The sequence below is a fragment of the Macaca mulatta genome, chromosome 3, assembly GCF_049350105.2.
Source record: "Macaca mulatta isolate MMU2019108-1 chromosome 3, T2T-MMU8v2.0, whole genome shotgun sequence".
In the NCBI taxonomy this organism is placed as follows: domain Eukaryota; kingdom Metazoa; phylum Chordata; class Mammalia; order Primates; family Cercopithecidae; genus Macaca; species Macaca mulatta.
In genome coordinates this window covers 31,823,961-32,078,126 of record NC_133408.1, presented here as the reverse complement: position 1 = coordinate 32,078,126, position 254,166 = coordinate 31,823,961, and the positions used below count along the sequence as shown (strand labels likewise).

Here is a 254,166-nt window from a genome sequence, read left to right as displayed (position 1 = left end):
GTGTAATTTGGGGAAATAATATGGCTGTTTAGCACAAAGTCACTGCAATGTTTCCTGAGTAATTAGGAAATGTAATTTGTAAGAACTGCTAACCTGTTGGCAAAAATTTTGAACGCTATCTACACTGGTTTCTTTTAGAAGTCAAGGCCTTCTAACACTCTTATTTCAGTGACTGTCATTTTAATTTTTTTCTCCTGTTCCCTATTTTCTATGAGAAGTTGGTCTGGCTAATAAGATTTTCTCCAATTATGGAATTTATCAACAACATAGACTCTTGAAAAGGAATTATAATCCTTTACTTAAAATTTGGATTGTTTCCTTTAAAATAAAATGTCTTCTGCAAAGTAAAATTCAAAATCAAATATCTATCAAAGAGGTGAGTGTGCCTTATTACCTCAAAGATGTTAAATTGCATTTGCAAATTGCTTTCTCATTCTCTTTTCTAGTCTTATCATAATTCTCTGTGGTTTTAATAGCGGGATGCTCTTGCTGGTTTCATTTGGTTTATTGCTTTGCCTAAAACTAGTTTTCATCACTTAAATAGGCTTGTAAATTTGATTCTTTCTAATAGTTTCATTTATAAGCAGTCACATTTTCTCTCTGAAGCATGATTTAATATTTATATTGCCAGTTGGGCTAGGTTTGGTTTTTAAATTGGGTATTCGTTTCCATTTGAAACTACCATTGTTAATAATCAATATTGGTTGAGGCAAGATGTAATAGAAGCCACCATTACCAATATATGTTCCTTGGACTGTTAACATTAGTGGTTCATTGAAAGTATGTTTGAATCAAAAGGATTAGGTTGTAAAGCGACTGGAGCCTGTGGCTTCTGAAAACAATTGGCTATGGACTTTGAAATCAAACCTAGGATTGAATTTGACTCTGCTACTGATTAGCTAAGACTTGAAATGTGTGCCTCAGTTTTGTCATGTGTACAATTGGAAAATACAGGCCTTGTGAGAATGATGTGAAAACTGTATGAGAGAATGTAGCTAAATTTCTAGCATAGGATTCACAATAAGCATCTAATAAATAGTACCTCTTATTACCTAGACATTTCTAGTTTTGCTTTTAAAAAAAAAAAAAAATCTGTCGCTCACGCTTGTAATACCAGCACTTTGGGAGTCCAAGGTGGGCAGATCACTTGAGGTCAGGAGTTCAAGACCAGCCTGGCCAACTTGATGAAACCCCATCTCTACTAAAAACACAAAAGTTAGCCTGGTGTGGTGTCACGCACCTGTAAACACAGCAACTTGGGAAGCTGAGGCTGGAGAATCGCTTGAGCCCGGAAGGCGGAGGTTGCAGTGCCAAGATCATACCACTGGCACCGCTGCACTCCAGCCTGGGTGACAGAGCCGGACTCCATTTCAAAACAAACAAAAAATTGTGTATCTTAACAGATTGTTTAATTGATCTGTGCTATAAACAGTTCTTAACACCCAAAAGGAATACACAAAACATCTAATAGATTACAAAAAGGTTAAACTTCAAAAATTCTTGATATGCAGATTAAATCAATAAAAATGTTTGTTAGATTACACATATTATATATTATATATATTATTTTTATATATTATATATGTGTATATATATTATTTATATATATTATATATGTGTGTGTGTATATATATACATTTTTTTTTTTGAGACAGAGTCTCGCTCTGTCACCCAGGCTGGAGTGCAGTGGCATGATCTCAGTTCACTGCAAGCTCTGCCTCCCGGATTCAAGCAATTCTCCTACCTCAGCCTCCCAAGTATCTGGGACTACAGCCGTGTGCCACCACGCCTGGCTATTTTTTTGTATTTTAGTAGAGACGGGGTTTCACCATGTTAGCAACGAAGGTCTCGATCTCCTGACCTCGTGATCCACCTGCCTCGGCCTCCCAAAGTTATGGGATTACAGGTGTGAGCCAACGCGCCCGGCCGAAATTAGCAATAATTTTTAACAGAATATTTTTAGCAGCAGACTGTCATCACAGTGGGAGTAAGGGGCTAGATTAAAGGCATTATGACAATTAACCATCTGTATATAAAAGAATAAAACTAGTACCCTACATCACACCATTTTCAAAAATCAATTACAGACACACAAAATACTTAAATGTGAAAAAAAGCTACAAGACTAACTTAAAATATTATACATATATATATATACACACACATGAATATGTACTGAAAAAAGTAAATAGTTAAATAAATAAATTGGAAAGGGAAAACAAATATTCCTTGCAAGGGAATTCCATTTAAAATATGCAGATACTCCTCCCTCGAAGGCATGGTGCTCAATCACCACCATTTTTCTCCTTGTTGGTGGGCTAGACATAGTAACTTGCTTCCAAGGACTAGAGTAAGGAGAGAGAAAATGAGTAATTTTAGAGTGCAAAGATCTGGCAAGGTGTGATTAATCAGGTAATTAAAGTTAACATCTTCAGTGATGTCGTGTAGGTATGATATCCCCCCCAACATTCTGGGATGAGAAGGGCACTTTACCCATGTCATATTCTTTCCAAAAACCCATAAGCTCTCTGTAATCACAAGAAAAACATCAGATAAATTTAGATCCAAGGCAATTCTACAGCTTCCTTGGCCAGTACTCCTCAAGACTGCCAAGATGATGAAAAACAAAGAAAAGAAAGAAAAGCTGTCATAGACCAGAGGAGACGTGGGAGAAATGACAAAGAAACACAATCTGGACCCAAGATTGAATCCTGGAAACAAAGAAAAGAAACCTGGTGAAATCCAAATAAAATCTGGAGTTCAATTAGCAGTAATGTATTAATGTTGGTTTCTTATCTTGGACAAATGTACTATGGTAATGTAAGATGTTAACAAAGGGTGAAACTGAGAAAGAGATACACAGGGACTCTCTGTACTATTGCTGCAACCTTTCTATAAATATAAGATTATTCAAAAGTAAAAAATGTATTTAAAAAGACTATAAGATTTAAAATAAACGTATCAATATATCTGTATATTCTTTAGATAAAGATGTCTTAACCAAGAAAAAAAGTGTAGAAAAATACTGATGAAAAGAAAATATTGATAAATTTAACTACATTAAATTCCAGAATGTTCATCAAACCAAGCTGCAAAGAAAGTAAAAATATAAATCACAAGTGGGGAGAAGGTATATGCAATAAATACATTGAAATGACAGAGATCTCTTGCAATGCAAATTGAAAAAAGATAAGCAGCTCCATGGACAAGTGTGGAAAATACTGAAATAGAATTTCAGAAAAAAAGGCGATCTCAAAGATCAATGAGTATATTAGAGGATGTTCAACCATATTACTGTTGAGGAAAAAACCACAGTGGGATATCATTTCATGTTTGCTCACTTGGAAATTTTAAAGACTGAGAATATCAAGTATAATCAAGAGTGTGGAAAGCCAAAACATTTATACACTGCAGGTGGAAGCGTAAGACTCTATTGCCACTTTGGAAACAATTTGGCAGTATCTAGAGTTAAAGATGTGTCTATTCTATGTACAACAAAGCAACTGCCGTCATAGGTATATAGCCCAGAGAAACTCTTGTATATATGAACCAGGAAACATGCACCAAAGTACTCTCAGAAGCTCTGTTTATAATAACAAAAACTAAAAGAAAAACAAAACAGATGCAACCCAAATATCTATCACAACATAATACCATCCGGCAATGAAAATAAAACAACAGTAATGAGCGAAACAAGGATGAATTACAACAATATAATTTGGAGGGAAAGAGGAAGGTGCAGAATGCATACAGCATTTCTTTACATCAAATTTTAAAATGTGGAACTAAACAATTTAGTGTTTAGGATTACAAACACGTGGGAAAGTGCTATGGTCTTAATGTTTGCATTCCTCCAAAATGCATATGTTGAAATGTAATCCCCAAAATGTTATAAACAGGTGGCGCCTTTGGGAGGTGATTAGGTCATGAGGGTGAAGCGCTCAAGAATGCAATTAGTGTCCTTATAAAAGAGACCTGCCAGAGCTTATTAGCCCCTTTTTGCCCTTCTGCCATGTGAGGATATAGCAAGAAGGCACCGTCTTTGAAGAAGAGAGTAAGCCCTCACCAGACATGGAAGCTGCTGGCACCTTGATCTTGGACTTCCCAGGCTCCAGAACTCTAAGCAATATCTGAGCAGTAAGTTTCTGCTGTTTACAAATTACCCAATTTAACATATTTTGTTATAGCAGCTTGAACAGACTCAAACAGAAACCTATAAAGAAAAGCAAAAGAATGGTAAGGATAATTCTTACAGCTACTACTTCTATGGAGGGCTTAGAGGAGCAGCGCCTAGGGAACAAAAATAAAGCAATGTTCTCCATTTTTAACTGGATGGTGGGTTTGTGGGTGTTTGTATATATAACTAAATATGGTATAAATATTGTTTTATGTCTACTTAATAAAAATAAAGAAAGAAAAGAAAGAGAGGAAGAAAGAAAGACAAAAGGTGAGAGATAGAGACAGGGAAGGAGTGTGTGTTATCAGTTTCACTCGCAGTGATATCCATACAGTATGGAGACCCCAGTGTGCAAAGGGATTCACGAGTGTACAGCTAAGTTTACTAGTTTGGTAGATTTCACTGCCTCCTTTTATTCCTGTCTCATATCAAAGTTTCATCTAAGTTAGCTGGGCCCAAATTACCGCAGTAAAACATCATGATCTCCTCCCTCTAGTTCAACCTCTTGTGATGCACAGTGTCCCATGCCTGTTTTCTCAGAGCCACAGTCCCCTCTTCCTCCTTCTCTCAGTGTCACAACAGAGATTCTAATGTCTCAGTCTACATACCTGACCCTTAAATGCTGTCGTAAGCCGTCCCTCTGAGAATTCATCCCCAGATCCTAGGCTGTCTTTTTCTCCTTCCGTAGGACTTCCTCCTCCTCACTTTGCCCAAGACCATGAATTGATGCTGGGGTAGTGGAAGAATGTCTAAGGCAGATCGGACCGATGGTTGCCAGAAACGCATATTCTCACTTTTCTGGTTCAAGGCAGTTGTCAGGCCAAAAAAGTGGCCTGAGAGAAATACAGCCCTCTTTTTAAGATGATGGATTCTGTATTAGATTTGAGAATTTCTTCTTCACTTTATATGCCAAAGGAAAAATGTTGAGCAAGTATAAAAGTAGGGAGACTGATGGACTAGTCCAGATGAAGGAAGGTAGTCTGAACCAAGGCAGTGGATATAACAGAAGTGGAAATAGAAATGAGGGAACAGATTTGAAAAAGATTTGCTTGGAACCCTGTTTATTTACGAGACAAAAAACTGTCTGGAGGGAATTATGTGAAAGTAGTCATCATCTTCATAAAACAACAGTGGGTAGACATACTGAAAACTTTAAAATTATTGTCTACAATGAGACAAGAGGAAAACTGAATACGTATGAAAGTTACAGATTATTGAGGCAAAATTATTAATTGAGCACCGAGTTGCTCAATTGCCTCCAGGAAGCTACAGAGAACATTATTACTTGTAACCTGATGAACCTTCAGAAATCAATAACTAATCACGTTCATGACTTGCTATCGTTATTAGCATTAAACATGGATTGGACTAATTTTTAGTATTATACATAGGTGGGATTTGTCTTTCTGAAAATTTTCAACTATCCACATTTATCCTTTTTGTTCCATAGCCAAAAAAGATAAACAACATTTTGGAAAACATGGATATGGTTCATAATATTTTTTGATTGAGCAATTAATTCTTATAATGATGTTTAAAGGCTTTCTGAGAAAATATGAGAAAACTTTTAAGAAAAATGTTTTAAGTGTAATATATAAAGGATGGTAAAAGATCTGGAGAAAGGAAAGTATCCCGCTTAAGTCCACAACTCATACTGTAGACAGAGTTTTTAATAAAAGAAAAACAAGAATTCTAAAAATAAAAGATAGTTTAACCACGTAGTTTTTATCTTGGAGACCGAGGCAACATTTAAACCACAGGAGAAAGAAACCAGGTAAATTTATTTTATGACTTTGAACTCATGATAAAAAAGAGCAGCACCTCAATATTAGGCATATATTTTGTTTTCCCCTAGGATAAACATATTTTTACAACATAATTTGGCACATTTTACAGCCAAGGTAAAATATGCAGGAAAATACTCTAATATTAATGATAACTCTACAAACTGCATGGGGAAAACATTACTCAAATATCGATTAAGTAGAATTCAACATAAGTGTGGGGTTTTAAATCCCTCCTACACGTAAATGTTTATGTGTTCTATGTGTTTAAGGTTTATTAGCTCAAAATGTATTATACATTCCCTAATGAAAAGTTATTTCTCACAGGTCTGTATCTCTCTTTGGTTTGTATTGCAATTTGTACAATGTCCTGATGCACATTTTTTATTAATGTTCTAATTACGTTGTAAAATTTTTTGTTTGTTTGCTTGTTTTCTCTCTTCGAATGTTAGTGCATTGAAGACAGAAACTACCATTTCTGTAAGATCTCTTTAGTTGTTTGCACAGTGCACAGTACGTGGTACTTAATAAATGTGTAATGAAATGCTTTACATGTGTATAATGACCATGTTCAGGATATTTAATATCCTAAAAATTGGTAGCTCTAGCTGTGAAGCTTGTTAAGTAATACAAACTTTCTCATCCCTATAAACGTCTTCTTGGGATCTATAATTTTGTATAAGCTTTCCAGTGAAAACTTTAATTCATCCCTCTAAAATACTATATAAATTCTGTAAACTAAAGAAAATTTCCAAGTACCTTTCCCTCATGAAATATAATACGATTACATGGCTCTGTTATATTTTGGAGAGGAACTATCTTATCCAAAAGTAATAGAAAATCATGAGTTTTAACATTTCCGTAAAACAGAGCATAAAGAAGTGTGAATCTTCTCTTGTTATCAGGCATGCATATTCTGCTCTGTTGGTTGCTAAGATACACTAAACTTAAAAGTACAGAAATGCAATTTGGCTCCTTAAAAATAGGCTATGCAGCTTTCTTATTTTTGACAAAATTAGTCTCTATGGAACACACACAATCTCTGCACAATCATTTATTTTAGTCACTTTCTGGCCTTAGTTAATTAAATAGTGTTTCATAAAGATTTTAATTTTAAGTTTTCATTTTGAGAGCACCAAAATTATTTGCAAGCACTAACCAAATATCTCTGGATTTTGGTTTCCCACCCTTCATTTAAGTGATCTGTACAAAACAACCCAGACATGGGTTTTTTCCGATGAAAAGCCACTGATCTCAATTTCTAAAAGCAAGTAATTCTTGTTTTCTTCCATTTCTTCTTTATTTTCCTGAAAAAGTAAAGTTACCTCACAGGCCAAATCTATTTATCTTGAAGTGAGGTGGGTGGTGAAATTGGGTCGAAGATACCATATTGCATTCTCAGATGATGACAAATCTGGCAGACACATCTTTTCTAATTGAGCAGGATAAGAATTACCGGCATCTTTATAAGGTTCATATCATTCCTGTTGTGAAGCCCGACCTCAGAACCTATTACTTGTTCAGTAGTTGTCAGTATGTTCAGACTGAATTACACATCTGGGTATATCCCTGGGCACCAGTCTTAAAATCTGCTTATTTTCTATAGGATCCTGCCTTTCAGGGGAAGGCACAAAAAGGTATAATTAGGAAAGAAAACTCGTGTCTATATAAATGTTAAAGATACATATATATGCGGATATATATGTGAGTATATGTGCATATACACATACATACAACAGGTAGCAAGATCCCTGGATCTGAAGATAGTAGATAAGAATCAAAAATCTCTGCCATGTGCTGCCTACTAATTCATAACCCCTAAATTTGATTCTATTTTTTTAGTTCTCACACTATTTCACATTCCCTTTCTTTCCTTTTACATTAACGGCTTTCTTAATTCTTGGCAGGATTTTTTTTTCCTTCTCATTTTTCTCTTGTAGCGCCTCTTACCCACAGAATTCCATCTTTTTCTCTCTTCTTTCCTCACTACAGTCTTACATGAACTTCTTCACAGTCACACCTCAATTAATGTCCATACATAGTACTTGATAAATATCTGTCTCCAACCCATCCCTTTCTCTTCAACACTCCAAATTCACATCTCTGAAGCTATGTCTTCGAATGTAATAGTCACAAACCAAATTCATACTCTACTACTCCATTTCTTCTCTTCCTCCTTTGTTTCTTACCTGTGATTCTTATGGCAACAGCAGTGCAAAGGCTGGGAGAGGCAAAATAGAAATGTATTAATGTAAAGTTGTCATACTCCACTTGAAGTTACATAATACCACTTTCTGTTAGACGCCAATATGTTAAAGGTTTATGGTATAAACACTGAGGCAACCAAAAGATGCTGCAAACTATTATAGCATCTCTTCAAACAGACTTCCCAGAAACTTGCAAGCAGCCTGTGTCTATGACATCAGTTGGGTGAGCAACAGGCTTTTGATTTTGGAGAACTGTGTTTACCTGACACTGCAACAAAATAAAAGCAGCTGTACAGAATAGGAATGAATACAAATATTAATAACAGACAGCATTCAATTTTTGGAGGGTGAGGAGCCCCTCAAGACGAATGGAGGCTTTCAGTTTTAAGAAAGCCGATATTGTGTTTCTTATTTCTTAAACCAACTAATCATTTCATAAGCCATTATCTATTTCTTGCTGTCTTTTGCCCTGCTCAGCCTTTCACCACCCCCAGTTGTTCTTCTTCATGCAAGTACACTAAATTTCAGGGCTGAATGGTTTCATTGTTCTGGTGAAGTTGACATTTCCTTTACTACTTCTAATTTGTATTAAATTATTGGTTGGGTTAAGAAAGGAGAAACAAGGAAGAAAAAATATCTATCATTTTAAAACTTCAAGGGCCTATTTCTTCAGGAATTTCACCACACAAAAAATGAAAGGGTCTCCATCAGAAATGCTTTTATTTACTCACAGCTATTATGCCTAATGTTTTAGTTTTTCTGATTTCAGGATACTATGTTTGAAAATCATCACCCTTAAAGAAATCTGACAGTGTAACTTTGCAGGGACAAGGAAAATAAAAAAAAGCAATTGGTTCTGCAGTTTGTTAAAACTAAAACCCATTCTCCCTTTTCCTCTTATCGCCAATCAATCTTTCCCCTATTCTACTGAGCAAAATGACTGTTGCCAAAATCAGTTTCCAAAATCCAAACGTGAAGCTTCTAGAATGTTATAATATAAAAATAAAATATGCTACATTCTGGAGTAAAAATTTGAGGACACACAGACAAGGACACACCTGGGTCGGCTCAATCCTGCTTGTCCTGAGGTTTCAGGAATCTAAATTGATTATTTGGATGTGTTTTTCGTGCATTTTAACACTGTGTTGTGCCCACCGAATTAGGTTGCTCAAATGTCTGATCCAGTGCTTCCATAATCGGAAGCATTCTTGAGTAATTTCATTGTCTGTGTTCCTCTGGGCTTTCTCTCTTGAAGTCATTTTGTTAGCCATCCCCAGATGGCTTCTTCCGATGTTTCTGATAACTTGACGCTGCCCTGGGAATGCCTGTCACGCAGCTGTCACCACCATCTGGAGAACCTCATTATCTCTAGGAAATAGTTTTCTCTTACCCATGTGATATGACCTTTGTTAATTACTCTAGTGGAGTAAAAAATTATTTCCCCATCATCATTTTATCCTGCTACCAGGTCATGTGGCAGCCACATGACTCCATCCCATCGTTTCCTGTAAAAAGACTGATAATTCAACTTTTATTTGATTTACTCTTTATCACAGCTTTTACCTCCTAAGAACTTGGGTAATAGTCCAAAGGGGAATGGATCACAAGTCAGACTGAGTATCAGCACATTATCATGTACTGGTTACAGAAATAAAGATTTGAATTATTTGTTTTTCACCCTATCTGGTGCCCTTGGTTAAAGTTAACCCTCCCGTATACTATAGAGAAATAATCTACATTGTAAGATCATCTGCATTAACAAGTATATCTTTACATCTCAGATAAAATTGCATCTTCTTTCTCTATGGTAGCACTTACTACTGATGTATCATTATTTCTTCGTGCTCATCTGCGACAAATGTTTTCAGCAGGGTAGAGGATCTACTGATAATTGTTAAGTGCTTCCTCTGTGTTGGCACTGTGCTAAATACTGCACACGTTTAACCCACTCTGCACTCATTCAACCCTCACAAAAATCCAATGAAGTAGGTACTATTACTATCCCACTTTGCAGATACACAAATGGAAACAACGAGGCTAGCTAGAACCCACTTGGCAATAAGCTGTGGAAGCAGGGTGAGAACCCAACCAGTGTAGCAACAGAAACTTCACTCTTAACTGCTTCTCATCATAAAATATATGCTGCTAACCACTTCTTAGCCTACACCATGTTGATGAACTTTAGATTGAGTCTAATCTTTTGCTTTTATGAACAGTATTATAGTGAATGTCTTTGTATGCATATCATTTTGCACATAAGCATTTATCTATAGAATAAGAGTCCTGAAGTAGAATTTTTGAGTAAAAAAAAAAGTACACATGTACATTTTACATATTTTGATGAGTATTGCTATAATGTTCTCCATAAACCATAGTCAGAATTTATATTCCAAAAGCCATATATTAGAGTAAAACCATGTATTTTACAAGTTTCAAGTTATTTTTGGAGCATATGTACATGTTCTTTCCTTCTATTCATTCTCAGGTTCCCTCCTACACCAAATTGATACAATTATCCCAGGACTTGGTGCGCAAAGTGTTTTGTCCAAATATTCACAATCTAGGTGCAGGTATTTCTTAGTACTTCATAAGATGGGGAAGGATGAAGCTATCTGCGTAATTAGATATTTTCCCCGTTACAGTTGGAATATTTGAATTCACAGATGTTAAATAGGGTACCACTTTATCACTAGATTTTCTGGAAATCAAATATTAACTACACATGGGAAAACCCTCAGACTTTTTTTTTTTTTTTTTTTGTGAGACAGAGTCTTTCCCTGTCACCCAGGCTGGAGTGCAGTGGTGCGATCTCAGTTCACCGCAACCTCAGCCTCCCAAGTTCAAGCCATTCTCCTGCCTCAGCCTACGGAGTAGCTGGAGCCACAGGCATGCACCACCAAGCCCAGCTAATTTTTGTATTTTTAGTAGAGAGGGGGTTTCACCATGTTGGCCAGGCTGGTATCAAACTCCTGACCTCAAGTGATCCACCTGCGTTGGACTCCCAAAATTCTGGGATTACAGGCATGAGCCACCGCACCCAGCCAACCCACAGTTTTTCTATAGATAAATTGTTAAATGTCTGAAATATGCTCAATGTAAACTCACCACAAAGAAAGTGGAGATTTAAGAAACAAACTTTAATAAAACCGGGGAAAATTACAATAGAGAATTCGTCTCAAAGTAAATAATTGGCAGTTAGTACACTGAAGATTTTTTAATACAAAGTTTTTTATCTCACAAAATAAAATCTAAATAGAAAGTTTACCATAGTATGATTTTTTCAAGTGTTAAGGTAAAAATTAAATTGAATCTAGTGCCAAAACGGAAAAACTAGATAAGTTATAGTAAATAACTAGAAAAGTCACAGTAAACGTTTAAAGAGATGTTGTTGTGTTCGTTAAAATAAATTAATTATATACATAGAGATTTTAAATCAATTTTGAGTTTCAAAATGAGTCAGATGCATTTTAGAAATAATGTAGCTTGCATTACAACGACATATTTACAATGTTTTCAGTTGAGTGACTAATATGAATCACGCACCTTCTCCTGTGTTTGCTCATTTGAGACTCATCCCATTGAGACAGGAATTCTTCATCTCCCTTTACAGACAAAACTGGAGTTCAGGTGAGCAAAGTGACGTATCCATAGTCACGGACAGACATAGATAGCTATGCCAGATCTCAAGTCCCACAAATCTGAGACAGAAGATCCTGCTGTAATTAACAAGAAGATATTTTGAGCTTTTTCTGAACATCAGTTGAACTAAGAGCTCCAAGGCTACTTTGGATATTCCAAAGTATCTTTGGAAACACTTTAGCCTCAAGTTTTAAATATTTATTAAGTTTCTATAATACCATTGGGGTTTTTTTGGTGGTGATGTTTTTGACAGAGTCTCGCCCTGTCGCCCAGGCTGGAGTGCAGTGGCGCGATCTCAGCTCACTGCAAGCTCCGCCTCCCAGGTTCCCGCCATTCTCCTGCCTCAGCCTCCCGAGTAGCTGGGACTACAGGCGCCGCCACCACGCCCAGCTAATTTTTTTGTATTTTTAGTAGAGATGGGGTTTCACCGTGTTAGCCAGGATGGTGTCGATCTCCTGACCTCGTGATCTGCCGGCCTCGGCCTCCCCAAGTGCTGGGATTACAGGCGTGAGCCACCGAGCCCGGCTCCATTTGGTTTTTAATTGTCCAAAATAAATTGGAAGAAATACATTGTTCTTTGTGAGTTAATTACGTAACACTTTGCACTGCCAAGAACTTTCAGAAGTTCAAATGACTTCAAGGGCCTCACAATTCTAGGGCTGGGCTGGAATAAGGATATCAAAAGCCATACATAGCTCCAGAGACATAGGAAAGAGGCATGCTGTTGGAGAGGTATCCAACTTCAGAAATACTTACAATCTTATGAACAAGAGAAACCAAATGTCCAGTCTGGGCTTACGGTTTTGGTGTTGGTGTTTCGGCTACTTCACCAAAATTAAACCTGAATATTTACAGTATCCAGAAAAACGATAGTCATAAAAATATGATTGTAAATTGAATTCTAAAAACCAAACTGGTTGTGAATCATAACACTCTACAGAATAATGAATATTATAAATATATATATTTAGTTTTGGCCTTGGTTAGAAAGAAAATACTAATTTTTTAGAAAACAATATACATGTTTAGATAGAATGGGCTAAAAGTGTATCCTACACAAATTTCAAATTTAAATACACTGCTACTCGGATCTAACAATGCGAGCCTCGTTCTAAATCTCAAAAGGGATGTGAGCTATAAATAAAAGAAGAATATTATGTTGCCCACACAGTCCCAATTGCACTTGGCAGAGTTTGCCACCATCTCTTTTCATTGGGAGACTTAACAGAAGTATAAAGATTGTGCAGTGTCCATAGTTCTGCAGGTGGTTTCTCTCCTCTAAATCTCTGATATCATCTACATAGTAGCTTTCCAAAGGGAGAATGAAGTTCTGTCGATTTTAGCACAGAGGATAATCAAATAGCTAAGCCCACTTAAAAACTTTTTTTCCATAGGTTGTTGGGGTACAGGTGGTATTTGGTTACATGAGTAAGTTCTTCAGTGTGATTTGTGAGATTTTGGTGCACCCAGCCCCCAATTATACACTGCACCCTATTTGTAGTCTTTTATCTCTCGCTCCCCTCCATCCCTTCCCCCCAAGTCCCCAAAGTCCATTGTATCATTCTTATGCCTTTGCATCCTCATAGCTTAGCTCCCACTTATCAGTGATAACACTTGATGTTTGGTTTTCCGTTCCTGAGTTACTTCACTTAGAATAATAGTCTCCAGTCTCATCCAGGTCGCTGCAAATGCCCTTTATTCATTCCTTTTTATGGCTGAGTAGTATTCCACTGTATATATATATATATTTCACAGTTTATTTATCCACTCCTTGATTGATGGGCATTTGCGTTGATTCCATAATTTTGCTATTGCAAATTGTGCTGCAATAAGCATATGTGTGCAAGTATCTTAAAAAAACAACTTCATGCCGTATTGTTGTTCATTTGACGTCAAGCTCTATAACAGTCTGTGCTTTCTAAATGAAGCAATGCTGAATAAATTATTCATTATTGTTGGTCCAAAAAAATGTTTTCAAATTCTAACTAAAATCGAATTCACTAGCACTTCAAAAACCTGACAGAGGAAACCCAGACTTCTATTTATGATTAAGACTGAAGAGTCACCTGCTACTCAACATGCCCACACACAAACTCCTTATCTTTGCCCCATTAAGCATTTTCCTTCATCATAAATTCTTTAGAAGTTACTAAAGGTGCAGTTTAAATAGTCATCCATGACTTACGTTTACCCAATTACAAGATCTCCCCCTTCTCTCTCTTCTGAAATTTTCTAACATTTGTCTGCAATATTCAGATACTTCATTTTATGATAATCATTTGTCATATTTACCATCTCTGATGTCATTGTAAATTTCAAAAAGATGGGCGGGATTCTATTTCTTAACTATTTTCCTAAGGAAATGGATATAAGGATACTTATGATTCGTTCCCAGCTATCAAGGAACCGAGAAGTCCAGCTTCTTAGTGTTCCACAGAGCACCTTACACATCTGTAAAATCTGAGTGGCTTTCGTTTTAAACAGGATTCTTAGCCCATAACAATAGCCATTAAAAATGCAGACAGTGAAATTTTTTTAATTTATTGTGCTTCACTAGAAGACATCATTTTTAAAAAAATACCAAAATGACAGCATAAAAAGGAGCAAAGGCAATTAATGAAAACTTTTAATTGTATTAATATATTTTTAGAAACACAGGAGAACTGTAGTAAATAATAACATTGCAGTTTCTGTTTTCTTGATTTGTTTTTTGTTTTTAAAATAATTAAGCAATTAAAAGGAACACATTTTAATATTAATAACATTATTTGTGGTTAAGGGATACAAAAATGATTAGAAAGAATAAATCAGATCTAGCATCTCACAGCACAACAGGATGACTACAGTCAATAATAAGTTAATTGTACATGTAATAATAGCTAAAAGTATAATCGGATTGTTTGTAACACAAAGGATAAATACTTGAGGTGGCGGATGCCCCATTTACCCTGTTGTGTTTATTGCATATTGTATGTCTATATCAAATATCTCACATACCCCAGGAATATATACAACTACTATGTACCCATAAAAATGAAAAATTTTAAAAATGGCTTAAATTTCAGGAATAGCAGTGCTCTATTCTCTCCCCTTGAATGGGAGAGTCTAGTTTAACATTTTAAAATTACCATTTGTTTACTGAAAATAAAAAAAAAGTTCAAACTAAAAAAAATAGCATTAGTTAGATTTAGTAAAATATTTCATATAAACTAAAATAGGCACTTACCAAATAATGTAACTGTATATGACAATGTTCAGTTCATACTTTTTCACTGTTTTAATATTTAAATACAAGTAAAACTATAGGTTGTCACAGAATGATAGAATTGAAGTCAGTCAAGTTCTGTTTCTTCACGTTTACAATGTGCTGTCATTATTTATTTTGATCCTCTGTTTAGAAGAACATGTGTTACCATGGTAGTTAGAGAGAGAACTGCACCCACCAGTGTGTGTGTGTGTATGTGTTTAGGGAGAGGCAAATCTATCCAAAGTAACTTTCATATAGAATATAGCATTCATCAAAGGTTAAGTAATAAAAAAAAGTGCCAACAGGAAGCTCGCATCCGTGTTATTAAAACACAGCAGTTACTACAACAAACTTTTAGAATTTAGAGATCTTTTTCTGGCAGGAGTATTTTACCATGGTATTGCTTAGAGTTTGTTGATGCCTGGTGATAATAAAAAGCAGACCGACTTTAGTGAATTTTATTACTGTTTTCAAATCTTTCCATACAGGGAATTTCTTGATCCCGGCTCCACCCATGCTATTCCTCGGCCTGAAACCTGCTATTGTTAACTGAGATCAGGAATGTTAAAAGACCTAGCGCCAGGCCTCATCACGTTATTTTATGGTAGTGATCGCAGTGACGACTGTTAATCATTGGCAGAATTTAGCCTTTGCAAAGTACGCAGAGGCTTTTTAAACCACTTTCCAGTTTAGCATATTCAATGAAGATTTTTGTTTGGAATGTTACCGCAAACAGATTTAAAAGGTGTTCCTATGACCCTGTGAGTTTTCTTTCAATGCTCAAATGCATACAAGTTCTTAGCTGTCAAATTGACAAGATAATTCCTTCTCTTTTCCCTTGCCGTAGTAACAGCAGTATAATTAGGAGTGCAGCTCCAGAGGAGACTGTTTAACTCCTCGGTCAAAGCTTATTTCTTTTCCCCAGTTTCACAAGCTATGAGCAGTGGGAACTTGGACAAATTTCCCAACATTTAAAATGCACAGTAAAATGATGACAGTAGTACTTGCTTTCATAGAGTGGTTGTACGGATCAAATGAGATAATTTGTGTAAAGTAGGTCTCACGCTATCTGAGATACTGAATGACGAAACATGCACAATTGTTCTCTCCTGCTATTATTAAAATAGAATAATCTGAGAAAAGAAAAATAGCCCAGAGCAGTCAGATATGTGAAGTATGCAAAATTTACCAGGTTTGGAGAGATATGAGTTCATACAAGCCATCCATGCCCAGGGGACAAATGTTTAACGGCATCGTATTCCCAACTAGCTGCTTATCTTCATGTTCCTGGACTTTGTGATACAAAGAATAATGTACAGCCAATCAATAGCTTATGTTATTTTAATGTAAATTCTTGGTAAACAACATAGAAATTGCCTCCTTTCCCCCCTTAAAAACCCACTTGTACCTGCTGCTAATCAAAGTGTATATTCAGGGCACTTACTTCTGTGCCCCTAGTGGCCATCCTCAAGCTTTGGCTCAGAGAAACTCTGTACTTGATGATAATTTCTGAATCTGATTATTTGAGGTTGACATGATAAATCAAACCGAAGTATCTTACCTCCCCTACCTCTCACCTCTCCCTAAATGCTACATTGCTGCTACCACAAACAGGGGTAAATTATGTAATTTTTACCCCCATTCTTTGCTCTCTTAGTTTTAAAAAATCTTTTAAATTTAATCTCTCATACGTTCATTTGTCATTCCAAATAATTTTGTGTGGTGTTACGGCATAAAGCATCAACCATTTTGCCAGTGAAATATTACTATTTCTAGATTTTTTTAAATCTGACATCTCAATCATTTAAGTTTTGGGGACCCATTTCAAGTTAAGGACTCTATTTATTTAAAAAAAATTTTTTTTAATGCCAAGGCAGGTTAGTACAAGTTAAATCTCAATAACTAAGCGTATCCTGGTATTATAAGGAGTTACCTGGAAGAAAAATATTTTTCTAATCCAAAAACTTTCAGAATAAGTGGAATATGAATGTGAACGTGGCAGTATACCAACATTTCCATCAATGGATAATGAAACCAAAAGAGATATCAAACCCAAAATTCTTTACTTGGGGAAAAAAACAAACCCTCAACTTGACACCAATAAAAGGTTACAGGCTTTTCGAAAACAAAGAGTTTTTCCAAAAGCCCTTCACAAAGTTATCAGATGGGATACTGGATTATTTGACGATGGTGACAGAGGGGAGCATTTTGATGAGCTGATCAACTGAAAACAAGCTCATTATACTCCCACCTCATCAACCAGTTTAAAGTCAGGAAAAAAAAGTTTATTAGCAACTGGAAACTTTTTCACAAAGATATATGCCTATTGTCCTGGTGCGGTGGCTCATGCCTGCAATCCCAGCACTTTGGGAGGCTGAGGCAGGAGGATTGCTGGAGCCGAGGAGTTCAAGACCAGTCTGGGCAACATAGTGAGACCCGGTCCCTATAAAAAATTGAAAAATTTGCCAGGTGTGCTGGTGTGTGCCAGTAGTCCCAGCTACTCGGGAGGCTGAGCCTGCAAGGAGTCTGAACCTGCAAGGTGGAGGTTGCAGTGAACCATAATTGTGCCAGTGTACTCCAGCCTGGGTGACAGAGCTGTCATATACATATATATAATAAAATATTATATAATTTTATAATATATTAATATAGATCTTTAATAATATAGATCTATATTAAAACATCTATATTAATAATGTATATTAACTCAGTTATCAAATTCAACTTACATAGTACCTTATAAATGTTTTACGAAAGTAAATACCAGTCTATACATATTTTTTCCCAAATTTGTAAGTAAGTTGTATTAAATCTTTAGTAGCTAGATTTTATTGGTTAATTCTAATAACTCTTCATTAAAAACTGGTATTAAAGCAGTATTTCAGTATTTTTCAAGTCAAACACTCAAGATACATGTATTTCAGTCACTCTATTCATGTTCTCTTAGCTTGCTCTAGAGAAAAGAAAATTTTTTCTTTTTTTTTTTTGGAGATGGAGTCTCGCTCTGTCACCCAGGCTGGAGTGCAGTGGCGCAGTCTGGGCTCACTGCAAGCTCCGCCTCCCGGGTTCACGCCATTCTCCCGCCTCAGCCTTCCGAGTAGCTGGGACTACAGGTGCCCGCCACCACACCCGGCTAATTTTTTGTATTTTTAGTAGAGACAGGGTTTCACCGTGTTAGCCAGAATGGTCTCGATCTCCTGATCTTGTGATCCGCCCGCCTCGGCCTCCCAAAGTGCTGGGATTACAGGCGTGAGCCACCGCGCCCGGCCAAGAAAAGAAAATATTTAAAATACGTCTTCAGCTCATCTTCACATTCAACTTCATCCAACCTCTGGCTATGTAGGAAATGTGCCAGATTAAAGTTTGAAGACAAGCAATTTTTTTTCTATGCTAACATTTTTTTCTGCTTTCAGAACACTCTTCTATGACTTTCAGTACATTTCACACAGGATCACATAGGCAAATTTAGACATCCTTAACGTTCACTTATCTCTGCATACAAAAGTCAGTCAGATATCTAGTTATCTTATGTTCCAAGTAGAAATATGTTCCAATATATCGATGTTGAAAGAAACAAGAAAGGATTACATGGATTGCTTTTGATGTCACCTTGAAGAAATTGTCATACACCATCTGCTGGTTTATTGAGCATACATAATGGCGATGTTGATGAATTCTCCTTTAATAAATGATACATATTGACATAACCACCAAATACATCCTAATGACCAGAAACGTATCAAGGTGACTAGAAATGGATCCAGCTTAAGTTATCCATGTGTATTTTGTATCTGTGAACTGACTAATACTCTAAATAATCTATGTTGTGCTATGCTTCATTTATATACACTTGTAAGTGTGCCTTTCAATCTAGCTCACAAATGAGGTTCACGGTCTTCTTTGTCTTCATTGTCTCTGTGGGCTGTCTTCTGAGAATTCGTACCCCATTAAGAATATGCAGGCTGAAGAGGTCAGTCTACTAGCACATCAAAAATAATTTAGAAACCATTCTCTCTGTTTTATGCCTTGATTGACTAACATGAATGTGTTGGGAAAATTACAACTATAGCCTATAAATGAAAATTATTCCATAAATCATTGAGATCAAAGTCTTCAATAACTTCCAAACAAAAAAGAAATGAAACACAACCTCTTAAGCAGAAAAGTTGGGAGTTCAAATTTGGGTAAAGAGGAGGGAGGGAGTTTGCTATATAATTAATAAACAAGTAATTAAAAACTAAAGGAGACTTTTATGAATCATGTGAGAGAAAATCATGGAATACTTCAGAATCTCAATTCTAGAACTTAGCTTATGAATGGATCCATAAACTGAAGGACTCAAATGAAAATGGAAATACTCAATCATTGGATCATTGGTACTGTGCAATGCTTTCTAGTTGACAGTATTAGAGTTTGGTTCAGGAACTGGAAATCACTTAGGTATTTTAAGCAGGAAAGAAATCAAATCAATAATTTTAAATTGTATAAAATCCTTGGAAGAACTGGAGACCTGAAGGCAGGGCTGGGCCTCCAAGTCTGACCTCTGCCAGAATCAGGAAGGTGGAGAATCAGCGATAGCTGATGAAACTCTAGAGTTTAAAAAAAAGGGAAAATACCTCTACTGTTGTGCCGCAAGGATTAAAAAGCCACTGCCAGAGTAACTCCCTCAAGAATGAAGCACTTACCCCGTGAGACCAGCTGCCTCCTCAGGGCAATTTCTTCCTGACACCTTTGAAACTTAGGAATGAATTTTTCTGCTGTGCGCAAACTCTACTTTTCAACTCCGCCTGCTAGCAGACCACAACATTGAGCAACCAAGAGATGGTCTCTGGCCCCTTCCTGGATTCCTAAGCTCTGGCATCTACATTTTAAATACATAAAATAGCTTATTTTAAATACATAATGATGGATGAATGAGATCCTGGGTGTTGTCGTTTGGTCTTCGAGACTTTGCAATACAGAAAGGCCCCACTTTCAGAAAAGCGGCAAGTTGGATATTTCGCACCAGTCTTTTCATGGTCACAGTGCTACATACTCTTCATAAAAACAAATTTGAATAGGTGGTGTTGTTCCCATTTTACAGAGGAGGACATTTACAGGATGAAGTTGTACCCTGTCTAAAATCACATATGAGGCTAGGCCTGGTGGCTCATGCCTATAATCCTAAGCCCTTTGGGATGCCAAGGTAGGAGGATCATTTGAGGCCAGGAGTGTGAAACCAGCCCAGGCAACATAGTGAGGCCCCGTCTCTACAAAAAAAATTTTAAAAATAAATTAGCTGGGAGTGGTGGTGTGTGCAAGCAGCCCTAGTTACTTAGAAGGCTGAGATGGAAAGATTGCTTGAGTCCAAGAGTTTGAGGTTACAAATCTCTTCATAGACTGCTATGATTACACAGTTATCTGCACTATTACATAGTTATCTGCACCACTGCACTCCAGCCTGGTTAACAGAGTGAGATCCTATCTCTGAAATAAAAGTAAAATAAAATAACGTGAAATAAGGTACTAGAATCAGTAACCTAATAACACAAATTTGCTTTGAAATCCTCCTATTACTACTACACTGCCTCTGCACGTATTTGCTAAGTAAAGCCGTATGTTTCTTGGCTACCAAACATCTATAAAATAAAACTTCAGGCCAAGTGCAGTGACTCACACCTGTAATCTCAACACTTTGGGAGGCTGAGGCAGGAGGATTGCTTGAGCTCAGGAGTTTGAGACCAACCTGGGCAGTATAGTGAGACCTCATCTCTCCAAAAAAAAAAAAAAAAAAAAAAAAAAAAAAAAAAAAAAAACAAGCAAAAAAGCTTAGCCAAGCATGGTAGCATGAGCCTGTAGTCCCAGCTACTTGGGAAGCTGAGGTGGAAGGATCACTTGAGCCCAGGAGGCAGAGGTTGCAGTGAGCTGAGGTTGCACTACTTCACTCCAGCCTGAGCCACAGAGCAAGACCCTTTCTCAAAAAAGAAAAAGAAAAAGAAAAAAAAAGATCCATGTAGTTAAAATGTAGCAAAGGAGGACGAATACCATGGTTGAATGTTGGTGTACCCTCATAATTTATATGTTAATCCTAACCCCCAGTGTAATGGTATTTGAAGGTAGGGCCTTTGGGTGGGGGTTAGGTCATGAGAGTGAAGCCCTTACGATAGTGGTCGGTGACCTTATAAAAGAGACTCCAAAGAGCTAGTTGGTTCCTTCTGCCATGTGAGGACACATCTAGAAGTACCAGAAAGTGGACCCTCACCAGACACTAAATTTGCTGGAACCTTAATCTTAGACTTCCCAGCCTCCAGAACCATGAGGAATAAATTTCTGTCGTTTATAAGCTACCCAGTTTACGATATTTTGTTATTGTAGTCCAAATGGACTGAGACAACCATCCAGTAAAAAACAGCATCTATCTCTATAGTAAATATAAAAAGTTATCTTCTCAAATTGATTAACAATGGATTTATTGAATCAAAGACATTGATTGCCTAAATTGATTACCCAAAGAGGTAGTTGGGTATTAAAATTCCTGATATATGGGAAGTATTCACTGTATAATAGCTTTAAATGACAGAAATTATGAAATGCTATGCAGTGTTCTTATTATTTTTTAAATTTTAAAAAGATTCGACTTTAATTTTTTTCTTGGAGACGGGGTCTCCCTCTGTTGTCCAGGCTGCAGTGCAGTGGCATGGTCATGGCTCACAGAAACCTTGAAATCCTGGGCTCAATCAATCCTCCCACTTCAGCCCCCCGAGTAGCTGGGACCACAGGGGTGCACCACTATGCCTAGCTAATTTATTTTTGTAAAGGCAGGATCTCCCTATATTGCCAGGCTGGTCTTGAACTCCTGGGCCACTCTACAGTATTATCTTAGCTTAGAAAAAATGTGTGAAGACTACATCAAAATTAAATAGGTAATTCTGGATGATGGTATTTTGAGTGCCTTTATTTTTTCTTTAAAGTGTTTCTCCCTTTTCCAAACTGTCACATTTGAATTTTTTAAAGCAATAAATAGTACCCTTAGGACAAAACAAAATTTTTTTAAGAGAATTAAAGCATGTAGAAGTAATAGCCATAGGGCAAGCATAGATAGAGGTATGGTAGGTAGGTAAAGTTATCAAAATAAAAATAGTTGAAGATAAGTTTTTTAAAGTGTGATTCATATTAAGAAGGAAAGGAGAAAATGTTCTCAACCGTCTCCCCATGATTTTTAAGCAAATCCTAGGACTATTAAAGATTCTGGACACATACAGGAGAGTCAGATTGTATTTCAAAAAGATTTATTTTCTTTTTAAATCATGAGATATCGTTTATATTTATTAGTTTAAAAATCCACTTTATAAACACAAATTCTCTGATAATCAATAAAACTAAAGCTGTACACGAGCTATAGAGACTGTCTGTCCTCAGTATCGTCGCTGAATATCTTAATTGACTCATTTTGTTGTTGGTATTTTAGCAACAGGGTCTTCCTCTGTCACCTTGGCTGGAGTGCAGCGGGGTGATCATAGCTCACCGCAGCCTCAAACTCCTGGGTTCCAGCACTCCTCCCACTCCAGCCCCTGGAGTAACTGGGACTATAGGCAAGCACCACCAGGCCCAGCAGTTTTTAAATTTCCTGTAGACCTGAGGTCTCGCTCTGTTGGCCAGGCTGATTCGGAACTCCTGGCATCAAGCAATCCTGTCTCCTCGGCCTTCCAAAATGCTGGGATTACAGGCGGGAGTCACCATGCCATCTGGCTTGTTTATTCTTAATCTTCAATTTATTGAGTATATAATCATTCAAACAATTTTAAAATCGTATTCACTCTTTAATTTTTAAAACATCTACCACAGGTGGAAGAAATGTATATAATCATTCAAACAATTTTAAAATCATATTCACTCTTTAATTTTTTAAATATCTGCCACAGGTGGGAGAAACGTAATCCAGCTTCTCATTTTCCAAACCCATTGTAATTTAGCCTCTAAAATAAAACCCTTAAAATCTGAACAAGTAATCAGCATTGCTTAACTGAAAAATGATTGATCATGATTAGTTATGGAACAAGTTTTATTTGTATTTGTTTGATATTGGTTTCACTCAATGGATGAGATTATTTAGTAAGCAAATATAACTTTGAAATTCTTACAACTGTTGATGAAATCTCTTTACAGATTGTGAAACATCTGTTTAATTCTCATTTGGTGGTATAAGGTACTCGATGATGAATCACTAACAAGGACTTCTTTACTCATGGTTTAATTTCTAACAAAACAAAATCATGTAACCATCCAAGAGGAATCTAGGAATACGTGTTGAATTAATATGTGATTTCTGTATAGTTTGGTTATGAGGCTACCATAGGTTTTCATCATCTGGATTTTTTCCTTCTAACTTCAAATATTATTTTTGAAATAAAACCTCAGATGCTAAAGTGAATAAAATAAAATAAAAGTGAAACCCTATACATTTGAAGCACAGAACTTTATCTTAAATACATAGAAATGATATCTTTGTTTTTTATGCCTATCTAGAACTAGAATAACACATTTTTTTTCCTTTTGGATTTTGAAACACTGCACACACACACACACATGCACACACACAAATACATACACACACATGCATATAAATAGCTCTAGTTCAGATAATGTGATTTTTAAAAGCATGCCAATTTGGTTGTGAATTATTATACCAATAAGATATAATTAGAGAATAATTTATTTCCTTCATGAGTATACTGAAAATTAATAATGCTATTCCTCAAATGACCTTTCAGACTTCACCTCTGGACCACAGCCCATCATGCTTTGCATTGTGTTATTGATACACTGGTACTAAATTAAACTCAGATTTTAGGAGTTATCTTGAAGAAATCAGCAAATACTGTACATGAATACAAACTTGAACATCCTTGGATAATTTATAGCTTCTTACGTCAAATGTTGATGGAAAGCATTTGAGAATAGATTGTGGATTAAGCAGGGATGACATTTGAAGTGGACTGAATGGGGATTAGCTGCTACTGTTCTGGAATCTCGGGCCTATGGAATGCTAGCCTGCTAGACTGTTCCACTCACATATTCCAGCTCGACAACAGATCTCACAGTTATCGGTGCCACTCACCCCAATAGCCAATGCCCTTCTATGGCATCTCCATCTCTGTTTCCCAATTGCTCACTTTTTCTCCCCAAAATATATTCTGATCCTTTTCAAAAATAATTCTGTATTCTCCCACGCGGTCTCCTCTCTGATTTCTCTATTCAGACATTATTCTATTTTACATGTCTATTCAGACATATATTCTCTATTTAGACATTAGCCCAGACATTCTTAGTAGATGATTTGTAGTCTCTATGACTACTGTTAGTGACAGCACTGAAAACCTAGATGGCCACAGAAGGCACTCATACCATAGTCAGCATTGCATCAGTACTCATGTGGCTCATTTATTTTACTTAACTACCCAGGCTCATTTTTTGCCATCACTCTCACCCGCCCACCTCCCCCAAGTTATGAACAGCCTGTGTTCTTTACGTATTTAGGGAAAGCAAGCAGATTTGACTATTGCCCAAACAAAGTACTGCAATGCTAATCTACTATGAAATCACGTCAGGACCAACACAGAGAATATAGGGATTCCTTTATTCATTGTTTTGGGGAAAACCTATATTTGCTTAGAACCATGAAATTTTCATGTAAAAAAGTTGTTCCTTTTGTGGCCATAACTAGGAGATGCCAGTATTAAAGGGACCTGGACACAGGGATGTTCATATGAATTTGAAACAGGTAATGGGCGTAGGCAGAAGTATACTAAATAAAGAATTTAATTTTGGTTAACAGTCGCTAAGTACATCTTCCTCAACTTTTCCCTCATTTGTTTCTCATTTATTTAAATTGTGCTATCTTAAAAACACAAAGTGGCAGCCAGGTGCGGTGGCTCACGCCTGTAATCCCAGCACTTTGAGAGACCAAGGTGGGTGGATCACCTGAGGTCAGGATTTCGAGACCAGCCTGACCAACACAGAGGAACCTCGTCTCTACTAAAAATACAAAATTAGCTGGGCGTGGTGGCGCATGCCTGTAATCCCAGCTCCTCAGGAGGCTGAGGCAGGAGAATCGCTTGAACCCGGGAGGCAGAGGTTGTGGTGAGCCAAGCTCATGCTATTGCCATTGCACTTCAGCGTGGGCAACAAGAGCGAAACTCCATCTCAAAAAAAACAAACAAAAACAAAACAAAAAAACAACCAAAGTGGCTAGTGGGATATGATTAGGGAATGGTGAGATGGGAGAAGAGAGTGGATTTGGACAGGTTTTATGGATTATGAGAAGTGGTAGAAGAATCGAAGCTTCTGCTGTCCCTGGTGAAGTCAGACCAAAGCAGCATGAGGAGTTCCTGCTGTGAACTGAGAAGCTGGTGATTTTATTTCAAAGGCAGCCAGGCTCTTTCCAAAGTAAGAATCGGTAACTGTTTATATAAAGGGCAGGATTACCCAACTGCAGTCTGTTTGTGAGACGGGTATCAAAATGCTCTGGGGCATCTCCCACTGCTCCTGATTGTGCAGAATTAGGTTAGCATTGTTGAGGGTAAGGGTTTGAGGACGGTGCTTGACACCTACCTCCCCACACCTTTCAGAGGTTTCTATCAGTAATATAGAGGAACTGTCAAAAATACAAGAAATCAACTAAATCAATTATGATCCGGAAATTGCATTATTATTGTGCTTACTAACAGTGTGAACATTTTGTTGAAAAAACTAGTATAAAGTGTACTAACCTAAAAATGCTATTAGCACTTTGATCCAGAGATGACAAAAATATTTTGCAACTGGTACGGCCTAAGCAATGACCTATTAAAATGGGCACAGACCAGACCGCTGGAAAAAGGGCCCTAGAGGTCGGCTGATACAGGGAAGGGGCTGGGATGAACAAGGCATTAACATGTATGTCACTCTTTAGCAACTGGCGCAGACAAAACCTTGTGTATACTACCCGAATATTAGCCCTGCCTTTTTATAATTTGTGTATGCTACCTGAATACTAGCCCTGCTGATGCCATTACCACTCCCACCACTCTTGGTCTCTAGCAGCCTGATGTTCTGCTAACAGTGGAAAAGAACTTGCTTATTCACACTGGCACATTGTGCCATTGCCGTATCTCTTGCTGTATACGTTTTGTTTTTGTTTTTGTTTTGAGACAGAGTCTCACTCTGTCACCCAGGCTGGACTGCAGTGGCGCAATATTGGCTCACTGCAACCTCCGCCTCCCGGGTTCAAGTGGTTCTTGTGCCTCAGCTACGAAGTAGCCGGGATTACAGGTGCGTGCCATCACGCCCGGCTAATTTTTGTACTTTTAGTAGAGAGGGGGTTTCGCCATGTGCCCAGGCTGGTCTCGAACTCCTGACCTCAGGTGATCTGCCCACCTCGGCCTCCCAAAGTTCTGGGATTGCAGGCATGAGCCACCATGCCCGGCCTTGCATATATATTTTACTGCGCATCAATCATTTAGCATTTTAACATTGACTTGTTATGGTTTCTTTACCAGAAATTTTGATTCATATGAAAATAATGTCAAAACAAATTCTGTTGTTTTTCACAAAAATTCTGAGTTTGGCTGCCATATTAATCCGGGGTAATAATGTGTGAAGTCATGGAATATTTCATTGAATGTTCAGTCAGCATACAGCTAATACCACTATAAATTTAGATGATAATAAAAATCTCATGTCGACTGCATATCAAAATTTACCAATAAGGGGCAAAAGGTTAAAACAGCCATGAACTTTTAAAGAGTATTCGTATTAAAATTTGCAATTCTTAGGATGCTTTATATATGTCTTATTCTACATATGTCAAACGGTTACATACGCTTACGTTCAGCTGGGTATGGTTTTTATGTGATTACTTCAGCTAATCTACTGTTCAACATCGTGATCATGGTAAAAACCATACCTACGAGTTTATCACCAAATAGTGGCAAGTAACAAGTAGGTAAATAGCTATAGGAATGATGTTTAGAGGCCAATGCTTAGTAAATCTTTTCGAACTTAAGCTTAGAATTTTACACATTGCTGTATTAAACAACTCCGACTATTTTGACTTAAAAAAGCACAAAAAATTGTTTGTAAGAAACTAATGCCTTCCTACATATTTTTATATGATTGAAATTGTAAAGGGTAAAAGTATAAGTAATGCGGAATTATTTCTGGGAACTCTAAGAAGAAATCTGAATACAATAGTAATGAGAAATCATATGGACTAAGAGCCAAGAGAAAACTCTGTCTCATCTGAAATGGAAATAGTACTCTGAAATAAGAAAGAGCAACTAGAAATGGAAAGCTCCAGTTGCCACACGACTACCCAATATGAAGAAATGTAACATGGGAAGGATGTTTCTAGTATGGGTACTTAGGTCAGCTATAATGTCTGGCTTGCAAATCACAGAAAGTCCAACTCAAAGTGGCTTAAAAATGAGAGTACTGCATTGGTTTACATAACCGCAAAACCCAAAGTTAGGCCTTGTTCGAGCGGTGCTTGAGCTACCTGTGCAAGCATATCACCAAGGATCTGTTTCTCAGTCTTTCTAGCCTGCTTTCTGCAGAGCTGGTTTCATTCTAAAGATGACTTGTTGTAATACCATGATGACTACAAACGTCTTTGGAACGCACACCTCCCGGAATACATTTGCACCATAGAGGAGAGTGTATGTGTCTTAGCATTCTCTGCAAATGTCTCAAGATTAATTATCTTTACATGGGCTAATGCTACACGCCCACCTGCTGAACCACACTTCGTATCCACAGAGGTAGAATTAACTGATTAAAGTAGCCTTGATCACATACTCCATACCTAGAACTTTTTTTTTTTAGTTTCCCTGGGGCCACATGGATCCACCACCATCTCCACCAGAAAAATATCTGCTATTAATACCATTGGGAATAGGGAATAAGGGCTGGGAAGTCATCCAACACATGCCTTAATGGTAGAGAAATGCAAGAATATTGGGGCAAATTAAACACACTACACAAATACAATAATTGATGTCATGATGAATTTTCCTCCAATAATGTCTTTCATATTCCTGGGTTACTGCAACAGCTTTCTATAAGAGATACATAGAAAACAAAAATCCTACAGAACATGTAAATATAAAATTCAGCAATAGCATTCATATCATTTGATGCTAAGATAAAATATATCACTGCCTGTTTTTTAGTCAGAGACAATTCATAGGAACTTAATCATTAGATATTAAATCTGTATATGATGAGGATGTTCATTGACATTATAATGAAATCTGTGAATAAATACAAAATCAAAGTAATATTTAATTAACAACTACTTTACCAGAACAGCATATTTTGCATTAGTTATACGTATTGATATAAATAGGTAGCATTTCCTTGTATTCTTTGTTCTGCTGACAAAAATTCTATTATGGGAGAAAAATGGTAATAGGAAACTTATATTTGGATAAAAGTTCTAGGAAATCTTGAAGACTTTTAAGTGGAATACATCTGAAATTAGAATTCTGAAAGAAATATGAATTTGTGGTAAAATTGTCAATGAAAATTAACACATTTTAAACAGATGAAAGAACACAGAATGTGTCTGGACTCCATATGTGAAAATAACATGTCATAGAAAATTCAGGTTTTTACTTGAAAGAGGGCTTGATGAGATTAATCTGAGAACAAGAGTAAAATTTTTAGAGGTATAAGTTAGTGTAAACGAGGAGGACAAAACATTTTCACCCATCTTTTTGGTTTTTTTTTTTTTTTTTTTTTTGAGACGGAGTCTCGCTCTGTCTCCCAGGCTAGAGTGCAGTGGTGCAATCTCAGCTCACTGCAAGCTCAGCCTCCCGGGTTCCCGCCATTCTCCTGCCTCAGCCTCCAGAGTAGCCGGGACGCGCCTGGCTACTTTCTTGTATTTTTAATAGAGACTGGGTTTCACCGTGTTGGCCAGGATGGTCTTGCTCTCCTGACCTCGTGATCCGCCAGCCTCGGCCTCCCAAAGTGCTGGGTTTACAGGCGTGAGCCACCGCGCCCGGCCTGTGTTGCTTTTTTGAGACGGAGTTTCACTCTGTCCCCGCGCTGGAGTAGAGCGGTGCGATCTCGGCTGACCGCAACCTCCATCTCCTGGGCTCAAGTGATTCTCCTGCCTCAGCCTCCTGAGTCCCTTGGATTACAGGCGTGCACCACCACTCCCGGCTAATTTTTGTATTTTTTGTAGAAACAGCGTTTCGCCAAGTTGGCCAGGCTGGCCTCTAAATCCCGGGCTCAAGTGATCCGCCTGCCTCAGCCTCCCCAAGTGCTGGGATTACAGGCATAGGCCGCTGTGCCTGGCCTCACCCATCTTTTATATACAAATTAAAACTGAAATAATAGGAATAAAGAAAACCATCTTGTGAAACATAACCATGCCCTCTCAGCTTGTTTAACAGGCAAGGAGACAACTTAAGAGACCAAAAAACAACTGTGAATTTGTTTAAAATATGACGGTAGTAGAAAACAAAAAATATTTCAATGAAAGAGTCTCTTTGTTTTTAGCTATGTGAAAAAATCACTGAGAATGTTTTTAGAAGATTAATTAATAACCTTACTCGCAGAAAATATGAATCATTGCTAGATTTGTGATGGACCGTCTAACCTGAGTGACAAATTCAAAGGTAAACACTACATTTTAGGAAGATCCAAGAGTTCCATAGACTAGACCATACTTTTAAGATTTAGCTCTCATGATGCTTCATGAAAATAAAACAACACCATAAAATATTCTCAGTGGTATCAGTTCTTTACCTGGTTGAATATTAGCATCTGTAAGAAGACTAATAATTTTCCAAAACATTTTAAGTGAAACCAAATCAAAAACTGCAGCCATCTCTATCGTTGAAAATATATCATCCTATATGTCATTAGGCATTACAAGTGAACACTCTAACAAATTAAATTAAATTCAGACTTTGTTTATTTGTTATATATCCTTCTAGCCGATGGTATCTCACCAGTGATATTTTATTTCTTCTATATTAAATGAAAGACATTTCAACATATTTTTGAAAATATAATTAAGTTTTATTTATGTCTGAAAAAATATTTTTTCTCATTTGAAACATCCATTGATGCCTTCTCCTGACATCTAGCCCATTTCCCTATCACTAAAGCATGTACACATTTACAGAGGCGTGATTATATATTATCCATGTTCTAGATCCCTCTGGAGGTATAGGCATAAAACAAAAATTGAGTTAATTTCTACTTAGAGTAAATTAATCTATGTCATATTTCACTCATGTTCATTTTTATTTTCTGTTCAAAGGTGATAATTTAGTCCATTAATTAAAGGAGCTTTTTTCTAGCACACACATCAATATGCTTTATCAAATATTGGAAGCATCTTTTTTCTGTTTACAACTGTAGTTAGATTTAACCAGTGATATTAGACTCTATTTCACTAAACTGAATAGAATCCTCTCAGGAATCAAAGAGTCTTTTAGAACTTATTTGTTCTTTAGTTTAACTGCGAAAAGAAAAATAATTCAGCAGTATTCATCAAACAATGCCAAATTATGAATTAAGATAGGAACCAGGAAGTGGGCCCTCAACAGACACTGAATCTGTACCGTGATCTTGGGCTTTCCAGCTCCAGAATTGTGAAAAATGTATTTCTGTTGTTTATAAGCCATCCAGTCTATAGTGTTCTATTATGGAGACCGAACTGACTAAGGCGGGTGGTGTTTTAGTGTCCTAGGGCTCCTATAACAAAGTACCAGAAATTAGCTCATTTAAGACAACCGAAATCTGTTCTCTCACAGGTCTTGAGACTGGCAGCCTGAAACCAAGGAGTTGGCAAGGCCATGCTGCCTCTGAAGCTCCTGGAGAGGACACTTCCTTCCCTTTTACAAATCCTGGCAAGCTCAGGTGGCCCTCGGCCAAAAGATGGCCTACCAGGAGGGTCATTTGACTAGAAATGCATGTTCACGAGGGGTCTTCAGCATTGACTTATCTATCTCCAAAAGGAATAGCATAAAATCACAGGATTGAAAGAAGCTGTGTGTCTCATAACTTTAAATTTGTAACCTACTTACCAGATCATACCATCTGCACTAACTGTCAATTAACAGTTTCTATAAATTCTGAAGTTAACTTGTAAATAGTAAATTATATTTTCGTCTTGAAAGGATTAATCTGTTTAATGTCAACAGGTAAGATAGACTAGAATTTTATTAACTCTTTTTAAAAAAACTTAATTTTTTAATAGGTTTTAAGTGTCAAAAATAAAAAGGAATGGCCTGTGCCTCTTCAAAATTCTAAAAAATACAAGAACTTAGAAGGTTCTTGCTCCTGAGTCTGGTTTATTGGAGGGTGTGTGATAGGTAGCCTCTAGGATGCTATCACCTATGAACCTTTGAACCTTGCCTCCTGGAATTCACCCATTGTGTGTAATCCCTTCCCCTGGAGTGTGAGCTGGACTTCTTGACTTGCTTCCAAGGAGAGATTAAGATGAATGTGATGGCATGTTACTTCTAAGAATAAGTTTTAAGGGACTATGGCTTCCATACTGTTTGTTCTCTTGTGCTGTCTCATAGATCATTTGCTCTGGATATGCTCCCGGAGAGACTCGTGTGATTAGGAAACTTCGAAACTGATTCCCCCTCTAGTTGAGCCTTCAAATGAGACTGCAGCCCTGGTCAAGAGCCTGTCTGCAGTCTAATGAAAATCTTGAGCCATGCCCAGGATCGCTGATCCACAAAAACTGATAATAAATGTTTCTTATTTTAAGCCTTTGAACCACTAAATTGTGGAGGAATTTGTTATGCAGCCACAGGTGACTAATAAGGGGGAAGGGGAAAGGCCGAGGATTCTATTATAATATGGTGTTAAGATCATGTGCTTAGGAATCAGTTTTTCCAATAACTTAAAAACATTTTATTCAAGTAATATATTACTTTAGCTGGATCAAAAATTTCAAATATCAAAGAGATAAAAAGAGTAAAATTCAATCTCCAGTCTCCTTTAATTCTACATCCCTCTCCTGAGTTAATCAAACAGTTATTTTCCCAAACATTTTCCCTGCATTTACATTTTCATATATGATTTTTTATTTCACAAGAATGACATGGAATAGTCATCTACAACCATTTTTTAAATTAACTAGTCCTGAAGACCTTCCCAGAGATTTACACAAATATCTAATTTTATTATTTTAACTTCTGTCAAAATCAATAACATATCTACAACACAATTTTATTTAATCTACCCTGTACTATTACACATTTGGGTTATTTCTAATATTTTACTCTGCCCAAAACTGTTGCAATTAATAGACTTCTACTTACCTTTTGTGCTCATTAACTAGGTATTTCTAAGACAGACTTGTAGATGTAGAATTTCAAAGGACATGACAGTTTCTGATAGACAGACTCAAATCATCCTTTTTAGCACAATAACAACTTACATTGTCACAGCAGTGTATTAAAATTCTGGGGTTTCCCACATCTATGTCAATACTAGATTTTTAAAAATTTTTAGAACGTATTCCACCTGCTTCCTCCACCCCACAGATGAATGATATATTTTACATTTCTTCTGATTTTCATAATTTACTTCTGGAATGGTTTAGATCTTTAAATCACCTGGGATTTTTTTCAGTAATGTTTAATTGACCTATAGATTGAGTTTGGAGAAGATTATAACAATAACAAGAAAACTCTTTAAAATCTGAAAATAGGTAATATTTTCAATGGACTCTAAATTAACCCATTGAATGTAAACCTGTTGAATTCCTCATTTCCTTTTCATCAGAATATCCTGCAGTTCTCCTATTATATAGTTGGTAATTATAAATACTCATCAAATTGAACTGATTAAATTACCTGTGGGGTTTTGGTCCTCTGCCATTGAAAGGCACAGTGACTTCTTAGAACCCAGACCTTGATTTCTAAATGCTATTATCCACTAAAAAACAAATGAAAAGCCAAATGACAACAACAACAGAAACTGAGGTTCCTTTGAGAAGTGACTAAGTCAGCAGCAGGGATGGAGAAAGTATGAGATAAGCCTGGAACATCTTGTGACAGAAAGTGTGGAAGTGGTTACAGGATGATGGAGACATGGCAAAACAACATGGGAGTTGGCTTGAGGGATCTCCAACTGGCCCAATTAGAACAATTTAGCAATTGACCTGAATAATGATGGTAACTTATTGAATAAAATAAGAATCCACAAGTCCATGATAGAAATAAATATGTGGAGAAAATAGCGAAAGAAAAGACAGTTGTTTCTTAGAATGACAACTAATAAATGCAGGCATGATGATAGGAAATTATCATTCAGCAACCACCAAAGCAATACCCGATCTAGGCAGGAGTCATCAATGAGTGCTAAACCTAGTGAGTGCAAGTAACATGAAAAATAGATTGTATCGGTCGGAGTTCTCCTGAGACACAGATTCAACATAATCTGTTAAATTTATATTTATATAAAATATAAAATTCTACATATATTCTATTTCACACACACACACAGAGAGATGTAATTTAAGGAATTGGCTCATATGATTGTGGCAGCTGGCAAGTCAGGCCAGCAGGCTGAAAACTCAGGCAGGATTTCTGTGTTACAATCTCAAGGCAGAATTCTTCCTCTCTAGAAAACTTCAGGTTTTGTTCCTAGAGCCTTCAATTAATTGGATGATGGCCAACCACATTATTTAGAGTAACCTTCTTTACTTAAAGTGAACTGATTGGAAACAATACTCATGCCTACAAAGTATATTCACAGCAGCATCTAGATTCATATTTGACCAAACAACTAAGCACCATAGCCTAGCCAAGTTGACACGTAAATTAACCATCACAGAGCTATTTATATAACCTCAAAATAACTCACTATAAATGTATTAATCATAAAGGGAGAAATATTAGCCTTATGGACAATCAAGCTATTCATTTAATCAAAGTTAACATCAAAGTTACTGGGACAAATCCTCACGTGATTCTGAGGTTTTCCTGTCAAAAATGCCCAATATTATCTAAGTGCAAGGGAACCTATGACAGACCTAAACTGAAGAATATTCTGTAAAATAATTGTACTATACTCTTATAAAACGTCAAGGTTATGAAAGACAAACAAGACTGAGAAAGTGTTCAATACTAAATGGGGGAATTGGCACGGTGTCTCATGCCTGTAATCTCAGCACTCTGGAAAGCTGAAGGGGTTGGATCATGAGGTCAGGAGTTCAAGACCAGCCTGGCCAAAATGGCGAATCCCTGTCTCTACTAAAAATACAAAAATTAGCCAGGTGTGGTGGTGGGTGCCTGTAATTCCAGCTACTCAGGAGACTGAGGCAGGAGAATCGCTTAAGCCCGGGAGGCAGAGGTTGCAGTGAGCTGATATCACACCACTGCATTCCAGCCTGGGTGACAGAGCAAGGCTCTGTCTCAAAAAAAAAAAAAAAAAAAAAAAAAAAGCAACGCATGGTCCTGGATTGGATATTGGACAGTGAGGGGGGCACCAGAAGATGGAGGAGAAGGCTTTAAAATACACAATTCATTGTTAGGACAATTGATGAAATTTTTTTAAAAAGAATAAGTGTTAAATAATAGTATATCTACATTGATTTTTCTTACCTTAATAATTATACTCTGGTTGTTTAAGAGCATATCCTTGTTCTTAGGAAATACACACTGGTATTTACAGGTCAAGCAGCAAGATTTCTGCAACCCTCTCTGATGGTTCAAAACAGTTCATAAATAGATTGATAAACAGACAGGATAATAAAGTAAGTGAGACAAAATGTAGACATTGGTCAATCGAGGTCAAAAATATACAAGGTTATTCACATGATTCCTGTAACTTTTCACTGAACTCAAAATTGTCACCCAAAAGAGCAATGTTTACGATTTATTTCTCATCGTATTGGTAATTTACATTTTTTTGGAAGTGGAAATTTTTTTCAAATAGTTTGGCTATAGGTCTGTGTCTCAGATACTTAGTTCAACACCAACCCCACCATTTAATTCTCTAAGGAATTTAGGAGCTCTCTTTCCCACAATTAAATTTCCAATAGATGGAAATTAGAAATAACCCATATGATTACTATGAAACCTATGATTTATAGATTTCAAAGTGCTGTACATCACAAAGCAGCATGGGATTAATTTAGAAGTGATTCAGAAGGGATTAATTTAGAAGGGATTAATTTATTAGACTAGGCTAATAGTCTAGAGCCATGAGTAGTTATATTTAAGTATTAATATAAATAAGTACATTACTCACATGAATACTAAGACTCTTACTGTTCACGAACTTTTTTTTTGTAATAGTATTAACCATTTTTAATTAAAATTATCATTGCCTATGTTGAGTTTTAATATAGAAAGAGAATAAGACTCCTTCAGGAGGTAGTTTTTTTGTCTTGTTTTGTTATTGGAGGCAGGGTCTCACTCTGTTGCCCAGGCTAGAGTGCAGCAGCGTAATCACAGTTCATATCAGCCTCGACAGCCCCGGGCTCAGGTGATCCTTCTGCCTCAGCCTCCCAACAGCTGGGACTACAGATGTGTACCACCACGCCCAGCTAACCTTTTAATTTTTGTAGAGATGATGTTTCGCCATGTTGCCCAGGCTTGTCTTGAATCCAGGAGATAATTATTATATGGATACACTTAGGCATATTTTTAGTGGTGTAAGTAACCACAAAAAGAGGAGCCCTTATAATTCTACCTACTGACTAGCCTTCGCTGAAAACTCTGCTTGTTTATATGCATAACAAAACTCAGAAAATAACTGGAGAGAAATAATAATTCATTCTTCATAGTAATTCATGCAATTTAGTCATTAAAAATATTAGTTTCCATTTTTATTCCTGGTTCAAATGTGGAAAATGCAAACCAGAAAAATTATGAGCCCAATATTGTTAATTAAAACATTCTATGTCTGTGAGTTACAGTTTCTGTGAGTTACACTTTTAGAAATCAAAAATAGCAATGGATAAAGAAAGTATATTTTCAGGAATGTAGATTGGTTATTTAAAAATAAAAAGCAGAAATTTTGACAAAAGATATTTTTGAAGATGAATTGGCCACACTGTTTAAAACTGTGTGGTTATGGTTTTGAATATAAATGCAATTTCTTATGTATAAAAGTAGTTATTTTATGAAGAATTGTACTTCAGTGGAAAATATAATTGAGAGATTACAATTTTTAAAAAATCATTTACTGCTATTGAAGGTACTTGTAAGTTTCTTTAATAGTTTTACAAATTCCATCCCATTTAGTACCATGGTAATATAAAATTTTATCTAGTACATAAATTCTAATTTAATAAATCAAAAAAGTATTGTTATGTTTTACTGTGGTTATTAGCAACCTTAAGGTCTATAGCTGTCAAAGTAAAATAGTCTCCAATCAAAGCCTGGAATGAAGGAGTTAACCGTATTATCTATGTGATTTTTGTACACTAAAGAATTAGATTCTCTAATGTAAATATACATATGTGGTTGTTGACAAATATTTTGGACAACTGATTAGATAATAGAGTGATATGATAACTAGAAAGCTATTCTGCAATCTAAGTACTGTTTAATAGTACTTATTGTTAGAGAATACATTCCAAACTTAGAATATTTAAGATATTAAATAGTTTCCAGTTGCCTTTTCAATATCTGATTAGATCACAGTTTTATCAGTGTATGAAGCTGCCACTTCTTTCACTAAAATGAGTGTCGGATGAGGCAGCATTATAGTTCTTCATTAACAGTAGGGTTTGTGTTTTAGCCGTGTTTTCAGAAAGTTATGATAGAACCATTCTGATTCGTTTTTAATGCCTTGTCCTATTTATGAGTAAAGGCAAATATAGGAAAGATGGCTGAACTCAAACTTCTGTCCATTAACTGAACCTATATTTGGAATAAAAGTATTACTTTAGCTACAACCATAACATTTTTTCATAAAATGGCCTAAAGACAATGGCAGTTGCCTGATGGAGCAGCTTCCTGCGTAAGATGACTGCTTAACTAGAATTTATGTGCAGTATTTAATGTGTGGAGTTGCGTTTTGAAACAAAGAACTTCGCTCCCCTTCCATGACTCCTGCTCTGATTCAAGCTACTACCACATCCTCCCTGGACTTATGCAATATCCTGAATGATCTCCCTACGTCTTCTCTTGCTCAATTAGAATTCATTTTTACATAGTACCAGAGTAACATTACATTCCTGTTCAAAACCTTCCTGTGACTTACAATTGCACTTAAAATTGAAATGTACATGATCTGACCACACCCTCCCTCTGCCGCTTTGGCCCATCTGGCCCTCTTTCTGTTTTTCTGATAGATACACCAATACAGATTCTGCCTTGGGTCCTCTGCATTCCTGGTCTCCTCTGCTCTTCTACCATCTCTTTCCCAGGCGTGCTCCTTCCCATCATTCAGGTCTCAACCCAAAGGTTTCCGTTCCAGATCTGCCTTCTCTGTAACTTTCTCAACACACCTTTGCATTGTCTTCATAATATTTACCACTATCTGTCATTATCTTGTTAGTTTATGTGTCTTTTTTCTTCCTAATGAAAATAAAAACTCTGTGAGTATAAGGATATTTATTCTTAGGAAGATGTCTAGTATAAAGGGGAAACTCAATAAATATTTGCTTTATAAAATGAATCTTCAAAATTGGTATCATTTTTCTGCTGTAATTGAAATGTTATTGTTCTAGTGTTATAAAACGTGTAGATAGAATTTTCCTTTAAGTATTTACATAACACAGATTCTGATCATTGTTGGATTTGCAAACAACACTTAATTGAAAGAAGGAAGTGGCAAAAGGCTATGTCTTGCTTCATTGAAATGAAATCATATTTATTATTCTATTGTTTAAAACATTGAGCACGCAGAGTCTGCGTCCTGGAAATAATATGAGTCAAGTTCTAACCATGTGCTGATTGCATATTCTCCATTGTAATCATAGGATCAGATACAAATGAAAACTGTGCACAAATCCCTCTCTGGTCACTTGAGCGTTGGACAGTCAACAGGAGCTCTTCACTAGGTTCAGCTTCCCATCTAGGTCTAAATCTGTACCCTCAGCACCTGGCATAGTACCTGGTGATGGATATAAGATGAACAAATTATATAGGTGAAAATTGATCAACCTATTATTATCAGTCACCAATGAATGAGAAAGTTTGGCTCTAAAACTTTATTTCCAAGCCAGGCATTTTTCTATGAGAAAATACGTCTCTGATTCTAACGTTAGCTGTCTAAGTTAGCCCATTTAAAAGCAACATTTACATTCATTTTTCATCAATATTTATTAAATTTTTTCTGTGCTAGGCAATATGGATACAATGGTAGAAAAACAGACACAGATCCTGTTTTCAGGGAACACATGGTCATCTAGAGTCACAAATATGATCAGACCATCAGCCAAGCCTATATTAATAATTATGAATTGTGAGAAGTACATTCAAAGAAGCCATGGGGGTATATGGCAATAATATATGATTTAGTCTGAGGGGTTAAAAAAGGCTTTGATGAGAAGGTGACTTTTGAGTTTGGATCGGAAAGATGATTAAGAATTAAATAAAGTGAGAAGTTTGAAGAGAGTTTATTTATGGGGAGGAAAGAGCATAAACACAGACCTGAGCTGGGAGGAACCATGGATGTTGAAAGAACTGACAGACCAGCAGTGTGGCTGGATGGAGATGAAGAAAAGAAGGACAGAGACTGACACAGATGAGACTGGAGAAGTGGGCAGGAGATAGATCATGGGGACGGTAAGTATTGTAGAAAGTTAAAGGGCCATTGATATATTTTAAGTCTAGGTAATAGGATCAAATTTGCTGTACTGTTGCTCCTGCAACATGCTGAATGTGAAACCTAGACAAATGCAAAGCTTTTATTAGAGACTTGGAACCTCCCTCAGGTATGTCAGTGATGGGAAAGGGAGCGAGCTAATGGCATCTGACCTCTTGATCCTACCTCATCCTAGTACACAGATGAACAAGCTGGTGGAAACCTATTTTGAAATATATGCTTGATATACACACTTAGGGCAACACAGAGTTTGCCATGATTACAGAGTTATTGGAATAGAATTATCTAATTATGCCATCACCAATTGCAAGTGAAATTTATAATCTTAGGATCTTACCACAAAAGCTTTTCAATTTCAAATAATAATTTTAAATAATTTTCTCTTTGCTATGAAAACTGAGAATCTGTGAGCATGTACTTTTAATACACTTATTTTATTAATGTATAGAATCCAAGCGTTAGATTCTGCTACGACCCTCAAGGTCTCCTATGATTTTGCTACTTGAAATATGGTCCAGGTACCAGTAGCATCAGTAGGAAATAGGAGCTTATTCGAAGGTTGAAATCTCAGTTCCCAACCAAATTAACTGAATTAGAATCTGCATTTCTAAAAGAGCTGTAGGTGATTTGTTTACACATTAAAGCTTGAGAGGAATTGCCCTACAACTTTATTCTATTTATTTAGAATAGGAACTTGATCCTATTTATATAGGATCTGAATAATTGAAAAGGTTAGTTTAATGCTGTTTTTGTTCAATTTCATTAAACATAATATCTTTGTGTTTTGAAGTATGCAGCTATTTAATACTGAGTTGTAAGAGTCAAATTGGAAGAGTTCGGCAAATCAATATTTAAAAAAATTTTCTATTTCTCAAACCTGTCTTCTCCCATCCCATTGTTGGTTGCATATTTACACATTCTTATTTAAAATACACAGTGTAGTAAACGCCAACATATTTGTTGTGTCTTGCTGGAAGAAGAAGGTTATTTCTAAACTCATTCATTGAACAGTGTATTTATGATAGAAACGAAAAATGTTGTTATAAATGCAGCAAAAGGATTGGGCATGAGAGAACTATTTTTCATTAATCTTAGGGACAAGTACTGTTTTTTAAAGAAAGTTTGTAAATTTTTTTTTAATTTGCCAAGAGAAAGTTCCAGAGCTTAGGCTGGAGCAGATTTTGAGTGAACAAAATTAAGACATTTCACATGATAAAATTTTTGAAAATGGATTTGCTGTTTTCAGTCCTTGTATTAGTGTTCTATTTGCTGCTATGGAAAATTATTATAACCTACTGACTTCAAGCAACACAAGTTTATTATTTTATAGTATGGAAGTCAGCAGTCCAACATGGGTCTCAGTAGACTAAAATCAAGATGTCGTTGATTGTGGCTGTGTTGCTTTTTGGAGCCTCTAAGGGAGAGTGCATTTTCTTGCCTTTTCCAGCTTCTAGAGACCACCATCATTCTTTGGCTTGTGACCCCTTCTGCTTTCAAAGCCAGCAATGACAGGTTCAGTCTTTCTCATATAGCATCACTCTGACATGGACACTGCTGCCTCCCTCTTTACTTTTAAAGACCCTTGAGATTTTATTAGATTATTGGATCTACCTCAATAATCCAGAATAATATCCCTAGCTTAAGGTCAGCTGATTAGCTACCTTAATTCCATTTGCAACCTTAATTTCCCTTTGACATATAACATATTCATAGGTTCTGAGGATTTCAGCATGGACATCTTTGGGGGCCATTATTCTGCCTACCACAATCCCTGTAGGAAGGGATGGGTGCCATGGAATGTGGGGAAGGTAGAGAAAGAATTCTCATGAGTAATAAGGAAAAGGAAGCTCCTGCAAATGGTGGCAGGCTGTGTTCTCAGGAGAAAGACACCATTGAGAGTTTCTCTGTAGCAGGGGTTGTCAATGAGACTACAAACTGATTTTTATCATGGTTTTTAATATACCACTTCAGGGTGATTCCTGTTCCGCACATTTCTGTAGTTCTCCATCAAGCCCTAACATCTAGTAAAAATATCTGTTATTTAGGGTGCCTTTTTGGAAGGAAGGAAGGAGATGGGAGAGCTATGTTTGTCAAGCCTGGAGGAAAGCCAAGCTCAGACAGAACAACAGCTGCACAGCGAAGATGATTAGAAGGGATTGTAAATCAAGTCAGGAGCAGAAACTCACAGCAAGAGAGAGAGGAAGGGAACTCACTCCATTCCCACACCCCATCACTCACAGGAATTCAGAGGAGGCTGATGTTTCATTTCAACTAAGCAAAAGTGATTCGAAAGATACAGATGGAGTTCCTCGTATGGTTTGGGCTCTGAGATACAAAGCAAATAAGATACGTTGCTACCTTCAAAGTGCTTGCAGTCTGAAGGAGACTGAGAAGTAAATGCCTATTATAGGACAAAGTCTGCATACAGTAATGCACAAGGAGCTTCTGGGAGCACGAGGAGAATCTTCCAAAGTGGATTGTGCATGTCAAGGAAGGCTTTCCAGAGATGAGGTTTCAGTTCCGTATGGAAGGATAACTCTGCTGCATCAATGATCTTTTTCCCCGCTTGAGTCTTTAATTGTTCCCTCTCTTCTTCCCCTTTCTTTTCTGTATTCAAACAAGCTCTCTAAGGTTCCCCATTTTTGGCAGTTTTGTAATCCCCTTCCCATCTCCACATGTCCATTCTGTGGCTGCCTCCTCTCTGTTTCTTTTCCTGCCAAACTTCTTGAAAGGACTATCTACACTTGATTTTTCTACATTGTAATATCTTGTTTGCCTCCATTCCTTAACTGTCTGGGTTCCAAATGCTGTCTGCAAACCTGCCTAAGACTGCTCTCTCTGGAGATACCAACAACTTCCTTGTTGAAACAAAAGAGGCATTTTTCAGTCCTTGATATTGTGAACTATTTGGCACATCTGACACTGCTGCTAACTTCCTTCTGGAAATACTCTTCCTTTCTCTTCTGGGATAACAAGACTCTGATCTCCTCCCACCTTCCTGGCCAAGCCTGAATTTCTTTATCAGCTGCTTCCTTCTCCGTCCCTCCAATAAGAATCAATTTTCTAATGTACGCTCACATACTTTTGCTACAGCCTGAATGTTTGTGTCCACCCAAAATTCATACGTTGACACTTAGGTCCCAGTGTGATGTTATAAGGAGATAAGGCTCTTGGGAGATGATTACGTCATGAGAACTTCATTGTCATGGACAAGATTAGTACCCATACAAAAGATGCTGGAGAAAGATTGCTCACCCCTCTGCCATGTGAAGACGCAGTGAGAAGGCCCCATCTATGAAGCAGAGTGAGCTCTCACCAGACACCAAATCTGCTGGTGCCTTGATCTTGGATTTCCCAGTCTTCAGAACCGTGAGTCATACATTTCAGTTGTTTATAAATTACTCAGTCTATGGTATTTTCTTATAGCAGCTCTAACGAACTAAGTCGTTTTTTTATTTGAAAAGTTTATTCAAGGCCGGGCGTGGTGGCTCAGGCCTGTAATCCCAGCACTTTGGGAGGCAGAGGCGGGCGGATCACAAGGTCAGGAGATCGAGACCATACTGGCTAACATAGTGAAACCCCGTCTCTAGTAAAAATACAAAAAAAAAATTAGCCGGGCCTGGTGGTGGGCGCCTGCAGTCCCAGCTACTCGGGAGGCTGAGGCAGGAGAATGGCATGAACCTGGGCCCGGAGCTTGCAGTGAGCCGAGATCGCGCCACTGCACTCCAGCCAGGCCGACAGAGCGAGACTCCATTCAAAAAAAAAAAAAAAGAAAGAAAGAAAAGTTTATTCAATGAAACGGATACTTTATTTTTTAAAAAATTTAAATGTGTCTTATAATTCACCCTAATGGGATTCAACCTATACAAATTTGCTTCAAATATACAAGTATTACTTCTGAGGGCTGCCACTGCCATTACAAAAAAAAAAAAAAGAGAGAGAATTCTACAGAGATAATACATAGCTTTGCTATAAGGAATGGGGTATGAGAAAATATAATGGCTTATGCTTATTCTCAGCTACATTTTCTTTCAGACATTTCTGCTGTTTTATGAAAGCAAATATGCCAACTTTATTTGAAGTTTTATTCAACAAAAGTGTTGCAAGAGAACAGTGTAGAGAGGAAAGGGTAGAAAGTAATTGCAGTTCTGAAGTTCACTTTAAAGGACTTAATAAATGGCATAAAATAATCAAAAGTAATGAGGTAACAATATTTAAACACAACTCCTATATGATGTGGTTTTTTTTTAGTGGCAGAATTTCAGAAGAAAAAAGTTAAGTTTTCAACATGAAATAAATTACCATCCCTACCTCCACTCAAATTACTGAGGTTGATTTTTTTTCTAAATGGAAAACACCGTATTTTAAAAGTCAGTAGTGTTTATCTGGTATTCAGAAATATCATTACTTACAAGCCTCTACCACAGCCCTCTGCCCACACGAAGAGTGATTTTGAAATAATAGTTCATTTTCTCGAGAAAAATAAAGTGCTTATACTGAGCTAGCCATAACAAATATCTAAATATTGAATAGATTTCATCTTCAGCACCATTTGTACTCCAGAGTGCTTTGCACGAGAATACAGTGTGAATGGGGTTGGGCAATGTAGCAATGCTCTGATGGTCATAGAGTTATTCCACATATACTATAAAAACTTCATTCCTAAACTCATCTCTTATTAGTGGAGACATTAGAGTCAAAATGGTATATTAGTACCATTAGTAATATTAAGTACACTTTGACTTAAAGTCTACAGAAATGTAGCAATTGCACTAAAGATGAATGATACTCTAACTGGTGTATTCCCTCCAAAATGTGTCAGTTAGTTACGTTTATTTTGTAAAAGTCATCACCCGTTAAATGTTCCAGATAAACTCAATACTTTACGAAAACATTGGCTAACTCTTTTGGAATTTGATTAGTTATATCCTAACGTATTTTGTAAGCATGAATTATTTTTATGTCTGACTCAAACTAGACTTCTCTTTTACACTAGTGTCAAATTTTATTAGGTCGGTTCAAAACCAATTGCGGTAATGACATTGAAAGTAATGGCAAAAACCACAATTACTTTTGCACCAACCTAACAGCTGAGGGCTTGATTCTGGGCTCAATTTGTAATGTGAAAACTTGCATATAGTCAACATTGTCTTGGAAAATCCCCTACATGGCTTGTAAAATATAGTCCACGGTATTTCTAAACCATATTTTAATATAATCTATCACCTCTAAGAGTCCAGTACAGTCAGTCTTTCACTCAGCCTTTCACTAGGTTTTGTTTCTTCTGGAACAGATAATATACTTCGCTTAAGTTTAGGATGGGGAAGGTGCTTACACCATGAAAGGCCCATAAGAACTATTGAAGAAAAAACGGATGAAGTACTCCAAACTGTTTTTCTTTCTTTCCTATTTTCTTTCTGTCCTATTTTCTTTTTTCTTTCTTTTTTTTGAGATGGAGTCTCACTCTGTTGCCCAGGCCAGAGTGCAGTGGTGTGATCTCAGCTCACTGCAAGCTCCGCCCCCCAGGTTCAAGTAATTCTCCTGCCTCAGCCTCCCAAGTAGCTGGAACCACAGGCAGATGCCGCCATGCCTGGCTAATTTTCCTGTTTTTAGTAGAGATGGGATTTCACCATTTTGGCTGGACTGCTCTTGAACTCCTGACCTCAGGTGATCCTCCTGCTTTGGCCTCCCAAAGTGCTGGGATTACAGGTGTGAGCCACCGTGCCTGGCCATATTTTCTGAAGCACTGGAAGATTGAGTGGCCTAGTCATCAAACAGTTCATTTCTGTGATCTGTGTAAAAAGGCCCCACACACCTACATCCTAGTGTGGAGTAGCAGTTCTCAGTGTGGGTCGAGGGTTTGGGGCATGGTTTTTGCCTCTGAGGAGACATTTGCCTAGGGATGTTTTTGATACTTGTGACTGGGGGAACGGGTGTCAATCTTATCTAATGGATAGAGGCCAGGATGCGGCTAAACACCTTAAAATATAGAAGACACCCCCCACAGCAGAGCACTGTCCAGCTCAAAATGTCACCAGTGCCAAGGCTGAGAAAACTTCATCTAGGGTGGCAGAGTTACCATGAAATTTCATGCTCAATGAACTTTGGATGAGGTGCCAGCTAGTACTATATTATCGAGTATCTAACTGTATTTGTCGTCTCCTTAATTTTTTTCTCATATAGATGTTCCACTTTGAGGAGTAGTAAAGATTTTCTTTCCCCTTGTCTCTATTGCTATTCATGATCGGAATGAGTCCTCTGAGGTCACCAGGGCCTCCAGGTTGTTTAAGGGTACGCTTGGGAGGAGAGAGGCTACAAAATATGAAAAGAAACTTGTTATTACTTTGGAGATGGCCATTTGCCCATTCAGAAAGGTGAGAAAGTCTGGGTATGGTGGCTCACGCCTATAATTTCAACATTTGGGAGGCCAAGGCAGGAGAAGTGCTTGAGCTCAGGAGTTCAAGAAAGACCAGCCTGGGCAACATAGCAATACTCTGTTTCTACAAAAAATTTAAAAATTAGCCAGACGTGGTGGTGTGCAGTTGTAGTCAGGGCTACTTGGGAGGCTGAAGTGGGAAGATCACTTGAACCTGGGAGGTCAAGGCTGCAGAGAGCCATCATCCTGCCACTTGCACTTCAACCTGGGCAACAGAGAAGAAGAAGAATGTCAGGCTCAGAGGCCTGACATTCCTGTCTTCTTATGTTAATAAGAAAAATAAAACAAAATAGTGTTGAAGTGTTGGGGTGATGAAAACTTTGGGGGGTGGTGGTATGGAGTGAGAATGGGCGATGTTTCTCAGGGCTGCTTTGAATAGGATTAGGGGTGGTGTAGGAACCTAGAGTGGGAAAGATTAAGCTGAAGGAAGATTTTGTGGTAAGGGGTGATATTGTGGGGTTGTTAGAAGAAATATTTGTCATACAGAATTGTTGGTGATAGCCTGGATACGGTTTTGTATGAATTGAAAAACTAAATGGAATAAGAGAAGGAGAAAAACAGGTATTAAAGGACTAAGAATTGGGAGGACCCAGGACATCTAATTAGAGTGTCTAAGGAGGTTCAGCATAGCCCTGCCAGCAAAGATTATTTATTTACTTTAAAAGGGAGTTAAGAGTGGCGGTTTGGGATAGCACCAGGAGATATCAGCGGTGATGGCTTGGAGAAACAGTGTAAACCGGCAGTGTAAACAAGAGCAGGGCATTTATGAGTAGTTGAGAATGGTGAATAGGAGTATGACTAGGCAGAAGATAGTAGGGATGACAAGTTTTTGGGGCACAGTCCAAGTTGGTCTGGTGTCTGGAATACGACTGGGGCCCAATAAAAAGGAGCATTGGCTGGGCGCAGTGGCTCACGCCTGTAATCCCAGCACTTTGGGAGGCCAAGATGGGCGGATCACGAGGTCAGAAGATCGAGACCATCCTGGCTAACACGGTGAAACCCTGTCTCTACTAAAAATACAAAAAAAACTAGCTGGGCGTAGTGGCGGGCGCCTGTAGTCCCAGCTACTCGGGAGGCTGAGGCAGGAGAATGGCGTGAACCCGGGAGGCAGAGCTTGCAGTGAGCCGAGATCACACCACTGCACTCCAGCCTGGGTGACTGAGCAAGACTCCATCTCAAAAAGAAAAAAAAAAAAAAGAAAGAAAGAAAACAAATAAAAAGGAGCGTCTGTACAGGAGCTTAAATGGGCTGGAACCTGTAGCATTCCGAGGACAGTCCTGAATTCTGAGAAGGCAAGTGGTAAAAGTATTGTTCAGTCCTTTTTAAGTTGGTGGCTGAGCTTGGCGAGGTGTGTTTTTAAAAGACCATTAGACTGTTCTACCTTTCTTGAAGTTTGAAGACTGTAAGGAGTATGAAGGTTTCACTGAATACAAAGAGCCTGAGAAACTGCTTGGGTGACTTGACTAGTAAAGGCTAGTCTGTTATCAGACTGTATAGAGCTGGGAAGGCCAAACTGAGGAATTATATCTGACAGAAGGGAAGAAATGACCGAGGTGGCCTTCTCAGACCCTGTGGGAAAGGCCTCTACCCATCCAGTGAAAGTGTCTACCCAGACCAAGAGGTATTTTAGTTTTCTGACTCAGGGCACGTGAGTAAAGTCAATTTGCCAGTCCTGGGCAGGGGCAAATCCCCGAGCTTGATGTGTAGGGAAGGGAGGGAGCCTGAGAAATTCCTGAGAAGTAGTAGAATAGCAGATGGAACACTGAGAAGTGATCTCCTTGAGGATAGATTTCAGTGATGGAAAGGAAATGAGAGTTTCTAAGAGACGGGCCAGTGGCTTGTAACCTACATGGAAGAGGTTATGAAATGACAACAGAATAGAATGGGCCTGTGAAGCTAGAAGGAGATATTTTCCTTGGTCTGAGAACCATTTGCTTTGTGTGGGAAGAGATTGATAGGTGGAAGTTTCAGCAGGGGAGTAGGTGAGAGTGACCGATGTGAAGGAGAAAAACTGGCCGTGAGGGACAGAAGTTGGAAGGCTAGCTGCTTGTCTGGCCACCTTATCCGCATAAGCGTTACCTAGAGCAATGGGATCTGATGCCTTTTGATGGTTCTTGCAGTGAATGACTCCAGCTTCCTTCAGAAGTAAAGCGGCCTTGAGCAGTGTTTTGATTAAAGAGGCATTAATGATGGAGGACCTTTGCGTAGTGAGAAAATCTCTTTCAGCCCATATAAGAGCATGGTGGTGTAGAATATGGAAGGCATATTTAGAGTCAGTATAAAAATCGACGCGTAGTCCTTTTGCAAGAGTGAGGACCTGAGATAAGGCAGCTAGTTCGGCTTGCTGAGAGGTAGTGGAGGGGGGCAGAGCGGTAGCCTCAATGATAGGTGTGGAAGATACCATAGCATAGCCTGCCTTTGCTGGTGAGTGGCGAGTAGGCCTGGTGGAACTGCCATCAATAAACTAAGTGTGTTCAGCATGAGGAACACGAAAGAATATGGGGAAATGGAGTGAATGTCAGGTGGATCAGACAGATACAGTCATGGGGGTCAGGTGAGGTATCAGGAATAATGTGGGAGGCCGGACTCAGGAACAATGGTAATTGTGGGAGACTCAACAAAGAGTGAGTGTAACTGAAGGAGCCAGGGAGCAGAAAGTATATGCATCAAGTGGGAGGAAGAAAATAGATTTTGGAAGTTATGAGAATTGTAGAGAGTGAGTTGAGCATAGTTGGTGATTTTGAGGACCTCTGAAAGTATTAGGGCGGCGGCAGCCACCGAACGCAGACATGAGGGCTAGTGGGCCAAAACAGTAAGGTCAAGTTGTTTGGATAAAAAGGCTACAGGGCGTGGTCCCTTTAAAATGTGCTGTAGGCCGGGTGCAGTGGCTCAAGCCTGTAATCCCAGCACTTTGGGAGGCCAAGACGGGGGGATCACAAGGTCAGGAGATCAAGACCATCCTGGCTAACCCGGTGAAACCCTGTCTCTACTAAAAAATACAAAAAACTAGCCGGGCGATGTGGCGGGCGCCTGTAGTCCCAGCTACTTGGGAGGCTGAGGCAGGAGAATGGCGTAAACGTGGGAGGCGGAGCTTGTAGTGAGCTGAGATCCGGCCACTGCACTCCAGCCTGGGCAACAGAGTGAGACTCCGTCTCAAAAAAAAAAAAAAAAAAAAAAAGAAAAAAGGTGCTGTGGGATGAGATACTGCATTGAGTGGGGTAAGCGTGATTAGGTTTTAATGGGATGGTAAGGGGTGCGTGATTAGTCTCCAAGGAGGAAGTAGAGGTATCCTATACTGATGGGTTAAGGTCGGGGGATACGAGGGGAGGATGTGAAGGAGGCTTTGAACTGGGGGAAAAGGCAGCAATGAGGTGTGGCTGTAGCCTAGGAATAGTCAGGGAAGCAGATAATTTAGTTAAAATGTCTCGGCCCAATAAGGAAACTGGGCAGGTGGGGATGACTAAAAAGGAGTGCTTAAAAGAGTATTGTCCAAGTTGGCACCAGAGTTGGGGAGTTTTAAGAGGTTTAGAAACCTGGTCGTCAATACCTACAATAGTTATGGAGGCAAGGGAAACAGGCCCTGGAAAAGAAGGTAATGTGGACTGGGTAGCCTCCAAATTGACTAAGAAGGGGACGGACTTACCTTCCACTCGAGAGTTACCTAAAGCGTCTGTGATGGTCCTGTAGGCTTCGGAGGCGATCAGGCAGTGTCAGTCTTCAGCCGCTAAGCTGAGAAGGTCTGGGAAGGAGTCAGCAGAGAGCTTTGGGCCAGAGTTCCAGGGGTTCTGGGATTGGCTGCCAGGCGAGTTGAACAGTCTGATTTTTCGTGGGGTTCCACACAGATGGTTCAGGGCTTAGGAGGAATCCAGGGCTGCGGGCATTCCTTGGCCTAGTGGCCAGATTTCCGGCATTTGAAGCGAGTTCCTGGGGAAGGCGGTCCTGGAGGAGCACCTGGCTGCTGCGGTTCAGGCATTTGGAAGTTCTTGTGCACTGGAGATGCGACTGGGGTTTGTCTCACAGTGGAGGCAAGGAATTGCAACTCAGAAATACGTTGCTACTTGGCTGCCTTTATTCTATTATTATACAACTTGAAGGTGAGGTTAATTAAGTCCTTTTGTGGGGTTTGAGGGCCAGAATCTAATTTTTGGAGTTTTATTTAATGTCGGGAGTGGATTGGGTAATAAAATGCATATTGAGAATAAGACAGCCTTTTGACCTGTTAGGGTCTAGGGCTGTAAAGCATCTCAGGGTTGCTGCCAAATGAGCCATGAACTGGGCTGGGTTTTTCATATTTGATGAAAAAGAGCCTAAATGCTAACTGATTTGAGAGAGGTCGGATAAAGAAAAAGGAGCATTAACCTTGACTATGTCTTTAGCTCCAGTCACCTTTTAAGAGGAAATTGCTGGGCAGGTGGGGTAGGGCTAGTCGCGGAACGAAACTGTAAGCCAGACCGGGTGTGAGGAGGGGAGGTGATAAAAGGATTATAGGGAGAAGAAAGAAAGACAGGAAAGGAAGGGAGGGAAGGAAGGAAGGGAGGGAGGGAGGGAGGGAGGGAAGGAGGGAGGGAGGGAGGGAGGGAGGAAGGGAAAGAAAGAAAGAAAGAAAGAAAGAAAGAAAGAAAGAAAGAAAGAAAGAAAGAAAGAAAGAAAGAAAGAAAGAAAGAAAGAAAAAAGAAGGAAAGAAGGAAAGAAAGAAAGAAAGAGAAAGAAAGAAAGAGAGAAAGAAAGAAAGAAAGAAAGAAAGAAAGAAAGAAAGAAAGAAAGAAAGAAAGAAAGAAAGAAAGAAAGAAAGAAAGAAAGAAAGGAAGAAAAAGAGAGAGAGAAAGAAACCACAACTGGAAGCCTTAGGAGGTTGGCATGTAGTAGACAGTTCTTTTCCATTCCCTAAATTCTAAGTGTTTAAAATAACTATTTTCTTTACGTTTTGTATTTTACTTTGAATGGCCTTTATACAGAAAAAAGAATCAAATTTTGTTGTTAAAAATTATTTTTGTTAGAGACAAATGTTAGAGACAAAAAACATGCCTCCAAAACTAGGCATGTTTATAGAGATCATGAAACTTCAGAAAATTCTAAAACCATGACTCTTGACAAGTAATTATACTTAGGGGAAAATCAGAGAAAGCAACAACTTCAGCACCTTTACCAATGAAGTATTAAAAACAAATGGGGAAATAAAAAGATATTGTTGGAATTTTAAATATGGCTTAAAATTTAATAGAGCTAGAATTTATTTTAAAGGTCTGAAATATTTTAAGACTCACACTGACTAGTAAAACTGCTTTTAACTTTCGCCATCAAAACAGAAATTTGCTGAGGCAAAAGGAGAGAGATCACAATCAAAGCATCACAATAATTCAGAATACTGTAGTAGCACGTTTCAACATTGCATCTCATCTGAAATCCATCTATATGCTTTCCTTTTACAATACATAGAGGTGTGTAATAAATATGCAATGATAATCACATGCCTTTCCTACATGAGATTTTGAAACCTCTCAGTTGTTCCCTGATGAGCCAGACTGTAAGACTATATGTTCTCATCAGTTACTACTCAGCCCCACCCCCACCACCCCCATCTCCAACATCACTACCATCAGGACCACCATCACCATTACACCATCACCCCCATTGTCTCCTCCATCAGTGGATGCAGGGACACCATCTCCACTGCTGTCGTTACTATCACTACCCCCACCACCCCCATCTCCACTATCACTACCATCAGGACCACCATCACCATTACACTATCACCCCCATTGTCTCCTCCATCAGTGGATGCACGGATACCACTTCCACTGCTGTCGTTACTATCACCACCACCAACACCACATCACTGCTCTGAAACAATCACTCTGGATTCAAATAGTCCGGAAATGTAAGATAATTCTAGATAGGGGTTTGAATTAACTATTGATCAAGTCAAGGACTTACCATGAAATATATCAGACATATCAGATATTCAAATTGAATTCTAAAGTAATGCAGAGAAATATCTATATATTTTTGGTTTATAGTTGCTGTTCTAAGCAGTAAGTCATAAAACCAAAGTTATGATAGATTTAATGATCTAAAACCCAACATGTTTGGCATGCCAGAAATGCAGCAAACAAAATTGAAACACTAACAATAGGTTAAAAAACAGGCTTGTTTAAGTCAGTAAGGATGAATAGTGCTACTATTTATATTTATTCATATGGATAAGCCTTAGAGAGAATCCTGTTTATCCAGAAAATGATAGATTTGAGATGCTTGTAAAATATATATGAGTTATTAAGTACATAATTATATATTGTATTTATACAACTAAAAGGGCATTCAAATTTTTTTTTTGCTATTAAACTCTTATTTTTAATGTGCTATGAAAATGTTTATTTTATATTTCTGAAAGTATGTTTCCAGCCGTATCTCCTAACCCTTTTAAAAGACAGTTCATATCTTCCGGATGAGATAAGAGACGCCAGATTCAGTTCTGTTCTCCTTCTCTTTTTGGAAGCATTGTAATACTAATGCCTTAATTGTCATATTTATTTATGTTTTAGAACCTAACTAGAGTCTGCCCTCCCATAGGAGCAAAGCCAATCACTGACATTGGGATAGCAGTGAGAGAATGTGAGACATTCATTGCAGGACACCAAGCAAGGAGTTAAGGCTGCTCATGCTTAGGACTTGAACTCCTCCATGGCTTGCAGATAAGAGATTTTAGAGGTAGGGGTACATTTCAGGAGAGCAGAAGTTACAGGCAAAATTGTAAATCAATTCATGAAAGTTATGCACTGGTTTAGGCTAAAAATCTGAACAGACTTTTCTTGAAGTGGGGAGTTCACAGGTTGCAGATCGATTCAAAGGTTTTCAGATTTGCAACTGATTCAGGAGGTGAGGTTTTGTCTAAAAATTTGAGATCATCAGAAAAGAATGTTAGCTCTAGCTCCTGGGTATGACCTTCTTCAGGCCCCTCAGGAAGAAATTTACAACAAAGAACAGAGGTCAGAGTTCAGTCTTCACCTCCCCCTTTTCTGAGGCCTAAATGCCAATAGATCCATCTGGTGGGTTCCTGGTCTGGATGCGAGTTTCTGAAAGACAACTCAGGCACGTCTTCAGTTTCCATGGAAAAAGCAAACATCTTCAGAGCTCTAATTTCTTTGATTACTGTCTTAAGCTACTATTATCTTCTTGTTTAAAAAACTAATTATTTACTTTTCTGCTAGCTAGATTCCTGGGATTTCCCTTGAAGAAACCAAGCATTTTCCTTTATTTCTATGCTTGGGGGTTCATAGTTCCCTAAAAAGAGGGTCCCCGCTCATCTTACTTATGTAATAAGAGAAAAAATCTATGTCAGAAAAAATCTATCTGTGGTTTGAAAATAATTCTCTTAGGTTGGTGCAAAAGTAATTGCAGTTTTTGCCATTAAAAGTAACAGGAAAACTGCAATTACTTTTGGACCAACCTAATATTAGTGTCTAATCAAGTCAGCAGGTTGTGAACTAAAAAGAAAGACGCACTTTGAGCTCAGAACCTTCTGATAAACATTTTTGCAGAGGAAAGAGAAAGTGACTGTTGCACTGCTCAATTGACCACAAGTGTACATTGCCCCAAAAAATACGTCAGAGTCAAACCCATGGGGACTTTTTTGAAATTTTACTTCAATATACCATTGACATAAACTGTAATTGGTAAACTACCAGTTTTTCTCCCAAAACAAAGCCAAATATGCGAACAACAAACTAACTATATTTGTGTACAGCAACTATAGTGGTATAGCTTCTCAAATTCTCAAAGAAGGGTCTTATATTTAATGAACAAGAAATAGTTTCAAAATCGGAAATTGTTCTCATTTACAGAGAAGGTTTCTCACTTACCCATGAGTTTTCTCACGAAAGACTGTGCTTTCCTACACAAATACTGTATATATAATATTCATGTGTGAATATCCATATTCATAAATGCCAAATTATTGATGACTCTTTTGCTGCATGTATATATATATACACATATATATGTATATATTATAGTCACTCCAAAATATTTTTTTCATTATTCAGTATTGCTATAAAACAGACACTGCAGATTCTAGTTAGCAAAGATTCTTTCTGAAACCAATCTTCAGTCAAAGGAATATAAAACACGGCATGATGCTAAATTTATGGATCTAGTGTACTAAGGAGAGTAAGCAACTAGGAAAGGTTATCTACTATTTTATGGAAGAAATAAAGACCTACAAAGGTTGCTTTTTTGGTTGTTTCATAGTCTGTGCATTGTGTGGATGTGCAATATTAATTTAGGTAGACATAAATTCTTTTTGTGTCTTTACTATTTTCTATATCCATCCCTCCCTACCACCAAAATAAGTTAGGTGGTTACTATTTAGGGCTACCATTTACTACTATTTACTTGTACTAAGTTATGAAGATGAGCCCATATCATCCTAGATGGTCCAGGGAGCAGTTACTGTAGTACACTCACTGATGTGTTTTATGAGGGGAAAATACACTCCCTCAGGAAATCCTAATGCAGCTAACCTTTCCTTAGTGTCTGTTTCCTGAGGCAATGCTTGAATGTGGTTTAGGCACACTTCTGCCTCATCAGCTCCTCCACTGCCACTTCCACCCAACTCCTCCACTAGCTTCTAAGACTGGTCCATTTGGCATTTCAATAAATGTTCCCAAGGTGGCTAATTTGTACCAGTCATTGAGGAGTCTCTCGACCTCTCTGAGGTAGCAATACTGGAAGCAGGGACAGATTCTGTTAAGTGATGTATCTCCTGTATTGAAACCGAGGCTGATTCCATCAAAATTCAAGGGTAGATCCTCTAGAAGTTCCTGCTGTAGTTGCTGCAGCTGTAGCCTCTGGTGTAGATGGAGGAGTCCAGTACTAGCCACTGAAGGGGTTTCAACTATAGCCGTCCTTTCTCTTTTTCCAGGACTTCCCATTAAAAGACATTTTGCAGACAAGCCACAGCCCGGGAGAAGCTATATGCAAAATATACATGTGATAAAGGACTTGCACCCATAATATACAAAGAATTCTTAAAACTCAGCAATAGAATAAGAGACAATGCAATTAACAAGTAGGCTAAAGATCTTAACAGACTTTTTACCAAAGAAGATGTGCAGCAGGGCAAAAAAAGATATGAAAAGGTGCTCCACCTCATATGTTATTAGGAATTGCAAACTAAAATAACGAAATACAACTACACACCTATTAGAATGGCAAAAATCCGAAAACACTGATAAAATCCAATGTAGACAAGGATTTCTCCTTCATTGCTTGTGGGAATGCGAAATGGCACTTTGAAAGACAATTTGGTTGGTCTCTTACAAAGTTAAACTTTAGTCTTACCTTACAATTCAGCAGTAGTGCTCCTAAGTATGTGGCCCAATAAATTGAAGATTTATGTTCACACAAAAACTTGCACATAATTATTTATAGCAGCTTTTTTTCATAATTGATGAGAATCGTAAGCTATCAAGATGTCCCTCAATAGGTGAAGAGATGAACAAACTGATATGTCGATAAAATGGAATATTATTCAATGATAAAAAGAAATGAGCTATCAAGCCACAAAAAGACATGGAGAACCTCAAAAGCCTATTACTAAGTGAAAAAAAGCCAATTTGGAAAGGCTACATTTTGTATGATCCCAATTATGTGACATTCTGGAAAAGACAAAACTACAGAAACTGTAAAAAGATCAGTGTTTGTCAGAGGGAGGGAGTTGAGGAAGGAATGAATAGATGGAGCACAGAGGACTTTTAGGAGAGTAAAAGTAAACTGTATGATATTATAATGGTGATTATATGACATTATGCATTTGTTAAAACCCACAGAACTGTACAACACCGAAAGTGAATCCTAAACTAAACTACAGACTTTCGTTAATATAATGGATGTATTAATATTGCTTCATAAATAGCAACAGATATACCACCAATGCAAGATGTTAATAATAGGGGAAACTCCTGTGGTGGGGAGCAGAGGTATATGGGAACTCTCTGTACTCTGCTAAATAACTCTGTAAACCTAAGAATCTCTAAAAACTGGATTCTGTTAAGGATGAAATAACTTTTACATATGTGGTAAAGAAAACAAAAAAAAGATAGTTTACTGCTCTACCAGGTTGTTTAAACTAGTTTTGAAAGCTGTAATTATTTGTTCCTGTTCATAGAATATTGACTTGATCTCATTACCGTATTTTTATAATGTCAATCTGTCATTAATGTTCTTGATGCATCTTCAAAATGTTTTCCAGAGAAAAATCTAATGTGCTCTCAGTTGGTATTGGGCTACTAGTCACTGATGTTCCCACTGACTTTTCTGCAAGTTCCTCTTGTTTAGTTGCACTACTAGGTGCAGGTACAGGAAATATTGTCTTCGATGCTGGAGTGGTGGGTACAGTCGCACAAGTGGCAAGCAAAGCAGAGACACAGGCTGGGACTTGAGCCACAGCTGCTGTTATACTTGAAACAACTGAAACAGTAGTGGCAGGATTCGGTCACCGGGTTGTAGATGAGGCTGGTGCTGCCACTGCTTTGGGATACCATCATAACCATCACAAAGCCTTCCTTATTAAGATCATATTATTTGGAGGCAGTATCATCATTAGGGTTTTGTCTGAAGCAACTTACTTTTGTCCCACTACCTAAAATGCATTATTCACTTTCACTTCTTTTACTATAAAACTACAACCAACTCCAAAGAGTCTGGTCTCCTGCATTAAGCTGAATTTTGGAACCCAGGCCCTAACAGCCCACAGCCCACAGTACATATATATCTCCAGAGCCAGACTCCTACTTCTGTTACATCTGACTTGGGTTCTTACAGTCTACCAGGATAGAACTCAAGAGAGATCACCAAACATAACAGAAAAGGAAAGTTTATTTCAGCTTGTGCACAAGGGAGCCAGCACCAAGAAAGAAAGGGGAATGGGCTTCTACCAAGGGTAGTGTATGGGTTAGTTTTATAGGGTCTTTCAATAAGGAAGAGTTATGTCATGGCATGTATAGCGAGGGTTTTCCTAGTGGTTTCACAGTGGCTCAACATGCTTCTTCATATGTTATGTGTAGCATTAACAATTTAAATCTCTACCACTTGGTGTGAATTTTAGCATTAAAATGAAGACAAGATAAGTTCAGGTTGGAGTTTAAGTTTTACCAAGTATACAGGCTCCAGGAAGTCTCTCCTCCCCTGAGATGGAAGCTTTTAGTTAATAGCTTCTTGGGTCTTTCATTACTGATTTGCTGAGAGTTTAGATAAGTTTAGATAAGGTAGAGTTGGGATGAGGGGCTTTTGCCCTTTTTCTCCAGACCATCTTAAAATAGGGAATCAACCAACCTGCCTGCCTCACCCCCTACTGTCATGTCACAACACATTGTCCAGGCCTCTACAAAGCTCTTCTCTCCTAAGGAAGTCAAATTTTCTCTGTAGATGACATGATTTCGTATTTAGAAAATCACATCGTCTCAGCCCAAAATCTCCTTAATCTGATAAGCAACTTCAGCAAAGTCCCAGCAAAAAATCATTGTGCAAAAATCACAAGCATTCTCATACACCAGTAACAGACAAACAGAGAGCCAAATCATGAGTGAACTCCCATTCACAATTGTTTAAAAGAGAATAAAGTACTTAGGAATACAGCTAACAAAAGACATGAAGGACCTCTTCAAGGAGAACTATAAACCACTGCTCAACAAAATAAAAGAGGACACAAACAAATGGAAGAACATTCCATGCTCATGGATAGGAAGAATCAATATCATGAAAACGGCTGTACTGCCCAAGGTAATTTATAGATTTAATGCCATCCCCATCAAGCTACCAATGACTTTCTTCACAGAAGTGGAAAAAAAACTACTTTAAAGTTCATGTGGAACCAAAAAAGACCCTGCATTGCCAAGACAATCCTAAGCCAAAAGAACAAAGCTGGAGGCATTATGCTACCTGACTTCAAACTATACTACAAGGCTACAGTAACCAAAACAGCATGGTACTGGTACCAAAACAGATATAGACCAATGGAACAGAACAGAACCCTCAGAAATAATACTACACATCTACAACCATCTGATCTTTGACAAACCTGACAAAAACAAGAAATAGGGAAAGGATTCTCTATTTAATAAATGGTGCTGGGAAAATTGGCTAGCCATAAGTAGAAAGCTGAAACTGGATCCCTTCCTTACACCTTATACAAAAATTAATTAAGATGGATTAGAGACTTAAATGTTAGACCTAAAATCATAAAAACCCTAGAAGAAAACCTAGGTAATACCATTCAGGACATAGGCATGGGCAAGGACTTCATGTCTAAAACACCAAAAGCAATGGCAACAAAAGCCAAAATTGACAAATGGGATCTAATTAAACTAAAGAACTTCTGCACAGCAAAATAAACTATCATCAGAGTGAACAGGCAACCTACAGTATGGGAGAAAATTTTTGTAATCTATCCATCTGACAAAGAGCTAATATCCAGAATATACAAAGAACTTAAGCAAATTTATAAGAAAAAACAAACAACCCCATCAAAAAGAGGGTGAAGGATATGAACAGATGCTTCTCAAAAGAAGACATTTATGTGGCCAACAAACATGAAAAAAAGCTCATCATCACTGATCATTAGAGAAATGCAGATCAAAACCACAATGGGGTACCATCTCACACCAGTTAGAATGGCGATCATTCAAAAGTCAGGAAACAACAGATGCTGGAGAGGATGTGGAGAAATAGGAATGCTTTTACACTGTTGGTGGGAGTGTAAATTAGTTGAACCATTGGAAGACAGTGGAGTGTAAATTAGTTCAACCATTGGAAGACAGTGTCATTGTGGAAGACAGCAGAGTGATTCCTCAAGGATATAGAACCAGAAATACCATTTGACCCAGCATTCCCATTACTGGGTATATACCCAAAGGATTATAAATCATTCTACTATAAAGACACATGTACACGTATGTTTATTGCAGCACTGTTTACAATAGCAAAGACTTGGAACCAACCAAATGTCCATCAATGATAGACTGGATAAAGAAAATGTGGCACATATACACCATGGAATACTATGCAGTCATATAAAAGGATGAGTTCCTGTCCTTGGCGGGGACATGGATGTAGCTGGAAACCATCATTCTCAGCAAACTAACACAGAAACAGAAAACAAAACACCACATGTTTTCACTCATAAATGGGAGTTGAACAATGAAAACACATGGACACAGGGAGGGGAACATCACATACTAGGGCCTGTCATGGGGTGGGGGGCTAGAGGAGGGTTAGCATTAGGAGAAATACCTAATGTAAATGACAGGCTGATGGGTGCAGCAAACCACCATGGCACGTGTATACCTATGTAACAAACCTGCACGTTCTGCACATGTATTCCAGAACTTAAAGTATAATAATAATAAAAATAAAACAGAAAGCTTTTCTCTCCTAGAACAACTGTCATACCCTGCCCAAATTATCTTTTAAATGACTAAATAGAATCATTATGTTTTCCACTAGTGTGAATTCTCAGCACCCTAAAATAAATGTTAAATTAAAGAGAAACAGTTCACACTGAGAAAATTATATGATGCTATATTTTAAAAAATTATTTTTAACTATTATTTTTTAATCCCCTTTTGCTTTTCAGTATTTATGATCTAGTACCTGGCCATAGTAACATCCAAGTGTGCTAATGGAGAGGCTTAGGGAGGAATAGGTTTAATCGAAAGTTCAGTTCTGGAAAATTTACGTATGTTTGAGGTGCTTATAGATGTATTAGTCCATTCTCATGCTGCTAATAAAACATACTTGAGACTGGGTAATTTCTAAAGGAAAGAAGTTTAATTGACTTATAGTTCAGCATAGCTGGGGAGGCCTCAAGAAACTTACAATCATGACACAAGGGGAAGCAAACACGTCCTTCACATGGTGGCAGGAAAGAGAAGGGCAGAGCAAAGTGGGGGAAAGCCCCTTATAAAACCATCAGATCTCTGAGAACTCACCCACTATCATGAGAACAGCATGGGGGGACCACCCCCATGGTCTAATCACCTCCCACCAGGTCCTTCCCCCAACATGTGGGAATTATGATTCAGATTACAATTCAAGATGAGATCTGGGTGGGGACACAGAGCCAGACCATATCGGATGTCCATGTGGAGTTGCTGCATAGGCAGATATTAATTTTAGAATTTTTATATAGATAGCATGAAAGCCATGGGACTAAATAAAATTACCTAGTAAGTGAATATACCTAAAGAGAAAAATAAGCCTCTGAGGCAAACCAGTTTAGAAATTATGCAGATAAGGAAGAACCAGAGGTTGCAAAAGAGATTGATAAGGAGCAGAAAATGAGATAGAAAGAGAATCAAGAGTGAGGAAGATCCTGGCTTGGAGCAAAGAATGTGTTTCAAGAAGGAAGGGATGATCATTTATGTCAAAAGATGTTTAGAGGTTCAAAAACTGTTTATAGGTTAGGCAATATAGGACTGAGATTTGACTATTGCATTTGGCTTCATACAGGTCATGGCGATCTTGAACAATCATTTCCTGCAGAGAGAAAGAGACAGGAGGCAGATCAGAGTAGGTTTGGGAGACTATGGGAAAAGAGAAATTGCAGACAATTAGTAGAGACAGTGATTTTTCAGAAGTTTAGCTGTAAAGGCTAGCGAAGAAATGGAAAACGGTGCTGAAGGAAATGTGGAATCAAGGTGAGTTTGCTGTAATTTTTCTTATATGGAAGAAAGAAGACACAATTGCAGGAGTGAAGTCCTTGAGCAGGTGAGAAGTGATGAGAAGCAGTACACAAGAGGAGTATTTAGCCTTAGTATTAGTACTTAGCCTTAGTATTAATCCTTAGCCAAGGACAGTCTATCAGTTTTAACTACAGGAAAGAATATAGGGCATATGAGCACAGGTACAAGTTGGCAGATTTTTATTTATTTTTCCATGAAATAAGAACCAAGGCCACCAGTTAAGAATCAGGAGCAGGGAGGCGGTTTTGGAGACGTTTGTAGAGAGAAGAATGTGTGAAACAGTTGTTTGAGACAGTGGAGGATTTACCCGTCTCGGGGAAAACTGACAAACTCTTCTCTTAGGCAAGTCAGATACCTATCCGGGGGATTCTCAGATGGATAAAATAGTTTGAGCCTTTCAGTAGAGTTTCATTTCATTAGAAAAACCAAGAAATACTAATTACTTGTCATCCTTCATTGACTGCATTCAGAAGCACTAAAATAAATAATTTACCTATTTCATTGGCCAACAGAATTTCAGGGTTTGCCCCAGCTAAGAATACAACTCCATTTCAATTTATTTCTATTTGAGCCTAAATGTATAGAACAATTCAAGAAACCGTCAAGATTACTGAGTCATACAGAAGCATCTTGCTTCCCAGTGTTTGCTGATCGCAACCACAGCCTTACAGGAAGGGTCTCATCTCTGACCCACAATTGACCTGGAAAATGAGACAAAGTATCAAATTATTATAGAGCAGCTCAAATGAGGAACCTTCATTCTACTATGCCGAAGAAAGGATCACTGAAACTCGGACAATGTTGATGGTTTGTTACTACATCTATCCGTGACTACTTTGTACTAACAAAAAAGAAAAGAAAATTAAATCATCTTTATTTGTAACAACATTTCCCCTTTAAACCAAAGCAGCTTCAATCATCAAACTAATCCTGGGATTGTGACACTAAATGTTATTTTCAAAATATTTTAGGTCAGGAAACCAAAATAAATCTTCAGAATGCTGAACTTGATTAGAGTTTTCAGATGTCATGAGTTACTTCAAGAAATATACTAATGCCCAAAGTAAACTGGTAGAATAAAATAAAAGCTAACATTACTCTTGATTAACGGGAATACAAATAATGCAATGACTAAGGAAGGTTTTATAAAATGACAGAGATTGGGATTGCTATATTTATGAATTGACAAGCACTTGCTCTGTAAATTAAATAACCAAAATCAATTTTAACTGTTAACCATCAACAATAAAAAATTGCCCAAAATTTAAACATTAAACTTCCACTAATATTTATCACTAACAACTTTTCTTAAAAAAAAAAAAAAAATGAAGTTTTAAACTATACCTAAGTGATAGGATATGCAACTGTAATAAAATACTTTTAAATCTTGAATTTAACTATTACATTTGCCAACAAGCTTAGAAATATATGAGTAGAAGTAATTTAGTTAGGCTTATGGTTTCTGCTCTGATATTAAAAAGCTTAGAATTTATCACAGTTATTATCCTCACAAGGAAAAACTGGTCAGATAGAACATTAACTTTTCTTGAACCCATCAGAGACCTGAGGTCACAGGGCAAGTTGTCAGAAATCTAAAGAGAGGGTGCCTCCAGGGAGACACAGCTGAGACCTGCTTATCTGAAGCAAAAGCAAGGGGAGTTTTAACTGGAAGGAATGCTGAAATGATAATGTTGATAAATGGCTTCAGGCTGAACATGGGCTAAGGTTTTAACAGTGAGAAACTCCTGGGGACTGTAGACTTGAGGGACATTTCATAGGCTTTGCTTCTAGTACCTCCACCATGTTCTCACAATGAAGATCCAACAAAGATTCCTGTGGCTATGGCTGGGGGAGAGGAAGAGTCATCATTATAAAATAAGCCTATTCTCCTGGAAAAACAACTTCACCAGAACCTTATCCCAGCTGGTGGGAGGGAATTCTTCCTACTCCACCTGTTCCAGGATTGCTGTTTTACTAAAGAGTGGGTAAGGTGAGGGAGTGTGAGGGGGAGACACAGTCAACCGGAGTAGGAGCTTCAAGGAAACAGATTGCAGCCAGGAGAGGGAGTAGAAGGCCTGAATGGCAGAAACTATACTGCTAGAGAAACACCTGTGTATGTCGTCATCTAAGGACAAAGGTCCACTGAAACACTGAAATTTAATCAAAAGATTAGAGAATGCTCCCCACTCTGCCATACCATACCATACTGCTGTTGTTTAAATATTTGTCTCTTCCAAAACTCTTGAGGAAATTTCATCCCCAATGTGGCAGTCTTGAGATGTGGGGCTTTCGAGAAGTGATTGGATCATGAAGGATCTGTCCTCAGGGGTGGCTGAATTCATTAATGAATGAATGGATTAATGGGTTATCATGGGAGTGGGACTGGTGGCTTTATAAACAGAGAAAGAGAGATCCGAATGAGCACACTTGGTCAGTCCCCTTGCCATGAGATGTACTGTGCCATCTTGGGATTCTGCAGAGTCCCCACCAGAAAGAAGGTCTTCATCAGATGCAGCCCTTGACCTCAGACTTCTCAGTCTCCATAATGATAAGAAATACATTCCTTTTCTTTATAAATAACCCAGTTTCAAGTATTTTATTATAAGCAACACAAAACAGACTAAGACACACACCAACAAAGCTAAAGTATTACAGTGGGCTACACCTGAAAGAGCCACAAGGAGCGGACTCTCTCTGAGGAGGTGTACATAGGGGAGCCTGAGAGGGAAAACAAAAACAAGGGCACTAGAAGAATTTAAGCCTTTCAACATTTAGAGCTACAGCAAACATTAAACACCACCAACTAACGTAAGTTTCCATGCTAAAGGCCTATTTTTTTCTCAATTCCTATTACTCATATGTGTCATTTGTACCTATCAATACAAAATTACAAGGTCTGATGATAAAGCAAGAAAAAACACAGTTTGAAGAGGTAAAATAAGCGTTAGAACTAGACCCAGATATGACACAGATTTTTGAATTATCAGATAGGGAATTTTAAATAATTATGAATAATATGTTAAGAGGTCCTAATGGAAAAAGTAGACAATGTGCAAAACTAGATGACTAATGCAAGCAGAGAGATAGAAAATCTAAGAAAGAATCAAAAGGAAATGCAGAAATATAAAACACTGTAACAGATATGATGAATAATGAGGTATGCACTCATCAGTAGACTCAACATGGCCATAGAAGGAATCAGTGAGCTTGAAGTCAGGTCAATAGGAACAACTAAAGAATCTAAAACTTGGAAGAGACGTTAAAAGTTGTCTACTGTATCTACTTATTTAAGAACTGGTTTAAACACACATTCTCTTTCCTGATGGGATTCCAATTATGTCAATAATCATCTAATTCTCACTTTCAAGATTTACAAGTGTGTGATTTTAACATGACTATCATAGATAAAACAACTTTACCCGTTCAAATACCATTTGGCCATTACTGAGCAATGTAACATACCAGTTATGTACAGTTATAATTTAATTAGAAATGTTAAAAAGAGAGTCTACATTTTCCCCACTATTTGTATAATATCTTGGCCAATTTTTTAACCTCTCTGTATGGCCATGTTTTAACTAAATACCGTATATTTTTCACACTGTGCCCTTTACACTGAGCTACTGCTGCCTTGTCACTTTCTGGGAGTAAGGATAAGCTGTCAAACATTGTAACTAAGAGCTCTTATTTATGGCCTTGCTTCCATGAACTCAGTATTTAGCTTCACTTCAGTCAGTGTCCATTTCAGTCCAGCTGTTCATGTTTGAGTATTTAGGTTACTTGCTTCCAAATACTCATGACACTGAACTATTGGAGGTCAAGTTACTGCTAAATGGACTTGTCTGTATATTGTAATGGCAGAGGAATATTATAGCAGTTTCTTAAGATGATTAGCTTCTCCTGCTTTCACAGACTGTAATTGGTGTTTAAGCTCATATTCATGTATTCCCCATGCCCATAACTCTCATTTATATATGTGATTCTGTGTTGTTATAGAGAGGGATAAGAAGAGGTGGCCCAGGCATTTAAGACGTAATAAGACTATGCCTGTGGTGTTAGCCTCACCTTGGAAGCTTTTAAAAATTCTATCATTCAAGCCTCTTGGAGGTGGGACCTGTTTGAGTTGGGGCCTAGGCATTAATATTTTTGAAGCAGTCTCCCAGTAATTGTAATGTACAAACACTACTACTTTCTATAATAATAAAAATCTCGCATCAATAGCTTTAAAAGTGATAGATAAGAATGTCCCAAGCGCACACACACACACGCACACACACACCCTCCCTCTCTCTCACCCTCTTTCTCTGTCTCTCTCACAAGATTTCACAGGATTGAGAGATCATATCCAGTAAAAGTTAGCAAAAAAGGCTTCTGAGTGTAAAGGACTGCAAAGGTTTTGGACAGGAAAACCTGACTGAGTGGCGGCACATTCCTGGCAGAGGGAAACTGTGACAGAAGGAAGGGAAACCAATACACTTCACAAAAACCTTTTTGAACAATATTGAAAAGAAAAACCCAGAAGAGAATACTATAAAGAATTGTAGACAGTAAGATGAGACAGGGAGCAGGGTCCCAGATTAAGAAGACATCAAACTTACATTTTAGGGTGCTGTCATTTTAAAGTGTTTCTAAAACACTGCAGTTTTCCATATTATTTAAATATGCAGAAATTTAAACCCATGGTCCTGTTACCCAGTGATATGGTTAGGCTGCGTCCCCACCCAAATCTCATCTTGAATTCTCAGGTGTCGTGGGAGGGACCCAGTGGGAGGTGATTGAATCATGGGGGCGGGTATTTCCTGTGCTGTTCTCTTGATAATAAATAAGTCTCACAAGATCTGATGTTTTTTAAAAAGGGGCGCTTCCCTGTACAAGCTCTCTTCTTTTGTCTGCTGCCATGTGAGACGTATCTTTGCCTCCCACCATGATTGTGAGGCCTCCCCAGTCACGTGGAACTGTAAGTCCAATGAACTTCTTTCTTTTTTCAAAGTGCCCAGTCTCAGGTATGTCTTTATCAGCAGCATGAGAACAGACTAATACACCCAGCTTAGGAAGTAAACACTATGAATGCGGTTGAAATCTCCTATATTTTGTTCCATAATCATAACTGATTTCTCCCTTAGCAGAGGTAATCATTATCCTATATTTGGTGTTCATTATTCTTAGACATTTCTTATACTCAAATGCATAGATATTACTTAGATAATATATAGATGCTTATGTTCCAAAACAAAACAAATGTTCCAGGTTAAAAAAATATATTGTGATGTTTAAAAGACAAGACATGGAATTAACCTAGGTGCCCTTCAATGACAGATTGGATGAAGAAAATGTGCACATATAAACTATAGAATACTATGCAGCTATTAAAAAAGAATTAAATCTTGTCCTTTGCAGCAACATGAATGCAGCTGGAGGCCATTATCCTAAACAAATTAACACAGTAATGGAAAACTAAATACCACATGTTCTGACTTATAATAAGTAGGAGCTAAACACTGGGTACACATGGACATAAAGATGTGAATAATAGGCACTGGTGATTACTAGAAGAGGGAGTGGTCTGGAGAAATGGTTGAAAAACTACCTATTGGGTACTATTCTTACTATGTGGGTGATAGGATCATTTATACCCCAAACCTCAGCATCACACAATATACCTATGTAACAAACCTGGACATGTACCACTTGAATCTAAAGTAAAAGTTGGAATTATAAAATATATACATATTTGGCTGGGTGCAGTGGTTTACACCTATAATCCCAGCTACTCTGGAGGTTGAAGCACAGGAATTGCTTGAATCCGGGAGGTGAAGGTTGCAGTGAGCCAAAATTGCACCACTGCACTCCAATCTGAGCCACAGAGTGAGACTCCATCTAATATATATATATATATATATATATATATATATAAAATATATTATATATATGTGTGTGTGTGTGTGTGTCTGTGTGTGTGTACCTATATATATATATATTTATATATATATATAGAGAGAGAGAGAGAGAGAAGTTTTGAAGAGAATAAATATGGAATAATGAAAAAAAGGTGTTTCAGGAAGTTGGGTCTAGCTGCAACATACAGTACAGAAAGTTTTTGTGTCATCTAGGAGTATTTGGACTAGTGTGTAAAATTGGGCTCAGAGAGAAAAAGGATGGATATCAAAAAATGGAAAAGAAATTTTAGTGTCTTAAATATAGAGAATGAGGAAGCAGGATGAGTCAAACCAAGATACTAGGCTTTGTCTCCGAAGGATTAAAATAACGATGTGGTGTTGACAGATTCAGTGAGTCACAGTGGAAGAACTGGTTTCCAGGAGTATAGACGTGTTGTGGAATTTGGCCCTGTTGACCATTCCCTCATTGCTGAAGCACTCTCCTCCCTAGCCTGCTGCCATCCCTCTCCTTTGGCTTTGTTCCTACCTCTTCTACTGTTCTTTCTAAGTCTTCTTTATGGGCTTCAATTTGTATCCAATTTTTGTTACAGCTAATACTTTCCTGGATTGACTCGTTCATTTCCAGGACCTTAATATACAAATGCTGATGACTTCCAAATTCTTATGGCCAACATGTAAAGTCTCCTCAGCTGCATATTTCATTTCTACTTGCTTATAGGTATTTATCCCACAGCCACTTTTAACATGTCCAAAATTAGTCTTATTACCATCTTCTTCCCTTCTCATTTTATTCATCCCGTTTATTCTTACTTATTCCTGCTCCTTTATTCTCCATCTCTGCAAATGTTCCCCAAGTTTTATCTTCTTACCAAAGCTAGAAAACTGGGAAACATCCTCACACTTCTCCCTAAACATTAGCTGTGCCCACTATTTAATGCCATGTCTTGCCAAATCAACTTCCTTAATTGTGCTTATATTGTTTCCACTTCTCAACCATCTCCACTGTCTTAATCTCAGGTGCTTTTAAATATGTTCTCTGGCCTATTATAATACTCTGTAAACTTATCTTTTCCACCCCTAGTCTTGTCCAATTCCTTCTCTCTGTCTCTCTTCTACTATGAATGATTTTCTTAAATATAAATTTGATCATTCCCTGCTCTTAGAGGGGAAATTAGGACTCCTTATTACCTTCTGCAGAAGCTTTTCATCTTGTTCTTTTAAATCCTAATTAAGACTCTAAGAGTTAACTCAAAGACAACCAATGGTACCAAGTTCGAAGCTGAAGGATGAGTGAATTCTTTGATGAGACATAAAAGAGTTGAGTTCAAAAGCACAGACCCTTTTTTCCCCACTCGTTTTGCTCCTGGGAAATTCATTCGGCAAATATTTATCAAGTATCCACCATGTGCCAGACACTATTCTCAGTGCTACTCTACATTAATTCTACTAATTCTCATAAAAACCCATGGATGTAGGTAATGTTGTTATTTCGATTTTATAGATGAAGAAACTGAGGCATATAGATGTTAAATTACTTAAGGTCCCCAGCTCGGTAAAGTCCGGAACTGAGACGTGAACCCAGATAATGAGACTCTAGAATTTTGCTAGTCAAAGTAGAATTCATGGACTAGAAGAATGGTATCATTGGTGATATTAGAATTACAGGCCCTGTGCTTCTACCCTAGAATTAATCATTATGTAAGTTTTTACAAGATTTCCAGGTGATGTGTGCATTCCTTCCTGCTTGAAAAGCTTTTCCAAATCTGGATTCTTAACCACTATGTCAATGCGACATAACAATAGTTGACTTGTTCTTTCTTCTTCAGACATGTGAGTTGGCTCTCCTTTTTATTTACCTGTCAAACACAAAAGTAACAAGCCTTATAACCTTGACCCTTCCAGGCACGGTGGCTCACGCTTGTAATCCCAGCACTTTGGGAGGCTGAGGCGGGTGGATCACCTGAGGTCAGGTGTTTGAGACCAGCCTGACCAACATGGCAAAACTCCATATCCACTAAAAATACAAAAACTAGCCAGGCCTGGTGGTGGGCACCTGTAATCCCAACTACTCGGGAGGCTGAGGCAAGAGAATCGCTTGCATCCGGGAGGTGGAGCTTGCAGTGAACTGAGATCGCACTATTGCACTCTAGACTGGGTGACAGGGCGAGACTCTGTCTCAAAAAAAAAAAAAAAGAAAGAAACTTTGCCCCATATCCTTTTGTAGTTCATGAGCATGATGATTGGGTGTTCACACAAATATGTGAAATGTGCTGGCCTCAGACCTTCTTAGGACATCAGCACATGACTCTGCTGGGACCTCATTAATCCATTAATACATTAAGCATCTAGAAATTTTCTGGTTAAAAGAAATATGAGCCTATAGCTCTAGGAGTTATTATTCTTGGTGTAGGTCAATTTTACAGGTCCTGAAGAGGAACTAGTGTACCGATGTTCAAAATGACTTCTGGTCAGTGATGGCTATCCAAACACACACACACACACACACGGAGCAGAGGGGAGACTGAGAGTCACTGTGTTACCCAGGCTGCAATGACGTGTCTATTCACAGATGTGATGATAGCTCCCTGCAGCCTTGGACCCCTAGCCTCAAGTGATCCTTTGGCCACAGCCTCCTGAGTAGCTGGGACTACAGGTACACACCACCATCCCTGGCTCAAACACTTGATATTAGTCTAACACCAGTAGCCAGACAGGCTAGAGGAGGGATGAAACCAGCTTTGACTTGTAGTCTAGTCTACGTAGTAGGTTAATGTGGGAGAGAGGTGGGTTTCAGGATAAGCTGTAAACCACTCATCCTTATGAGACTCACTTGTGGAGGGTTCTGGACGAGCCTCCAACTTGGCTCCTCACTCACATGGAAGTTGTTTCCAGCACTTGGAGAAGTCTCCCATAAAACATGCAAAACTCCATCAAGTAGTGATAAGAAATAGATGGTTTACTGAACATTTTGCAGAGAGAAAAAGAAGATGCCATATCACACACCACACAGCAGAAATTTAGGCAAAATCCTCATTAGACATAAGGATTCTTAATGTTTTTCTTTCCCAAACATCTTCTTCCCAATCTCAATAGCTTTTCTTCCTTTTTCTTTCTTTCTTCCTTTCCTTTTCCACGCAGTATCTAACAAACTGCAATATTGTTACCAGCATCAACTTTAATGCTAAGCTTAAATAATGTAAGCAAAGCATAAACTGTAGAGTTCAAAACAGTAATGAATCTCCTAGCGGGTTTCACTGTCCATCACACCCACCCAACCTCATTCTCAGGATCCTGTAAACAAAAGCAGGTCTCTTCTAGGCGGGGATAGGGATATGCATTGTTAATAAGTTTCCTCATCATGCTACATTCTCCTCTGGTGCCAGTACTTCATATTATCTATAGAACTAAGAATAAAAGCTTTTATTCTGGTGGCTAAGGGCTGAATGAACATGCTATTCTCAACATTCAAAAAGCAAGGTGCCTACTCTTTGCATGAGTGCATGTATTTATTTATGTGATAAGCATTTGAAACAGGTCTTTAAGTTGCACATATTTATGAGATACATGTCTTATTTATTTATTTATTTATTTATTTATTTATTTATTTATTTTTCTGAGACAGTGTCTCGCTCTGTCGCCCAGGCTTGGAGTGCAGTGGCACAATCTTGGCTCACTGCAAGCTCCGCCTCCTGGGTTCACGCCGTTCTCCTGCCTCAGCCTCCCAAGTAGCTGGGACCACAGGTGCCCACCACCACATTAACTTTTTGTATTTTTTTTTTAGTAGAGATGAGGTTTCACCTTGTTAGCCAGGATGGTCTCAATCTCCTGACCTCATGATCCACCCGCCTCGGCCTCCCAAAGTGCTGGGATTACAGGCATGAGCCACCGTGCCTTGCCACATGTCATATTTTGATACACACATATAATGTGTAATGATCAAACTGGAGTAATTGAGAGATCCACCACCTCAATCATTGATCTTGTCTTTGTGCTGGGAATATTCCATATCTACTCCTGTAGTTATTTTAAAATATGCAAAGAATTAATGTTAACCACAGTCTCCCCGCTGTGCTGCTGAACGCTAGATTGTATTTCTACTATCTAACTGTATTTTTGTTCCTATTAACCAGTTTCTCTTTATCTCCCCTTCCCACTACCTTTCTGAGTGTCATTTTACTCTCTACTTCCATAAGATCAATTTATTTTAGCTCCACATGTAAGTGAGAACCTGTGATATTTGTCTTTCTGTGCCTGACTTATTTCACTTACTGTAATGCCCTCCAATTCCATCCATGTTGTTGCAAACGACAGGATTTCCATTCTTTTTATGGCTCAATAATATTTTATTGTGTGTATGTACCACATTTTCTTTATCCATTCATTTGTTGATGGGCACATAGGTTGATTCCATATCTTGGCTAATGTGAATAACGCTGGAATAAACATGGGAGTGTAGATAACTGTTTGATAAATTGATTTCCTTTCTTTTGGATATACGCGCTGCAGTGGAATTACTGGATCATATGGTACTTCAAATTGTACTTTTTTGAGGAATCTCCATGCTCTTTTCCATAGTGATTGCACTAATTTATGTTCCAACAAACAATGTATGAGCATTCTCCTGTCTCCACAGTATCTTTCTTTTTTTTTCTTTGTAATAACAGTCATTCTAACTAGGGTAAAATGATACCTCATTGTGGTTTTCATTTGCATGTCCCTGGTAAAAACCATTTTAACTCTGGTGAGAATTTAATTGGTGAGAGATAAATAACCAGAATATATGAGAAACTCAAACAAGTCAATAGGAAAAAAGGACTCCACATAATTCAATTTTAAAATAGGCAGAAGATCTGAATATAGACGTTTCTCTAGAGAAGATATATAAGTGGTCAATGAGTATATGAAAAAGTGCTGCTCAACATCACTAATCAGAAAAAAATCAAACAGAGCTCATATATATTTTTAAATATTGGATTCACATGGTGTTTCTTAGAAAAGGGAGTTCCAATTTTAAAAATAATTTTCAAAATATTGAAAGCAAATAGTAGACAACATAAAGTCTTATGAGCTCAGCCTTTGCATGGTTCAAGGTTCCAGGTCATCTGGCCTCTTCCAGCCTTCCTAGTCTTTGCTCCCTCTCCTCTTTCCTTACTCCCACCATTCCCTGGCGATCCCCACCAGCACTCTTAAGGTTCCCTTAAGGCACATGGTGCTTCAAGCTTCTGTGCCTTTGCTTGTGCTGTTCTCTTCATTGGCCTTGGGAGCACTCACTTCCGCAGTTTGAGTAACTTGTAACAACTTGTGTTGTTGTGGCTATAAAGATTTTATCAGTCTCCACTGAAATTGATCACATCTGTGTTTGTTACCCTGCATATACTAATCTCACTTGTATCAATAGGATTCATGTGTGTTTTATCTTTAGCAAGCAATATGCTTTTACACAGCAAGGACTGTTTTATTAATAATACCTAGTCTTTTTTTTTTTTTAATGTACTATTCATTTACTCAAGAACTGAAGCTAGTGCCTGATGAAAGTAAATATACTTTGAATCTTTGAAAGGATAGTCATTTGAATAGTTATTTTCAAACTAAAATGTCAAAAAGCTGTAATAAAAGAAAAATCCTCACGCCTGTAATCCCAGCACTTTGGGAGGCCAAGGCGGGCAGATCACGGGGTCAGAAGATCGAGACCATCCTGGTGAACACGGTGAAACCCCGTCTCTACTAAAAATACAAAAAAATTAGCCGGGCATGGTGGCGGGCGCCTGTAGTCCCACCTACTCAGGAGACTGAGGCAGGAGAATGGCAGGAACCCAGGAGGCGGAGCTTGCAGTGAGCGGAGATCAGGCCACTGCACTCCAGCCTGGGCGACAGAACGAGACTCTGTCTCAAAAAAAAAAAAGAAAAGAAAAGAAAAATCGTGTAGATGTGTAATCTGTATTAAGGCATATTCTGTTTGAGAAGAGTTAGTATGTCATGGGTTTTTAAAAAAAATTATTGTATTCTATCTTTAAAGTGTCTTGGGTAAGCCTGTGGCATTAATAGTTTAGTCGTAACTAGTGACAATTGTGTCTTACAATAATTAGGGATAAAGATGTGATTTTTGGCCAGGCACAGTGGCTCATGCTTGTAATACCAGGGCTTTGGGAGAACAAGGTGGGAGGATCATATGAAGCCAGGAGTTCGAGATCAGCCTGGGCAACATAGTGAAAACCTGTCTGTACAAAAATAAAAACAAAAAATTAGCCACACATGGTGGTGGGCACTTGTAGTCTCAAGTATTCAGGAGGCCGAGGTGGGAGGATTACTTGAACTCAGGAATTGGAGGTTGTAGTGAACTATGATCATGCATTTGCATTCCAGCTTTGGGCAACAGAGCCAGACGTTGTCTCCAAAAAAAAAAAAAAAAGAAAAAAAGGTGCAATTTTCAACTACTCCATAAAGTCTGAGATGAATCTTAATTTTTTAACATTTTCATTCCTAAATATCTCTGCTCTGTTGAATAACAGAACTGTTCCTAATTAAGAAGAACTCTAGCCAAGCACAGTGGCTCATGCCTGTAATTGCAGCATTTTGGGAGACTGAAGTAGGAGAATTGCTTGAGCCCAGAAGTTTGAGACCAGCCTGGGCAACAAGGAGAGACCCTGTCTCTACAAGAAATAAAAAATTAGCTGGGCATGGTCACGCATACCTGTCGTCTCAGTACCTGAGAGGCTGAGGCACGAGGATCACTTGAACCTAGGAGGTTGTAGATGCACTGAGCTATGATTACACCACTACACTGTAGTCTATGATCGCACCACGGCCCTCTGGTCTATGATTGCATCACTGCATTCCAGTCTGGGCAACAGTGAGACCTTGTCGCAAAAAAAAAAAAAAAAAAAAAAAAAAAGAATTTCATTTACAGTTTCTGCGTCTGAAGGAAATAAGCTTATTTCCCCACTTTCAGAGTGTCTACAATATTGTTGTACATATAACACATGATATTTAGCTGGTAATTGAGATCTAGAAGTGTCATTAGTCATCATTTCTTTTTCTCTCTCTTTTTTTTTTTTTCGAGACAGTGTCTCATTCTGTCACCCAGGCTGGAGTGCAGTGGTGTGATCTCAGCTCACTGCAACCTCTGCCTCCCGAGTTCAAGCGATTCTCCTGCCTCAGCCTCCCCGGTAGCTGGGACTACAGGCACCTGCCACCATGCCCAGCTAATTTTTTGTATTTTTAGGAGAGTTGGGGTTTGCCATGTTGGGCAGGCTGGTCTTGAACAGGAGTTCAAGGACCACAGGTGATCCACCCGCCTCATCCTCCCAAAGTGCTGGGATTATGGTGTGAGCCATTGCGCCCAGCCATTAGTCATCATTTCTAATGTGGCATCAAAACATTTCCACCCGTGCAACGGAAATCAATGTAAACTTAAAAAATATAGTTGGCATGCCTTGGAAATTTTCATAGGCAATAAGAAAGATTTCTAAATTAGTCCCAATGCTAAAAAGTAGAATATAAATTTATGTTTGTATGTATGTCGATAAAATGGAATGCCTCACAGCACAAGGATATTGTGAAAAATCATCACTATCTTTAAAAATGAGCATACTTTGAGGGTTAGGGCAATAAATAAATGCAGACCAGACCACTTATACTGTGAAATTAGCTAGACCTGAAATAAAACTTCAAAATGGTTGAAGTTCTTCTTGAATTGTACTGAAATAGGAGAATTCTATTTCTAGCCCTGTGATTTATTCATATTCATTCTATGACTCATTTTATGATTAAATGTGGGGCACTGGCTGAATATACATTTTAGATACAGAGAAAAGAGAAAAAGTGTTTATTAAAATTAGAATAGAATTAATAAAAAAAAGATGTGGACAAATTAGCAACTATTAGTATGTTATTTGATCCAAAATATGAAAGGTAATTACTAAACTTTGGAAATCCAATGAATGTACTGTTTGAAATGCAAACTTTATGTCAGAAGAGAACAAAACCCAAAAAATCTAAAAAATGTTTTCATCTCTAAAAAGAGAAGATAATATTTCCCATGTATGTTTCACTTGTATTTCCCAACCATTTAGTAAAAAAATGAGAAGCGTTACTGCTAAGTTTGTATTTAGTTGAGTTCATAAATCAAATTATATACCATTCCCTAGACTTTTAGGTATCAGAATCAAGTGTATGTCAAGTGTGTATAGTTTATTTCTGGCTTCAAGGACATCCTTAAGTGTAACTTTTTTTGTCATTAAGTTTCCTTTCTCGCTTGCTTCCAAAGAGAATAGTAATATTGCAACTCAGAAACCAATTTCAATTTGTTTTAGTGCATGTCTAGAATCAGAGAGACTTCTATTTAATATTTAAGCACACTAATTAATATTTAAACAATAAAGTACTTGTGCTGGGTAAATTCTAACTGAAGTAAAATGGAAACTAGTTTGTTCTTCCCAGGTTTATAACCATAAGTTGGTGATGCTCAGTTATGAGGCTTTTGGGGTGTGTGTGTGTGTGTGTGTGTGTGTGTGTGTGTGTGTGTAATCATTTTCAATCAATGTGATTTCCAAATTAACCTTCCTCCAAGTTGAATAGGCAATTAAACTCGTTGAAGCATTTAATGACTGGTAAACTTTCAACTGTGTGCTCTTGAACAAAATTAAATTTTCAAAAGGAAAGTAACCTTTTTTTCCAAATGCAGGCTCACAGCCGTTGGTATATAAATATGCTTTTTCTTTTGCTTATCTAGGCAATAGATTAAGACCTGTCCTTAAGAAGTATATGGGTTAACTAACAAGACTAATAAAGAAGAAAAGAAAGAAGAATAAAATAGATGCAATAAAAAATGATAAAGGGGATATCATCACCGACACCACAGAAATACAAACTACCATCAAAGAATACTATAAACACTTCTGCGCAAATAAACTAGAAAACCTAGAAGAAATGGATAATTTCCTGGACACTTACACTCTCCCAAGACTAAATCAGGAAGAAGTTGAATCCCTGAATAAACCAATAGTAGGCTCTGATATTGAGGCAATAATTAATAGCCTACCAACCAAAAAAAGTCCAGGACCAGATGGATTCACAGCTGAATTCTACCAGAGGTACAAGGAGGAGCTGGTACCATTCCTTCTGAAATTATTCCAATCAATAGAAAAAGAGGAAATCCTCCCTAACTCATTTTATGAGGCCAACATCATCCTGATACCAAAGCCTGGCAGAGACACAACAAAAAAAGAGAATTTTAGACCAATATCCCTGATGAACATCGATGCAAAAATCCTCAGTAAAATACTGGCAAACCGAATCCAGCAGCACATCAAAAAGCTTATTCACCATGATCAAGTGGGCTTCATCCCTGGGATGCAAGGCTGGTTCAACATTCGCAAATCAATAAACATAATCCAGCATATAAACAGAACCAAAGACAAAAACCACATGATTATCTCAATAGATGCAGAAAAAGCCTTTGACAAAATTCAACAACCCTTCATACTAAAAACTCTCAATAAATTCAGCATTGATGGAATGTATCTCAAAATAATAAGAGCCCTCTATGACAAACCCACAGCCAATATCATACTGAATGGGCAAAAACTGGAAGCATTCCCTTTGAAAACTGGCACAAGACAGGGATGTCCTCTCTCACCACTCTTATTCAACATAGTGTTGGAAGTTCTGGGGCAATCAGGCAAGAGAAAGAAATCAAGGTATTCAGTTAGGAAAAGAAGAAGTCAAATTGTCCCTGTTTGCAGATGACATGATTGTATATTTAGAAAATCGCATTGTCTCAGCCCAAAATCTCCTTAAGCTGATAAGCAACTTCAGCAAAGTCTCAGGATACGAAATCAATGTGCAAAAATCACGAGCATTCTTATACACCAGTAACAGACAAACAGACAGCCAAATCATGAATGAACTCCCAGTCACAATAGCTTCAAAGAGAATAAAATACCTAGGAATCCAACTGACAAGGGATGTAAAGGACCTCTTCAAGGAGAACTACAAACCACTGCTCAGTGAAATAAAAGAGGACACAAACAAATGGAAGATTATACCATGCTCATGGATAGAAAGAATCAATATTGTGAAAATGGCCATACTGCCCAAGGTAATTTATAGATTCAATGCCATCCCCATTAAGCAACCAATGACTTTCTTCACAGAATTGGAAAAAAAAACTGCTTTAAAGTTCATATGGAACCAAAAAAGAGCCTGCATTGCCAAGACAATCCTAAGCCAAAAGAACAAAGCTGGAGACATCACACTACCTGACTTCAAACTATACTACAAGGCTACAGTAACCAAAACAGCATGGTACTGGTACCAAAACAGAGATATAGACCAATGGAACAGAACAGAGCCCTCAGAAATAATACCACACATCTACAGCCATCTGATCTTTGACAAACCTGACAAAAACAAGAAATGGGGAAATGATTCCCTATTTAATAAATGGTGCTGGCAAAATTGGCTAGCCATAAGTAGAAAGCTGAAACTGCATCCTTTCCTTACTCCTCATACGAAAATTAATTCAAGATGGATTAGAGACTTAAATGTTAGACCTAAAACCATAAAAACCCTAGAAGAAAACCTAGGTAATACCATTCAGGACATAGCATGGGCAAGGACTTCATGTCTAAAACACCAAAAGCAATGGTAACAAAAGCCAAAATTGACAAATGGCACCTAATTAAACGAAAGAGCTTCTGCACAGCAAAAGAAACTACCATCAGAGTGAACAGGCAACCTACAGAATGGGAGAAAATTTTTGCAATCTACTCATCTGACAAAGGGCTAATATCCAGAACCTACAAGGAACTCAAACAAATTTACAAGAAAAAAACAAACAACCCCATCAAAAAGTGGGCAAAGAATATGAACAGACACTTCTCAAAAGAAGACATTTATACAGCCAACAGACACATGAAAAAATGCTCATCGTCACTGGCCATTAGAGAAATACAAATCAAAACCACAATGAGATACCATCTCACACCAGTTAGAATGGCAATCATTAAAAAACCAGGAAACAACAGGTGCTGGAGAGGATGTGGAGAAATAGGAACACTTTTACACTGTTGGTGGGACTGTAAACTAGTTTAACCATTGTGGAAATCAGTGTGGCGATTCCTCCAGGATCTAGAACTAGAAATACCATTTGACCCAGCCATCCCATTACTGGGTATATACCCAAAGGATTATAAATCATGCTGCTATAAAGACACATGCACATGTATGTTTATTGTGGCACTATCCACAGTAGCAAAGACTTGGAATCAACCCAAATGTCCATCAGTGACAGACTGGATTAAGAAAATGTGGCACATATACACCATGGAATACTATGCAGCCATAAAAAAGGATGAGTTTGTGTCCTTTGTAGGGACATGGATGCAGCTGGAAACCATCATTCTCAGCAAACTATCGCAAGAACAGAAAACCAAACACCACATGCTCTCACTCATAGGTGGGAATTGAACAATGAGATTACCTGGACACAGGAAGGGGAACATCACACACCAGGGCCTATTGTGGGGAGCAGGGAGAGGGGAGGAATAACATTAGGAGATATACCTAATGTAAATGATGAGTTAATGGGTGCAGCACACCAACATGGCACATGTATACATATGTAACAAACCTGCACATTGTGCACATGCACCCTAGAACTTAAAGTATAATAATAATAATAATAATAATAATAATAAAAGTAGTATATGGGTTAGAATCTTTAGAGTATAAATATTTGCAAACAAATCCCTTTACTATTCTTTTAACTGTATACGTGACAAGTATCAAAAGTGGAAGCAATTAGGAGGCTAAAGTTTTATGAAGGATTGTCTTTTTCTAGGCCCTTAAGATTTGTTGATTAGAAAAAAATGTCTTAATGTACTAAGCACTCTCATAAGAACTCTGTAGTTTAAATGACCAAAAGAAATGTAACTTAGAATGGCAGGTAAATTTGGGTTGGTAGGTAAAGATAAAAAGAATTTAGATTCGATGGAATCTTTTTAAAGCAGTCTGGATCCAGCATGGAGCTACCCCTAAAGAATATTGGAAGAGTCTGGCTGGGCGCGGTGGCTCACACCTGTAATCCCAGCACTCTGAGAGGCCAAGGAGGGCAGATCACCTGAGGTCAGGAGTTTGAGACCAGCCTGACCAACATGGAGAAACCCCGTCTCTACTAAAAATACAAAATTAGCCAGGTGTGGTGGCACATGCCTGTAATCCCAGCTACTAGGGAGGGTGAGGCAGGAGAATGGCTTGAACCTGGGAGGTGGAGGTTGCAGTGAGCCGAGATTGTGCCATTGCACTCCAGCCTGGGCAACAAGAGCAAAACTCCATCTCAAAAAAAAAAAAAAAAAGAAAAAGAAAAGAATATTGGAAGAGTCTAATACATGTGGAAGATTTTTCCAGTGTCTTCAATTTCTTGAAACACTTTGAGAGTGTTTTAAGGTCATGGAATAATCCCCAAAATATGCTATTAAGTGAAAATACAGCATAGTAAAGAGTAGAGGGTATTCGATGCTTTTATCCCCCTCTGATTTCTATAGGCTTGTATATGCACATAAAATGTCTCCAAGGATAGAAAAGAAACTTGTAAGAATAATTCGTGGTGGAGAAGAAAACAAGCGAATTGGATGAAAGAAATATTGTCATCTGTATATCCTTTTGAAATTTTGAAATTTATCTCTTTATGCATATATTATCTATTTAAAAAATCTACACAGATGCCAGGGACCTAGTTCTACTGATTCAGATCCGGCTGAGGCACTTGTATTTGTAGGAACTATAACTCCCATTTGGCATTTACTGCCTTCTTTTAAGGGAGATCCACATGAGGGTATAAATTTTATCCCCTCAACTAGACAAGCACATGGTGCTTATCTTATGCTCCTGTTGACAAGGGTAGTGCAGAGGTATAACTATGATTCTCCTATTACCTTACATTATGGTGAGAAAAAGTTTTGGAAATAAATTTCAACATAATAGGATTATGAGATCCTTAAAACTGTTCACTTTGGATTGTTCCAGGCCAAATGTCAGTAAGTGTCAACAATATGATATTCACACCAACACTCATTTTTTGAAGGGCATAATAATGGATTAATTAAACTCTAGGTACCTAAAAGACAGAGTAAAATCCAAAGCTAAAACTGAAATCCTTGGGGATATGCGGTTATCAGATACAGAAGTCACATTACATTGCAGACAGATTCTCTATCTCTAGGATGACAGACGTAGGGCAACCCAATGCTTCCTAGACTTCTCTTCCATCATTGTGTCTCCAGCAAGCACAGGTTTTGCAGAGCATCCGTGAAGATATGGTGTCCCACTATTTTCTTTTGGACACAGTGCTGCAATTCAGACCCTTTCCAGCCTCATGGCCAACCTATATCGTACACAGTTTGAGCTGACTCTTCTCGGTTCTGTTTGTGTCTCCCTTCACTTAGTAGGTACACATTCCCAAAATGCTCTTTCAATGAATAAATTAATGGATGGATCCCTTTTTGTGATGCCCTGGGTCTTTTTATGTTCAGTTCTTCTGCTAACAAACTGTCCTTCCCACCTTCTAATTTTATTCCTTTCTCCAACTAATCCCAAGTGGTGAACAACTTGTATCAGTTAACCAGCCATGTTTGGGTTGTAACTCGCAAGTTTTAGCATTGCATAGCCTGGTGAAAGTTCACTTCCTTGGGTTTGGAGGTTCATGTGTGCTATTCAAATTAATGTGTCTTCATTCATGTTTAATTATAAATACATTTTTCTTTGGAGTGCTATCACCTGTCATTTGGCAATTATTAAGACATTCTTAACATTCATTTCTCATAGAATGTATACAACTAGAAGTACTACAAAATACAACTGCATGATACATTCTGTTACTTAGGAAAAACTAGGCCAGTAAGGCTTCATTGTTATAAATGACAAAAATCAATTCTGCCTTTAAGAAAGAAGTGCATTGGAAACCTACCTGGCAGCTGATAGAATAAAAAAAAATGGATGGAGAAATTGGTTTGGAAGAAAACCTCCAGCCAAAGAGATGACTGTTAGCAGCCAATGCAGTGTGTTGCTACATTCTTGGCTGGACACTGGATGCCACTCATGAAGCCTTCAACACACCGCCATGCTACCACCCCTCACCACCATTACAACCACCAGAATGAATTATAACCCTCTGTGTTTCTTTGCCTCATTAGATAAAGATTCAGTGGGTCTTGGGGGCTTTGTGAGAGTTCATCATACAGATCCAAGAGAACAAGGATCTGGCATTTTGGGTTTCTTTGATAGTAGGTGGAGCCCTACCTCTCACTAAGAGTCACATAATGGCCAATTGCCCAAACACGGGGTTCAGAGAAGGGCTGCCCCACCCAAAAACACAACCCCTGATAAATCCTCTAGAAAGTGCAGGCACCTTCTAGAAATAGGCTTATTTTGATGGTATTGTGGAAAGAAAACATGCAGCAGATATGAGTTTCTAGGAAGACTTGAAATAAAGGCAGATATATCCAGATCATCAGAATGAGATTGTTTAATGGCCAAGTATAGGGTCACTTTTGGCAATGATTACCTAAGAAGGTGACAGCAAAATGTATGCATAGCTGTAGACAATTCTTTTTAAGTGGAATGAGGATTCTGCAATGTTCAAGAAGTATGATTGTCATTTTTAAGGGGTTTTCCTCAATGTCTCCAATTTCCTGGCTTGATTTTGCAGAGACTCTCACATGCACATAGTTGATTCAAAATAGCACAACTGGCTCATGATCATTTAGTCTACGTTTCTGTAGACTACATGCAAGCAAAGGTGAAGGTAAGGTCAAATTTTTAGCATCTTCCTTCTGCAGGCTGGGAATAGAGGCTTATGCTGACAATTACTTCTACTTCATTCTTTATCTACCAGAAGATTCTATCAGATAATACCTTCTCTGTGAAACCATGACTTATTTTTCTACAATGGGCCCGTTTCTCTTCTCTTTGAATTTCAGTAATTTTATAACATAATTTTATTAATATTTCATTGTCTATATCTTGATTCTCTCAGAAAATTATTAACTCTGTGAAAGACTATGTTAGTTAGGCAAAGTTAGACATTCTCTAGTCCTAGTTTCCTTATTACCTCATTATGACATTGTTTCTCTAGCTGATTTCCCACAAGTCTGTAGGCTCCTCAGGGTAGAAATAGTTTTTTGTTTGTTTGTTTGTTTTTTTAACTACAATGAGTTACCATCTCACACCAGTCAGAATGGCTATTAGAAAGTCAGAAAATAACAGATGCTGGTGAGGCTGTGGAGAAAAGGGGACACTTACACACTGTTAATGGGAGTGTAAGTTAGTTCAACCATTGTGGAAAGCAGTGTGGGAATTCCTCAACGAGCTGAAAACAGAACTACCATTCAACCCAGCAATCCCATTATTAGGTATATACACAGAAAATATAAGTTATTCTACCATAAAGACACATGCAAAAGAATGTTCACTGCAGCACTATCCACAATAGCAATGACATGGAATCAATCTAAATGTCCATCAATGACAGACTAAATAAAGAAAATGTGGTACATGTACCCCATGGAATACTATGCAGCCATATAAAAGACCAAGATCATGTCTTTTGCGGGAACATGGATGGAAATGGAGGCCATTATCCTCCACCAACTAATGCAGGAACAGAAAACCAAACACCTCATGTTCACACTTAAAAGTGGGAGCTAAATTATTAGAATTCATGGACACAAAGAAGGAAATGACAGACACTGGGTGTCTTACTTGAGGGTGGAAGCTAGAAGGAGGGAGAGGAGAAGAAAAAATAACTATTGAGGACTAGGCTTAGTACCTGGGTGATAAAATAGTCTGTACAACAAACCCCTGTGACATGAGTTTACCTATATAACAAACCTGCACATGTACCCTGTGAACCTAAAATAAAAGATAAAGAAAGAAATGTAATGGCTTTTTGTCTTTGTCCATGGTACTGAAAATTGAAAGAACCAATGGGAAGAGACCATTTGTTTATCTTAAGTGAGCTTGACTTATACAAGATGTGAACAAAATCCCCATTTACTTGGTAAAATTATTATATTTTTGGAATTCCAACGAAACTTGTGTGTTATTTTATTTACTTATGTATTAATTTTTGAGACAGAGTCTCACTCTGTTGCCCAGGCTGGAGTGCAGTGGTGTGATCTCAGCTCACTGAGACCTCTGCCTCCCGGGTTCAAGCAATTCTCCTGCCTCAGCCTCCCGAGTAGCTGGGACTACAGGCGCATGGCACCACACCTAATTTTTTTGTGTTTTTAGTAGAGACGGGATTTCACCGTGTTAGCCAGGATGGTCTCGATCTCCTGACCTCGTGATCTGCCTGCCTCAGCCTCCCAAAGTGCTGAGATCACAGGCGTGAGCCACCGCACCTGGCCTCATGCTATTTTATTTTAAAAAGTTAATGCTAACATGCCATTTGAAAAAGGGCGCTACATCACTTACTCTTTAAAAATGGAAAAATAAATACATTTAAAGATTGAATGCAAGTCTTTAATATAAGAATGCATGTCATTCTCATCTATTTTTACTCTCCTGACAAAGACCTGCAGGAGACAGCGATATTTATAAATAAATAATACCATGGAGTGCCTTTTCCAATTCACTTCAAATAAGGATGGCGAGTGAGACACTGTTGCAAAATCCATTATTATCATTTAAGGCAGCATATGCTAGAGATAAGACACTGGACTAGGAGTCAAAAGACCTGGGTTCTTTTTTCATTATTCAATAAATATTTACTGAGGCATTGTGATAGATATAAGTTTTAACACAACCAAATACGTGCTGTGTAATATTGGCAAATGACTCAACCACTCTAAGGCTAAGTTTCTGCATTTGGAGAATGGAGAGTATGCCCTGCCTTGTCCCATAGCATGGTTAGTGAGAGTCAAATGAGACACCCTGTATTTTGAAGTGCTTTGCATATGGTAAAGCACTAAATAAAGTTATTATATTAGTTATAGTAAGTTAGTATAATAGGTCAGGGCAAAAATAATGGCCACTCCCTTTAATGGCAAAAACCGCAATTACTTTTGCACCAATCTAATGTGTGCTACAGTTATTGCTCTGTTTTGAATATTTGACCCTTCAAACCCCATGTTGAAATTTTGATCCCCAATGTTGGAGATAAGGCCTAGTGGGAAGTGTTTGGGTCATAGGGGTGGATCCTTCATGTATGTATGGATGCGATCCTCATGGTAATGAGTAAGTGCCTCCTCTATTAGTCCCCCTGAAAACTGGTTTTAAGAGAAGTGTGGCACCCTCTCCCCTCTCTCCTTGTTTTCTTCCCCCACCATGTGACTTCTCCATAGTTGGCTCCCTTTCTCCTTTCATCATTAGTGGAAGCAGGCTGAAGCCCTCACTAGAAGCAGATGCTGGTATTAAGGTTCTTGTACAGCCTGCAGAATCATGAGCCAAATAAACCACTTTCATTTCTAAATTATCCAGCCTCAGTTATTCCTTTATAGCAACATAAGCAGACTAAGACAACTATAGTATATTAGTGCAATAAAATTGTATTTATTAAAAAGCAAGCACCATGGTTATCTATTGGAGCCAATTCCTAATTTTCACAATTTCATTATTTCCAAAATACTATAATAACTCATAGCAATGTCCTACATTTGAATTGTCCTCTACCATTTCAGAGTGCCTGCAAATAATTTATCTTTGATCCTTCCAACATTAAAAAGTGAAACAACATTCTTTGCTTTATTTCTTCATGCACATATTTCTAGAATTCTATTTTCTATATAGTTACATAATTGTTTCTAACCTAGAGCTCAACTAGCTTTTGAATGGTACTTGGATAAAGATGAAATTTTGATCCAATTTATTTCTACTCCAATTTCTTGAAGGTTCACTATAATGATAAATGAGACCTGAGAGACATAAAGAGCTGTCAGATCAGTTTTATTTCTAGTTCTTGCAAAATGCCCAATGATGGTAGAAGTCTACAGCAGTGGATCTCAACATTTTTGGTCCGATGACTGTTTTACTCTCTTAAAATTTAATGAGTACCACAATGAGATTTCATGTCTGTAGGTTATATCTACTATTATTTATTGAATTTTTAAAGATGTATTTATTATTTCATTAAAAATAACAAGATATCTATTATATTTTAATATAAATAATAATGCTTTTAAAATAACCATATTTTCCAAAACAAAAATAGCGAGAACTATGACAGTGTTGTTTTTGATCTTTGCATCTAAAACACCTGTTAAACTAAGGTCTGGTTTAACAGAAGACAATGAAATCATCTAATGTGCCTTCACTGTCAGTCTGATACCGTATGTTGTTTGAGTTGAAGTATATGAGAAACATCTAGCCTCGCACAGATATATGGTTGGAAGTAGTTGTATCTTGCCAAGCCCCTGAAAAGGTTTTGACTACCTCCACGAATCTATCAACCAAATTTTAAAATGGCTGCTGTCTGAGTCCATTTGTGTTGCTATAAAATAATACCTGAGGCTGGGTAATTTATAAAGAAAAAAGGTTAAGTGGCTAATGGTTCTGCAGGCTGTACAAGAAGCATGGTGCCAATATCTGCTTCCACTCATGGCAGAAGGGGTAGGGGAGCTGACATATACAGGTCACATATGAGAGAGGAAGGAAGTGGGAGAGGAGGAGGTACCAGGCTCTTTTTAACATTCAGCTCTTCTGGTAGCTAAGACTGACAACTCACTCACTTCCTGGAGAATGGCCCCAAGTCATTCATGAGGGATCTGCTGCCATGGCCCAAACACCTCCCACGAGGCTCCATCTTTAACACTGGGAATCAAATTTTAACAGATCTGGTGAAGGCCACAGAAACCATATCCAAACCATAGTAATTCACCTCTGGCACCCAAATCTCATGTCTTATTTACATTGCAACATATAATCCTCCTAACCCTGAAGTCTTAACTTGTTGCAGCATCAACTTGAAAGTCCAAATCTCACCTAACAGTCAAGGCACATTCCTTATAGCTATGAGCTTATAAAATCAAAGACACATCATTTACTTCCAGCACACAATGGTGGTACAGGCATTCCATTCTAAAAGGGAGAAATCAGCCAAAAGAAAGTGGTAACAGGCCCCATGCTAAGTCTGGAGCCCAGCAAGACAAATATTAAATCTTAAAGTTCCAAAATAATCCACAACTTCATGTCTCGCATCCTGGGCACACTGGTGTGAGGGGTGGGCTCCCAAGGCCTTGGACAGAGACTTGGTGGTTTCTGTAATGGGTTGGAGTCCAGTGACTGAGGCTGTTCCAGGATGAGGTTGTATGCTACTGGGGACAGTATAATTCTGGGACTGGAGGGTGGAGGCCCTGATTCCACACTCCGCTACGCGTTGCCTTCATACAGGCTCTCTGTGGGGGTTCCAACCCACATTTTTGCTTGGCATTGCCTTAGTAAAGGCTCTCTACAGTGGCTCCACCCCCGCAGCAGACTTCTGCCTGGGGCATTCAGGCTTTCCAATACATCCTCTGAAATCTAGCTGCCAAGCCTCCATCATTCTTGCATTTTGCATGCCTGCTAACTTACCATCACGAAGCCACCAAGGCTTATGGCTTGTGCCTTCCAGAATGGCTTCTCAAGCAGTACCTGGGACCCCTTGAATCTTGACTGAAGCTGTAGCAGCCAGGATGCCAGGAACAGCATGCTGGGGTGGCATAGGGTAGCATTACCCTGGGCCTGTCCCCAGAAACCATTCTGTTCTCCTAGGCCTCTGGAACTGCTGGGCCTGTGATAGGAGGGGTGGCTCAAAGGCTTTGGAAACACCTTCAGGGCCTTTTCCCCATTGTCTTTACTATTGGCATCTGACTCTCTTTTATACATGCTGATTTCTCTAGCAAGCTATTGCTCCACATTAATCTTGGAATTCTCTCCTGAAAATTCTCTTTCCTTCTCTATCACACAGCCATGCTGTGCATTTTCCAAATTGTTATGCTCTGCTTCTCTTTCAGTCATAAATCCCAACTTTAGTTCATTCCTTTGCTCTCATATCTGATCATAAGCTGTTAAAATCAGCCATGTCACTTCTTTAAGGCTTTGCTTAGAAGTTTCTTCTGCCAGATTCCTTAAAGTTATCATTCTTAAGTTCAGTCTTCTACAAAGCCCTAGGGCATGGACACAATGCAGCCTAATTCTTGGCTACTGTGTAACAATGGTGACCTTTGCTCCAGTTCCCAATAAGTTCCACATTTCCATATGAGGCCTAGTTAGCCTAGCCTTCACTATTCATATCTCTATCAGCAGTTTGGTTACAACCACTTAACCAGTTTCTAAGAAGTTCTAAACTTTCCCTCATCATCCTGGATTCTTCTGAGCTCTCCAAACTCTTCCATCATCTGCTTTTTACCCAGTTCTAAAGCCAGTTCCACATTTTCCGGTATTTTTATAGCAACAACTCTCTGCTCAGTACCAATTTTCTGTCTTAGCCCATTTGTGTTGCTATAAAGGAATACCTGAGATTGGATAATTCATAAAGAAAAGAGGTTTTTATTTGGCTCACATTTTTGCAGGCTGTATAGGAAGCATGGCACCAGCATCTGCTTCTGGTAAGGGCCTCAGGAAGTTGCCAATCATGGTGGAAGGAGAAGGGGAGTCAGCGTGTATAGATCACATGGCAAGAGGCAAGCAAGAAGGAGGTGCCAGGCTCTTTTTAACAGCCAGTTCTTAAGGGAACTAAGAGTGAGGATTCACTCACTCCCAAGAGAATGACACCAAGCCATTTACAAGGTATCTGCCCTCATGATCCAAAAACCTTCCACCAGGCCCTACCTTCAATATTGGGGATCAAATTTCAACATGAGACTTGGTGAGGGCAAAAGAAACCATATCCAAAACACACCAGCTGGTTTACAGTGTAGAGGGTGTAAGTGCAAAAGCTTTGAAGCCACACAAAACTCCTACTTTGGCTCAAACTGGTTTAACAGGTTTGGGTTGTGTGCCCTCAATCTATTTACTTCAACTATAAGCCACAGCTTCTGTTTCTGTAAAAAGACTGTAATAATTCCAACTTTATTGGATTATTATAAAAATTAAATGATAAGTGTAAAGTGCCTAGCACAGGTACTGGCACATAGCAGGTATATAAAATATAGTATCTGTCCCTAAATGTATCACATTTTCCCACATCTCCCTCAAAATAGAAGGCCTAGAATAGCCATTTCAAGTCACCTGACAGTAAGACCAACCTTAGAGAGAAGGTTCTGAAATTAAAACTCATGGGGTCTAATTTTAAAATATGCTATTCTATTTTTATATATACAGGATTTATTCAGCCGTCATTCCTATATATTTAATGGTATTTATAGTATCATAGTTGAACCTGAAAGCTATGGTAGATTTGAACAGAATTATCCAATGAACCTTCACATTAAAGAAATTTCATGAGTTGTTCTTGATGACAAACCGACCAAACTAATAAGCTAACGCATTTTGGTTACAACCACTTAACCAGTTTCTAAGAAGTTGTAAACTTTCCCTCATATGAATATGATAATCTACTCATATCTCATTTTATAAACTGATTATCATAGTCATATCTCATTTTATAAACTGATATTAAATATACTAAACATACTGAAAATGTTTACTTAAAGCCTAGACAGTAGCTATTCATTTCAAATTATTTCACATTATAAACTCATTTCAAATTAATTCAAATTGAAAGTTCATTTCAAATTACAAATGAATTACTTATTTCAAACTACAATTTATTTCAATTATACTTAGTGAGCACCCATGCTGTTAAATGTCATCGTGCAGAATCCAAAAATGATAGCATTTCTGCCTAACATTTAAGTTTTTTTTTCTTTCTATTTGCTAATAGCATGGTTTGCCTAGAAATAAATTTCTGATTTCCTATATCTCCGGTATGTGTTTTTTAAAATTGAAGACATCGACACCTGAGCTTTGTCTTTTCTACCCTATTCAAGAGACAATACAACTAAGTATCAAGAGTCTGAAACTAAAGTAGCTGCCTAGGAATTACTAAACAAATTCTTTTGTACATGATCTGATATTTTAAATTGTACAGAAATATCACTGGAATAGTCCCCTTCTTAGACTGGCAGATTTTTGACCTGACCTCGCTTAACCCTGCTTCTTGTCTTTTCTTCCTAGACTTAGAACGTTCAATCCCAACGAATTTTTCTTGGTGCTCATCTAACGATTTTAATTTCTCAACTTACAAGTCACAAGGAAGTCCTGAAAAAATAGCAAGAATGTGCTAACATTTATTTAATGCCTTGTGCCTTAAAGTATTCTAGGAACTTTACGTGTACTAAACCATTGAGTCATTAACGTAACTGTATATTATGATTTTCATTTTATAGATGATGGAACCGACACAGAGAAAATAGGTCAGGAAGGGTTGTGTCAGAAAAACAGAATACTCTCTAGGTAGTGTTGGGGCTGAGAAACCAACACCCAAAAATATGGCACTCTGACATGCTGAGCTAAAGAAGAAGCCTCAGTGTCTCTCTGACCGCTCCTTTCCCCCATCTCTCATTCTCTGTGTCTTCCAAAGCACAGAATGAAGTTGTTCTCTGAAGTTTCCTTCTCTCTCTAAAGTCTGGACCCACATAAGCAGAAACAAACAAACAAACAAAAAAACCCTATGAACCCTTTTCTGAGTTTTCATGAATTGAATTCATATCATAGAAAGACAGGCTGAAGTTTGTCAACACACTTGAACATACACATGTCACAAGCCATTGTCTTCTCTGTGGACCCAACGGGCTTTGTACCGGCCATTGTGCGTCCTCTAAGTCTACTGACTTCCTCTAAAAATCATTTTCTATCCCCCAAACTCCTTTTTCCCTAAGAGCAAGGGTATATAACTCTCTGGACCTCATAGGGTTGGGAAGTAATTGCTGTGATTTTCCTCTGTGTGTAGTAATACAAATTCATATGCCTTTAAAAAACTAATTTGATTTTTTGTCAGTTGATCTCAGCCAATCTTCAAACGATGAAGGGGAAGGTTTCCGTTTACCCCTACAGTGGTTAAAACAAGGAATATTTATCCGAAGAATTTGTTATATAGCCAATGAAGAGCTGAAAAGTCAAGCAAGGGCAGTGAGTTAAGCCAGAGTTTACAAACATCAAGAAGGCTTTACTACCCTTAGCTTGGAGGGAGGATGGGAGGATGCACAGTTTCTAAATCTCAGGGACCTACCTCACCTCACTGGGAAGACCTGGTATCAGGCAAGGGCATTCTGGCAAGAGGTGAAGCCATCCAAGAGACACACAGAGCCCAAAGAGATGCCATCAGAGGAGAGAGAGGAGAAAGAGAAAGAGCCTGGCTTCTCCCTTTCTCTTACCCTCCAGGACCTTTCCTTTGCCTGTTATTAGCCGAATCTGTTTCAAATCCATCTGACTGATGAGCATGAAACATGCAGGGATAGTCCTCTCTGTGATTCACAGCAGAACAACAGACGCTCAAGGAATCAATCGTGTAGCAAATAGGGACTAAGGCTTAAGTAACTTGCCCAAGATCACAGAACTAGAAGTCCCTGAGTTGTTCTTCAGGGATCATGTGCCCTGAACACGGGAAATTGACATTGGAAATTGACATTAGTCACATTCTGACACGTGGTTTTCTCTGCCCATATATATCACAGGATAATTTTAGGGAAATGTGTGCCTACCACTATGGAGGGAGAGACTTTGTCTTTTGAGTATAGGTGAATGGACAAAAAAGTGATGAGAAAAGGTCTGGGGCCTCCAGGCCATTTTCAGTGTGCAAGTATAACTTCCGGCCTGTTCAAGGTAAGTGAAAGCAAATGATGCAGAAAAGAAATACAGACTTTTGCACAGGCTCTCAGTTGATAAATTGTAGCTGTTTCTCCACATAGTCCTTACTTCCTAAGTAGACTTTGCAAAGCACATTAGACTAGATTGCTTTTCAATGCACAGAACTCTTTTCCCCCAAAACGATTCAAATTGGAAGTGCCAATACTGGCAGAAAATGTGTGCAGGTACTATCCTTTAACATGCTAATGCATCTGTCACCAATCTACGAAGTTACAGACTGGGGCCTGAAAAAATATATTTGACGGCACAAAAGTATGAAGCATAGGATTAAGTAAAACAGATTGAATATGACTGTTACGGGCTGAATTTTGTCTCTCTAAAATTCATATTTTGAAATCCTACCCCCTAGCACTTCAGAATGTAACTACATTTGAAGACAAAGTCTTTAAAGTGGTTATTAAGTCAAAATGATACCATCTGGGTGGGGCTGAAATCAAGTATGATTTATGTCCTCAGCTGAAGATGAAGAGATACCGTGGGCACACATGGACCATGGGAAGAGGCAATGAGAGGGTGGCCACCTGCAAGGCAAATAGAGAGGCTGCAGGAGAAATCAACCCTGCTGGCACCTTAATCTTGAACTCCCAGTTTCCAGAGCTGTGAAAAAATACGTTTCTGTATTTTAAGAAACCGAATCTGTGGTTATTTTGTTATGGCAGCACAGACAACTCATACAATACCAAAGAGGCGACATCTAGAAACCCTTAGAATGTGAGGCACTATTGAGGGCTGGGGAAACTAATAATGACACACTTTGTCATATAGAAAAATATGGCTGGGCTGCCAGGACCACAAAGCTATCCACTTGGAATGAGAAGTTAGAGTTAGATGTGCACCGTAAAAGCACAAGTACATTTGTTTTCTCTCCTTCATGGCTGCCCACTTAATTCAATAAGCATTTTATTGTGCATGTATTAGGCAGACAGTATTCTTGCAGGTTGTAATCTATGAACACCAGATGGCTGAATAGTACCATTATGACATCATAGAAACCTCCTCCTTAAATGATTGCTTATTTATTTATTTATTTTTGCTTTTTTTAGACGGAGCCTTGCTCTGCCACCCAGGCTAGAGTGTAATGGCCCATCTCACCTCACTGCAACCTCTGACTCCTGGTTTCAAGCAATTATCCCTGCCTCAGGCTCTGAGAGCTGGGATTACAGGCACCTGCCACCACATCTGGCTAATTTTTGTATTTTTTAGTAGAGACGTGGTTTTGCCATGTTGGCCAGGCTGGTCCTGAACCCCTGACCTCAGGTGATCCTCCCGCCTTGGCCTCCCAAAGTGCTGGGATTACAGACATGAGCCACCATGCCCAGCCTGCTTATTGTTTTCTTATTGGTAGAAATAAAATTATCCCAGAATGCCAACACTCCTAAAGGAGGAAAATAATTCAGATCCTCATTGTAGTAGATTTAAAACCACTCTTTTGTAATGGAAATTATCTAAATCTGCTGCAGGGATTCAACAATTCTTTGTTGACATGACTGTAATCCCAGGTAGCTACTTCAGAGGCTGAGGCAGGAGGATCCCTTGAGCCCAGGAGCTCAACACCAGCTAGGGGGGAACAAAGAAAAGTCCTACAAATGTGTTTCAGCAACATGGTAAACTTTTGGTATCCAGAAATGGATTTTTAAACCCTTTCTAAAGAAACCGAAGGCAGAAGAATACCAATTTTCTTGGTTGACATATAAAATACAATACTGAGTATTGCTAGAAATAACATTTGACCCAAAACAGAAAAATAGTCTTGGGGTTTGTCTCAGTCTATTTTATGCTGCTACAACATAATATCTATAAATGGATAATTGATAATGATCAGAAATTTGTTGGCTCACAGTTCTGGAAGCGGGGAAGGTCAACAAGGAGGGGCAGGCAATTGGTGAAGGCCTTCTTGCTGTATCATTGCATGGTGGAAGAGCTAAGAGAAGAGGGGAGAGAGAGAGGGAAGGAAAGGAAAAGAGAAAGAGGCAAGAGGGAGCCAAACTAGTCCTTTTATAAGCAGACTGCACATTTGTGATGGCACCATTAATTAATTCATGAGGGCAGAGCTCTCATAGCCTAACCACCTCTTATTAGGCCCCACCTCCCCACACTGTTGCATTGGGGATTAAGCGTCCATCACACAGTTTTTGGGGGTATACATTCAAACCACAGCATTGTTACACACAAAATATTTCATATTATATGAAATATGTCACTTAACATTTTTACCTGAATGTCAACAACATACAGTAATGCAGCAGTTTAGAAGTTATTAAATAATACTTTGAGGATATATAATTCCAACAAACATGCATATTAAAGCTGACTCATACAACATAATTGTCATGGGGCAAATTTTAAAAATGAGTTAGGAAATCCCAGTGATGGGTTTTCTGTGCCAATTTATCTCAAATTCTCAAATTTCTCTAATTATTCATTCCAATTGTAAGCCTTCTAAAAAGGAATGCCTATGAGAAAACTTGAAATTTTCTTCTCAATGTTCTTCAATACAACAGTTAAAAATATTTAAAGAAATGCTGAGTAGGTAGGAAACCATCAGAAGTAAGCTGAAAATGAATGGTCTCAGTGGGCAAATAGTCCTACCTTATAAAAGCTCTATTTGATGATTATCTACTGTAAGATCTTTTTTTTTTTTTTTTTTTTTTTTGTATGGAACTAAAACATTTAACTCAGAGAAACATTGTATTGCCAAATTCTTGAAATTAAACTTTAGTATCTGGCAATATTTTTCCCCCCATGGTACTAGATTACTAGATTTTTATGTTAAATTTAATTTTCTTAAATTCAAATGTATGAGCCTGATTTCTAAAAAAAAAAAAAAAACCAAAACCCTAATATAGAGAAACATGAAGTTAGTATATAAAAAAGAGAAGAAGAAACTTGGTCTATAAAGGAAGAAAAATGGGTTCTAACAAGCTCTCTTTAAGAGGTCACCCTCCTTGGGTTTCAGAGTTATAAAAAAATTGATACATGGGATTAGAGATGTGACAGTATTCCTAAATTTCTGTTTCCAACCGTTTCAGGACTTTTCAATTCCTCTGGAAAAGATGTAGGATATTAATATAATAAGATTTGCAATTTGTTAAATATCAAATGAGTCAACACATATGAAGATTCAAGGAAAAGATGACAACAGGTGGTTCAAGACATTCGAGCTGCAGATCAAAGATGGATGTAAAGTGCACATAACTGTTACAAAGCCTTAAGAGCTACTATAATCCGTGATTATTAAATAACACCACATACTATTTCAATTAGCATTTACCAAGCTTGCTTTCCTTGTCATTGGATTAAAAATTATACCAGGATTTTCAAGTGTATTCTATTTGTGACAATATGCATTGATAACTTCTTTCCCCACACTGCTGCACTCTCACCTCCGTTCCCAGATTAGCTCCTGGAACTCGAGATATTTTTGTGGCTAGAGATTGCTTTCTTAATGTTAGGTTTTCCTTGCAATTCCATATATAGTCAAGTATTCCATGCATGGTAGTTAATTGTTTGCTTAATTTGGCAACTGGGATATTAGAATTATGTATCATCTAGGCAGTGATATTTTTGTAAGGTTGTTTGCTACATATATCCTATTTCATTTATATTAAGTCTTGGGAAAATAAACTTTATTTTTCCAGAGCCTAGCAGTGACTGACACATATTCGAATGAATGAAGTAGATGGAAAATGTCTATATTCATTTACGTAATGATTAGTTAAGGAGAAACGTACTTCCCAGCATAAAGATTTCTGGCAATCCTTTGCTTATTTGACTTTTCCCTTCAGGCAAGTTCAAGGCTTGTGAAATTCCTAGAAAGGTGAGGGGAGAGAACGCGTGACACAGAAAGAGGCCGCAGTTCGGGACCCTAGGTAGTTTTGGGACGTTATGGGCATGCAGGGAAGTGTTTGCTTTGGAGGCTTTGGGCAAGCTACGGATCCGACAAGCCCTGGGCGCAGGCAGGAACACTGCCCTCCGGCCTCCAGCCGCGCTTCGCAAAGCCCAGCGCCAGCGTCGCGCAACCTGCCGCAGGGGCGGCTCCCTGGCCGGGCAGCCGGGCGCGCCCTCGCCCCACCCGGGAACGCCGGCCCGCGCCGGGAGGGGCGGGGCTCCATGGCGGCCCCGCCCCGCCCCGCCGCCCGGAGGGTCACAATGTAGGGTTAGGGCGGCCGGCGGGCGGGGCTCTGCGGGGGAGGAGCCGCTGGGCGGGGGCGGGGACGGCGCGTGGGGGAGGGGAGGGGAGGGGAGGGAGGAGGACTCACAGAGGGAGGAGGACAGCGCCATTCCGGGCGGCCGCTCCCTCCGTCCCCTCTCTCCCTTCCCTAAAGCGGCCCGCGAGCCGCGAGCCGCGAGCCGCCAGCTAAGGAGCGCGCGAACGCGTGACGCCGCCTGACTGGCCCGCGCTCTCCCGCGCCCCGGCGTCCTCCGCCCGCTCATGGCCCGGGCCGCCGCGGACGAGCGGCGCTGAGGCGGGCCGCGTGGGGACGTGGGGCGGCCGCCGTGGCCCTCGCAGTCGGCGCTTCGCCGCCTGCCCGCGGTGCCCGCGCACGCCGGCAGCCATCGCCTTCGCGCCTGGCTGGCGGGGGCGCTGTCCTCCCCGGCCGTCCGCGCCGCTCCCTGGAGCTCGGCGGAGCGCGGCAGCCAGGGCCGGCGGAGGCGCGAGGAGCCGGGCGCCGCCGCCGCCGCCGCGGGGGCCATGACCGTGGAGCAGAACGTGCTGCAGCAGAGCGCGGCGCAGAAGGTGAGGCGAGCCCGCGAGCCGGCGGGCCCCACTCCTCCTTCCGACGGGCTGTCCTCCCCCGCCGCGGCCGGGCGCCCCGGCCTCGCCGCCGCCGCCGTCCCCGGCTTCCTCCACCGTCACCCCCCGCCCCTGCCCATCGCCTCGGGGGCGTCGCGCCCAGTGCCCAGCTGCGTGTGGGAAGCAGAGTGTAGTTTGCGGGCTTCAGTCCACTTCCTTCTGCCGATTGTTTTCCCGTAGCAGACGGTGCCAGGTATTGAGAGCGACCCTCACATTCCTACAGTGCTCTGTGTGGCTTCTTAATGAAACTTTATTCTCTCCCCTTAAATAAGAAAGAAGAGCCAGTTGTCATCCTTTCTGAACCCATTTTGTCTTTCGAAGGTAGTAGTGTTACAGGCCTGCTGTTTTGCAAAAACGGTCTCCAGCAAAATCGAATTACCTGCCTTGCGGGGCAGGCGTGTTGACCAGGTGGACTCTAGAAGTAGGTGATTTGCTTGGTTTCTTTTCCTTTTAAGGTTTCCCTTTTTTCTTCAGTTCTTCTTTTCTGCTTTTTTTTTTTTTTTTTTTTTTTCCAATATGGTAACTGTCTCTAAGAGAGGAAACCTTTCTGGCCATGTTATTCCAGGAATCTTTTGTCCCCTAAGTTTGACCTTGTTCCTTCGTTCACTCTTTACTCTTGCATCAGTCACACATTCAAATGGTCACTCACTAAAGAAAACCATTTTAAAAAAACTGTGAAGCTTTGTATCTTTAAAGTGAATAGTGAGAGATCATTCTGCTATTTTAGACTTTGCTTTCAGAATCTTAAGTGCACTATCATGGCTTGCACCATATTCTGAAGAGTAGTTGGCCATAATTTAATTTTTTTTTTAAATTTTTCATTTGCGTGAAAAGCATTTTGGGCAAAAGGGGTCAACCGTGCCTTAGTCGTGTTGGAATTACGGGGACAATTAGGGTTTACTGTGATCAACCACCGGAGTTGTGTTTGGTTAATCTGGGTGAGTAATGAATGCCCCACCCTGGTGTAGTTTTGGTGTAGCGATATTCTACCTGTGCTTGACTTTGCAATAAGACCTGTTCTAAAATGGGCTGTCTACATACAGCCTGCTAAATTTTTGCCTTGAGATTATTTTTAGAATTTTATGATACTGCTTTAAAGTAGTCGAAGATACTCAAGAAGTTTGGAAAGCAAGGATAGTGCATTGTTATTTTAGGCACGTTGGGAAAGTTTTTGAGACTCGTATGTTAGTTGATATTACTGGTAAAGTTAGAAGGATATTGCACACTGCACTTTATTTACGGTGAAATAATTCAAGACTTAATAATGAGAGTTTAAAAGAGTTTACTTCCTAATCCTCCCTATTCTATTTTGAATACCTTCAAATTTAGTTTCTAAAGACTTAAGGCTTACGAAAGACCATATGGTCATGTGAATACTAAGCACTGTTTAATATGTATGGTACTATTTGTTTATAATTGTCTTCAATGTTGAATATTAAAGTCTGTTTCAAAGTGAGAAATACGAATTTTTCACATCTCCTAAGTTTGAACAATGGGAAGAACTTTGTAAGTTTGGGATTTTTTTTTTTTTTTTCATTTGATTTTGACTGAACTGCATTAAGTAACTGCAGGCTCTGTTGCATGGTTCAGAGGTTATGCATAAAATTGTAGAATCAAGAATCAAGTTAACGAAAGTGATCTTGGCTGTCAAGTCCAATTTCCTACTTTAATTAATCCCCTCCCCACACAAAGGGAGGAGTAGTTAATTCAAAATATCATTATGATGTTATTTTTAGTATGGGTGTGTTTTAGATCATTTCATTGTTATTGGGGATTTTTTTTTAGAGAAACTTTTATACTTCCATAATACTTAGATTGTTTTACGAAAGAAACACTTAAATGTGTTTGCTTTCCATATTAATACACGATTGCTTTATTACTCATATTAGAACTATTTAAAAATATTTATATGGATATAAATAAACCATCTACCTCAATAAGTTGACAGATTTAAATCCATCAAGCTGGTAACCAGGAAGCGCACTTAAAACTGGTAACTAGGAAGTGAACTTCACACTTAGAAGAAACAAAAGTGAAAGTCTGTTTTTACTCAGACACTTTATGGATTATCTAAAAGGAGAGGTGTGTAGTGTATATTGCATAGCCAACATTTTAGCCAGTTTTCTTCTCACCTTAAAAAATTGTATGTACGTATATGTTTTTAAATTTTAAGTAAATAGTTGTATTTTGGTAGTCGGAATGGTTTCTTATATTTTCAAGGGTTTTTAAACTTTTATTTTGCAGATGGATGTAAGTTTTTTTTTTTTTTTTGAGACGGAGTCTTGCTGTGTCGCCCAGGCTGGAGTGCAGTGGCCGGATCTCAGCTCATTGCAAGCTCCGCCTCCCGGGTTTTTACGCCATTCTCCTGCCTCAGCCTCCCGAGTAGCTGGGACTACAGGCGCCCACCACCTCGCCCGGCTAGTTTTTTGTATTTTTTAGTAGAGACGGGGTTTCACCGTGTTAGCCAGGATGGTCTCGAACTCCTGACGTCGTGATCCGCCCGTCTCGGCCTCCCAAAGTGCTGGGATTACAGGCTTGAGCCACCGCGCCCGGCCAGGATGTAAGTTTTTTTTTGTTGTTTGCAGCACCACACTACACAAAACTTTCATGGTTTTTTGGTTCACCTATAGAATTCATCAGTCTTTGTCACAATGTAGGATGATAAGGCAAGGGGCTGCCTTTCCCTTTTGATGTGTTCTTTGCTTGATTGCTGGAGTTTGGCCAACCCAGGGACTTATGAGATGTAGTAAAACTGCAGAAAGCTGCTTTTCTGAGGTTTAAATATTTCAGGTGAGGTGCAGTTGGCAGCAGATTAGTTAAATCCTGTGATAATTTTGGTTTTGGACATGTATCTTCAGCCTTTATGCTTCATATTTACCAAAGTGTAGGAGCCTTAGGTCTCAAAAATTTGATACATAGATTCAAGTTCCAAATGAGGATACTCCATGGCGGCCCCACCCCCCCCCGCCCCCCGCAATCTATCTAAGCAGGTGAACCAAGCTAGTATTCTTTAGGGCAGTTATTATTGGGAGGAGGTTTGCTCCCAGGGACCAAATTAATTTCCAAAGTGAAATGAACAGGATACTATTTATATTAAATGTATCCTTCTGAGTTGAATAAAATACATTGTTTCACTGTAGGGCTTAGAACAGTTCTTTACACATAGTAGGACTGAGCAAATATTTGATGAATGAAGTAAGTGAATGGTTTCCAAAAGGAATGTAAGTACAGTACTTAGTTTCCTAACCGAATCTCGAAATTTAAAAATTATTAAGAAAGAATGAGGCTAGGCGTGGTGCCTCATGCTTGTAATCGCAGCACTTGGGGAGACTGAGGTGGGAGGATCACTTGAAGCCAGGAGTTCAAAACCAGCGTAGGCAACAAAATGACACCCCTTCTCTTAAAACAAAACCGTCAGGCCCGGTGGCTCCTGCCTATAATCCCAGCACTTTGGGAAGGTGAGGCGGGGGGATCACGAGGTCAGGAGTTCGAGACCAGCCTGACCAACATGGTGAAACCCAGTTTCTACTGAAAATACAAAAATTAGCCAATCCCAGCTACTCAGGAGGCTGAGGCAGGAGAATCACTTGAACTCAGGAGGCAGAGGTTGCAGTGAGCCAAGATCATGCCACTGCACTCCAGCCTGGGCAATGGAGCAAGACTCCATCTCAAAAAAACAAAAAACCAAACCACAACAAAACAGAACAACGAAAGCTTGGAAAACTGTGTTCATGCTAGGAGAATAGGCAGTGGTAGTGAAAGAATGTGGGCTAGATCTCAACCACCTTTTTGTCACCTTGGGCAAGTCATTAAGTGCTTCTGAAGGTTCTTTTTAAACATTAGTATGATTAGATGTGAGCAACTTCTTTAGATTCGATTGTTTAATGGTCCTAAGCAAGCGTTCTGTATAGGGAGAATAAAAAAGAAATAGTATAGCATGGAGGCAGAGGAATCTAACAGATCTACAGTCAACTTTCACTGAATTCCTCAAAAGATGAGGGTTAGGTGGCAAGGTTGTCATAGATTAAGCAAGTTGAAGAGTTAAAACTTGGAAAACAATGCAGGCTGGATTCAGGGTAAATTTCTTAGTTAAAATAATGTGTATTTTCCAATTTAGGATTATCTAAGGTTATAAAACTATACCATGCAGCATTTGATGGTTAACATTACTTAAATCACTTTAAATGTTACATAAAGGGAATATTCTTTATTAGGAATCGGTTGATTATCTTATTATTAGTATAAGACTTGATTTGGGCAGAGAGATAGGTTTCCAGCTGTTTATTCCTTTTCTTATTCTTTCCTTTTCACACCTGATTTTAACACATATACTCACATTGTATCCAGCCTTTTAAACGAATTCACATCATTTCTAATAAATATTCTGTTGATTTTCTTCAATATTGTATGTATACAGTCCATATCCTTTACAAATACTTAATATTCTGATCTCTTTCTTGTCATTATTTTTACCACTTATTACTTTAAGTTTACAGAATGTTGCTACTATTTATGTTAGTTTCTATTATATAGTTTCCTTATAATACGGAAATTTTCATACATTCCTAAGTTTTATAAGTGTTTCAAAACTGGATTTAGATGTGGACAATCATGTCTTTTTTTGCAGTGAATGATATTTTATATGTCAGTAATGTAAGAACCATTTGTACATAAGATATATGAATATTTACTATATAATCTGTGTAAGGCACTGTGCTGAGTCTTCTTACAAACTTTTTTCTTTTAATCTTCCCAACCACCTTATAAAGTGAGTACTATCTTTCTCCTTTCTATTGAAGCTGAAGAAACAGTATTGGAGAACTAAAGCAACATTTCATCTCGAGTATGTATTAAGGGTCGGATAAACGCAAAAGTCATGTGATACACAAGCCCCTGCTCTTAACCACAATGTTGTATTGTTTTGGCTGTTCTTGAATTCCTGATAAAACCCCATTTGGGCATGTTGCTTTACTATTTTAATGTATTTCTACATTTAATACAATAAATTTAAACCTAGAATTTGGTATATAATTGGCCTTCTGTATCCACAGGTTCTGAATCCCTAGATTCAACCAACTGTGGATTGAAAATATTCTGGGGAAAAAAAGCATTGTTGCATCTGTACTGAACATGTACAGTCTTATTTTGGTCATTACTCCCTAAACAATACAGTATAACAACTATTTATGTAGCATTTACATTGTGTTAGGTATTATAAGTAATCTAGAAATGATTTAAAGTATACTGGAGGATGTGTGGATGTGTAAGTTACAGGCAAATATACCATTTTATATAAGAGACTTGAACATTCGCAGATTTTGGCTTCTTTGGGGGTCCTGGAACCAGTCCTCCTTGGATTCTTTAATGAGATTGGTTACAAAGTTTGGTGTGCCTATGAGGGCTATTAAGATAAGGTTACCTCATAAAATGATTCTGTGTTTTCCTGTGCTTTTGGAATTGTTCAGTGTAGGATTATGTTGAGTCATTCAAAATTGATGGTGTATGATCCTTTTTGATTTGAAAAATTAGATATGGTGCAGTTGGTACTTGTTACTTGAAGATTTGCTGAACGTGACTGTATCAGGGCTGAGTTGCTCATTTAGAGCAAATTTTAGGTAAAGTTTCCAAATTTTGCTTATTGTCTTTTAAATTTTCTATGTTTTCTAGGGTCAAATTTTAAGTTTTATAGTTCTATAAAATTCTAAATATCATTTAGGTTTCTGTATTTATTGGTCTAAAATTTTCTCCTAAATCTGTGTGTGTGTGTGTGTGTGTGTATAGATACGTATATAGACATGCCATTTTTTAAATCTCTGCTTGTTTTGTTGTCAATTGTGTTTGCCAGATGCTGATCTTATTTCTTGCTTTTTTTTTTTTTTTTGAGACAGGGTCTTGCTCTCTCACCCAGGCTGGAGTGCAATGGTGCAGTCTCAGCTCACTGCAACTTCTGCCTCCAAGTTCAAGCAATTCTCCTGCCTCAGCCTTCCAAGTAGCTGGGACTACAGGCATATACCACCATGCCCAGCTACTTTTTGTAATATTAGTAGAGACGGAGTTTCACCCTGTTGGCCAGGCTGGTCTTAAACTCTTGACCCCAAGTGATCAGCCTGCCTTGGCCTCTTGAAGTGCTGGGCAATTTCTCTTTGTATTTTTAATGGATCCAATCCAAACTTTTATTTTTGTCTTTTAGAATTTAACCATGCACATATGATGATAACTAATAAATTTAATCTTTTTATTGTCATCTGATTATCCATTTACTAGTCTTGTTTTCTCCATTCAGTTTTGATGGATAGACCAATTTTTGTATCACCACCACCACTCTTGTTTTTAACGTTTTCTTGTCAATTTTGGCTCTTTTAATTTTAAACAAATATTTTTATAAAATTTTGGTAATATAAAACATTAATAACTTTTTTCGATAATATAAAAAATTAACTTTTTCCTCCACCCGTTTGCCCCAAATTAGGTAAGACATTTTAGCATGTTTTTTCTTTTAGTATTCCTAGTTTTGTTGGGATAATATAGAATTGCATTCTAGGTGACTGAATTTTCTTAGTGTTGCAGATGCATTATTAGTGGCTAATTGGTTTTTTAAAATTAACTAATTTTAACTGTATTTTTTGGTCTGTTGTATAATGCTTTTTGATGGTTTGCTGTCACTATGCTTTTTTTTTTTTTGGCAGATAAATTAACTCTCTGTATTACCTTGTAAGATTTTACTCTTTCTTTTTAAGATTTCAGAAATTTCACTAGCATGTGTTTATGTATGTATCTTTTTAATGGTCCTGCCTAGGATTTTTGATCTGAAATCTGTGTTCTCAGGAATTTTTCTCCCACTATTTTCCTCCTCTTCATTTAAAACTACATTATTTGGATTTTATACATCACTTATCTTTCTTCCTGGCTTCAAATGTTTCTTCTCTCCCTTTTTGCCGGTATGCTGTGGTAACTTTTTAGTTTGATTGTCTAGATTATTATTTTTGTAATGCCCGTTCTGTATTTACTACCCTTATATGTAGTCAGATAGTTTACAAAGAGTTTGTTTTTAATAATATACATTTTTAGTTTGGTTCTGAAGTACACATAATTGAATTAAGTTTACCAGTTGTCTCATGATCAGCTCTTCCTGCAAATGTTTTCATTTATTTGTTTAAATCGCTTATTTTAAATAATAAACACACGAACCCCCTATTTAAAACAGAAGCTGGAACTTTGATAATAACCTATATCCCTTATCCTATCCCTTTACTTTCATTTGAGATTATCATCTTGAATCCTCTATTCATCTTCCTGTTGATTTGTTGCATCTATATGAGTAGCTGAAGGTATTTTTTTTTTAATGTTAGTTGTTTTAACTTAAAAATTTTAAGAACTTTTTCCTGCTACAATATCTAGAAGGTTCATCTGTATTTTTAACTAAGAGTTTTAAAGTTATATTTGCAACATTTTAGACCTTTTTTCATCTGTGCTTGAGTTTTGTATATGGTACGAGGTAGGGATACAGTTTTGTTTTCACCATATGCAGATTGAGTCTCTCATATCCAAAATGCTTGGGAGCAGAAGTGTTTTGGATTTTGGACTTTTGCTTCCCTTCAGATTTTGGAATATTTGTATTTTGCTTACCTGGGTTGGGTAAATATCCTAAATTTGAAAATCTGAAATAAGCCAGTGAGCATTTCCGTTCAGCATCTTGTTGGTGCTCAAAACATTTAGAGTTTTCAAATTGTGGAGCATTTCTTATTTCTGGCTTGGAGTTTTGGGATGTGTAACCTGTAAATGATTTTAAAAATTTCTTTTGTTAACCTTGCTTTATTGAAAAGTTAATGCTCTCTTCCACTGAATTGATATGCCATCTTTGTCACATATACAAAAGTTTAATGCAAAATGTTTTTTTCTCTTTCCTTGACTGATTCTTTTTCATCAATCATTTTGTGAATATCATCCTGTATTCATTGTTGTTGCTTTAGAATAATCTCATACTGGAAAAGAAAGTTCTTTTGACTTTGTTCCTTTTTTTCAGAAGTGACGCTTGACTTTTCCTTAGAAATTTTAGAATAATCGTAGCAAGTTCTCTCAAATCCTCTGTCTTTTTGATTAATTTGATTGACTCTGTAGATCAATTTGGGATTATTAACATCTTTATGATACAGGATGAGTAGGGTATACTTGTATTTTTGTTAGGTCATGTTTAATATCTCTTGTATGGTTTATAATTTCACAAAATCATTGTACATCTTTTAGGTATTTGATAATTTCTGATAACTGTTACATGGCAGTGCTTTTAAAAATTTGTTATTGGTGTATACAAATGCAGCGGTCTTTTGTATATTAATTTTGTATCTAGCCACGTTGCTAAATGTTTCTAATACCTTTTCCAGAGACAGTTTTTTACTTTCTGTGTAAAAGATCATATCATGATTAAAAAGTTTTATGTATAATTTCAGTTTTTGTGTGTGTACTTTCATTTTCTTCCTGTACTAGCAAGTACTTCCAATAAATACTGATTAGAAGTGATAATGAATATTTTTTGTTGTTGTTGCTGATTTAAAAAGGCAGTTACCTACTTTTGTACCTCATGCATTTCTGAAATATTTACATGTGTTAGTTGTGCAGACTTACAAAGTAGGTTCTGTTTAACTAAAAGATACTGTAGTATTTTCAATTGTGATGCTTGCATGTATTTTTTCTTTGGGTACTGGTGATCTTTGTTTAAGCTTTCACCTTAGATACCCTGGATGTGGTGGTGGAGGGGTGCTGGTAGTTTGTCAGTCTCTTCTCTATCTTCCTAGGAACTGTAAAGTCAGGCAGGGCACTTTTTTCCTGTATTAGTCGCCTTCACTAATTTCCTTCTCCAGAGGCCACTTCACAATTGATTTCTGCCCTGATGTGCTTAGAGTAAGGTGGCTACAGGGTCTTTCTTCCCCTGACACTGGCATAATTTTACTCTCTAATGTCATAGAATTACTTTAAGCCCTGACTTGCAGCAGTGGCCTGCCTTTTTCCTACAATATAATCATTGATTTTTATTATGTATGAAGGACCAAATTTGGCTTGTGAAAGTGAGTTTAGGAATGTCACTATATAATGTGGGCAAGTAGATGATGTGAAAGTTGGATTTATGAAAGGGTGAGGCCTTGCATTTATTTTGGCAGACTTTAATTTCCAAGGACATCATTCTTGTCATGACATTCTGTTTTATGTATGTGATAAGTAATTTTTCAGTTTTTCTCTTTTTTGCCCCTTGATTAACTCTGCTTCAGTGCAGACCATCTGCTTTATTTTTAGTTTTTGGTTCTCTGAACTGCTGGATATTTTAAATGTCCAGCAATATTTTCCTTAGTCTTGTTACTATAGGTTTAGATCAGTTTCTTATAATATGGTTTTTGTGGAATGTCTTAATTATCTGTAGTGCTTGCTAAAAGTGCAGACTTCTGCGCCTCACCCTGGACCTATTGTTTCAAGATGTTGAGGGTTGGGCTAAAGCATGCTTAATAAGAATCTCAGATTATTCTTCTATACTTAATGTTTGAGGATCACTGGTTGAAGTTAATTAGTATTCTTAAAGATAAAAGTGCCTTTAGCACTGTGTAAATTGACTGCAGGGTCCTTTAGGGATTGAATTATCACAATACACCAAATTTAATATGGAAGCAGGGTCTTTGAACAGACATTGTTTCTTTTGTTTCAGGTGTTTCTCTCCATCAGTGCAGCAACATGTTTCCTTGTAGAGGAGCTGTCTCCTCCCTCAGGCTTTTCTGGCCAACGTTTCTATGGAAACCCAAAGCTTCAGGTGGCTAGGTGGGATACTTGCCCCCTCTTACTCCTGGGGGCGCAAATAAGTTGAATCGATGCATTAAGGAGTTGGAAAATGATTGTACATGCTAAAGTTGTAATCTTTATGTTTCTTTCTGGCTTTTTTTTTTTGGGTGTGTGTGTGTGTGTGTGTATTTGTATATGAATAATTCCTATAGGATTTTTCGGGGGGGGGGGCTAACCATAGCATATGAAAACTTATGAACAACTTAAAGAAATATATTAAGATTTCTATTCTTTGTACCATTTTAGACATGAAATAGAATATCTATTGTCCTGGAAGTTTCCTTTGTTCCTCATTCGTACTCTCCCACTTTTCTACACCACCCCCCGCCCCCACACTACTGCTGTCTTGACTTTTTTCAAGTTAGTGTTATTGTGGTATGATTTACACTGAAAGTGTGTAATTTGATGAATTTGGCCATACAGAACATTTCTGTCACTCCACAAAATTTGTCCTGTATCACCTTTCTCATTAATTATCAACACCCTCGTTATTTCAGACAACTGTTGATCTGATTTTTATTACTGTACATCAGTTTTGGCTGTTCTGTGTCTTCACATAAATAGATTTGTTTATACAAAATTTCTTTTTTTTTTCTCGCATCTGGCTGCTTTTGCTCAGCAAAATGCTTTTGAGATTCAGCCATGTTTTATTGCATGTATCAGTATGTTTCTTTTTACTGTGGAGTAATATTGTATAAATATTCTCACATCTGTGTATTCATGTACCTTTTGATGTACTTTTGTTTTTTCCCCCAGTTTTTGACCCATATGTAATGTTGTGTGTACATTTGTAAGCAAGTCTTTGAGACGTATTTCTGTTTCTCTTGGGCAAATACATAGGTGTAGAATTGTTGTAATACTAAATTGTTATCCAAATCAGTTGTATCATTGTACATTCTTATTAGCAATATAGGAGAATTTCAGGTGGTCTACATTTTTGCCAACACCTGGGGATTTTTAATCTTTTATGTTTTAGCCGTTTAGTGAATACGTAGTGTTAACCTCATTGTGATAGTAATGTATATTTCCTGAATGACTAATGATTTTGGACATCTTTCATGTGCTTGTTGGCCAGTTTGAGGATGATTTTTTTTTAACATTGCTTCTCATACATTATCCAGTTTTAACACTCCTACGTAATAGCAATCACAATAGCTACATTCTTCCAAGTCTTAAAATGGCAAAAATGTCAGAGATGTAGCTAAAGGTAAAATGCTCCAGGACCAAGTGCTAATATGTTCACAAAACAAATTGAGATTGCACAATTTTTTTTTTGTTTGTTTAAACTAACACCTGATAAAAAGGTACATTGTTGAAAAATAAGAACTCATTTCATCATGCCTCAAAGTAAATATTAACTGTATCTCTTTAACAATTCATTGCACACATATACAAGAAATCTTTATGATGAGTATTTTATTACACAGGGTACAAAAATAATTTCACATTTTAGTTGGGTTGGAAGTTTGAAAAGAACATGGAGCAGTTGCAGGGGTGGGATGAACTGTGGCGAGGTAAGTAAATTGGACAGAAATTGGGCAGAAAGATAGTTCCTTTTTTTTTTTTTTTTTTTTTTTTTTTTTTTTTTACAGTTTTTCATCTGTCTGAAGACAGGGAAGAAGAGGAATCTGAATTGGAAAAACTCCACTCTATGTGTTGGGTTTTTGTTGTTGCTGTTCAGTCTGGAAATGGGTGCTGTGTGGTGAGGGGTCATTAGGTCATAGGGCAGAATTGTCTGCAGAGCTGGGAGCTACATCCTCACGGAAGTGGGACAGATGTATTGGGGAGGGGTGTGCAGAGAGGAGCCAGGAATAATGTACCATTAGTGGCCAGGACCTGTTATGGTAACACCGATGTGCGAACCAACTGTGCATTCACATATAGAAAAGTTTTGTGTCTTAATTCATGCCAGAATACATGCATAATCAAATGTCTCAGTTAAGGTGGAGCTACAGAAACACTGGGCTGAAGTTCTGGGGTTTTCTTTGTCTTCGTGTGAGGCCTCTGGGCAGGGTCTGGGTGTCTCATCAAGAATGCCCTGAAATTTTCCCATGGGGCCTTGGAGAAAGGCTTTGGAGCTGGGCAGGGCTGAGGATGAGCACGGAAGAAAGGAAAGAGGAAATGGTCCACTACCTCAGGTTTAAAAATCCTCCATTTTTGGAGGGAAGAAGTGACACAAGATTTTATCGGTGCCAATTCCCCAGCCAGAAACCTCTAAGGCCAGCAGCGCCTCTGCGCAGGCTTTACTTGCACTCACTGGGCTCGCTCTGCCTGCTGGGCCCGGCAGGCTGCTCTCGGCTGATCCCCAGCCCAGATCCCACGACCACTGCCATTCCGTGCTCACCCCATGGTGGGACCGGGTGTACCGCATGTGGCTGCCACAGCTCGACTCCCGCATTGAGACGAGAGGAACGTGGTGGAACCCAAAAACTCGGAGACGCAGCAACCGTGGAGCCCCAAGCGGGTGTGATAGCTTCTGCCTGGGGAGACCCGCCCGAGGTCTGAGCCACCTGGGAGTGCCGCAGCCCTCTCTCGTTCCTGGCGCTCACGGCTCAGTGGATGGGGATGTTAGAGCTTGTTTGTTCCTGCTGCCCACGGCTTTGCGAATGGGGGTGTATTACAGCTCTAGTCTGGGGAGTGCTGAGGTTTGGGCCCCCAGAGGTGTTGCAGCTCATTCCTCCCATAGTCCAGCAAATGGGAGTGTGTAACAGCTTTTTTCATGCCCACCACCTGCCGCTCCAGGAGCCGGCCAGGTGCGTGTTACAGCTGTTTTCGTTCCCGCTGTTCGGCGAGTTCTGGGTTTTTGTCCTGTGACCTAGAATAACGAGGGTACGTGGACACCAGAGAGTGAGCAAGGCAGGGAAGAATTTTATTGAGCAACAGAAAAGCCTTCAACAATGAGAGGGGATGTGAAGTGGATAGCCTTCTGTGTGAGAGGGGCCCTGAAAGCTGGTAGCTTCAGGGGCTGGTAGCCGTCTTTGTAGTTGAATCCAGAATTTTTTTAGATTTGGAATGAGGAGATGGCAGTAGGTAGCCTTGGAAAAGGCAACATTCAATTGGTTTAAAAGCATTATTCAGAAAGAACCAATTGGGAAAGAGGCAAAAAGAAAATAAGTTTTCACTCCAGCGGTGGACTTTATCTAGAACTGGCAGCTTGGTGTTCAGGCTTTAAACTGTCTTTGGTTTGAAGGTCGGGTTTCACCAGAGACCCGTCCCTGCCTGCCTAGGAATTTGTCTACTGTGGCTATCAGAAACAGCTCTGCACAGGCCTCTTAGGGTCAGTGGACACTCTCTTTGCCAATTTTGGTAGCATCATGCAGAACTGGCTTCTGGGCTTCTTCCCAAAGGAGGCAGGAATTGAAGTCCTTAGAACAGTGGAACTCACAGAACTGACAGTATTCCCATTCTTGCTGGGTGGCGTCAGGAGGAGAGCACCAGTGTACCTGAGCATGTGGAACTGCAGCTGAGTAGCTGTAAGCAGCATATAAGATGACCCTGGTCAGTCCTGTGGTTTCTATGGTGTAAAGTGGGTAGGGGGTCCAGGCCTTTGGGGTTACAGAGATCAGAGCTGCTCCCTCAGGTCGTGGGGGTCTTGTGCTTGGAGGTGTGGTCCTAGGGCTGTGTGAACATTGGTGGGGTTTGGTGTTGCCATTAGCTTATTTTTGTCCATCTTGGTGTTGGCTTAGGCAAACCTTCGGGTCTGCAGTTGTTTTTTTGTTGTTATTTTTGAGACAAAGGTCTCACTCTGTCACTCAGGCTGGAGTGCAGTGGTGTGATCTGGCTCACTGCAGCCTCTGCCTCCTAGGTTCAAGTGATTGTCGTGCCTCAGCCTCCCAAGTAGCTGGGACTACAGGTGCACACCACCAGGTCTGGCTGATTTTTATGATGGGGTTTTACCATGTTGGCCAGGCTGGTCTTGAACTCCTGACCTCAAGTGATCTTCCTGCCTCGGCCGCCTAGGGTCTGCAGTTTTGTTTTGTTTTGTTTTTGAGTCAGAGTTTCGCTCTTGTTGCCCGGGCTGGAGTGCAGTGGCGCGATCTCAGCTCACTGCAGCCCCCGTCTCCCGGGTTCAAGCGGTTCTCCTTCCCCAACGTCCTGAGTAGCTGGGACTACAGGCACCTGCCACCACGCCCGTCTAATTTTTGTATTTTTACTAGAGACAGGGTTTTACCATGTTGTCCAGGAGAGTCTTGAACCCCTGACCTCAGGCCCACCCGCCTCAGCCTCCCAAAGTGCTGGGATTACAGGCGTGAGCCACCACACCCGGCCGGGTGTGCAGTTTTTGGATGAAAGTAAATGCTCTTCCAAGCATTTCTTGCATGAGCAGAAGAGTGGGTAGAATTCTCTCAGTTTGCTGTCTAAAGCAAGAGGGCTGACTAACCACTTTAGGGCTGCTGCCTCCGCCCTCACCACCACCCTACTCCCTCTCTTTCTCCTCTTTCCTATTCTCCCCTCCCTTCTCCCTCCTCCTTTTCCTGAGTGCTGATGCTGTTCTTCCTTAAGCTTCTAAGCTGGAGGTCTTTTATGGTATGGGCGAGGAAGGTGTGGGAGGCAGGCAGGCGATGTTGCAGGAGAGCTAGTAGGAACCCAGGGCCTCTGTCTTTTACTTATTGACCATTTTTATGTCTTCTTTTTGACATGTTAAGATTATTTCCCAATTTCTTAGTTGGGTTATCTTCTTGCTGTTGAGTTGTAGGAATTCTTTATATGTTGGGTGTGTTTTATCATGTGTATGTAATTACAAATACTTTCTCCCAATGCGTGGCTTGTATTTGTATTTTCTTAACAGTTTCTCTGAAGTTGAAGTATTTTAATATTGATTGTTTAATTTACTTTTATAGTTAGTACTTTACCCTTTTTCTTGAAACTTACTTTGTAAACCTTTTTTTTCTCCCTGTGTTTCGTGCTAGAAGTTTTGTCGTTTTAGGTTTATGGTCCATTTGGAATTCATTTCTGTGTGTGTTCTGAGGTATGAGAGTCAAAGTTCATTTATTGCATGTGGATATCTAACTGTCCCCGCACCTACTTTTGAAAAAGCTGTCCTTTCGTCATTGAATTACATTGGTACCTTTCTGGAAAATTAATTGACCAGTATGAATGGGTTTATTTTTGAATTCTGTTCCTTTCGATCCTTATGCTGTGCTATACTGTCTTGATTACTGTGGCTTTGAAATGTGGGTAAATGTAAGTTCTTCAACTTTGTTCTTGTTAGAAATTTGTTTTGGCTATTCTAGATTTTTTTGCATTTCCAAATACAATTCTGAAGCACTTTGAACAGTTGGACAAAGAGCCTGCTGGGAGTTTTGAGTGGGATTGTGTTGGATATATAGATTCATTCTGACTGTTTGGACATCTTTACAGTATTTTAGCCTTCCAATTCAAGAACAGATATATTTCTCCATTTATTTAGGTTTTATTTTTTAACAGTTTAGTTTAAAGGTCTTTGCATATCTTTTGTTAGAGTTGACTTTTTTGATGCTATCGTAAATGTTATTTTTTACTTTTATTTTTTTGAGACGCAGTCTCATTTTGTCCCCAGGCTGGAGTGCAGTGGTGCGATCTCGGCTCCCTGCAATTTCTGCCTCCCAGGTTCAAGTGATTTTCCTGCTTCAGCCTCCCTGGTAGCTGGGACTACAGGTGCGTGCCACCACGCCTGGCTAATTTTTTGTATTTTTAGTACAGATGGGGTTTCAGTGTGTTATAACCAGGTTGGTCTCGAGCTCTGGACTGCGTGATCCGCCAGCCTTGGCCTCCCAAAGTGCTGGGATTACAGTCATGAGCCCCTGTGCCCTGGCAGTATTTTTTAGTTTTATATTCCAATTGTTTTTCGCTGGTGTAGAGAATGTGGTTGATTTTTGCATATGAAGCTTGTATCTGCTACTTCGTGAAATTCACTTATTCTAATAACTTTATTTACCACCTTTATTCATTTTAAAAATTGTACTCTTTGGGGTCTTCTGTAAAATGTTTAATAGAAGTGGTGGTGACAGACATCTTTGTCTTGTTCCCGATTTTATATGGAAATCTGTCTTTTACTAAGTATGATTTTAGTTGTTGCACTTTTTGTTAAAAATGTTGTGTTATTGTTCATTTATATTTCTAGATATACTACAGCTTAATCATTCTACAGTTAAACTATTTATCTTTTTATATGTTTATGGTCCATTGTGATTCTTTTCTGTGAAATGGACATTTGTTTCTCTTGCCTGTTTTTTCTTTTGGGCTATTTATCTTTTTCTTTATGATTTGAGGTAGTTCTTTATGGTTTAGATTCTACTTTTGTTTTTCTATTTACAGTAATCCACCTTTACCCTCATGGAGTATGTTCCAAGACCCCCAGTGGATGCCTGAAACTGTGGCTAGTATTGACCCATGTATATAGTATATTTTAAAAGAGATTACATTCACATAACATACTATGTATGTTTTCAAAATATTTGAAATAGTATGCCATATATAGTATGGTTCAATACTATATAGAATACAGTATATACGGTTTTTTCTTATATATACCTACCTGTGATAAAGTTTAATGTATAAATTAGGTACAGTAGAGACTAACAACAATAATAATGAAATAGAACAACTATGGTAATATAATGTTGTGTGAGTGTAATCTTTTTCAAAAATACCCGATAACTGAGATGGCTGCTGACTAGTAAGTGGGTGGTATACACAGTGTGGATATGTTGGACCAAAGGAAGACTCATGTTGTGGGTGGCATGGAATGAGATTTCATTATGCACAGCACTGAGAATACTGCACAATTTAAAACATCGTTTCTGGAATTTTTCATATTTTTGAACTGTACTTGATCATTGGTAACTGAAACTTCAAAAAGTGAAACAAGAGAAGGGGAAACTACTGTGTATGTTTTCCAGATATTTTCTGTTTTTACAATGTCTTTTTATTTTCTTTATGTTCTTACATGAATAGACATTTTTATTTTTAATTTAGTTTCATATATAATTAGTTTCTTTTAATATTTGAACTTCCATATCCTGTTTCATAAAGATAGTCTCATTTATTGCCCTCTAAGTGTTTTCTTAATTTGTCTTCATTCAGGATTTAAGTTTCATTCCACTTGGGTTTGATTTTTGCATATTGTTTGAGTAAATGTCAGAATTTATTTTTCCCCTCTGGAGAACCAGCAACTTTATTGAGCACTTCCTTCTTCCCATTAATACTCTACCTGACAACAGTATGTATACTTTTTAAATTCTTAAATTGGGACCATTTTAAAGAAAAACAGGTGTCAGGAACACTTGCCCTTGAATTAAAAAATGTATTTTTGAGACAGAGTCTTGCTCTGTTGCCCAGGCTGGAGTGCAGTGGCATAATCATAGCTTGCTTCAGCCTCAAACTCCGGGGCCCGCACTATCCTCCCTCCTCGGCCTCCCAAGTAGCTGGGACTACAGGTGTGTACCATCCACTCAGCCATTTTTTAGTTGTTTTTTTTTTTAGAGATGGGGTCTTGCTCTGTTTCCCAGGCTGGTCTTGAGTTCCTGGTGTTAAGCAAGCCTTTCACTTTGGCCTTCCAAATCATTGGCATTACAGATATGAGCCACTGTGCTCAGCCAAATTGAAATATTTTTATTATGGTTTTACTGAAACTTGTTTATAAACTAGGCATACATTTATTATGTTCTGCTGGGTAGCTATTATGTAATAAGTTGAAAAACCAACTAGTAACTTAAATGTAACCAAAACTACAAAACCGGAGAAATTCAGTATAACACGGTTAGCTTCATTTGACAGATGGCAGTGTTTTGTAGAATAAATTTGGCATTTGTGGCTTCAACTAAGGAAATTGGTATATGTATTTTAGGATATTGTAATATGTTTAGCTTTTGGGAGTAAATTTTATTTCTGTTGTCATCCATACTACATTTCTGACTTGATGTCTAATTAATAACCATTATTGTAGAATGAGTGGTATTTTTGGTCTTTTTATTGTAAAACTGTAACAGATATGCTCCTAAGTTTTTTTTTTTTTTTTTTTTTTTCTTAAGCTATAGCTGAATGAATGCCGATATTTCCGTGTTGAACTGAACAGGTTGTGTGATTTAGTGCAGAGTAGGATACCTTGCTTCCGGAGGGCCTCTCCCAAATTTATTTCTTCCTGTAGAGTTCTCTTTACCCTTTAGCAACCAATCATCTGTTCTTAGTAATAAGAGGTAACAGTTATAGCTTACTTTTAAGTTAGCACCAAATAAATATTAGAACTTGTGAGTACTTTGCCTTGTGCCTGGGCAATCAAGAGAGTGACATACTGTGCAGCGTGATAACTGCTTTTGTAGACATTGTGAAGTAGTATTCTTATACTGAAGTAATAATTGTATTCTAAGTATTGCTTTATTGCTAGTATGTGTTTCTGCTTATCTGTGGGACTTTTCCAAGGTTTGTCTTTGATTTTCTGATTTCCTCTTTGCAAGCTTTATCGTTGAGAGATTGTATAATGTCCGAGTCATATATGTTCATTACTGTCAAGTATGTGTATTGAGAATAAGTGTAGTGTTATATCTTCACATAAATTCTAGTTTTAGGTTTTCAATTGCATGTGTACATTTCTGCTTAGACAGTCATCACACAGTATCATGACCATTCATTTATTGATTCTTTGTTTTAAGCAGATTAAGAAATAGATAACATACAAAAAGCTTTTAAATTGGTAGTGGCTAGAGCCAGAGGTGCACGGATGATATTGAAAGTTAAATAAAGTATTTGTAGGTAGAACTAAGAGGATCTAGGAAGACTAGGAAAGATCTTATAAAGGAGGTAATAACTGAAATAAATTGTTGAAGATTTGTAGGCAGGTCGAAGTGTTATTTCAAGTAAAGAGAAGTCTATGAGCAAGGACAAATCTTAAATGATTTAGTGCCTTCTGTTATCTACATGTGGTTTTACTTGGCTGAGTGTGATATAATAATAAATATTTGATCTTTTTCCCTTGTTCCTGGCATGGAGCCCCTAAAGCCTTTGGAATTTACTATCTATTCTGTGCTGATCAGATGACTGGCCTGGGTCTGGGGTGTTTGGGGAGGAGAGGCTATATAGCTTCAGCTTCAGGCTGGGTGCTCTTTGCCACAAAAACTTATATCTTAATGAAATCTCCAGTGCCATATATATATACACACACACATATATATATATGTATTTTTTTTTTTCTTCCCTTGAGATGGAGTCTCACTCTGTTGCCCAGGCTGGAGTGTAGGAGTGTAGTGGCACGATCTCGGCTCACTGCAACCTCCGTCTCCCTGGTTGAAGCAATTCTCCTGTCTCAGCTTCTTGAGTAGCTGGGAGTACAGGTGCATGCCACCATGCCCGGCTAATTTTTGTATTTTTAATAGAGATGGGGTTTCACCATATTGGTCAGGCTGGTCTCGATCTCCTGACCTCAGGTGATCCACCTGCGTCAGGCTCCCAAAGTGCTGGGATTACAGGCATGAGCCACTGTGCCCGGCCCCTTATATCCTTTTAATAAGTGTTCAGTAAATAGTAGTTCTATGATAATGCTCAGCATATATGGTTAACTTGCTCCCTGAATTCTCTTTCTGTTTTGTTTTGTTTTTTCAGACAGAGTCTCGCTCTGTTGCCCAGGCTGGAGTGCAGTGGCGTGATCTCAGCTCATTGCAAGCTCCGCCTCCTGGGTTCACGCCATTCTCCTGCCTCAGCCTCCCCAGTAGCTGGGACTACAGGCGCCTACAACCAGGCCTGGCTAATTTTTTTTGTATTTTTAGTAGAGATGGGGTTTCACCGTGTCAGCCAGGATGGTCTCGCTGTCCTGACCTTGTGATCCGCCCACCTTAGCCTCCCAAAGTGCTGGGATTACAGGTGTGAGCCACCGCTCCTGGCCCTTTTTTTTCCTTAAAACTATAGAATTATATTATTAATACACTCTTAGTATACAAAAATTGTTTTCAAGGAAGTTGTATCAGGGTCCAATGAGGACACAAAGAAAGCACAAAAATTAGAACAAAGAAGATTTGGTATAAAGAAGTATTGACTAGGAACAATGATTGGCTGCTAAAGCAAAAGAGGACTCTGAAGGAAGAAGCAAATTTGGGAGAGGCCCTCCGGAAGCCCCACGACGCTGAGAGATTTGGTTCTTGTTGGAGAGGTTGTGAATGGAGCCCGCTGGATGGCAGAGCAGGTTGCAGAACTGCTGCAGCTTGGGACATTCCTGCCAGTAGCTCTTTTGAAGTGGTGTAGAGTATGTGCTTTATATCTAGATGAATGGAGTTTCCAAGAGACCACAGGACATATTATATAAGTAATTAGCTTGACCAAAAACTGTATTTGCTTTAAGGAATTGTGACAAATACAACTGCTAGGAATTACATAGTATTCCGGTTTCAGAATTCTACTTAGAGCACGTTTATTTTGTTTTATTAGTATAAGGGAGTTTATTTTTGTATTATAAGTTAATTAGGCAAACAAGTACAGAAAGTAGAAATGCAGAAAGATTTAATTGGACAAGAGAGCTGTAATAGGAATCTGACTATTAGCATCAAAAACAAGTTAAACACATATTTTATTTAAACGGCAGACATGGTGATTCAAGGATATGATTTGATTCATAAAAGTTTTATTTACCTACTTGTTTTCCAGAATATAGGCACTGTAATTTAAAAACAGACTGTGTTCTAAAAGATTTTGCAAGTTGGGTTTTTGGAACTGAAAATACATGTTCCCATAGAAACCATGTTTCCTGGTGTTGTGTTCTTATTTAGAAATGTATTTAACTCTGTGTGAACTTAGCTTATGGTGCTAAGTAACAATATTTTTGGGGATAATTACATTTAGAGTTTCTACTCATGATGCATTTCTTTTATCTACTAATTAATAGGGATGGGGAATACTCTTTTACATTTTAATTAAAAAAAATTTTTTTTTTGAGATGGAGTTTCGCTCTTGTTGCCCAGGCTAGAGTACAGTGGTGCATTCTCAGCTCACTGCAACCTCCGCCTTCTGGGTTCAGGCGATTCTCCTGCCTCAGCCTCCCGATTACAGGGATTACAGGCATGTGCCACCACGCCTGGCTAATTTTGTATTTTTGGTAGAGATGGGGTTTCACCATGTTGGTCAGGTTGGTCTCGAACTCCTGACCTCAGGTGATCCGCCTGCCTCGGCCTCGCAAAGTGTTGGGATTATGGGTGTGAGCCACCACACTTAGCCAGATGGGGAATACTCTTTTTTTTTTTTTTTTTTTTTTGAGATGGAATCTCTCTCTGTCCCCCAGGCTGGAGTGCAGTGGCGCGATCTCGACTCACTGCAAGCTCCGCCTCCCAGGTTCCCACCATTCTCCTGCCTCAGCCTCCCGAGTAGCTGGGACTACAGGCGCCTGCCACCATGCCCAGCTAATTTTTGTATTTTTTAGTAGAGACAGAGTTTCACCATATTGGCCAGGCTGGTCTTGAACTCCTGACCTTGTGATCCACCCACTTTGGCCTCCCAGAGTGTTGGGATTACAGGCGTGAGCCACTGCGCCTGGCCCAGATGGGGAATACTCTTAAGGGTCATAAACATGATGCAGATATGGTTGAAAGGTTGGGTGACAGGTAGGAAAAAGGGCTCTGCGGCAAGGGAGGATGGAAACCATCATTTATCTGGGACTAGCTATATCCATTGTTCTCTGCTAGCTGTTTCTTGTAAAATATCTCATTTGTTTTTTCTAGATTACATGAATGCTTAATGTTTTAGCTCTGGAATTCTATAAAAAGTAGGAAGAGACTTAAAATTTAGAATTTTTGTCATTTTTAAGCTTTAATGGAAAGGGTATACCTTCAGATTTATGTGCCCATAGAGATATATGAATAATTTATTTTAATGGTAAAGTGCTGTTAATCCAAAAAGATTGAGAAAAACTTCAATCTGTGACAGCGGGATATGCAGCATACCTGAACCATTTGTTACCCCCAAAACACTTGAAAACCGGGATTAGTTGCCTGGTGAGTAATAAACAGCTCATTGAGAGAATGCAGGTTTTGATCAGTAGGAGTTTTACTACTTGTCACAAATAAGGGGAATACATGGAGTATTCTTTAGAGCATTGTCTCCTCAAGGGAAAGTGACAGGGAGGTTGTGTGGGGTGATGGAGAGGGGAGAGGCTGTGACATCACATGTAGAGGAGGGGTCCCAGTGGTGCAATGCAGTGAGTCACTGTGCCAGCAGGCAGGTAACATGGTATGGTAATGAAGCTGTAGTTCCCCCAGGGTGCCGACTTAAGCATGGTAGTGAGGAAAGTACACTTGGGTTCATCTATCTGTTGCCAGGGTCTGTCAGGAGCTGGCTCCAACTGATTAGGTGAGCTCATTCCTCACAGGGTTTGGGAAAAAACAGGTGGCAAGGTAGGAGGTTGTAAATAGGCCAGTTACTCAAGCTGATTAAATTCCTATAGTCCCTGGGGACCCTCCTTGTCTGCTTACACGTTCATGGGACTATTATATAGAATATTTGCAATAGGGAATTTCAATAATATTATATTTTATACAAACCTTCAAGTGAGATTGACAGGACCAGAACTAGGAATTTCTAGACGGAATGTAGGAGTGTAGAAAGTTTGCTTAGTAAGTGGGCCTGACTTATGTATGTTTCTTGAATTTAGAAGAATTAGAAAATTTGCTTATTAGTTGATAAGTTACTTATAAGTTGATATAATTTGCTTATATACCTGATAAATGTATGCTTCTCGTTCTTGTATGAGAGGGAAAAAAATGGCTTCTCTTTACCTTTCTAGGTTCTTTGGCTGGACTAGAAATTAAATTGACAAGAGGCAGATTAACAAGAGAAAAACCATTTTAATTACATAGGTACTTACAGGAGTCCCACAAAATAAGAGACTTGAGGAAGGGTCACATGATTGAAGCTTATGTAGCATCCAGAGCTACAAAAAGTGATAGGGGTTTGGGGCTTCTGGGAGGGGTGGCAACACAAGTTATAAGAGCGTGAGGGGAGGAAATGTGTGGTGAATAAAGGGTGTCTTGTGTAGATGAAAAGTTGCTCAAGTAATAAAAGTTGTTGCAGCCCTCTTGCTGATACAGATACTTTTCCTAATGTAGATTTCCTTTAAAAATACATTTTTTTTCACAAAAGGACAGTTTTTCAAGGTTACTCTTGTGTCCGCAGTTTCTCAAAATAACTACCTCAAAATATGCCAAAGAAGTATATTTTTGGGTGGCATATTCTAGTCTCCTACAGTCTTATTTGGGGGTGATGTGTCCTGAGCCCCAGCATCCCCATCTCCAGTGATTAGTTAGTGCCTCTTTTCTGTGGGTAAACTTGTCTTGTGATATGACTTGTTCCAGCTCACATCTGCAGGCTCTGCTGTATTCCATTTATTCAATCAATGTTGATTGCTTACCATGTGCCAGGCGTTATATGTATGTACCAGGAGTACAGTGATGAATGAATTATCCTCTCATTGATAGCTTTGAAATGATTACCATTTGGTGCCTAGCTGTGCTTTAGTGCATGTGCTTCTGAAGTTTAAGAGTTCTTGTTGTCTTTGGACTTACCTTGTGATTAACCATAGTATATTATTATAATTTGTGGTGAGTCTAACAGAAGGCACCTCCAGGTGCAGAGACCTTTGCATTATGAAGGGGAATGGTATTTTGTAGACCCTGAATGAAAGAGAGGGAAGAGGAATGCCAGCGGGAAAGCAATGCAAGATAATGCTGGGGACAGAGGTAGGGACTCTGAGAGGGACTATACTGTAGGAAAATTCCTCAGACAAGTCATAGAATATTATATTTGAGGGAAATGAAAGATCCGGCTTACAGATTAACAAGAAAAACATGACTCAGGAGATTTTTTTCTTTTTCTTTGCTTTCTAGCTATTTAGAGACTGGTTTGGACTTACAAACATGAAGGATGTGTTATGTACTTGAAATTCTTGGACAGTGAATGTTAGAGGTTTCTTACAGTAAGAGAACATGAACTAGAGCAGTTTACTGTTACCAGGTAGATGCAGAGATTTTTGCAAAATCAGATGTGTGTGTGATTACTCACTTTAAAGACAGTATAATGAATTAATCCTGTCATTGACAGGTAACTTTGAAATGCCTACATTTGGTGCTTAGCAGTGCATGCGATTCTGAAGTTTAATAATGTCTTTGGAGTTCCTATCAGTTTTTTTTTCCCTCTATTATTAGAAAATTTGGAAGGTTTTTTTTTTTACAGGTCTTTCTAAGAGTTGCTGTCCCCGCCTTACACCTTTCCCCAAGGATGGAAACCTTTGACTTTTTTTTCCTGAGCCAAGTTTCATTTATATTTGGAAATTTAGCTAAAAGAGCCAGTGACTGACTTCATGAGTCACCCACCGCTTAACACAAACTTTTTCTCCCTTGTTGTCAGTGGTGCTTTAGTTTTCTTTTACCATATTCTAAGTATTTACATCAACATAATAGTGGATTTTTGCACTGAGTTTTCATTTTTTATTAAATCTTTAGTCTCCAATGTTAGATGTCCTAGAGTTGAGAAAATATGGCAAGGACATGGAGTTTGAAAGGCCTGGTTTCAATCCTGTCCCTGCACTTAATAATATCTTGAAGTCTCTGTTAGCTATAAAATGAGAGTAACTTCCTAGAGGGTGTGTGTGTATGTGTATATTAAATGTATATTAAATGTGTGTGTGTATGTGTATATTAAATGTATACTAAATATATATTGGGAACATTGGAAACAGTCTGGTGTATGGACGTTTAAACCTTCCCTCTGAAAGTTCGATTAATTGAGTGCTGAAATAAACTGACAGTAAACAGATGAACAAGATAAAGTGTGTACAAATTTATTGACATGCAAGCATGGGTGGGAGCTACAAAAAAAATACGAGATTCTAAAAAGGGCCAGGTGATTGAAGCCTAAATCCCCTCGTCATAAAGGGAGAAGTGGAGGATGCAGGCAGTTTTAGAGGAAGAGTAAATGATTTGAAGAGGAGACGAGTGTGCCTGAAGAGCAGACAATGGCCTGGAACAAAATTCTTCTGGGCTCTGGGAGAGACGATGACAATTTTTTGGGAAGGTGAGGGGCAGAACTGTACTGCAAACAAAAGTTGTCTTTGTTATATAGATACAGTCTCTGAGGTAACAAATAGCCCTTAGAAGAATAGTCAAAAGAATAGGTGAAAAGTCTGTTTGGGTACGGTATGCCCAGGGGCATGGCAATTTTTAGTTTTCTCTCCTGCTATAGGAGTTAATCTCTGGTTTATATAGATTCCAGGGAATTATCCAAGACAATTTCATTCCTTCTGGATGAACGTCCCTCAGTCAGATAAGGGAACTTCAGAGAAAACCTCTCCCTGTGCTTCGGAAGGGAAAGTGGGGAGGCAGGAGAATGTTGGAGAGAGACCTTGCTTCTGAGTCCTTTCGATTGCTTTTGTTCCGAGCACTCAGCAAGCCAGAATGCCATACTTTGGGGCATTGTTTTCATAACCGCAACATTGATATACAGCAAGAGTGTAATAAATTCATATTTTCTTTCCTTGTCGTGGGCCAGTGATCCCTTTTTTTTGCATCCTCAAAAAGTTATACTGATGTTAAATATGCTCTCTTTACTGAAACGGATTTTAAAAAGACCCAGCATTAAGTGGGGCCACCTGAGAAGGGAAAGAATTTCTATGAACCTCTTAGATTTTTAATTTATATTGAAATTACTAATATTTCCTTATACCTGAAATACATAGTACTGTATTTTGCACATAGTAGACACTTAAGGATGTTATTGTGCCATAGTAAAAATAACAGGAAGGAATCTGAAGGCCTGTAGGTAATCTTGACTTCTTTGCTTATTAATTTTCGTAGTGTTTGCAAGTAACTGGATTTCTTTGGACACTGCATCTTGCCCTTTTGGCTTAGCAGTGGGAAGAGGTTGAACTCACCTCCCTATACTTAACTAGAGAAAAAAAATCCGTACAAGGACCTTCTCAGAGCCCAGAAAAGGAGCTCTGGATATGGAAGTGGATTGGATGGGAACCATCTCGGATTTGGAATTGCTGGTGAAAGAGAGGACCATATTTAGGACATTTCCAGTTGAGGATCAGGGCGTATCACAGATCAGAAGTTTCATAAATGGGAAGGTACAAACCTTGAAAAACAGACTAGGGTCTTAATCACAACAGAAATGGCAACAAAACCCCCACATAATTGCAGGAAATGAAGGTGCAGGGTTTCAAATACAGGAAAAATACAACTGGAAGATGCAAGTAACAAAGGGGAAAAAACTTTACGAATGAGGTGGCTTCTCTAACTTAGAATTTTTCTCATTGCTCACCTCTTCCTGTTTCCCTCTACTTAGGTTTAGCTAAGAAAATTCTTTCACCTTTTTTTTTTTCTTTTTCACCTAGCCTTCTCCCCGATCGCCAGTTCTTTTCATTGTTTCATTTTCAGTCAAGATTTATGAAAACATGAACCATGCTAGAGATACACCTGATTTTTTTCTGGGATATTTGTTTGACTTTATAGTGAAAGATAAAACAGCAAAATAACAGTTTCAAAGACCTTGGCTTCTCCATAATATACTCAGTATTCTTATTGCACTTTATTAAACCACCGTAACAAACCACTTCAAAACCCAGTGGCATACCAAAATATTGTCACTCACACTCACAGATTTGCTGGTTGGCTGGGCTAGCTGTTTTCACATATGCCTCATTCTTCTTAGGCAAGTGGGCTACCAAGTCATATTCTTCTTAAGTAGGTTGCAGAAGTTCAACTGGGTAAGCCCAGTGATGCAGGTATGTTTCATGTCTGCTTGCATGCTGGCTGCTAACATGCCATTGATCAAATCCCATCATCCATGACAAAAGGGAATACATCATGTGGGAGGAAGTAAAAAGTGGCAAAGAGTATGGATACAGGGATGGGAGAATTGGGAGTCTAGCATAGGCAGTGTAATCTTTTCTGGGATTTATATTTGTGTTTGTATTTTACCTTGTAGTCGTTAATTTGTATATATACTATTTTGTATTCTGCTTTAGCTTAATATGATTTTGTAAGGAAAACTTCTGAATAGATTATATATTTTTCACTTAAAAACAATAGTTGTATGTTTAACTCAGACTCTGCTTCTAAGTTGATCTGCATCAAAATCATTTGAAGTGCTTATTGAAATGCAGATCCTTAGACCTCAACCCAGACCCTCTAGAATCAATCCCTGGGGATGAGGCCTGGACATCATTATTAACAAACTCATGGAGTCATCCTTCTGTACATTAAAGTTTGAGAACTGCTTTCTTAGTGGAAGGACATGTGTTTGTATTAGTCTGTTCTCACATTGCTGTAAGGACATACCCGAGACTGGGTGATATGGTTAGGCTTTGGGTCCCCACCCAAATCTCATCTTAAATTGTAGTTCCCATAATCCCCATGTTTGTGGGAGAGACCAGATGGAAATAACTGAATCATGGGGGCAGTTTCCCCCGTCCTGTTCTCATGATAGTGAATAAGTGTCACAAGATCTGATGATTTTATAAAGAGCAGTTCCCCTGAAGATGCTCTCTTGCCTGCCCCCACGTAAGATGTGCCCTTGCTCCTCCTTCACCTTTAGCCGTGATTGTGAGGCCTCAGTCATGTGGAACCATGATTCCATTAAACCTTTTTCCTTTATAAATTACCCAGTGTATTAGTCTGTTCTCATGCAACTAATGAAGACATACCTGAGACTGGGTAATTTATAAAGAAAAAAGTGTTTAATGGACTCACAATTCCACATTGTCAGAGGGCTGACAATCGTGGCAGGAGGGAAAGGAGAAGCAGTGGCGCATCTTACATGGTGGCAGGCAAGAGAGCATGTGCAGGGGAACTTTCCTTTACAAAACCGTCAGATCTCACAACACTTATTCACTGTCACAAGAACAGCATGGGAAAAACCCGCCCCCATGATTCAATTACCTTCTACCAGGTCCCTCCCATGACACATGAGGATTATGGGAGCTACAACTCAATATGAGATTTGGGTGGGGACAGCCATTTTTTAATTTTTATAATTAATGGCCATCAATACTTGTACACATGACTAATTTCCTTGGGTACTCGGTAATTTTTTTCTGAGCTGTGGTTGAATAATTTTCAGTTGAGGAAAATAATACTTTATGTATGAAATCAGATTTGGAGTGCTGGTAGCAGTGAGATTACAGACTTAAAAAAATTATAAAGAATTTTGTATTAACTAAATGAAGACACTGAATTGAATAAAGGTAATTTCTGTAAAAGTTTTATGCCTTTAATTCATAATGTTGGGTACTGCATACCTTAGTTATGATTCCATTGCTATTTATTGGTAATTTTCTAAATGAAAGTAGTATAAACCAAAAAGTATCTTAAGACAAGTCTCAATCAATTTAGAAAGTTTATTTTGGCAGGGTTAAGTACACACCCGTGACACAGCCTCAGGAGGTCCTGACAATGTGTGTCCAAGGTGGTTGGGGTACAGCTTGCTTTTAGACATTTTAAGGAGACATAATGTATCGGTCAATTCATGTAAGATTCACATTGGTTCAGTCTGGAAGTGAGGGACAAGTCTGGTCCCAGGGTGGCTTCCCAGGTCATCAGTAGATTTGAACATATTCTGATTGGCAATTGGTTGAGTTATTATCAATAGAAAGGAATGTCTGGGTTAAAATAAGGGGTTTTGGAGATCTGGGTTTTATCATGTAAATGAAGCCTTCAAGTTGCAGGCTTTAGAGAGAATAGACTGAAAATGTTTCTTACCAGACTTAAGGTCTGTGTTTATGTTAATGCTGGAGCGGTATAATGAGACATGTCTACCCCCTACTTCCAGTCATGGCCTGAACTAGTCTTTCGGGTTAAATTTTAGAGTGCCTTGAAGCTTCAAATTTTATTTTTGGTTTACGGTATAAAAACTGATAGGTTTAAGATAATTTTATTTTTCTCCTTTCAGCTTTGTAAATTTGGCAGTTCTTTTATTCATCCATTTTGATAGCTTCCTGACATTTTATATGACTTTGTTTGTGTACTTTATTATGTATTGTATTGTTGGATAATCTTGGTTATCCCAGCTCTGTAAAAAAATTTTATGGAAGTGAAAATTCCTTGATGGCATGGCAGACACTGCCAATGCCTATCCAATGAACATCTTTTCTTTTTGATAACAGAACCTTGATTTCATTTTCACAGCAGCCTTTGCCCACCCGAAAAATTCATTTCCCAATCTCCTTTGCAGCTATGAGTGGCCATGTGAATGTGTGTGCTTTGTGAGGCTTGTATAAGTGGAAGTTTGTAGGTGGGGCTTGTTAAAGAAGTCTCATTCATTTGGGAGACACCTTTTGTCCTTGACCTTTCTCTTTATCCTACCTAAAACTTGGACAGGATAGTGGAGGAGGAGACCATGCAGTGACAGACATTCTGATGCGTGGTCCACATAAAGACTTCATGTTGGGTGTCCTTACTAGGTCTGAACTGCCCGTTGTGTCTTCTAAGTTAGAAAAGAAAGACACTCCAGAGTATTGAAGCTGCTGTTTAGTTGGGAATCTGTTATGAGTAGCTGAATATAGTTTCTACCTAATACAGATGATTTCTGTAAAAGATATTTGGGCTGCAATATCTTAAATTTTATTTTACAATTTGATGTCAACAAAGCTGAATGCAGGACATTTTAAAACTTTTTATTTTGAAATTTCAAATTTAAAGTTGCAAGGCTTAGTACACAGAACTTCCATAACTTTTTTCTCCCCAAACCATTTGATAGTAAGTTGCAGGCATCATGCCCCTTTACCATTAAATTCTTCGGGATATATTTCCTAATAAAAAAGATACTCTCTTACTATACTGGAGTTATCAAATTCAAGAATTTAATATTAATAAAATGTCATTACTAAGCTGTGCATATTTATATTTCTCCAGTTGTCTCAACAATATCCTGCATAACATTTGGTATGGGATGCAATCAGCTCCCCCTTTGGCTGACATACTTCTTTAGTCTCCTTTAGGGTGGAGACTCCTCCTGTTTTTTATGGCATAGACATTTTTGAAGATGATAGAATAATTATTTTTCATAGTGTCCTTCAGTTTGGGTTTGTGTGATGCTTCCTCAAGATGAGATATAGGTTGTGCATTTTCACCAGGGCTGTATCACAGATTATAGAGTGTCAGGAGGCACACACTGCCGTTGTATCCCATGATTGGCAATACTAACTTTGATCTCTTGGTTAAGGTGGTGGCTGTCAGGTTTTGCACTGTTGTTACAGTAGGTAGCTAGTCAGACGTGAGCAGGGCAGAAGAGGGCCTCCCCCCCAGGAATGTCAGGCAACCATTAGGTGGTGGTCAGGCTGTTATTAACTAACCGTCTCTCTAAAATAATAATTGGCCACAGTGGGCACCAGGGAAAGGCAGTCTCCCAATAGATAGAAACACCTGAAACTGGTCATCAGCAGCTTCCTGATAAGGTCCCAGGATTTGAGTGAATGAGCTTAAGCATATATGCACTAAGAGGCAAAACGGTGGAGTTTAACTGACATACGACCTTCCTTTAGGAACACCCAACTGGTAAGGGAAAAATGCCTTAAGTGAGCGCGGGCACAATTTCAGTAAACACACTGTGCGTGCAGCCCCACCCCAGTGCTGGCAGGCCACTGCGCCTGTGGACAGCCACCCTATAGGAAGAATCAGGGGAGAAGAAATGCAAACCCTGGAGGCATGCCAGTGTATAAAACCCCAAGTCAAAGGTCAGCTGTTCACTGGATCTTTCAAGTTGCCCACTTGGCCCCCTTCCAAGTGTGCTTTACTTCCTTTCATTCCTGCTCTAAAACTTTTTAACAGACTTTCACTCCTGCTCTAAAAACTTGCCTTGGTCTCTCTCTCTGCCTTATGCCCCTTGGTCAAATTCTTGCTTCTGAAGAGGCAAGAAGTGAGCTTGCTCTAGACCTGTACGGGTTCACTGCTGTTAACAAAATAAAGTCATTCTTCCTCCCTTTATAATTTGTGGAAGAGAATTTTAAATGATGTAAATATTCTGTTCACGATCAAACTTTTCATTCAGTAGTTTTAGCATCCATTGAAGATTCCTGACTGAATTATTACTGAGATAAATGTGAAACATCTTTTTAAAAAAGATTTCAATAGATCCTATTCTGTTGACTAGGTTTGCTTTTCCTATCATATCCACTGTGATTAATTTATTTCATGGTACTCTTTTATAGTGTTGGGAACTTTAAGAAATACAGAGATATAAGGAGGAAGTTGGTTTTTATGTAGGGGCCCTCCAAGAGTTTGATAGTGAAATCCTGTCTCTACATCTTTTCCCCTCCAATACAATGTAATATGTAATCAGTTATGTAGGCCAATAGCATATAAAGAACTGAAGCAAATGGGGGCAAATGATCTGTTCAATTTAGAATCTTTTATGACTGATTGCACAGTGAAATGATCCTCTTTTTAAAGTAGATCTGAGGATCTCCATGGTATAATTACCCACTGAGTTATGTCTTGCCAAAACATGTCTTTTCTAAAGATGTTTCTCTCTTTGTGCTTAACCATCGTGGATAAGACTCCTTTTCTTGTTAGATGGCATAAATGAGGGGTTGAAGAAAAAGAAACTGCTAATTAAATAAGACTTATTGGGGAGTAATTAGAGAAGATACTTTTTTGAAACATGAGAATGAAGTAAGGGTTCTCCACAGCATAATTCATTCTTTCTAAAAAAATGAAATTGGCCTTTCTCAAGTTCTTTTTCCATTTTTACTCTAGTTTATTCTGTTTTGTTTGTTTGTTTTGGAAAACCAAAGGTCGTTTGTTTTGGAAAACCAAAGGTCATTTGTTTTCTTTTCCTAGTATATTTTCAGAGTTGAGAATGTAATGATTTTGGTTTTTTCCTCCCTCTAGCACCAGCAAACGTTTTTGAATCAACTGAGAGAAATTACTGGGATTAATGACACCCAGATACTACAGCAAGCCTTGAAGGTATGACCTCTGTTTTATGATACACAGTTTGTGCTATATGCTCATCTCTAGTGTGTATTATATTTGATAAGTTTTTTGTTTTTTGTTTTTGGTTATACCATGTGGTAGTTTTAGAGATACAGGAATGGACTTTGTGAAGTAAAATCCTCAGTTAACGAACTGCAGTTTTGAGCATGTTAGCTTTCAGCAGTCTGATGTCCATGATATCTTAGAGTGACAGATAATCTCTTTCTGTATATGAAATGCTTTTTGTGCAAAATAGTGGGATGTGAATCCTAATTCAAATGGATGGTTTTACTTACGAGCTATGATTTTAGAGTTTAAATGAGGGTGCAAGGTGGGGTGTATTAGAGGATGAGGTGTAAGAGAAGGGAAAAGTAGAAAATTAATAGAAGGCTGAAAGCTTACATTTTTCTTCTCCCGAGAAGCAGAGATATAAATTTGTACCCATTCAGCTAATGACACCCTAAGTTAAACGTTCAATTTCAACCTCTTCAGTACAGGCAACAACTATAATGTGTCACTTTGGTCATATCTTAGTTGGACCTTCATTTTCACACAGACATCCAAATGAGTCATATCATGTGGATACTCACATTGAAAAAGAGTGAATGAAAGCTATTTAAGAAACAGAACTGTACAGTATTTTAAGCTTATTTGCATATTACTACTATAGGCTAAAAACAATATAGCATTTTTGCCATTGCAGTTATATACACAGCTCCAATCCTTTGGAACTCGATTTCAAGCCTAGAGTTCTTTATTCATTTTTAGAAATAATCTATCAGATGATTATAATAAAAGTCATTATAATAATAAGTAGTACTACTTAAACATTTAGTACTACCAGGCAGTATTTTAAGTACTTTTATGTGGGCTAACTCATCCTAATAATAACTCTATGAGATAAGTATTAGTTTCATCCCGCTTTTGAAAAGATGAGCAACAGGGAGGTTAAAGTAACTTGCCCAAGATCACACAGCCTGTATGTGGAGAAGCTTGGAATAGAAACCAAGGCAGCCTGATCCCAGGGTGCCACACTTAATTTATGCTTCTTTTACTAGAAGCTTTGCTTCACCTTATTCTCCCATCAGGAAAATCATGAAATAGTCGTGTTTAGAGCATTAACGCGCAGTGTATAAAGCCACTGTAAGTATTTGGAGAGGAAGCAGAGATTATGACATTTAGATAATTGCTAGTCCCTTTTTATTCTGATAAATATCATTACTAAATTCCATGTTTGTTTTCAGAAACTGCCTTTTTCATTATGTATTGCTGAGTGTGAGGCCATAGCCTATGAACTTGCCAGGGTAAATTGGGGAGTTCGCTTTTTTTTTTTTTAAATCTTAGAAAATATATAGCTCGAATGAAGTCTTATCCACATTTCCTTTGATGTAGGTTGTGTGAAGCATAGGTATTTTTAATTTTCCAAAATTTTTGTTTCAGTTGCCAGTAGCTGGGGGAAAAGAGTGTATTTAAACCTTAATCATTGGCCATTATAAATACTGACAAGAAGTCTACTTTTGGGCACCGTAACGTCATTGATTAATTTTGGTACTTTTCATTTGAGAACATGTTTTTAGCTCTAAAAAGTAAATGAACTTCAAGTTGTGTAAATTCCTGCTGTTTTTTAAAATTATTATGTGAGGTAATATATGAAAAACAGCACATTTCTTGGCATATAGTAAGTGCTCAATAAATGTTAGCCATCATTGAGATTTATTTTGTTATTAGATTACTTATTTAACATAGTGTATCTTACATTTTGGATGAGTCACTTAGGAATTGTCTAATGATCATGACGGATAGCATACTTGAAAGCTGTGGTGCTTTTGAAACTGCACCCTTACCCCTCTCGTCACTGACTGCTAGAATTGGGGTAGGTCTTGGGGACTTTATTCTGCCAGCTGCTCGGTCCTTAAATTTTGGAATCATCCTGATCCTACTTCTGTCATATCCCACATTTAATAAGAAAGCAATAATATTGGACGCTCTCTTCTGCCCTTTCTCTCCTGTAGTCTGTTCTTAATATATAGTCAGAGTAAACACTTTAAAATGTAATTCATACTGTGTCATTGCTTTTCAAAACACTCCACTGGCTTCTTATTACACCCGTGTGCATGTCTGAGTTCTTAGGGAACCTACAGAACCTTTCATGTTCTGGTTTTCTTTTTTCTTTTTCTTTGAGACGGGGTCTTGCTCTGTCGCCCAGCCTGGAGTGCAGTGGCACGATATTGGCTCACTGCAAGCTCTGCCTCCTGGGTTCACGCCATTCTTCTGCCTCAGCCTCCCGAGTTGCTGGGACTACAGGCGCTGCCACCACACCCAGCTAATTTTTTGTATTTTTAGTAGAGACGGGGTTTCACCGTGTTAGCCAGGATGGTCTTGATCTCCTGACTTTGTGATCCGCTCACCTCAGCCTCCCAAAGTGCTGGGATTACAGGCGTGAGCCCCTTGCCTGGCTAATGGTCTGGTTTTCTGTTACAAAGATAGCTTCGTTATGAATATCTGGGTTTCCTGTGTTGTTTCAGTTAACTGTCTTAGTGCTAGCGTTTTACTTGTCAGTTGTGCAGAGAATATAAAGTTGTAACTGGGCACGTCTCTTCTCATTTTGCTGTTTTAAAAATTCTTATTCTGGCATCTGCTTTCTTCAAAATGAACTTTAGAATACTTTTATTCGGCTGTGCTTTTGATGAGAACTGTGTAAAATGTATATGTTTAATTTGAGCAGGATTGTCATCTTGACAGTGTTGAGTATTTCTGTCCAGAATTCTGTGTGTCTCTCCATAGTTCCACATTATCAAGCCCTTCAGTACATTTTGCCATTTTCTTCCTGTGAGTCCTTGACATTTTGCTGAAATTTGCCCCTAAGTATATATCCAGCACCCGGATTAAAAGGAATATCTTTTATTGTCCTTGTTTGTAGAAGTACTAATTTAAATACCCATTTTGCACTCTTTCGTATGGCAAGTTCCAGAAGACATTTTTTAGTTTATTTGTTCAAAAGTAGAAGTTTGTGATTGACTCTTATTAAGCAGATAGGAAAGTAATGAAGACTAAGAAATTAGAGATGGATTTTTACATTGTAGCAGTAGTTTTAATTAGTAAAAAAGGTATTACTGTTGGTATAGTATACTATATGTATGATGCATTTACCCTATAAAATTAGAATCATATAGATTAATTGCAAATCTAAAGCAGTTTTGTTCTAGAGTGTTACGGAGGATATTGTATAAAGTTATTTCAAAACACTTGATACTCTTTTCTTGATATTTGAAGGATAGTAATGGAAACTTGGAATTAGCAGTGGCTTTCCTTACTGCGAAGAATGCTAAGACCCCTCAGCAGGAGGAGGCAACTTACTACCAAACAGCACTTCCTGGCAATGATAGATACATCAGTGTGGGAAGCCAGGCAGATACAAGTAAGTTTTCTTTCTTTTCTTATTATTTTAATAGAAACATACTGAAAAACTTTTGTTGGTATAATATATTAATGTTGCTTAAGCAGAGGTAAAGAACCAATAAAGAACTCTATTAACCTTGGTTCTTTTTAGTGTAGTTGAAAAGAGCATATATTATCTTTTTCAGATTATAAGGAAAAGATTTTATGTAAGTTATATGGTTTTTCATAGAGCATTTCATATAGTATTTATTGCTTTGAAATATCGAATAGCTGCAGTTACATTCATAAAAGGAAGAACTAGAATTTTTAATGGGCACCGTTATTTTATAGATTTTCAGTGCTGGTAGAGGCTTTAGTATTACTTCTGAGGTTAAAGTATTATTTCTAATTGCTGATAGGTTTACCATTTAATAAAATTTCCCTTTCCTTTTCCCTGCTTCCAAACGAAGCTTTGGCGAAGAAGTTTATTAATGTGTAATGAAATTGCCTTTCATCCAAAAGGAAAAAAAAAAGAAAACTTGGAAAAAGTGTTCTGGAGATTCACACAAATACATACATGTGGAAGATTCTATGTGGGACTTAAGTTTTTCTTCATAATATGAATACTTTATACTTGTGTAGCACACAGTTTTTCAAACTATGTTCAGTTACCTCCATGTCTCATTATAGTTTAATAATTGTACTACATTAAAATAGTTACTTTTATGCATTATGGATTTACGAAGTTTGATTATTGACGTATATTTGGAGAGAATTTCTTATTTTGTTTGTAGACATTCTCAAAGTCAGGAAGCAACTGGAAAAGAACTCATTTACGTAGATGTTTATTAATGTTTATTGATAAAATATTTTAATTTTTAGTTTTCAGGATAATCTTAGTATTTTTGCTACACAGATGATCTTGTGTCAGAGAAAACTAGAATATTCCTGTCTCAGTTAATGGGTGATGGGAGAATTTTTGTAGCATCTATAAGACAGGCCCGTTTACTTAGTGTCTAAGTTCAAGGCAAACTGTGACTTGACCCCAATCCACATTTCTAGCCTCATTTTCCACTGTTTTCCTCCTGTCATTCAACACTGTGATAATACAGAATGGCTTGAAGTTCTCTCGTACTGAGTGCTATTTAATTTCTCTGTCTTTACATGTGCTGTTTCTTCTGTTTGAATGCACTCTGGCCTTTTCCTCCCTCGCCTAATTTGTTGTGGTCTTGAAAGATTTAGCCAAAGAGCTGCTTGCTGGAGAATGTTTTTCCTGGCCTCTAGCTAGGACCAAGTGCTTCTCCAGCATCCAGGGCATGCTTCTGTCTTAATGAGCACTCTGCTATTTTGAAATGATTTCCTTGAACATTATTGGTGCTCAAAAAATGTTCACTGAGTTATTTTTGATAATATGTGCAGTAAAGCTCTTTCAAAACCAATGAAAGGGAATGAAGTTGAGAAGTTTGTTGCAAAAAGTTGAAAGAGAAGTGGTATAAATATCAGACAAATGAGTACTTAATAATATTTCGGATATTTCAAAGTTCCAAGACTCGAGGGGAAAAAGAAACTAGATGGGTGATAAAAGGGAAAAGGATAATTTTGCCTAAAATATTCCTGATTTAAGTGAAGCAAATAGGAAATTGACTAAACAGAGATCATTGTTGTTAGTTGTGAACTCTTAATATAGATGGTATACTTGGTGACATGACATAGTATATTTATAGAAAAGGGGGAAATTAGGATTGTATGTGTCCTACACAAAAGAAAATATTTGCTGTGCAAAGTGAGAAAATACTGCATAAGGCACGTGGTTACACCTGTTTAAGATTTTAAATAGGGAATAGTGAAAATATTATGGAGGACAAATAAAATTTGAATAGGTTCCCTTAGGGAGAAGGCGACCTGATTTCAGGAGGCGTGTGTCTCATTTGCTGATAATTACAACTTTTTTTGTGTGTTTGTGGATCTCTTGAAAAATATTCACGAAGTAATTTTATTTTCCACTTGAAATAGAAAGTAGAGAAATGAAGTTTCTGTTGTCATCTCAACTGATTGTCATATTGAGTAAATTGCTTGCTGTTGTGGTTTCTTTATCCATAAAACACATAATACATAATATGTATTAAGTGCTTTCCCTCTAATCAGGATGCCAGTTGGGATAGTGTGTCCATAAAGTTGGTTTGAGATTATTGACAGCAAACAGTTGTAGGAATTTAATGTGGTGATTGTACTATGATAGTATCAAACCAGGAAAAAAAAAATTAACTGATGGAGTAACAGTAATACTTTTCCATTAAACATACCTGCCAGTAGTGTCCAAATACAGTGTTACATGGTTTAAAACTGAGAAAGTGAGGAGATATCATGCTTTTCAGCAGGTATTAAAAAAATACTCTTTAAGTGACTGTGCAGTTACTGTTGAGCAGAAATGAAGTCCTGTATTTTTAATTCTTGGAAGGTGTGGTAAAACATGTGGGAAGGAAAGAGAAAATAATTACAAATAGATATATTCAAATGCAGGTCTCTATTAAAAAAAATCTACCTAACTGCTGTAGGAATGTGGAAGAATAGATCAGAGTGTGAGAGTTTTCAAGGGATTGTTGTAGATATAAAAACCCTTTTTGAACACTTTCTCCATTTTGTATGAAATACATTGTTATTTAAAGGTTGACCACAGTTTCACTTAATTCTTTCAAATATGGCAGGGATTTTTATTTTGAATTTTTTTCCATTCTTCTTTTTTAGGTATAAAATCTCTTAAAACCAGGGCTAAAGCAGAAACAAAGTCATGCTAACTTTCAGTATATTATCTGTTGGTTGCAGTGCTGACAAAACATCTGTCTTCTGAAATAAAAATCTCTAATACCAAATACATATGCCTCCTGTTGATATGAGCTGGAATATCACTGTTTACAATAGACTGTTTCTTTCAGAAGGAATAAAACTTTTTTTTTTCTTTTTTTGCTGACTAGAAAAATGTGGTTTTTAAACTAATATCACATGGAAGTTATATTTGGGACATATGGAGAAATTTTTGTTTATGCATACCTGGTATGTCAGAGGCTAAACTAAATTATGTGACTGGATTTGAAAAACAATTTGTGAGCCTTCCTTTAATATTGAAGAAGTAAATATATTTTCAGTAGTTGGACAATTATATGCCTTTTTGGTGTATTTTTTACCTTTTACTTTTGAGAAAGAAAGGAGACATATCAGGGAAAGCTTGTGCTCTGCATAAAAAAGAGTTTAGAAGTCATATACCTGATGTCTTTATATTACTTGATTACATTCCATACTGTAATTCTGTTGAATTCTGGGAAAAAGCCCAAATCATTTGTACTATGATTAGCAAACATTCTAGGTAGCTTTTTTTATTATTTGGATATCTTGTCCAGATCAAATATTATAGATTGTCAAATGAGTGCCTCTTGTCCCTGGCATAAATTGAGAATAAAATTGTTTTGGAGTTTTGCTGTCAAAAACACAAATGAAAATGAGACCAGGACACAATGCCAGGTATTGAGCATTATAGGTGTGATTAGCAGTCAGAGGAGAGATTCTGCCAAGTTTTTGTGTCATGGCAAACTCTGTCATAGACATGACCATACAGGGCTTTCACCCAATTTGAAATCTAATAGTAATGCTTTTTATTTTGTGACCGTTAAATTCTTTGGAACATTTTTAAAACAGGAAAAAACAGTATATGCTCTCCAGAACAAGATGTGCTACAATTGAGCGATCAAAAGATAAGAGGGATTTGGGTAGGTAATTTTAACACAGAAAGTAATGCCACATACTGACTTAAGTTTTAGAGAAATTGGTATAAGACTTGGAATGAATGTTAGGTGATAAGACTCTTCAAACATTTATAAGCCATGGTTTTTGTTTGTTTTTTTTTTTTCTAAAACATCTTGAATTATTTGGAAAGATGGCATGGAAAGGGAGAAAAACCTGGAGGTTCTATCCTAGAATTCTAGTTATGGCTATCTTGCTTGGCCACAGTAATAGTGATTTAAACTGTGATAAATAGATCCAATTCTAGTGCTTTTATTCTTAGGATGATTCGCTTATGCTAAACAGTTGAGGATATTATTAATTGAACACTGATACTTTTCCCACTGCCCAGATAACTTCAGTTTTTCCCTAGGAATTTCTAAGATGTAAAACGGTTTTTGATGACTCACAGAAAGTCAAGATGAAGCCTAAAACATGAGATGCTAAATGGTGTGAAAATTTAGGTGCATTTAGGTGCTTTTGATAGGTGCAATTAGGTGCTTCAAATTGATTAGATGCATTTTATTAGATATGAACTGCAGAATGACTTGTATAACTCGATTTTTCTTCAGTTTTGGGTTAGAATGATAGCCATGGTCTTTGTACTTTTGTTGACTAAGATGGGAGATTAATTTTACTATTTTTTCACAATAAAAATTGAAAAACAGTAGAATTCATGACAAAACTCTGGAATGACTCCCTTACTACTCATTTTCCTTACTTACCAATGCTGCCACTGTGATTTTAGCAGCTATTATTAGAAACAGAACTAGACCATTTAAAGCTGAGCTGTTCAATACAGTTGCCACTAGTCACACATGGCAATTAAAATGAAATAATATTGAAATTCTGTTCCTCAGTTGCACTTGAAATGCGTAATTCTGGTGGCTACCAGATCAGTGCAGATAATGCTGCATTTCCATCATCACAGAAAGTTCTAATTTACAACACTGTGTTAGAGAATCTGAATTTAACAGTGAGAAAATTGGAAAAGTAGGAACATCTGAAGAAAGCTGAGAGCAAGGGAGAATGGGAGAGTGGAGTGGGAAACACTTTATATTGTTTATGTCTTCTGGCTTTGAAGATTCTTGCAACATGATACCTAACTATGCTGTCTGCCCTTTCACTTGAAAGATGTTGAATAGGTAGAGGATATGTTCTCATCTTCTGATCAGTGCCACTGTGAAGATGACTCACCAGTGTTTAGCTCTATTCCCTATTTCTTTAACAAATACTTACTGTCTAATATGTAGCAAGTACTTTTATGGACCATTAAGAAACCATACAGAGTCTCAGTTTACATAGAGGGAAGACAGTACACAGTAAACAAACAGTGTCAGATAGTAATAAGTAGTTCCTGAAGAACAGTGGACCTGGACATAGACAGAGAAGGTGGTGGGGGTGTGCTTGTCGGCTGGGCATAGGATGATACGTGATTTTAAGTAGTGTAGAAGAGCTCATATTTGTACAGACACCTGAGCGAAGTGTGAGCATGAACTTTTTGGCTTTCTGGAAGTTGTGCATCCCAGGTCAGGGCCTGATGCAGCAGTGTGTTGGCCCTCGAGATGAGTGGTGAGGACACAACCTTGTTGAAGCTGAACGAGTGAGGGCAGGAGTGGCAGCTTCTCGTTTCTGATCTCTTGCTGCACATCCTGATGTTAATATTTGCCTTTCTTTCTTAAGGGTATTTCCATTCTTCTCATGGTCCAGGGTTTTGTTTTGTTTATTTTCTTTTCGTAGCTCTTCTATCAATCTCCCAAAACAACCATTTGGTTTGCAGATCTGTCAGTTTTTATATGTAGACTTTTCCCTTCAGTTACTCCTGCCCTGCTACATATTCTTATTGCAACTTTTCTCACACTTCACTACCCAGTTTTTTTCTGCTCTTGCACTCCCTTACTTAGAAATCTTTGCTGACAGTAAATATAAACTTGGCTTATTTTTTTAAGTATTTCCCGTAGGTTTATTCTATATAGATAAGGAAAACAGTGGAATAACTCTTTTTTTCTTCTGAATTCAAAATCTTTACATATATAATAGTTCAACTAGATTATGGGCCAACTAGGCTTTTGTGAACTTACTTAGAAACCTGAGGTTCAAGTAAGATTCACTTACATAATTCACATTCCCATTTAATATAATATTTCCATGGGAAAGTGAATTATGAGTTATGAGCAATGCATATATTATGTTTGAAGTCTAGTTCATTGATAAGTTGTTGACTAGCATGTATTTTGGAGTTAGCAGAGAAATGTTTGGTAGTTGGTGTATAAGTTTTACTCAAATGGTGTTCCTTTGAAAGTGAAAGATTTGGTAGGATGAGTATCATGTTTTGGTATATATTTCTGACTTTACAGGAAAAATGTTTTAATTTGGACTCTCTTAAAAATGTAGATTACTGCTTAGATGCATTAGTAACATGATTTTATACAGTGGCACCCAGCTAACTCTTCCCATGTGTGTGCTATTGAATTGTGTTCACGCCAATACTAGAGGGAGGGTTGGTTACAAATAATGTTTTTAGTGTTTTACCAAGGTCTTGCCTTGACACAGATATGAAAGTATTAATAATGCTCTGGCATTGAGATGTAAGTTTTACAAAGGCTAATTTTTTATAACTGATTTTTACCAGTTAGAAGCTGTTTACAGCCAGACTTCTTCTCTGTTTCTTTTGTAAGCATGTGAGAATATTGAGCACTAGTTTTTATTATAAATTGATAATTCATTACATGTTTTACACAAATCATTATTCCACTAAGTCCAGAAAAAGAATAAATTGGATTTAACCAGTCTGTTGAAATAACATTTTACTTTCGTTTACTAGTCTTAAAATTATATGAATTTGGTATGTGAGGTATCTTTCAGGATTGCATTTGATATGTGAGGCATATTTCAGGATCGTATGTGAGGACCGTATATGAGGGATCTTTCAGAATTCAGCTATCTTTCAGGATTGTCATATTGTTCTAAAATACCCTGTGAAAAGAAGCAGCTTTATGGAGTAATAGGAAGATCATGGAGAAAATTGCTACAATTACAATGAAATTAAAATAATAAATAAACCTCCTCCATTGCTTAAAGGAAAAAGTCCCAGCTTTTCAGTTAAGGACTGTTAGTCTCTGGTCTCAACCAACGTTTCCAGCATTAAAGACTACTATTCCTCTATACCAGGGATTGGAGGCTCAGATTCCCAGCTGGGGTACAGGTGTGCCTATATACTGAACCCTCCGCTATCGGAGCTACTAGGAGAGGCTGGAGTAGCTGGAGCCATTTAGTGTCATTCTAGCCACAAGCAGCTTTATCCTTTTACACCCATGTAAGGTACAAGATATGCAAGGATGCAAGGGCAAGGAAGGTAATGTGAACGTGTATGACTGGCCAAGTTGGGGGTGGGGGCAAAATGGAGAGTGAATATTCTATCTAAAGAGAGCTGCTGCTGCTGCTACTCCTACAACACTAGCTTTGTCAAAATGATTATTACCATGCAGGGATCATGTAACCAGGTCGTCTGATGTTTTTTTTTTTCCTCCCAGAGCATGAGGGAAGAAATACCTATTATTGTACACATACAGTCTCCTAATCTTTTGCCAGTTATTTCAGATATTTTAAAATCACATTGTAAAAACCAAAGAAAACCATTTTCAATTATGATTTGTTTCATAAAAAACACTTATGTCTAAGAACATGGAATAGATGGTGATTTTTGTTATTTTTGCTCTCAGGACCCCTTTATGCTTATAAAAGTTATTGAGGACCTCAGAGCTTTTGTGTACATAAAATTTACTATTTTAGAAATTAAAACTGATAAAAGCTTAGGCTATTAATTCATATTAAAATATCAATCTATTATGTTTGAATAACATATTTTATGAAAAATACATTTTCTGAAACAAAATGGTGAGAAGAGTACATTGCTTTACATTCTTGCAAGTCTTGAATGTCTGCCATGTTAGAGGAGAACTAGAGTCTCCAATGTGCTTATGAAGGTTTGCATTCTATTGCGGTAAGTTGTTCTGGTTGAAGTTTGTGAAGAAAATCTGGCTTTACACAGATAATAATTTAGAAAAGGGAGGAGTATTTTAACTGATAATCAGATAATAATGGATATTCTTTTTAATGCTATACCCAAACTTAACAGTTGGTAATTTCTTAAAGATTAGTTGCGATGTGGAATTCGAAATCTCATCAGTTATTCTATAGTGGTATCAATGACCTTTTCATATTATGTTGCATTAAAATCCATTAATGTTTCTTGCTTTTTGAATGGATCTTTTACCCACGCATGATTTTGTAACACTGTGCATTGGTAATTTGAAAAGATTTCTTTTTAAATGCTTGAAGAATGTCTACTATAAGAAAAAGTTGAATTTGTTAATATCACCACTCATATACAAGCCTTTAAGTTTTGAGAAGATACCAAGTTCACAGTGGTAGAAACAGGTTTTTCAAAGTTTAGATTTTTACTTGAAAATTCCATACTAATTATTGTCAACAGATACATTTGTTTTCCTTAGAGCAACAGGCTCACTTTTTTTTCTCAGACAACATCTGCTAAATACTGAAGTCTGAATAATTCTAGTTTGTAGTTTGTTTTCCTTTTAAATAAAAATTGCATTCCTTGGGAAAAATCAGTTAAGCTGTAACTCATTTTGCACTAGTTATTAGCAACAGCATACTCTGGATATATCGCAGAAGTACTTTATATGTACTTACTATGTTAGAATTAAGCACAAATCAAGGTTTGAGATTTTATAAAGTTAGGTTTAATCTTTTCGTCAAGAACATAATTCTAAAAGAAACTGGCTTGGCTTCTGTTTAAAACAGTGAGTGTGTGTCTTTGTGACTAATACAATGAATTACACAACTTGGTGCTGCTGCCTTGATTTGTGCTAAGATGCAGCAGTTTCATTCAATATTGTTTTGCATCATGGGTGCAAATGTGACTACAAAAGGCAAATAATATCTGTGTATTATTATTTTTTTATTTGAGGACCTTCCTCCCTTTTTTCAGAGGGGCCCTGGGGACCCCAAGGATCAGTGGACCATATTTGAAGAACTGCTAGCAAGGCAGAAAGACCACTGGATTTAAGAGTTAGAAGACTTAAATTTTGAAGCCTGTGCACCATTCTCTCTTCTTATGATGTGCTTCATTTCCCAGAACTTCAGTGGTTTCATTTATAAAATACGTTGGGGGAAAAAAACCTTGTTTTTTGCTTTTTTGTTGCTTAAATTACAATTGATAAATTAGGAAAAGGTGAAGTGTAAGTTGTTGCTATTTTTAAATTAGTTTTGGCTGTAGCCCATTTGTTTTACTTTTCAGTCATGATACAGTAAACATTCTAGAAATTTTCAAATAAGGAATTTAATACAGGGGAGATTAGGTTCTTTAAAAAAATCACTGGAAGTACTGGAGGAAAGCTCTAGCTCAGCCTTCTGAAATGACTCCCACATCATTGCAGGACTGATCAGTTAGGGAAGCTGCTGCTTCTGTCACAGTTAGGAAAGCAGCCTGTAGGACTACTGAGTTCAAGAACATTCTTCTATAGCTGCAGCCCAGGAAACAGGAAGCCAGGATTAGGTAATTCCTACTGAGCTATGCCTGGAAATTGGAATGCAAAGTCTAGTTGCCATTTATATTCCATCTCTTGACATTCTTAAAGCTGGAAATTGGAGCCTGGAATACTACTGTGGAACAACTTAAATCTTTTCAATCACACTAGAGAAAACAGCCAAAGGCAACAGGATAATGGCTTTCCCCCATCACTCTGCCTTCCGTATCTCATGTTAGTGCATTCTAATGGATGAAGCCTAAATTTCATCCAAAACCCTAACTGCCAGTGAATAAGGAAGATAGTTTTTCTGTTTTTTTTTTTTTTTTTAATGTTTAGTTTCTATAGTTGAAGACAGTAAACTTAGGGGAATGAGATAATGGAATCTGACTGCTGATTAATCACATACCTAAACCCTGTTTTTCTGCTTCTCTGTGATTTTCAAATTGTTTCCACTTTTCATTATCCTTTCATTACTTACCTAAGTTCTAGCCATTTTAATGACCAAGATAGCTTTCATATTTATGAGGCATTCGATACCTTTTTTCCCTCGCTGCTTCATCAGTATTTATGCTCAGCTGTCCAGTTCTGGGTGACACTCATCTGCAGCTATGGTCTGGGTGGACTTGGATTTTGTAACCAGACTTATAAAACCTTTGGCCTGCTGTTGTCTGTAAAGTGATTCACGATTTCAATTACTATGCTAGATAAATCTTTCACATTTTACTTGCTTGAATTTTTGGGGGGGCTCTACTTAATATACTTTTGTGAGGTATTATACTCTCTAAAGACATTTTAAAAAGCACCACCACTTCCTTCCATGATCAGGTATTCTTTCTAATATTTTAAATCTTCTTACAAGCTACTATTTGGAGAACGTGTGGAGAAAAATAGAAGTAGACTCTGGAAAACATCAATATATATTACTTTTTTTCATTAAATATATAATATGCTTTTCTAGCATCTATGTAAAACCTTATAGCCATATGGTAAAATAAAGCCACCTTATCCTCCATCCTCTATCCTCTTTTTTTTTTTTTTTTTTCCCTCTTCTAAAGTTGTGTGATTACAAATAAAACATTTTTAATGTGTCTAAAATACACCAGCCTGGGCAACAAGCAAAACCTTGTATCTACAAAATATTAAAAAGAAAATTAGCCAAGTGGTGCATGCCTGTAGTCCTAGCTACTCTGGAGGTTGGGGTGGAAGGATCACTGGAGCTCAGGAGTTTGAGATTGCAGTGAGCTATGATCATACCACTGCCCTCTACCCTGGGTGACACAGTGAGACCCTGTCTCTAAAAAATAAAATACAAATAAGTAAAATGAAGGCAAAACATGTCCAAAATACAAATAAGCATAATCCCAACCGTGCAAAGATAATAACAGATAGTTTCTGTTTCTGATCGTATTGTTCTGATCATAATCACCTGTTATCACTTCCCTACTTAGCAGTATACTATGGTTTCCATCATTGTTTAAATGATAATGGGAGTATTTATCATTGGCATCGTCTGGGGGAAATTGACCAATATATATTGGGAAATTGGATTAAAAGTCATTTTTATTGAAGGTGGTATTAGTTGTAACCTTTATTCTTTGGAAAAAGAATTAATACTTAATAGCATCAAGGCCATTATTTTCTGTTAGAAGAGGGCTAGTTTCATTCACTTGTATATTTCTTCATTTTTGTGAAATGAGAATCTTATTTTAAATTAAAAGGACTGCATATTTATTAAATAATTCAGGTTGTGTAGAAGTATTTAAATAGAAAATAAAAGATTCTTATACTTCCTACTCCTATAACTTTTTTCCTCAGAGTTAACCACTGTTAATAGTTTGGAACATTCTTCCAGAATTTAGAAAATGTGTATGTAAATGTACATCTGTGGTCAGTTTCTGAAACATCAATTTTTGAGGGCAAATTGTTAATTACTGTAATTTGATAATGTCTAGATGGTAGTAGTATGGACAGAATGTAATGTGTATGTAGTTGGGTTAACTTCAGAAAGCAGAAATGTAAGTGTTTAATTGTATTGATTTCAGTTTTTGTTGATAAACTGTTCTCAGCAGTCTCTCTGCTTATTAGCTTTTAATAAGATACCTCGTAGTAAATATGGAGATTCTTCTGCAGTGAAATATATTTCTACTTACTGCTTTAGGTATATTTTATCAAAAAAATCATTGAGTTACTGAGTATAACCAGTTAAAAATGTGTTTGCATTTATTTTTAGATAGGCTTTTAGAAATACAAAATTAGTTGGTACTGACTGGTTTAAATAGTATTATTGGATATAACATCTCCATAATAAGAATTACTTTTCATTTTGTTTTACTTTTAATTTTGAGAAAGATAGTTTTGCTTTTCAGATGTGATTGATCTCACTGGAGATGATAAAGATGATCTTCAGAGAGCAATTGCCTTGAGTTTGGCCGAATCAAACAGGGCATTCAGGGAGACTGGAATAACTGATGAGGAACAAGCCATTAGCAGGTAAAAACATAATTTGTATAAAGCAGATATAAGCACTTTTAAAAACAGAAATCATTAATTGGGTTAAATTAATTTTAAGAGGTAATAAGATATACTTTGTTACTCTAAACTAGTAATATGCTTGTGTATTTTAAAATTTTATGTAACGAAAATCTTCATATTTAGTTTTGATTGCAATTGGGTTTACATTTTTAAGATTTTGGGTTGGTGTTATGAGGGATTACATTTAGGTACATATTTTAATATTTTTTTCATTTTTTTTCGTCCTCTAATCTTTTTTGGATGCACTGTTCAATTTAGAACAATTTATAGCAAGGGTTAGCATCCTTTTTCTGTAAAGGGCTAATAGTAAATATTTTTGGCTTTGTTGGCTATAGGGTTTCTGTTATAGCTATTCAGCTCTGGTGCCATAATGCAAAAGCAGCCATAGCTAATACATAATATAATGAGCTTGGCTGTATCCTAATAAATCTTGGTGTACAAAGGCAGCTAGTTGAATTTGTCCCCTCGGCTGTGGTTTGCCGACCTCTGGTCTATAGTATGATAATATGTTTATATATTTTTTTCAAATAAATGGGCAGGGCTCCAAGATGTGTGCTAGAATGCTGTTTTTAATTTAATAACTAAAACTTTTTAGTTTGAAACAGTTCGATTCATCTAAGGACTAAAAAATACATTTGGTTTTCATAATACCTCTAAAAATGGAGATACAATAATTTAATAAACCATTAAATTATAACTAACTGTAATCCTCCAAAGAACTATTTGAAGGCGGTGGTAACTCTATGTTACTGCAGAAGAAATTTAGCTTGCAAGAGGTTAAATGCTTTTTCCAAAGGCACACAGCTCAGATGCGTCTTACGACTTTAATGCTGTGTTCCTTTAACATAGTCCTTTGGTAACAGAATGTACCAAATTTCTCAGGTAATTTTTCTTGGCACAATATCAATAGGATATTTCTTTCCAAGTAATCAAAGATTACTATATGGTAGGAAATGTTTCAAAATGCTATATTTAGCAAAGGTATATAATTTTTTATCTTAGTGCAACTTTTTAATGTCTTTAAATGTTACTTTGGAAACTACTTTGTAAGACATTATATTATGTAAAGACTTAGTTAAAATCTATTGTCTGCTGGGTGCAGTGGCTCAAGCCTGTAATCCCAGCACTTTGGGAGGACAAGGCGGGCGGAACACGAGGTCAGGAGATCGAGACCATCCTGGCTTACATGGTCTCTACTAAAAATACAAAAAAATTAGCTGGGCGTGGTGGCAGCGCCTGTAGTCCCAGCTGTTCAGGAGGCTGAGGCAGGAGAATGAGATGAACCCGGGAGGCGGAGCTTGCAGGGAGCTGAGATTGCGCCATTGCACTCCAGCCTGAGTGACAGAGCGAGACTCCGTCTCAAAAAAAAAAAAAAAAAAATCTGTTGTCCCCCTCATTAGTTGTGGCTAATATTTATTGCCAGGAATTTTAAATGAAAACCAAAAAATACGTAGTTAGGCTTGTTTTCTGAAGCATTTGAGAAATTCTATGAATTGGGCCTTTTCTTTTTCTTTTTAAAATGTGTATTGCAATACATAATTGTCTTGAATAATTATAAAACTTGATAATACTTAAACTTTGAGAAATATTTTAAATACAAAACACATGAGTTGGATTTCATATGTAAGGGGCATGATTTTATGTGAAAAGGGTTATGAAAAGAATGTATACTTGATACAAATATTATTTTTAGAATTATACTTTTGTTTATATGAATTTATATGAGCATATGAATATAAAATGTGTGTGAGCTTATATACCCAATTAGTATCAGTAGTTCTATTATGTGTTTTCTAATTAAAACAACATGTACTAATTATATAGTAAAAGTAAGATAATATAAAAAGGGATGAAGGCCGTTCCTAATTTGATACTCAGTTCAATGTATATGTTATATTATTGTTTTGGATAGTTATTTTTATCCAAAATGGCAAAACAAAATCTCTTCAGATAATGCTTTTTTTCATTCTAGGTCTTTTGCATTTTAATATAATTTAAAAATAGTAAATATTTAGTAGATATTATTATTGTAGATGACATAGAGATTTGGCATAGTGTAACATGCCATAAAACTATACTCCCTAGAAGTAAAAGAGTCATATTAATTATGTGTAAATTCAATAACCCGTAATGAACAAATGGATGTTCAATGCAAAATATGCGTTTAATAAACTCATGTCGATCATGTTGTATTCGAAAAAGAGGATGTGGAGAGTTCTAGCTAAACATTATCAGAGATATATTTGCTCCTATGGGTTTATTAAGGTATAGAAATCTAAATTCAAAAGAGAAAATGATACATTTTAAAGGAAGACATTTATATATTATGCTAAAAGTAAATTAACTCCTTCTTTATTACTGAAGTTCATATAGGGAAAATCTTTGCAAATAAAATTCCAGAATCATTTGCTTATTATATTTTAGTAGACATAATTTAATGTGAAATTACACATTAGGATACTACATTGTGTATAATTAGATGAGATAAAGCCTACCGTTTTACATCTTAGAATCCTGTGTTTAGACATTTATATATTTCATGATAAAATTTTTTAAGTAGAACGTTTTCAAAGTATTTATATACTTTTTAGTGTCAGAATTGGATGTATTTATTATCTCTTGATTGTCACTTCCAGGACACAAGTGGAATATGGACAGTTGAAATTTGTTAATAAACTACATTGTGACTGGTTTGTGTCTATGGTATATTTCTTGTGAAAATGGCTTGCCTTATGAAATAACTTTGAAGTGCTTCATTAGAAGATAGTGCTAAGTTTTCTAGCTAAAATTGTTACAAAGAGCATGCACCTTCAACTATTTCAAGAAATGGTAGACTGCAGATTCTCTTTTTTCCTCATTACTTCTGTGTTTCAGCTAGTTATTTCTTATTATCTTCAGCCTGGAGTTGCCATTGGGGAAAGAAAGAAGGATCGTGTCCAGGAATAGTCAGGGTGGAATTCTGAATTATTAAAATAGGTCTGTATAACGCCTGCATTTTTTATCCTTATCATTACTGAGGAAGCAGTGTGAAAGGGAACTGCCTAAAGACGGTGTGTGAAACAGGAGTGGATGAGGGAGGCAGAGTTAGAAATCTTTTAAAATTGATCTTTAAGGAGGATTTCAGTGCTCAGTAATACCAGATACTTGTGGATGCTAAGGAGCATGAAGGGCCATCGAATAACCATCAGGGTGCATTATGTCAGATTATGGATGGCCTGGAAAAGTAAGAAATATGACACAGATTAGTTTCTGGGGCCACAAGGTTGTGGCTGTAGGTGACTGATGAACAGCGACAGTGCAACTTGAAAAAGTATCAGCAACAGTGAGGTACCACTGATATCCCCAGGAAGAGGGGTCAACTGGCCGATGTAATCAGTCTGTCCGGGTGGCAGGAGCCACACCCCATGCAGTCAGATACACAGGTCAGCTTTTGGTAGGAGTCACATGTCTGACAAGTTGTGGTAGCCTCTGTGTTAGAAACATCGAGTTCCTTAATGTGTACTCTGCATATGATTGCGGATGTGATTCCGTTTTGGGTATTACGATTGTGGCAGGGGTGGTGGTCTGGGTTGTGCAAGTTTGATCAAAAGCTTTATTCTGTTCATCTCATTGAAGAACACATTAGAGCATTCATCCATCACAGTGGCTAAAATTAAAAAGAGTGATGGGAAGTGATGTCAGCAAGATCACCGACTAGAGTTGCTTGGCTCTCATCCCCCTCGCGAAAAGGAACCAGAACAATAAATAAGTTTATTTTGTCTGGAGTGACTGAGGAAATGCACTGGAGAGCACCAGGAGAACGGCAAAGTCCCTGTGGAGCATGGAGTCAAGAATAGCTCCACAGGGAGGAGAGCAAAGTATCCTGTCTCTGCCATACTGTCTCCCCTGCCAGGATTGAATCAGAGCTGGGGGTTCTTCTTCTAGGAAGGAAGGTAAGCTGGGAATCATGAGAACTCATCACTGCCGCAGATGCCAGCAGTCACTGCTACAAGAGCGTTCCCCAGTCCTCACAGGTCCCAAGTCCAGCATAAACAGTTGCTGAAAGTACATGTGGCTGCATTCCCCCAGAGCAGGAACCTCTTTGACACTCTGCATCCCTGCAACCCGAGTAGCTGAGGGATGGCACAACTGTGAAACCAAGCCCACATCTGGAGTGCTTCTGACCTGGAGGCCAGTAGCCACTCTGTATCCCAGAGGCATTGCCTTCATTCCGCAAAGTTCACACAAGTGCCTCTAGCATTAATACTTTGGCTACTTGGAGCCTAGGCTCAAAGTTACTACTGGGGCCCTGATGCCTAAACCCACAAGGCTCCCTATTACCCAGGGAAGCAGGTGGGCCTGCATGGCAGGGCAGCCCCATGCAGCCACCAGGCTAGTGTACACCTGTCCCTGGCTCAGTAGCTGGCCTGGAGGTGGCCCCACCCCAAGGGAGAGAGTAGTGTACAGCCAGTGGGCCTGTGTGAACTTGCTCCCAGCTTGAACAGCTGGCCCAAAGGTTGTCTGCTTGTATCACTGGAGGATTCTGCACAGCTGCTGGGCCACAATTGCCTGCCTTTAGTCCAGTAGCTGGGTTGGAGGCATTCTACCCACAGCTCAACCCTACATCACCAGAGTCATGCACAGCCTCCAGACCTGCATGCATCCACCCCTGGCCTGATAGCCAGCCCAGCGGTAACCCTGCCATTCAGGAAAGACCATTGTACAACCTTTCTGGCCTGCTGCATCAGCATGTGCCTGGCCAGCAACCAGCCTGTTGCCCCCAACTCCAGAAAAACCATGCCACCACAGTCAGGGTCTCCTGCATACCAGGTCACTGAGATAATCACGGACATCGCAGGTGAGGATTCCAGCTGAATAATGTGTATGGAGACCTCACTACTGAGTCCACCCTGAACCAAAGCCAACACACCATTTCCAGTCAGCACCCTAGGACCCATCAACAGGAAAAAGCCTCTTCTTATGAAAACTGCTCATTAAAATTGGAAAAAGCAATTGTTCATTAGATGCACAGATACCAACATAGAGACAGAAGAATCATGAAAAAGCACGGAAACCTGTCACCTCCAAACCTGGTGTCCAAAGCTGGCACCACAATGCACCTTTAGTAACAGAATCGAAAGAAAAGAATATTTATGAAATGCATGAAAAATAATTCAAAATAATGACATTAAAGAAACTTCTGAATTGTAAGAGAATACAACAATTTAACGAAATTAATAAAAAAAAATTCATGAGCTGAGTGAGAAATTGAACAAAGATATTACAGAAAGGAACAAAACAGAAATCTTGGAGCTTGAGGAATTCAGTGAATGAAATTAAAAAAAAAATACAATTGAGAGCCACAGTAACAGACTAGAACAAGCAGAATAATGCATTTCTGAACTTGAAGACAGATCTTTTGAAATAACACAGTCAGAAGAAGAAGAAGAAAAAAGAATACCAAAGAATGAAGAAAGCCTGTAGGACTTACCAGACACCATTAAGCAAATCTATATTCATATTATGGGAGTGCCAGAGAAAGAAGTAGTGAAGAAAGGCATAGACCACCCATTTGGTTAAATAGATTGTCTGTGCCCTTCTTCACTTCTTGGAAGAAAGTATTGGGAAGTTATGGACAGCTAGGAATAAAAAGGTCCCCAATTAAATTCAACCCCCCAAAATCCTCTCAAAGGTACACAATTCTAAAAGCTGTAAGACAAAAACATTACATCACATATACGGGAATTCCCATTACACTGTCAGTACATTTCTCAGCAGAGACTGTAGTACAAGACAGGAGAGAGTGGGATGGCATATTCACAGTGCTGGAAAAAATAAATAAATAAATAAATAAACTGTCAGCAAAGAATATATCTGGCAGTGCTATCCTTAAGAAATGAAAAAGAAATAGAGACCTTCCAGACAAGCAAAGGTGACAGAATTCATCACCACTAGACTGGTCTTACAGAAACACAGGAAATAATAGGAAATGAAAGAATGATTAATATCTTGAAAATATGTGAAAATACAAAACTCATCAATATAGGTAAATTCATAATCATATTCAGAATACCCCAGTGCTATAATGGTGCTGTATAATTCCTTCAGTCCTCTAATATGAAGGTTTAAAGTTAAAAAGGTCAGAAACATCAACAGCTACAATTAGTGGCTAAGGAACACATGAAAGATAAAGATGTGACTGGGCGCGGTGGCTCACGCCTCTAATCCCAGCACTTTCGGAGGCTGAGGTGGGCGGATCATCTGAGGTCAGGAGTTTGAGACCAGCCTGATCAACATGAAAAAACCCAGTCTCTACTAAAAATACAAAATTAGCTGAGCATGGTGGTGCACGCCTATAATCCAAGCAACTTGGGTGTCTGAGACAGGAGTATCGCTTGAACCCGGGAGGCAGAGGTTGCGGTGAGCCAAGATCACGCTCTTGCACTCCAGCCTGGGCAACAAGAGCGAAACTCCGTTTCCAAAAAAAAAAAAAAAGATGTAAATTATAGCGATCAAAACACTAAACATGGCAGGGTAGGGGAGTGAGGGGAAAAAGTCTAGATTATTTTTGTGTGACCAAAGTTAAGTTGTTATTAGCTTAAAATAGCCTGTTGTGACTATAAGACTCTTTATGTTAGCTCCATGGTAACCACAAGAAAAATTATAGTAGATAGACAAACGAGAAAGGAAACAAAGCTTAGCATTATGGAAAACCACCAAACCACGGAAGTAAACAAGAGGGTAAGAATCAAACGAAGGATCTTCAAAATATTGAGAAAACAAAATAGCATGAGTAAATTATTACTTATCAATAGTAACCATGAATGTAAGTGGATTAAATTCCCCAATTAAAAAATACAGAGCAGCTAGATGGATTAAAAAAAAAGACCCAACTATATGTTGCCTACAAGAGACATACCTCATCATTAAATATAAACATAGACTGAAAGTGAAGGGATGGACAAAGATACCCCATGCAAATACAAACCAAAAGTGAGCAGAAGTAGCCATACTTGCACTAGATACAGTAGACTTGAAGTCAAAAACTGTGAGAAGAGACAAAGTCATTATGTAATAATAAAAGGATCAATTCGCCAAGAACAAAACTGTAAATAAATGAGCACTGAACACCAGAACATCCAAATACATAAAAGAAAATATTATTAGATTTAAAGGGGGAAATAGACTCCAATACAACAATATTAGGGACTTCAGCATCCACTTTTAACAATAGACAAATGATTTAGAAACATGAGACTTAAACTACACCGTGGACATTTACAGAACCTTAACAGCTGCAGAATACACATTCTTCTCAACTGTGCATGGAATATTCTCCAGTAAAGATCATATGTTAGAGATGGTATCAAGTATTTTACCGGACCACAACTGTATAAAACTAGAAATAACAACAAGAAAAACATTAGAAACCAACAAATACATGGAAGTTAATATGCACCTTAATAACCAATGGGTCAGTGAAGAAATTAAAAGGGTAATTAGAAAGTTCGCTGGGACAAAGGAGCATGGAAACACGTTATACCAAAACCTATGGGACACAGTGAAACCTGTTCTAAGTGGGAGGTTTATGGCAATAAATGCCTGCATCAGAAATGAAGAAAGATTTCTAATAAACAGCTTAACTGTGCAACTCAGAGAAACTTGAAAAGCAAGAACAAACTAAACCCAAAATTGGTAGGATGGAAATAATAAAGCTTAGAGCAGAAGTTAACAAATGGAGACTAAAAAAGCAATTCAAAAGATCAATGAAATTTTTTTGAGAAGATAAACAGAATTAACAAACCTTTAGACAAAGAAAAAAAAAACACTCAAATAAATAAAACCAGACATGAAAAATGAAACATTACTAATGTATCACAGAATTGGAGGATCACAGGAGACTATTATGAACAACTGTATACCAACAAATTCTAGAATATAGAAGAAATGGATAAATTCTTGAACACACAACCTACCAAGATTAAATTGAGGAGAAATGGAAAAAAAATAAGCAGACCACAATGAGTGAGAGAATTGAACTACTGAAGCCTGACATAAAAAAAAAAAAAGCCCAGTTTCTGATGGCTACATTGCTGAAGTCTATCAAACATTTAAAGAGCAACTAATATTAATTCTCAAACTATTCTGGAAAATTAGAGAGGAGGGAATACTTTCAGACTCATTTTATGAGGCCAGCATTACCCTGATTCAAAAACTAGACAAGGATACAACAAAAAGAAAACTACAGGCCACTATCCCTGATGAACCTAGATGCAGAAATTCTCAACAAGATTCTAGCAAGCCCAGTTCAACAGCATATTAAAAACGTCATCCACTGTGATCAGGGTTCATCCCAGAGATGCAGGGATGGTTCAACATACACAAATCAATAAATGTATGTATCATTTATTGTGATACAATTATTGATGTATAATTCATGATAAAACTCTCAAAATAGATAGAGAAAGTATGTACCTCAACACAATAAAGACCATAGTTGAGAAACCTACAGCTAGTAGTATGCTGAATAGGGAAAAAAATGAAAGCTTTTCCATTAAGATCAAGAACCTAACAAAGCTGCACACTTCCAGCAATCCTATTCAACATAGTAATGGAAGTATTTGAGCGGTTAGGCAGGAGAAGGAAATAAAAGACATCGAAATTGGAAAGGAGAAAGTAATCTGTTTTCAGATGATATGATCTTAAATATAGAAAACCCTAAAGAGTTGACCAGAAAACTGCTAGAACTCATAAATGAATTCAGTAAAGTTGTAGGACACAAAGTTAATGTACAAAAATCAGCACTTGTATATGCTAATTATGAGTTATTTGAAAAATTAAGAAAATTTCGTTTACAATAGCTACAAAAAATCAAGATACCCTAAGAATAAATTTAAAGAGAGAAAAGATCTCTACACTGAAAACTATAAAACATTGAGCAAAGAAATAGAAGACACAAACAAGTGGAAATACATCATATGTTCATGGATTAGAAGAATTAATATTGTTAAAGTGGCCATACTACCTAAAGTCATCTCCAGACTTACTGCAGTCCGTATCAAAATTCCAGTGACCCTTCAGAGAATTAGAAAAGACAATCCCGTAAATTCATATGGAACCACAAGAGAGCCCAAATAGCCAAAGCAAGCCTGACAAAAGGAACAAAAGCTAGAGGTGTCACTACCTGACTTCCGAATATACTGCTAGAATATAGTAAGCAAAACAATGACATTGGTGTAAAAAACAGACACATAGACCAGTGGAACAGAATAGCCCAGAAATGGACACACCTACAGCCAACTGATTTTTGACAAAAACTGTTACCTGGAGTAAATCTAAGAAATATACAAGAACGTCCATGAAGAAAATGATTAAACATCATTAAGACACATTAAAGAATACATAAATATTTTCAAACATACGCTGTTTCATGAATTGGAATACTGACCATCGTCAAACTGGTCAGTTCTTCTTAAATTGATTTATGGGTTTAGTTTGATCCCAATTAAAATACCCTTAGTTTTGTTTTTGCTTTTTTAGGAAATCAAATGAGATGTCTCCTCCCCCCCTTTTTTTTCTTTCTGGTTGATCTATATAGCTTAAAGTATATGCTTGTTTCTCAGTGAGTGTAATACTTCCCAAAAAGGGGCTTAGGTGAGCTATAAAGTGGGATATGTTCAGTATTACTGCTATAGGCAATTTAACAACACAAAATGATAAAATAATAACACCCTGTCTTCCCCCCAAAGAAAACCATTGTGTAATAAAATTTAATGGAAACATGAACATCTACCATATGTAAATGCTTTAAACATTTAGTGTAGTGTGTGGAAGGAAAAGAGGCAGCAAAACATTTTGTCATCTTTTTATATTGCTTAATACCAAGGTCATGACCAATTTTGAGAAGATAAAGCAAGGTGATAGGTCAGGCTGGTTTTTGGTTTGTGGCTTCTGAGTTTACCCTTCAAACATTTTGTTATAGGCTATTTCTGAGCTCTCTGAGATTTACCTATTTTTTTTTTTCCTCCACCAGCTGGTAATAACTGGATTTTAGCTATTACATGCCTTATACTTAAGAACTTGGGTGGTATCATTGGAAAGGCCGGGAAGGAACCCTTATGCAGGATTTTGCTTTATAAAAAGTTTGGATTTATGGTGCCAGTACTAGATTACAGAAGGGGATCAGGCGTAGCAATAGAGCAGTATTTGAGCTAGCGGTTGACTTTTACAATGAGTCAATCAGTAACCAAGAAGTAGCAGCATTTAATATCTTAATCATCCATTTACTTAAAAAACGTGTTTATCCCTCATTATATAATGTTCCCTCTAGCAGTAAAGCAAATTATTGTTTCTACTTTTCAGACACTGATTGGAGACACTGGTTAATATTTTTGGCACAGTGATAAGTGTGTTTATTAAGTTCTTTAGGAACCAAGAGGAGATGGTAGGAGGAAACCTACTGAGGCATGCTGTAAAATTCTGGTGATAAAATTTGTTTAAATTAAGAGGGTCATGAAATCATGGCATTCCCCTTTCACCTACATTCTTTTTTTTTGCACCATAATTCTACCATGTGGTTTGGTTAAGGTGTATTATGATAAACCTGTTTCTTAAAAACCCGTACTTTTGTTACAGTGAATGATGATATCTTCCATATGACTGAATTGAGCTACTTAGGGAATGGTTATTATTTTTAGATCGTAGGTGACTTTGAGGAGCAATGAGCCGTTACATGCATCTCTTGAACTTTAATCAAAGTTGTTACACTTTGTACCTCATTTGACCTCTGTAAAGAAAGTTGTATAGGAGTGCTGGGAAGATGTTGTCTTGGTTCATATCCTTAACTTTCTTGCCCTTCTAACTTCCTTTTTGGAATGGTGTGACAAATGGTTCAGGCATTACTTGCTCCTAGAAGTAAATTTGAGGCCACACATTCTTGCAAGTTCTGTGTGGGGAGAGAGAAGGCAAAGGAACTAAAAAGCTTACATTATCTCAATATATCAATGTGACGTTTCATTAAATATTTTATATGTAAACATACAAATCAAGTGGTGTGTATTTTTTGGTAGAGCAGAAGAGGGGCATAAAGGAATTGACTATACTTAAAACATTTCAGAAGACCTTCCTGGGGTTTAGTAATCTTAGCCCAGATCTGGAATATGAAAAATATACTTAGGGTGTATTGTGCAGAAATCAGATGTCCTCAAGTTTTCTGTAACTAATGTGTATATGAACCATTTCCTGCTTATATCTGCTCTGTTGACATTATTAAGAAGGATTTGTTTCTTGGTATAATTAGTAGTTAAATATAATGACAGATGTTCATATGCTATAGATTCAGGATTATGTCTGGTTCTTTTAGACTTTTGAGCAGTTTATATTTTAGACTGTGCTGTAGAATCCTCTTTTTACATAATTGTTGTCTATCTGCACTGGTACTAGTCAATTGCTGGGTACCTCTTCTATCTCTTACGTAGGATCACTGGTACTACTTGTTTTATGGTATCGTTTTTATCTGCCTTTCCCAGAACTTACTCCATGTTTTAGTTTATCTCTGACTACCAAGATAAAATTAAGTTGGCTGTATCTAAATGTCTAAATATACATATATATTACAAAAGGAGCAAAATTTCCAAATGAGAATACTGCCATTTATAAAAGTCAATAAAAAGTTAAATATGCCCTCTATATACCACAGTCTTTTGTATTACAGTTACATTTTATATACTGTACATTAACCTTTCCTTTTTGAGCATAAACTAGTCTTGTACAAATTCAATTTGTTCTGGTTATTATCATTCTGCCGAACTGCAATAACTGTTAGAAGGTCTTCAGGACCTCCTAGGTCTCCAGTAGGAGAGTCAAGTTGACTCTCTTTTTATCTCTCCCTTATATTCTTGAAACCTTGTTTCCTGGTAACCGTAGAATGTTCTAGATGTTCCTTGGTTTTCCTCTGCCCCAGTTCATCTAAGTAAATGTCTTTCAAGAACTTCTGGTGTCTTTTAGTGAAAAAAGCCGAGTCTGGCGTTGCCTGTGGGAGTTGATTTTTGGGCAGAGAGTAGTGCTGCCCAGTTGGGTCACTCTTAAGTGTGACAGAAGTGTGACCTGTTTACTTTTAACTACATGAGTTTACGTTTTAACATATCATGTTGTTACCAGTTTTTCAAAAATGTGTATTTTATTGATTCCCAAAGACTGACTTTTGTATTCACATGGGATATTTTAGTGATATTTTAGATTTCATTGTATCTAATGTCTGGTGGTAAGTATTGATGTTAAGGATAAAATAATATTATTTTGACATTAATCTGATAGGATAAAATCTTTAGGATAAAAATGGTGTAGAATGAATGAGATTTTCTTGATAAACCAAAAAATTAAGGTTCTGGTAATTAACACAAAGTGGTTCAGATACCTGAATGATGTTTATGGTGATTTAGAATAATAAGTAACAAGTTTCTTTTTTTCTTCTTTTTTTTTTTGGCTGAAGCCAAGTAGCAAGTAACACATTTCTTGAGCAGGCAGAATGCTTGGTTAGATCCTATGTGGGAACCAGGGTTTTCCAGTTACGATTATAGTTGCGTTGTTGCGTGCTCAGGAGCAAGAAACATCATTAAGCCAAGTAGCATTACTTTCGCAGGTTTAGATGTGCTTAAGATATTCGTAGGTGAGTTTATTTTGGAAAGGTTAACTATCTTTTGTTATTCTAATATGTATTCTAATATTTCATTAGTTTTTCCCAAAGGCAAACTTTTGGGCAAGGCAGTGAACTATAGGTTTTCTTTTCCATTACTTGGCTGTCATAGGGACATAGATCTCAAGAATTGAAAGGAATCATAAAGTTTAACTCAGTTAACTTTTTTTTGTAGAAAAACTAAGTGGTCAGTGGTAAAAGGGCAACTTGTTCAGTTTTTAATGTTTTCTTGATTCAGAGTAATTGTTATAAGAAGTCATTATGTTACATTGTAGATACATGCTTTAATCGTTATTTCTCAGAAAATCCATCTAGGTGCTATATATTCCTGGTACTAAACATCTGACTTGTTGAAATGTGATTTACTGTACTGTTATATAACACGACCATTTTATGTTTGAAATTTCATTTTTCTTAGGAAGGAAGGCTACACTTCTCTATGTATTAGCATTGACACTGCTAAACCTCTCTTTGAGTAAAGTTAGTATTAAATATTATTTCTTCAAATACATTATTCAAATCTTATGTAATGAAAGTACTTTTAAAATGTGTGGTATGGCTGGGATATACCATTATATAATGCTGCATTTTTTCCCACCATTGCTTAAGAGTTCTTGAAGCCAGCATAGCAGAGAATAAAGCATGTTTGAAGAGGACACCTACAGAAGTTTGGAGGGATTCTCGAAACCCTTATGATAGAAAAAGACAGGACAAAGCTCCCGTTGGGCTAAAGAATGTTGGCAATACTTGTTGGTTTAGTGCTGTTATTCAGGTAAGGATCTTTCTTTATTCAGTTCTTATTTGATGTGTATGATAGCTATGGAAAGTGAATTGGTTGTGTTTAAGTTGTGTACTTTAAAGATAAGTACAGAGAAGTTTTTAATATACTCTTTAGTCTAATAAACTAGCTTGGGGATTGCCGTATCCTCCCATCCCTCTTTCTTTTTCATTTATAGTATGTGTTTTTTAACAGTAGATCACTACTTATACCTTTCACTTATTTGGAATCAATTTATCCTTCCTTTCTGCCTTTAAGAATTGTTGGGATGGAAATAATTTTGTATATATTTCCCTGCAAATTTATGGAGGCATTGTAACCAAGTTTGAAACCAGAGCTGGCTTTTTGTGGGTCAGATCAGATTTATTTGTATATACTAGACAATGTTGTTTATAGAATTATAGACACTTAATATTTTTAATAAGAAGAGGCATTTTATTTGAGGTTGGTATAGATTTGCAAATAATTCTCAGTTTGCATATGAAATGATGTGATGAATAAATATTGATAAATTAAGAATAACACATTGTCTTTTTTTACTAAGAAATCCCTTAATGATATGTTTTTTGATCTGCTTATTCTAAAATAAGAGACATATGTATGTGTAGATATCCATTGTCTTCTCAATTTAGAACAGTTTCCTTTACGTGTTAATGACTGTTATCAGAATTCTTTATCATTCTCAGTTGACATTGATAATGTTTTCCATCATATTGTAAAACTTTGAAACAATTTATGAATAATATGTCCTTAATTTTTATTACTCCTTAGGATAGTTAACTAATATTTTGTGGTTTTTTTGGTAAGGCAGTTGAATTATAGCTTATTATTTCATGTTCCTGATGAATGCTTTTTACGTCACTGTACATGCATGCTATTTTTTAAGTTCAAAATATGTCTTCATTTTGTAACTTTCCAAACCTGCGTGTATGACAGCTTAAACTTTCATATGGTATTAAGGCAACTAACAGGTTATTTGGTTCATTTTCTACAAGTTAACTGTTTTTGCTAACCTGTAATTTTAACTTTTTTTATATACTTCAGTGCTATAGTTTTCACATTTTTCTCCCTTTTTGCTTCTGGTGCGTAATACCGCATAATTTGATTTCCTTTGTTTTTCTGGATTTGCCTCACTTTTTAATATGCTGTGGTGCATCCTAATAAGTAATATACTATGCTGTTGGTTTTTCCAGGACATTAGGATGCTAAGCAATACCTGGGTTAACATAAATCTATAGCAGTATCTTTGCTTCTAGCCTTGATTATACATTATTTGTTCACTTACGTGCCAAAAATAATATCTAAAATGTTGATACCTTAGAGTTTCTTAGATCGTCTTAATAGGCCATCTCACTTTACTTGCACTATTTATTAAGAAGGTTTGTACATGTTATAATTCAGACATAGTTTTAAAATATTAAGTGTAGTTGTAAGGCTGTGAACTGAGTGTTCATGAACATGTTTTGCTGCCTGTATTTGGTCAGGTAGATGCTGTCTCAGCACGATTGTGACAGATACATGAGGGTCATTGATGAGAAGCTTTTCTTAGAAAAGTGTAAGAAGAAATAAAGTATTTGTAAATAATATTGTTAGAATAGTTGCTTTTTATTTCTCCATCCTGTATTTGTACAGAAGTTCTGTTTGAAATGGTAAATGCTGATATAGGGATAATGACCTTTTGTTTTAGTAGAATAAACTTCTTTCAGCAGCTCAGTTTAATCTTGTTACAGTCACAATCTATTTCTACCCTAAGTTTGCTAATCTTAGCTTTTCTTTTTAGCTTAGTTTTTTTTTTTTTTTTTTTGAGAAGGAGGGAATGGGCCAGCAAAAAATTATCTTTTAAAAAAATGCCTAGCTTATTTAAAAACTGGTAATTATACTAGTTTTAAAATTTTATCTAAGTTTAGTGGCTGCTTAATCCCTAACATAGGCAAGTATAAGAGGGCTTGATTTATTTATTTTTCTTTGGGTGAAATCTAAACATCTAGGAGAAGTAACCTATAAGCTTAAAAATTCAGGTTATAATGGCCTAATAAGATAATGACTTTTCAGGGAGTAGAAAACATTAAGCATGGAACTGTAGAAAATGTTAGGGGGGGCGGGGCAGAAAAATTTGGCTAGAGATGACCTGAAGTTTTATTTTTTGTGGTAATTTTAAAGTCTATTAAACTATTTTAAGTAGCTTTTAATTTTTATCTTTAGTAGAGTCTTCCTAAAAATTTTCTACCATTATTGCTTAACTCTAAAATATAAACTGAGATATACTACTTGACCATCATAAATGGACTTTTTACTTATGAATGAAAAATTGGGCCAAAAATCTACCTTAGTGTTGGAGGTTTTGTTGTTTTCCAGAGTGAGTGAGTTGGAACTTATTCAAATTGTGAATTTGAATTGAATTACACATGTAAATGTACTGTAAAGTTTTGGTTACAGAATTTTCTCAGGGATGGAATTTACTTAGTTGGTCGGACTAATATGAAACAACTGGGAATTCTAATTCTTTTTCTTGTAAATATATTGACCAGTTATGGAAGTTTACTAGTAATATCACCCTTTAACTTCAAAGTATATAGCTGGGGTAGGCTACAACAGGTATAGATAGCTTTGCGTACTTATTATTTTAGATACTGAGACCGATATTTTGGTAGAAAGGGGAAACAGAATGTAAGAAAGGGAATGCAAACAAAGAGAAGATTATACAGGTAATGGCTTAAATAATCTTTTGGTTGCTGGCAACATTAGCCTGTCTTTAGGTTGGACATCGACCCCTCAGCTAGTCAGGATTATTTTTGTCCTGTTCACTTGGTACTTTTATGTAGAAAGTACGGATTGCAGCTTTCCCCACTAGGGTGTCGGTGAATGAGTTAGCTATTTGGAGGTGTACGTTCTCCTCTGTAGCTCCGGGACATCTTGTTGAAGTGCTGTGGGTGCTCATGATGACCCTTAGCCCCTTAGCACCTTTCCATGTGGATGCTTCTGTGATGCCGAGAAGTAAGGTGCTTATACTTCTCAGTTTGCTTGTCGTAGTCCATTTTACTCCTCTTGTAGATCTGTTGGCACCTGTCACTTAGTCCTAAAGCCCTGCTGTGTATGATGGTAAAGTATGTGGTTACCTTGCTCATAAATCATGTAACCGCAGGCTGACTAAAATACAGGGCACCCTGTATTTTATAAATTTTACTAAAATACGCCCACCCTGTGGGCAGAGAGCGCATTTAGGTTACTCTATATTAGTATATATAATACAGTGTCTGGCATATTGGAATAGTCCATCTAGTAATTATTACATGAATGGATGAATGAACCAAAAGGGAGCATGTATGGAGTATCTAAAATATTAAGTGAGGATATTTTTTTAAATGATGCATATTGTCAAAACGGGATATAATTTAAAATGCGCATTCATACTCCTTGCTTTTATCTCTTTAATTTTCATCAAAGAAAAAATCATATGGCACTAAAATGCTTAAACCTGTGTGCTTCCTAGTCCTGCCCCTTGAAAGACAGCTATATCTAGTCCATTTCTTCTCTATCTTCATTTTTCTAAATGGCATGCCTTCCCACTGAGATAGGGGTTCGCTCTTTCGGTTCACCTGCCTAGAATTGCCCTTTGTTTCATCTCTCAACATAGTTATAATACAAATTAAAAATAGTAGGTAGTCAGTATTTACATTTTTTATAACTTTATAAGTATTACAGTGATTCACTAGACCCTCCTGTCTATAGTACTTTGTTATCCTGGTGTTGTCAATTGCTGCCTTTTCCCCCCTATTTTCTATATACTTTAATATTTTCTAAATGCTTCAACATCTTTGTTATGGCCTTAGTAATATATTCTGTATGACCACACATGTTAGCTTCATTTTTGTTTGTTTGTTTTTGGAGTTCTGTCCCACAGAACATTTCTCTATTTCAGATTTGGAGTGGATTCTGATTGTTTTTGGTTTAAGCATGATGACTCGCTTTTTAAAAGTAAGTTTAGAGAAATGGGATTGGTTGATGTGGGTATCAGTTTACATGTTTTTTACTTAATCTTGCTATTCATAGCTCTGAATCTTATCTCTCCTTTCTACCGCGACATACAGTTTTTTCTGAACCTGAGTCATTGAGGATCTCAATTGACTAAATTTCCTGTACCCCCACAGAGAGGAGGCAATTGTCTGAATGTGCTGGGTCTGGAAAGGACATGGGGATTTAATTGTTCTGTACATAGACGTTTAGTTTCAACGATGCCATCTGTTTTTCAGTCCCTGCCTCACCATGAAACTTACGTGATACCTTTCTAATTTTTTTTTTTTAATCCTCCAAGGAGAATTTATCATCCTTCTCAGTACTCTCCATTGTAGGCAGTTTGTGTTTCGTTTCCTCTGCACTCTTGTCATCACTGTTTTTCTTTTTCACAAAGTATTTCGACTCTTATCCTCCATTAGGTCTTTGTTATTAGCAGGAGGCTAACCAAACTTCATTTTCGAAAGTGCTTTTCAAAATTCACATATTAGCTTTGGACTGAATGAAAGGATGCTGATTTTCAGGTGCATTAATCAAAAACACTCTTTAGGCAGTAAAAGTTACCCTTTCCTACCTCTTTTGAAGGAATACATTGGACAGTACTCATATGACTTTGGTGAAGGATATAGGGTATTTGGGACTTGAAAAACTTAATTTTTATGATTTGTTGTGATGATCGATGGTGATGAGTTTCACTGGGTAGTGGCAGATGAAGTTGTTTTAGACCATCTGCCTCGTGATATTTTGCTGGATTCAAAAACAGAAATAAAACCAACTTGTTGAGGGCATCCTGGGGTCCTAAAGCAGTGAGGAATTTTGAGTAAAGAAAGATAGTCAGAGAATGAGCTTGTTATTTTTGATGGATTTTGTCTTTTAGGCATCTCCAGAACTGACTGCTGAGTGGCTGAGGAACTAAGAAAATTTTTGCACAAAGTTTGAGCCCTAGTAAAACATCTTAGACTTTGAGTTGAATTTCTAAATGGTTAGAATGTGGCATTAACTGATAACTGAAAGTTAAGACAGGCTTCCTAGTTTCTGAATTATCTCAGAATGTATTGGATTAAGGCGACCTGAGACTGGAAGTGACTCTAGTCTACCTGCCTGCCAGAGCAAACGTAAATTCTCTCTTAGAAGATAGTATTATCTGGGAACCTTTCCTTCATTTTTCATACACAATGTCTAGTACTCAGGTCAGTCATACCAGAAAATAAGATGTGTGTGAAAACTGATACAAAAAAAATGGACATTAGAAAACAGCACAGGAAAATCGGAATATGTGTCTGCCATAATAATAATTAATATATTCAAGGAATTAAAAGCAAGGTTGAGAGTCTGAAGAAAACTAAAAACTATAAAGAACAAAATGGAAATTTCAGAATGGAAAAATATAAATGAAACTAAGAAGTCAGTGAATAAATTTAGCAGCGTTACTAGACACAACTGAAGGGATAATTAGCCAACTGGTAAATTAATCTGGAGAGTATTTTTCAGACTAAAGCTATGACATAAAGATGGGAGCATCAAAGAGTTACTTTGGATATGGTGAGTAGTACTAACAGTGTATTTGTAGTTCCAGAAGGAGAGTAAAAGGAAATAGGGCAAAAGCATATTTGAAGAGATGATTCACAATATTCCAAACTTGAGAAAGATCAAGTCATAGATTCAGGAAGCAATATGAATCAAATAGTATAAACATAAAGAATACTGCACCAGAGTACATCATCATAAAACAAAAAAATAACTATAGACAGAAATTCTAAAAGTTGCAAGGAGGAGAAAGATACACATATAAAGGAGCAAAAACAAGACTAATAGTTGACTTTGATACCTTTAAACATCATGTCACACATCAGCAGAAATAATGTCTTTAAAGTGCTGGAAATAAATAACTGGCCATCTTGAATTTTATACCTAGCAGAAGTCTTTTAAAATGAAGAAAAGCATTTCAGTCAACAGAAGCTGAAATAATTCTTCACCACCCACACCAAAGGAAGTTCTAAGTGTCCAGGAACAAGGAAAATACTCTATCTATAGTGGGAGCTCAGAGAATAGAAGTGGGATTGAGATTCTTCTAACCTGCCAGCATTCTCTTTCCTCTTTAAATTCCTCAAAAGAATAGTCCGTGGTTTGTCTCCCCTACTTAAAGTACTCCCCTTATCTTTGGTTTCACTTTCTGCTGTTTCAGTTACCTGCTGTTAATTGTGGCTGAAAATATTACAGTACTGAGAGAGAGAAGGAGAGGGAGACCACATTCATACAACTTTTGTTGCAGTATGTTTTTTACAGTTGATCTATTTTATTATTGTTGTTGTTAATCTCATACTGTGCCCAATTTATAAATTAAACTATCATAGGTATGCAAGGAAAAAAATCATAGTATATATGGGGTTCAGTAATATCTGCGGTTTCAGGTATTGAGAGGAGGTTTTGGAATGTATCCCTTTTGGATAAGAGGGTGCTACTCTATACCCCGTTTTCCAATTATTTAATGCCTCTGTTCTTCCTCTATCACTCAACTGAAAACATGACTTTCCAGTTGCCAAATCCAAAGGTTATTTCCCTGTCCTTAGTTTATTGGAAGAATGTGGCAACTTTTCATGATATTGCTAATCTTGTCCTCCTTGAAATGTGCCAGCTATTTTTTGATGTACAGCAGAATCTTTTGTGGAACTTTGTATCTTTATTGAGAGTCCCCTGACATTGTTATTTTTTAAAGCTCCACAATTTATTCAGATCCACAAGTATGTTTGAAAGCCTTTGTTTTCTCCACTCCTTTTTCTTCTGTGATTTCCCTTAGTATACCTTTCTCTTTCTCAACATTTTTTTTTTTTCATGTGACTTTTAAATGGTGCTTTCTCCCCAAGGTTCTGATCTTGGCCAACTGTTCATGTATTCATATCCCTTCTGGTTTGTTACTTCTACTGTTATTGTTTTAATCAGCAGTCACAAGACTGTAATCCCTACAATGGCAGAGACTACCTTCTTAGTGTCTGTCATATAGTAGATGTTCCATAAATATTTGTTAAATGAATGAATAAATGATTTATTTTATGTGCTTATATTGTTTTATCTTTCTAGATCACAAGATAAAATATTTTTTTACAATTTCTGTTACCAGCTTTATGGTTTTACCTTTCATATTTAGGCTGTTAATTGATCTATGTAATCTGGCTCTATTTCTTTATATGTAGTTTTCTCAGTACCCAACTGTTGATTAAAAGCTTATTTTCTCATTGATTTGTGGTGCCACCTTTATCTTCTGTTGAGTTGACTGACTCACGTTTTCTAAGGTTTAATACATTATCACTTCCTGTGTAGTAATTTTCAAACTTTTTAAACTGTGACCCAAGAAAGGAATATACTGTATATTATAAACATTTTACACATACACAAGTTTGTAAAATATCTACAATGAAAGTTTTGCAAGAAAATACTCTGATGAATTTACTGAGTATGATACATTGTGATTTTTTCCATTGTATTTTATCACATTTTAAACAAATGTTCAGCATGATGACAGTAAATGGTTGCAAACTACAGTTTAAAAAAGATACTCCAGGAAGCCTTTCTATGAGCATCCATCATATGCTCCATTATATTCTTGTGTAATTATTATCACTGCATCTTGAAGTCACGACATTTCTATTATACATCTGTCTCCTTTCTAAATTGTGTATTTCCTTGAGCATTGAGATAATATGTAATTTCTTTGTGTCTCTATCACCTAGGATCTGGTGAATAAATTTATTTGTACTACATTTTTCTAGAATTAATGATACATCTAGATAATTCATGGTAAACATAGCACATCTAAAAAATTTTGGACTTGACATTTGCATACTCTTTCTTTTGAGGAAACTGCTTAAGTGCGTATAAAGAGAGCTATTAATAACGAGTAGTATTTTCAAAAAGTTGTCCAAATATAATCTTGTGCACCATCAAGTATCAAGAATAGTAAGTCAAATATAAGAAATTTGACTTTTTCTCAGAAATGTGGCCTCCTTGTGCCAGTTGCAATGATTCTGAGTATAAGTAGTACACTGTCAAAAATAAATCTCTAAACTAGTTCTTTTTACATTCTGCTAATGGAATTTTCTCTCAGGTTATCTTCAATTGTTATTCTTTTTCAGTCATTATTTAATCTTTTGGAATTTAGAAGATTAGTTCTGAATTACAAGCCTCCATCAAATGCTCAAGATTTACCCCGAAACCAAAAGGTAAAATGTAAAAGATTTTTTTTTTTAACAGTATATATAGTCTATATGTTCTCTTATATGTGATTGATTTTTGGGCATTTACTTGGCTCATCAAATCGGAAACTGTCAATTTGAGTGTCAATTCATTAATCTCAGTTACCACAGCAACTTCTTATCCTTTGTTAATATATTATAAATATGACTTTTTTTCTTTACCTGTCACAGTAATATGCCAATTTTTGGTGTCACTTTAGTAATTTTTTGGGGGGGACTATCACATTTCAGTAAACTTTATAGGCTATAGTTTACAATTTAAGGTCTTTCCTCAATTGTCTCCTGAAAAATTTTGTGGAAATAGAAATTTCTTTTCGGTTGATTGTCTTGTGGAGCCCTTTAAAAAATGAGTTTTGCATTCATGTCTTTGCAGTACAAATGTGTATCTTTCATTTTGGAAGTGACTATGGTAGATAGGTAGTATAAAGTGAACAAAGAGCACACATACCAAGGCCAGATTGCTTGGGTTCTAGCTATGGACCTAGAGCTAGTTACTTGGTTTCTCTCTGTTCCATTTCCTATCTGTAAAGCATAAATAATAATAGTAATTATTTCATAGAGTTGCTGTGAGCATTAAATGAGGTAAAACATGTAAGGGGCTTACAAGTGCTTGGTACATAGTAAGAACTAGGTGTCAGCTATTGTCAGTTAAACAATAAAACAAAGTTTTTTAAAAATAAGACTTATTTAGGGCCAGGCGCGGTGGCTCACGCATGTAATCCCAGCAGTTTGGGAGGCCGAGGAGGAGCGGATCACGAGGTCAGGAGATCGAGATCATCCTGGCTAACACGGTGACCCCATCTCTACTAAAAGTACAAAAAATTAGCCAGGCGTGGTGACGGGCGCCTGTAGTCCCAGCTACTTGGGAGGCTGAGGCAGGAGAATGGCGTGAGCCCGGGAGACGGAGCTTACAGTGAGCTGAGATCACGCCACTGCACTCCAGCCTGGGCGACAAAGCCAGACTCCGTCTCAAAAAAATAAATAAATAAAATAAGACTTATTTTAAAAAGAACCAGTTTGCACACAGAATTTATACCTAATGGAAAAAATTACTTACAGAGATGATATAGTTGCGTGTAGGACTTTAGTAGTTGATCTTGTCATAAACAATCTGTAGTCCTAAAGTGGACTCGTTGCCAAGACAGGGGAGTTAGTTTTAGGTTTCAGTGTACTGCTGAACTTTTTGTGACCTATTGTTAGTAGGAGTGATGAATTATTAAATTATGTTTTCCTTTTAGCGTTTAATTTTTAAAACCACTTTTTCTGTAAACACGTAAAACATTTATAATGCATGCTAGTGGGATGAGAACTTGATTTATAACCAGCTTTTCAGGTTATAATCTCTGTGCTGTAGAGTGTCAGGCTGATAAACAACCCATTTTCAAAAGGGAGTCACGATTGCTCGACAAACTCGTGTGTCTCCAGAAAAATTAAGGAAAACCCTTTCAATCGTTACGGTTTTTACATGGAACTTTTTGAACTATTGCCTCTATTATTGCAATTTGTTAACATCACAGTTCTTCTCTCTTCTCATATCTCAAAGTCTATGTATAATTTGTGTGAAACTGTTTAGAATTATCATTTCCAGTTACGTATTTATGTATGTATATGTGTCTTGACCATTTATGGTCCTGGATTTTAATGTTTTACAGAGCTTTATTTTCTTTTGTTCTTCACAGAGTTGAATAAGGCCATGTTAGTTTGTATTCCTATTTTAAAAACAGTTGTTATATTTATGCTTATATATCAGAAGGAGTTGTGAATACTAGAGAAATGTGTAATTCCAATCTTCAGCACCTTTCTAGACAAGTTTGTTTCTTGCAATGGGTTAGCCGCTCCAGGTGTCCCTTTAGCTTAAGGAAATAAAATAATTTCTCACTTCCATTCTGAGACAATTATGTAGAATATGCAATTTTGTATAAGATTATTCCACAAAAGTGACTCTCCTTTAATTTAGTAGAGTGACAGCAGTTCACACTATACCTTGACATCTTTGAAGCAAATGTGGGATTTATAGGTAGTTATCAGCCACTGAATGGTCCTATATTCATTTGAGATGGTGACAGCAGTTTTTAAAAAAGGTATCAGTGTAACTTGTCACTTATTTAATAATGAATTTACCTCCAACTGGTGATGTGTCTACAGCTACATTCAATTTGAACACTTTGTGTTAAATTGCAGAATACATTTGGGATTACTTTGATCACATCACAGAAATGCCATTTGTATACACTTTTAAACAGGATTTTTTTACTGGCAGAATTTGCCACAAATATTACATACATATTGGGTGAGATTTAAAAGAAATACAGTATTTGAAATTAGTTTGTATGTTAAGTAGACTTGGCAATTGCTTGTAGAAATTGAAACTAATTTTAGACACTCATATTTATTTGAACTGTTTGTAATTTCAGTGTCTAGGAGAATTTTGAGGTCTCTGGAAATACAATAATAGATCCTTGATGTAATCATCCCGCCTCCCCTCACACAGATATACATTTGGCTTAAAATGTTTCAAACTGATGGCAAAAATATTAAATGTTGAGGAAACAAAGATGCACATGTATAGTATTTAGTGGAAATCATCATATAAATAGCTAAAGCCTTATTAATTGGAAGGTTATATTATTTAAAGCCTTGATTTAGGACAAATATTTCAAAATAAATAAATTTCTCACTTTTCACTACTTAAAGCGAATGTCATCAGAAGGAAATGGGTTTAGTTGAGTACCATACTGTATTCCTGGACCAAATACTTGAAGGAATTTTGAATTTTACAAATAAAAAAGGCATACTGAGATTTCTGCCATTAGTCATGAAGAAGTGACAGGAACTGGATTTATAAGTCTCAGTACATTTTAAAGAATTCAGATCATACAGAATACCTTTTCTGACGAAAATGGTAGAAATCAAGGTAGAAATCAACAACAGAAGGATATACAGAAAATTCCCAGATAGTTGGAAATGAAGTAGTTCACCTCTGAATATACCAAGGGACAAAGAACAAATCAAATGAGTAATTTCAAAATATTCTGAGCTGAATGAAAATTAAAACATGACATCAAAATTTGAGGGATGAAGCTAAAACAGTGATTAGTTGAAGATATCTTATTAGAGACTATCGGGGGAAACCCCACCCCCGATATTTAACGTGGGTTCTTTTCTGTTTCCCTAAGCGTCTTAACTGGCCTGAGAAATAAAGGGAAAGAGTACAAAAGAGAAAAGTTTTAAAGCTGGGTGTCTGGGGGAGACATCACATGTTGGCAAGTTTCGTGATGCTCCTCAAGCCGTAAAACCAGCAAGTTTTTATTAGCGATTTTCAGAAGGGGAGAGAGTGCATGAATAGGGTGTGGGTCACAGAGATCACATTCTTCACAGGGTAATAGAATATCACAAAGCAAGTGGAGGCAGGGCGAGGTCATAGGATCATAGGGTGGGGTGAAATTAAAATAGCTAATGAAGTTTCGGGCACACATTGTCATTGATAACATCTTATCAGGAGACAGGGTTTGAGAGCAGACAACCTGTCTGACCAAAATTTATTAGGCAGGAATTTCCTTGTCCTAATAAGGCTAGGAGCATTACAGGAGGCCAGGGCTTATTTCATCCCTTCAGCTTCAACTGTAAAAGACGCCGCCCTGATGGGGGCCATTCATAGGCCTACCCTCATGGGGCACATTCTCTTTCTCAGGGATGTTCCTTGCTGAGAAAAAGAATTCAGTGATATTTCTCCTATTTGCCTTTGACAGGAGAGAAATATGGCTCTGTTCTGTCTGGCTCACCGGCAGTCATACTCCAAAGTCTTATCTCCCTTGTTCCCTGAAGATTGCTGTTACCCTGTTCTTTTTTCAAGGTGCCCAGGTTTCATATTGTTCGAGCACACATGCTCTACAAGCGATTTGTGCAGTTAACACAATCATCACAGGGTCCTGAGGCATACATCATCGTCAGCTTACGAAGATGACGGGATTAAGAGATTAAAGACAGCATAGGAAATCACAAGGGTATTGATTGGGGAAGTGATAAGTGTCCACGAAATCTTCACAGTTTATGTTCAGAGACTGCAGTAAAGACAGGCGTAAGAAATGATAAAAGTATTAATTTGGGGAACTAATGCCCATGAAATCTTCACAATTTGTGTTCTTCTGCCGCGGCTTCAGCTGGTCCCTCCGTTTGGGGTCCCTGACTTCCTGCAACAAGAGACATCTTACCAGACATTAGAAAAGAAGAATGGTTTTCAATTAATGATAGCAGCTTACATATCAAGACATTAGAGAATAAAGGGCCCATTAATCTCAAAGCAGAAGTAAGGAAATAATAAAGATAATAGCAGAAATCCATGAACCAAATATCAGAAAAACAATACAGAAAGTTATGGAACCAAAAGCTGCTTCTGGAGAAGTTTGGTGAAATTGATGAACTTCTAGGTAAACTAAGCAAGAAAGTAGAGGGAAGACATCTGTTACAAATATAAGGAGTGAAAAAGGGAAACGTCACTACATATTCTATAGACAGTAAAAGGAGAATAGTGGAATATTGTAAACAACAGACAAGTGACTTGAAAGTCACAAGCTATCAAAGCTCACTGATGAAGAAATAGATAACCTGTGGTAGCCCTACATTATATTAAAGGAACTGGAACCCATCCACCAAAAAATTCAACAGCTGAATGTTTTACTTGTAAATTATATTAAGCATTTAAAGAACAAATGATAAGAATTCCCTATACATTTGTACAGATACTTAAGAAGTAAAACTTCCCAACTTGTTTTGTGAGCTAAGCATTACCCTGAAATGAAGAGTAGGAAAATACATTTCAAGAAAAGAAAACCACACGCCATTATTTCTCATGAATTTGGAAGCAAAGAATTGTAGCACATTTTTGAGAAATTAAATCCTGCAATTATATATAAAGGATAATACCTCATAGAGAAGTGGGGCTTATCCAGGAATACAAAATTGGTTTAGCCTTCAAAAATAAATCACTGTAATTCACCATATCAACAGACTAAAGAAGAAAAACCGTATTATCATCTCTGTAGATGAAGAAAAATGATTTGACCAAAGCTAAAATCTCATTTATGGTAAAATCTTGTAGAAACTAGGAAGCAATTTAGTTTTCAAATATGCTTCTCAGCAGAATTCCCCTAATTTCCAAAAAATTATTACTTCCAACTTTGTTACTGGGAATGTCTCACAAAACTGCATTGACTTAGGTGCAGTGATAAAGAAACTGATCTCAGGAAATTATGGGTACTCATGGAAGTAACTTTATGGATTAAAGCTCATAGTTTTTATACTTTCAAAACCTGTTTCTGTAGGGTATATTTGGAACCAGTTTTATTCCCTCTTACTTATTTCTTAGGACTCTTTTTTGGAATATATTCTAGAAGCAGTTCTTTCTATGTCGATTATATTATTCTGGGCAGCAACTATGTAAAGATACACCCCCATCCCAGACCCCTAGAATTTTACAATGTTAAGAATGCCAACTATGTAAATTTGGAAGAAAATTTTCATATTTAATATCTAAATTTTATCCATTAGAATTGTTATTACAAGAACTAAATATTATAAGAATGGCTTGCCTGGTTTGTTGCCATGAAACATTTCACTAAGTTTTGTGAATTACATTATTTTTTAAAGTTTCCTTCTTGTTTTAAATTAAATTGTTAGTGATTGGTAATGTGAGTTGTTTTAATTTTTTCTGGAGATTTTGCTTTAATGAACCATTAAGAATTGAATGCTTGCTTTGTGTAGTAAAAACTTGTGGAAGAGATATAGAAATTCTTGTCTTTGAGAATCTTATAGTCTTATTGAGAAACAAAAGTAAGATTTCAGAGGACTATTAGGAGGGTGATATATTAGTCTCCTATTAGGATCTGGTCTAATTATTAAATTAATATAATTAAATTTAAGTATTGTGATTGAATTATATTAAATATAATGTTGGGTAACTTAAAATAGATATAAAATAAATGAGTATAAAATAATTTATAAGTACTTTTTATTAAATAAATAAATAAATAAATAATTATTAAATTTCTAATGTTAACAATTGGATGAGGTTCTAATATTAGTCTGGTAATTAAGATTGTCACACCACAGTGACAGTCAGTGGTTCATTGCTCAGTGAAAGGCATTCATTTCAGTAGATGTGGAATTTGAAGGTATCGTTGACTTGGAGGAGTCTGGAAAGACTTCATGGAGGAGTAGAGATTTTTGCTTAAATGGGTTTATTGAGATAAAGCACTTAGAACAGTGCCTGGCATGCAGTGAGCACTCATTGGACGTTGCCTGTTATTATTGCTCTCAGCAGCAGCAGCTGGGCCTTGCTGAATGGGAAGTATTATAATAAGCAGTCTTGAATGAGGAAGATATTCTGGGCTGAGTAATGACATGATTTGCTGTGAATATGTGGCATTCATCTGAAATTGTGAGCCTATCCTAGGTCTTCTGCCTTTTTTGTGCTGGACTTCTTTGAGTCTCTTAGATGGCACCAACACTCTACTTTCTTCAATTATGAAAGAGTGCTAATTCATCCCAAATCTATATTGGCTAGTTTAATTTTTGGTTACTGTTAAAATGAATATCTATTTACTAGTAAAAATTTTCTTAATCTTCAATTAAGGTTTTTTTTTCCTTCAATAGGAACATCGGAATTTGCCTTTTATGCGTGAGCTGAGGTATCTATTTGCACTTCTTGTTGGTACCAAAAGGAAGTATGTTGATCCATCAAGAGCAGTTGAAATTCTTAAGGATGCTTTCAAATCAAATGACTCACAGCAGGTAGTTTTGTTGCACTTACTTGTTTATTAACCATTTGTATTTTATTTAATCCGAATAATATTAAGCAGCTTTCCCAAGAATATGAGACTTTTTAAGATGCATGATACTGCTTTATTAAAACCTGGAACCATTTAAAACATTTGGGAGACTTACTTTTAAAGAAAAGTAATCTTGAAGGTGTTAAAATAAAGTTTTAATTTACATTATGATTGAAATGAGAACGATGGATAAAATTAAGATTATTTACAAGTACATAATTAAACATCTTCACAAATGTGTGATAACAGAGGATCATTATAGTACACATGCTTTTGATATTCCTGTGTTTGCTGGCAGGGAGTACTTTTCCGTAATTACCCAGAAATGGTTTTTGAAATACATTATCTTTGTTATTGTTGCTTTTGTCTTTTATTGTTTATATAGTGTATTGTAGATTTTTATCCATTACCTTAAAAGCATATTGGTAATTTTCTTACAAAATATCTATAAACAAACCAGTATTTTCACATATAATTGGAAAAATCAGAGAAATTAAAGAAGGAAAACAGAGGAACAAATACAGTGGCAAATAATAGTAAGTGTTCAAAAAGATGGCAGCAAGCATGTAATGGCAGAAGCTTCAAAAAGCCACTAAGCTTTCAGTATTGATTTTCAAAGTACATACTTGGATGTGTCTCTTTTTTGGATGTAAGGAGAGGGCGTTTGGAAGAGGAGGGTCGGAGACTCTGTCACCATTTTCCTTGTGCTTTTTCTTTCTGTTTTAAATTTACCTTTTATGGCAAATGTGAATGAACAAAAAGGGCACTCACTCAGAGTTTCTTTTATATGTTGTTTCATTTTTTAAAACATTCTAACAATGCTCCTGTGCCTTTTAGGCTTAGTATCGACTCAGCTTTGTTTCTTACTTGCTCTGTCATGATAACACTAACACAAATCAAAAGAAAGAAAAATAATTTTACAGTTGATCCCAAACCACCATTTTAGGGCATTTGGCATTCCTTCTGGTTCTAAATGCGTTTTACCTTTTTTTTTTTCTTTTTTAGTATGCATACTATCTTTTCCAGTGACTCTGAATATACAATTACATTTTCAAAAAAATTACTTCTGTTCTCTGACTTACCTTTCTTTCTGGATGGCTTTTTCCTTGTCTGTCCTTCCGTCCGTCCGTCCTTCCGTCCGTCCGTCCGTCCGTCCTTCCTTCCTTCCTTCCTTCCTTTCTTCCTTCCTTCCTTCCTTCCTTCCTTCCTTTCCTTCTTTCCTTCCTTCTTTCTCTCTTTTTCTCTCTCTCTCTCTTTCTTTCTTTCTTCTTTCTTTCCTAGAGATTCATGCTGATTTTGGGGTATCTTTTCACTTTTAAAGATGAGGCAGCATAGACTTCATTTGGAGCCATATATGTACATAGGTGGGCTTTTCAGTTACAGTTGAAATGGATACAACTGGCTGTTAAGGCCACAATATAAATGCTTTTGCTTCAGACTAGCACTGTAGACTAACTTTTGAAATTAGTGATTCTTTTTCTTTAGAGGACTTTTAAGGTGGATGTATATCAATTAAGGTTGATAAGTTTGATTCTCTTCTGTTCCCTAAACACTTGAATTTGAAGGCTACACTAGTAATTTAGTGAATCTGTAAATGTAAGCATCATGATTTTTTTTAAGTGAATTTATATTTTCATTGTATCTTCTTCCTAAATATTTCAAATATATCATCTCTTGAAGTGCACAAGTGTCTTTTGGGATATGCTTTGATATGTGATACTGTTAGTTTTTTTCTTTTTCTTTTCCATTTTTGTGTTTTTGGAGACACGGTTTTGTTTTGTCACCCAGGCTGGTATAATGTCATACAGTGCTATACAGTGGTATGACAAATGGCTTACAGTGTCATACAGGTATGGCAAATGGCTTACAGTGTCATAAAGTGGTATGACAAATGGCTCACTGTAGCATCAGCCTCCTGGGCTCAAGCCTTCCCCATGCCTCAGTCTCCTAAGTAGCTGAGACCACAGGCACATGCCACCGCGCCTGGCAAATAATTGTATTTTATTTTTATAGAGACAGGATCTCCCTATGTTGCCAGGCCTGGTCTTGAACTCCTGGGCTCAAGCTGTCCTCCCTCTTTGGCCTCCCACACCTGGCCCCAATTGATACTGTCAGTTTTAATCATACCTTTAATTGTTTCAGCTTAAAACTAAAAATCAGTGAAGATTTCATTATTTTTTTTTCTCTTGATGGATGCAGGTAGAATTTTTATTTTATAATTGTCAATTTTAGATTGATTTCTAAGGAAGATAGGGATTAACTTCTGAAAAATATTGTGATAGCTAGGAAACCTTATTTTTTGTTAGATATAACCTTTAAGTGAATTAAAGTTATACAAAAGTATGAAAAGTTGTTTTAAGATGTTACAGTAGTTCCTGAGGACAGTCGTAACAAATTGCAACAGACGGAGTGGTTAAAAACAAAAGATTATTCTCCAACAGTTCTAGAGGGCAGAGGTCTAGAATAAAGGTGTTGGCAGGGCCCCACTTCCTCCAGTGGCTCTAGGGGAGAATCCTTCTTTGCTTCCACCGTATTCTGGTGGCTGTTGGTGTTCCTTGGCTTGAGGCAGCATAGCTCCAATCCCTGTCTCCCTCTTCATATGGCTTTCCCTCATGTGTCTGTCTGTCTTCTGGTTTTCTGTTTCTTATAAGAACACTCACCATTGGATTTAGCCCCAGCCCTAATCCAGGCTGATCTCATCTCAAGATCCTTACCTTAATTATATTGACAAAGATCATTATTCCAAATAGTGTCACCTTTTGAGGGTCTAGGTGGACATACATCTTTGCGGGCTACTATTCAACCCACCGTAGGTATTATGAATGTTTACAGCTAGATTTTTGTGTTGCGTTTAGTCCTATTTAACTCTGCAGCTTTGGAGCAATTTACTTAAGCTTTCCAGACTTTAGTTTCAACTTTTTTTTAAGGTTAATAAGTTGGCCTACGTGCTCTTTAAGAAACTTCTGGCTGAAAAAATGTATGATAGTAAGTTTGTTTTATATTTGGGGCTATTTTGATAAGGGCAAATTGCTTACTACTGATTCATCTGTCTTTAAGCAGCCTTAGTAGAGTTGATTTATTGCTTTTTCCCTTGTGTTCTATTTATTATTTTCTGTGTTCCAACTCACGTTATTGAAAGAATTATGGTAGTTGATAACACAACTGCTACAACCTATTCCTGTTTTTCTATGTTGGAAGAGCAAAGATCAAAGGAATGGTGAAAGGTGATAAATGAGCTGGTTCTGAATGATAGTAAAGGTAGATATGGCTTGAAAAGTTGTGTGTGTAAGTTGAATTAAGAAAATGAATTGTGGAAAGAGACTAGTCTTCCTTGTAAGAGAGAAGCCAGTAATAATTCTTTATAAAATAAAGAACTGTTTGGTAAGATGATTTCTTCATTTTATAAAGATTCATTACAGAGCTCTTCAGGTGGTGAGTAATGATTATTTTTAAAAAATCTCATTTGTAAGTTTGGTTTTTGGTGTGTGTGTGTGTGTGTGTGTGTGTGTGTGTGTGTGTATTTTAGAGTGAACCCAATCATTGAATATCAATATAATGCTTGTTTTTTCAAATATATCCTGGTTAAATGATAAAAGTTTCTTGCATTTTGTGTGAAACATTTCACTTGTTATCTTTGCAAGAAGTTAGTGATTATATATTTCAGTAACTGGCTCTAGGTTTGATGTTATAACATCTAGTATTTTTTTTTAGTAGGCTCAAATATCAACAGGCTTTTTTCTTTTCACAGCAAGATGTGAGTGAGTTTACACACAAATTATTAGATTGGTTAGAAGATGCCTTCCAAATGAAAGCTGAAGAGGAGACGTAAGTTACCATGAAGTTTAGCAGTGGGGTTTTAGGAATTCATTAGATAGCATGTATTTAATGTCAACGGAGAAATAAGAAATCAAGACAGACTTATGGGAATCCCAATATTTTCTGTATTATTGACAAGCTGTTTGGAATTTGCAGGCACAAATAATGATCTAACCAAAAAAATCTAAAAAGTGGTCCCTGAAAGAGCTAGTCTTACATGCCCAGTTCCTTTTCTTAGATTCAGTAATCACTTTTCATGAGGAGGAATGAATTTGCCGTGGAGAAAGATGTCAGGAATGTGAATTGTGACAAAATCCTTTTATGTAGAAGCATGAAGACAGGGATATGAAGTAGCAGTGCATGTGAACAAGTGGCTCTGTTCATCTGTTCACTCAGGGCCCCAAGGTCACCTAGGTCTCTGGGATCTTGCTGGCAGTGAAAATTATACTGTGTCTCCAAGTTTCTGCCCAGAAGTGACACACATCACTTCTGCTCACATTTTGTTGGACAGAGCTATGTGGCCTAACTTCAAAATGAGTGGGAATTTCTCACACTAATGAGGATGGTGGCTATGAAAAAAACAACCCCCCAACCCCCACTACCCCAAGAACATAACAAGGGTTGGCAAGGATGTGGAGAAATTGAAACCCTTGTGCTGTATTGATGAGGATATAAAATGGTACAGCCACTGTGGAAAACAGTATGGGGGTTTCTTAAAAGTTTAAAAATATAATCACCATATGTTCCAGCAATTCTACTTCTTGGTGTCTATCCAAAAGAATTGAAAGCAGGGTTTCAAAGAGATATTTGTACACCTGTGTTCATAGCAACATTATTCACAATAGCCAAAAGGTGGAAGTATACCAAATATCCATTGATAGGTGAATGGATAAACAAAATGTTCTATATATATGTACAGTGGAATATTGTTCATCCTGAAAAGCACAGAAGTTCTGACACATGCTGTAACATGACCCCTTGAAGATACTATACCCAGTGAAATAAGCCAGTCACAAAAGGACAAATACTATAAATCACTTATGTGAGGTATCAAGAGTTATCAAACACGTAGCAACAGAAAGTGGAATGGTGGTTGCCAGAGGCTGGGGGGAGGGGGAAATGGGGAGTTGTTTAATGCATATAGAGTTTCAGTTTTGCAAGAGGAAAAGAATTCTGAGATTGGTTGCACAACAGTGTGAATCTACCTAACACTACCGAACTGTGCAGTTAAAGGGCTATGTACATTTTATCACAGTTTTAAGAAGTGAGTAGGACAGTGTATCTTACCATGTACCTGAACATGAAGGGCCAGAATTTTTTTTCAGTAGCACTAAAGACTACTACACTACCTACTGGGGTTCTTGTAAGAATTAAGAGAAGTACTTATCAACATTATTCTAAGGATAAAATGATGACCTATTTATCAAGAGAGATGGTATCCCCTCCCTTTTTAAACAATACTTAACAAATCAATTAATATAAACACAAATTAATACAGAAAAATCTGTATACAACTGTAGATACAATGCATTTCTATATGGTAAGGCCAAGATGAACTTTTGTTTTTTTAGATCACACAAACCATAAAAAGACAGTTTAAAATTATCAATTTGTTTGCTTCAAACAGAAAAGAAAAAAATGAATTTTTATATTAAATGACTTGGAAACTATGTAAACGACTAATTCTACCAGCAGTGTGAAACTTCACGAAAGGTGAAGCTACTCTGGGTCAAAAACTGGTACCTTGTTCCCTCCCTGGTGAGGTTGTTGTTTTTGGATTATTTGGACTCTTCCATGTAAATACAGGAAATAACTTAGCAACATGTTGTAGAAATCTATTCTGATTAAAAGTGGCTTTTCTTCCTTCCCATGTCCAAATTAACATGCGCTACACAGAGTAAGAGATTGAAATGTATAATGATGACAGAAAGAGCAGGCACTTTGTGCACAGACCGTGTCAATTTCTCTTCCAAGTTCATACATGTAGTGCTCATTTTAACTCTTATGAGAATCCTGTGAGTGCAACTATCATCATTATCCTCAGTTGACAGGTGAAGAAACGGGAGAATAAATTTAAGTACCTTGCACAAGGTGACGCTGTAAATAACAGAGCTCAGTATAAGTGCATGATAGCCACAGACGTGTTTTTGTCTTGTCATATGCTATGGTTCTTTTAATATTTTCTCTATAGGTCCAAAAATTGTAATCACATTTATATTTTTTAACACTCTTTAGGGATGAAGAGAAGCCAAAGAACCCCATGGTAGAGTTGTTCTATGGAAGATTCCTAGCCGTGGGAGTACTTGAAGGTATAGTTACACATTTACTTTTTATTACAAGTGAAGAGAGATTATTATTCATTCGTTCATTTGTCTCAATAGTTACTATTATTTTAGTGGACTTTGATATATTCTGTCTAGTAATTTTTGTTGGATTGCTACTGTTATTCGCATATGGCACAGAATTGAATGAATGAAAAGGAATGTGTAAAGTGCATTATCACATACTAATTGATACTTTATTTTATCCTCATGTTTTTTCCAGTGAGAGGGCTTCTGTGATCCTGTTACGTTGGAATCAGGGATTAATGGGACAGTTGGGAGATCCTTTGAAGATAATATTGGAGTTAAATACTGGGCTTGCTATGATGCTCAGTTTCTTTTTCACGTTGAAAGCTGAATTTAGCAACTTAGCATAGTCAGGGTGGTATAGAGTTCTCACTTTTTGAGTGATTTTAAATGTAGATATTAATTTTCAGGAAAAAATTATACTCTATCTTTTGAAAAATCAGTTAAGAGTGATACTACTCCATTTAAGCTAAATACCTGTTTCATAAAATGTGGCCTAACTAGTTTCTGTTTGGTTTTCCTAACAAGGCAGGAGACTCTCTTTAAATGTAACTTCATGTAATAATATTAGTCCCAAAGCATAAACTTGAAAAATTGTTTTTCTCAAATCACCCAATGCATCAACTTTTGAAAGTTACCTGTTTCCAGATCAGCTAAAGTGTAAAATTTGAAAAAATGTTTTTTCTTCATGACCTTAAGTAGTGGATTCCCTGAAGTTTTGTTTGAACATAGGTGGTTTGGGATTCAGAAAAAGGCAGATACGAACTCAGATGTTGACACTTTAAAAAGTCTTAGTGAAGTGTTCATACATTTCTGTTTGTTTCAAATGGTAACAGCTTATATATAAGTTGTTATATATACACACATATATATGAGTTAATATATATGTTTATATATAGAAGTAGAATATTTTACATAGTACATTTACGTTGGGTCATTCATCTTAATCATTCTGATTTGATTTGAAGTAGAACACTGTATCTGATACAGCTAGTATGTCTGATCAGGTCGTGACTAGGCACTGTTTATAATACCCTGCAGGAGCATTTCTACCTGTATTATATTGATTCCTAAAATTGATTGTTATTAAAATACTTAATTTGTCGGCTGGGCGTAGTGGCTCACGCATGTAATCTCAGCACTTTGGGAGGCCGAGGCGGGCTGATTACGAGGTCAGCAGATCGAGACCATCCTGGCTAACATGGTGAAACCCCGTCTCTACTAAAAATACAATTTCCTGCCTCTGCGGGTACTTCTAAGAAAAGTTGTATTTATAGTCTCTTTTTGCATATAAAGGTAGCAGAACCTTAGGACTTTGTTTAGGCCCATTTTTTCTTCCTGTCTCATCCCCTAGGCATCTCATTCACTGCCTTAATTTCCTGCTGTCAATAAGCCAGCAATTCTATCTTTATTCCAGAATATTAATCTTAGTTATAGACTCATATTCAACTCTCTTCTCAAATTGAAATCTCGTGGGTCATAATGAACCAGTGATTTCCACTGCTACCTCAAAACTAAAGAAAAAAAATCCTCTGCTCTTACTTAAGTGGTGCAATTTTCAGTCCATAATCTGCCAGGCATGATGGTTCATGCCTGTAATCCCAGCACTTTGGGAGGCTGAAGCAGATAGATCACTTGAGGTCAGGAGTTTGAGACCAGCCTGGCCAACATGGTGAAACCCGTCTCTACTGAAAATGCAAAAATTAGTCGGCTGTGGTGGTGGGCGCCTGTAATCCCAGCTACTAGAGACGCTGAGGCAGGAGAATTGCTGGAACTCGGGAGGCAGAGTTTGCAGTGAGCAGGGATCATACCACTGAGCTCCAGACTGGGTGACAGAGCGAGGCTCTGTCTCAAAAAATAAAATAAATAATAGTAATCATCATCATCATCATCATCATCATCTAGTTGTTCAAAAAATAAAATAAATAGTAATCATCATCATCATCTAGTTGTTCATGCCAGAATTCTGTCATTCTTGATATTTTCCTTCTTATCTGTCTCTTATCCTTCTTACAAACCCCTCAGTCATGTCCTGTTGGTGCTCCTCCTTGTATATATGTATAAATGTATATATTATCTCTTTTAACAATCTTAATCCATGCTACCTTTATTTCTGGATGGATTCTGCAATAGTCTTTTAACAGATGACCACCTAGTTCACACAGGGACTTTAAAGGTGTTTCAGTTTTCATGCTGCTGATAAAGACATACCTGAGACTGGGCAATTTACCAAAGAAAGAGGTTTAATGGACTCACAGTTTCACATGGCTGGGGAGGCCTAACAATCATGGCAGAAGGTGGAAGAGCATGTCTCACTTGGTGGCAGACAAGAGAAGAGAACAAGAGCCAAGCCAAAGGGGAAACCCCTTATAAAACCATCAGCTCTCATGAGGTTTATTCACCACCACGAGAACTGTATGGGGGAAACTGCCCCCATGATTCAGTTATCTCCTGCTGAATCCCTCCCACAATACAGGAGAATTATGGGAGCTACAATTTAAGATGAGATTTGAGTGGGGACACAGCCAAACCATATCAGTGACTGCATTATATGCAGAATGTGGTGTGGAAAAAAAATTCTTAATAGGAACACAAGACCTTGTAGATTTTAACTCCCTGTCTGACTTCATTGTGATCTCTCCCTTGATTCCCCAAGCTACACTAATCTTCTGTTAGTTCCTAAACATATCAACTTCCTTACTGCCTTAAAGTCTTCATCATGCTGTTCCATGGCCAAGAATACGCTATATAATCCCCCAGCACTCTGGCATGGCTAACTCCCACTCATTATTCAAGTCTGAGCTTAAATGTCCTTTGCCATGAAAGTCTTCCCTGCTCTCCCCACCACCCCCAAGACTAAGTTCCCATTTTTATACCTCTCACAGCACTGTGTCTCATCACAACTTTCTTTTTATAACAGTTGTAATAATAATTATTTGTTTATAAATATACTTGAAGTTAATGGGTATAATGTTTTTCAAATGAGGCTGAGAATTTTCTCAGCTCAGGGACCATATCTCTGTTGTTCACTGCTGTATATATTCCCAGTGTTCAGTATGGTATCTTGCCCTTAGAAAATGCTTCTTGTGAGAAAAAATATACATACACATGTGTGCATTTAATTAAATATATGTGGATGTGTAATATCTATGGCTGGGTATAAATGTACATTTGTGCATGTGTATAAACCAACAGGAAAATTACACTAACACTTCTCAGGAATGAAATCAGTCAGTGTTACAATTTTCGGGTTCAGCTGAGAATCCTTATGTACTCTTAATTTTAGTAGCCAGAAGGCCATATTGAGGATTATTAATTTTCTCCCTTCTTATAGGTAAAAAATTTGAAAACACTGAAATGTTTGGTCAGTACCCACTTCAGGTCAATGGGTTCAAAGATCTGCATGAGTGCCTAGAGGCTGCGATGATTGAAGGAGAAATTGAGTCTTTACATTCAGAGAATTCAGGAAAATCAGGCCAAGAGGTGAGTTTAACGTTTTCATTGTCCACTTTCTTCCCTAGGTCTTTCTTACAATGCCATAAAGCACAATGTAAGGTTCTAATTATATAGCTACCTAATAATTGAGAGAGAATACTCAGAGAGTATATTTGGATTTAATTGGTAATTTAGACATTCAAGAAACCTGCCCAGTCAATATGACCTATAATCTATGTTAAATTCTCACTTAAATAATTTATCTCAGAATTTTCAGTTAAAGTCTTTCTAGGACATTTTTCAGTCTTTTTAGACCTTTCAATCAAGGTACCAGCCATTAGCAGCATGCTAGTTCTTGGATATATTTAAAGAAGAAATCCTGATATTACAGTGGATTTTAAAACAGATATATGCTACTTATATCAACTGTTACTGGAATTTGTCCACGACACCCAGATTCCTTTTCTTGTAAAATTGCTATGTGATTGCATAAGGTCAGATGGAAGGACTTCCCTTCTCAAGGAAGAAATAATTTTTATAAAATATTGTTAACTTATATGTCTACCTCAACTAGTTTCTTTCTTTCCACCCATCTCTGTTTCTTTATCCATCTCTGTAGCTGCATCTGTGTAGCCATTCATCCGTGCATTCATCTGTCAGGGAGTTTTGGCACTGTAATAGTAAGCAAAGGACATATCATGTGCTTCTCCAATCAGTCATTGTTAAGCAATTGCTGATAGTTGTCTAGCTGTTAAGCTCCATGAATGTGGGTAGAGGCTTTATCTGTGTCATTCATTACTATATCCCTAGTGGTAGTATGGTGGCTGCATACATAATATTTATTGAATGAATGAATGAAATGTCTTGGTACTTATCTAACAAGTTTCTGAGGTCTTTATACTGAATAGGTGCTTAATAAATATTAAGTGATACGATGTCTCTGTGTTTAGCTAAAAGGAGACTTTGTACTTGTGTTTTTGGGAATAAGTTGCTTTTATCTAAATTTTAATTTTTTTTTCTTAAAGATGCAGTTAACCCTTTCCTGTTCCAGATGCATACTCATTTTTTCCTCTTCCCCACACATACATAAACAAACAAAAATATGCTTTTCCTCTTAAGAGGAAGAGACGTATTTGAAATAGCCTTCCTTTCTATGTCATAGATCATCTATTTCAGTGATTCTCAGTAGAGAATAGCCACACTTCAAAGTTATCAAAGCAGAGTGTAGCATAGGGATGTGGTATATGGGCACAAGAGCTGCACAACTAATTCTGATATAAACCTCTAAGTAAGAATGTTTAAATTCAGCTTATTTTATTGATTGGGAAACAGATCTCTAAGACTGGGACTTTAGCAGTATCCCACAATGGAATAAGAAAGCAAACTCTTAAAATCCGATCTATTTGCTGTTAAATAAAAGGATGACTGGAGTAGTGGGGCAGGGATGGTACTTTTTTTATATTGTCAGAGTAGCTGAAATACACTATGGTTTATTAGTAATCTTTCTCACATATTCCCAGCTTTTAAAAATTTTTTATTCTACACATAATCAAAATTTTATGGTTTATTTAAAATATCTTATATTTGTCCTCCATCTTTTTATATTGGTTTCATACTCTGAATGCCCCTATGTTGCAATATAAATGTTCTGCCTAGGTTTTTTCTTCTAGCCTAGGGAATATAATGATTTATGATGTTCTGTGTATTTAGCAGTTTCTAATCTCCACTACTGTGGCAAATTTGATTGCCTGTGATTCCTGTTACCATTTTTCTAGATTTGCTGGAGACTATAGTTTCAATAATAATTCAGCTTGGTTTAAGAGACTATCACTGACTAAAGTATAATATCAGTTTTTAAAAAATAACATTTAAATTATAGTCTTATTATATCCTTTAGAAAAACTATTCTTGAATCTCTAAAAGCCAGTAAGTAACATTATAGGCTATTTCTAAATTGGCATAATGCCTGATAACAATAGCTTTTTCCTCAATCTATTATTTACTAAAAATTGTCAATTTTATTTTGACCCAGAAAACATCTCATTTGCTGAAATAGCTCTGGCCAACTAATATGGGAAGACCTCCAGTCTTCCCAGTTAAAACATCCAGTTGGCTATAAGAGTTTAAATTTTGGGGGAATGATATACTAAGAGACAACTGAGTAAGTTAAACATGATTATATCCAAAATAACTACTTAAATTTTTTCTAAATGATACATTTTAACATTTAAATGGTATGCAATTTGTAGATGAGTCAGACTCTCCAGGAAACATGGAGATATTTTTTGATTGCCTATTGGAGGAAAAAAATTTCAGATAGTAAATACTTCACTTGTAGTGTGAGTATTCGCTACTACCAGTGTGTGTTGCATGTTCTTTTAGACTGCCACTATGCACATGTAAGTATTTGCATCTGTCCATACTGCCCCGAGAGTTGCATTTTTCACTCAGCAGTATATCATGAGCATGCTTCTAAGTTAGTGTACAGCTTTACGTCAGTGTTTTTAAAATCTGCATAGTGTTACATAGTCTGTATTTATAAAATTAAATTGATTTAATTCTCTTGTAAGGCAGTAACTAAGAAAAAGAATTATTTTGAAGAATGTCTTTACCCTTGAGCACTTAGGAATGAAGTATAGTTAGAAGTAGGATCTTTGGGTCACAGGGCATACTCATTTAAATGTGTTGGTACTGCCAAATTTCCCTTCACAAAGTTATACCAAGTTATAATAATAAGTGCTAGAAGGAGCTTTTACAAAGTTTTAAAAACAAAATTAGCGAAACAGTCGATCGACATGTACCATATTAGACATCTGTAGAGGTTATGTATATTTAAAACTTATCTTTTAAAATAAAAGGGCAAATGAGTGAAGGCAATTAAATGACTGGAGCTAATTTTTTAACTGGAATAAACAGTTTTTGCTTCTTGTGCACAGTTTACATCCTGGCTTGGTTTGGTCTTCTGTAGGGAATTTGAAATGATAGGTATGTTTTTTCTGTTTTTTTTTTTTTTTCCCTCCACATTTGTGTAATCCTCTCATAAAAGCAAGGTATCTTATACACTTTAATGGAAAAAACAGGTATTTAAACTCATAAAAATGACATACTCTTTAGGAACTATTTTTGTTAACGGTGAGATTTCTAGAATTGTGATGAATTTAGAAGCACTTATGCTGACAATACTGATTATGTAAGTTCTTTATTCACTAACTGCAGAAATCTGTTCCTCCTGTAGTTTATCTAGTAAAAGAATGTTTAGAAATATGGAGAATGACCTCTGTCTTACAAGCATGGCATACTAGTTAGGTTATAGAGAAGTAGATATAGTTTTTTGTTGAATGGAAATAGTATTTTTTTGAAAGAAAAATTTCTGTTTTGTATTACTTAAAATTCAAATTATGTACTGCTATACTACAATCCAAATATTGCAGAGCTAGACATACCATTAATATTTTAAAACATGAATTTACAGAATGTCTGGTTATCTCATCTTGTCCCCATCAGCTTTAGAATGAGAAAGTGAAATCCTTCCACTCTTGTAGTAGGAAAAACCTGCCATCGCTGATAGAGGAAAATGCATTCATAACAGAGACATATTACATAACATTTTTGAGCATCCTTTTGTAAGGTATGGAAGCTATTTATATTTCCTGGACTTTTCATGGTCTACAGAAAAGTATACCCCAATTTGGGTCATTTCATTTCTTGTGGCCATTGTAGATTTCCATGAATTAAAATATGTAACTAATTTTAATGGTGACATTTAAATATTTAAAGTATTGCAATAAAATATGAAAGTGATAGTTCTTGAAATCTACTTTCTTGTTTGAGTATCATAAAATGGAACAGAGAATATTATCCTAAAGAATCAAAAGTGTTCTTTGTGATATGTCTGGGGTAATGTTTTAATTCTTAATAATAATTTTATCTGTGGATTAGAACTAACTCAAAAATTCTTGCCAGTTACATGTGAGATCAAAATGAGTAAGCAAACTTTGCTCATCAAATTTTAAAACTTGAGATGTTTCTGATATTTTTCATAACTTTATTTAATCCGTTTCAGGTATTATCCATATAAAACAAATTCCTTAAACCTTAGCTTTCAGTGAAAGATAACCATCCAGCTCAGGAAACCTCAGTTCAAGTAATTATTATCATTTTGAAAGAGAAATAGTATTGAATACCATTTGCTTTTATTTGCTTTAGAGAAAAGTAGCAACTTTCCAGATCCTTGTCAAATTCACTTTGCCAGGTGTGTGCCAATCATGCTTTTTTTGGATGTTCAAATTTATATTTAGTATATTCTTAACTTATTGACAGATGTGTGGTGGCATTTTGTGACACTTGAAATTATCACACAATAGAATATGCAGCAGTTTTGCATATTGCACAGTTTATAATAAGCACTTCAGAAATACTTATTTTATACTTCTGTTATATGTTGATTTACCAGTTTGTTACCTTTTCTTTCTCTTTAAATACATATGCTTATGTATAACTTAAGGTTGTATATGAAAATAATTTTCTTTTAAAAATGTTGAATTTCATGCTTAATTGAACAGTTACTAAAACATATATGGATTAGGGGCTGCAGTTAGGGGAAGGAAATTATAGCTATACTCACATAATTTGGCTCATAGCAATGAGACATTCAATTCTTTAAACGCTAGTTATTTTAAAAGATTTTAAATAAGTTACTCTTTAAGTACTAACTTTTTGTTAGTGATATGTCTTTTTCATAAATTAGTATAAAATCCAGCAGAGGAGCTAAAGTTAAAACAGGAAAACACCATTTTTTCATTTTTAGTATCAGAGTTGTGATGATTTATGATATAAATTTTTTTTTGAGTACTCCCTCTTACAAGTTACTTTGTCACAGGATTTTGATGCTGTGGTTAAGTATAAGTACCATTCAACAACATATTGAAGAAGACAGAAGACTTGAGCTACTAAGTCATGGTTTTAACCAGTGTCTTTTTCTTTGAGCTAGAAATTCTAATGCAAAGAATTATTTTCGAAGGATAGTTGTGAGATTTCTTTTTTTCCTCATCATGTATTATATCCACTCTTGGACTTTTCAAGAGGTGTGGAAAACTTTTAGAAAGAGGTTGAGTTTTAATTAAATTGTGTACCCAATTACTTGTCAGGTCAGCATTGTGATGATACATATAAAAATGTCAGTGCCCACATCCTATGCCTAAGATTGCAATGAAGAAAACAAAGGTGGTATTAAAGTTTTTGTTATTGTTTTATTTCCTTTCAGCATTGGTTTACTGAATTACCACCTGTGTTAACATTTGAATTGTCAAGATTTGAATTTAATCAGGCATTGGGAAGACCAGAAAAAATTCACAACAAATTAGAATTTCCCCAAGTTTTATATTTGGACAGGTATGGTTTGATATACTGCATGACTTAGTTTGAAACAGTTTAGTAGGTGATAAAATGTTGTATAGAGGAAAATTCTAATTTTCTTAGAATTAATTTTTACTTTTGTATAATATACCTAAAGCCATTTGTCAAGGTAAATGTCACTTTGTATTAGAAAAGTATAGTTGTTGGGAATAATGTTATAAGGAAATTTAAAGATGATTAATTTTGTAGTCTTAAAATTCAGAATTAAAAAAAATACCATTTTGTATTATCTACCTTATATCTTATACAATTTTGAATGAATTGATGCTTCGTGGTGATGTCTATACTTAATACTTTATCTTTCTGTCTTCCTGTCTTTCTTTTGTTTTTTTCTGTTTGTCTGTCTTTCTGTCTTTCCTTTTTTTGTTGTTCTTTTTTGTTGAGACGGAGTCTTGCTCTGTCACCCAGGCTGGAGTGCAGTGATGCGATCTGGGCTCACTGCAGCCATCATCTCCTGGGTTCAAGTGATTCTCCTGTCTCAGCCTCCCGAGTAGCTGGGAGTACAGGCACCTGCCATCAAGCCTAGCTAACTTTTGTATTTTAGTAGAGACGAGATTTCACCATGTTGGCCAGGCTGGTCTTGAACTCCTGACCTCAGGTGATCCTCCCACGTTGGCCTCCCAAAGTGCTAGGCCGGGCATACTGGCATCTGGCCATATTGCATCTACTTTCATGATATTCAGAAATGCTAATGATTGCCTTTTTCTGATAGATACATGCACAGAAACAGAGAAATAACGAGAATTAAGAGGGAAGAGATCAAGAGACTGAAAGATTACCTCACAGTATTACAACAAAGGCTTGAAAGGTATTTTAACTTTTATGAAATTAGGAGATAATTATCAGAAACCATGTATTTGGTGACTAGATTATTCATTTCAAATTTGCTTTGAATGATTTATAATTTTAGGAGTAGTTAATATTGTGTGAATAGTTTTGAGTTTTGCTTGAAAGTAAAAATCTGTAGTTGACTTTAATTATTCTAGTGGTTAAAATTAAATAGTTCATTGTCAACAGGTAAGGTTCCTACTGCTGAAAATTGATATAAAGTTAAATGAATATAGTTTTGACCTTTCTTTTTGCATGAAACTAAAGATTACTCTGGAGATTTTCATTATAATGAATGGTACCTGAGTTTTTCTCCTTAAAACTGGATGCAAACTCAGCTGCCTACAAGGCCTTCTCAGCAGCTTCATAAAGGAGGAAATTGTGTCAGGTATAAAATGGTATGTGCTGGAAGTCTAGAGAGCAATCTGTGTGTACAGGGAATGAATGCCATTCCAATACCAATGGATGGTGCCGTGTGTGTGTGGCCTCACTGTTGTTTATTGATTTGGATCATTTCTAAAAGAAGTCAGAATCTAGACTGAGAAATGTTCTACAGGCAAGACAGAAATCTAAAGGCTGAAATGTCACTTAAGTCATTTCAGTTTGCAAACCCCGATCTACTCTGTATTCCCGTATTTTAGGAATTTTCAAATTAGTAGTCTAAAACTTCTTATATCAAATAATATATCGTATTTTAGTGATTTTTATTCTTAAAATGTACGAATCATCATATTGAAAAATGATTAGTGGTAAAAGATAGGAGGATAGTACTTGTCACTGTCTTGCTCATGAGACCAGATGCCAGATCTCAAACTAAAAACAGTCGCAGGAGATGTCAGTTTTCATCCTATTGAGTTACAATTTAGAACAGCATTTACAGATTATAACAGTATATGCTCACATTCAGTCCCAATCAGCCTTGGTTTCCTGTCTTTGGAGAATATTTAATATGTTTTTCTTAAATGTATATTCAGTTTTACCATCTTCATTTTAAAGCTAATGAATGTTATTGCTGAGGAAGTTTTATTGAAGTATCATATCATGTTTTATAATAATAATAAAAACCCAAATATGCTGTATATAGAAATAAAAGCATTGTACATTTTATGATTAACAGATACTTAAGCTATGGTTCGGGTCCCAAACGATTCCCCTTGGTAGATGTTCTTCAGTATGCATTGGAATTTGCCTCAAGTAAACCTGTTTGCACTTCTCCTGTTGACGATATTGATGCTAGTTCCCCACCTAGTGGTTCCATACCATCACAGACATTACCAAGGTAAAAAGTAATCTCGATGCAAGAGACAGTTGTTACCTTTATTACATAATAATGTAACTGCTGCCTCTAAAGATGGTTTTTATGAAATGTATGCTTTGTTTTACTTTAGTGAACTCTTAAGAGTAGATTCACTTAGAAGATTGTATGTCCTCTGGGAGTTTTTTTTGTTATTTCAGTGGATTTTATGGTCATGGATTAAATTTTTAATCACTTTTTTTTCAGTTCAGAATTATACTTTAGCATGTTTTGGTATGTACATATATAAAATTCAGCATTTTATGATCCATAAAAATAGCACTGTCAAATTTGAATTTGTTTCTGTAATGTAAGCTGATAAGCCAGGGAAAATAATATAATCATGCATAAGATTTTGTTGTTTTTTAAAAATAAATATGATTAAGCCGTTTTTACTCTAAAGCTACAACTTCATCTTATAATAATTTAGTTCTTATGTATTAAAAATCTCATTTGGATATTAGATCAATCCACATATTTCTTTGTTAAGATTTTTCCTTTTAGATTATAAGCCAATTTAATACTGTGGGTTTGGCACTATCTTAGTTGAGAGCTTCAGCTTGAAAGGTTAATAACAAATACTCTATGCTTTAATACAGCACAACAGAACAACAGGGAGCCCCATCTTCAGAACTGCCAAGCACGTCGCCTTCATCAGTTGCTGCCGTTTCATCGAGATCAGTGATACACAAACCATTTACTCAGTCCCGGATACCTCCAGATTTGCCCATGCATCCGGCACCAAGGCACATTACGGAGGAAGAACTTTCTGTGCTGGAAAGTTGTTTACATCGCTGGAGGACAGAAATAGAAAATGACACCAGAGGTAAGAAGTGTCTCATAGCATGGTTACTGTCACCTCAGATGGATATGTATAATGTTAATATTGAGAAGGGAAATCACATCTGGGTTTTATATTTAAAGATTACAGTCATTTTTCTTTTCCAGAAAGGGTTTTATGTAAGATAAACTAGTCTGGCTCCCCAGTTTTATAATCTCAGTATCAGGTTCACAAGGACCAAAAGATTTTCCCTGGATTGCTTAGCTGATTAATGACACAGCAGATGGCCTGATTTTCTAGTTTACTGCTCTAAATTTATATCAAACTGGTATTCACAGTTACTCCATTGGAGAAATGTCATACGACATCAATGTTTGTACGTATCAATTGGGTACTAAATCTAAGTTTGCACAGGGAGTTCCAGTGATAAAAAAATTTTCTTTAGGCTTAACAATTAGAAATGTGAATTTTAATTTTTAATAGCTCTAACAGATTTCTAAATATCTATGATCCCATTATAGTCTGTAACAGAGCAGCAAAATAAGAAAAATAAGGACAGTGCTCTGTGTGGCGTATGTGCGCTTGTGTGCCTGTGTGTGTGTGTGTGTGTGTGTGTGTGTGTCAAGTTGCCATCTGTCCTTTCTTGGAAGGAACTCTTATTCTTTTGTATTCTGTTTTTTCTTTTTTTCAGAATAAGTTATTCTGAACTTCTCTCTTTCCTACTTTGCTGTTGTTATAGTGTACTTTAAAAAAATGGATTATGGTAGATATTATTACACTTTTTTCTTTAAATGTGAAAATATAATTCCCTGTTATTCCCCAATTTTATGCTAATTTATTGGTTTATGAAAAAAATGAACTACTTATGTGACATGGTTGGAATTATATTGAACAATATTGATTGTTGGATATTATTTGACCAACTTAACTCTTTATAGACAATATTTGAAAAAGAACGGCCCTAATTTAGTAAGAAATACATAAGGTATGATGGTGACTAATAGCATTAGTAGCTGTCAAGATTTTCCTTAGTATTTTTCATATAAGAAGGAATTTTTGAAAATATTTGAACGTATTAACAAACATGTTGATGAAGTACTGTATTAGGTGTTGGGTAATTTTCTACTCCTCATGGCAGGTTGTTTCTAAAAGATTACATTCAGAGGCGTGGAAGCTAGGAAGCTTTTGACACCTAGGTCGTGGCACTGAGGGAGGGAAGAAGTGAATGTACTTAAAATACTCTTTGGAGACAACTGACAGATGTGGGTCATTGGCTAGAGGTGAGAGAGGGAGGAATCAAATGAATCTCTTAGTTCATAATGGTATGAATAACCAAATAGAATGTATTTTGGCAAAAAGGTAAACCAGTGGGCAAAGAGGTTCCCCACTCAGGGGAGGAAAGAGAAATATGATGAGTTCTCTTTTGTCCGTTTTAAGTTTGAGAGCTTTTTTGAGACGCAGTCTCCCTCTGTCACCAGGCTGGAGTGCAGTGGCACAAACTCGGCTCACTGCAGCCTCTGCCTCCTGGGTTCAAGTGATTCTCCTGCCTTAGCCTCCCAAGTAGCTAGGACTACAGTCGTGTGCCACCACACCCAACCAATTTTTGTATTTTTAGTAGAGAGAGGGTTTCACCGTGTTGGCTAGGGTGGTCTTGATCTCTTGACCTTGTGATTCTCCCACCTCAGCCTCCCAAAGTGCTGGGATTACAGGCATGAGCCACCATGCCCAGCTGATAAAGTTTTTATATGTAATACTATGGATCAGGAAAGAAGGTTTTCCTCAGGATATTTTTTTTCTTTTTCATCCCTATTGATGTTAGCAGTTAGCAATATTTTGTAAACTATTGTGTAATATTCCAAGACACAGATATGATATAATTAATTTAATTCCCATATTGATATTTACTAAATAGTGCTGGTCTTCGATATACATATTTATACACTTATGTAAGTAAGATATATTCTTTTTTAAAAACTTTTATTTTGTGTTCAGGGGTACATGTGCAGGTTTGTTATAAAGGTAAATTACACATCTTGGAGGTTTGGTGTAAGATTATTTCATCATGCAGGTAATAAGCATAGTACCTAACAGGTAGTTTTCCATCTTCACCCTCCTCCCACCCTCCACCCTAATGTAAGCCCCAAGGTCTGTTGTTTCCTTATGTCCACCATTTTTGGTTCAGAGTGTGTATATTTTCAATTTCAACAACCGTTTTAAAGTTGTCCCTCCAAAACATTAAACCAGTTTGCCTTCCTGCTGTGTGAGAGAGCCTGTCTCCCAGTATCCTCCCTAGCCCTGGACACTTTTTAGTAGTTTTTTATAGTTGAGAAAATGGTATTTTAGTGTTTTGATTTGCATTCCCTTAGCTTTGAGTGAAGTTGGACATTTATATTTTTCTGTAAATTTCTTGTTTGTGACATTTGCCCATTTTAAAAATATTGAGCCATTTGTCTTTTTCTTATTGCTTAATAGAAAGTTTAATGTATTGTGGATATTAACCCTTTGCCTATAATATCATATCTGCTGCAGATATTATTTTCCCAATTTTTCATTTGATTTTCTTTATGTTGGTTTTGTTTTGTTTTTATAATGTAGATTTTTTAGGCAGGGAGGATCTTACCTTTTCCTATGAGGTTACTGGTTTTCTGACAGACTTAGACAGGTCTTTCCCCACTCTAAAGTTAGCTTATTTTTTTTAATAGTTTTTCAAGGTTTCTTCCTGATTGGTTCAGCAGCTTCACAATATGATGTGGTTTCAATGTAACCATTTCCTTATTGACAGATACTTAGTTTATTTCATTTTTAAAAATTATTGTGGACAGTATGACTGTGAACATCCCTATCTGAACAATTTTGTAGGATTATTTTCTACTAGAAGTAGAAATAATTGTCATGGGAGTGCCATAATTTTATTTTCACTGGGATTATAGTCGATTTTTATTCAGTTATGTGTGTGTACAAGATATGTGGTGAACATCTTTTACTTTGTTCTTAAGTTTACTTGTGTTATAGCAATATGTAAGGAAGCTTAGCTTTCATTTTCATTGAAACTCTCCTTTATAGAGTTGAACAAAATTCACTTTTATTGGCTCTCCACATTTTCTGGATAAATCATATTTGTGTTGTTTTTTAACTATGCATTTTTACTGTGCCTTTTATTAAGAATAACTATAATTCAGCCGGGCGCAGTATCTCACGCCTGTAATCCCAGGACTTTGGGAGGCTGAGGCGGCTGGATCACGAGGTCGGGAGATTGAGACCATCCTGGCGAACACGGTGAAACCCCGTCTCTACTAAAAATACAAAAGATGAGCCGGGTGTGGTGGCAGGTGCCTGTAGTCCCATCTACTCGGGAGGCTGAGGCAAGAGAATGGCATGAACCTGGGAGTTGGAGCTTGCAGTTAACCGAGATCGAGTCACTGCATTCCAGCCTGTGTGACAGAGCAAGACTCTGTCTCAAAAAAAGAAAAAAGAATAATTATAATTCATTTTCTACAGATTTCAAATAGTAATGTTTTTTAAGAGAAGTTTTAGGAAATTGTTCCTATTTCTCTAATGTGTTTGTTAGAAAGCCATTAGTCCTTATCTTATAAGTAGAAGCACACTTGATGTTCATCATTAAATGACACCTTATATCCTTAGATTTGCAGGAAAGCATATCCAGAATCCATCGAACAATTGAACTAATGTACTCTGACAAATCTATGATACAAGTAAGTGAAATTTTGAGCTAGTAATCATTGTCAAAATTATTTACATATATTTTAATTTATCTTTACATTATGTTAATCTAATTTTTCTTTACATGTTTTGATTTAAAATATTAGTAAATCAAAATTTTGTAATTTGGTAAATCAAAATTATTATTGTAAAATAATAAGGGTGTGCAATATGTACAATGTGACGGTTCATCTGAATGGGGGAAATTTTGTAACAAATTTATAACAAAATTCATGACAAGTTTTCCCCATTCAGTTGTGTTTTCACACTGTATGTGTTGTGTACCCTTATTATTTTACAGTAAAATCTACCAAAATTTTTCAAAAGGCTATAGCATCTTTAAAAAGTCTTATGGAAGGAAATCTGTGGTTGTTAAAGGATTTTAAGATTTGGGAAGAAACCTTAGGACTCCGTTACATTTTAACTTCTGGTGTATATTATATCATCTATTTTGTTAACCGTCAATTTAGAATTCTGAAGATTTGGACACATTTACTATATATAAAACTGCCCACTCTAAGCTTTTTATTCAAAAGAAACAATTAGGCCAAGGAGTACATACACAATAAATACATTTTTAGTTTTTCAAAAATCATCTTTTTAATCTGCATACCTGTCAGCTTTACATATCTTTAGCTTATTCAGATTTTGTCTTTTTAAAGTTTTATAGTTTTAAAGTTTAGTTTTTTCAAAATTTTAATCCCAGCCAGTTCTCTCTCATTAAAAAAAAAAAAAGAAAAGAAAAAGAAATGCTCTTTTGGTTTCCTCCAAGCAAGTTGTTTATGGGTTTCATGGAATGTGATATAGTAGACTACATAATTGCAGTTTAACTCTTCTTTTTTTCACATTTAGGTTCCTTACCGATTACATGCCGTTTTAGTTCATGAAGGCCAAGCTAATGCTGGGCACTACTGGGCATATATTTTTGATCATCGTGAAAGCAGATGGATGAAGTACAATGATATTGCTGTGACAAAATCATCATGGGAAGAGCTAGTGAGGGACTCTTTTGGTGGTTATAGAAATGCCAGTGCATACTGTTTAATGTACATAAATGATAAGGCACAGTTCTTAATACAAGGTAAGAGTATATAGGGTGGTATATATTTTTTCAGTAGTCATAAAAGTGACTCTGGTGTGTGGTGTGATTAGTTAAGTGTAATTCAGGCGATGATGGATGTGATTAGGAAATGCTACTGGGTTTTGACAAGACTGAATTGAAAAGTAACGTCAGCAGAGCTAAGAATTGGTATATATTTTGTATTCCAAGTCAACTATTAAATGTAAATACGACCTTTTTTGTCCTCGCTAAAAACGCTTTAGTGACTATTCCACAAATTGACTCATATTTAAAATTTAATTCCTTAGCCTAATATATATAGCCTCTGTTCTTGGCCTCTGATTATCTCCCCACCTTCATTGATCACCAGTGTTCATTTTGAATTTATGTACTTTACTGAACTTCTTGCTGTATCTGCTCATATCAAACCATTTCACACATTTATGTCTGCATGTTCTTACATGTTTTATTTTTTGCCAGTAATTCTTTTGCCTAATTCTTGTGCATCTGTCAAGATTCAGTTCAGGTGTCATTTCCCCTGCAAACTGGATCTGCCAGAAAGTGTCTCTCCTTCTGCTCTCCCAGCGTCTGTCTCCTGGGCATTGACTGTTGCGTATTGGAATTGTGTGATGACTTGCCGTGCGCATTTCTCTCTCCTCTGCTCAAAGCCAGAGACCGTGTCATTCTAGGTCTCAAGTTTTGTATTTCTGATATTCTGATATATGCTTTGCATATAGAAAACAATAAAAGGTTTATTGATATTGATTAAAATAATCTTTTTATATTTAGTCATTCAGCAGAATCAGCTAGGCAGTCTACTTCTGACTGAAAAACTGAAGTTATTTTTCTGTGTGTATAGTAGAAGTTGAGTAATTCTTCTAAATACTCTAGTTTTAAGATCTTCTATGTCAACTAATTTTCATAATTGCATATTTAAGTCTACTTAACTTCTTCATATGACAAGCAATTTTAGTTTTATTTTGAGCTAATAAGGTTAACATGGTTGTGAGTTGGTTACATTTGTGAAAAGTTTTACTTTTTAAGTAATCAAACATCTGGCATTTTCCAGTAATGGCAAGAGTAGTACTACATCACTGTTAGAGTAGCAGAGAAAAAAAAGTGGCCAGGCACGGTGGCTCACGCCTGTAATCCCAGCACTTTGGGAGGCCGAGGCGGGCGGATCATGAGGTCAGGAACTCGAGACTATCCTGGCTAACACGGTGAAACCCCACCTCTACTAAAAATACAAAAATTTAGCTGGGCGTGGGGCGGGTGCCTGTAGTCCCAGCTACTCGGGAGGCTGAGGCAGGAGAATCGTTTGAACCCAGGAGGCGGAGCTTGCAGTGAGCCAAGATTGTGTCACTGCACTCCAGCCTGAGTGACAGAGAGAGACTCCATCTCAAAAAAAAAAACAAAACACTTGGCTTTGTGTTTTCTCTCATTTCTGCTCTTAAGATAAAAAAAAAAAATGTGAGACCATTACCTGTGATGGATTATCAAACATTTTTATCATTGTTTTTCTGCGCATTTGTTTGAATTTTAAAAAGTGTTTTAGGTAATAATTATTTGCTAAACAGTAGTAATTCTTAAGTAGTATTGATTGGCTAATTGGTAATAATTCATAGTTTAAATTCTATTTGAAATGCAATCTATTTTGAGTGTTGCATGTTCCCTTTAATTCTTAATTTTATACTAGTTTTTGAAATATTATTTGCAGAAGAGTTTAATAAAGAAACTGGGCAGCCCCTTGTTGGTATAGAAACATTACCCCCGGATTTGAGAGATTTTGTTGAGGAAGACAACCAACGATTTGAAAAAGAACTAGAAGAATGGGATGCACAACTTGCCCAGAAAGCTTTGCAGGAAAAGCTTTTAGCGTCTCAGAAATTGAGAGAGTCAGAGACTTCTGTGACAACAGGTTTGTCCATTTTTATTAAGCTTTGTTTGATTATCAATATTGTTATTGTTATAATGATAAGATATGCTCATTATTAAAAAGGTTTAGCTGTCTTAAAGTATGAGGAAATCAGTAGAAATCATCTCACATTCCATCAGTCAGATTATCACAGTTAACAGTTTAGTTTGCCTTTTTGCCAGACACCACTGTATACAGTTATATGTTTTTCAAGATAAATGAGATGATTCCGTTGACTTTCCCTCTACCTACTCTGCCTATGTTGGGTGGGCTTGAATTTTCTTGGCAAGTAGCCGAGAAAGCTGTGAAATCTACAAGAAACCCAAACCAATTCAATTTGACCAAAATAATACTACCGGTATATTCATATATACTTTGTGCAATCGTAAAATACTACCATTAATAACTGTTTGATGTTTTTCAGAATTGTTAAGATTAAAAGAAAATTGACCAAAACTATTTAGTATATCATAGGTAAAAAATAAGTGTAACCTCTAAACCAAAGATATAAATGCATAAACATATAAATATTTAAAAGCATTATTCTTAAATAAACTATTAGCTGATGAAATCAATAAAATAAGTCAGAGTAAACACTGTATGAGAATTAAGAAAATAGTTTCTAGTAAAATTGAAAATATGTTGTCTTTTGGTTTTCTTAAAAGATTACTCTTATCACTGAGTTGCAAATATGTTTTAGGGCAACATGTTTTCTGGTATGGAAAATGCTATTTCTGGGTACAAATTGAGGAAATGAGAAGCAGATAAATTAAGCCCATATATTTCCCTCAAACTCATTTGTCTCTTTTTATAAATGCTAGTGAATGTTATTGAATAACCTTTTTTTCCCCCCAAGATCTGTATGTTTTGTTTTTTAAGGAATCAGTTCCAGCTTTTGTTGGTTTAATTTCATCTTTTACAGACAGAGATTTCCTTGCAGCATTACCTGGTTGGGTTTCAGCATTATCGTTTGAACTTTAGAAGGAATTATTACTTAAGTAGAAGATTATTTTACAGTGCTACAATGTAGTATTGTGATTGATACAGGCATGCACAAATCTGTCCAGATGACTTATTTTCATGTAGATCAAATAGTTGTCATCGATTTTGATCCTGAGAGGCAGATAATTCAGCATTTTTAAAAAGGATAATGGTATTACAGCAACATTTTGATATTCCAATGCTATGGAGAATACCACTGTTATAGTGGCTGGTGAACTCTACCATTAGGTAGGACTGCACTTTTCCCCCCATATGTACAAGGCTACCATGTAGAGCAGGTGAAGCTATGTGGGTCCACAACAATGTAGTTTTTAGTACACATCAAGAGGTATCTAAGCTCAAATCACAGTGTAGTAACTATATTACAGTTCCTTTCATTTTTAAAGCATTTCTGTCCCTTTGTGATTTCATGCTTTGCATTCTGTATGTATTCTTTCCAAATCACTCCTCAGAACCTGCCCCAAGATGGAGCTACTGTGTTACTGTTCCCTTAACGTTTACTTATTCCATTCACATGTGACTATTCTTGTTATTAGTGGGAGGAAGGGGCTGCATAAGGTAGTATAAGCAGTTGTTGTACCTAAGCTCCCTGATACGGGTGAATCCTCCATTCATTGGTTAAGCTCTAGTTTTATTCTTGGCTCACCTGTATATTCTGATACCAGATACTAAGTTCTAGATATCCTTCTCCCTTCATCTTGTCTGTTTCTCGTAAGTCTCACCAAATTTACAGAGTTAACATATTTTATTTCTGCTTAGTCAAACTAATACATATTCCCAACTAATACTCCTATCTGATAAGGACTAGCCATGCCCCATCCTCATTTTACATTTGTCATCTTTTTTTCTTTCTCTGTAAAAAGACCATGTGTGTATAACTGCATCCATTTTCACGATCAGTACATCTGACCTACACTTTACATGGTGTTTTGTAATTTTTAAAAAATGCAGTACTAGGTATTGGACATATATTTTCATGTCTCTTTTTACCATGCAAAATAAACTTGAAGAGAATGTTGATGTATTTCTGGGAGGAACCAGAATAAAAGATAAAGAGATGAAAATGGTCAATTCCTATTCCTAGATGACTCTTGTAATTACCTTTCAGCATGAGTTTTTTAGAAAGCAGTGGTAATACTACTTCTGTAGGAAACATTGTATCCTCTATAGACTTGATGGAAATATGTGCTTGGTTTGAGTTAGTAGAAGTAGCACATGCCAAGTCCATAAATTTACAGAGTGAGACTGTTGTTTAAAAGATTGGTTTCTATTACTATTATCTTTGAGATTATATTAAGAAATTTGTTCTCTGTTGCAGGATAGTTTCACATATCAAAACTGAATAAGGCTAATGTTTCATTAGAACCGTTTATTCCCTATTATTAATAGGGAAATTTTATTTTAATGTCCATGCCATCCTCTTCTGATTCTTCTCATAGTTTTCAAAGTAAGTAATTTAATTTGGTATAATACTTCCAGGATCTCAAAGCAAACCTGTATTTTAATCTCTCAGGTGTTCACTGGTGTTAGGAGTGACTAGTGGAAATAATAAAAGGAAATCTTGTTTATAAAATTCACCGGAATGATTTTTTTCCTCCTTGCAAAATCTTCTCATTAAAGCTGAAACATAAGACCTAATAAAATTCAGTTTCTACTGATTGATATTCCAAATAAGAGTACTAATTCATATTATATTAATCAAATTAGTATTTGTTCCTCTTCTGCTAAAATGTGATCGAGAAATTCATGCATATCAGTTCTCCAGCACCATTCTTTCCCTACTGAGATAATAAATGATGGGAAAGTATTTTTTGGTTCATTTCATGCTGCTTCCCTAGATCTGCTTACTGCAAAGGCCAACTTACTTGAATACTTTTGTTTAGATTTGTAGCCAACCATTCTTTACTATGAATGTATGGATCAGAATTACTAGGGGGATTTTTTTCTGAGTATGAACAGCACACCGTACCTAAGACCACGTAAGACATACTGGAATCAGAATCTCTGGAGAAAGGATCTGATACTATCCTATCTTAAAGAGATCTTCAGATAATTCTGAGGTATACTTCTGGTTAAGCAGCATGACCCTAGGCTGTATTTATAAAACAGAAATTATTCTGGAGAGAAGAGCTTTGTCTGAGTTACTATTTTACTTATGTTACTCTTGTCTTATCCAAGAAGTATCTGAAGTCCTTACAATATAGCACACTCAGACTTTTTTAAAAAATAAGGAAACACTAGTGAAGATTGGAATGAAATGTATTGCATAAGGTTTTGTAAATTTGTCTAGAGGCAGCAGGCAGAATTGGCTCCGGGACTTCTTTACAAACACTGTCTGCAAGTTAAAAATAAACTGATGTTCCAGGAGAGTACAGTTGGATCCTGAGAGTAAGACCTGGTGGAATGAACAATATCTTCATTGTTCTCAGGTTTCTTGAAAGCGGGAACTAGGTGATATTCTTTTGTTTTGTTTTGAGAGTTTTGCTTTGTTGCCCAGGCTGAAGTGCACTGGCACGATCTTAGCTCACTGCCTCCCGGGTTCAAGCAATTCTTGTGCCTCAGCCTCCTGAGTAGCTGAGACTAGTGGCATACACCACCACACTGGGCTGATTTTTTTGTATTTTAGTAGAGACAGGGTTTCACCATGTTGACCAGGCTGTGGCCTGAAACTCAAACTCCTGAGCTCAGGCAGTCCTCCACCTTGGCCTCCCAAAGTGCTAGGATTACAGGCGTGAGCCACCACGTCAGGCCTGGTGGTGTTCTTATTTATATCTCCAGCATCTAGTATAATAAATGACATGTGGTAGATGCTCCTTGAAAGTTTTCTATTAATAAATTCATTCCCTATGGAGATTCCCAGTCATGAATTTACTAGGGGTGATCCTCAGTTTAGGAGAACACACAATTTTAAAGTAGAGACAAAATAGTCACACAAAAAGGAGGCAGGCCAAATACATGTGGTGAGGATGTAGCTCTTTGTTCTGGATAAATGTATGGTTTGACTGGTTTCTAAACCTCTCTCCCCCACCCCCCTCAGATTTTCTTTGGAATGGGGCCCAGGAATCTGAAGTTTCAGAAGTTCCACCAGTGATTCTATGCAGCCACCTAAGCGTGGCTCTTTGTAGGCCCTTACAGGGTATGGTAGACTTTTAAATACATGTCTAGAAATGGATGGATTGTATATCTCTCAAGCAGTCCCCTTTAAATCTTCTTCAATGTGAACATAATAAGTATGACTTATTAGTAAGTCAACAAAATAAAGACTCCTGAAAGATATTAGAGATGTTGGTCTTATTTTTATAGTTAAGAGCAGATCCTTACTCTTTAATAGAAAGCCAATTGGTCGTAAAGTTGACCTTCTTAATATACTGAAGACATAACCAGGAAATATGCATAAGTAAAGCACCCCCAAACCCCCTCAATACCCTATTTCAACATGAAGATGGGCAAAAGGAGCAGGCTCAGAGTTACCTCAGAATGTTGAGTTGTCTTCTGTAACAGCTGGAGAAGCATGGCCGGAAAGTCACTCTGTGGAGGCCAGTCATTTGAAAATCCTAGAGAAATACCCGTAGAACAGGTGAGTGATTTGAGAAAGACTTTAGGAATAAGGATATTATTCACTTCCATACAGAACTGGTCATTCATGGTGAAATGAGTGCATTTAATAAAAAATTAAACAAAAAGTTTGTTTGTTTCCAGTCTCCCAGGGTTTCAAACCATTGTGGGTTTACCTACCGTGACTACAACACTGCTCATCTAAGTTCCCTGGGAGGTATATACCTAGGGAAAACCCTCGAGAAAATTGTCCTATATGGCATTTAGAGAATTTATAGCTGTAGGCCACTAGTGATGAGGTTTTTAATAAGGTTAGAGGATGAACAACAATTGTATTATATAGTAAAAGCCAAACTTGTTCTGCTGTTGTTCCTAACAAAGAAATAGAAATTACTAAAGTGTATGGTAGGGTGTTAGTTTCGTGAGCCTTCCATACAGAGCAACACAATATAACCAGTACATGTTATGTTGAATAGAGAGTAATTCTTTTTGTTTAAAAATATGGGTAGGTAGGTAAAGCCTGGAAAGAATGTATCAGAATTATTAATAGTGCTTATCTCTGAGTAATGCAAAGAGTTTTTAATTTTCCACATTTTTCTTGTTTGTTCTAGTAAACATTTTCATTCTTTGGTTTGATAAAATGAAGACAAAACCTCTTTTTTGTCTTCTTTGACGATTTTTTATACGAACTTTATTTTATAATCTGATTCCCTTATAATTCTTCCGAGACCACTTCCCTGTGAGTAGCCTGTGTTTCATCTACACCAGATTACTCCTCATTTTTCTTGCATGTAGGAAATTTTCCTGTCATTATGGCATGTTCATGAAGTATCCTTTATCTTAAAAATGTTCTTTTATCGTCATTGTTCATGAATGTTTGCATATTCTTTAAGATCTTCCTCATATCCCAGAGTCTTTGTGAATTTCTCTGAGAGCACTTCTGTAGCAGCTGTTATCTTTTTCCTCTTAATTCCAACCTTTTCTTACTACCAAATGTATTATGTTCTTCTCTATTGTACTTACATTTTGGCTTGCCTTCCAATGTAGAGTCTCATGTATAGCAGGGATTTTATGAATCTTTGATCAGACCTTACAGTGTGCTGTTCCTTCTGCCTGGAATCTTTTCTATTCTTTTCTCCAAGATAATCCTCTACAAATTCTTCAAAACCCACCTAAGTTAGCACCTCTTCTGGAAAGTGTTTCTTAACAGGCAACATTATCTCAAGTATGTGTATTGGGTCCACAGTGCTTTTATAAAACCTTGTGCGTAACTTTTATTGCATTTAGCACATTGTATTATAATAGAATGTATATTTATCAGATTTCACTGAGAGTTCCTTAAAATTAGTGATGTACTCTTTTTTGTTTTTTACAATTGTAATACCTAATATTGTACTGAAAATGGCAGAGGTTCAATAAACATGTTGGGAATGCAATTTGAATTTTTTGTTTCCAGTCTCCCAGGGTGTCAAACTATTGTAGGTTCAACTACCATGACAACAAAACCACTTGCGTAAGTTCCCTGGGAGGTGTATATATAGGGCAAACCCTAGAGAAAATTGTTCTGTATGACGTTTAGCCGGAAGCATTCAGTGTTACTCATAAAGTTTTTGCACTCAAACTCCTTTATGGAAGGAAACCTTGGCCCTGGTGACCTAAGGTGGATTTGACTTGTGTTGATCAGATAAAATTACTCTTGGCCCTAAGAACCAATTTTACAAAGATTCTAGGTTTCAGTGGGTCATTAGACCAATGTCAGACCAATTGGATTTATTGCTTTAAGTTCACATCCAGTTATTAACCGTTGACGTTATCTACTGTGGTGAAGAGAGGAAGAGTGCCAAACACAAGGAAAAATTTTATCAACAAGGAGTTTCTCTCCCAGCCCTAAAGCAGCTGGCATGAGTCACCTGTCATGAATTCTTCCGGAAGCAGAAGTATTGCTAAGCTGATGGTAGCCAAAGGTTTTCTTTGTCGATTACTCATGGGCGTTGAAAGGCTATTCCAGTTCAAAATCAGGAAATGATTTAATGAGGACATTAAACTTCTTTTAACTTCTCTCCTTCCTTTTTGTACACATTATAGGCATCCTCACCTCTGGTTTTCCTTATCACATAGTTTTACCTCCATGATCTCAGTTAACTCATGTCAAAAACTTGGTATGTTCATGTGCAGTCTCCACACCTTTGTGTCCAAAATATGTTTTGATTCTAGCCAATTTTGTGTCCCTCTGTTGCTCTCTCTGTTAATCAGAAGGCACATTTCTTTCTTTTTCATGTTGCTCTACTGCCTTCTATTACCTTCACTGATCTCTAGTTTTACTTTCCTCTCTAATTCATTCTTCACAGTATCCCCAGAATAATTTTTTAAAAACTTGTGTTGCCATTATGTTTAAAAAATACTTCCAATTGCCTGATCTAAAGTCTGTTAGTGCTTTTGTCCCTACCTGCATCATCTCTTGCCATTTCTCCACTCTCGTACTGTAGTCCAGTCATATTATTATCTTTTTTGAATCTAGTCCATGCTCACTGCATGGACTCTTCATTCTTCCACGTAGCAAAACAACCCATTCATTATTCAGCTTAATAGGTCAGTGTAGGTCACAATCCAGATTGCTTATATCTCTTCACTGCCATTGTAGCCCTAGAAAGTGTTATAATATTGTCAAAATGTATATGTATGATTATTTGGTTAGTGGTGTTCTCCACAGATGACTGTCAGCTTCATGGAGACAGAGACTGGCTGCTTTGTCAGAGACTCACTGAGATAAACCCTTCTGGTCATGTAAGGATTTGGGGCTTGTCTAGTCTAGGGAACATCCAGTGGACGTTCATTGTACATTGTTGGATATATGAGTCTGGAACTCAAAAGATGGGTAGGAGACATCATGAATTTTTATCGGCACCAGTTTGCTTTTCCTGTGACAACACTCAGCTACTGGGGGCAAGTGCAGAAAAGATGGAAGGTTAGGTTCATTCAGGGTTAGGATTTTGCCAGGAAGTATGAAGGAGGACGCTGTGGCAGAGAAAAACAGCTCCTGTGCATTCTATGGAAAGTCAGCCCAGGATTGCTGTTCAAACCAAATTCTTTTGGTAAAATGCTGGCAATTTTTCCAAAATGGACTTTTGGTATTTCTCATAGCAGAAAAATCGACTGTGAATTCCTTACCATAAACTATAATGACAGCTTTCTTTCATAATTATTGGAGTACTCTTAGTTCTGGGTTTTTGTTTTTGTTTTTTAATGAATTTTGGGAAGAAGTGCTGTACGTGGAAGGATATATTTTACTTTGAATGGAAGACTAAGATTGGTTCTTACATAATTTCAGATATAGAAATAAATAAAAGATTTATCTTAGTATAGACTCTGTGGTTTATATTAGATATACAATTGATTCTTTTCTCATGAAGCACAAGCAGCAGGAGACCCAGAATATCTAGAGCAGCCATCAAGAAGTGATTTCTCAAAGCACTTGAAAGAAGAAACTATTCGAATAATTACCAAGGCATCACATGAGCATGAAGATAAAAGTCCTGAAACAGTTTTGCAGTCGGTAAGAACTTTTCTTTTGGCTCTCTGAACATAGCCATGGTCACGACATTTCCCCCAGTATAGTGGAGAGGGACCTGTCTGGGAGTCAGGAGAGACAGGGCCCAGTAATGGCTCTGCCATGGGCATGATCAGTGACCATGGGCAAGTCATCTAATGCCCAGGCTGTGATTTCCTCAGCTGTAATTGTAAAGACACTTTTCTCTTCAGTTTCTGTCTTTCTACTATAGAAGTCTAATGAATCATAATCACAGATTAAATTGACCATTTGATTTGGAACTTAAAAAGAGAAGTGTAAAATATAGCAGTATTTCTCCTGTCTCTCACCCATTCCTCCATCCGTAATCTGATTACATTGGAATAGTTGGGAATTTAAGATGTAATTATCGTGATTTCATGAAATGTGTTTAACAATAAAACTACTAGATGCTGTAGGTTACAGTATTATTAGAAGGATAAGTATGATGTTGCAAAACTGTTTATGAATATTTCAGGAACGTCCTGTGCAAAAACGTCATTAGCCTACTCTGGTAGTTTTCAAATGCATCTTTTTATAACAGTAAATTGAGCATGTTGGTGTTATACTATGTTATCAGTGCATATGACATTCTCAGAGGAGCTATTTCAAGAATTTGTTACTACTAAATCTTTCACTTCCTGTAGTCATTTATCTTTTGTTAGTGAGCATAAGCAGCTCTAATGCAGATTTTATAGTAGCTCCTTTTAATATTTGAAGATTCCCCTTGACAACTAAAAAGAGTACGACATACCATAATTTTACAGCACATAATTTTCTGCTTAGTAAGTGAATTCAATGCCAGCAATAACCTGCTAATTGCAATGAGGCCTTAAATGTATAATAAGACTTCCTTTAGCCAGAATGTTCAAGAGATATGTTACTCTGTTGATTTTGTTTTGATGAACTAAATAACAATAAAAATTATTTTTTGTTTGAACAATTTTGAAAATGTATTAATATATCATCTTATTAAAAATGTATTAATTTAAATAATTATTTGATGATTCCAAATTTTGCAAATGCCTTAGAAGCTTTAAATGAATTTGATATGAACATCACTAACTCTAAAGCTTTTCCTGGAAAATGCTTTGTTTAGTAGATTTGGGATGTCTGCTTCTTGGGTAATGGTAAGAGGAAAACCTAGGGAAGGAGGAAAAACAGTAGTAGGTACAAGGGGAAATAGTTTTGTCTGATAAAAACTGCATTTGCAAGGCCTCTGCTAATTAGAACTTTTATTTGTTAAAGCCTAAATTATGATTAATAAGTGTCACTTTTTAAGCTGGTATTAGAAAAACAAAAGCATTACTTAGCTTAATGTAGAATCCTGATTTTAAGTTTGGAAAATCATATGGAATTTAAATTTGCAGAAGTCACCTAAATTTTGATTGCTCAGCTTAGCATAATATGGATCTCGTCTTATAAGGTAGCAACCTACTGCCTTATCTTTACTTCAGAAAGGAGCATGACAGGGGGACTGTATGATCGACAAATATGCTATTTGTCTATTCATTTAATTGTTTTCTGGAGTGGCATCCACAGTTAGCCCCGTCGTGTATGTAAATCCTGAAGCAAGTCTAAGAATTCATTAACTGGCTTGATTTTACAGTCAGTTGCTTAGCGTCATGGTAACTACTTCATAGGGGGTTTTTTCATTTAAACTTAGCATACACTAGAAGCTAAATTGCACAGGTGAAAAGTATCTTCAGAGTGGGATTAAACATTCTGGATTTTGGAATATTAGTTTTATTTATTATGAATGCAACCTTGAATAAATTGCTTAATTTCTCCAGATAGACCTCAGTTTTCTTTTCCATAAAATGAAGGTAATTGTAGGATTAGTCAAGAGCATTATTTGTAAGTGCTTGGCATGGCATGTAGTGGGCAGTGAGTAACTGTTGGTTTCCGTCTGTTACTTCAGTCCTAACCACCTTTCAAATATGCAATATATTAAAATCAACCTTAGTATAAGAAAAATTTCCTGGAAAGCATAGAATCATGGAAATTAGAGAAAGTCTTCAAATGTTTAGGTACCCTGCTTTTTAGAAAAATGTCTTTACTTTTAAATGGAATACTTCAGGATATTTTCAAAATAGAGAAAAGTAGACCCTGAGAAAAAGTCATGCATAGTCCCACTCACTACTCAAAGTTAATTATTGTAAATATGTTGGTATTTTTTTCACTCTTATTTTAATATGTAGATTTGGGATTTATTTTTATAGTTGAGTTGCATACAAAATTTTGTCTTGCTTTCTTTTAATCACTTACCCTTTATAACCATTTCCCCATGTTATAAACTCAGTAAAAACATTTAGTGACTATTATTCCATTGAATAATTAACATCTTGTTTATGTATCTCCTCCCCCATTGCATATTTGTTTCTATTTTTACATTATAAATAGGCTGCTAGAAATGAAAACTTTTTCTTATTTCAGGTTATTTCCTTAGAATAGATTTTCCATGGTTGAATTACTAGGTTAAAAGGTAAAGGCACATTAATGTGGCCATGGACTTATATAGCTTTTTTGCCATCCTTCTTATGAGACCACTTTTTAAAAAGTCATATAATTAATAAATTTCAGGCAATTCATAAAAATCTTTGTATTTTAATTATTTTTGCAACATACTAACTGAGAAACTTATTTTTAACTCTTTTCAAGTTTAGCCTTTGTTAATGTATTCATATAAGACCTGAAAATAATAGAAAAAGATAAGTAAACATGTATTTTACTTTAGTGAGCCCTTAAATTCTTTACATGAAAAATTTTTATAGTACTTTGGGATATCTAGATTTGATGAATGATACTACAGGATTATTATATGTGGCAAAGTTTCTTCCCCTTTTCAGCTTTTACCCATGTATTTAATCAGCATTTTGCTGTTGAAACTCTTCAATAGTAACTGAAAAGGTTTATAAAACATTTATATTCCCTAAGTGCAATATTTTTCCCCCAAAGGGAATCTGTTTTGTAACAATTAATAGTCTAAGTAATAACCATTTGCCTTAAATTTATATTTTCTTTCCCTAAGATAGGATTGTTTTGGATTGGTTTGCTAGTGAGAAATCATCACCACAAACTCCAAACAGATTTCTGAATCTACCTGTTTATATTTTGCTCTTGTGTACAGAGACCTACTACAGTTCTTCTCTTATATGCTAGAAAGATTAAAAATCCTTAATTAAATGTCATGGACCAAGCACATCTCTGTAGAATGTGTGTGATAGTAGCATTAGGTTAAAATTATTCAAATATAAGCAATTTAAAGTAGCACAACAAAATAGTATAATGACTCATAATAGCTGTCATTTTGGAGAACAGCTGTTACCAGGTGTTGGCTGCATATTATCTCTCATGATCATGATACCTGTTTAGGCTGATCATTTCCCATTGAAAAGTTGTCGATTTTGATAAATTAAGGAGACACATATATGTGTATATATATATTTTAAGACAGGGTCTTACTCTGTAACCCAGGCTGGAGTGCAGTGGTGCAGTCTCAGCTCACTGCAACCTGCGCCTCCCAGGTTCAAGCAATTCTCGTGCCTCAGCTTCCCAAGTAGCTGGGATTACAAGCATATGCCACCATGCCTGGCTAATCTTTGTATATTTAGTAGCAACAGATTTCACCGTGTTGGCCAGGCTGGTCTCCAACTACTGACCTACAGTGATTCGCCCATCTTGGCTTCCCAAACTTCTGGGATTATAGGTATAAGCTACCACGCCATGCCAAAAATAGCATTTATTTTAAAAGGGGCAGTACCAGTTGCAGCTATTGGTTTTGTTTTATTGTTCAATTAAACTCTTTTTCTATACATGCTTCCAGGAAGCCAGAAAATGTTCACATTACTAAAATTTACGTATATTTCTAACGGAAATAAAACCTTTTTAATTGCTGTTATGAAAATGTTTTTTGTAATATCAAAACAAAAGTTTATCTTTATGAAAACTTATGCAATTCAGTTACTTAAGTTGCTTTCAAGCACCTTCAGTACTTTTGGCTTTTTTAATAGGTAAATAGTGGATATGCTAGTTATAAATATGTTGAATAAGATAAATAAGTATGTAAAAATCTGTATGTTATTTTGAATGAATCCTATTAGTGTCATAACGTTTTGAATGAAATTTTCTGAATTTTACACTGACTTCTGTATTAGTGTAGATTACTGAAATGCATAGAATTTGTTAACAATAAAAAGAAAAAAAAGGAATAAATCTGATTGAGTTGTTTAAAATGGGTATCAGCTTCCAACAGCTTTTTCTTATTTTCAGCAAGTGTTTGTTGAACACTTAAGATATAAATATACTGTAGTCTCATAGGCCGTATGTAATTAGTTAAAATAGAATATGGGTATTAACTGGATATGCAATTGATTACCGAAAAGAATAGAAGGATAAAATTATAAGGGAAAAAACCCAACAAATTCTGATGAGTTTAGAGGAGGTCATATCTTATTTTGGTTGAGATATCAAGAAAGGTTTTTGGGAGCTATTAGACTTTTTAAAAAATTGTCAGCTATACAGACAATGATAGAAATACAACTCCACTATTTTTTATCTTAAGTACTTAAAAGTTCTAAATACTTTCAGGGAAAAATGCAATGATATTGGTAATACCCAGTTTGAGGATGTAAAGGGAAAACTGTAGATTTTGTGTTACTACTTGATGAATACATTTGCTTCTGATGTTCAGTTTTACGTGGTTTCATTTGATACCTACCAAGTAAATGCAGGTATTTTTAAAAGATTTAAGAGTATGCACTTAAACAGTTTAATAGTGCATGTGCATTGGAACTTTTAAAAATAAGTCATATGGGTACGGGGCTGCTGCTTAGGGATGTGCAGGTTACACAGTTGTGCAAAGATGCCATTGTTCTCCACTGTTCTCTTTTCTAATGTTTATATTAATGATTTCCTTCTGCAGAAACCTGAAAATACTACAAGCCAACCACTTTCTAATCAGCGAGTTGTAGAGGTGGCGATCCCTCATGTAGGGAAATTTATGATTGAATCAAAGGAGGGGGGTTATGATGACGAGGTACATTTTACAGCCCTCTGCACCATTGCTACTTAACTTTTGCTATTTAATACAAATACTTTGGGCATGCCTGTACCCTCATACTTAATGTCTGTTGCTACATAACATACAGCTTTGCCCCCTCATAGTCCAAAATTACTTTACCAATTATTAACAGAACTTTGAATTTCAAATGAAAATTTAAGTAGAAAACGTATGGAATTGTCAAAAGAATTTTCTATTTCTGGAGTTAATTCTTTTATGCAGAAATAGTACCAGTTTACTTTCAGGTTCGCAGATTACAGTAAGATTTGTTTAATTAGTACAAAATTTTTTTGGATTTAAAAATAATTTTTTATATTCCATTCCTGTTTTACTGGAATTACTTATTATAATACTTTGCCCGCTAGCTCCTGCCGGAAAATCCCACAGCATGATTGCAGGATGCATAATTGATGTTTTTGCTACTACAGCCTCTCCATGTGACTGTGAGTGGAATAACTCATCAGCATTACTGAGTGTCTACTGTTAGTAGGACCTCCATCTTTATTCTTATCTCTTCACTGTCAATTCTCATTTACTTAGTTTTCCAACAGTATGGAGGCATTTTTGTTTCTCATGATTTAGTTCTTTGGAATCCAGATGAAAATGATCTATTGTCTTATTCTATCAGATTATTTTCTCCCCTTTTCCACTTTTCTCTTGAGACTCTTAATATTACTCTTTTTGAGGAACGGCCACTAAAGCTGTTTTTGAACAGGAACACAGAGAAGGCCATAACTACTGGGAAGTGGGGGAGGGGTGTAATTTGGTAAAACGCTTGTTGGATTCTAGTTTTTATGGGTTTGGATAAGAATTGCTTTTATATTAGTTTTTTTCACGTAACTTTTTTTCTGACTTACTCCAGTGTTACTTTCGTGCCAGAGTTAATCACCAAAGTCAGAAGTGTCATAAAGACATATTACTGTACCAGCGTAGGAAATCACAGGCATAACGAGGATAAGCAGATTTGTGAGATAAACTGGTCAGAGAGTATTCTCAAGCAGATGTTAGATATATTGCAATTCTCAGTGTATAATCCAAAGTAAATACAATGAGTAATAGGTTCAGTGAATCAGAGGTAATGGATGCAGTCTCTTGATCGCTATAAGATAGCTTCATAGGGCCTTGAGTAATTTCACTTTGCAGTTATTTTAAAATGTAAACAGCTAAAAATAATCTATTATGAAAACAAAAAAAAATAATGCTTAAGTATTTAGTACTTAATGACTCTACATTGTTCCAGTTAACTATTTTATAAACATGCTAGCTCTTGAAAATTATGGAACCTGGCATGTTTTTAATAAACCTATCAATTTATTGATCAAGCAGTTACGTACTTGTTTTAGGATGTGCCTTCTTTCGTTTAAAAAAGTTGAATTGTGATTAATCATTTAACACTATCTTTTGTGCAAGTGCTTATGCTATTGACAGAGTTGTGTCTTTTGTCATTGTTTTTTAAAATTTATTGCAGTGACAGTTTAACAGTGCATGTGCATTGGAACTTTTAAAAATGAGAGTTGTGGATACAGGGCTGCTGCTCAGGGATGTGCAGGTTGTACAGTCTGCAAGAATGACTAGACAAGGGGCAGAAGTGGGAAGCAAATTGAGTTCATGCTGAGCTCTCTGAGGCTTGAGGAAGAGGTACCTTTTTTAATTGATAAAAAAGGATGTTGCTTTTTCTAAATAGTTCACTCAGAGGATAGCACATTTTAAAATTTGTTTGTCTAGAACCAGGGTGCCTTTTTCAAATTCTCCAATTCAGAGAGGATGCCTTTTTGCAGTTTGCACAAAGGCACCGTGTGAGCCAGCTGTGCCCTGTATGGATGATCTTAAAAGGTGCTTACATGTGTGTTGGATTAAATTTGGTCTTAAAAATGCAACATTTGATTTATAAACATGGAAAACAAAGGAGTTTCAGCTTGCATGTAAGTACATTATTTTAGTTTAAAAACTTTTTTTTAATGTTAACTATCTTCTGTGGCAGATCATGATGACACCGAACATGCAAGGTATTATCATGGCGATAGGTAAATCCAGGAGTGTATATGACAGGTGTGGCCCTGAAGCAGGGTTCTTTAAGGTACAATGAACATTTTCCTTTTCGTTTCTTTTCTTTTTCAAAATTAAACTTCTTAAAATATTTTATTTCTTTGAATTCAGTTTGGTTTTCTGTATAATTTCTCTTTTCCTATCTTAGCTATGGCCACCAGATGTCCTAGGGTTTTCTTTTATGTATTCATTAACCTAATACTGATTCTTTTTCTCTTAATCCAGGTAATTCAAGAAAAAAAATCTTTTTATTTGAGTCACTCTAATAGTGTCCTTTTGATTTGTCAGCAGAAATTTGAATTGTATTTTTTATTTGAAGGGAATGAAGACATTGATGAACAATAATAAGAACTGAGTAAATTGCCTCTGGTAATAGTTCATTTTATCTTCATTGTTCATATTATTAGTCAATATCATAATATTCTTTAATTTTATTACCATTAGGTACTAAATTGCTTTTTGTGTTTATAAAATGATTTAATTATATTATTTTTATGTTTCCCCATAATTAATTTTTGATAACCTAGTCAGTTCAAGACATGCAAGAACATCAAGCTGCACACTAGTCTATGATTTACCCACATCTTTTTCTCTCTAATATCAGAGCTTTACAATGTTTTGATGACAATTTTTTTGCTTTTACAGATTTGAAAGATGAAAATACCACGTATATTTTGTCATTTTATTTATGTTGACCAAAAATCTTCATGTTTTTTTTTTCCACTCTTTTCAAACCCTTCTTAGTGGTTTTAAAAAGCAGGGTTTTTTTGAGGTACAATTTGCTACAAGTAAACTATGCATTTCTTTTTGATATTAAAAATTAAAATTTTTCATTTTCTGTATTTTGGCATCATCCAACTTGATCTTTCAAAAACTGGTTCTTTTTTCACTGTTTCAGTATACAGTGCAAAACAAAAGCCTTGTACACAGTAGTAGACATATCAATAAGCATTTTTGGATTTGTTAGGATTAAGGTAACTAACTCTCCTCATATGCCCAGGACTGAGGGATTTCCTGGACTATAGGATTTAAAGTGCTAAACTGGGAAAGTTCTAAGCAAACTGGTCCCAGGACAAGTTGATCAGCCTATTATTTCCCATAAGAAAGGTTGAAAATCCACTTCTAAAAAAAGAAGAAAAATACATTTTGTATAGTTTCCTGTTTTAATACATTTTTTATAGTTTCCTGTTTTCTTACTGGCTTCTTAATTTTTACAATTAGAAATTCATTCTTAGGCCCAGATAGTGTACATTTTCTTTTCTTTTCTTTTTTTTTTTTTTTTTTGAGACGGAGTCTCGCTCTGTCACCCGGGCTGGAGTGCAGTGGCCGGATCTCAGCTCACTGCAAGCTCCGCCTCCCGGGTTCACGCCATTCTCCTGCCTCAGCCTCCCGAGTAGCTGGGACTACAGGCGCCACCACCACGCCCGGCTAATTTTTTGTATTTTTAGTAGAGACGGGGTTTCACCGTGTTAGCCAGGATGGTCTCGATCTCCTGACCTTGTGATCCGCCCGTCTCAGCCTCCCAAAGTGCTGGGATTACAGGCTTGAGCCACCGCGCCCGGCTGCACATTTTCTTTTCTTAAAAAAACACTGAATATATGTCCTCTAAAGTTTTTATTTCTTGTGGAAAAGTTATTTATGATTTACAGTGCCATTGTCATTTCTGACTAGGTTGGGTCTTTTTATGTTGAATTGGAAATCTCATTTTTATTAAATTAATATCTGCATATAAAGAATCACCTAACTGTATATATTACAACAGTTACTAAGCCCCCAGTGGATAATGACTTTCAGTTATTTAATCTGTTTGACATTCATTCATATCTTTACATAGAATGCTTGGGTTTTTTATTCACAGTTACACATTACCTGTTGAATTTGCTTCTGTAGAATATGAATGATGAGCTCTCCTTCTTTTCCTGCTTCACATACATACACTGAGAGACACAGTTCCCATCCCCCATACACACACACACACACGTGTAAAATCTTTTAATTTCGATTATATCAGAATTCTGCATTTGTAGTATTACTATATATGCTATATATGATTAAACTGTATTATAAATATTACTACTTTCCATTTTTCCCTCAACTTTCATTTTCCTTAAACTTCGTTGTTTTGTTTTTTGGTTTGCTTCGTTTTTTATGTGCATTACTGATTTAGTTTAAAGCTGTCCACTGCTTGTTTAAATCTCTTCTCATTCTGCCTTTATCAATTTTATTTTCCTAGGACATCTATTCTGGAGCTTTATGACCTGCCCTAATCTCTATTGGTTTTTCTTTTCTCCTGATCCATGACTAGTAACCTGACATCTCCTTTCACCATCATGCTGGTGATTCCCTTTGCATCTATTCCTTTGTGTATTTTCTGTATTTCATATATTTTTCTTATTTGGTTTGCTCTATGATTTTGATAGTACAGCAAGAAAATATGGGCAAGAATCAAGTTTGTGAAAGAGGGACAGAATATTGTCTTAAGTAAGTTATGTTATATTGCAACTCTCCGTGCATAATCTCAATAAATACTGTAGTTAATAAACTTCAGTCAATCTGAGGTCAAAATTTTCAAGTAGCTTTGGAGATTTTTGAGTCGAGTTTGATGTTTTACTCATAACGTAAACTTGTGCTCTTTGTCAGATGTTAAAAATAATTACTACAGTATTTCTATTTCACTAACCATTCTCCTTACTATCCTGATACTCCCTTTCCTGCTTTTTTTTTTTTTTTTGCTGGAAAAACACAAGAATAGCTGGAATGTACATTAGGAAGGAAGTAGTTTATAGGTTGATATTAGCAGCCAGACTGCCTTGGCCGACTGCTTTGTAGGTTTGATTTTGGGCAAATTATTCAATCTTTGTATCTCAGTTTCCCAAGGTGTTAAATAACTATTTATTTTATTGAGTCATTGTGACCTTTAAAAACATTCTATCAATGTTACGCTTTTAAAGTAGTATCTGGTTGATAGTAAATGCTCGGAATTTAGCTGTTATTGTTGTTAGTATTATCACGAAGCTTATCTTATGTGTCCAGTTCTGGTCCACATATAGTAGGAGATGAAAAATGAGAGTACCATGTCTGTGTCAAGGACTTTTATTTGCTAATATAATTTTTTAAACTCATTTGTTAGAAATTGTCAGTTCCATTTTAGAGTAACAAAATTAACAGTTTCATTTGGCTTTACCTAATAATTACTATCACAAAACTCTCTTTCTACCTTTTTATCTCTTTAGTGTGTGTATATGTTTATAAAATTTCTGAAGCTTGCCTACATTTTCACCTGTGATTGCGTTTATATATGTGTGTAACCCTATGGAAACATACATCAAGTTGTTTCTAATTAATGCATGTTTTTGGTAAAGGTACAAGCATTTGGACAACTCCAGCTGATAATATGTCACCTTAAAAATTTTTTCATATAAAACATGAAAGTAATATATACAAAATGCAGTTGTATTCAGTATTATAGAAGTGTCTAAAATAAAACTAACAATGACAGTCTCTGCCACTGCCCTGTTGTAACCATTCTTAGTGCTGTGTATCTTGTTTTTTTCTTTTTGTTTATAACAATGCACATATACAGAGACTTAAAATTTTTTTAATGTAGATTTTACTGTTCATAATATTTTGTAACTTATATCACTCAGAAATCTATTGTGGGCTTTCTTAAAGTTTAGACAATATCACATTATCTTTACTAGCTGTCTGCATACACACACATGTACACACACTCACACATGTACACACAGTATTCTATGGTATAGATGTACTCTCATTTCTTACATCTTTCCCTCTTTATGGACATGTGTCCTATATTTTCTCCCAGTCTACCCTTTCTATTTGAATTAATTTAGAGTACCTTTTTTCTTAAACAGGTTTTAAAACAGTATGTTCCTTTTCCTACTGTTTGGATTTTTTTTTTTCCGTATGAAAAGATCTACTCTAACCCAGAGTTATAGAAATTTTCCCACTATTTACTTAAAATACTTTTCTTAGTAGATTTTTATTTTGTAAATTCAAATGCTTGCTTTTTAACTCATTAGCATTTTATTAGGGCTTTCTGCGTTCTGTATTAAATGAATTTGGTGTATGTTTTTCTTTTTTGTGCTGTCTTTACCTAAAGTTTGCAATTAGGGTTATGTTAGCTTTGGTAAATGAGTTTAAGAGCTTTCCTGTTTTTTAATACTTCAATGTGTTAGCATAGGAACGATCTGTTCTGTAAGTTAGAACTCACTGGTAAGATCATATGAGCCTAGGGCCTTCTTGCGGGGTAGATCTTTTTAACACATTTTTTGGTTCATTCCACAGTTATTGGCATGTTTAAATATTCTACCTTTTTTTTTGATTGATTCTAATCATCATCAACATTCAGTATTAATTCATAAAATATGTACATACCATAGAATCTAACATGGTGGCTGCTTCTGTCTTCCAGTTCCCCTCAATTAGATAAAGTATTTTTAAATTTTTGTTCTTTTTTGTGCTTAGCGTGTTATAAATTGAGGGAAGAGTTTTTTTGTGTGTTTGTTTTGTTTTGTTTTGTTTTGTTTGAGGCGAAGTCTCGCTGTGTCGCCCAGGCTGGAGTGCAGTGGTGTGATCTCGGCTCACTGCAACCTCCGACTCCCAGATTCAAGCAATTCTCCTGCCTCAGCCTCCCGAGTAGCTGGGACTATAGAAGCCTGCCACCACACCCAGCTAATTTTTGTATTTCTAGTAGAGACCAATGTCACCACATTGGCCAGGCTTGCCTCAAACTCCTGACCTTGTGATCCTCCCTCCTCAGCCTCCCAAAGTGCTGGGATTACAGGCGTGAGGCACCGCGCCTGGTTGTGTTTGTTTTGTGTGTGTTTTTTTTTTTAATACCTCTTGTGTCCTGCCACATCCTGAAAAGATCTTGGTCAGGTTTATTTTACATTAGCTTTTTGGCTATGAAAGAAAACTTTTTAACTCTGTGCCGTTTAGGTACTGCTGAATATGGATTTCCTCATGTATTATGATTAGACCAACTTTTTAATACTCTAAATGTTTGCTAGTGATCAAAATGGTGATGCCACTATCAGCCTTGTTATATGAAACAGGTCTGAGTAAGTGGACTTGCTAAAGTTTAACCTCCGAATTAGGAAGTTACCAACCAGTCACAGGAACTCTTTCAACCACAGGCCCTCCCACATAAGAGTCTGCCCTATAAGAATGCAGTATGAAAAGTTAATAGGCAAAGCAGATCTGGGGAAAAAAAAGAGCAAGAGGATGAGACTGGGCTATACTACACTAACTTGAGTCCTTCTCTCAAATTAACTTTATTGGTTAAGACTAGTTTCTACTATAGAAAATCCCCAAATAAGAGTGGCTTACGGAGAGAAGATTCTGTTGTGTAAAAATGAAATTCAGAAGGAAGCAATACAAAGTTACTATGATAAGCAAAAATAAAAGCCAGAAGATAAAAACAGAATATTTCCAAAGTACTGGTTGCTTGTATGTATGTGTAGAGGTGGGAGGGTCATATTATAATTACAATTACAGGATTAGTGTAGCTTTTTTCATTTATTTTAAAAGACATTAAAATTTCTTTTTTTGTAAATATTTTGTCAGTATCTATTAAAGTACCCTTAGGGTTTTATTGAAGTAATACTTTTGTATTATGAAAATTTTTTCTCAATAGTTGTTTCATTGGTTCATAATAATGGTCCCCACTTGACATAACTTTATCACCCTTTTTTACTTTTGAAATGTCTCTTAATCACTTTGTTTATTCAATAGATATAAAAATGTTTATTAGAATATAAAACATGCTGAAAAGTAGAACTCAGTGAATTTTTTTTTGAATGATACTTTCCTTATTTACATGGCCTTTTAAGGAATATGAAGGGGAAGAAATATTTATCAACATGGTATTAATGAAATTTTGTTCCCTAAAAGTATATGCAGGCCTAAATCGTTAATGCAAAAAATACTTCTCCGTGCATCTTGTTAAATTCAAGTCAGTGGTCCAGCGTTTCCATGCTTAGCCAAAGAAGACTCTTTTCCTCTTGGTTATGTACATTTGTAGCCTGAGTTTTAGGTGCCACATCTTTCAAGTCAGTTACACATCCTGCCTTTAGGCTCTCAGACTTGTACTTCCAACTCAGTGGGTTATCACAATGTGTGTTTACCCATGTGACCACCAACTAGGCCAACAGGTAGAACATCAGGAGTACTACCCTTTTTCCTCCTTCCCATCACTACAGTCTATCCATACCCAAAAGTAGCCGTTATCTGGACTTCTAACAATATACATTAGTTTTCTTGTTGACCTTTATACACTTGGCATCTTTTACTCTAGGTCCTTTTTTGTCTGGCTGCTGTTACTCAGCTGTGTGTTTGGAGCTTCATCCATGTTACACAGTTGTCATTTCTTCCCTCTCATAGTATTTTGTTTTATGACTATAATTTTTTTCTATCCTTCTCTTGATGGACATACTAAAAAGGTATTACCTGTTTATATGCCGGGCATTGTCCTAAATCCAGTGGGTGTAGCTGGGATAATGATGGACTGAGTTCCTACCTTAATGAACCTCATTTTCTGCTAGGGAAACATTAATTAGAGTTATTAATTAGTATGATAAAGAACCAGTTTAATGTGGAAAAAGAACATAAAATGAGAAAACAGAGCTAGTACCTAGAGGGCTTCCTAGAAAAAGTGACATGTAAACTAGTAATACATAATCCAAAATGTAGAATGTAAATGTTTTTCTCTCACTTCCTAATTCTCACTCCACATTGAGCATCTATTGATTGTTCCTTGTATATCCTAGAGAGATAGATGAGACTGACTTTGATTCAGACATTCATCCTATATTTATAATATAAATAAAAGTAGAAGTATACTCTTTCTATTTGCTTCTTGCTCTTGAGTTTCTTTTTCATATATATGTAATTATTCATATCAGGATTAGTAGATTTATCTCAGTATTTTTCCTTTGTTTCCTAGAGTTTATCAAAAATTTTTAAAATATTCTCCTAGAATAGGGTATGCATGTTACAACAAATTTGAAGAAAGTTAGTATGTTTCCACCCACCATAGAGGCTGATGGGAGCAATATGTCAGCACACTGATAACTTATTCATACTCCAATTTAGGCAGCTCTGTCTCCTACTAGCTGTTACCAGCAAGGTCTCTATGGTTAAGTCCTAGGTTTAAATCCTAGCATTATTATTTAATAATTGTGTGACCTCAGGCAGTTTATTAAGTTATCAGAACCAGTTTATTCACTTACATGAGGAGTTATCTTGAGAGTTAAATGAGATAATTCACGTGGAACTCATCAGGCAGTGTCTGTCACATAAAGAACACCCAAGTTGTTACCTATTCTTACTAAATTTATTAGCATTATTGCTGAATATTTGAGTAATTTTCAATATTGTGAACATTTTTGTGCATATATTATTGAACACTTACGTGAACATAGCAGAGTTGACAAGTCAAAGTGCTTGCAGATTTTAAATACTAATATTATCAAATTGCCTACATATAGTTACATTGATTTGTTCTACTATTGATATTTGTCTTAAAAAAGACATTAAAAGTGTAATCCCATTTTTTAAAATATATTTCTTTGATCTTTGTGAGGGTCAGTTTTTTTTTCATAAGTATTTTGGCAATTGGTATTTATGTTGACTGTCATTCATCTTTATATGTTTATTACATTGAGCTTTTTTTTTTAGTTAAATGAACATTTGATCTTTAAGACAATTGATTCATCTATAATTTACAAATTATATTTTGTGGTTTATAATTTGTCTTCTAAATTTATTTTTTATGTCTTACTATACATAATTTCTTAGATCTTACAAAATATAGCAACTTTTTAAAAATAGATTTGGGCCTGTGATCACTTTTAAAATTATGCAAAATTTTAATTCTGCTTTCATGGTTTTATAATACTTTTGTTTTGATTACTAGATTTTAGTTTTCTCTGAATAGAAAAATATCCAGATAGTCTAAACATAAAATATTGACTAATGCATACTTTTCACACTGACTTGACACATATACTAAATCATACATATACTAAATCCCTTATCAGGGATTTATACTTAATCATATACTAAGTAGCTCTGACTGGGTCTCTGTATTCCACTGATCTCATTTTCTGTTTTTGGACAATACACTGAATACACATGATCTTATTATAGATCATTTGTAATACACTTTCACATTTTGTTAGAAGAACACTTAGTAATTTTTGTTCTTTTATAAACAAGAAGTTTGGAAAGTCTCATTTTTCTTATGATGATTTTTAAAAGCAATTGCTACTTCCTTTCCAAATCCTTTTAGGATTATATTTTTGTGTAAATTTAACATGAAATAGATAATTTTTTTTTTTTTTTTTTACTATTTTGAGTCTTGCCCAAAAGAAACATGATATGCCTTTTCACTTTTATTGTCTTTTGCTGTATTCTTCAGTAAGGTTTTATAATTTTATTTCATAATGGTCTTATATCCTTTTGTTTAATTTATTCCTAGATAATTTTTTTTTTTGCCTATTTGAATAGGGTCATTTACTTCCACTTTTTTTTTTTTAACCAGGTTATTGAAAGGGTCGGTGATGGGATAACTAATTAATTTTACATGCTTACGTGGTATTTAGTTAACTTTATTGAACTCTTTGTTTTCTAATGGTTTTTGCATTTTATTTTCTTGATTATTTCAGTAAACTGTCTCCCAATAATTATTTTCTATATCTTTATTTCTTGTTTCATTTCTGGCTTTATTGCGGTGATCAGAAATTTTTATCATATTCTCAATACTGAAATAATGGTAGTAGGCGCCTTTGTCTAGTTTCTGATTTTAATGAGTGTGTCTCCAGTGTTTTATTATGTACAATGTGTAGTTTTGGTTCCACTTTATGAATTTTAAAATGCTCTCAAATTACTAGATAAGGGTTTCCCACTAAACTGATTGGTATTGAAATTTAGAAATTTTTAATACATCTATTGAGATGCTGAACAGATTTCTCCTTAATTCTTAATACTTAAGGTCTTAACTTTGATCTACCTTTAAAAAAATTATTGTAAACATTTTTTGTTAAATATATTTTTTGTATACCACACTATTTGTTTAACAAAAGTGAGTATGGGTGTTGGCATCTGGTTACATAGACAAAATTGATCTATCGTTTCTTGCTTTGTATTTGTCAATTTTGGGGATACAAATTATACCAGCCTTGTATAACCATTAAGGAGGCTTTCTCTTATTTTTCAGGCCCTGTAGCAATTTAGGTATCACAGAAGTTATCTGGTCCTTGAAGATTTGACCTAACAGCCCAACTCTAAAACAATGTGGGCTTGATTTCTTTCGTGTTACCAGATTTCTCGGGCAAACTTTTAAGTTTTACAGAGTCTCTTCAGTTTTTCTGCCTCTGAAAGCAGTTCTGGTAGTTTATATTTTTCTAGATTATTATCTATCAGGATACCGTAGTTTATTGACAAAGTTATATGTGTTATCCTTCAAGAAATTTTGAAACATTTTTTTTCTGTATTATCACCTTTCTTATTTCTACCAGTGAGTTTTCTTCCCCTTTTTGGTCTTCCATCCAACTATATTCAAACTGGAGATATATATATTTAGAGAGAGAGAGAGAATCTCACTCTGTCGCCTAGGCTAGACTGCAGTGGCGTAGTATCGGCTCCCTGCAACCTCTGCCTCCCAGGTTCAAGTGATTCTCCTGCCTCAGCCTCCCAAGCAGCTGGGATTGCAGACGCCTGCCACCATGCCCAGCTAATTTTGTTTGTTTGAGACGGAGTCTCGCACGTGATCTCGGCTCACCACAACCTCTGCTTCCCGGGTTCAAGCAGTTCTCCTGCCTCAGCTTCCCAAGTAGCTGGGGTTACAGGTGCCCACCACCACACCCGGCTAATTTTTTCTATTTTTTAGTAGAGACAGGGTTTCACTATGTTGGCCAGGCTGGTCTCAAACTCCTGACCTCAGATGATCTGCCCACTTTGGCCTCCCAAAGTGCTGGGATTACAGGTGTGAATCACCGTGCTTGGCCTGGAAATTTTTTTGACTAACAGCCCAATAGATTTTGATATCTGATATTCCCATATTAGTACAGTTTTTTATTTCTTTGGCTCAAGAATAATTTAGAGCCATATTTTAAATTTTCTAAGTGTTTAGCTTGGAAGATAGCTCTATTTATGATTCCTGTTTGTATTACAGTGTGGTCAAGGAATATGGCCCACAGTATTTCAGTCCTCTGGAATTTGAAGTTTTCTTCATTTCTTAGCACTGTCAGTTTTTTAAAAATAACCCATAAGCATTTTAAAATACATATGAACTCTGTTAACCAACTTTATTTTAGAGATAAGACCAATCAGACTTAGAAGATTATGTGCCTTATTCTATGTCACAGTTAATTATAAATGACGTATCTAGGTTTTTGAATTTTAATTTCCTCAGTTTCCCATTAGATTTAACTGCCTCCAGAATATAAATATTTATATATTTGGTATCCTCATATGTGTGTGTGTATATATATATAGAGAGAGAGAGAGAGAGAGAGAGAGTTTATATAAAAATTAAGTCAATAAGTTATAAATTTAGAATATGGTTTTATAGTATTATTTTGAAAAGTAGAGAAAAGTCTAGGTAGAATTTATTTGCATCTTTAGAAGTGAACAAGGTCTGAAAAGCATGGCTTAAACTAATTTTACTGAATAGGTCATCTGTAGGTAGATGGGAAATGAACAAGAAAGGATATCACACATAATGGAGAAGAAACAAAGGCATGTGTGCGTTTGTGAGGAGACAAGCCTAACCTAGATAGAAGGGAGATCCTTGTTGCAGGGTGATAGGAAATAAGACTGAATAAATGGCATTGAGCCTGATTAAAGGTGTAGTGAAAAAAGTTAAAAAAATGAAATACAAAGCAGTTCTGTCATCTAATGACTAGTGTCACATTTCATTTAGCAAATGCATGGTGATTTCATTGCAGTGTCTGTGATAATTAACTTAAAATAATTAGCATAGGCTGCCAACGGGATTCTGAGGAGGTAATATGAGACAAATATAATGTTAACTTTACTCGTAATGGCAGATTGTGTAGAACTCTGCTAAATATACCAGCATGGAACATCTGTTGGGAATTTGGATAAATATGATTCCAGTATATTTTAAAAGCCATAAAATTTCTTAATGAAGTTTATAAAAAATAATGAAGAAATGCATGTATGCTAGTAAAAATTTTTTGTGTGTGTTTGAAAAACAACTTCTAGAAATTTAGAAGTTAATTTCTTAAAAAGGAAGTGTATAAAAATAGTTAAGAAACGCATTTACCTGGTAAAAATGTTTTCTTGTGTGATTGAAAAATAGCTCCTAGAAATTTAGAAGTGTCTTTCTACCTCTGCTGGTTTAAACACCTATATATTGAAAATACTTTGGCAATTTGCTTGTGAAAATTAGGAGAATCTTAAATTCAGCAAAATCAAGAAGTGAACATATAATCTTAAAGTATAAGAGGTTATTATATATTTCAGTTCTATAATAGAAATCTGCTATTTATTAAAACAGCTTCTATTTTGAAAGTAGGTAGGGGATTGATGACCATTTAGTGGGATCATTCCATGTATGTAAACCTACAATATTATTTTAAGAGACTCGCTACAAATTTGTTTTATTTTGGTCATGCTATTTTAGACTAAAGTATGATGAATGAAATATTTGAATATTCTAAAAGTCTGTTACAGGTTGAGCATCCCAAATCCAGAATTCAAAATCTGAAATATTGCAAGATCCAAACATTTTGAGTACCAACATGATACTCAAAGGAAATGTTCATTGGAGTATCGTTGATTTTGGATTTTCGGATTCGGAATACTCAACCAGCATAATGCAAACATTCCAAAATCTGAAAAAAGTCTAAAATTGGAATCACTTCTGGTCCCAAGCATTTCAGATTAGCGACCTGTAGCCTGTGACAATCATTGTCTAAAGTTCGTATCAACAAGAACAGTAATTGAATTGTTAATGTTTTAGATTTATTCTCAAATTCAGTATACTTCGATTATTATGTTGTGCCCCCCCCCCTTTTTTTTTCCAAATTTGGATAATAGGAAGATTTTTAATGAGTTCTAGGCGAAGCTTATGTGTGCTAACTAGGCACACAGTGAGCGTTGGTAATCTTATATATTAAAATACAGTTGATATTTATGGCTGTTATTTATTCACATAAGACTTTGGAATGACATGTATATCCTCAAAAAAAAAGTCAGTTTTTTTCAAGGGAAAAGTATTTTAGAATAATTTGTTTCCTTATTCTATTTATAATCTTAGGCTGCATAGAAAGAACATATTAGCCTTCCTTTTAATGAAGTATGATATTATGTAACTAGAATATTTCATTTAATGTTTATCAGTTATTTTTTCTCCCATCTGTAAAATACAATCATATAGGTCATAACATCTAGATATCAAAGAATTACTTAAGAAAGGCATGCACTTTTTAAACTAAAAAAACTTTTTAATTGAATGGATTTTTTGTAATCTTGCCTGAAGCTCAAAATGTTTATGCTTGTTAGAGCTAGAATTTACATGTAAGTATAATATAAATGAATATGAAAAGCTTTATCTTAATCATATGGTCCTCTTGTACATAGCAGTATTTGATGTGTAAGTCTATATATATTTCTCTATGGTCAGATATTTTCTGGATTTTGCTTGTGTATTAAAACATGCATTAGTCTTTGTTATTTCCCCTTATTATTGTATGAGATATTCTTGTTAAAACTAAGTTTAAACCTCAAGGTAATAATAGTGATGATATATAACCGTTATTATTCTTACATTAATAAAATTTACATACTGTTGAAGCAATAAGTACTTCTTTTTGTGATAATTATAACCCCAGGGCTTGATGTTACATTCCTTATTTGTGGGCTATTCAGCTAAAAGTTAATTTCAATAATACGACTATGCATTTAAGAACAATTTTCTTTCAGATTTGAGTATTGTTGGAAGCTATATATCAACTCTAGAATTTTCTTATTCAAACTGATGCCTAGAAAGGTAAAACAGAATGGGAAAACTTGCCGTCTCCATCTTATAATGTCTGTGAATAGACTTGGACTAGGCTGTGATAAATTTTACAAAATTACTCACATTGTAAGTTTAGACATGTTATTTTACCACTTTCATGTGTGGAAACAAAAAGAACATTTATATAGTGAAGGGATAAAGAAGGGCCTTTGTGGCCAGGCACAGCGGCTCACACCTGTAATCCCAGCACTTTGGGAGGCTGAGGCGGGCAGACGATGAAGTCAAGAGTTTGAGACCAGCCTGGCCAACGTAGTGAAACCCCATATCTACTAAAAATACAAAAAATTTAGTTGGGCATGGTGGCAGGTGCCTGTAATCCCAGCTACTTGGGAGGCTGAGGCAGGAGAATAGCTTGAACCTGGGAGGTGAAGGCTACAGTGAGCCAAGATCGCACCACTGCAGTCCATCCCAGGGGATAGTACGAGACTTCATTTGAAAAAAAAGAAAAAAAAATAGAAGGGGCTCTGTGATCAGTTATTCAGGAAATACTTTGATATTGTGGAACATGGGACTGTGTTCTTAGATGTACCGCCTTGTTTGTAATACTTTAAAAGCCAAAAAAAAAAAAGAAAATATTTATATGCAAGAAGAATTAAACTTGTAATATTGAAGGATTTTTAGGTGTTTAAATAATTAACCAAAATTGTCATTTTCATTGCATTTTCCAGGCAATTAAGTTGGAATATGCAAGGTTGGTTAAGTTGGCCCAAGAAGACACCCCACCAGAAACCGACTATCGTTTACATCATGTCGTGGTCTACTTTATCCAGAACCAGACACCAAAGAAAATCATTGAGAAAACATTGCTAGAACAATTTGGAGACAGAAATTTGAGTTTTGATGAAAGGTAATTTAAAAATATAAAATTCTTATGCTAAAAGTGTTCTTTTTTTTTTTCATGCAGATTCCCAGGATAATTTCTTGAGTATTTATTTTATATATGCATGGGTACATATTTTAATAAATACATAACAATTTGAACTCAATGTGAACAGTTGCTGGAGTCTGGCCTTTTGAAGTTTGAACTGAGAATAACTTAGATCATTTTAATAAATTTTAATTGTGAATCAATCACTGCACTTACTACACTCAATATTTTAGAAACAAAAATGGGCTTCTCAACCTCTGTACTATATACATAGTTTAAATTAGATAAATCTTTGTTGTTGGGGCTGCCCTTTGATTGTAGGATATTTGATAATATCCCTCATCTCTTTGTTAGATGACAGTAGCAGCTCCCAAGTTGTGGCATACCAAAATATCTCCAGGTATTGCCAAATAACTCCTAGGGAAGCAAAATCACCCTTATTAGAGAATCACTGGAGAAAAGGTTTTAGTCTTGCAGATAAAATATAAACATTCTTTGACGTAAGGAGGAGGCTTAGAAAGGTTAAATTAGATGCACGCAGAAACATTTTCTCTGGAAAGAAAATATTCTATAGAAATTTCTGTAGAATTTCTGTAGAATATAGAAAATATTCTATAGAATATTTCCAGAGAATGTTTTCTCTGGATTATTAGTTTTATAAAGAATTATTCAGAAAGTCCTATAAAACTACTAATGTTAAAAATCACAATTTCATTAGAATGAATGACACTAGGAGACAATTTTAGGGCCCATGTGAAATATTAGAGTATTGAAAGTTATTTTCGTATATAAAAACATTGATGCTGTCTTGCAGTTCATTGTAATTTTAATTCTGAAATGATTATCCTTTTATGAATGTCTCAAAAATACTGAGTTAAAAGTGTGTAGTGAAGAATATGAGGGGAAGCAAAACATCTGGATCAATCCTATCTTGCTAGGTATGTGCTGTGAAATGTAAGATTCTGTGCTAATACAAATAAATAGTTGTGAACAATATCTGATAGATGGTTGAATGCTCAATGAATGTTGGCCACTACTATTTGTATTAGTAGCAGTATGGACATGATTTATTTTGATACATATGACTGCAGAGAGTCAGAAATAGGGTTGTTGTGACCCTCGTTATCGGTGCTATCAGTGTACTGAGTTCCACTGGATCTATGCTATTTAATTTGGAGAAGATACTAATGGAGTAATCACATTGACTTTTCAATCTTTTGCAATTATCTGACTATAACTAGTTAATCTGTTTTGATAACCTTACTTGTGCTTGAAAGACAGAGTTATACGCCTGTGAATAAATATATTTTGTAAGGATTTCTTTGTCACTGATTCTGATCATAAAATCCACTGGAATGTTTCCATTTTTACCTGAGATAATAGGCACATTTTAAACTCTTTCTTTTTAGTATTTAAGAGTAAATATGGGGCGGGGGGAGAAGATGCGGTGGCTCTTGAGCTTGGTTAATAGATGCACATTATTTTTTAAAAGTTTCATTTTTTTCCTATGCAAACTGTGTTAGTTAGAATGTAATTTAAAAGTCATATATCAATACAACACAGTAAATTTGAATTAGAGTTATTGCTCCTATCTTCTTTGTAATTCTCCAACATTGGTCCCAAAAATATTTTTCCCTTAAGGTTATTTAGAAGTTGTTTCTATAAAAAAGTATTGCTATTTTTGCTCAGTGTTTATGGCTTTTGCTTTTGATTTACAAATATATATATATACACACACACATATATATGTTTTTTTTTTTAAGGTGTCACAACATAATGAAAGTTGCTCAAGCCAAACTGGAAATGATAAAACCTGAAGAAGTAAACTTGGAAGAATATGAGGTAATGTGCTTTTTTAGAGGTAAAACTACAGATTTAGGGATTCTGTAATTCACTGATATTCCTTTCATTTCAGCCCAACGGAAGTAGAATTTGTTATGAATGATGAGTAAAAAATTAAGTTTCCAGGTCAATGCTCAAGTAATTAATAATTTTATAAATGATTTTAGGATTAACATGATGTGATAGCATGTAGACCAAAAAGTTTAAAATCAAAAAAGGAAGATTTTTGGTTTTCTATTTCAATGCTAGTTCTCAACTACTTTTTAAATGAACTTTTCTAGCTTAAAAACGAAGTAAAAATACATTGTTAATTTTGAAATCAACTTAGAAATTGCTGTTACATAATATTAACAAGTAATATTTATCAAGAGCCTACTATTTGCCAGGCATTTTTCTTTCTTTCTTTCTTTCTTTCTTTTTTTTTTTTTTTTTTTTGAGACGGAGTCTTGCTCTGTCGCCCAGGCTGGAGTACAGTGGCGCGATCTCGGCTCACTATGCCAGGCATTTGTCTAAGCGCTTTACATGTATTAACTGATTTAATTCAGACAGTAACACTGTGAGGTGGATTGTGTTCTTATTCCCATTTGACACACGAGAAAATAAGGCATAGAACAGTGAAGTAACCTGCCTAAGGTTTTCACAGCCACAAGTTCACAGCTTGGCTAATAGAACCTACTTTAACTGTTGCACTACACTGTGCAGCTGTACACTGTGGGCTATATTTTTTCCTCACTTTGATTCATCAGATATATTTTGAGGAAGTTAGAGATTCATTTTAGTCACTATATGCCATATATATTTGTCATTATGAGACAGTGTTGTGTGTGAGAGAGCATGTACATAGGTACTTGTGTTTGTGGGATTTTTTTGTGCACAAAATTCTTTTTGTCAACTTTGGCTTTAAAATACTCTTTATTTTAATTGATGAATTCATACACCTAGTATTTCTTCAAGTTTTTAAATTTAACCTTATACATTGTCTTTTTTAAATTTACAAGTCTAGCAAATTTTACATTGTGGGGTGCGTTTGCTTAATATTTGGTTCCCTTTACAAACCTAATTATGGCACTTTAGATTCCCTGAACAATTAGTGTAATTCACTACATAGAGAAGAGGAAAGATAGAGCAAACACTCATTATTGATGAAAACCTTAGCTAGTTTGGCATATAAAGTAACTACCTAATTCACTAAAGAGTGTCTCTAAAAACAAAAATAAGAAATAATAAAACTGCAGCAAATATATAGAATTGTGAGCATTGAAAGCTTAAAATTTTTCTTATCAAAAACAAGGCAACGAGAATAAGTGAAAAGTAAAATATTGGAAAAGAGAAACAAAGACATTATTTGTAGTTTTTTTAATCTTGAAATTCAAATAAAATCTACAACTGATTTATTAGAACTAGTAAGAGAGCTTTGCAACATGCACACTTGTGTCAGATATCAGTTTTATTCCATTATGCCAGTAAAAAAGTGAGACCATTTACAATAGTATCTGAAACTATGGAGTATATAGAAATAAATTTAACAAAAGGTGCAGTTGACTTCTGTGGGGAAAATTATAATACTTATCGGGAGACATTAACAAAGACCTAAATAAATGGGCATACATATGGTATTTGGAAAACTTGATATTATTAATATATAGATACCACTTTTCCCCCAAATGCTTTATAAATTCAGTGTAGGCCATATCAAAATTCTAGCAAGATGTTTTATGGAGCTTGATAAGCCGACTGAAAAATGTTATGGAAATGCAAAGATCCCAGTCCCCCTCCTATCTCTGACAAGCAAATGAGTGAACAGTAGAAAGACTTTTTAATAAATAGTTGTGGAAATGAAGTTTGATTTCTTGTTCATTCCATATGCAAAGATTCATTTCAGTTGTGAAATGCTCCTGTGCAAAGCTGTTTAGAAGTCAACATAGGTAGAAGCCTAAAGACACTCATTTATCCATAAAAGGCACTCATTGACCAGATATTTTTGACCAGGATATGTAATCTAGAGCCAGAGAAATTCAAAATCTGTTTTATCTTGACCCTGAGGAGCAAGTGAAGTCATCTTTTAGTTAATAATGACTCCAAATCTGTACCCTTCCAATTGATTGAGAGCTCTACCCTTGTCCCCAAGATTGGTGTTCATGGGACTTGATTTTTAATTGTGACTTGATTCTGCACCACTTTCTTTAGTTTGCTTCAACGGACTGACTCATCATATTTTTATTCACAAACCTTCTCATATTCTAACTGCAGGGCCATTAAATCATACAAGTATTTAAATGACTTGTTTTTAGAGTCTGCATATTCCTCATATTTTTGGTCTTGCTCTAAGTTCAGGGTTCAGCAAACCATAGCCTGCAGACCAGCTTACCAACTGTTTTTGTAAATAAACTTTTATTGGAACATGGTCATTTGTATACATACTTTCTGTAGATACTTTCACACTGCAGTTACAGAGTTGAGTAACCGGAGATGAGGCTTGCAAAGTCTAAAACATTTATTGTCTGACCTTTTACAGAAAAAGTTTGCGTACTCACAACTTCCAAGGCAATTCTGATGACAACAAGGAATGACAGTTTGAATACCTTCCCCAGAAGAGCTAACTTTATTCTTGCAGGACAGATTTTACCTTTATTTGTTATTAATATCTAATAGCATGAAAATTATGTCTTGAAAATTGAAATTAAGGCTGGGTGTGGTGGCTCATGCTTATAATCCCAGCACTTTGGGAGATCAAGGCACAGGGAGTTGCTTGAGACCAGGAATTTGAGACTGGCCTGGCCAACACAGCAAGACCCTGTCTATACAAAACAGATTTAAAAATTAACTAGAACTGGAAGCGTGCACCTGTAATCCAAGCTACTTGGGAGACAGAGGTAGGAGGATTGCTGGAACCCAGAAGGTTGAGTCTGCAGTGAGCTGTGATCATGCCACTGCACTGCAGACCGGGCGACAGAGTGAGAGCCTGTCTCAAAAAAGAAAAAAAAAAAAAAATTTATATTCAAGGAGAATATGGTTGGCTAATAACGTGTCTGTGTTTCTTATTTTTGTTTATAATGTTTATATAAAAGCCTTAACACTTTTGTTATCAGTATTCTCTTTCCAATTTGTCTTATACTGAATTTCAGTTATTTTTCTTGAGTCAATTATTATAAAGTAAGTTAAGAAAATCTTGACTTCATTCTCTTTAAGAGTTACAGGATATCACCTTAGAATTATTTAGTCCTATTACATGCCCTGTAGTTGTTTGGGGGGTGGGGAGGGGCACTGAAATATGAACTGCAGCTGTTCTTTCACCGTATCTCATGTAAATAAACTATTCACCTACACACTTAAATTTACCACACATTTGCAAAGTTAAAAGGTTAAATAAATCTATCATAACTTTTTTTTAGTTTCTTAAAATTATGTATCAAGTATAAGTGTTCAAGCTTTGGTTCATACTCAGTGTAATAATTTCATATTCTTCCATGAGTTGATGTAGATACAATAATATTTCAATAATACGATTTTATACTGATGAATTTTTGAGATGACCTGATGGATTATCCTGCCTTTATATTTGTTATCTGCTAGTAAAATCTTTAATTTCATATCAATGCCTAATAATTTTTAGATTTAATGTTATATTAATAAATAGTCTTGTGTGCCAGAAAGTAAAGTCTTATTTTAGTTCTGATATATCTTCATTTTGGACTCTTTGTTTCTATTAATTCAAATAGTAGCAGAATAGTGTATTATTTTTGAACAGTTTCATAGTAGTTTTTAAATCTTATTTTGAACATTTTTAATTTTTCTTTCACTTACAGGAGTGGCATCAGGATTATAGGAAATTCAGGGAAACAACTATGTATCTCATAATTGGACTAGAAAATTTTCAAAGAGAAAGGTAAGGCAAAGTAGACAAATATGAAAAGAGCATAATTTTTGCACTTAATTCTATTCAGATATGACCTCATCCATGGAAAAGATTGTATTCACACACTGTATTTTTAATAAATGTTTTATTTTAGATCAGTTTTAAATTTACAGAAAAATTGCAAAGTTAGTGTAGAGATTTCCCATTTACCCCACATAAAATATATTTTCCATTAAAAAATCCATAAGGTCGGCATTAGTGTCTGTGTTTGTCAGCTCTCAAATACTACACTTGAGGCTGAGTCTCATCTTGATAGCACATTGGAGTGTTTTCTGTCTTTGTGAACTTTCAGGTACTATAAAAAGTGTAGCTGTAGAAAATTTTTGAGTACTGTGACTTTAAACAAATTTTGTATTAATTTTCATTTAAATTAAAGATAATCTTAAAGGAATATCTACTTATTTAATTAAACAATTATTTTAATTATTAAGAAGAAAGGATACATTTTGCTTTACTTACATTTTAGAATATTTACTAGTTTGCATGTATTTCTCCACTTATTTCTTAATGCATGTTGTTTAGCAATAACTTGACTAGTGATTGTTTGTTGAGGAAATGCTTTATTTTTGATGCAGTGTATATTGCAGCCAAATAAAAGGGATATTGAATTTTTCCTTTTTTTTTTTTTTTCTTAATGAAGTTTAAGAAGCTCCCACTTAGGTAATGATGCTTCTTTTTCAAAAAACAAAACAAAGATCAATGTTTAATTCTGGAGTTATACTGTCCAACATAGTGGCCACGTGACAAAACTTAAATAACTGACAATTTTAAAACCAAAGTTCAGTTCATCAGTTACACCAGCCACATTTCAGTAGTTCAGTAGCCTCACGTGGTTAGTGGCCTCTATTTTTAGCCAGCATAGAACATTTCCATAATCACAGAAATTTCTACTGGACAGTACTATTCTAGAGGACAGTACTTTCATTTTTATATTAATAGTTATCAAAAATTTTAAAGTTATCACACAAAAGGAAAAAGTAATGTTTTACTTAACAATTTATCTTAAGTACTTAAGTACAGATTATTTAAAGTCCTAGTCATTGTGCTGTTTATAAAATAATTTCGCTTTGGTCATTGATGTAGGACACTTATTTTGCTCGATACCACCATTTTATAAGTTATGTCCGTCAAGATTGTATTTCTTTAATAGGAATATTCAGATGTACTAGAATTTATAAGCTTTGTGCTGATTTGAGAGAAATAATATGATTGTATAATTCAATAGAGTAAGATTAAAAAAAGGCATTTCAGTGTTACTGATAAATCAGACTTCACAGAGATGTAGTAACTTTGTCAAGGTCAGGCAGCTAACTAGGAAAAGAAAAATTAAGAGACCTCGTATTCTTGTATAATTTAATGAAATCATGTAAATACCAAATGTATACATTTATCTCAGTAAGAATTAAAAAGATGAAACTGCCACTTTGTGTCTGTCTGCATAGCTTCTGTATTAGCTGTTCCCAGTTAACATATCTTAAAGGAATTTGAGATATAACTTGGAAATATGTTTAAATATTATAATTTGCTTGTCAGTTTTCAAATAGATGCTTATTCAGAAAGCTAATATTCTAGTATAGTAAATGCTTATCAAATTAGGAGGATTAACTAGAAAATCAATGGTGACAGATATTACTTATGGAATATCTTTTAAAGAAATAGTGGTGTGTGCGACTGTAATCCCAGCTACTCAGGAGGCTGAGGCAGGAGAATCACTTGAACCTGGGTGGTGGAGGCTGCAGTGAGCCATGATCACACCAGTGCAGTCCAGCCTGGGTGACAGAACGAGACACTATCTCAAAAAAAAAAAAAAAGAATTTTTTTTTTTTTACTGTAAATATAGCAGTTATTGTTGCTGGCTGTGTATAAAATCTTGCCTAAAGGTTCTGTCAAAATTGTTTCTAATGAAAATGTAAACATTTAAAGCCTTGAATGAAGTACTTACTGATGGACCCTTGTGAGTCCTGAGAATAGTGAAGTGAAATCTATGATTTCAAGAACCAGCTAATTTTTTTTTTTTTTTAATGTTTTTGTAGAGATGGTGGTCTCACTCTGTTGACCAGGCAGGTCTTGAACTCCTGGCCTCAACTGATCCTCTCACCACCACCTCCCAAAGTGTTGGGATTACAGGCATGAGCCACCGTGCCCCACCCCTTTTCTTCCTTTTTTAAAATCTGATTTGAACTTCATAATATCTAGACTTATATTAATACAACACATATGCCTAATTCTATCACGTTTTTTTTTTTTTTTTGAGACGGAGTTTTGCACTTGTTGCCTACGCTGGAGTGCAGTGGCGTGATCTCAGCTCACCTCAACCTCCACCTCCCGGGCTTCTCCTGCCTCAGCCTCCCGAGTGGCTGGGACTACAGGCATGCGCCACCATGCCTGGCTAATTTTGTATTTTTAGTAGAGGTGGGGTTTCTCCATGTTGGTCAGACTGGTCTCAAACTCCTGATCTCAGGTGATCTGCCTGCCTCGCCCTCCCAAAGTTCTGGGATTACAGGCGTGAGCTGCCACGCCCGGCTTCTATCAGCTTTTTTATGTTTGGGGGCTTTTTGTTTTTGCTTTATTCCACTAGGTTTCCCAGATTTAGAAGAAATCTTTCATTTTCCACTTCCTCTCTTTCCTTTAGATCTTCTTCTTTCTGTTTTTTTACATTTTTCCCAATAACTAAACCTGTCTGCACATAGAAAAGAACCTGCGTTGTCGTTGAACAAACCAAATGATGTTTGTGATCATAAAACAGAGTAACCTGAGTTTTTCCTTCATGCATGTGGGACACTGCGTTCAACAAGTAGATTGTTGGTTTCACATTAGCTTCAAATCTGAGTTCAAATGGAAGACATTGGAAAATAAATACCAAGGAAGACAGAACTATCCGAATTTATCCGTTATTGCCTCTTTTCCCAGATTTTTTCTTAATTTGTAGCTCCTATTTTATTTTTTACTTTTAATATAACTGTCTCTGGGTTTCAGATGATAACTGTTGCTAAAAAGGTGCTCCCAAGCATACACTGCATCCGATGATATTTTTTATTATAATGTAGATTATCAAAACTTAAGCATATACTTAAAATGTTTTATAATTGTAGCTGACTTTGTTTCTACAAAGGTGAAATACTAATGTTATATGTTTCTTTTTAATTTTCAAGTTATATAGATTCCTTGCTGTTCCTCATCTGTGCTTATCAGAATAATAAAGAACTCCTGTCTAAAGGCTTATACAGAGGACATGATGAAGAATTGATATCACATTATAGGAGAGAATGTTTACTAGTAAGTTGAATGCATATAGTATGATCTTACCATTTTGTCTGACATTGGGCAAGTTTTCCAGACTCATATATAAGTGATGACTACATAAACTCTGATGGGATAAGAACATGATGATGTCTATAAACTGGTTCTAATCCCTTCAGATGGCAAAGTGCACTCAGTTATTTATTCTTTCCTCTTTATGAATCCCAAGTACTATAGGTGATAAATGAGAAGTGTTCTTAAAATAGCATCAGTTTGTTTACATTTCTGTATTTAGATTTCTTTATCACACTACCACTCCTTTTTTTGGTGGGAGAGGAAGGGATGCATAGATAAGTCTTTAAAAAAAGTTTTATGTAAGTCTATAAGAATATGCAGTCTGGGTGCGGTGGCTCACACCTGTAATCCCAGCACTTTGGGAGGCTGAGGCTGGTGGATCACTAGGTCAGGAGAACGATACCATCCTGGCCAACTTGGTGAAAACCCGTCTCTACTAAAATACACACAAAAATTAGCCGGGCGTGGTGGTGCACGCCTGTAGTCCCGGCTGAGGCAGGGGAATCGCTTGAACCCAGGAAGTGGAGGTTGCAGTGAGCCAAGATCGCGCTACTGCACTTCAGCCTGGTGACAGAGTGAGACTCCATCTCAAAAAAACAAGAATATGCATAGAATGTGTCAGAGTAATTTCTGTTTAACCTAAAAAAAATTGAATTTTGAGATATAAGAATAGTATAGCTGATTTTAAACATAAATACTACCAAAACCTGATGGTTCCTCTGAAACATTCAAAAAATGATATGATGTTTCTCATCATTTTTTGATAGTAACCTAACCACATTTGGTTATTTGTTTTACATAGGAATTTAAATGAAACCTCATCAAGATTACTTTAGTGTTCCTTTCAGGTTTATTCATATTATATATTTACAAAGTGTTAGGTTCTGAGGGATACAAATATGAGTAAGATGTACTTCCCGTCCTCAGAAAACTCAGTCTGATAGGAGAAATATAGAAATAATTGTTATGTTCTGGAATAAGTGTCATTATGAGAAATATGCACAGTGATATGCCTGAAATATTTGGGAAGAACCTTAAGAGAGAAGGTTCTTAAGATCTCATCTGAATCTTGATGGATAAATAGGAGTTTTATTCATGATAGAGAAGGGAGAATATTCCAGTGCACAACAGAAAATAAAGATAAATTCATTGTGGCTATCCAGGTTATGAGGAAGTGGGGTAAGGTGGAAGTGATGAAGCTGACAATACTTGTCGATATTGGTCAGATGATAAAGAAACTTATATGACATTCAGATGAGTTTGCACTAGTGTCAGTTTGATTAGGTTTGGCATGATGAGGTTTGTTTTCAGAAGATAATTCTGGTAATAATAGCATACTAGAGGATGAACAGGAACGAAGTAGATTGAAGTCAAGAACCTTAGAGGGGAAAGTCAAGGGATGGAGAGTGAGGGCCTCGACTCATGTAGTACAGTAGGTATGATGGTGAAGGAAATGAAAGCAGGGCATGTCATAGCTGTTGGGTGAGTGGAAAGAAGGAAATGGAAGAGTCAGAGCTGCCAAACTTTCTAGTTTTTCATTTAATATTAGGGAATCTAATAGGAGGAACAAGGTTGGCTTTGAACATGTTATATTTAAGAGATTTCCAAGACATTGTTTGATTCAGTGAACTTAACATTAAACTTGTCATTAAATTTTATATCTCATTTAATGCATACTTCCAAAAATTGTAATAAATACTTGAAGATTTATCTCATTTTATTCTCTTAACCCCTATGGTAGGAAGATAATAATACCCTATTATTAATGTAAAGAAAGTGAAGCTACGAGATTTAGCTAATCTGTTCCCGATTGGTGTATTAGTCCGTTCTCACAGTGCTATAAAGATACTACACAAGACTGGGTAATTTTTAAAGGAAAGAGGTTTAATTGACTCACAGTTCCATACGGTTGGGGAGGTCTCTGGAGACTTAAAATGATGGCGGAAGGTGAAGGGAAGCAAGGACCTTCATCACATGGTGGCAGGAGAGAGAAGTGCAAGCAGGGGAAATGCCAGATGCTTATAAAACCATCCGATCTCAAGACTCACTTCCTGTCACAAGAACAGCATCGGGGAAACTGCCCCTATGATCTGATCACCTCCCACCAGGTCTCTTCCTCGACACCTGGGGATTACAATTCAAGATAAGATTTGGGAGGAGACACAAAGCCTAACCGTATCAATTGGGTAATTGATTCATGGCCAAGTTGGACTTACAGCGCAAGGTTCTTTCCAAAATCAAAATAAATTGCACAAGAATTATGGTGTAAATATGTAAATATTTTTATTTGAAATTCAACTTTCAAAGTCACATTTATCATGCTGTAAACATAAGATTTTAAATAAGAATGCTTAAATATTATAGGTCTTATACCTGTATTTATCTCTTACGTTTCTTATTACATGGATTTCTCTGTTCTACTAGATCAGTGATCAGCACACTATGGCTTGTGCTCCACCTACCACTTGTTATTATAGATAAGTTAGATTGAAACATAGCCATGTACATTCATTTATATATTATGTATTATTGCCTTTGTACTACAAGCAGAGATGAATAGTTGCAACAGAAACTTTGTGGCCTTCAAAGCCTGAAGTAGGCCTTGTCTGGACCTTCACAGAAAAAGTTTGCCAATCCTCTTACAAATTGTAAGCTCCATGAGAGTTTTCTGTATTAATCACTTGAATGCCCCTGCATCTGGAAAAATTTCTGGCACATGGTGTTTACTCTGTAGGAAGTTTTTGAAGGGATAAGTGAATTGATTACCTTTATATTTCTGTATCAAGGAATACAATAGTATATATTCAGTTGCCATTTATGGAGATGAGTTTTTCAAAAATTAATATGGATTCTGAATTTCTTTATTTTTAAAACAATTATAAGTGCTTATAAAATTTTATAATTGGGGGAAGTTAATCTCTAGAGAAGAAAAAATGGCCCCTGTATTGATGATCAACATAAGCCAAACAATAGTGAAAAACACAATAATGTTCCATCCACCAGTGTTTGCTTTTGTTTCTGTTGTTGTCATATGCATAGCGTTTTCTAAAGAGAGGTTTTCAGTTCTAGGTAGGTTGAGATTGTTTTCTCTAAATACTGTTTGTTCTAATACTGTTTGTGAACATATTTATGTTGTCTTCCTTATTAATACTTACAGATGTTTAATTTAAAAAGGAAACAAAAACATATTATTTTTTTTTTTGCATTGCATTAAGAAATTAAATGAGCAAGCCGCAGAACTCTTCGAATCTGGAGAGGATCGAGAAGTAAACAATGGTCTGATTATCATGAATGAGTTTATTGTCCCATTTTTGCCATTATTACTGGTGGATGAAATGGAAGAGAAGGATATACTAGCTGTAGAAGATATGAGAAATCGATGGTGTTCCTACCTCGGTCAAGAAATGGAACGTAAGTTTAAACAATGGTAGTAGGCACCTGAGATGTCGGGATTAAACGCAGTTAGAATTAGATGTTATTTATTCTTGCCATTTTTTTTTTTTTTTTTGGAGACGGGGTCTCGCTCTGTCACCCAGGCTGGAGTGCAGTGGCCGGATCTCAGCTCACTGCAAGCTCCGCCTCCCGGGTTCACGCCATTCTCCTGCCTCAGCCTCCCGAGTAGCTGGGACTACAGGCGCCCACCACCTCGCCCGGCTAGTTTTTTTTTGTATTTTTTAGTAGAGACGGGGTTTCACCGGGTTAGCCAGGATGGTCTCGATCTCCTGACCTTGTGATCCACCCGTCTCGGCCTCCCAAAGTGCTGGGATTACAGGCTTGAGCCACCGCGCCCGGCCCTATTCTTGCCATTTTTTATATTAAATATAATATTAAGTATTATATTTAATTTCATATTCACATTACTCTTTTTCCATATTGATGAGCTAAGCTGGGTGCATTGCAGTTGCCATTTGTTTTTGTCTCCCCAAAATGGCAATTATCTTACCTATCACGGCAAGTTGATATTAGTAAATCATGTTGACAATGATCATGTCATAATTTCTATCTTTAGTTAGATTTAATTGTTTGTATTTGCAGCACACCTCCAAGAAAAGCTGACAGATTTTTTGCCAAAACTGCTTGATTGTTCTATGGAGATTAAAAGTTTCCATGAGCCACCGAAGTTACCTTCGTATTCCACGCATGAACTCTGTGAGCGATTTGCCCGAATCATGTTGTCCCTCAGTCGAACTCCTGCTGATGGAAGATAAACTGCACACTTTCCCTAAACACACTGTATAAACTCTTTTTAGTTCTTAACCCTTGCCTTCCTGTCACAGGGTTTGCTTGTTGCTGCTATAGTTTTTAACTTTTTTTATTTTAATGACTGCAAAAGACAAAATGACTATACAGACTTTAGTCAGACTGCAAACAATAAAGCTGAGAATCGCATGGAGCTCAGACTTTGTTTTAACCGGAACTGATGTATAATCACAGATCTAATTGATTTTATTATGGCAAAACTATGCTTTTGCCACCTTCCTGTTACAGTATTACTTTGCTTTTATCTTTTCTTTCTCAACAGCTTTCCATTCAGTCTGGATCCTTCCATGACTACAGCCATTTAAGTGTTCAGCACTGTGTACGATACATAATATTTGGTAGCTTGTAAATGAAATAAAGAATAAAGTTTTATTTATGGCTACCTATGTGTTTGTAAGCAGGTATATTGTATATTAGTGTATTAGTAATAATATATACATGAATTTTGTCTGGGGATTAAGATTGGACAATTAATAGATTAATACAGTCTTGATTCTGCTCTAATGGTAGCAAATTGGAAAATGTTTAAGTATTTGACACTTAAATTTATCTATATTTTTAACAAAATTCTTAAACTTAGTATGGCACCTGAGCTTGTTTTGAATTCGGTCAGGGTTTTTACTCAAGCAAGTGGTTGATTTTTTTAAGTCAAACTACACTGAAACTTTTAACCTTTTCTTAGATTAATTTTACTTTTTAAATGTATTTAAAATACATAGCAAGGTGATTATTTCAAGAGAATCCCAAAGTACTTGAATAAGGGCTATTGTAAAACTTAAAAGAAATATTTATATATACACATATATACACATACACACATGTATATATATATATATATTCTTCATAATGGAGGACAATGTTTTGCAATATATAAATCATTCTATTTTTGTAAATTGTATATCACTTTAATTGAAAATGTTCTCTGCTAATTAATACTGTGAAACAAAATTGATGTTGTTTAACTAGAAGTTATGAGTATCTTAACTGCCTTTATTCCTTTTCAAAAAGGAAAAAGCTATAGAACATTTTGTAGATGAAACTACTGTTAATGAATTAATATTGTGAATGAAAATCAAAATCCATACTTTAAAGGTAATCATGTTACTAACAACCTATTTTTGAATTCATAAAGACTTCTTTATAAATGATGTTTTGTGAGCACAGTAAAATAGACCATTATACTATGTATATGTTTGATACAGCGTCGCCAAAACTAGTGTTGTTTCTAAGTGCCTCTCACAAAAGATCCTGGATGGAGGAGTAAGATGAAATATTATGCTATTATATGATACTGTTTGTAAAGCTACCAATGTGCTAGCAAGGTATTAATGACAAGGAATTATTACTGTTTCTGTTGTGATGTTAGATTTTGCATATTGTATCTATCAAAATATGTTTGGGTTTAGATTTTAAGTTGTCTACTGAGCAGAATTCTGCATTGGTTTTCCAGTCCTGTTAAAAGTTTAGAAACTTCATATGTGTCATCACAGCTTTTGTAAAGTATCCTTAATATTTTATGACATTCTACCACGGTGGTAAAGTTGTTTGTGTTTGTGTGTATAATTGACTGCTGAGACACAAAGTGCTCAAACACTACATGGAAATTATTCCTTCAAAGGCACATTCAGAGAATCATGTCACTCTTGTGCTGAAGGTAAGTATTATAATTGTATTTACTATATACTTAAAACCCAGATTATTTATTCCTAGTAGTGAATTTGAAATAACTTATTTAAAGCAATGACCTTTTTCAAGACCTACAGAAACAACGTATTTTAATATTGGTTTTTAATCTAATTGTAAGATTTAGATCACTGAAATTTCTTTCTTTTTTTTTTTTTTAATATCCAGCTTTTAAGTTCAGGGTTACATGTGCAGGATATGCAGGTTTCTTGCATAGGTAAATGTGTCATGGTGGTTTGCTGCACAGATCATCCCATCACCCAGGTATTAACCCCAGCATCCACTAGCTATTCTAACTGATCCTCTTTCTCCTCCCAGCCCCCACCCTCTGCCAGACACCAGTGTGTGGTGTTCCTTCCACCATTGAGTCCAATATGTTCTTATCACTTAGCTCCCACTTAGAACATGCAGTATTTGGTTTTCTGTTCCTATGTTAGTTTGCTCAGGATAATCGCCTCCAGCTTCATCTGTGTCCCTGCAAAGGACGTGATCTCATTCCTTTTTGTGACTGCATAGTACTCCATGGTGTACGTTTTCTTTATCCAGTCCATCACTGACGGGCATTTAAGTTAGATTCCATGCCTTTGCGATTGTGAATAGTGCTGCAGTGAACATCCATGTGCGCATTTTTATAAGAAAACAGTTTACATTCCTTTTATGTAATATCCAGTTACGGGTTTGCTGGCTCAAATGGTATTTCTGTCTTTGGGTCTTTCACAATGGCTGAACTGATTTACACTTCCACCAACAGTGTAAAAGTGTTCCTTTTTCTCCGCAACCTCGCTACCATCTGTTGTTTTTATGACTTTTTAATAATAGCCTTTCTGACTGGTGTGAGGTGGTGTCTCATTGTGGTTTTTATTTGCATTTCTCTAATGATCAGTGATACTGAGCTTTTTTCATGTGTAGGCCTCATGGATGTCTTCTTTTGAGAAGTGTCTGTTCATGTCCTTTACCCACTTTTTAATGGTTTTTTTTTCTTGTCAGTATGGTAAGTTCCTTATAGATGCTGGATATGAGACCTTTGTCATATGCACAGATTGTAAAAGTTTTCTCCCATTCTGTAGGTTGTCTTTTTACTCTGTTGATATTTTGTTTTGCTATGCAGAAGTTCTTTAGTTTAATCAGATCCCATGTGTCAGTTTTTGCTTTTGTTGCAATTGCTTTTGACATCTTCGTCATGCAATCTTTGTCCATTCCTATGTCCTGAATGGTATTGCCTAGGTTTTCTTCTAGAGTTTTTATAGTTTTGAGTTTTACATTTAAGTCTTTAATCCATCTTGAGTTGATTTTTGTATATGGTGTAAGGAAGATGTCCAGTTTCAATTTTCTGCACATGGCTAGTCAGTTCTCCTAGCACCTTTTATTAAATGGGAAATATTTTTCTCATTTTTTTTTTTTTTTTTTTTTTGGTCAGGTTTGTAGAAGATCAGATGGCTATAGGTAGGTGCGTGGTCTTATTCCTGAGTTCTCTATTCTGTTCCATTGGTCTCTGTGTGTCTGTTCTTGTAACAGCACTGTGCTGTTTTGGTTACTGTTGCCTTGTACTATAGTTGAAATTGGATAGTGTGATGCCTCCAGCTTTGTTCATTTTGCTTAGGATTGCCTTGGCTATTCAGGTTTGGCTTTTTTGTTTCGTTTTGTTCCATATGAATTTTAAAACAGTTTTTTTTCTAATTCTGTGAATAATGTTAATGGTAGTTTAATGGGAATAGCCCTGAATCTATAAATTGCTTTGGGCAGTATGGACATTTCTACGATATTGATTCTTCCTATCCATGAGCATGAAATTTTTTTCCATTTGTTTGTGTCCTCTCTGATTTCCTTGAGCAGTGGTTTGTAGTTCTGGAGGAGCTCCTCTCGTCCCTTATTAGCCGTATTCCTAGGTACTTTATTCTTTTTGTAGCAGTTGCGAATGGGAGTTCATTTGTGATTTGGCTCTTGGCTTGCCTGTTTTTGGTGTATAGGAATGCTAGCACTTTTTGCACATTGATTTTGTGTCCTGAGACTTCGCTGAAGTTGCTTATCAGCCTGAGCTTTTGGGCTGAGATGATGGGATTTTCTAGATATAGGATCATGTCATCGGCAAACAAAGATAGTTTGATTTCTCTCTTCCTATTTGAATACCTTTATTTCTTTCTCTCACCTGATTGCTCTCGCCAGAACTTCCAATACTATGATGAGTAGGAGTGATGAGAGAGGGCAACCTTGTCTTTCACAGGTTTTCAAGGGGAATGCTTTCAGCTTTTGCCCATTCAATGTGATGTTGGCTGAGGGCTTGTCATAGGTGGCTCTTATTATTTTGTAATATGTTCATTTAATACCTACTTTATTGAGAATTTTTAACATGAAGTGATGTTGAATTTTATCGAAGGCTATTCTATTGAGGTAATCATGTGGTTACCACATCTGTTGAGGTAATCATGTGGTTTTTGTCTGTAGTTCTGTTTATGTGATGAATCTCATTTATTTTGCTTTTTGTATGTTGAACCAACTTTGCATCCCAGGAATGAAGCCTACTTGATCGTGGTGGATAAGCTTTTTGATGTGCTGCTGTATTCAGTTTGCCAGTATTTTGTTTAGGATTTTTGCATCGATGTTCATCAGGGATATTGGCCTGAAGTTTTTTTTGTTGTTGTATGTCTGCTAGGATTTGGTATCAGGCCGATGCTGCCCTCATAGAATGAGTTAGGGAGGAGTCCCTCCTTTTCAATTTTTTGAAATCATTTCAGGAGCAATGATAGCAACAAACTCTTCTTTGTACCTCTGGTGGAATTATCTGTGAATCCACCTGGTCTTGAACTTTCCTTGGTTGGTAGGCTATTATTACTGCCTCAGTTTCAGAGCCCATTATTGGTCTGTTCAGGGATTCAATTTCTTCCTGGTTCAGCCTTGGGAGGGTGTATGTGTCCAGGAATGTATGCGTTTCTTTAGATTTTCTAGTTTATGTGAATAGAGGTGTTCATAATATTATCTCATGGTAGTTTGTTTTTCTGTTGGGTCAGTGGTAACATCCCACTTATTTATGATTGTGTTTATTTGAATCTTTTTTCTTCATTAGTCTAGTGGTCTCATGTTTTACTAATTTTTTCAAAAAATTAGCTTCTGGCCAGGCACAGTGGCTCATGCCTGTAATCCCAGCACTTTGGGAGGCCGAGGCGGGTAGATCACGAGGTCAGGAGATTGAGACCATCCTGGCTAACATGGTGAAACCCTGTCTCTACCTAAAATACAAAAAGGAAAAAAAAGCCGGGCATAGTGGCGGGCGCCTGTAGTCTCAGCTACTCGGGAAGCTGAGGCAGGAGAATGGCGTGAACCTGGGAGGTGGAGCTTGCAGTTAGCCGAGATCACACCACTGCAGTCTAGTGGGTAACAGAGCGAGACTCCATCTCAAAAAAAAAAAAAAAAAAAAAAAAAGCTCCTGGATTGTTTGATTTTTTTGAAGGGTTTTTGTGTGTGTGTGTCTCTATCTTCAGTTCAGCTCTGATATTGGTTATTTCTTGTCTTCTGCTAGCTTTGGGGTTTGTTTGCCCTTGGTTTTTTAGTTATTTTATTTGGGATGTTAGGTTGTTGAGATCTTTACAGCTTTTTGATATGGTCATTTAGTGCTATAAATTTCCCTGTTAACACTGCTTTAGCTGTGTCCCAGAGATGCTGGTAAGTTGTATATGAAATTTCTTTATATAATTTACCATGTTAAATATAACTTACAGCTAATAACTTCAGAATTGGAACTTCATAGAACTGTTGTCCATAGCAGATCTCATTTTGATTTAAATGACTCTCATTTTGGTTACTGTGGTACTCCTTCCTACCCCAAAAAAGTTACATTTTGCAATAATTCAGGGTAGAATTCATGTAGATAGAACTTCAGATATCTCAGGAGACCAGTATGAATGAATGAACTTGTAGGGACCCCTCTAATACGTTTCACATCCATTACGATACAACAGCGACCATACACTAAAGTAGTAGTACTCAATGTCTGTTCTTCAGATCAGCGGGCAGCTTCAGCAGCTTGGGAACATGTTAAAATTGAAAATTTTTGAGTCCCGCCTCAGAGCTGCCAGTTCAGAAACTCTTCATGTACCCTGTGTTATAAAAAGTCCTTCAGATGATTTTGATGTTTACTAAAGTTTCGGAGCCACTGCACTAAATGAAACTATTGGTAGCATTTGTGGACCGTAAATTGATGCTGTTTAATTTTTATTCACTTATGATCTGTTGTTTGTTGGAAGCTTTTTTGTGTTTCCCTCACTTGGAATTTCAAGGAAGTATCTAATTATTTTTATTCATTTATTTTGCTTAGTTTTACATTTAATTGAGAATAAGGTAGGTATCTGATTCTCCAAAAGTTCAGTATCTTTATTTTATGATTTAAACTTGTTGAGTTTTGCCTCTGGGTCCTGTCATTCTCCCAGCGAATAAAAATGTGGATGCTTGGGGAAGTGGAGGTGGACGGTGAATGGGAATACTCTTGTTTGATTTTTTTAACATTTACATTGTAAATAACATTAAATACCATTTGTCGTGCCCATGATAACTTCATCCAAAATATATATACTAGTCTGCTAAGATATGCCATAACAAAATAACACAGACTTGGTGGCTTAAACAACAGAAATTTTTCTTCTAATTCTGGAAGCTGGAAGTCTAAGATCAAGCTGTTGGTGGATTTGATTTCCCCTAAGGCCTCTCTCCTTGGCCTACAGACCACCACCTTCTCTCTGTGTCCTCACCTAGCCTTTTCTCGGTGTGCTGCATCCCTGGCCTCTCTTCCAGTTCTTATAAGGACCCCAGTCACACTGAATTTGAGCCCCATCCTTATGAACTCACTTAACCTTAATTACCTCTTTAAGGGCCCTGTCTCCAAACACAGTCATGTTAGGGGGTTAGGGCTTCAATGTATGAATCTGGGGGACAATTTAGTCTAAAATGGCATGTGACCGCCCAGTTTATGTACCTCCTCTCCAGAAACAAGAGTATGGTTGTTAACGTCTTCTCTTCAGCCTGAAGATACAGTGCAAGTATCTGTGGTCTGTTCTTACGTATGCTTTATTTTACTTTTTCTAAAAACTGGATTAAAAGTACAGCAATCCCAGTTAGAAATTGCTTATAATGCATTCATCTAATCAGCTCAGTGTTCTTGTTAAACAAACTTTTATTTCCATGTTTACTCTTGTTCTTTCTTGATAAGGTTATTTCATCAGTTTCACCTGCCATTATACCATGAATATGTTTCTGTTTTGCTAGTGTTTTTATTCTCACTGATCATATGTCCCTTCTTCGTCTCCCATACCGCTCCCAGCCTAGAGTTAATGAGCACCAACCACTGTGGCCACATACTGTCCCATGTTTGGATAACCTTATCCAGCATATACACCTAAATGGTGGTGGGTTTTTGGGGGGGGGGTAGAAGAGGGGAGAGGGTCATTGTTTTTACAAAAATTAAATTTCATCTATTTTAGACATCCTTTCCCCCTGTCCTCCCCTTGTACTTTCCAACCTCCAGTTTCTTCTTTTTCTAATTAGCTTTGTAGGAGTGACTTAAAATAAAATGAAATAACATACCTCTGATAATACTAGAATGAAAATAAATGAGGCATGATTGGAGAGAATACACACATGGACACCAAAATTTCAAATATCCTTATTCATTCCATGTACAGTTCTCAGTGGGTATTTGAGACCTTCACTCCCATCCCCAGCCTCTCCTACTCAATGCCAGCTTCTGTGATGCTGGATGATCTTTTCTTTGCCTCACCAAGAAAACTGGAGATGTTAGGTATGATCCTCCTCTCAACTTTGTGCCTCCTATCTATAAATTCAGTTAATCAGTTGTTAACCAGCATGTAATAAAGGGATAAACATTGATAACCCGATACTATGTAGAAAATAGAAATAGAATGTGCTAGAAAATGAGCTTACAAATTTCAACATATGTCCGTTATTTCGGGAGTGTGTTTGCTCTTCTACAGAAGTAACCCAGAAAGCTCACTTTTTCCCCCAGACTAACTCATACAACATGTTTTCCCTCTAGCAGACGGCTCTTATTTTTTCAGTAATGTGGAGCTAGACCAGTATTCTTTTGCTGTATTTGTTTTGTGGAGTTATTGTATGTATTTTTAATTTTTTGAGACAGACTCGCTCTGTTGCCCAGGCTGCAGTGCAGTGGTGCAGTCTCCTCTCATTGCAACCTCCAACTCTCTGGCTCAAACAATCCTCCCACTTCAGCCTCTGAAGTAGCTGGGACTACATGTGCAAGCCACTGTGCTTGGCTGTGTTTTTTAATTTTTTGTAGAGATGAAGTCTCACTATATTGTCCAGGCTAGTCTCAAACTTCTAGACTCAAGTGATCCTTCCACCTCCGCCTCCCATACCGCTGTGATTATTACAGTGCAAGCTACTGCACCTAATCTAGACCAGTATTCCTAACTAGTTGTGCATCGAAAGCATATGAGGAACTTTTTCTTTTAAGTTTCCGGATGTTATCTCTCAGGTATTACAGGGCTTTTAATGTGAGAACTGGAGTTTAGATAGTTGCTTTTCCAGTTTTAAGATTTACCTGTGGCCCTACTGTGAGACTGCGATTGAGCCTAGCTACAGTAGGGTGGAGGAATTTGCTTTTTACAGTACCGTATGTCACATGAAAGGGCAGGGGTCTTCAGATGGCTGATGTTCTCTCGGCCATAGACCATGCCCCTTTTTGACGTGTGCTCTAGCCAAAGCTGCATGAAAATATTTTTCAGTCGCTACTGGATTTTTCTCTTATGAATGGTTAACAGTGCAGGCTCTGGAACCAAACTGCCTGGATTCAGATTCTGACTCTGCTGTTTATTCACTGCGTGTTGACCTTGAATGAGTGATTAACTTTTCCGTGCCTTAGACTCTTCATCTGTAAAATGGGCATTATGACACAACGCACCTTAGAAGATTTTTTAAAAGATTAAACGGGTTTCTAGATATAAAATGTTTAGAAACTGTCTGCCACATTAAGTATTCAATAATTGTCAGCCCTTTTTATAGTTTGTCAGCATTGTTTACTCCTGTTCTGGTTTTGAGGATCTTTGGCTTCCATCCTCTACCTGCATTCCTAGTCTTTTTTTTTTTTCTTTCTACTTTAGGTTGTGCTCGAGGTTTGGTACTTGGCCCCTTTCTGACGCTTTTCACTTTTTCTAGTTGTATCTATTAGTTTGTCTTCTTATTCTGCCTTCATGATTCACAAGTCATTGTTTTGTGTGTGTGTGTTTGTATTTTTGAGACGGAGTCTCGCTCTGTCGCCCAGGCTGGGGTGCAGTGGCCGGATCTCAGCTCACTGCAAGCTCCGCCTCCCAGGTTCCCGCCATTCTCCTGCCTCAGCCTCCCGAGTAGCTGGGACTACAGGCGCCGCCACCACGCCCGGCTAGTTTTTTGTATTTTTTAGTAGAGACGGGGTTTCACCGTGTTAGCCAGGATGGTCTCGATCTCCGGACCTCGTGATCCGCCCGTCTCGGCCTCCCAGAGTGCTGGGATTACAGGCGTGAGCCACTGTGCCCGGCCCACAAGTCTTTGTTTTCTCGCCATACCCACGTGAGTTCTAAACCAATACATATTTGCAGTTGTCTTTTCAGCACATATACTTGGATGTTTCAAAGACACTTTCGACTTGGCACATCTGAATTCATCACTTTTTTCCAAATCTGATTGTCTCATACTCCCTTGATGAAATGATGTAATAATCCCAAAATGAATTATTCTGAATTCTACTTTTACTTGCCATTGATTACCAAGTGTCAACATGTCAGATTTTTTAATACTCCTTAGTACTATGGCTGATGAGGTCCATCTCTTAATTTGTTAGATTTGTCCTTGAGTAGCACTGTCTTTGATTTTGCCCCTGAAATTCATCTTCACACTGTTGACAGAATAATCTTTTAAAGTGGTTTGTTTTGTATGTCTGTGTGCCACTGCTGGACTGAGCTCTTATAGGAGATTGTATCTCTTGTTTTTGTAATCCTAGCACCTGTTAAAATAACTAGAAACTTAGAGGTGCAGTCTTGCAGGTTCTCTGACCCTACAGTCACCCTAGACCTGCACTAATACAGTTTTCATTAGCCATTAAATTTAAATAAAATTGGACATTCTGTTAATTAGTGATACTAGCTTTATTTCAAATGCTTATAGCCTCATGTGACTATGGACTACTATATTGGACAACATTTTAGAACATTTTGATTATCACAGGAAGTTTCCTTGGACAGAACTGCCCCAGCAGACCTTTGCTGATGTGGATGTTTTTCTGTATTAAATACATCCTTTTAACATTCAGACACCTCCCAAATGCTAACCTTAATAGATGGGCCTTCAGCATTTATGTCTCTCTATCTTGATCCTGCAACTGATGACTTGACTATGTCTGCTCTGCAGAAAGCACCACTACCAGCATGTGTCCACTCAGGAAAGCTGACACTACATATTTCAACAGAGGAGATGTGAGTACAGAGGCATTAGAGAATAACCCGGGGATCACAACTGTAGGATGCAGCTACTAGTCCTAAGGGTAAGAAAACAAATGGGAAAAAGTTTGGGTTGCCAGAGCCTTAAAGCTCCACAAAGGGTCATCATGGCATTAGTGCTCAGACCCCTGAGGAGGCTCACCACCTACCTGCTCATGGTAATTCTGAGGGGTACAGTAACGACAGTTCTAGAAGTTTCGAAGCAATTGAAGGCTGGCATTTACTACCATTATTACAGAGCTGATAGGACTAGCCATGAGAGATGAACTAGATCTCGTTTCATCTTCCTTCCAACTTCTCTCTAGTACTTCCTACCGGTAGAACCTAATAAGCAGCAGTCAGAGGGGTCAGAGAAGTGTAGTTTGCCGAGTTCCGGCCCCAGCACACACAGCAGAGGACAGAAGAGTGGAACCCGCGCTGAGAAACAACAGATGAAGAACCAACACACTGGTTTCTTTCAGGGACTCATTTTTATCTAAAGATAAACTCACTTTTATCTAAAGATAAAGATAATCCCTTAAACGCCAGATATTCAGGAATTTGTAGAGACACTCTGGGCCCTCAAGAATAAGTGTACTAGTTCAAATTGAAATCTTGTTACTCTTTTCTATTAAATGAGACTAATGCTGCTATATAGTGCTTAACTTTTAAAATTGACAGTGGATGAATGCATATTATAATCAGGTGTTCATGTCCATCCATTTATTAAGTGCCTACCACATGCCACACAATCTGTCAGGTTTGTATGTATATAAAATAAAACTTAGATAATAACACAAAAGTAATAATTCACCCCAATTCATCTATAAATCCAGAGTTAGGGACTGTTAACATTTTTGTGTTCATGCCTGTGGACATTTTCTGTGCATATGCATGTACACACATAACTCAAAATGTCATAAAAAGTTTATAAATGCAGATGTTTCCAAGAAAGTGTGTATTCATCTACCTCTCTTCTGTTGTATAGTCTTTGATTATAAGGAGAATGCTCCATTACTATTTATCTGTGGACATAGAGTGTAGGCTGCTACATATGTCTCTTTATACTTTACACACTTTGTCTTTCCACTAAAATTTCTCAATGTATAATTTCTGTCTGTGTCACTGAATATGTAGATTTAAAATTTTGAGCTACATTTTCAAACTGCCGTTCACCAAAGCTGTTACAATTTACACTGCGACCAATAGTGCATGAGACTGTTCTTTCATACACTTGGTAACAGAATATTACTGATCTTTAATATTTTTTATTGATAGCCAAAAGTGTATTCTTCGCATTTCAAAATTTTTAGTGAGAGTATATTCCAGTATGTTAATTGGTTATTTGTATTTCTTGTATACATCCTTTACACTTTTTCTTTTGGGTGTTTATGTCTGTAACTTGGCAGTAGCCCATATTAGGAATCATTATTACACATGTCGCAAATATTTTTACAATTTCTTTATTATTGTGTTATGACCATTCTTACATAGTCAAATCTGTTGCTTTACTATTTCTGCCTTAAGTATAATGTTTAGAATTTTCTCTGGTCAGGGTTATAAAAATACTCATGTTTCTCCTGATATTTTTATGATTTCATTTTTAGATCAGTCTTTAATGCAGTTGAGAGTTACCTTAAAGTAGTGAAATAGTCAACATTTTCTGTCAGTATTATCTGGTTGTCATGATACCATTTCCTCATTGATCTATTATGTAACTTCCACTAGATAATCATTTTTATATTTGATACTTACAAATACTATTCAGTTCTATTTTGTCTATTCAGCTACTTTCACTGATTTAATTATTGTTGCTTCTTGTTTGAATATGTATTTAAAATATTTGTTTTATAACTAATACAAGGTTTCATACCTAATAGGTCAAGTATTACTTCCCAATACATACACCTGTATCTCATAATTCCATACTCTTTTACAGATAAACTGTTGAATTATTTAATCTTCCTTCAAATACAGATTCTATTGGTATTCTGATTATAATACAGGATACATAGATACATAGGACATTGCATGGTTCACATAGAGAAATTGTGGCACCTTTTCAATATTAATATTCTTATTCATAAAGAATATTGTTTGTCCTATTAGGTTCATATGTTCCTCAGTAGAGTTTTTAGATAATTTTTATTTTTCTTTAGTCAGATATCTTAATGTGTTTTAATGTTCTTGTAGTATTTAGGAATGTGCTCCTTTTTTCTCCCCCTTTACAAAAATGGTTTCTAATTGAATATTTTCATTTTTTTAATCTCAGAACCTCTTCACACAAATTAGTAAGGGTCTCAAAGAACTTTTATGTTGGCAGGTATGTCTGCTAATATTTACCACTTCAGAAATTAAAAACTTAATTGAAAAGTGAGATGTCTATGTAACATTTATGTTAGCATAAATATTTTAAGTGAAAAAGGGCTAATTTTTTTGCCTAGCCCTTCTTTTGGAGGCTTGTAGGGAAATAAAATACTAATGATATATGTCCCTGTACTCACACTTCAAGAATAACACATAGAATTAACTTAAAATTTGGGCTAGCAAAGACTCAACTATTGACCATCTTAAAAATTGATGGAAATCATTTTTCATGGTAGTCGTATGATTTCTTGGAAATTAGGCAATTTCTCAGGAAAATTAAAACTAAAGGTGACAGTGTGGTGCTTAGGTGTCTCTGTTAGTCTGGAAATACCACACTGTAAGTCAGCTGCTTTTTGCGTGGGTTGTACTTCCCTTGCCGCATAGTTTGAAAATGTCTCCAGGAGGAAAGTTTACCTGGTGTGCTTTACTGCTCTCATGTATTGCAGCCTTGTGCTATCCATTGTCCAGACACTGAAAAGAATTGCTTCATATATTTTTATCCAACTTTGATTATTAATGGCAGGAAAGTTAGTCAGATACCAACTGTTCCATAATGGTTAAATCTCAGAAATCTATAATTCTCATAGAAGATACCATAGGAGAGTATCTTTAAATATTGGAATAACAGTGAATCTCTTCACACACACACATACACACACACACAAATGAAACATGATGAACATTTTTGACAAATTTAACCACATTAAATATTCTGTCCATTAAGATTCCCTAAAGACAGTGGAAAGATGGAAGTTTAGAGGGAGAAGCTATTTGCAACATGCAAGGCAAGATGACAATGCATTAATAACAAAATTACATAAAGAATGGACTTGGGGCTTGAGTAAAATAATTATGACATGCTTTCTGAAATGTCCCCCAGATAGTTTCATAAAAAATGAAGCAAATAGGCTAATTAAAGAAGAACCCATAGACATCATGTTCAAAAGAACTGATGACAAAGCTTGTTCATAACCCATAAAATACAAGTGGATGCACCTAGATAGCTACAATATTTTTGAAAGAGTTTGGCGGGTTTTGAAAATGTGAGGAGCCACAAAGTAGATTTGGAAAAAAAAAAAAAAAACCCCACCTAGCACACATAACATTTAAATCAATACAAACATGCCTGATAATTAGAACAAAAAAAGGCTTGAACAAACTCTTTACAAAAAAATCATCATCATCATCAACGTGGAATGGTGTTCAGTCTTAGCAGCCAGGAAAATGCAAATTAAGGCCACAAGGAGATACTACCAAACACATGTAAACTGAAAAAACATTTAGCCATTCTCACTAGCAAGTGTTGGTGAAGTATATGTGGTAGTGGGAACACTCATTATACTGCTGTATGTGTAAGTCAGTCCAGCCACTTTGGATTACTTTTAAAAATGAAGTTACGAGTATATTCAGCAATTCCTAAATATTTTTTCTAAAGATATTTAGATACATGCGTATCATTTTACATGTACAAAATGTTCTTGGAAGCATAGTTTGTATTAGCAAAAACTGGAAACAAATATCCATCAAGAGTAAACATACTGCACTATATTCATATAATGGAATACTGTACTGCAATAGAGAGCAAACCACAGTGCATATATCAACAGGGGTGATGCACTATTGAGTGAAGTAAGACAAAAACACGTATAGTATAATTTACTTAATGTTCAAAAAAACCTTAGGTAAACCCAAAACATACAAGAATGCACTCATGGATGGTAAAACAAAAAAGGATTGCCATGTAAGTTAGATTAATCATTACTTGGAGGGAGGGAAGATGTATGGTTTGAAAGGGATATTTGGGAGTGGCTAGACTTGCTTCTAATACTCGATTTTGTAATCTGTAAGTTTGCAATTGAAGTTATACACTTGGGATTTAGAGTGGGATTGTCCCTTGGAGACATAAAGTTAAATACAAATATAAATTATCAGTTCAGAGATGCATTTATAGCCCAGGAAATTCATGATACCATGTAATGGAATGATTTTGCAAAGAGGAGAGGAGGGCTTATGACTTGAGTTCTGAGGAGCACTGAAAAGTTCTATGTTGGAGGGAAAATCTGCAAAGGAAATAGAGACGAATATTGAATGAAGTAGGAAAGTCTGTGTCTCAGAAGAATTCTTCCAAACGTAAGAAGTAGGCACCTATGTGAAGTGCTTCAGAGTAAAATGAGGATAGATGAGTAGGCAATCTTGAGAAGGGTTATTTCAGAATGGTGGGGACGAAGGCATGTCAGAGTGGCTTCAAGAGTTCAGTGGGGAGTTATTTTCCCAGAAGCAAGCATTGTACAGCTGGAAAACACTCCTATTAACAAGACACAGGATTGAAAAAAATATATTAATATTGAAACAGTTTTAATGCATTCCTTAGACTAAAAAGAAAGGAAACAATATTCTTAATGGTCAAGAATCAAGGAAACCTGAAATCATTTTGACCAGCTGATCTAAAAGGAAGAATAAATTACTCTTCCAATTTCCCTGTAGAAAATTTTACAAAATTGTTAACGTATGAAGGGGTGTGGCCAAAAATGAATAAAATTATAAAGATTACTGGATTTAACGATATCTTTTGGTATTTGTCATTTTTTGTAATTTTAATTTTCATCCTAAATAACTTTCTTCACAATTTTACATTTTAAAATTTAACAACTTGCCCTCCCACTATAAATTGGATCTTTGGGCAATGAAACATAATTCTGTTGAATAAGCAGGGGAAAAAACGTAGAGCCGAAGACCCATGCAAAAGGCAAACTTAACAGGGAAAAGGGAGAAAAGTTTCTCCCCAAAAAAGACAAGAAAACAACTTGTGTGGTTTTTGTTGTTTTTTTTGTTTTTTTTTTTTAAATAATTTACTCTGGATGAAGGGAGCAATTCACACAAGCTGAGTATTTGGTTATGTGGGTTTGAGACTAGAATTGACATTGCATAGATAATCTGAAACATCTCAAAATGAGTACTTTTAACTGGCTCCAGGTCTGTAGTGATCCCAGGACCTGGCAGTAACAAAATTAAATCCTTTGTGAGTTTAATTGTTAAGTGTTGGCTTTGAGGAACATGGTATGTTACTTGATATATATAAGCTGGGACCAAAAGGTAAATATAAACATTTGTAGAAATTTACCATAAAAAAATTATTTCAGATGTGGATGCTGTAAGAATATTTGTCTCAATTTGACAGCAGTTTTGCATAGGGAAGGAAGAAAATTTTGAAAGAATTGAAAGAAATAGCATGACAAATATAATCATGTTTATCAAATTAATCATCACAAAAATGGGGCCTACATTATCTTTAGAGCCTCTCTCTAATTTCATGTTGAGGTGGTTTGGGAGAGGAACCTCCCAGATCCCCTTTCAAGGGAGCGTTTGCTGCTGGCACGTCCTTCAGGGTCTACCTCGGCTGCAGAGGGTCACTAGAGGGCATGCTTTTCCTGTGGTCACCCACATCTTGGGCCCGTGGATGCATGAGTAAGTCGTCAAGCCACTTTGGCTCAGTGCGGGTCCACATATGCCCTAGAGTCCTTCACTGGGTTGACCATGCCATTGATCATCATAGTTGTACTTCTCTCTCTGCCCAGTCCTAACTTTCCTAATTCTGTCCACAGACGCTGACTGCTCTAATCTTTGCTTCTGGAGGACCAACCTCTTCCATAAACTTACCCACATAATTTACTGTGATTCGGCTTCTTAGGAATACCGATGCAGAAACAGAACTCAATTCATCTTACAGGCAACTGTCTCTCATTATAGATTAGTCAATGAGTGTTTTGTTTAATAAACATGTCTATTAATTTCATTAATCCAAACTAGTTCACCTAATAGTACTCAAAATAATAAATGGTTAAGCTAGAGGCTTCCATAACATGAAAATTTACTAATAATTTTGTTAAATTTCTCTATGCTGTCACCAGTGTGTATATATTGGCCATTCTTTTGATCACTTTATTGATATTTTTTAAATGCTTGCAGTTGAAAAAGGATAGTTATACCTAGATAACTTGATTGCTGTCTTCTAAATTCCCAGTAGGTGGTGTCATAATACTGTATTTAGGGAAATTTTTAAAAATTTATTTAATAAAGTGGAAAAAGAAAGTGCAAATGTGTTTACTTAAGTATATGTACTTTCATTGTAAAAGTGTTTTGGTTTTATTATGAGATGACACTGTTATAAACAACTTAATTCCTTGTATATTTCTTCAATTCACATTTTTACTAGAAAATATGTACTGACAGTTTTATTCTTTTATTCTCTAGAATGATACAATACTACATAGTCAAAAGAACAATGAGATGGCCAAAATGTTTAGAGAAATTCTTTTCTCAGGATCTTTTTTTACTCTCATATCTTAGATATATGAAAAAAAAAACTGTACTGGTCTTAGAAGTCAAACCAGGATCTGTCATTATAATTACTGTCACTTTATTTACACGCAAAATATTTTCTATTTTTGGCTACCCTTTTCAAAAA

At 36.6% G+C, this 254,166-nt stretch overlaps 1 protein-coding gene, 2 long non-coding RNA genes and 1 other non-coding gene across 14 annotated transcripts in view; all 4 read left to right on the top strand.

Moving 5' to 3' along the window:
- The first annotated feature begins 68,115 nt into the window (after positions 1-68,115).
- LOC114677277 (small nucleolar RNA U13) lies at positions 68,116-68,219 on the top strand. Its single transcript, XR_003728562.1, has one exon. It is a non-coding gene; the product is annotated as a small nucleolar RNA U13 (small nucleolar RNA).
- Positions 68,220-94,004: 25,785 nt separating this feature from the next.
- USP25 (ubiquitin specific peptidase 25) lies at positions 94,005-237,563 on the top strand. Of its 11 annotated transcripts, XR_013414951.1 has the most exons (27): positions 94,005-94,485; positions 126,204-126,281; positions 129,561-129,705; positions 141,358-141,481; positions 154,806-154,968; positions 163,116-163,202; positions 169,887-170,024; positions 173,811-173,887; positions 176,114-176,187; positions 179,561-179,709; positions 184,925-185,052; positions 185,789-185,884; positions 187,022-187,183; positions 187,798-188,024; positions 191,622-191,692; positions 192,552-192,780; positions 194,477-194,677; positions 202,642-202,784; positions 207,721-207,834; positions 209,840-209,935; positions 210,224-210,273; positions 223,645-223,823; positions 225,608-225,686; positions 229,493-229,572; positions 232,755-232,878; positions 236,133-236,328; positions 236,953-237,563. XR_013414951.1 is itself a non-coding variant. In XM_015133103.3 (26 exons), exons 1-26 carry the CDS (start codon positions 94,441-94,443, stop codon positions 237,123-237,125), a joined length of 3,378 nt encoding a protein of 1,125 aa, XP_014988589.3. In that variant the 5' UTR covers positions 94,005-94,440; the 3' UTR covers positions 237,126-237,563. The 11 variants fall into 11 exon arrangements, 10 of the variants coding, with proteins under 10 accessions (XP_014988589.3, XP_077852013.1, XP_014988586.3 ...); XM_015133103.3 differs by lacking the exon at positions 210,224-210,273; XM_077995887.1 differs by lacking the exons at positions 209,840-209,935; positions 210,224-210,273 and adding an exon at positions 209,637-209,780.
- On the top strand, positions 218,257-223,549 carry LOC144339676 (uncharacterized). Its single transcript, XR_013414952.1, has 2 exons — positions 218,257-219,593; positions 223,320-223,549. It is a non-coding gene; the product is annotated as an uncharacterized LOC144339676 (long non-coding RNA).
- An 8,798-nt stretch (positions 237,564-246,361) lies between the features above and the next one.
- Positions 246,362-254,166, top strand: part of LOC106997314 (uncharacterized) — an 8,163-nt gene continuing 358 nt past the window's right edge. The window contains exons 1-2 of the long non-coding RNA XR_001443473.3: positions 246,362-247,399; positions 253,304-254,166. The exon at positions 253,304-254,166 is cut by the window's right edge and continues 358 nt beyond it. This is a non-coding gene — a long non-coding RNA (uncharacterized LOC106997314). The remainder of the gene's footprint in view (positions 247,400-253,303) is intronic.

Excerpts from the sequence above, each read along its gene's own strand:
- USP25 (XM_077995887.1), top strand. The coding sequence starts at position 94,441 with ATGACCGTGGAGCAGAACGTGCTGCAGCAGAGCGCGGCGCAGAAG. Across the intron at positions 141,482-154,805 it reads GAGGAACAAGCCATTAGCAG|AGTTCTTGAAGCCAGCATAG; the intron begins GTAAAAACATAA and ends CCATTGCTTAAG. Across the intron at positions 173,888-176,113 it reads ATGAAAGCTGAAGAGGAGAC|GGATGAAGAGAAGCCAAAGA; the intron begins GTAAGTTACCAT and ends AACACTCTTTAG.